This window comes from Octopus sinensis, linkage group LG21, assembly GCF_006345805.1.
Source record: "Octopus sinensis linkage group LG21, ASM634580v1, whole genome shotgun sequence".
NCBI classification, from domain to species: domain Eukaryota; kingdom Metazoa; phylum Mollusca; class Cephalopoda; order Octopoda; family Octopodidae; genus Octopus; species Octopus sinensis.
In genome coordinates this window covers 8,013,803-8,241,302 of record NC_043017.1, presented here as the reverse complement: position 1 = coordinate 8,241,302, position 227,500 = coordinate 8,013,803, and the positions used below count along the sequence as shown (strand labels likewise).

The following is a 227,500-nucleotide window of genomic DNA, read 5'->3' as shown; positions in this document are numbered from 1 at the left end:
AGTAACCTTCATCTCAACAACTTCAAAGTTGTTGGCTGCTGGGTGGCAATGTACTGTTTTACTGGGCTTAGAAGCCATGATGCTTGGGTGAACATCTGGAATGAAATGTTTTGTGCAAGGAGAAATCACTGCTATCTTTAGTTTCACTGGCAGCACATCATCATCATCATCATTATTATTTTAATGTCCGTTTCCCCTGCTGGCATGGCTTGGACAGTTTGCCTGGATTTGTTGAGCCGCAGGGATGCATCATGCTCCATGTCAGCTTTAGCATCGCTTCTACTGTTGGATGTCCTCCCCTAACACCAACCACTTTACAGTGTGTACCTGGGGTGGCTTTTTTGTGATCCCACCCAGCACTAGTGCGGTTGTTAAGTTATTTGCAAAACAAGGAAGAACAAGAAAAGGGAGAAAGGAAAAAAACCTTCTTTGCTAAGAGTGTGTGTGTGTTGGAGGAGAGGGTGTTCAAGGGGGTGGTGAGATTTTTATGCCAGGGACCAGCAGAAGTGTTTTGCTATGGAAAAAATATTTGGCTACCTCACATTTATATAAGGGTGGGAGTATCTAAGAACAAGGTGAGATGGTACTTTTTGGTTATCTCACCCCCATTAAAAAATTGGGTTATTTTCTCACTATAGGAGTGGCTGTGTGGTAAGTAGCTTGCTTACGAACCACATGGTTCCGGGTTCAATCCCACTGCGTGGCACCTTGGGCAAGTGTCTTCTACTATAGCCTTAAGCCAACCAAAGCCTTGTGAGTGAATTTGGTAGACGGGAACTGAAAGAAGCCCATCATTTATATGTATGTATGAGTGTGTGTATATGTTTGTGTGTCTGTTTGTTCCCCTTACATCTCTTGACAACCGATGCTGGTGTGTTTACGTCCCCGTAACTTAGCGGTTCGGCAAAAGAGACCGATAGAATAAGTACTAGCCTTACAAAGAATAAGTCCTGGGGTCGATTTGCTCGACTAAAGGCGGTGCTCCAGCATGGCCACAGTCAAATGACTGAAACAAGTAAAAGAGAGTCAGTAAGATGTTTCGTCTTTCCACTTTGTTTTTGTTTTATTGAGGGTTAAACAATTTTTTTAGTTGAGGGAGATAACCAAAAGTACCGATATTTGTCGTAAAACTGGGGAAGAGAACCCAATTTTTTTATAGGAGGGGGTGAGTTGCCAGAGCAAAACTTTCAAGAAGCAAGAAATGATACAAGCAGCGGATCAGGAGGGAGAGTAACAGATGGTTAGATATCCTGTATTTCTGAGTTCAGTTCCACTGAATGGCACTTTGGGCTAGTGTCTTCTATTATAGTCTCAGGCTGACCAATGCCTTGTAATTGGATTTGGTAGATGGAAACTGAAAGAAACCCACCATATATTCAGTTGACCCAAGGCAATTGTAGAAGACACTTGCTCAAGCTGGCATGCAGTGGGACTGAACCTGGAACCACGTGGTTGAGAAGCAAGCATCTTACCACATAGCCATGCTTGTGCCTATGTGCTTTCTTTTTTAATAAAGTAGAATGTGGTTTGAGGAAGATTTGACAGGTGTTCCTAGCAAATCAGATGACCATATAGAGGCTTTCTTATTGGTATATATGTAATATGTGTGTGTTTGTGTGTGTAGAGTTGTTGTGCATATCAGCACTTATCAAGTAAACCTGTAATAAAAAGGTGCTGTGAAGATTTGGTTACTATTTTTAGCAATATGATTGACCATATAGATCACGGGTCCCAAACTTTTTAGACCATCGACCTTGACCCCTCATCAATCCCCAGGCATGTACAAGAAAATAAATACTAATAATAATTAAATAGATCAGATTGGAGTCTGGTGCAGCCTTCCAGCTTACCAGCCCTGGACAAAATGTCCAATCCATGCCAGCATGGTCAACAGATGCTAAATGATGATGATGATGATGATGTTGTGTATTTATCAACCCCTTGAATAGTCCCATCGACCCCCAGGGGTTGATATCTCCACTTTGGAGACCCCTGATATAGATGTTCTCTTACTGGTTAGACTTTTAAGGTGATGAAGGTGGTGTTGGTATTAAGAATGCTGGTGAAGATGGTTGTGGTGTCAAGTGGAAGTGAGAGGGGGTAACAGTGATGGTTGGTGATGGCTGTGGTGATGGTGATGGTGGTGGTGATGGCAGGGAATTGTGAAGATGATTGTGACCTTAGGATGGTAGTATGTGGTAGTGGTGTAGATTTTAGTGTGTGTGTGTGTTTTAGATGAGTTGTAGCAAGTTTGGAATTTGCTTCATTTTATTGCTGGATGAGAGGCCACTTATAACATCAAAGTGATTTAGTGATTTAAGACATGCTATAAAGAGGAAGGGGGAGGAATTTTATAGCACGTAGGGGGTGGGAGGTAGTGGTTGGGGGTGGTATTAGAGGAATTGGAGTGAGGGAGGCACAGTGGGAGTGGAAGATAGAGGGAGAGAGGTGGGGGAGGAAATGAATAGATTAAGAATGATTTGAGGAAAAAAGAGCTTGAGAGGGGGAGGGGGAAGGAAGGAATAGATAAAGGAGTGATAGAGATGAGGAAAAGGAGGAGGTGAAGAGGAGATAGGGAGTGGATAGATAAAGAAGTGATAACTTGGGAGGGAGAGAGAGAGGAGTTTGAGTAAAAATATATTGACAGATAAAGAGGGAGGAATAGAAGGAGGTAAAGATGAAAAAGCTACAGAGAGAGGGGGAGAGATATAAAAAAAAGCAAGAAATAGAGAGAGAGGGGGAGAGATTTAAAGAAAGAAAGCAAGAAATAGAGAGAGGGAAGAGGGGGAGGGAGAGTAGAATAGATTTTTTTTTAAAAATGCAAAAAATACAGAAAGAGGGTGGGGGAGAAGGAGAGGAATAGATAAAAGAAAGCAACAAACAGGGAGAGAGAGAAGAATTGATAAAAAGCAACAAATAGAGAGAGAGAGAGAGAGAGAGACTGATCGGGGTGGGGGTGGGGAGAGGAATATCTAGAGATAAAAATATAAAAAAAAAGAAGAGAAATAGAGGCGGAGGTGGTGAAGAACTAGAGAAATATGAGACAGAGGAAGTTTGTATTTGCATGTTGTGTGTGTGTGTGTGTGTGTATAATTGTGATAGTACTTAAGGTCAGTTAATCTAGAATAAACTATTTGTAGTTTTTTCTGCAACAGTTGGTGTCCTGTGCCTGTGCAGAAGTGGTGGTTATTATTGTATGTCTGTGTGTGTGTTTGTGTGTGTGTGTGATCCAACATCTTGCACACACCCATGTCGAATTCTAATGGTCCGTTCAATGCATTTCATTTGATGAGGTGAGTTGATTTTTTTTGTTTTAATATGTGTGTGTGTGTGTAAAGCCATCTCAAGCCCCACCAGTCCAGTCCTGTCCAGTCCAGTCCAGACTAGACCAGATCAGACCAGACATATGAACAAATCAATCATAATTTATAGACATCTTTGACAACGAAGGACAGAAAAAAACAAAAAACAAAAAAACAAGTATGTATAGGTGTGTGTGTGTATGTGTGCTCAAGTTTCTGTATGTGTGTGTATGTTTTGAAAATGTGCTTTGTGAACGTGTGTGGTTTTGTAAATGCATGTCTGTATTTTTGTGAATTCTCGTGGTCAATAAACTTTATTTGTCTTCTAAACTTTATAATGTCAGATTTTTACCTTTGCAGACTGTCACTAGTTTCCCTGGATTATGAATTTTACTAAATTTTTATCATTATATTAACAAAGATACATTTTAATTAAGTGTGTATGTATGTTATTCTCACTCTGTGTGTGTTTGTATGTGCATATATAAATTGTGTATTTATGTATATATTATATATATATATGTGTGTGTGTAAACGATGATGATGATGATGGTGTGTGTGGCTAAAAATGTTTGCATGTGTCTGTTTAGAAAATGTAGAAAATATCACCAACCCTCACCTGTTTCCAAGATAGGTAATATTTCCTAATAGCCAGACATGTTTTTTACAAAGACCTGGAAACTAACAACCTCGCTTGTATGACAATGATGTTCATTTACAACCATCACACAATGTTAAAGCAAGAGTACACACACACACACATATTCATACACACATGTACAGTAGAACCTCACAGAACAAGTGCACCATTGCTCCACAAGCTGAGACTCATGCAAATTTTTGTCTTGAAGTATGAGGAGAAATCCACAGTACAAGCACACAAATCACCCCATCTTTAACCCTTTCGATACCAACCTGGCTGAAACCACCTCTGGCTCTGTAGTACAAATGTCTTATTTCATAAGTTTTGAATTAAAATCTTCCACCAAACCTTAGTCACAATTTATGTTCCTAACCCTAGCTGAATGATAACTAAGTCATTTTACTAAATTCTTTGTTATATTTAAAGTAATTGAAAGAAACACAGAACATCTCAACAGAAATACAGTAACGAAAGGGTTAAGGTAATTCAGTTAATAAAACCAGTTTACATATTTCTTTTGCATTCTCTTTTTACTTGTAACTACACCTTTTTTTGTTTTAAAACCCATAAAAAATTATTTCTGAGTGGTTTATGGGCGCTGGAACGATTAATTATATTTTAGTTAATTTCAATGGGGAAAATTGATTTGTAAAACGAGTAACTCATAAGATGAGTTCAGTCATGGAACGAATTAAACTCATACTGTGAGGTATCACTGTATATGTATATAATGGGCTTCTTCCAGCTTCTGACCTGGTTGATAGAAACTGGAAAACTCTCAAGGCTTTGGTCATCTTGAGGCTTTAGCAGTGCTCTGCAAACTTTTTCCACTTGCAGAGCACTTATATTCTTTTCAGAATTTCGCAGCATACCTGAACTAAAAATATAACTAAAAGTATAGGGAAAAAAATTGTATTCAGATTAAACTGTGGCACACCTGGCATGGTCTCATGGCACACCAGTGTGCACTCGGTATTTCATATTTAGATTCAATTTCACTATTTCTACTTGGATATTGGTCCTACCTCAGATTCAAAATCGAATCTCCAATTTCCCCCCTAGCCATACGGCCTATTGTTCTTTATGGCCAAACCACTGGATCAATCTGAACCAAATCTGGCATGAAGGTTTTTCATTACTCAGGGAAGGTTTTGACAGGGGAGCACACTAAATTCTAAACGTTTTTTTCAGAAACAGAAATATGGTTTACATACCAGTCGTATATGTCGGTTTTGTTTTTTCGCTTTAAAGGTAAACTATTCTGACAAAAGCAAACACAACCAAGATGTCTTGCAGCGGGGTTGAACCCAAGGTCATTATGGTTCAGAAGTAAACTTCTTGTCCGCACAGTGTATAAATATGTATATGTGTGTGTGTGTGTGTGTGTTCGTGTGTATGAATAGGAACATATGTGTATGTAAGTTTTTAGGAAAAGTACAATGCCATGTGTGCATGTGTTACCAGTCACTTTAACTTTATCTCTTGTGCTGTATGAAGGATCAATATATGAAGGGGCACTGAAAAGTTCCTGGCTTTAAGGGTATCATGAAAGGCCTGGTTGGAGGCCTTCTGAGTTCTTTTACAGGGCTTAGAAAAATTGATGGACCACTGCAATAATTGTGTGAATCTGAGAGGGGAATATGTTGAATTAACTGATCCTCCTGTATTTTCTTTTACCCAAAGCATGGAACTTTCCAGTACTCTCTTGTATTTACCTTCTTGTCCAACTGTTTAACATAGCACCTTCATTTGTCTTGGATTTTTAGTTTCTCATCCTTTCACTAGGTGATTTTCTGGTCCTTCTCCACTGCCAAATCACCATCAGTTTCAGCTCTGGTTTTCTCACTATCAGATGAAGGGCAAAAGCAATAGAACCTCATTCTACAGTCCTCATGGCCAATAAACTTTATATTGTCTGATTTTTGTCAGTGCAGACTATCACCAGTTTTCTTGGTTTCTGAATTTTACTCAATTTTAATATAATAGTTAATGAGGAGATACTTTAATTAAATGATATTGTATTGCCAAATTCAGAAACTTTTATACAGAACCAATTAATATTTTTTGTGACTTGGCAAAGCAGATATATAAGAGTGTGTATATGAAGGTTGCTGTTGACTTGAAGCACATGTCTGAATGAATATGTGTGTATTTAAGCATGAATATATATATGAATTAAGATTCAGTTGAATTAGGTAATTAAATTGAGACACCTCGTTAGGTCAAAATAATATACCCAGACAATATTATTATGTAAATATCAAACTTGGTATATAAGTACTTGCTGAATGATATTCATGCTGTGTATGAGGCAATTAAACCCAGCTGAGTGAATAAATCCACTCTTGAGCTGTTCAGACATGTGCATTATATTAAATATACGGTCCATAATATTTACAAAGGACAGGTGAAGAAAATATAAATGAGTAACAGTAGAGGTACAGGTACAAAGGACAGGTGAAGAAAATATAAATGAGTAACAGTAGAGGTACAGGTACATATGTTAAATCATTTTAAATGTCTTTTTTTTTTATTTTGAAAGTCATGAATTCATCTGATGAAAACGGTTTCTTTACAATGTTGTGATGTTTTTATTAATCAATTAAAAGAGTCGTTAGAAACAGGTGTCTGAATGGATTGACACCTGTACCGCTACTGTTACTCTGTTATATATCTGTATATATAAAATCCTCTGTGTGGGTCAAATTTTGGCCCTTGCCCATATAGGGGTCTGTAGCCCCCCCCTCCACTACGACTCTTCCAAATTACTTTTGCAGTGGTATAATAGTTTCACTTTTCATAACACTATAGTTTCACTTTTATTATTTCACTTTTCTTTCACTAATTGTTTCACTTTTATTCTTACTGTGTGTGTGTGTGTGTGTGTGTGTGTGTGTGTGTGTGTGTGTGTTTCCTCTATGTCACCAGCAAAAGTGTACTTTACATGTCACTGGCATGAATGCCTTTTACGTGTCACTTGCACGGGTACCTTTTACGTGTCACCAGCACGGGTGCCTTTTATGTCACTGGTATGGGTGCTTTTTATGTGCCTGTCTCGTTTCTCTATTTCTTTCTTTCGTTGTTCGAAAAAATGTTCGTTTTCCATGCTTTTGCTTTTTCGTATTTTCTCATATTTAATTTTGTTCACGTTTCTTGATGTCCTGTACCCATATATGCATGTATATATACATATATATGTAGGTGTGTACATGTATGTTTGTATATATGCATATATATATATATATATATATATAGTAACAACAATAATAAACAATGGATGGAATTTACAAATATTTTAATGCATCGCTACACACGTTTCCCAGGAATATGGACTATGATCTTAAGAAACATGTAATTTGTGGAAATGTATGTAGTGAAGCATTAAAATATTTATAAATTCTATCCAAGGATTATTATTGTTATTGCTATATTTATCCTACATTATATCGGTACAGCTTGGTGCAACACCAAATAACTGGTATTGCCAGTTGTCATCATTAGGCTGCAGCCAGTGTAATACAATACAAACTTTTATGTGCATATTCAAAATATTTCTCGTATACTCTCTCTCTCTCTCTCTCTCTCTTTTACTCTTTTACCTGTTTCAGTCATTTGACTGCGGCCATGCTGGAGCACCGCCTTTAATCGAGCAACTCGACTCCGGGACTTATTCTTTTGTAAGCCCAGTACTTATTCTATCGGTCTCTTTTGCCGAACCGCTAAGTAACGGGGACATAAACACACCAGCATCGGTTGTCAAGCAATGCTAGGGGACAAACACAGACACACAAACATACACACGCACACACGCATATATACATATATACGAGGGGCTTCTTTCAGTTTCCGTCTACCAAATTCACTCACAAGGCTTTGGTTGGCCCGAGGCTATAGTAGAAGACACTTGCCCAAGGTGCCACGCAGTGGAACTGAACCTGGAACCATGTGGTTGGTAGACAAGCTACTTACCACACAGCCACTCCTGCACCTATATGAATTTAAAAGATATATGTGTGTGTGTGTGTGTGTTCCTTACCACTGCTTGACAACTGGTGACAGTGTGTTTACATGCTCTTAACTTAATGGCTGAGCCAAAGAGACCGATAGAATAAGTAGCTGGCTTAAAAAGAATAAGTACTTGGGTCAATTTGTTTGACTAAAATTCTTCAAGGTGGTGCCCCAGCATGACCACAGCCTAATAACTGAAACAAGTAAATGATGAAAGATATATAAAGCAAAAAAATAGCTCAATGTGGCCAGTGGCATATACAAGGTGTCCCCAAAGTCACTGATGGGTTTCAATTTTTAATAACTTCCTTAACTTTCAAATAAATGCATGGAAGTTTGATACAATATAAAGGACATAATGGAAATTAATATGCACAAGTCAAATTTTGCAACACCACTGCATCACATATGCAAAATGACATCGCTTAAATGGCAGCCGTTTTTGGCTTTTCATGCCTGTGCTCTTTCCAAAACTTGCACCATAACACCATCAAGAATTTCAGACCCCACTTTTGTGATTTCTCTATTGATTTTCTCTGGCATGAGGCTTTGGCAGGTCCACAGTTACATTAGATGACACTTATCAGTGGGACTGAACCTGAAATCATGTAGTTGTGAAGCAAACTTCTTAACCACACAACTACACCTGTGACTATTATTTATGTCTGTTACTACTATCCCCCCCCACACACACACAATCAGGTTCTGCTCAGCTTCTATCGATCAGATTATCTAATTCCATTTCCAAGTTATTGGTCAGCAGCGCAGTGGGATTGAACCAAGAACCACATGGTTGTCAGGTTGTCAGGTTACCTTCTTAACTACAAAACTATGCCTGCAAATACAGTTTGAAGGATTATTTTTTAGTTTACAAGTGTGACTTCAACTATTTGCTTGTTTATTTCATTTTATCATTTATTTAATTAATTAGGGTTGGTGTGGTCTTTTGAATAAATCTGTTAAGAATGTGTGTGTGTGTGACCCCACACTGACAGGTTTGATAATTTGATAAAACAATGTCTCTGTAGATCAACTTTTAATCTACTTCAACCTTTTATATTTGACCAATTTGTATTGTAATTTTAAATATAACAAGCTGATAAAGAGAATATATGTCTGTCTTTTCAACTGAGTGTATGTCTGTATTTGTGCTCAACAATGAATTAGCCAAACGCATATTTGCTCTTCTTTTTCAACTCATTGTGTGTGTGTGCGTGTGATGGACTCTCCCATGGAAGACAACATATGAGAGTTCAGTTTTTATCAGTTGACCTGCACAAATGATCTGTTGATAATGATCAAATGTTCATGCTGCACATTAGCTCACTTTCTCCACCAAGTCAACATTACCTGAACACGTGCCCTGCATACCACATGTCAGGTGTCAAAGTGATTGTAGTGCAATGTGAGGTGAAATATTTTGCTCAAGAACACAACACACCACCTTGTTTAGGAAATGAAACCATGATCTCACAATTCTGAGTGCAACATCCAACACCCTAACCACTAGGCCATACACACACACACACACACACACAGATATATGATATATATATATATATATATATATATATATATATATATATATATATATATATATACATACATATACATACATACACATAATTATTCATAAATTAGCGATCATGCTGACGATCTACAGATTCCAAATTAGTATATTTGGCAATTAATAGCGAATCTCGAGTTTAGGATTAACAGATTCATTTTTTTGTTTGTTCTGGTGTTATAACGGCTTACCTCATGAATTCTTTTTTTTCGTGGTTTGGGTTTTGACTGCCCTTTCTAGCATGTAAGGAGTCCTGTCAAAGGTCTCCTCTCTGTGTTTAAAGATATTTTATACACTCTTATATTTAAAAAAGAAAAAAACATGTTATGACTTTTATTTACACATGCTAACCACTGGTAATAAATTATTTATTACCCTCATATTCAGAATAGTATATATATATATATATATATATATATATATAGTTAATCCAAACAAGAAAGCACAACAACGCGAGGACGTGGAACAAATATAGTATTATTGGACGCTCAGGAAAGAAGGAGGGTTTAACGTTTCAAGCGAAGCTTTTCGTCAGAAACATAGGAGAAGGAAAGATCCAGAGAAGGGAAGACAGGAAAAAAAATCGCCAACGGTACACATGCGGTCACAATCCTAGCTGTTTTCTCTGCCTTTAGTCGAACAAATCACCTAGTACTTACTCTACCGGTCCCTTTTGCTGAATTGCTAAGTTACAGGGACATAAACACACCAACACCGATTGTCAAGTAGTGGTGGCTGGACAAACACAGACACAAGGATACACACATGTGCATGCACACACACACACACACACACATATATATATATATATATATAATGATATTTTAATAAATTAAAATTGTTTTTGTTTTCATTTTCAGATGCTAATTCATTTCTAGTTAAAGAGCGGAATATTATGGTGGCAAATGTTATCCGAATAAACAAGTTGGTGTTTTTATTTCTTGGGTTTATTGGTGTTGTTATTGTCTACTTCTTAATCAATTTAAATCCAGTAGACATGAGTTCAGAACACACGTCTAGCAAGCTTCACAAAAGAGTTACATGGCACAACCAGGCCTTCGTTAATGTCCCGTCAGAAGTTGTTGAGGCAGCGAAATCCATAAATGTAAATTCTGAAGTGATTGAAATGGTATACCAGTCTGAGGTAAGCGATCATTGAACTGCATTGATTTGGAGATACGGAAATGAGATTTGGTGACTTTCATTCCTTTCTTAAAATGTACATGCCGCCTTGGGCAAGTGTCTTCTACTATAGCCTTGGGCTGACCAAAGCTTTGTGAGTGGATTTGGTAGATAGAAACTGAAAGAAGCTTCTTGTGTGTCTGTGCGTGTGTGTGTGTATATTCGCCATGTTGATTCACTAGCTTCTGCACGCATTTTTTTTCTCTCCTTGTTTCTCTCCGTGTTTCTTTTCTGTGTATCTTTCTGTTGAAGAGCGTAGGCTCGAAACGTAAAAGACTTGTTTTATTTATATTCCTGACCGCCATACTGATACAATTGTTTGTTTGTATTCCACCTGCCTTCGTCTTTTGTTTATTTTCATAAAGCTTCCCCCTATATATATATATATTAGAAGGTTTGGAGATGATGTACAGGTATTTTATATTAGAAGAAATGAGGTACTCAGAAATTCGGACGGTTTTATATTTACAGATATTTATTTGTATATTACATGGTTTTATACATCATATATCTTATATCATACTAGCAGTATCGCCCGGCGTTGCTCAGGTTTGTAAGGGAAATAACTATAAAGCATTTTTAGAGAGTTATAGCCAAAAAATAACAAAAAAATGGAAAAAAAATGATGGTAAATTTTTTTTTAGTTAAAAAAGGTGGAGTTGCGTCCCCTAGACAGTTTGCGGTTTGTGTTTCTGATTCTCGACCCCATGTCGAATTTATCGATTTTTTTCAGAACTGGGGGAACTTTTCAAAATTTTCGCTGCGTTAGTTTTGAATTATGACATTGGGCTATGTGTGTGTCAAGTTTCATCAGAATCGGATGAAAGCCGTGATCAGAGTGAGGGTACAAGCAAACAGACACACAGAAACACGCACAGACAAACTGCCATTTATATAGAGAGAGATATCATATATTAGTGCTTTCGTCCATTCTGGTGGAGTTTTCAAATTGAACTAAGTTCCTGTGGAAAAACTTTGACCATTTTATAGTGTTATTGAGTGTGTAGTGATGGGGAGGGATATAAGATAGTACAAGAGGGTGATGAATGGGGAGAAAGTGAGAGAGAGTGTGTGTGTGTGTGTTTGTCAGACACACACATGCATACACACACATACACACACACACACATAATCATTAACCTTACCTAGGGCCTACATATATAGGTGCAGATACATGGTCAGCCCTGACTGATAGAAGCCCTTAGAATCAATATTGTTAATATCAGGTGACAGTACGGCTGTGTGGGTAACCAACCACATAGTTTCAAGTTCAATCCCACTGCACTATGTGTTACATTGTGCAAGTATCTTCTAGTATAACCCCAGGTCAACCAAAGCCTTGTGGGTTGATTTGGTAACTGATAGAAGCCCATTGCATATGTATTAGCCAAAGCATGCGCTGGTCGAGCAGTCCTCACTGATGATCTCTAGAGAATTGATGAAACTAGACGTCTGATGTGAGGATTTTCATGTCGGCATGGAGCAGTTGCCTCCCCTGTCAGCATGTCTGTTCTTCCTACAGCATTAAGAGTATTTCAGCTCTTATTTCTAGCAATGTAGGTGTGTTGGCACCCTTAGTCAAACTTAGTGATGAATGAATATTTCCTTTATGGTATCACATTGCACCTAGTTGTTTATGTTCAGTTCTGTTAAAATTGCCTGATAATATAACACATCATCCTCATCCTTATCATCATCACTTAATGTCCCCTTTTCCTTTCTGGTGTGTGTTTGATGGTTCAGCATGAACTGACAAGCCAAATGTCTTCACTGAGTTAGAATATCTTCTTTGGTATGCTTTCTATGGCAAGATGCCCTTCCTAATGCCAACCACTTTACAGAATGTAGAAAGGGTGCTTTTTTTTGTGGCACCGGCATTGGTGAGGTCACCAACTATTCAGGTATATTCAATGACTCACCACACATCAGGCATAGACACTGAGTCTCAACACCAGTGGGTCTGAGGTCCCCTCTGGGATTGTGAAGCGATTTTAAGGGGACCGCAAAGGGACACTGAAGTATTGCGAAATCGGGGTTGCTTGAGACAGTTAAATTTAAAGATTATAAGACTTTCAATTTTTCGCATGCTATCATCCCTTTTTGTCGTTGGCCTCAAAAACCCACACCACTCCTACACACTCATTGCTAATCGTGCTTGTTGTACAACAAGTGTGACTGGCCAATAGAAAAAATGTGGATATAATGGTTGACCGTGCATGTGCTGTCGGTATTTTTCGTTTCTTATTTGTTTTGTAACCAATTGATCAACTGTTTCCCCATATTTTCATGTACTTTTGTTGTATCCAAATGGGGCATTGCCTGGATTAAGTTGTAGTTTTTTGGGGGTTGCCGGTCTATGGGCAGTGCGTTTCATAGTCTGGAAATTACGGTGTATGAATGTATGTCATTTTTTTCCATGCTGGTTATCCAGCATTTTATAGGGGACCGAGAATCATTGAGAAAACTGTAAGGAGACCAGCAAGTAAAATTTTTGGGAAAGCTTGAGAATCACTGCTCTACACAGACATTGAACTATCACCCCCACCAACAGCAACACCACGCCAACATTGCCATCACCACCACACTCACACACATAAGACATAGACACTAACACACTGCTACCACACACACACACATGTACATACATGCACATAGACACTTACATCCTATTGCCACCACCCCTTATACTCTACCTCTTGACAGAGTACCTTTACTTGCTAATCCTGTACCTTTAATTGCTAATCACATTTACCTTTCTGCCGTTTCCACAGAACATTGTCATATCCACAAGGGAGGCAGTTCCAAAGAAGTTGCCAACAATGGAGGTTCTCTTGTTGCATGGTGCTGCATTCAGTTCACAGAACTGGCAGGACATTGGCACACTTCAGTTCCTTGCTGCAGCTGGCTACCAGGCAGTTGCAATCGATCTTCCAGGTAACACTGCTTTATTTTCTTACTATTATGCAAAAGTGTCGTAAGTCCAAAGCATTGCTTTATCAGAAAATGAAAAAATAGTTTCACCATTCCATAACAAAACTGTTGTAGGACACTTTGACAATTTTTGATATCTTGACATCTGAAGCAGCTGGAGATACGATAGTTTGACCAAAAGAATCAGCTATTGCCAGCAAAGATAAATATTGAAAAAAAAACCATTTGGTCAAATTTGTGATTTAGGATGGTGGACAAGGATGAAGTGTTAAGCAAAATATAGCCTTAGGGCCAAGTATATTTATTTACAATACATTTTTTTCATCTATTATATATATATATATATATATATATATATATATATATATATATATATATATATATATCGGTGCTATTATGCAAAAGTGTTGTAAGTCTAAAAAGTTGCTTTTTCAGAAAACGAAAAAATAGTTTCACCATTCCATAGCAAAACCGTTGTATTACACTTTGACAATTTTTGATATCTTGACGTCTGAAGCAGCTGGAGATACGATAGTTTGACCAAAAGAACCAGCTATTGCAAGTGAAAATAAATATTGAGAAAAAGCACATTTCACCAAATTTGGACATACAACAGTTTAACAAAATAGCAATGATATGTACTTGTTTTTATTTATTTGATGTTTCAGTCTCTCTCTTTGTTTTATCTTTTACTTGTTTGACTCGTTGGACTGTGGACATACGGGGTCACCACCTTCAAGGGTTTAGTTGAACAAATCCAACCCAGGGCTTGTTTTTTTGAAAGTCTCAATTATTCTGTCAGATACTTTTGCTAAATTGCTAAGTTATAAGGATGTAAATGAACCATCATTTGTTGTCAGCTGGTGGTGGGGACAAACACACAAATGCAGACACACACACTCATGCATATACATACATGCACACCCACATGCAGACACACACACACTCATGCATACACATGCAGATATAAACACACACACACACATGTTATAATGGTTTGGATATATGATGCATATGAATGAAGACAGCTGTGCAAAGACATACTGATCGTTTAGAATGGATAGCACATGAGGACGAAGGAGACCCAGAAATGTATGAGATGCAGTGGTAAGGGCTGATCTCAAGATATTGGGCCTCATGGAGGAGATAACAGTGGACCAATATGAGGTTCTTGAGAAGACTCACCCACCTCAGTGGAACTGAGTTCTGGAAATGTTGTGTATTTCATCCAAGCAGTGTTGTGCTTTGCCTCAGTCCACTCATCTGTAAATGTGTAACCTTGCAATTAAACTGGTTTCCCATTTAGGGGAAATGTTGTGTTCTCAGTCATTTATATGCTATTGAAACCAGAGAAATTGAGACAGTAATCATCATCATCATTTAACATCTGTTGTCCATGCTGGCATGAGTTGGACAGTTTGACCAGGGCTGATAAGTTGAAGGGTTGCACCAGACTCCAGTTTGATTTGGTCTGGTTTCTATGGCTGGATGCCCTTTCCAATGCCTACCACTTTGAGAGTATAATGGGTGCTTCTATGTGCCACTGGCACGGGTGTCAGTTTGTATGACACCAGTATCTGCCACAACTACAGTTTCATTTGGCTTGATGGGTCTTTTTCTCAAGCATTGCATATTGCCAAAAGTCTCGGTCATTTGTCATTGCCTCCATGAGGCAATGTAGTAAAGAAAAGAAATATTCTACACTAATTTTCTTGCCCCTATAATAACTACACCCTATTTTCTTTATAAGTGTCTTCACTTCTATATTTACTACACTAATTAATCAACCTCTCCCCACTTGTGCAATAGAATATTTAAACTAACCCCAGTTGATTATAAATTCTCGTTGCAGGTAAAGGCAAAAGTACAAAGATTTCAGTCACTGATGGCGGTGATTTCCTTGACAAAGTAATTGATTTGCTGGATATGAACAACCCTGTTATCATCAGCCCTTCCATGAGTGGCATGTACTCCTTACCATTTTTGATGGATTCCGCTGGCAAACGGTTGAAAAGTTCAATTGGCTATGTTCCAATTGCTCCAGTGTTCACAGAAAAGTATACCAAAATGGAGTATTCAAAGTTAAAGGTAAAAAAATATAAATTTCCCTGATATTATTCTTGTTTAGTTAACCCCAAGTCAAATCCTGATGGTGCTGAGAAACCAGTGGTCATGTTGTGAGATTTAAAAATAGTAATTTTCTAAAAATAGTAATTTTAATCTCGTCTGTAACCCTGGAACTGTAACTTTTCAATGTGAAGAAGTAGCAACTTGACCCGGACAGATACCTTGATCTCTGAGCTATCCACCCTGTTGAATGTTATTCCAGAGATCCTTTGGGGAAACCCCATTCTGGTTGCTTGTATTTGCAGTCGTACATACAAAACACTGCTTAGCATTTTGCCCAACGTGCTAACAATTCTGCCAGCTTGCTGCCCATTTTAAAATATTGGTTTCAAATTTTGGCTCAAGGCCAGCAGTTTTGGGGGAGGGGGTAATGCAAAGTTATAATTTAGTAATTTCCAAAAATATATAATAAATGACTAAGCTACTTTTCCTAATTTCAGATTCCAATAATCCTTATTTGTAGTTTCCTTTAGGAATTAAGGGTCAAGACACTTGCTTGATGGTTGCAGGGGGTTTCTTCTCCAAGGGCCTTCTGCTGTTCAGCATTCCCTAGAGTTTCAAAAATATATAAATAACTAAAGTAATTTTTCCTTTCCTAATTTCAGATCCCAACAATGATCGTGTGTGGTTCCCTTGATGTGTCTTTGGGACCTGTGTCTACCAAGAATTTGAAGCAGTTACCGAATAGTGAAGTTTTCATTCTGGAAGGAGCAGGGCATCCTGCATATCTAACTCACACTGATGCTTTTCATAGATTACTCTATAATTTCCTCCTGTCTATAGCATCATCACAGAACTAAGAGACTGGTGAAAGATAATTATTTTAATAAACAAAAAGAGAAACAAAGTAAAAAAAAAATTTTTTTTTTAAATCAAAAACAAAAAAGCTAAATGGGGAAATTTTATATAATTATATTAATTATATTTTCAAACCAAATTAACTTGCCAAGCTTGCTGCATTATGGAAACTGGAGATTTAATTTAGATAATTAAAAAAAAAAATTGTATTATCATAATCATCCTTAACATCATGAATATGTGCACGTGTGTATATGTATATGCGTGTGTGTGTATGTATGTATGCATATATATATATGTATACACATGTATGTATATATATTATATAATGTCTGTCTATACATAGACAGATACACACACATATATTCACCATTGTCATCATGAATATACTTAACCAAATGGTTAAGCAGTTCCCTTTGCATAAAGTCCCAGGTTCAGTCCCACCCTGTAGAATCTTGGGCAAATGTCATTCCCTACAGCCTTGCATCGACCTTTGTCTTGTGAGTTTAACTGGGTTTTCGCAGAATACATATAGACACCTGCTGCATGGATTGTACCAGTAATTTATCTGGTACAGCCTTGTCGCACAGTGTGACATACTGATTCTGCCCAAGAATTACATTGAGTGTGTATGTGGGATACTCAGGTGCTTACACTTGTAATGCAGGTTGATCAGACAGTTGGATATCATTGTCCAGCAAGAGAGTTACCACCACACACACATATACAATATATCTATATATAGGCCCCCTTTGGTCATGAATGATAATGGAATTACACCTAGAAAGAAGTCCCCCTCTCTTTTAGTCCGGGCAAGATTGTTTGTGGAAGACCAGCAGTTGTCCGTGTATACTAGTCTTCCCTCTCCACTGATGTTGTCTAAAGGAAAGACCGACACAGCGTGGCACCAGTGATGTCGCAACTCATTTCTACAGCCGAGCGAACTAGAGTAACATGAAATAAGGTGTCTTGCTGAAGAGCACAATGCACAGCCTGGTCTGGGAATTGAACTCACAACCTCATGGTTGTAAGCCTGATGCTCTAACCACTGAGCAATGCACCTTCACACATATGTATAATATATAATACATATTTATATATAAAATATAATGTGTCTGTGTGTGTGTGTAAACAAATTGATAAAGGTTGTTTTGAGGGTTTTTTTATTATTTTTCTGAGGTATATTTTGTTTTCAATGATATCATTTTTGGTATGATAATCATATCAGGTGAGTGAAGTTTTATACAGTGATAATATTGTATCTTTATGGAATAAAACAGTATATTTTGATATTTACATGGAGCAGTCCAGAGGGATAGATTTTTTTAGTATGTATAGTAACGATTACAATTGTGTGTTGTGAAATTAATGGTTTCTAGCAGAAACAGAAGCTGTAAATTTGGGATCAGATGCTGGGTACACTTGCCTATCCTCTGATTCCAAATACTCAATGGTACTTAACTGGTAAATTATGCTAATAAGAGAGCCTCTTCTTTATGTCTAGAAAATAAAAATTCCATTCTCAATATGAGTGGAATATCTATGATCATAGGTCTGCTTGATCAGGATTTGTAGCAATAATATAAGCCAATGGATATAATATATATATACACACACATAATAGAAACAGCTGTAAAGGATAATTATCGATTTGTTGCTGATAATAAACTCTTATTAACTTCAAAATCTCCATTTTCTTCTTCTTTTGTTTATACACATATATATATGTGTGTGTGTGTGTGTGTGTATGTATATGCATTTATATATATAGACACGCTCATGACAGACCTCTTTCAGTTTCTGTCTACCAAATCTTCTCACAAGACTTTAGTTGATCTGAAGTTATAGTAGAAGACATTTGCCCAAGGTGCCACACAGTGGGACTGAACCCAGAACTATGTGGCTGGGATGTAACCTTCTTAGCACACAGCTATGGATATTATAATATATATATATATATCTTTCTAGATTGACCTGCTGGAAATAGCAACTAAATATTTCCTAACACACACCATACTGTTTTATTGTGGAAAAGTATGAGTAAATTTTATTTGAAAATAAAAAAGAAAAAACATTAAAAAATATGAAATAGGATGATCATAGCTTGAACATATATGGTTATATAGTGCACTATAGGACTGCTCTGTAAGGGCTAACTCGGGGTTAAACAACAGCTATAAAAAGTATTTTATTTTATCAACCCACTGAAAAGCAAGGTTGACCTAAGCAGAATTCAAAGTCACTTCATTAAGAAAACATCACTAAATACCATAAAGCAGTTTCACACATCTCTAACAATTCTTGCACTGCTAGTAACTGAGATTGTTATTTAAACTCTATCAGTTGGTTATGTGTATTATATATTCAATAAACTGGAAATTTATGGTTCAAACTTTGTTAAAGTATTTGTGTCACATCTTTCATTTATGAATTTAATTTACGAATGTAACCCAATATATATATATGTGTGTGTGCACATGCATATATATATATATGGGCCTCACAGAGGAAATGAAAGATCGAGACCTCTGAGATATGCTAAGACCCGACAAATGAAGTGAGTTCATGGCTTGCAGGACGATCTGCTGTGCTAACCTTGGATCATAGAGTGACCCACTGTGCTTGAGGAGACCGATTGAGTCAAGTACATCAACATCAATATCAAAATAAAAAAATCAAATGGAAATTGTAGTTATGATACTTGTGCCAGTGGCACATAAAAAGCACCATCCGAACGTGGTTGATGCCAGTGCTGTCTGACACATAAATAGCACCCACTACACACATGGAATGGTTGGCATTAGGAAGGGCATCCAGCTGTAGAAACACTGCCAGATCAGACTGGAGCCTGTCGCAGCCTCCTGGCTTCCCAGACCCCGGTCGAACCGTCCAACCCATGCTAGCATGGAAAACGTACGTTAAACGATGATGATATATATGGGTGTATATATATATACATATGTGGGTGTGTGTATATATATATATATACATACATCATCCTCATTTAACGTTTGTTTTCCATGCTAGCATGGGTTGGACGGTTCAACCTTCCTAACGCCAACCAATCCGTGAGTGTAGTGGGTGCTCTTTACGTGCCACTGGCACGAACGCCAATCAAGGTGGTGCTGGCATTAGCCACGTTCGGATAGTGCTTTTTACGTACCATGGCTGAAACAAAATCTTCGTTAACTGAAGGTCAACCTTATTCCAACCATGCCTGTTTTATGTAACTTTTGTTATTTGGCAAGACGTTTGCTTCCCAACCACATGGCTCTGGGTTCAATCCCACTGCAAGGGACTTTGGCCAAGCGTCTTCTACTATAACCCCAAGACTTGAGAGTGGATTTGGTAGACAGAAACTGAAAGAAGCCCACCTTGTGTTTACATGGCCATAACTTAGTAGTTTGCCAAAAGGCGATCAATAGAATAAGAACCACACTAAGTAAAAAAGGGGAAGGATTGGGGTTGAATTGTTCAACTAAAGCCTTCAAGGAGTGCCCCAGCATGGCAGCAGTCTAATGACTGGAACAAGTAAAAGAAAGAAGATAAACAGTTAGTTATGATTTGAGGAATTTTGGCTGTTTCTGCTACAACCACCTCTTGTGTTAATTATATGGAATAAATGTAAGTGAACATGATAAACTGTATGGAAGACCTACGACCACAAAAAATAGGGTACATATTATGTTTCCCCACATTATGGATTAAATTTTTGTGCTGGTGGCATGTAAAAAACACCATTCAAGCGTAGTCGTTGCCAGTGCCATTGAACTGGCTCTTGTGCAGGTGGCATATAAAAAGCACCATTTAAGCATGGTCAGTGCCAGTACCGCCTGACTAGCCCTCGTGCCGGTGGCACATAAAAGCACCCACTACACTCTCGGAGTGGTTGGCATTAGGAAGGCATCCAGCAGTAGAAACTTTGCCAGATCAGATTGGAGCCTGGGGCAGCCTTCAGTCAAACCATCTAACCCATGCCAGCATAGAAAGCAGACATTAAATGATGATGATGAGAGTTGAAAAATATAAATCTGACATATGACCAGTCAGTTGGAAAGAGACTCAGTCATACGCACGTGGGTTTATATGAACACAAACGTACATACATATTTTTTAAGCCTAGTACTTATTCTATTGGCCTGTTTTGCTGAACCACTAAGTTACGGGGATGCACACACACCAACACAGGTTGTCAAGTGGTGATGACAGACACATATAGATATATACTTTATATACACACACACACACACAAATAGGCTTCTTTCAGTTTCCGTCTACAAAATCCCCTCACAAGGCTTTAGTCGACCCATGGCTATAGTAGGAAATACTTGTCCAAGGTGACACTGAACCCAGAACCATGTGTTTGGGAAGCAAGCTTCTCACCACACAGCCATAACAAGCTTCTTTCAGTTTCTGGCTACCAAATCCATTCACACAGGTTTGGTTGGCCCAGGGCTATAGTACAAGTCACTTACCGATTTTACAATAAAGCAATAAAAATTTTAAGACATATCTAAAAATAAAGCTAACAGTCCCAGTTATTCCAAAGTCATTAAGATAGACAGACAACTAACTATAGCCATGTATACACACAAATATATGCATATGTATACACATGTATATATATATATATTAGGTGGGAAAAAAAAGTACTGTTGCATATTTGAAACGATCACTTTAAGGACACTGTTTGAACACTTATGGTAAAATAAGCATTAATGTTTACCTTCTTTGCAGTTTACATGATGCCATAATGGTTACGTTTGGATCAATTTTACTTCTTTTAAAGTGAATTAGATCAGTCTCATATCAGATACTACATGCTGTATGGGGTTAAAAAGGAGTTCTTCAGCAATGGAAATGGCAAGAAATATTCTGGTTATGGCAATGAAGCTTTAAGGACTTGTCAATGATGGTTTGGCCAGTTTCGCTCAGAAAATTTTTCCTTTCCAATCTTATTGATCAAGTTCTGTCAACAAATGAGCTTCTGGAAACAGCACAGGAGGAAAATCCAAAGAAAACTGCACAAGAATTGACAAAACAGTTCAATTGAAGTCACACTTTGATGATAGAACACCTTCATAAGTTACCAAAAATGTGTCTAAAATTGGTCTGTGGGTCCTTCCTCATCTGACTGCTTCTCAGCTTAACCCTTTAGTGTTCAGATTATTCAATCAAACATAATGCCTATTGATTCCCATTAATTTGAATTAACCATGCATTATCTCATATCTTCAAGATCTTGATGGTGTAATTACTTAATGTAGAATAACATTGTAGGGTAGGTGTGAGGGCCTGGATCTGGTCAGTTTGAGCATAAAACAGATTAACTATTTTGGCTGGTTTAAATACTAAAGGGTTAATCAAAGAGTTGTCTTCTGTTCATTATTGAAGAGTCGACTTGCTACTGAACCATACATGAGTAGAATCATCACAATTGAGGTAAAGTGGGTTTTCTATAAACACATGTAATGAACAAGAAGACTTTATCTCTAAATCCAGATTACATCAACAAAAAAGTTATGCTGTGTTTGGTGGCATATGAAGGGTTTGTCATGAATGTTGCCAATTGGAAGCATTGCACAAAAATTGGGGGGGGGGGGGAAGCACCCATCACTGGTCAATTGTATACAGGTGTTTGTTGCTCTTTCACAGCAAGACCACATAATGCTCAAATCACTCAAGAAAAAATTACGACACTAAATATATAGAGGTTTTGCTGACCATTGATCTAGGATTCCTCTGCTTAGCATTGATGTAAGATGTACTGCTGGCTCAGTTGAGCTCTTCCACTGACTCTTCACAATCCCATGACTTTGCTGTATCCCTGGCAGGGTGGCTGAATGGGTGTTATGCTTTGCCAAAGGGACAACCCAAAACTGCAATGCATCCATAGGGGTGGTTGCGCAATCAGCTAAAGAAAGATTCCCTATGATTCAAACCTGACAATTCTATCCCCACAACCCTCTCAGGAATAGTGGATGGGATAGTGACAGAGAGAGAGATGATAATGGTGGAGGTGTTTCTACATCCCCCTTACTTTGACTATCATCTTTTCAAGTCACTGCAACATTATTGAGAGAAGTGATTCTCAAGCAGGATCCACATGGCCCCTGATGGTTCATACAACAAAATAGTAAATCAGGATCCACAATAGTATTTTAAGGGACCCTGAAAAAGTTTTGATTTAGATGTATTGCAAGAAACAGCTTGGTTTCTTTCTCTCTTTTACAGAGCTCAACCAAGTTATAATTTAACCCACTGTCCTCGTTTGAGGATGATTTCATTTGGTTTATTTACTTGTATAAAACTTAACTGAATGCAAAATAGTGTTTGTTGTATTTATTTAACCATTGTATTTGGTTTATTTACTGCAATAAAGGTTAACTGGACGCTTCTGTATGTTTGTTATCCCTGTCTATGTAACTATCTTCAAAATTTCTACAGGGTTAACCTGGGTTAAAAATTGAAATATAGAAATTTTGAAAGAAGTTTCTATAAAACTAGTTTTTAAACATTGAATGGCTATTGAGGTCCACAACAATAAAATAGTAATCAAAGGGTCCACTGATAAAAAAAAAATGGTTGAGAACCCCTGATTTAGAGTAAAAACTGTTTATTAACCGTGAGGAAGTTAAAAATGTTACTGAGCATTTCCCTCCTTCAAAATCTGAAGAGGGATCAACAATTTGCCAAATAACTTGGACTGATTACTAAGTTATCAATAACGAGGAGAAATATTATTTTGATTAAATATATCAGTTAAGACCAAAGAAGCATTTGTCACTTTCCCATCTTGAAATGCAACAGGACTGTCTTTCCAGCCTAGTATATGTTTATATATATACACAGACAAACACACATCTATGTATGTGTGCATATATAAATGAGGTGGTATCAAAAAGTTCCTAGACTAGTTCTGTAGTGTGCCAACAGCGACATTCATGAGGTAGTGTGCTGAGTGACATCGCTGAGCTCATGAATTTCTTGCCCAAAACAACATGGTATCACTTGCACACCTGCTCTATTCACCAGATTTAGCACTCGCAGACTTCCATAGCTTTCCCAACATGAAAACACAGCTCAAAGGTTGCTGCTTTAACATCATTGTCGAGATCTTAAAGTGAATCGCATAAGGTCCTCAACTCATTTAAGGAAAATAATTTCCAGGATGGATTCCAAAAGTGGCAGGAACACTGGGACGGATAGATTGCTGTGCAAAGTGACTAGTTTGAAGGAGATTATGTTAAAACTTAGGGTAAATAAATTATTCCTTTATTAAACATAACTAGTCCAAGATCTTTTTGATACCATCGTGTGTGTATATATAAATATATATATCTGTGTGTGTGTGTGTGTATTATATATAAAACAATTCATACAGCTCACCCTAACCAAATTTCCCAAATGATATGCAACCACAAAATATGCAAATGGAGTGAAAACAACTTTTCACATTTATTTAGAAATATTTAACATGTTTGTTGGGCCAATCAATGCAGAAGACTTTTAGGTTTGATAATTTTTATCCTCAGATATATGATGGCATCATTGATTGATCGATTGATTGATTGATTTACCATCTTGTTTATATGTTTTTTTTTCATTATATAATTTTGTTGTTATAAGTGTGTCTGTGTGAAGGAATATAAAAAACAAAACAAACACAAAAAATGGCTGAGGTTCAACAAATCTATATAGACACAAACATACACACTAATGTGTATATGTGTGAGTGTGTATATATATATATATATATTTCTATCTCTATATATATATTTACACATATATACATACAGATATGCAATGAAGAGACAAATTTGTGAAAAAAAAAAAAAAGGTCCCACAAAAACTTGCCAAGCTTTTACAGTTAATGGTTTCAAATTTTGGCACAAGGCCAGCAATATTTTAAGGGAAAGGGGTTAGTTTATTATATCAACCCCAGTACTTGACTGGTACTTTATTCTATCAGTCTCGAAAGGATGCAAGGCAAAGTTGACCATGGCGGTATAGGAGCTCAGAGCATAAAAAAGCTGAAGGAAACATCACTAAGCATTTTGTCTTACAGGCTAATAATTCTGTGAGCTCAATGCTTTTAGAGTCACTAATAATACTTGTGTATGTGTGTGTGTATATATATGTATGTATGTATATATATATATATACATATATATATATATAATGTAGTTTTAAAGTGAGATCAGTTAGAAAAGTTAATGAGTCTGGATGGACTGATGAGTTGGTCAAGCGATGTGAATTGCTCGTTGATGGATAGCTGTTATACTGGAGGGGCTGGAAGGGGACAGAGAGAGAGAGAGATGGTGGGTGGGCATTCAGACAATGAAAGAGAGCAAGATTGATACAAGTGGGGTAGCTTTAGTTGCTAAAATTTCTCATTTTTTTTTTTTTTTTTTTACACCAGCTGATCGGAGAATTAAATGGAAAGTGGGCTTTCAACAATTATAAAAAAAACAGCAACTTTTCCATACTTGTAAGAATCAGAAGAGATATATCACTTTTTTTTTTTTAAATAAGAGCAGGACGAGGAAATGGAATTGTTATTTTGTACAACAGAAACTGGTGGCTGAGTGGTTTATATAGATGGGAATAGTGAAAGGAGTGTTAAGTAGGCATTGGTCGATATGAGACTGTGGGCTATGGAGGACACTACCTTCAGGAATGTAGTTACATGTACTGAAGACCTCATCTTCAGTGCTTGCAAACTGGGTGGGGTGGGGTGGAGGTGGGTATGAGAGACTTTGGCATAGTTGTTTGGAGCTGTTGATTCAATGCTGACCTATTTGACATCACTGTTCATGTGCATAAGAGGGAAGGTGTTTATGTTAATCATGTCCAATTAACAAATTCTAATCCCTCTCTATATATATGTGGGCATGTTTGTCTCTCTCTCTCTGTGAGGAGAGGGTAAGTGTTTTTGTTTCATCATGTCTAATAATCTCTCTCTCTTTGTCTATGCGTATCAGCATATTTCTCTTTGTGTGTATGAGGAGAGGGAAAATGTTTATATTGTTCAGTTAATAAATTCTAAGACCCCTCTCTCCTTCTCTCTCACTACTTATGTGTACGAGTATATTCCAATGTGTATGACGAGAATGGAGAATGTTAATCACCATTATTATCGTTTAATGTCCGTTTTCCAGCCTAACAAGAGCTGGTTAGCCAGGGAGCTGTTTTGGCATGGTTTCTACAGCTGGATGCCCTTCCTAATGCCAACCACTTTACAGTGTAATTACGCAGCATCGACATGAGTGCATTTTATGTGGCACTGCCACCTATAAAGGACAAGTCTGTATATATGGATGACAGTGATTTTATCTTGATATGTCTTCTCAAGTACAGCAAATCGCCACAACTCCCAGTCCCTTGTCATTTCAAATTACAATATTTCTCTCTGTGTATATGTGTACAAGCATATTTCTCATTATATGTATGAGGAGAAGGAAAGTATTTGTGTCACCTGTGCTCAATTAAGAAATTGTAATGTATCTGTATTTATTACACACATGTGAGTGAGAACACTTTGAGATATTTTTGGTATCTAACATATGTCAGATACTGCGAGCGCTGCTTCTGATTGGTCAATCCATGGTGATGACCCGAGATCACGGTGACAGCGCTGCTTCTAATTGGTCAATCCATGATGATGAAATGAGGTCACGGTGACAGCACTACTTTTGTCATTCATAAGTTACGACTAAACGTGAAGAATTTAGTTATTGGGTTAATAAAATATGGTCGTTTATTCGTGTGTAATAAATAAAATACCAAACTCATTCCCTATGGATACCGTATTTATTACAACTCGTGGCTTGTAAATGTATCTAACGAGTGAAAGCGAGTTAGATACGTTTACAAGCCACTCGTAATAAATACGGTATCCATAGGGAACTCGTTTGGTATTCTCTATGTGTCTCTTTCTAGGGCCAAAAAGTACTGTCGCTCAATGTCCAGTCAGTTGTGCACATTGTCAGACTCCAAACAACCACACCTGATCATCTCATTCCATTAACTATATTCAGACTTATAACTTAGATTAAATACTACTGGGAGAGAATTTCTTTTGATTGCCTTTGATTCTGACAAAATTTATTCGCCTGTATGTACATGCATGTGTGTGCTTATGTGTTGTCTGTGTATCTTGCCACACTCTTTTTTTTTTCTTTTAAAGAATCTTTAATAAATTGAAAAATGTAAACTTGAAAAGCAAGAAAAAGAACCATCACCTCTCTCCCATAAAGACAACAACAACAACAAAAAAAAAGAGAAAAAATCCTCACCCAGCATCAACAACAACAACAATAATAATAATAATAATAATACAAAATGAAAATATATGAAAAAGGAAATACCAGCCCTGAAATATAATCAGAGTTTTAAAGGTTAAAAGGTTTACGCAGTTATGTGTTTGGTTTCTGAACCTCTGGCCAGCAGGTGATGTCGGAACTGGGAACACGGTGAATTTTGGATCCTAGCACAACCACAAAAGCAGCATCTGAAGGCACTAGATCGGTTCATCTGTCACCTCCTCCTCTTCTCATACACTCTTCATATTTCATCGTTTTCTTCTTTCTTTCTCTGAGTTATATATATATGCCAATATATATATTTATCTATATATGCCAATATATATATAAATATACATGCCTATATATATTCTTTCTCTGCCCCCCCCCCGCCACCATTTATTTATTTTTTTTTTGCCATGGACAGTATCTTGAATGAAGTGGAAGAAAAGCAGCAGCAACAGCAATGACAACAAAAAAATAGCAGCAAGACTCTTTTTTTCTTTCTTTCTTTGCAATAAATAACAAGAAACCATTTTTTTTTTTAATTACAAGAAGAATTCTTTAGTGAATCATCAAAAAAATTTTTTTTTAGAAAACAAACAAAACAAAAAAAAACACCAATCAGAAATATCAAAGAATTATTATTATCATCATCAGCATCATTGTCATCATCATCATCATCATCAATTCATCCATCTTGGTTTAAAAAAAACTCACTGATCTGCTGAAAGAAAAACAACCATTCAAAAAAAAAAAAAACATGCGCACACACGCACACAGAAAAAAAAAATATTTTAGAAACTTTCATAACATCAGTGTTTTATAGGAATAAAAAAAGGGGATGGGATTATTAAAAAAAAAGTGGGGAATATATGCATATGCTTTATACATCATATATATGTATGTATACACCCACCCACATTATATACATGTGTATATATTTATGTGTGTGTATGTATATATATATACACATACACACAAAATTATATGTATATGTGTGTGTATATATATATACATACATTTGAGTGTGTGTATGTATATATATATATACATATTCATATACACACATGTGAGTGTGCATATGTATATATATATACACATACACATGTTATATACCTATCTACATTAAATTTATGATAAGCATATATAATTGTGTGTGCATGTATATATATATATATATATATATATATACATGCACACATATATATATATACATACATATAGATACATTTATAATGCATAAAGGAAAGGAGAGAGAGAGATCCACACACATGCGACAGCAAGTACTCACACAAGCATACAAACGCAGTCACTCACAGAAGCTCACAAATTTATTATATATAAATATATAACTCCTAAATTTTTTTTTCTTTTTTTTTTTTTTTCGACCAGTCATTATATATATATACAAATATTACAGTAGACTGTGGCATTTGAAAGGCTAGTGTACTTGGCAGGCCCGAAACATGATAATCTGTAACAGTATAAACAAGGGAATCATTATCTCAGAACACGAGATCATCTTTTCATGGCTTAGTTTCTGGCACAGTAGTGTTTTGAATATAAAGATCAGCATGACAACTAGCAAGGATGAGACCAGTCGGATGCCGGCTGGACGTAGCAGGTCCAGTTCTTTTATAGTTCGGATGAACACGATGATGATGAAGTAAGCATCGATGGCGTCGATGGCGAACATGGGTGCAAACACCATCCACCACGACGTATCCATCACGCGTTCGTACTTCAGTGCAGCCATTATAGAGAAGACAAACACCGCTATCAGGTGCATCCAGATCTCAAAGGCCGTCAGACCAATCCATTGTACAAGTTCTCGTAGAGTGAAGAGCATGATGGTAGTGGTAGTGGTGGTGGTGGTGGTGGTGGTGATGGTGCTGAAGTAGACATTCACGGTACCGACAGCTGCAATACAGCAAGCTTGGCTGAACGGCAGGCGGTTGTCTCGTTAACGATGAAATCTGCATGTAGGCAACGGGCTGCTACCACCCCCGACACGAAAGTGTTGGTGGTAGTATGGTTCTGATCGGCTTAAATTGTAGATCCTAGTTGTTTTATTATTTTTTTTTCTTTTTCTGTGATTTTTTTTAAAGATTGTTTTTGTTGTTGTTGTTGTTTTGGTTGTGATTCATGTGGGTTCTTTTCCTGAAGTAATCCTTATTGTTAAGTTTAGAAGTCCTGGTGACATGAGTGGAACTGACGTTGGTGTGCCACGTAGACATTAGATCAGAACAGGTAGATTCCATATCCCTGAGCCAATGACAACATTCTAGGTGCACCTATGGAATAGAGAAAAAGAGAGTAAATGTTAGCACAGGAACACATGATGGGAAGGGGACAAGGTTTGCTGAGTGACAAATGGTAGTGAAGCCCAAGAGGGAAAGAGTAAAGAGATCAGGGCTTCAGAGTTGAGAGGAGATGGGATGAAGTGCAAGGGGGACAAAGGATGGGACAAGGAAGGATGAGATGAAAGGGAACAGAATATGGTGAGAGATGACACAGGATGGATAGGGAGAGGATGTGATGAGACAATATGAGTAGGAGGTGCATGACTTAGTGGTTAGGGTATTGGACTCATGATAATAAGGTTGTGGTTTCAATTCCTGGATCAGGCGATGTGTGATGTTCTTGAGCGAAACACTTCATTTCATGTCCACTCAACTGGTAAGAATAAGTAATCCTGCACGGTACCAGCATCTTATACAGGGAGGATTATACACGTCAGAGAATCCGGGAAAGGGCAATGTGGTCTAACAAGTAGAGACTAGATGAGGCTCAACACATGGGGTGAAGCAAGCAATGTTTGCTGAGTAACAGAAGAGGTGGGATGAGACAGGAGGAAATAAGGTTAAGATGAAAAACGGCAGGGGATGGGATGAGGCAGAGTGAGATAAAAAGGGGATGATGGGAAATCACATAGGATGAACAGGGAGTGTAAATTTGCATACAAACCTGTTCAACTCATACTAACAGTGGAAAGGGAGAAAAAAATGTTAAAGCAATGACAGTGAAGATGTTTGTTTATGATATTTTGACATTATTAACATCAGTCATCAGTTTGTGGCAGAAAAACAAGAGCCCCACTAACAAAACTACAACCACTTACCAATGTGTGTGTGTGTGTGTGTGTACACACATAAAATTAAAATGAGACAAGAATGCAAAACATCTGGACAGCTTAGGTGATACAAAAATGGGACAACGAAACATCCAGTTAGATGATACAAAGAAAACAAAGACGGGTCATTCAAAGTTTTCTGTCCTCAGTCAAGTACCAGATTATCTTTGCAATTTCGGCTGATTATACTTGAGATCAATAATAACAAGAATGAAGAATTTGAACTTTGTTTATTTCCAGTTAGTTTATTCATAATAATTGTCCAACACATGTTTACCAAAAACACACCATCTGAAGGAACCAGCCTCTGCATTTTACACAGAAAAATTCGGTATCCGCCTGGATATTATATCCCTCCTCTTACTATATGTATTCAATATAATTTGGGTAACAACCTCAACAGGCGTTTGAAAGTTCCTATACTAGTTACCACATGCCATCTTGCAGCAAGATTTTTTCCAAGGTTGGATAAACATGTGGAACTCTGCTATGGTATAAATATAAAAATTTATTTGCAAATTACGTTTGTTTCTACACCAGGCACCAGCTTTAAGTTGCTAAATTTTCATTCAGATATAGAATAATTTTATGGAATGACATATAAATAAAAACTCAGCAGCTTAAAGCTGGTGTTTGGCAAAGAAACAAATGTTGTAATTTGCAATTAAAGCCAGCTTCCTCTATCTTTGTATTTATGAGTGGCTGTGTGGTAAGTAGCCTGTCTACCAACCACATGGTTCCGGGTTCAGTCCCACTGCGTGGCATCTTGGGCAAGTGTCTTCTACTATAGCCTCGGGCCGACCAAAGCCTTGTGAGTGGATTTGGTAGACGGAAACTGAAAGAAGCCCGTCGTATATATGTATATATATATATGTATGTATGCGTGTGTGTGTTTGTGTGTCTGTGTTTGTCCCCATAGCATTGCTTGACAACCGATGCTGGTGTGTTTGCGTCCCCGTCACTTAGCGGTTCGGCAAAAGAGACCGATAGAATAAGTACTGGGTTTACAATAGAATAAGTTCCGGGGTCGAGTTGCTCGTTTAAAGGCGGTGCTCCAGCATGGCCGCAGTCAAATGACTGAAACAAGTAAAAGAGTAAAGAGTATATATATATATATTTATAAATGAGGGTGAAAAATTTGATATTAATTTAATAACACCATCAATTTAACACCAAGTGGCTTAGCACATAAAACTAGGGAGATAATACAAATTTATACATAAATTATAAGAGAGTTACCACTATGTGGATAACTCTAGTGCTAAAAATAGCTCCGTTACTAGTATAGCCACAGAAAAGATGTTTCCAAGGAGAAATAACATTACACTTAACGGAAGGAAAGTGAAATATATATATATATATATAGGGTTAATTCTGGCTACAAACATCATACTAAGGTGGGACAACTTGTTATGTTGGACTTTAGTATTGTAAATTATCTTGCTAGCACTAAGTGACAGATAAATTAACTTGTGAAGATAACACAGAACAGATAATATAACAGTGGTTAAGAATTTTGCTTCTAAACTACTTAGTTTTAGGTTCAGCCTCACTATATGACACCATGGGCCTGTCTTCTACTATAGCCCTGGGCTGATCAAAGTCATGTGCAATACATTACCATGTTTGTTGGTATTTAGCCCCAGGTCAGCACCAACAAAGTAATCCTATATAATGAAAGGCCTTCCAGTTATGGCCTTTGCTATGTTACCTCATATAGTCTTATTTAGTTCCTTGCTCAAACCTACTCTCATTTGTATCCAATATAGAGTGAATTTGAACTAAGGCACAGGCATAACTGTGTGGTAAAAAGCTTACTTCCCAACCACATGGTTCCAGGTTCAGTTCCACTGCGTGGCAGTCTCAGGCTGACCAAGGCTTTGTGAGTAGATTTGGAAACTGAAAGAAGCCCATTCTATAAATATCTATGTGCATGGACCCCCCACCCACCTGACAATTGGTGTTGGTGTGTTTACATCCCTCTAACTTAGCAGTTCAGCAAAAGAGACCAATAGAATAAATACCAGGTTTTAAAATGTAAGTTCAACAAAAAAAAAAAACTCTTCAAGGCACTGCCCCAACATGGCCACACTCTAATGACTGAAACAGATAAAAGATAAGAGCTTAGATTTCTAAATTAAAAAGTAAACAGCATATTTACCCAGAAGGCACCAGCACACCAAACACGTCATAATTTACGTGCCAAACAAGAATATTTAATATATCAATAACAACAAGATCATGTACTGACAAGAAAGTCTTATTATCATATAATTTAAAGTCCATTTTTCCAAGCTTCTATGAGTCAAATGAAATTTGTTGAGGCAGATTATCTATGACAGGATGCTCTCTCTGTTACATCCTACTACAGAGAGAACATCCTACCATAGAAAATCCTTATAGGTTGCCAAGCAAGGTAATATTTCTGATGGTCAGGCTATGTTTTCCCAAGGAATACTGGAAATATACACTATCACCTGCATGGTAATGATGCTCATTTAAAACTATCACGTGATAGGCTTCTTTCAGTTTCCATTCCACAGAATCCACTCAAAAGGCTTTGGCTAGCATGGGGGGCTCTAGTAGAAGACACTTGCTCAAAGTGCTATATAGTGGGACTGAACCCAAAACCACATGGTTGGTAAGCAAGCTTCTTAATCACAAAGCCATGCTTGTGTCTATATATGAAGTGTGTTGTAGTTCACTAGAAGCATTGTAGTATAATAGTAGAAAAAATGAATGAAATGAGAAATAAGAAAGCTTCTAACAATACAGAAAGTTTGAAAACCCTTTATATCACAGATGCAAAGGCCTATCTTCAGAAGGAAGCAGTCAAAGAAATGGGTATTTACATAGATTTTGGATATACTCTTTTACTCTTTACTCTTTTACTTGTTTCAGTCATTTGACTGCAGCCATGCTGGAGTACCGCCTTTAGTCGAGCAACTTGACCCCGGGACTTATTCTTCGTAAGCCCAGTACTTATTCTATCGGGCTCTTTTGCCGAACTGCTAAGTGATGGGGACATAAACACACCAGCATCGGTTGTCAAGCAATGCTAGGGGGACAAACACAGACACACAAACACACACGCATATATATGCATATATATGCATATATATGCATATATACGACAGGCTTCTTTCAGTTTCTACTCACAAGGCTTTGGTCGGCCCGAGGCTATAGTAGAAGACACTTGCCCAAGGTGCCATGCAGTGGGACTGAACCCGGAACCATGTGGTTGGTAAGCAAGCTACTTACCACACAGCCACTCCTGCACCTATATGAATATATATATATATATATAATCATCCTCATTTAATGTCTGTTTTCCATGATGGCATGGGTTTGACAGCTTGACAAGGGCTGGCAAGCCAGAGGACTGCAGCAATGTTGGGCCACTTCATGGCCCATAATTTAGCCATTTGAAAATAAAGATAAAATAAGCATCGAGGTTGATATCATCAATGAAACAAAAGAAAGTGATGTCCCAGCATGGCCACAGTTCAATAACTGAAACCAGTAAATAACAAACAGGATATAGCAACAAAATATACAAATACACACGTATTGATTTCTTACATTACATCACAAACATCGATTCCTTGTGACTGGTCATGAAGGACAACTGTGGCTGGGGAGACAACACACAAGAGAGAGAGAGAGAGAGAGAGGAGAGTGATAGAGAAGAGAGAGAAGGAAAGAGGAAAGAAAGAGATAGAGAAAGGACAGGGTGGGAGTGTATGAATGTTTATGAGTGAATTGCATATACAGGGTGATTGAAAAGTAACTCCCAATTTTAAAATACTTAGAAATTATTTATTAATTGTAATTTTTTTCTCAAATTTTGTTTTTGTGTTTGTTTTTTTGAGGTATGAGAATTTATTCTTTAATTGCATTGTTCATGTCATTCACACATGACTGAAAACCTGCTTCCCTAGGAGATGGATGGGTCATTGTTGTCTGCATGAGTGGCCAGCCAGAAGTCCCAACTTAACACCCGGTGACTTCTTTATTTGGGGTTGGTTAAAGGAAGACTTTGGAAGAACTTGGAAGGGGTGAATATGAGAAGTGATGTCTTCGACAGGAAGGGCACCTGGCCATAGAAAAACAGGGTTCAACAAATTCTGTCAAACCCATGCAAGCATGAAAAAAGTGAATGTTAAAATGAAGATGATGATGATGATGAAAGAGTAAGAATTGATGAAATCTGCATCATTAAAACTGGACCAGCAATAAAAGGGAATACAAAAATCTAAATCTGGTTTCCTTGGGTTACTGGAATGAATAAACAAATGATTTCAAATAATCAAATTATGTACATTGCTGTAATTTGTTTACATTTTAAAATTCTATTTCTGATTTATTTTTAAAACAACTTTTGGATTTCTGTGTTTTGAAGACTGGACGTTCCTGTTACACAAAACAAAACATTTTTAAAATTTATTTTTTGTCTTTTATTTGTTTTAGTCATTGGACTGTGGCCATGCTGGGGCACTGCCTTGAAGGGTTTAGTCAAACAAACTGACATCAATAATTATTAAAAACAATATCAAAGCAATAGCATTAATCCTTTAGCATTTAAACCAGTCATATCAGGCCAAAATATTCTACTTGTTTTATCTTCAAACTGGTTAGATCTGGTCTTTTACTTTATAGTGTCATTGTAAAAATAAACAATCACATCATCAAAATCTCAAAGCTATGAAATAATGCATGATTACTCCAAAATGACATGAATACTTTGACAGAGAATCTGAACACGAAAGGGTTAATTAGTAATGTGGCCCTAGTACTAAGCAGTAACAAGACCATGGTACTAATTAGTAATAAAACAACAGTACTATTTGGCCCTTTTGACACCAACCCACCTGAAGCAGTACTTCATTTTATGATAGAAATTTCCAGTCTTAAAGTGCTCTAAATTAAAACCATCCAACAAAATTTTGTTAGTTTATATTTCAAACCCCAGCTTAATAGCAGCAAAATTTTAATTTTTTTTTTATTTTTAAAATTAATTGAAAGAAGGGGAGTATATTTCAGCATAAATATGGTAACAACAGGGCTAAACCAAGAAAAATTCATCAATATATTAACTGCCATGGCCTGTTACTGGAACTTATTGGTGATACTACATATTTTCTGGTTACACTGTTAAATTACAAGGAAATTTTATTTTTGCATTTTTACACTATTTTATAATTAAATTTTAATATTTAGCATTTATGTTATTTAAATAACCTCGAAACCATGACAAAGATACAAAATAAGATATTTTCTCACATTACAAAAATGTACCACCGGTTGTGCATATGATGGTTGTGTGAAGTTTGCAATGAACCACCAGCAGTAAAATGTGGCAGCTAACATGTTAAAACCTGCAGTTTTAACACGTATGTTTTATAGGCCTTTCCATTCTGAGTTCAAAACCAGCTAAAGTCAACTTCACTTATGTTTCTGCATTTGATGAAATGAAGAACCAGTCAAGCACTGGCATGGGCTGATCTATTATTTTTATAAAGTATCCAACAAGTGTGAAGGTGCATGGCCTAGTGGTTAGGCTGCTACACTCACTATTGCCAGATTGTAGGTTCAATTCCCCGAGTGGGCGGCATATTGTGTTTTTGAGCAAAACACTTCATTTCACATTGCTCCAGTTCCCCGCTTTCGATTAGTGGGGGAATGTCGGCCTGTTAGCCTAGCCAGCAGGGTGGCATCATTTGAAGGCTAAAACGATGCAAATCTGCATTGTGACCAATGATGTGTAACAACATCTGACAACCTAATCGGTCATGTGTGATCCAAGATGTGAATGGCATAATAACAGAAGACTCCTACACTCTTATCACACTATCAACCTGTAATTAAACAGTATATCAGGTAGTTGAGGGCCAGCTAGTAGTGATGGCTTTCTGGTAGCAAAGGGGTTAGTTACGACACCGCAATACTAATTAGTAATGTAAGCATAATACTAATTAGTAGCCAGTCCACAGTACTAGACAGTAACGAGGAGTACAAAAACCAGTTACCACCTGGGAAATGGCCAAGTTCAATATGAAGGAAGTTGGCAAGAACTTAATGTAATGTTCTCAGTCATTCAATTATTGCTCATATGCAAAGATGCTGTGGGATCTCTGGCAGACTGACAGGAAATCAGGGCTTTAGATGAGCCAAATATAAAAGAATTAGTGAGGACACCTCATACAATAAAAGATGTACAAGAATAGTTATCTATGATGACGACTCATACAACGAAGACCACAAAATGTTTAAAACAAGCAAAAAAGAAGAAAAAAAAACACCCCAGTTACTGGTAATTTCTGTAAACTTGGATGTATAATTACCACAAGAGATGGCGACAGCAGAAACATAGTTGCCATAGTAATAAAGAAATTGAAGAAATTCAAGTAGTTGTTACTTTTTTTGGAATCAAATTTATTATTATTATTATTAATAATAATAATAATAACCCTTTCTGCCAAAGGCACAAGGCCTGAAATTTTGGAGGAGGGGGCAAATCAATTACATCGACTTACATTTATCAACCCTAAAAAGATGGTTAAGAAACCTGCTTTGCAACTATGGTTTTGTGGTTTTGGGTTCAGTCCCACTGTACATCACTTTGGGGTAAGTGCATTTGGCAGACAGAAACAGTGTGGAAGAGGTGTGTGTGTGTGTGTGTGCACGTACACACGCACCTTTGTGTTTGCCCCTCTCACCATTATTTGACAAATGGTATTTGGTTTGGTAATGTCCCCATAAGTTAGTGGTTTGGCAAAAGAGATTGACAAAGAAAAGTGGATGTTTGACGATGATGCTAGCCAACAGAATGTAACATATGCATTAATTAAGGTTTTAAATCTGGGTACAGGGCAACCAATTTCAGAGGAGGGAGTAAATCAATTACATCAATCCCAGTGTTCGGCTGGTGCTTATCTTATCGACCCCGAAAGGATGAAAGGCAAATTTGAGCTCAGAACATAAAGATGGAAGACCACATGCATCATAATAATAATAATCCTTTCTACTAAAAGTACAAGGCCTGACATTTGGGGGGAGAGGGATAGGCAATTACATTGACCTCAGTACTTAATTTATCAACCCCGAGAGGATGAAAGGCAAAGTTGACTTTGGCAGAATAATAATAATAATGATAATAATAATCTTATCAACTGAAGGCACAAGATCTCAAATTTGTGGGGAGGGGACTTGATGATTACATTGCCCCCCCCCCCCCAGTGTTTCACTGGTACTTTATTGATAAAAGGCAAAGTCGACCGTAGCAGAATAATAATAATAATGAAGTATTACTCTAGCCAAAGGCTAAGATGATAAAGCAGAAAGATGGTAGATGCTGAGTAGGGTGGCAGGTGACTGGAAGTATAATATAAATATATTTCTCCTGGTAAATGTGTTTACTACTTTTGGAATGGATGGATGGATGGTAGGGCAATGACTGCAAGGAAAGAAAAGAAGAGATATGGGAGGATGTACAAGGAGGGGAAAGCAAGGAAACAACAACAAACAGCAACAATAGGAGGGATGGTTGGTTACTAACACAATATTTTATTTTATTCATCTCCCTACAATCTGCCCTGCCAAAGAGCAGGTGGTTCAATTTGAACCTTTGTCTCAGCCACTACTACCACACCAACATTCATCCCTCCTCCACAAAAGACATTGCTGAAGTTGAGGAAGACAAAAATAAACAATCTCAAGAATAAACACTGCACAAAGAGAGAAGTCCAACTGTTCTCTGGTGTGTATGTATACACACACACACACGAACACAAAGATATATATACACATATAGATACACACACACACATATATATATATATATATACACACATACAGATACATATAAACACATACATATATACACATACATATATATAAATACACACATACATATATATAAATACACACATATACATATATATAAATACACACATACATATATATAAATACACACATACATATATATAAATACACACATACATATATATAAATAAATACACACATATACATATATATAAATAAATACACACATATACATACATATAAATAAATACAGACATATACATACATATATACACACATATACATATACGTACATACATATATTCATACACACATATACATATAAATGTACACTCACATATATATTTGTTAAAGTTATTTTTTAACATCAAGTTATATATAAAAACAGTTCAACATTAAACTGAAGGATGACTCCATGCTTTTAGTAGAGAATCTATTTATGAAACTTTAACAAGGGGATTGACTGTGACTTTGAAGTTTTGACTTGCTAGCCTTCATCAGACTATGTGTGTGTATATAGAGGCCGACACTGTCATTAAATATGATGTGCCAGTTCAATGAGGGTGTAGAAAGAGAGGGCTGCGAAGAGGAAAAAGGATTAAAGACAAAAATTTCTGCCCTCTTTAAGGACAGACAGTGACCAACTACAAATGATACACATGTTCATAAGATTCATAAATTATTTTGATTAACACATAGGCTGTTGTTTAACCCCAGGTCAATCCTCAGTAAGTAGACCTATTATCTAAAACGTCTGTTTTCTAATTGTAACACAGCAACATGTGATTTGTTGGAGATCTGTTTGTTATTGTTAGCAGGTTGAGTGACCACACAGAGGTTCCTTTCTGCCATGCCAGAAGATCAAATTTAATCTATGTACAGTGTACATACTTCAGAAGCTTCGTGCTGGTATCCCATTCACCACACTTACTCCCATTACTTTCGTGTTTAATCTTCAATACAATATTACTACTTATAAAGTTTGTGTTTATATCACACACACACACACACACACCTGAAGTTGCATTCATATCCTAGTCACCACACACACACACAAGCAAATATAACAAAAGCTTTAAGCTATTCTGAACCAGGAAGTCACAGACCACCCTGATTAAATCCATCTGATGCAGCACCCTTTCAACTACCACATGTCAACCTGCCCTTTGTTCAGTCTTTTCACCTCACAGACCTACAACTCTAGAATTTTCTACCTTCATATAAATAGGATACAAGTCGACCATTAACTTGTGTTCACTTCTCTAATCTAAACAGGGAAATACTTACAAGCAGCACCCACTTTTCAGTGAACTAAATTAAAAACCAGAGCAAAAAAAACAACAGACTAGACAATATGTGTGTACACAGCACATTAAACCTTTTGTGTTAGGCTTGTATAGTTGTTACCTCTTCACACAGGTATGTGCACAGGGAAAGAAAGGTGTGTTCATGAGCAGGTAAGAAAATATGTAGTATTGTTTGTGTAGAGAAATACATGTGTGTGTGTTTGTAAATATATACAAAGAGATATAGACCATATGCTTAAAAAGAAAGAGGGAGAGGCAGAGTTAAGCAGCAGTAGAAACATTTTAAACCTGGAACTATCTTTATTTACTATTATTATTATTATTATTATTCATTCTCAGTTGTCAGTTTAAATTTCAACCTCACAAAAATTTAGCGACTGAATTACTGAAATAGGCAAATGTTAAATGACTGTATGATCACAAGATTAATAGTTGTTATTAAGGGAGATTATAATAATTGTTAGGGATAGATTAAAGCTATATGTGAGATGCTTTTGTACATACACACATCTGTGTTTGTGTGTGTGTGTGTCTATTTATCATCAAGTTTCATGCTGACATGGATTCAAATGTGTCCATGGACTGCACTGCACTCCAGTATCTGCTTTGGCATGGCTCCTACAGCTGGATACCTTTCTTGATACCAACTGTATTACAGAATGGACTGGGTGTTTTTTTTTGTTGTTTTTATGTCACTTGCACTATTAAGGCTACCATGCAGTTCGCAGGATTACAAACCCTGGGGGAGATGGTGAGGGGCAGTTTCATGCAAGAGGACAAAGTGATTACTATGAGGGTGGGATAGAGCAAGTTTTTGTGAAGGGATCTGCATGTTGAGAGAGAGAGAGAGAGAGAGAGAGAAAGAGAGAGAGAATGATCAGTAGGAGCAGCACAAGATAAATAATAGCAATGAAGTGCCCAGGTGAAGGCAGGGGGCACAAGCTGAGTAGTAGTAGGTGGCTGGGTGGGCAGTTTGTAAGATGAAGGAACAATTGAGCTGGGAAAGTTAGAGGGGTGCAGAAGTGAGAGTGAGGGGGCAAGTAGCAGGAGTAGTAAAGATGATATGGTACAGCATATACCTACCCCTTTTCTGCATACTGAGTAAGGCCATCCTCCTGAAGGTACCAGGGTCCCACTCTTATTTCCTACTTATTAAAAAACCTTTGCCTTTGTTGGATTTACCATAAGGCCTCTCTATTCTAGGTTTAGCTTCCATCCCTAAAATTCCTTTTTTAATTCCCCTATAGACTTGGGTATGAGATCTAGATCATCAGCATGGACAGCCAGTTCTCAGCTTTTCTATGATGGCTTGTAGGACCACAATGAATGAGGGAACTGAGGAATGAACCTCGATAGACTCTTACTTTCATGCTAAATTCATTACAAGAGTAATTTACCATACTGCATCATCATACATAGCTTGAACTGCCTGCACATGCCATTCATCAACACCTAGTTTCCCCAGAGCCCACCAAATTACTGAACATGGTACATCAGGCCATGAGGAAATATAAACCTTGCTTGGGAATAGGTGAGCATCAGTGACAAAAAGGGCAGCCAGCCATGGAAAAATTTACCTCAAACTAAATAGTATGGTCATGGCTGGAATGCTTTTGATCAGAGGTCTGCTCAATCGGAAGTGACCTGGACTTAAACAGCAACAGTAAAAACAATATCAAAACATCCCGTTTCCAAATAAGGTAATATTTCCTAGTGGTCAGACATGTCGTTTGCAGAATACTGGCAATGAACGACTTTCTTTTACAACAATCACATGATGTCAAAACAAGGAGACGGAAAAATGCACACTCACGTCCATATACATATATATGTACACACACACACACATCTAGAATAAGTTGTAACTTGCCTGAAGACCCCCATGCACCTACAGGTGAAACACCAAGTAGCAAGAGACTGACTTCACCATAGGCGCAGACATGGCTGCGGTTTGAAGCTTGCTTTCCAACCACATGGTTCCAGGTTCAGTCCCACTGCATGGCACCTTGGGCAAGTGTCTTCTATTATAGCCTTGGGCCAACCAAAGCCCTGTGAGTGGATTGGGTAGATGGAAACTGAAAGAAGTCTGATGTATACATAAATATAAATATATATAATATATATATAAGCAAAACATTCAAACACTAAGATTTGAAATAAGATGTCTCTACTGTTAATATCATCTGAGGATTGCAGGCACAATACCATTATATAGCTATGAATTGTAAATTTGCATGAAGCGTAATGATGCTTAAAAAGCATTTACCTGCTAGAAATAAGAGCTAAAGTCTTAATTTAAGACTTTAGCTCTTATTTCTAGCAGGTGAAGACTTTTTAAGCATCATTACACTTCGTGCAAATTTATATATATATATATATACACACACACATATGTATATGTTTGTCCGTTTGTCTCCCCCACCATCACTTGACAACCGATGCTGGTGTGTTTATGTCCTTGTAACTTAGCAGTTTGGACCGATAGAATAAGTACTAGGCTTACAAGAAATAAGTTTGGGGATTGATTGGCTGCAGTCAAATGACTGAAACAAGTAAAAGAATAAAATAAATACTATGGGACCAAATACTCTTTCTTCCAACAGTCAACATTAAAGGGACTAGATGGTGCTTATCTGACAATGATATAAATATAGAGTAGTTTCATTAACCACAAATCCATGAGAGGGCTTCTCAAGGTAAATAATGCAGTATTCCGTGTTCTAACACAACATTCATGTTAAGCTGGATATAAAGATTGCGTTTTGGCATTCATACTGCTTCTGTTGCTATTAATCATATAAGAGGGTGACCCAGGAAGGCATGAGCTGAAGTATTGAAGGCTGATCTTAAAACACTGAGCATTAAAAAGAAGATGACTAAGAAGCGAAACACCTGGCGCATTGCTGTACTCGAGAAGATCCATCTGCCACAGCAGAATTGATATCGGTGCTAGTGCCAGATTAAAGCATCCAGTTGGAGTGGTTGGTGTTAGGAAGGGCATCCAGCATTAGAAACCATGTCAGAACAGACATTGGAGCTCAGTGCAGTTTCTTGCCATACCAACTCTGGTCAAACTGTCTAACCCATGCCAACATGGAAAACAGAGGATGATAAGTATGTATGTGTGATAAGGTTTCTTTCAGTTTCTGTCTGCCAAATCAAACTCACAAAACTTTAGTCAACCCAAGGCTATAGTAGAAGGCACTTGCCCAAGGTGTCATGCAGTGGAACTGAACCCAAAACCATGTGATTGGGAAGCAAGCTTCTTAATCATACAGCCACACCTGCAAATATAAGAACTGAAGTGCCACATGATGCTCAGAACATCTCTCAAATGTATCAGAACAATGTCAACTATAAATAAGAAGGAAGGTAGGCTATTGAATTACAGGGTGGTTGTGACAGCAGCAAAAAGACGCATATGACCAGCTGTTTTGACTGTATTGTCAAAGTGGTGTTTCAAGAATCTTGATAAGCAATAAATAGCTCAGAAGTATCTTCTTTCTTGTTTCAGTCATTTGACTGTGGCTATGCTGGAGCACTTGCCAGAAGGGTTTAGTTGAGCAAATAGACCCCTGTTCTTATTTCTTTTTAAGGGTGTTATTTACTCTTTTGATCTCTTTTGCAGAATAGTAAGTTATTAGGGGTGGGGTGTAAAACAAACCAACACCAGTTGTGAAGCAGCCCACCATCTGAACGGGGTCAATGCCAGTACTGCCTGACTGGCTCCCATGCTGGTGGCACATAAAAAGTGCCCTCTACACTCTCGGAGAGGTTGGCATTAGGAAGGGCATCCAGCTGTAAAAACCTTGCCAGATCAGATTGGATCCTGGTGCAGCTTCCTGGCTTGCCACTCCTCAGTCAAACCATCCAACCTATGCCAGCATGGAAAGCAGATGTTAAACGATGATATGATGATAATATGTGTGTGCGCACACACACACAAATGATAGACTCTTACATGGTACTCATCTACGAAATTCATTCACAAGGGAATGATTGGCCTGGGGCTATAGTAGAAGACATTTGCCCAAGGTGCCATGCAGTGGGACTGAACTTGAAATCCTGTGGTAGTAAAGTAAGCTTCTCAACCACACAACTAAGCTTGCATCTATCTGCAAGAGTCCAAAACAAGGTTTGATCCGATCAAAATAAAACCAGGGACCAGGCACTGAGATAAAACCAGAAATGCACTGAATACAAAAAACACAAAGCCAATGGTGAAGAGAGAGTAGTGTGAAACTAGGTTTGTTAGGAGAGGAAAATACATTAATCCTTTTTATATCAACCCACTTGAGACCACTTCTCATTCTAGGATACAAATTCCATTTCAAAGTGGTTAAGAATCATGCTTTCCAGCTACATGGTTTCATGTTCATTCCCACCATGTAGCACAAGGGGCAAGTGTTATCTACTACAGCCATGGGCCTAACTAGACCAGAAAATGAAAATAACCATTTGTGTGTGTGTGTGTGTTTGTCTTGACATCAAGTGACTGATGTATATGAATGTCATTCCTCTCCAATATTCTGCAAAAATGCATTCAGTCATGGGGAAATATTACGTTGCTTGGAAACAGGTAAGGAAGAGCATCCAGCTGTAGAAAATCTGCCTCAATAAACTCTGTCCAACACACGTAAGCATTGAAGAGCAGTCGTTAAAATAATGACGGTGAAAATGATCTAAATTAAAAGCTGCTATCAAGTAAAGTTACGTTCCAAACATGAAGCTTAATAATGACAAAGTTATTTTGATAAATTCTTCATTACTTTCAAAATTAACTGCAACAAAAGCAGAGTATTTCAACAGAAATATCGTAACAAAAGTGCTGAGTGGGCGAACTCTAAAGCAGATGGAAAAACTGAAGGATGATTATCATTATTAGTGGAAAGGTGTCAAGAATATGAAACAAAAAACACAAAGTGATCATCATCATAATAATTGTAGCAATGTCCACTTTGTCATGCCTCCATGAATTGGACAGAGTTTACCAAGGGAGATGTTTTATGGCTGTGTGCCCTTTTTGCCACCAACAGTTGTTTTCAAGCAAGCCCCAAGGCCAGACATGTTTTTGCAGAATACTGGAAATAAACGACACTGTGTTATTCATTTACGAGTATCACACAATGTCAAGACAAGGAGACAAACATAGGTACACACATACACATATGTTTATATGTACATACATGCACACAACTGGCTTCTTTCAGTTTCCATCTACCAAATTCACTCACAAGGCTCTGGTTGGCCCAGGACTATAGTAGAAGACACTTGCCCATGGTGCCACACAGTGGAAGAGAACCTGAAACCATGTTGTTGGGAAACAGACTTCTTAAGCCCACAGCCATGCCCGTGCCTATTGAACACTATATTAATATCAACTTAAGGTTGCAACAGAGGGAAAACAGAAAACAAGAACTGTTTGATATTTCAGACAATAATCCTTTGATAAAAAAAGATGAGAAAAAACACAAAAAAAAATATACATTTTGTGAATAAGTGGCTTATATGGTTGAAGGAAGATGGATGAACATTGAACTTCTTACTTCTTATTCCTTCCTAACAGCATTAAACTAATACCATAATCTATGCATTCTTTTGTTCCTGATAGCTTTACAGTGAATGTTATACCTTGCTGACAAAGGCCTAAATATTCTTGGATCAACTTACGAAGGGGTGCTGAAAAGTTCCTGGCTCTGGGTAAAAGAAAATACAGGAGGATCAGTTAATTATGGTTTTATCCAACACATTCCCCTCTCAGATTCACACACTTATTGCAGCGGTCCTTCAGTTTTTCTAAGCCCTGTAAAAGAACTTGGAAGGCTGGGCCTCCAACCTGACCTTTCACAATATCCTTAAAGCCAGGAACTTTTCAGCACCCCCTTGTGTGTGTGTGTGTATGTGCATGCTCTGCCAATCCCACCTTACACCCCTGCCTCCATGACCCAATCTCTTCATCACTCACAGCATACTCTCTCCTAGTTTGCTTTCATCACATTATCTGGCCTTACATCTCTAGGATGCCCTCTAGCCTTTATAGTATCATCCATCGATTTTTTCTTACCCTTCTCCCTCACCATCCTTCTTCCCTGCCTCTTCATCAGCCCTTCTCCTTACCTCTACTTTGCCCCACTAGCTTCTCTCTTCATCAATGCTCTCATTTACTACCCCCTCTTCCTTTGCTTCATTTTCTCTCACCACTTTTCCACCTTCTCAATACCCCTACCCATCTTACCCCTTTGTTCTACCCTGAAAACCACTACACCTCTCTTTTCTACATTAACTCTCCTGGGATTCCTTTCTACTCCAGTCTATTGCACCCAACCTGTCCCCTTTCTCATTACACTATCTGTCCATACTCGCCCTCATAATGCAGAATAGCCTAAGATCTCTCCCTAAACAACTCACCCTATCACCTTTCCATTCAACCCCCTCCTCTCTCAATAACCCTTTACCTCTCCTGTGTTCTCTGCTATACTCCTTCCCAATTAGTAATGATTTTCACTAGTGTTGGTGTAACTTTATAAGTGGACACATTATATAATCCATAAAGTGGTTGGCATTCAGAAGGGTATCCAGTTGCAGAAACCATGTCAAAGTAGACACTGGAGCACAACACAATCCCCTGACTTGTCAGAGCTTGTTGAGTCACCCAACCCATCCCAGCATTGTATGTTGGACATTAAATCATGATGATGATTCTATATATAATTCTATTTTTGCTGAACATGCACATAACTTAATATCATTTTCCAGCTGACATATTTTCCATCCACATTTCTCACTCGTAAATATTTTATCTCATGTATCACTAAGTGAATTATGATATCCGTGAAGATGAGTAATGATAAAGAGGAATGTTTTTTTACGTTTCAGTCATTAGGCTGTGGTGCACCACTTTGAAGAATTTTTAGTCATATGGACTGACCCCAGTGCTTTTTTTTCTCTAAAGCCTAGTACTTATTCTACTGATCTCTTTTGCTGAACCACTAAGCCATGGGGACATAAACACAGCAACACCGGTTGTCAAGTGGTGGTGGGGGACAGACAGACACACACAATGGATTTCTTTCAGTTTCCATCTACTAAATCCATTCACAAGGCTTTGGTCAGGCCAAGGCTATAGAAGACACTTGCCCAAGGTGCCATGCAGTGGATTGAACCTGAAACCATGTGGTTGGAAAGTAAGCTTCTTTATTTCATTATATTAGCTATGAAAGCCATACACAGATGGAGAAGCTACGGGCTGGACACAGACATTAATGAGATGAGATGAATGATGAACAGGATGATATTAATGAGAGAAGGCTAAAGACGCCCGCCAATCTTTGCTTCTCTAAAACATTGTTCTTTTGTAAGCTTCTTACCACACAACCGTGTCTGTTGAGAAATACACAAATACACACACTTCATCTTCAGGATTTTTAGTGTTCACTTTTCCATGTTCACATGGCACCTAAGGCAAATATCTTCTCCTACAGCCCTAGGCCAACCAAAACCTCATCAGTAGATCTGATAGATGGAAATTGAAAAGAGCTTGTGTGTGCGTACGCATCAGAGTATGTTTTGCATCTTCTTATCATCACATTAGGTGATTGTCGTAAATGAGTGTCACCTTCATACAAGCAGTGTCATTCAATTCCAATATTCTAAGTAAACATGTCTGGCCTTAGGGAAATATTACTTTGCTACAAAACAGATAAGGTTTGGCAACAGGAAGGGCACCCAAGTGTAGGAAAATCTGCCTCAATAAAACCCTGTCCAATTCATATAGGCATAGAAAAGTAGACATTAAAAATGATGATTATGACAGGTGGCACGTAAAAAGCACCCACTACACTCACGGAGTGGTTGGCGTTAGGAAGGGCATCCAGCTGTAGAAACATTGCCAGATAAGACTGGAGCCTGGTGCAGCCTTCTGGCTTCCCAGATCCCCGGTCGAACCGTCCAACCCATGATAGCATGGAGAACGGACGTTAAACGATGATGATGATGATGATGAACCTATGCAGTACTATTTTGGTTTATTGAAATGAGACAGCTGACCCTTCAGCATTCAGATTACTCTGTCAAATGCAATCTTTATTCACATTGTTTTGAATTAACCATGCATTGTCTTGTGGCTTTGAGATTTCAGTGGAGTGATTGTTCATTTTTAGAATGACATTGTAGAGTACGTGTGAGAGGCTGAATCTGGTCAGTTCAAATGCTAAAGAGTTAATCACTGAAAGAGCAAAACAGCCCAAAAGACTGTTGACACTGTGAATTTACGTCCTTGTGAATTACACAAACAGGAAGAATAACACACAAATATACTACATAAAAAGCACTATCCGACTCGTGGCCGATGCCGGTGGCACATAAAATACACCAATCCGACCGTGGCCGTTGCCAGCCTCGCCTGGCACCTGTGCAGGTGGCATGTAAAAAGCACCCACTACACTCACAGAGTGGTTGGCATTAGGAAGGGCATCCAGCTGTAGAAACATTGCCAGATAAGACTGGAGCCTGGTGCAGCCTTCTGGCTTCCCAGATCCCCGGTCGAACCGTCCAACCCATGCTAGCATGGAGAACGGACGTTAAACGATGATGATGATGATGATGATGATGAAAGGAAACATGAAATATCTGAGTTCCCTTGTAGGACCCCTAGACGTTTCAGTGACCTCTCACCTTCTCAGCCAGCGTTGAACTAAAGACAGTTGGTTACTTGTTTAACCACACAATATATAGTAATTGTTGACATAACAAACGACTTGTCTATAACTCACCCATGAACAGATAATGAGATGATGCAGTCTACGAATATACATGTATGTATATCAATGAAAAATAACGACTGTCACAGAACGGTTGTAAAAATTCTTGACTTATAATGTAAACAAATACCTCAATAGATGAACTCATGCATGTTTGAGTTGATATGCATGAATGCACAGGTATATCTGTGCATCTCTCTCTCTATATATATATATTATATATAGACACACACAACACTCTACCCCTGTCCTCTGGGTGTGTTTAGTAAAATTCACTCTATTACTAGAATTCTAGTCAGCTTCCTAGTTTGAAAAAACTGTACTTTCCTCTACCTTCCACATGCCTCGGAGACCCTGAAAAGGGTCTCAGGGAACTTGACCGTCTATATATATATATATATATATATATATATATATATATATATATATATATATATACATACACACTCGTGGAAACAATACATACACACACACATTTCGGCCATTGACTTGTGACAAATAACTGGAGGTTGATAACATCGCTCTCACTCCGCCTAGTACGCATTTTGACGATAGCTATTTGTCGTACAGCTGTGAAACGACATAAAGGGACGTAACATGAAAAACACCGGTTTTGAGACCGGTGTAGCAGAAACACACACACATACATTTATGTAGGTATTTGCGTGTGTACAATTTCCGTCTACTAAATTACACTCACAAGGTAGTTTGTCAAATCGAGGCTATAGTTGAAGACGCTAACGAGAGATGTCGCGCAGTAGGATCGAACACCGATCCACGTGGTTGCAAAGGAAACTTCTTAGGCACACAGCCACGATTGCACCCATATATGTATGTGTATATACGTGCATGTGATTTCATATATATAAACATATATGCATACACACATGTGGGTTATAAATACACACAGATTATGTATGGCGCTTATTCTGTTTCCTCTCCCCTAACCGTGACGACCAAAACCCTTTTGATGATGGTGGGGAAACGAATAAACGCCGAATTGTAACATAAATTATATTTAACTCTAGTTCATTATATTGAGTGATCTTTCATGACATGTGAACGTCACTTCATATATATATAGACATATACACTATAGATATATATATATAGTGTGTATAATAAAAAAACAGTCGAGGTAATACAAAATTAATTAAATATACGTAATGCGATGTGTATCTGTATATATGTCTGTGTGTGTGTATATATATATATATGTGTGTATATATATATATATATGTGTGTGTATAGATATATATGTGTGTGTGTATAGATATATATTTGTGTGTGTGTATAGATATATGTGTGTGTATGTATATATATATATGTGTGTGTGTGTGTATATATATATGTGTGCGTATATATATATGTGTGTATGTATATATATATATATATATGTGTGTGTGTGTATATATATATATATATATATATATATATGTGTGTGTGTGTGTATATATATACGTACACATTAATTAATGTACGGGAATATAAAGACAAACACACATAGATGCATAGCAATATAACAGAACGTTCATAATAAATGGGGGAAATATATTAATGTCTTAATAAACCCGAGGAGATATGATATAATGAGTGTATTTTACACTCTATCTCGCCTCCACCACCACGACACTATCACTGGTGATATATAGTATTTCTAAATCCTGCTACTGCCACCATCACTACTACTACTACTACTACTACTATACGGACATGTTCCTGTTATTACATATCAACTCGCATACTAATGTCCTTCTATATAAACACATAGAAACACTAACAAAAGGCTACTAACCCGTCGACACCACTAATAGCTAATAGTGTTCCTTTTAATAATATCGGTAGGTCGAGCTTCGCAAGGACTTTCTATCATACTTCATCTATGGCAATATTTTCTTCTAACTATTATTATTGCCATCGTGAAGCATCTAATTAAAAAATAACCCCGATTTATCGTTAGAAACTACCAAACGGGTTGATTGAAACCAAAGATGATCTATACAAATACACATATGAATATATAAATGTATATATATATATATACATATAAGTATATATATAGAAAAGGGGGAAAGAGATGGTTGATTCCGACATACCTTTGATCAGTTTAACAAGACAGCATCCCTCTCTGTGAAATTTTGTATCAAATTTCGGTCTTAAAAGCTGTTGGTCTTCTTTATCCTCTTCTTTTTTTTGGTAATGAATTAATAAGAAATGTAGAGACGATGTGAGTGAGTGAGAAAGAGAAGCTGTCAATCTCACAAGCCGTCTTTCTCTCTCTCGGTATGTCACTCTCTCTCTCTAAGTCTCCGTATGTCTCTCTCTCCCGATCTCTCTTTCTCTGAATCTATGTAACTCCCTCTCTCTGTGTACGTCCCTCCCTCGATCTCTCTTTGTCCCTCTCTCCCTCTCTCTATGTCCTCCTCTCTCTATATCTCTCTGCTGCTCACTCCTACCCCGATCTCACTTTCACTCGCTGCTCACTCAGCAAACGAAAGTAAAGCTATAACGAACACTTCGTTTCGTAACAACATTTGCATTCCTTCTCCCGTGAATTTACTAAAACTGCTATTTAAAAAAATCAAATGTTCAGCCGAATAAAATAATCTTTCAGAAAAAATTATACATACTAATATTTTATAAATAAACGAGTTCTTAGAAAATCGCTGGAATTATTAGCTTTAACTGAACCCTCAGTAAAATATCACGTTTTGAGGACAAACCGGTCCTTCACTGAAAATAGTTACCGAATTAAAAGAAGTCTGAGCACTTAATTAATAAGTTTAAAAAATTAAATTTTGTTTGAAAAAATCACAGTAAGTTTGATTGTATTAGTTTATATACTATTTAGTGTCCAAACTGTTTGTAATTTGAATAAAAGTATGTTTTGTTCAACTTTAGTATTCTAAAATAATCAATATTGTGAAAGAATTCACCGCTGTTTTCAAGAGGCGATAATATTGTTTCGGTAAGTAGAAACGTTAAGAGGTCTGTGTTCCTGAGCGATCTTCCTAGTCATCATTCACCATTATCTTCATATATCATTGTAAATTAAATTCACATCTACTCAGTGGTCACTGAGCATGAAAACTATTCGTTATTTCAGCGACGATGATTTCCAACAAGTGCTTTGGGGGACAACGAGGTCATTTTCTCACATGCTATGGATATTTATTGATACTACAGGATAAGGCAGAGCAGAGCAGTAGCTGTTGTTATATGTAATTTTATACTGCATAGATATATATCACATGTTGGACTTATATAAATATATATAGTTTTAAGATACATCTCATAGATGCCCTCAGATGCATCATCAGAAATATTTCTGGAGTCTAAGTGGTTCAGGTCTTTCAGCATCAGATTCTCTTGCCCAGTTCACCCGGCCGGGGCTCATCAAGTCCCAGGAACACCAAACCCCGGTCTTCTGTCTTTATCCAAAGCAACCTAATGCCCTTCTCTGAAGCTTCAGTGATGGGTGTTAAAGCCCTCCTTTTTACTGCACCAGTAATTTAAAGCCCAGTCAGATTTTGCTTAAAGAAACGCCCTAAAAAACCTCGACAGTCCACGTCAGTTTCCTTTCAAGGTGACTTAGCCCCAATTTCTGCACTTCCCTATCAACTATTGATATTTTGCAAGCTTCCTCTTTATGTTTCTCCCAAGGCGTAGTCAATTACCAAGTGATGGCTTGTTTGGTGGAATTTGAGATCACTATAACTGCAGAAGTGTATCCCTCCATCGACTTTGTTTCCTCATAACTTTCTGATTAATGGATATTTTTAAATAAAATTTTCCACAAATACACGTCAAACAGTGCAGATTACGATTGCCTCAGAATTTCATTGGATGGAAGGGTGGGGAATTCACATGCCTCATCAAAACGTATGTGGAAAGAAAGTGGGTGTGCGTGAATCATCCGACCCCACACAAATTATTTTTTCATGTCAAATTCCAAATTCATCATAATCTACTCCATCTGAAATATGTTTGTAAAAGCTTTTTAAAAAGTGGTAAGTAGCTTGTTTACCAACCACATGGTTCCGGGTTCAGTCCCACTGCGTGGCACCTTGGCAAGTGTCTTCTACTATAGCCTCGGGCCGACCAAAGCCTTGTAAGTGGATTTGGTAGACGGAAACTGAAAGAAGCCCGTCGTATATATGTATATATATGTATGTGCGTGTCTGTGTTTGTCCCCCTAGCATTGCTTGACAACCGATGCTGGTGTGTTTATGTCTCTGTCACTTAGCGGTTCGGCAAAAGAGACCGATAGAATAAGTACTGGGCTTACAAATAATAAGTCCTGGGGTCGAGTTGCCCGATTAAAGGCGGTGCACCAGCATGGCTGCAGTCAAAATGACTGAAACAAGTAAAAAGAGAAAAAGAGATATATTGGCACTAACATTTCCTTATATATATATATAAGAAAATGGCTGGTGGTGAATTTGAATATTCAGCTTGAAAGAATAAATATGTTAATGTTAAATTGTTTTTATATATAACTTCACAGAAAACAAACAATATATCATCATCATCACCATCATTGTTTTTCTGGCTGCATGGGCCAGACAGAATTTATCAAGGCAAATTTTCTGCAGCCGGCTGCCCTTCTGGTTACTTGCTCTTACTCATTTCCAAGCAAGGTATTTCCTTGGACACGTTTCTTTGAAGACTGAAAATGACTAACCCTGCTTGTATAACAGTGACACTCATCTACAACCATTACACAATGTGTAGAAGTGGAGATGCATGTACACAAACATACACATGCATACATATACTTCAGTGTCTGTCTACCAAATCCCTTCACAGGGCTTTGGTTGGCCTAGAGCTATTGTAGAATGCACTGAGACTGAATGAATCAGAGACCAAGTGGTTGGAAAGCAAGCTTCTTAACCACATAGCCACACTTATACATACAGTACTTTTCCACCACCTGCACCACCTTTTGCCTCACAGTCAGTACTCAGAAGACAGATGCCGTGTATGAACCTGCTCTGCAGAAGCTGTATGTGGAAGCAAAAGGAAAACCCTGAAGGTTGTTGATAAATTCACCTACCTTGGCAGCACACTTTCCAGATCTGTGAACTTTAATGATGAAGTTGATATATGCATTGCCAAGGGAAGCTCAGCATTCGAGTCTATATGAATCAGTGTGGGAAAGGTGAGGTATTAGGTTGGTCACTAAACTGAAGATGCACCAAGCAGTTGTACTGCTTACACTACTGTACACCTGTGGGACTTGGACAGTTTCTGAACACCACACCAAAAAACTAAACCACTTCCACATAAATTGCTTGAGAAAGCTGTCAAAAATCACCTGGCAAAACAAGGTCTCAGACATAGAGGTCCTCTCTTGAGCTTATCAGCCAAGCATTTACACACTGCTGAGGCTGGAGAGAGCTCAAATTTAGTGTGCAGGCCACCTCGTTCAAATGCCTGATGCATGACTCCCCAGGAGATTGTTTTACAACAAACTGGTGGAAGGTAAAGGCATGCAAGGTGAACAGAAAATGTACTTCAAAGATATACTCAAAGCCTCATTGAAGAGCTTTGAGATCAACCCCAACATCTGGGAAATACAAGCCCAAGACTGTCCTGCCTGACAAACCTACACCAACAGAGGTTCCACCTCCTACAATGAGGACAGGCTTGTTGGGGTACAAAGAAAATGTGAGGTGTGCAAGTCCAGAGCCAACTTCACCCCTTCACTCCCTGCAGCCCACCAGTGTGTGTCCTATGGTGGAGCCTTCCAAGTACACCTCAGATTGATCAGCCATAACCAGGTGCACTGTGCCCTGTTTTCTTCTCCCAAATGATGTCGTTGGTCATTGTCAATGACAGATGAACTAATAATAATAATAATATATATGTATGTTTGTTTTTATGTACATTATTCCATGCTACCCTGGGTGAGACAAATACATATTACTAAGGTATTATTTTGAATTTGGATGCCTTTTCCGTCTCTAATCCTATTGAAATTTAGCACTTAAAAAGCAACTCTTCAGTAATCCAGAGGATAAAGACGAAGATAATTTCTATGACAATGTTTTTACATATATCTGCCATCATTGTCTTTGTTTTAACATTCACTTTTCCATGCTTACATGAATTGGGCAGAAATTGCTGAGACAGATTTTTCTACAGCCAGATGCTCTTGTTGCCAATCCTCACCTGTTTGTAAGGAAGGGAATATTTTCCCTTCACCAGACATGTTTTCATGAAAGATTGAAAATGGACACAGCTTGCATGATGGGTATTCCTGTTTATAACTATCACAAAAACCAAGGCAAGATGACAGCTCCCTCTCCTATGCACATGTGCACACACATATATGCATATACATACAACAGGCTTCTTTCAGTTTCTTCTTATCAGAGCCACTCACAAGACTTCTGTTAGCCAGGGTCCATAGTAGAAGGCACTGAACCCAAAATATACGTATTTGTCTATTTTTCTATCTACAGGGTGTGATGGGTAAATTGTTGCCATCTTATATTTTTAATTTCACACATACACAGTTTTTGATTTTGTCAACTACATAGTATAGTAGAGTCAGTTGGGCACCATCTGTGAGAAAAAGAGGACCATGATGCAATTCACTCTGCCAGAAATTTGGAAACGACATGCTGTACTGCTTGGCATTCGTGCCAGATGCTCCAATAGGTACATTTTAGAGTGTTTGGGTGCCAACCTGAGGACATGTACTGAAAGTGATAAAAATCAAATATCCAGTCAACATCATGGTGTTTGGAATGACAATTAGTGATGGAGATGTTATACCTCCATTCATCTTCCTACACAGCCTCAGACTCAATACAGAGCCCTACATCAAGTGCCTAAGAGGAGGTAGTGCTGCTCTAGGTCAAGAGGGTGGCTGCTGGAAGACCTTATGTTCTGGCAACAGAGCTCTGCACCATGCCACACAAGCAGGAGAACCTAGTCATGGCTATCAGTCAATTTCTGCAACCACATCACCCCTAACATCTGGCCACCTAACTTCCCAGACTGTAACCCCCTTGATTATTATGTGTGGGGTGCAGTTGAGCAAGAGACCAACAAAACTCCTTGTAACACCAAAGAAGGCAAGGATTATGGCAGCATTCACCAACTTAAACAAGGAAACTATCCAGAAGAGTTGCAAGAGATTCCGAAGCTGTCTGGAGGCTGTGGTTGAAGCCAATGGTGATTTTATTAAATAAATTCACTGTTTAGAATTCCGAGATATTTTTATGTAATTTTGGTAAATATATCTGTTAAAATGAGATGCCATTGTTTTTTTTTTTTTTTTGCGTAATTTAGATGACAGTTTATTCATCACACACATAAATATACACTATTCTTTTATTGGTTTTAGTCATTGGACTGTATCATTGCTGAAGCCCTGTCCAATTTTATTGACCCCTGTACCTATTTCAGTCTGGTAATTATTTTATCAGTCTTATTTGTTGAACTACTAAGTTATAGGATATTAAACAATACTGGTTTTTAGACCAGTGTAAAGACAGATGTAAGCACAAACGTGAGAATTTTTGTATGGTCAGAAAGAATTTGTTAAGGCAGACCTTTAACTGGATGACCGTCCTGTTGCAGAACCTGCAAATGTCTCAAAGCAAGGTAATATTTCCTCATGACTGAATATGTTTTCCACGGGAGAATGGAAATGTATGATGGTGACACTCGCTTACAACCATCATGTGATGCCAAGACAAGGGTACACATAAATGTACAAACACATATATACATATGCATGTATATATAATATATGGTTGGCGTTAGGAAGGGCATCCAGCCGTAGAAACACTGCCAGATTTGACTGGGCCTGATGAAGCCTTCTGGCTTCACAGACCCCAGTAGAACCGTCCAACCCATGCTAGCATGGAAAACAGATGCTAAACGATGATGATGATGATATATATATAATACATATATATCATACATACTTCTGAAATACACATCCACTTATATATGAACATGCATGCAAGTATACGTGCTTACATAATTGTATGCATCCATACATACACACACACAGACACATCACTTATTTGGAGGTATGACTTGGTAACATGTACTGCCATCATCATCATCATTTAACGTCCACTTTCCATGCTGGCAGAGTGTTGGATGGTTTGACAGGAGCTGGCAAACCGGAAATTTGCTCCAGACTCCATTGTCTGTTTTGGCATGATTTCTACAGCTGAGTGCCCTTCCTAACACCAGTCACCTTACAAAGTGTACTGGCTGCTTTTTACGTGGTATCAACACAAGTGCTTTTTATGTGGCACCAGCACCAATACTTTTCACATGGTACCAGCACCAACCGATACAAAGAAAATAGTTGTTTTAGGTACCTATGCAGTTGTGTATAGGCATAGATACTCCTTGTGGCACATTGAGGATGTAACACTCAGAGAGTGAGTGAGAGTTGTATTAGCATGCAGCTGGTAATAATTTTCATAGGAGCTGACTGGAGGAGTAGGAAATGAAGTGTCTTGCTCAAATACTCAACGTGTCACCTATCTATGTGTGTGTGTGTGTGTGCAAAGGTACATGGCCTAGTGGTTAGGGTTATTGCACTCACTATCTAGCAATTGTGGTTTGATTCCTGGACTGAGTAATGCATTGTGCTTTTGAGCAAAACATTTCATTTCACATTGCTCCAGTCCACTTAACCATAACCTTGTGATGGGCTTCTGATTTGGGATAATGTTGGCCTGCTCACCCAGCCAGCTGGGGGATATTATTTGAAAGCTAAAACAGTGCAAAGCACATTAAGATAAGCAATGTATAACAACACATGATAGTCTGGTTGATCATGTGAAATATATATATAAATTCAAAATTATGTTTTGGTAATCTTAACCCTATTTTACTCTATGGGACTCCATAGCCATTTGATATTTAAAAAATCCCATTATATTTTTATAATCAAATATCTTTTGGGAACATTTTTTGGGGAAAAAAGTACATCATATTTACCATTATAGGATAATTTTAATTATATGATAATTTCGATAAAATCTAAATTTTATCTCCATTTTCTTCATTTTTTTCCATCAGTTTGTCATGATTGAAAAAGAGAACCAAATCTGTGTTCTTTATGGCAGTCAAACTGGTACGGCTCAAGAAGTCGCTGAACGAATTGGACGGGATGCAAAGAAACGACATTTCTCAACAAAAGTTCTTCCTTTGGATGCATACCCCCTGGTAAGATTTTGTTAATGCTTCCCACTACATTGTTTCAGGTTCAGTTCCACTGTGTAGTACTTTGGGCTAGCATACTCTAGTATAGCCCTGGGCTGGTCAAAGCCTTGTGAGTGGATTTGGTTGACAGCAACTGAAAAAGCCTTTTGTATATATATATGTATATATATATATATCGAGTACCAAACGGAGTCATCCTGGAACAAACTAATATGCCAAGCATGCATGCCCTCCTCGTGCGGAGACGACTGCGCTGGCTCGGACACGTCTGTCGCATGCAGGACGGTCGCATGCCTAAAGACATCCTGTACAGCGAACTCACCACGGGATCCCGACCCAAGGGACGTCCACAGCTACGATACAGGGATGTGTGCAAGCGCGACCTGAGGACTGCCAACATCTGTGTGGACACGTGGGAGGAAACAGCTGCTGACCGCTCTGCCTGGCGTCAGACGGTGAGGAAGGGCATTTCCATGGCTGAGGAAAGGAGAGCACAATTGTGGTTGGACAGGCGGGACAGGAAGAGGACAACTGCAGCAACACCCCAGACGTACCCATCGATGTTCGTGTGCAGCAACTGTACCAAGGACTGCCACTCCAGAATTGAACTGTTCAGTCACAGCAGACGCTGCTCGTCATCAAAGTAGGCCCCACCCTTGGCGCAACCCATTGTCTATCAAGACAGACGGGGAAAAACAGAATATATATATATGTATGTATGTATGTTGTATATATGTGTGTGTGTGAAAGAGAGAGAGTGGATTTGTGTCTCTTTGCTGTGACATCATATGATTATTGTATTCTGAGAGGTGGGATACTGAGGAAGAGCTGAAATTGCAGGGATTTATTGGGGAGAAACAGAAAAACTGTCGAGGGTCGAAAAAAGTGGAAAAAAATCATCAAGGGCTTATGCTCCATAAGGAGCAAAAGGTTTAAGTAATTAAATATCACTGATACTAATTTCAGCTGAGTAGATTGAAACAATATTAAACGAAGTGTTTTGCTCAAGTACAGAACATGCTGCCTGGTTTTAGAATTGAACCTGCAATTTAATGACTATCAGCCCAACAATGTAACCATTAGGTCACATGGTGATCCACACAAACTATTAATTACCCTCAAATTATTAATTACTTAACTATTAATTCCCCTCAGACAGTTGATTGGTAGCTCAGTCATTCTTATTCATTTACAACTTGTGACTAGTACCAGTGAAATATGAAAAGTTCTTTATGTTCTCTTTTGCAGGCCAATTTAATTCATCAGCGCTTGGTTGTATTTGTTTGTGCCACAACTGGAAATGGTGATCCACCAGATAACATGAAGGTAAGCTGATATTTCTGTTGATCCATCAATGAAATAGTTTGTTGTTGTATCATTCAAAATACATTCTTGTTCATTTTTCATTTGTTTCATTTCATTCAAATACATCCCCTCTCTGTTACATCACTCAAATAAAATACCCCTTTATGTAAATTATTCAATTACACCCTCTCTCTGTTATGTCACTCAAACACTCCTACCTTTCTGTACTTGCTACTGTGTTACAGCATTTGTGTGCTTGAATCAAACTTACTTACTTAAGCCCTCTCCTCCCTATGGAGTATGCCATTAACAACTTTTCACCACTGTTCATAACTCTAGACTGTCTTTAGGGCCACTCGCTCAGTATTGGGAGGCATGCCTAAACTGAGAGGCCTTACTCTCCCAAGTGTTGTTGGTTTTGAATTGCCATCAATACTTCTGTAACTTTGCTTTGTTTCTAGGTAGGGTTCTTGACCCTACACAAACCCATTTTAACCTCTGGGAAGAGGTGGTTCATATAAGTCTAGTCTCTATCATTTAATCTGTCCAGATGGCCCTACCAAGTGCTTGCACTCTACTGGCGTATATCTCGAGGTCATTCAGACACAAAAGCCACTACACTGCACTGGACCTTGTGGTAAATGAAAGAGAGCTGCTAATCCAAAAATAAGTGACTTGTCTTCTCAGTCCCACCAAATAACCATCATGGCCGCTGCCACCACCACCACCACCGCCGCTGCCACCATCATCATTTAACATGTTTTTCCATGCTGGCATGGGCTGGACGGTTTGACAGGAGCTGTCAAGCTGGTAGGCTGCACCAGGCTCCAGTTGTCTGTTTTGGCATGGCTTTTATGGTTGGATGCCCTTCCTAATGCCATTCACTTTACAAAGTGTACTGGGTGCTTTTTATGTGGCACCAGCATGGGTGCTTTTTTACATGGTATTAGCACAGATGCTTTTGATGTGACACTGGCACAAGTGTTCTTTATGTGGTGCCAATACAAGTGCTTTTCACATAACAGTGACATGGGTACCCTTTACATGCCATCCGTACAGGTGCTACCTATATGGTGCTTGCATGGGTTCTTTTTATGTGGCACCAGCCCAGGTGTTCTTTACATGGGTGCTTATTATGTGGTGCTGGCATGTATGTTTTTCATATGGCACTTGCATGGGTGCTTTATAAGTGGCACCAGTACCCACAGAATTGTCAAACCATATACACTGTTTTTTATTTTCAAATCTCTATTTATATAAACAGCAAAATGTCTGTCTGTGTGTGTGTCCTTTATACAAATCCACAATTTTTCAGTTAGAGGGATCGCACTTTCTATGGTCATTCAAAACCATCCAAGGGTGGTCGTGAACATCTTTACATTCCCCCAGTCACCCCGCAAAGCCATTAAAAAATTTTCTATCCAAAACCCAATCAAAATGCCTGAAACTTGATATGCCAATTGAATGCCTGCTAGCTGAATGTGATTGGTCGGAGATTTGGACAGTACTCACGTGTATTTGCACACGCACGCAGCTGTATATGCATGCACTAGCACTATGACCCGGCGTTGCCGGCCATAGTGCTAGTGTAACAATAACTTTCCATGCTTCTAATGCAACTGTACTAGAGATGGGCTACTGACTGTACGAGTGTATGATAAAACATATTAAATTTGTTTTTTTCCTTGAAACATTCTTGTAACATAGGGGCACAACTTATGCAAGATTGCATTTTATATGCTGGCAAATACAGTATCTAATCATTGATAACCTTTATATTTAGAACATTCTCTTCCGGCTTCTGTCTGACGTTTCATTAGTTTTTCTTATCTGCTCTGATAAATTGCTTGCTTCTTGTCATTTCTTTTCTTTTTTTTTTTTTTTGTGTTTTGTTATCTATTTTTAAAAGATTACAAAGTGGGAGTGAGGTGGTGAGGGTGGGGGTGAGGGTGGGGGTGAGGGTGTGTGTGGTGTCGAGTGGGTTAAATCCCAGAGCCACATGCTTAAAAGTCATTAGGTGTTTTAGATAATAAATTTTAGATTTAATTGACATCATCTATTACCACTATCTTTATTTTTTTTTTATTATCTCTTATTTGTTTTGGTCATTGGACTGCAGCCATGCTGGAGCACCACCTTGAGAGGTTTAGCTGAACAAATTGACCCCAGTACTTGTTTCCTAAGACTGGTCCTTATGCTATTGGTTTCATTTTCTGAACCACTAAGCTACAGGGACATAAACAAACCAATACCAGTTTTTCAAAGGGTGGTGGGTGACAAACAAATACATACAATCACTCACACACACAGATATATATATATATACATATATATATATATATATATATATATATATATATATATATATAAATATATATATATATATATAACACACATGCGTGCACACACACAGACACCTACATACACACACATACACATGCTTGCACACACACACACACACATTCATACTCACATGCACATATATACAAGGACTTGCACATACACATATGTACAAGGACTCATACACACATACACCAAAACTCACATACCCAGACACACACCAACACACACACACACACAATCTCATCCATTGCTTGGGTTAACTCAACACCTGGTCTATCATTGAGTGCTTTTATCAGGGTCCACTCCGATAAACTAGGGTCTCAGAATAACTTCTTCCCTTCTTCTACAGTATCAGGGACATTGTAAAAGATAATGGGCATTGCCCTTCCTCCTCTTGAAAAAAAAATCATTAATTTTGTTAGTTTCCTAACCAAACATTGTCATTTAGTTCTGTTCCAATTTGTTCCAGACATTTTGGAAATTCATTTTGAAAAAGAGTTTGCCTTCAAATTCTTTGAGTCTTTTAAATTATGCCGTTCTGGGACTGGGAGATTCCTCATACCAAAAGTGAGTATCAATGGTGAGTTATTTGTTCACTGTGTATCTCTGCATAAGATTGTGTGTGTGTGTGTGTGTGTGTGTGTGTGTTGGTGTGTGCCTGGGTGTGAGTTTTGGCATATGTGTTCCATTTTTACTCACAGCCATTCAATGTTTAAAAAAGTCCTATTGTATTTTTATAGTTAAATATTATTAGGAATTGTATAAAAATAATTATTAAAATATTTTGTGCATCATGAAGTATAACTAATTTATTGCAGATAAATTTTAACAACAAAATCTTATATGGATCCCCAGGGGCCATTTAGACTTTTGCTGAGAATAAATATTTTTTTGCTTTAGATACAATGTCATTGGAAAGAAATTATTTCGTCGTCTTGAACAACTTGGAGGAGAACCAATCCAGCCAGTTGGTCTTGGAGATGACCAGCATGAACTAGGGTTAGTATCAACTCAAATTTATATAACCAGCATGAACTAGAGTTGTTGTTGATGTTGTTTCACTCAGGACAGATCTTATGAAGCAGAACTATAATCATTCCAGCCATGACCATCTCATCATATATATGGAATTACTTATCCATGTCCTTCATTCTTTAAGATGGTATGGTTTGATTTGAGAGGGAGATTTTGTGACCATAAAGAGTCTTTGTCATTGATACATTTAATCTAAGGTTTGTATGATTAGTGTGAACTAGGGTTCTTATGTTGACAAAACCAGCCTCACTGAGGTGCTTTGAGATCTATCCCAAACTTGGGAAATGCAAGCACAAGACTGCCCTGCCTAGTGAAGCTGCACCAACAGAGGTGTCGCCTCTTATGAACAGAAGAGTATTGCAGGGGTACAAAAAGCAATATGAACTGCACAAGTTCAGAGCCAACTCCTTGTCTTCGGTCCTAGCAGACCACCAATGCCTGACCTGCAGAAGAGTCTTTTCAGCATGCATTGGACTGACCAGCCACAGCCAGATACACTGTGATCTATCTGCTTCTCCCAGGTGGTGTCCTTGGTCATCGTTGAGCTAACAATAACAAGTTTCTTATGACCAGTATGAACTGGAATTGTATGAGCAATATGAACAAGGATCTCTATAACAAGTGTGAATTGCAGTTGTCTGACCAGTGCTGACTTGGGTTTCTATGACAAATGTGAGTTAAGGTTCTATTACCAAAATGAATTAGAAGACTACACCAGCCTACTGTGTCAGTTTCGGTAGGGTTTTTACAGCTGGATGCCCTTCCTAACACCAACCACCCTGTAGAGTGGACTGAGTGCTTTTTACGTAGCACCAGCACAGGTGAGGTCAGTTTCAGCATGGTTTTTACAGCTGGATGCCCTTCCAAATGCCAACCACTTCATAGTGTGGACAGGATGCTTTTTCTGTGTACATACATCTTTGTGCGTGTGTGTGTGTGTATATGTATATACACACACACATCTATACTACACATATACACAAGCACACATTTTGTACAAAATTAATCTTGGATTGAAACTGAGCATCTCGTCATATATATACATATGTAGTCAATAAATGAATATAATTAACAGATGATAACAGTTATATATATATATATAATATATATATAGCACTCACTACACTCTCGGAGTGGTTAGCATTAGGAAGGGCATCCAGCTGTAGAAACTCTGCCAGATCAAGATTGGAGCCTGGTGCAGCCATCTGGTTTGCCAGTCCTCAATCAAATCGTCCAACCCATGCTAGCATGGAAAGCGGACATTAAACGATGATGATGATGATGATGAGAGAGAGCGAGAAGGGGGATGTGTATGCACGTGTGTGTGTGTGTGTGTATATATATGCACTTATGTATATGTATTTATTTATCATTTTAATGTCATGTCCCTCTCTTTCTATATCTGTCTTTTCCTCTTTGTATCTATCTGTCTGTTTGTCTGTTTATATACTTATATGTCTATCTAACTCTCTATCTGTGCACCTCACTCTTCCAGGCCTGATGCTGTAATAGACCCTTGGATCCAACAGTTATGGCAGAACGTCTTATCTCTCTTCCCAATGGCTCCAGGACAGACACAGCTGCCTGATGATTATCGGTCAGTGGAATTTTGTTATTCTTGTTGATAATACAAATTCTTGTTTGGGTTAGTGCTAAAAAACTGTCATACATGTCTGAATTATGTTTGTGTGCATGGTGGCTGGGTGGTTTGTTTGCATAGCATGAGAAATTACTACCGCAGTATATGAGAAGTACTTGAGCATGGCTGTGTGGCTAAGACGTTCATGTCCCAACTATGTGGTTTCAGGTTCAGTTCCACTGTATGGCACCACCTTAGGCAAGTGTCCTCTACTATAGCCCACAACTGACCAGTGGATTGCGAGTGATTTTGATAGATGAAGATTGAAAGAAGTCTATCATCTCTCTCTCCTCTCCTCTCTTCTCCGATACTTGTTTCGACATCATGCAATAATTGTGCTTTCCATGAAAATATGTCTGGCCATAGAGAAATGTTACCTTGCTTCGAAACAGGTGAGAGTTGGCGACAGGAAAGGCATCAAGCCATAGAAAATCTGTCTGAGTGAATTCTATCTGACCCAAGCAAGCATGGAAATGTGGATATGAGAATGATGATGATTATTTAGTGTGTATGTCTGCATACTATACCTGTAATTAAAAGGGTCGTCTTTGATGTAACCCTTTTTTTTTTCTTCATGCATGTGTAGTCGTATATGTAGGCAAAGGCCATATGCCTACCTCACTGCATGCGGTTATTAATTATCATCTATGATACACCAAGTGCTTATTTGTTATCACTGATATCTATCTGCTATGTCTTCTTCAGTTTACCTCCTAAATATGAACTGAAATACCTTGATCCTGAAGAATCATCTGAAAGTCCAGTTAGCATTCCTGAATCCAACATGCACCTGGGTGAAGTTCTTGTTAATCAAAGAGTTACAGCAACCAACCATTTTCAAGATGTGCGATTAGTGACTGTTGATATTTCCAATTCTGGATTTAGGTAAGTTAAAAATAATTTTTTTTTATTAAATTTACTGCAGTCAATACCATTGCTGTGAGATTTCTTTGATATTTATAGCTATCCCCAATTGTCCGTTAGAGAATGAATTATAATGGTCTTACAGCCATGCCTGTGTGGTCAAGAAGCTTGCCTCCCAACCTTGTTTTCTTGGGCTCAGTCCACTGCATGGTACCTTGGGCAAGTGTCTTCTATTATAGCCTCAGGCTGACCAGAGCCTTGAGTGGATTTGGTAGCTGAAAACTGAAATGTCACTGACAAGGTTTTGGTCAACTTGAGGCAGGGACGAAGAAATTTTTTCACAGTGCTACTCAGTAGGACTAAACCCAAAATACTTCACTAATTACTCTATAATTCAATGAGTTGTTTATCTGGTCAATTGAACAATTAAAATAGTCATTGGTGAAAGTAATGGAGGAATGTGTGATATGGTCCTCACCTAGATATAAGTTAATACTATAAAACTAATATATTCTTTTTTGTATGTGTGTGTTTGGGTGGGTGCATAGCATAAGAAATCACTACATGGAGTACATATGAGAAAATACTTAATCTGGTTTAGTTCTACTACATGGCATCTTGGGCAAATGTCTTCTATTATAGCCTCATGCCAGCCAAACCTTGTGAGTGATTTTGATAGATGGAGACTGAAAGAAGTCTGTCATCTCTCTCTCTCTCCCTCTCTTGCTCTCTGGATCTGTGGATTGCACCTGGTCATTTTGTTGATTATCTATGCACCACAGGTCTGCTCAGTCAAGGTTCATTTGGCATGGAGTGGGTGTTATACACGAACCACTTCAACATGAATTTATAAGAAATTTTCAATTACTTTTCAGTTATTCTCCTGGAGATGTGTTGATGGTACAGCCTGAAAATTGTTCTGAATCGGTGCAAGAATTTATTGAATGTCTGCAGCTTGATCCAAACAAGCTTTTCATTCTGAAACAGAACGACCCTGGTAAGACGTTATTCACCATCTGTCCAGCAACAACTTTGGCCACCTTTTTGAATTCAGTATCCCCACTATTTATGAACATGCTTATAAAATCAAAAACCAGTACAGCAGCACTCATGATCTTCCTGTGCTTGACTTATTACTGCTTTCTGTCCTCTCTTTTAACCTTTTCTACCTTTGTCTTTCATCCTTTGAGGGTCAATAAAATAAGTACCGGTTGAGCACTGGGGTCGATATAATTGACTTTCCCTTTCCTGGAAAGGCTGGCTTTATACCAAAAGGTTCGGTCTTATTCCTGGTAGATCTTAAGTGGGTAACAGGTTACTACCTGCAACCTTAGGTATCCACAACTTTTCAGTAGTCTTTCAAGTGCTTAGAATCCTCTTGATAATCCTTGCTGTCCCTAAGAGACAAACTTTCTGTAGGAGCTCTACAGGGCATTCTATTCCAATCTCTCTCAGCCATTTGTTTATATCTTGGCTTACTGTTCCCAATGCAACAATTTTTAGAGGCACAACAGTTACAGATTCTATATTATTATTAAGCTGGCAAGCTGGCTGGATTGTTAGCATGTTAAACAAAACGCTTTGTGACATTCCCCTGACTCTTTACTTCCTGTGTTCAAATACTGCCAAGGTCATCTTTGCCTTTCATCCTTTTGAGGTTTATAAAATAAGTTCCAATGCTCAAACTGGTCCTTATTCATTTCCCCCTGAAATTACTGGCATTGTTCCAAAATTTGAAACCATTATTATTATTGTGGTCATAAGTTCATATCTTATTACCAACATTGTGTTGTGATCTTGAAGATTAGCTCTCTCTCTACATTTGACCAACTGAACATAAAGCTGGTTCCATTCATTCTTCCTATTGTTTTTGTTTAGCCTTAAATTGACCCTGGCCAAGCAGACCTATGCTCAAATGATTTCCAGCATTTCAGCAATGACCATCACAATGTTTTTTAAACATAGTGTCTTAATAACCTATCTCTCTACCTCCAGATGTCTCCTTGCCAGCAGAACTTCCTCAGCCATGTTCCATTTACCATTTACTCAAGACATACCTGGATATCAATGCCATCCCACGGAGATATTTCTTTGAACTTATGGCTACTTTCTCAGAAGATGAGCTTGAGAAGGAAAAATTACAAGAATTCACCACAGCTGAAGGTCAAGTGAGTAATACTTGAGTGCAGACATGCTTGAGTACAACTGGAGTTGAGTGGAATGTTTGCAGATCACATTAGTGTTATACTTGTGAGAATGATTGAGTTAAACTACCATATATGGCAGTAATTCTCAAGTGAAGTAATGAGACCATCATGAGACCGTCAAGGGGACGCTGAAAAGTTCCTGACTTTAGGGGTACTTGGAAAGGCCTGGTTGGAAGCCCAACCTTCTGATTTCTTTTACAGGGCTTAGAAAAACTGAAGGACCTCTGCAATAAGTGAGTGAATCTGAGAGGGGAATATGTTATTCAAAACCAAAGTTAACTGATCCTCTTGTATTTTCTTTTACCCAAAGCCAGGAACTTTTCAGTACCCCCTCATAGTAGCACTTATATTGAATGAATGAATGAATGCTTGAGTAAAGCTATAAATGTGTGGAACTATACAAAAGTTTCAAATGCTATATGGATCTCTGGAGTAAATTACTTAGTAAGGTGTATAGCTTGGAGATCAGGGTGTCTCTCCAGAACACGCTGCTATTCTCTGCATTGAGAAGTCACAGCCCTGGTACTGCTGACATAGGATTAGAATGTTGCAGTAAATAATATCGTTGCCAGCGTCGCCTTACTGGCACTTGTGCCTGTGCTAGTAGGGTGCTAAGAGCACCATCCGAGCATGATCATTGCCAGAGCAGCCAACTGGCTTTTGTGCCAGTGGCACGTAATAGGGCATCATTCGAGCGTGATCGTTACCAATGTCGCCTTACTGGTACCTGTGTAAAAAGATTCAAGCGAGGTCATTGCCAGTACTGCCTGACTGGCCCCCATGCCGGTGGCACGTAAAAAGCACCCACTACACTCTCGGAGTGGTTGGCATTAGGAAGGGCATCCAGCTGTAGAAACTCTGCCAGATCAAGATTGAAGCCTAGTGCAGCCATCTGGTTCGCCAGCCCTCAGTCAAAATCGTCCAACCCATGCTAGCATAGAAAGCGGACATTAAACGATGATGATGATGATGATGATGGATTCTTCAAGCTGAGTTAACTAGCATAAGACTTAAGGTAGACCAAAAATGAGATGGTTGGAGAATATCCATAGTCTCAGTTGGTCATGCTTGGGAATTGTGACAGAAAGTGTAATGATGGTTGCTTCTGATTGTACGCTATGGAGGATTTGCCTGAGGACTCTACTTCCATGACCCTTCCAGGAATGCTGGGCAGAGTCAAAGGATATATATATATATATATATATGATGGGCTTCGTTCAGTTTCCATCTACCAAATCCACTCACAAGGCTTTGATCGGTCCAAGGCTATAGTAGAAGACACTTGCTCAAGGTGCCATGCAGTGAGACTGAACCCAGAACCATGTGGTTAGGAAGCAAGCTTCCACTCCTGCACCTATATATATATATATATATATATATATATACACACACACACATATATATGATGCACTTCCATATAGTTTCAATATACCAAATTCAGTCACAAGGCATTGATTGTCCCAGGGCTATAGTGGAAGGTGCCATGCAGTGAGACTGAACCCAAATCCACAAAGCTTGCAAAGTGAGCTTCTTAACCACACAGCCATTCCTTGCAAGCAATTCTTGAGTGAACCATTGCACATCAGTATTGTGAGGATCTTTACAGATGATTGTTGACTAAACCTGTCTGTGTCAGTCATAAAAATATTATGGATTCCTGTCTGTTCTCTAAATTTCAGTCTGACCGATACGACTATTGCAATCGAGTACGAAGAACAACTCTTGAAGTAAGTAGAATTCTTAGATTTCTTTCATTGTTTTCTCATAAGTAATTCATGTTTCATTTTTGTCAATGTTTTGAAAGATTCTTAATGTGAACTCATGTGTTGAAACAGGTTTTGTTGAATCTTGGGAGGGTCATTATTCTTTTACTTGTTTCAGTCATTTGACTGTGGCATGCTCTGGTTGTATTTCACTTCTTTACTATTATTTTCAGTCAGTTAGCTATTTAGCCAACTAACTAATCACTTGTTTGATTAATCATTCCTGTACTGGTGCCACATTAAAAGCACCCCTGCTGGTGCCATGTAAAAAGCATCCATACTAGTGCCATGTGACAAGCACCTGTGCTGGTGCCGTGTATAAAGTATTGGTGCTGGTGCCACATAAATAGCACCCAGTACATTCTGTAAAATTGTTGTATAAAAGTGGTAGTAGCCAGCCATTATAAATAGACCAGTAGCTGGTCAACAGGGAAGAAGGTCAGGAAGGTCAAGAGTACGTGTAAACTGTGTTGATAGTAGTGTCTGTGCTGATAGTCATTATGCTGTGATACTGAGTGGACGTTATAATGATCCAACCCTTTGAGGATAATAGCATTGTATGACTCGGGGTTGTACAGTGCCAGATAGAAACATTCAGTTGACAACTTTGGAATATAATTATATCTGTCAGAGCGGCAACCATCGTCAAAAGACATATAACAGTGGCACAAGACTGCTTTACAACAAAAATAGTTGGCTTTAGGAAAGGCATCCAGCTGTAGAAACCATGCCAAAACAGACAGTTGGAGCCTGGTGCAGTTCACCAGTTTACCAGCATGGAAAATGGATGTTAAATGATGATGATGATGATGATGGAGAGTTAATCAGTCAACTAATCAGTTGTGTTTGCCAAAATCCTTTTGTCTGAAGCTGACCTGGAGTAGAGAGGTCATGTCATTGAAGAGGTCGCAAACGACAGCAGAAGTACTTTGGCAAACTCATTAGATTGAGTGATTAACTGAATGATTAATCAAAACAATTGGTTCGTTAGTAAAATAGTTAACCAATTGACAAATAACAATAGAAAATTTAATTGAACCAGAATGTGTGTGTGTGTGTGTTTATCATTGGCATAATGACCCTCCCAAGATATAACTAATTATTGATTGTTCATTTAAATTATGATTAAACAAAGCCTCATGATTGAATATTTCAGGAAGAAGTTCTGTTCTGAGTCTATGCGTGTGTGAAAGTGCTTGTACCTCTTTTAATAAGAGGGAAATACAATTATTTATTTTATTTATTATTATTATTATTATTATTATTATTATTATTATTATTATTATTATTACTATTTTTGCATTTTCTTCATTTTATTCCTTCCAGGTTCTCCAAGACTTCAAACAGACTGTTCCTAAAATTCCTTTTGAATATATTTTTGATCTAATTTCTCCTTTGAAGCCACGCGCATATTCAATTGCTTCTTCCCAAAAGGTAAAAGTATTTCTTCTTTTATTGTGCCAATAGTGTTACTACTGCTGCCGCCACTACCATTGCCATCATCATCAATTGCATTACCATCATCATCATCATCATCATCATCATCATCATCATCATCATCATTGCCATCATCATCAACATCAATAGCATTACCACCGCCACCATCATCATCATAACCATCATCACTGCTACTATCATCATATTCGTCATTATCATCTTTGTCATCATCATCATCATCATCATCGTCGTCGTCATCAGTAACATCAACAGCAGTAACAGTTGTCTGTGTGTTGGTATCACAAAAAAAAAAAACCCAACTTCATTGGGGTAAGCCACAATAACAACAGCAACTGTGAAATTTAAATTTAACAAGTGCTTTGCTACCTCACAGTGCTAGGGTACATCTTCCCCTGGATAAGAGGATAGTCTATCACAGATAGCTTTCCCTGTCAACAGAATTGAATGCCAACAACACTGCAAGCCAACAAAACATTCCTTAATTTTACAGATTCACTGATACTTTTTTGAGTCACAGACTGTACTGAGTATGCATGCACACATACAGGTGTAGATGCACACTCATGCATGTGCAAATGCACACACAAAGCTTGAATGCAAAGACTTCAGAGTAAAGAAGGAGCAAAAGGGAGTGTTCAATGTTAAAAGTAGAGTATTAAAATATATTACATTCATTTAGATGGATGTATAAAGAGGAGAAATGAAAGCTTATAGGAGAATTTATTTATTGATTTGATTCATTCTTTGATACTCTGAGTCTTTAAATGACCACATATGTGTGTCGTCATCATCATCATCATCATCATTTAGCATCCATTGGTCATGCTGGTATGGGTTGGACAGTTTGACCAGGATTCGTAGGCTGAGGGGCTGCACCACACTCCAGTCTGATTTGGTATGGTTTCTACGACTGGATGACCTTCACAACACCAACCACTCCAAGAGTGTAATGGGTGCTTTTTCATGCCACCAGCACAGGTGCCAGTTGTGTGGCACCAGCATTATTCATGACTACAATTTCACTTGGCTTGATGGGTCTTCTCAAGCACAGCATATTGCCGAAGGTCTCTGTCATTTGTCATTGCCTCCCTGAAGCCTAAACTCAAAAAGTACTTTTTACATGCCACCAGCACAGGTGCTAGTTACACGACACTGGCGTTGGTTACATTGCCTCTGTGAGGCCCATGTATATAATATATACCCCAGAAATACAACTTATTAGTGACTATATAAAGCCAAGATGAACCCAAATGTATCACACTCCAATAAACGCTAGGAGGTTGAGACTTGACATAAAAATAAACAAACCACATATTTTATTCTGAAACTAATATATGATCTTACTTACAGAAATCTGCTATGACTGTGGATATTTTAGTGGCTGCTGTAAAATATCGGACCAAACTTCAAAAACCAAGACTTGGCATCTGTTCCAACTGGATTACCAGCAGAGAACCACATTCCACTCTGCCTGTTTGGATAAAACCTGGCTCATTTATCTTTCCTGCAAATCCAGACATTCCTGTGATAATGGTTGGACCAGGTAAGATAGATATATTTACAACCATTTGTCATTATTTTATTATGCATTTTTATTTGTTCATATGTCAGTGGTTCATAATTAAGGCAGCTAATTAGTACAATTGTTACAGCAAGGACAGATTGTTTTGTGGTTATCATCCTGGCTCTGAATTCAAATCTTATAGAAATCAACTTTGCTTTTCACCCTTTTGGGGTTGATGAATAAAGTACCAGTTCTGTACTAGGGTCAATTCTTCTCTTTCTCTCAACCATTTTTTCTATCTATCACTCTCTTTCTGGAAGAAATTGGCTATGGTCAAACTTAGAGAGGAATGAGCTCCACCAGATCCAAAGTTGTTCAAGATATGTCATATTTTACAACAGTGTCTCTCCAACTCTATAAAAAAGTCGAGGGCCTAAAGAAATATGAAGTTTATATTATAGTATAATTGTGTGATGACTTATTGAACAGGATCTTGTATTACTGGTTAGTAAGTCATGAATTCAAAAATGCTGTGTCCGTTTCATGATGTTACTCAATAAAACATTTCCTTCTATCTACTTTGTAGACATACATATATATACTTTCTCTGTTTTACATTCAGTTTCTCCAATACACAATTAATTTCTGAAACCCATTAGCACTATTGCTACTTTCACTTTGACGTCATGCACATTTCAACTTGTTCTCTGCTTTCTGTTATATATTTTCGCTTGCACTCAGATTATATGACACTCCCTCTTAGGCTGCTATATCGTTATGATACATCAGTCAGCTTATCCTTCACATACAACTGTCTCTCAAATTACATGACATATTGTTGAAACTGATCCCTACTTGACATGAAATTTCAACGGAATTGAATGCCAGCTCCTGGCAGGGCTTCCCATGTTGGATGATTCAAAGGATAGAGGTCAGACTAATATTGATTTCAAATAACTTTGTCCTTAAGTACATGTGTGTATATATATGAATATAAGTATATGTATCTGTATATATATATATGTGTGTGTGTGTGTGTGTGTGTGTGTGTATTTATATACATTTATATGTATGTGTGTGTTTACACATACTCACACATGCGCACACATACACACACACACACTGACAAACACATATCATTAATCTTCCTTTTTCTCTTTTTACATAACATATTGCTGAAACTGACTTCTACATGACATAGAATTTCCCAGAATTTGTACCCTGTGACATCTCTCAGATTACCCACATGTCATGTGAACATACATTCTTTAGTCTGCACCTTCAAATTTACATTGCATGCTCCTTAATGTAATACATTGTTCAGACTGTCCTTATGCCACACAACACAATGATCCAATTGTCTTTACTGTCCTTCAGGCCGACCCCACTTTTGCTATCCGAACTAAGCTTAGTGATTTACCTTTGTTTACAGGAACTGGTTGTGCCCCTTTCAGGAGTTTCATTCAAGAAAGAACATCACAAAATATTGGAGGTGAGTTATACCTAACCAGGCATGATCCCATGAATTTTTTGAAGGGAGGGCACAAGGTCAGAAGGGAATGCAATTCCAGGAGAAAAGGGCATAATAATGTTTTTTAGAAGGGTGCATTTCTTTCCTTGAAGGGGCATGTGCCCCTCAGTCCCCACTTGGGTCCACTCCTGCCCAACAGAAAACTCATGCTTTATATTCAGCACACTGACTTACTTAAGGCCTTCACTTCCAATAGAGTATAGGCCATTGATGATCCTTCTCCATTGTTGTTGACTCTGGACTGTCCCTTCTACCTCTCTCAAGCTGGATCCTTGGTTTCTCAGCTCTTCCTCATCGTCCTGCCTTCCCTAAGGGATGGCCTTCCTCTCCTTGTTCTTGTTGATTTTGAATTGTCATCAACACTTCTGTAATTATGGCAGGGTGTTGGCCCTATATAAACCCATTTTTATCTCTGGGAAAAGGTGGTCAGTATTAGTCTGGCCTAAGGTGGTGAGCTAGCATGCTGGACAAAATGATTAGTGGCATTTCGTCTGTCTTTACATTCTGAATTCAAATTCCGCTGAGGCTGACTGTCTTTCATCCTTTCGGGGTCAATAGAATAAGTACCAGTCACGTACTGGGATCAATGTAATTGACTTACACCCCTCCCTGAAATTGCTGGCCTTGCGCCAAAACCTGAACCCTATATTAGTCTGGCCTAATGGCAGCGAACTGGCAGAATCATTAGCGCACCAGGATATAAAGATGGCATTTTGTCCATCTTTATATTCTGAGTTCAAATTACACCAAGGTGGACCTTGCCTTTCATCCTTTCGGAGTTGATAAAATAAGTAGCAGTTGAACACTGGGGTTGATGTAATCAGCTTGCTCCCATCCCCAAAATTGCTGGCCATGTGCCAAAATTTATTAGTCCTTTGATCTGTCCAGCATGGAAAGCCCTGCCAGGAGTTTGCACTTGACTAGCATCAAGCCACCACACTGCATCAAGGACTTTACCTTGAAGTGGACTCCAACATAGCAGAACATTAAGACTGTATTACACTTTACATAAAAATTGAGTTTATGAATCTTCTTCATCCTCCTGTCATTTCTGTTCCCTGTGTTGAATCATCAAGGAAGCCTGTGCATACTGGTTTGATTTGCTATAAATACCAGCCAAACATCCTTACTGTTTTCCAAATAGGACACTTTGGATAATATTGTCTGATGTATGCAATAGCTAAGAAAAGATGGTGAAACTTATGGCTTAGAATAACTTTGTCCTTAAGTATGTGTGTGTGTATATATGAATATAAGTATATGTATCTGTATATATATGTGTGTGTATTTATATATATGTGTATATTTATATGTATGTGCACACACACACTAACAAACACATGTCATTAATATTTCATTTTCTCTTAATTTTTCAGAAAGTTATATTTTCTTTGGCTGTAGAAATCAGAAGAAAGATTATTTTTTTCAGGAAGAATGGGAAAAACTTGAGCAATCAAATCTTCTTCATGTATTTCCAGCATTCTCTAGGGACCAGGTAAAAATGACATTTCTTTTCAGTTTTTTTCACCATTTTCATCATCATCATCATCGTTTAACGTCCGCTTTCCATGCTAGCATGGGTTGGATGGTTCAACTGGGGTCTGGCAAGCCCGAAGGCTGCACCAGGCCAGTCAGAATTGGCAGTGTTTCTACAGCTGGATGCCCTTCCTAACGCCAACCACTCCGAGAGTGTAGTGGGTGATTTTGTTCTTTGAATTGTCATTACTCTTTTAAAAATATTATGAATTAGCAAATTAAGATTTTAATGGAAATATTGGTTTCAATTTTAGCACAAAGCCAGCAAATTCAAGGAGGAGGCAAGTCCATTACATCACCGCCCCAGTATTCAACTGGTACTTATTTTGTCAACCCTGAAAGGATGAAAGGCTAAGTTAGCCTCAACGGAATTTAAACTCAGATCGTAAAGACAGATGAAATGCTGCCAAGCATTTTGCCAGTTCTGTCACCTAGCTGCCTTAATAATCCTTTCTACTAAAATACAAGGCCTGAAATTTTAAGGGAGGGGGCACTTCGATTATATTGACCCCGGTACTCAACTGGTACTTATTTTACTAAAGGATGAAAGACCAAGTCAACCTTGGTGGAATTTGAACTCAGAACATAAAGATGGATGAAATACTGTTAAGCAATTTGTCTGGTGTGCTAACAATTCTGCCCGCTCGTCGCTCTATAAAAGACGTAGATATTACTATTGACCACATATGGAGAGTGAAAAGATTCCATCACTTTTTGATTTGTTTAGTTTTACCATTTAATATTGAGTTAAATAAATAGAAACATTATTATTTCTAAATCTCTCAAAGAGAAATATTCAGTAACAGTTCTTTAACCCTTTCATTACCATATTTATGTTAAGATTCTCTGTGTTTCTTTCAATTACATTAGATATAACAAAGAATTTAGTAAAATAACTTAGTTATTATTAAGCCAGCGTTAGGAACATAAATTGTGACTAAGGTTTGGTGGAAGATTTTAACTCAAAACTTATGACAACAAGACATTTGTACTCAGAGCCAGGGCCGGTTTCAGTCAGGTTGGCAACGAAAGGGTTACAGTAAAGGCTAATTGCCAATACAATGTGGCTGTCCTGGAAGGGATGATTATTTCTGTTGTTTAGCTCCAGGAAACACCATTTCCAGCTGGTTTATACGACACAATGTTATATAAGGACACAGCTATTGTGTTGTACAGTCAGCTGGAAATGGTGTTTCATGGGACTAAGCAACAGTAACAATCGTCCTATCCAGGACAACCACCTTATGTTGGCAAATAGCCTTTACTATTGAGTTAAATATTTCTCCATAATTATGTCAGAGAATACTAGGGGGTGGAAGCAGGTAGATGTAGAATATAATGCATTACTTGCTCTTACTCTTTCTCACCTTCTTTTTCTCTCATTCACTCTTTTAATTTTAACTCTATCATTCACTCACTCACTCATCTGTTTTTCTCACTCCTACACAGGAAGACAAAGTCTACGTCCAACATGTACTGCTGAAACAGAAAGCTTTAGTGTGGAAACTGTTGGATGTAGAAAAGGCTTATTTTTATATTGCTGGGTAAGTTGTTTTCTCTGGATATTCTGGGACTGAATGGGAAATATTTTTACATTGCTAGGTTAAGATCGTTTCTACAGATATTCAATGACAGGATGGGAAGTCTTGTTATTGAAGCCCATATCATCTGTGGTCCAGTTGTGCTGGACCACAGCCTGCACCCATTTGAGCGAAATTTAGCTGCAGTTTTTAGCAGGTCAAACAACCACACAAAAGAGGCTTTCTGTGAAGTTGATGAGAGGAAGAAAAGTGGGTGGATCTTGAGGTACAGAGCTTAATAGTTCAGAGAAACTGGAAGTGTTGTAGTAGTAATTCACAGAAGGAGAGGACACAGACCATCAGTGTGCTTGTGGTTGTAGTATTTGGTGAGTATTTGGTTGTAATCAGATGGATATCTATAATTAATTTTTTTTTTTTCGTTCTATGGATAGCATCTGGAATATTTGTGTTGTTGTTTATCTAGAACAGTGGCTATCAACCATTTTTTACCTATGGACCTCTTTGATTCTTATTGTATTCCAGTGGACCCTCATATCCATTTGATGTTTGAAAAATCCTAATATATTTCTATTATTAATTATTATTAGGAATTGATTTAAAACAATTGAAATATTCCAAGTGTTGTAGAAGTATAAGCAATTTATTGCTCATAAATTTTAACAAAAAATCTTATATGGACCTGCAAGGCCCATATGGACTCTAGTCGAGAACCACTGATCTAGAATATTTGTGTGGTTATTTATCCCCAGGTTAGTTCTGAGTAGACCTAAGGGGAAACTATTGTATGCAATACCACCACAAAGTCTAGTCCTTTTTATAGTGTGAAAGCCTGTGTTCCTCAATGACCTCCACACTGGACAGGTCAAAGGAGAGGGGCCAAATTGATGCAGACCATTTCTTTCCCAAAGGTAAATATGGGCTTGTGTAGGGCCATCACCTCTATCTACAGAAAAAAAGCAAAGTTAGAGAAGCATTGATGACAGTTCAACACCAACAAAACCTGGGAGAAGAAGGCCTTCCCTTGGGGACAACTCAGAGTCAAGAACAGTGGAGAAAAATCTTTGGTGGCCTCTGCTTCATAGGGAGTGAAGGGCTTAAGTATGATGTATAACAGCGCTGTTATATCTGATGTATAACAGCCTTGTATGATGTATGGGTGTATATTAGCTGAACATAATGAATTTGAAGAGAATGACTTAAAAGATTTCATGAAATGATTTTTATTTCCAAACAAGAATTACAAAATTAAAAAATTTTTTACAAAAATGGTTATGCAAAATAATAATAATAATAATAATAATAATAATTATTGGTAAAAAATATTTATAAAAAATTGCTTGTCTGTGATTTCAGCAACGCCAACCAGATGCCAAATAATGTGCAGGATGCTGTCGTTGAAATAGTCGAAACAGAAGGAGGAAGGTCAAAGAATGATGCCGAGGAATATGTAAAATATCTTGAACAGACCAAACGATACCAAGTTGAATGTTGGTCTTGACCTAATTTATATTGTTTGTTAGTAATAAATAAACGAATGAGTAAACATTTAGTCTTTGATTGGGTCATTGTCATTACTTGAAGACCAAATACATATTCTCAATACATATTCATCTAACCCATGCTAACATAGAAAAGCTGAGGTAAAGTGAACAAACAAATTATTATTATTATCGGTCATTCCTTAACAGTTTATTCATTAATCAATGAAATCAATTTTAGTCTTGATTAATCATCACAATGAATAAGACTAATAAAAAGCATTGATTTTAATTAACAGATAAAACAATGAGCATATATTTGCCATTTTCCACGTCAAATAAATTCATTTTAGCCATCTGTTGTTATTGATAAACATCCAACTAATTGGTTTCCTCATTAATAAACTACAGATTTAAACAGTTGTTTGCAATACTAATTAAATTGGTCAGCTTTTGCCAAGGATTGACCCATTAACATTTAATCCAACCATATCTGGCCCAAATATTTTACCTGTTTTATGTTCAAACTGACCAGATCCAACCTCTCACGTCTACCCTACAATGTCATTCTAAAAATAAACAATCACATCATCAAAATCTTGAAGCTACAAGAGAATACATGATAAATTCAAAACAATGTGAATAAATAAGGATTATACTTGACAGAGTAATTTGAATGCTAAAGGGTTAGACAGACTCTTTGTGTTTTGATGTTCAAATCCAACTGAGGTCAGCTTTGTCTTTCATCTCTCTAGGGGTTGATAAAATAAGTACCAGTTATGTACTGAGGTTGATCTCATTGACCATTCCCCTTCCCTAAATATGTGGTCTTGTGCTTCTTTTATTTTTTATTTGTTTCACTCATTGGACTGCGGCCATGCAAGGGCCACTGCCTTGAGGGATTCAGTCAAACAAATTGACTCCAGTACTTATAAGATAAGCCTGATTCTTATACCATCAATCTCTTTTGTCAGATTGTCAAGTTATGGGGATGTAATCAAACCAACACTGATTGTCAAGTGATAGGAAGTGGGGGAAGTAGCACAAAGGCACGCACACGCACACACACAGATATGTATATATAAATAACAAGCTTCCACACAGCATCTACTAAATTCATTCACAAAGCATTGATCAGCCTTGGGCTATAGCAGAAGACACTTGCCCAAGGTGCTGCAAAGTGGGATTGAACCCCAAACCACATACATGCTTGCAAAGTGAGCTTCTTAACCACACAGCCATGCCTATGTCTATGTAGGAAAAAAAAAGCTTGACATTGATCAGTCCAGTACACCTGCTAATATTTGACTTTAGTTCTTTTCACTTTCAACATAAATTACTGTTCCTCATTTGAGACACACTTGCAGACACACACCGCACAGATACACATTCACACACATGTGCACATAAACTACATCCATATTTGCTTCTGCTGGTATTACTGCTACACACACCAGCATCCTTGACCAAAATCTCACAAAAGAGTACCTGACTGATTGGCATGGAGTCACCCACCAACACACTCCAACCTCTTTGGTACACAGGCATGCTGTCTCCTCACCCTGCCTCTTCTATTGCTACTACAGTAGTTTCGGCTCATTTCCATTCAAGCTTTCTTGACTCATCCTTCTGTCCTCTTTTCATATCACTCCACTAAACTACCCACAAGCCTTGAACTAAACCACTTTCTCATTCCTTCCACTCAAGACATCCCTGCTCATATTTCTCCTACAAATGACAATTTGCTGTTGTTCAAGGACAACATCAACTACATCGATCTCACTAGTTTCAAAGAGACTGCAAAGATTATGGGCATTGTCCCTTCCTTCAAATCATAAAATAAAGTACACACACCACATGTAATTTTCATTCTCTGGAAAATCATCATCGTTGTCATCATCATCATCATCATCATCATCATCCTCCTCCTCATCCTCCTCATCATCATTTAACATTCATTTTCCATGCTGGTATGGATCAGACAGTTCTATAGGAACTGACAAGCAAGCAGTGTCTGCTCTTGCATGGTTCTCACATCTGGATGATTTTCTAACACCAATGCCCTTCCTGGATAATTAACTACCGTAGTAAGTACCCTAGTTAATTCACTAATGAATATCATACTATTCCATCCAAATCATTGACCATTACATGTCATATGGTGGAAACTTTTCTCCTTGTTATAAACTCAAATGTGTTTTACCTTCTTAGCTACAATAAACATTACCTTCTCTCAGCTACAACCAATTTTCCCTTTAAGTCTTTTTGCTGTCAGCAACAATAAACTAAGTCTTCTCCCTCTCTGTTTGCTACAATAAACTCACCCTTTAAGTTTTCTCTCTTGGTTACAATCGAAAATTAGAGAGAAACATTTAGAGAACTAAGATCACTCCATAAGGTATGCTCTTCACTCTAAAAAAATATTACACTACAGTTAAAGGGTGATAGAGAGAGACTGGTTAATTAGCAATATTAATAATGAAGTTATCTCAATTCCATATTTTTCAATAAAACTCTTATCGAAAGTCCGAAATAAGAGTTTTCTTTTTAACATCTTCTCCATCAAAAGATGTGAACTTGTTAAAATAAAAATATGGCATAAACATCCACATATATACTGCTTAGTGGCAGATGTCGGCTCCATTATGAGATGTGGATTGTTGCCTAGATGTCATCGTCATTGTTTTAACATGATTCCAGTTAAGCAGGAGTTAATATTCTTGTGAAATGGTAGAGTAGACAGAGCCATGAAGGAGCTTAATTCTCAGTTCCCCTGTGTCTACAATACAGGAGTTCCCAACTAGTTATTTATGGGAATTTCTGTATGCTGATAACCTAATTCTCAAGCTGCAAACATGGAAGCAGAGCCTGGAATTGACAGGCACCAAAATAAATCTAGCAATGACAAAAGCTTTAACAGGAAACAAAACTCTGCTGTCAACAAGGAAGTGCCTATGCTTGATAGGCAAAAAAAAACAAAACAAAAAAAATTGTAAGAGAAGATTTTATACAGTCTGTCCAATGTAAATTATGGACATATATGAGATGTAGTGGGATCACAGGCATAAGAGAGAAGGAAGACTTCATATGTGGCAGATACACATAGAACTGAGCATGGCAAGGAAGTGGCCCACCCTGGGCAATTCTTTTTATAGAGTAGTACTTTTGGGTCTATTGTATAAGCCTATATAAGGCTTAGGGGCCTGAGGTGGTGGGCTAACTCAGGGACTATCCCAGGTGGTGCACACTCTTGTTATGTCACTGGATACACAGGAATAATTAGCAGGAAGAGCACCATTGAAATATATTCTTTCAAATGCTTGGAAGGTTCCATAGATGTAGTTGATTGTTTATTATGGCTTAATCAGCAATGGAAGTTGGTGGGTGGGTGGGTGTTATAAGGGATAATAGTGGAAGTAAGAATGAAGTGGAGAAGTCTGGCTCAGTAAGCTATTACTTCTGCTGGTAAAAAATGGTTCTGTCTCTAAATGAAGGGCAGATTGTATGGTGCTTGTGTACAAAGCGTAATGTTGCATGATAGCAAAACATGAAACGGGCAGGATGTGCAAAGACTGGAAAGAAAAGTGGACATGCTCTGCTGCATGTGTAATGTTAGTATGCATGAATGACAAGGCACAGACAGGTTTAGAGATAAACTGAATATAAAAGGAAATAGAGGTAGTGTGCAAGAGATATGACTGAACTGGTATGGACAAGTAATGTATGCAAAGGATAACAGACAGTTATGTGAAAGGAGTGCTAAATGATCCCAGTGGAAGAAACCTGTGGGAAAGGAAGACATGGAAAAAAAAGTCTGACCTCACGAGACTGGAATTTACAAAAAGGAGATGGCAAGTGGCATGACCCTGTGCTGAAGAAAACCCACTGAACCATTAAAAGCACGGAAAAGTTGACATAAACTGATGATGGTGATGCTGTTGCTGTCACTGATGATGAGGATGATGGTGACCCTGCTTCTGTCGACAATAAGGGTTTTGAAGCTTTGATTGTAATTCCTTTTTATCTTGCCTATTCCTTTTTGGAAAATGCATGAATGTCACAACTTAAAACTCAGACAAGGCATTTTCAGAAAGGCAATAAACAAAAAATATATTATCATTACAATTTTCAATAACATCAAATGAGAAGTTAAATTTAAATCTTCCAAGATGTCAAATTATGAAATCAAACCAACTGACACATACAATCTTTGAATTTTATGAAAATCAATATTTTTCATCCATCAAAGACAATCTAAAATGTCAAGTTTAGAACTTCAAACAACACACTACCATCACTATCTCTCCAATTTAACATTTCTGTGTTATAATGGCAAAGAGGGACAGGACATATTTCCCTACAAGCTTGAAGTATTCAAGTATATAATTACTGAATTATGAAGCTAAATTTTTGGTTTGATTTCATGAAGGGAAGCCATTTTAATTTGTCTTCTCTTTTTTTCAAGCTGTTTCAATAGATGAAGCAAACGTACTGGAGTATGAGGGCAGGAAGCAGTATTGTTCCTCCACTAGATTAAATGGATATACTAAAAGAGTGGGAAAGAATGAAAAAAAGAGTTAATAATATTGTTCCTCCACTATAGGAAAGGAACATACGGGAGGGCAGAGCAACATGGCAATGTCATTCATCCACCACAAGCAGACATGTTGGAGGATGAAGTAAAAAAAAGTCATTATTTTCTCAAAATATTAATCAGGCATGTCGGAGAAGAAGAATTAGCAGTGTTATTCTCTTACTAAATTACACATCCATACTGGAGGATAAAGAATCAAGGCAGTGTCTTCCATTTATACGTTTATATTTTGGAGGGCAGACTACTTTCAAACTGCATATTTTCATCAATATCATAACAGCAACCATCTCACTGAACATGTTTCAATTCATTGAGAATTAATTAGTACCAGAAGTATTCCGTTCATTAGAAATTAATTAACTGGGACTATCAGCATGAGTGCAACAGGAATGACATTTCAGTCTGAACTAAATCACTGGTAGGTGGAGCAATTGTATTAATATATGAATGTTGTATCATCAACTGCTGGGCTGAAGTTTTCTGTAGTAGCAAACTGTGCCACCTCTTACATGTCTACAAGGATTTGTCCCACCATGGATTAGGCTAATCCAGCCTGGTCTTCAATCTCTAAAACAAATTACAAAGAGCAGGAGCTAGATTGGTTCACATTATCATAGCTAACACACACCACACACAAGACTACACTCATGGACCACACTCACAGACCATGTTTGTGGATCACATTGACAGACTTTGCTCACAGACCACACTCACATACAATGCTCATAGGCCAAATTATCAGACCATAGTCCAAGGCTATACTCACAGACCATACTCATGGATGACATTGATGGCCCATACTCACAGACCACACTCAGATAATACACTCACAAACTGCACTCACAGACCATCTAAACGATGAAGCAAAAATACCTAAAATGAAAGACCTTCGATATTGTTCATGTCAATAGTGGTGATGATTTGGTCACGGTCTTGTGATTGATCAGTGCTAAGATAAAAGGCACTCCAGCCATAACCATCCCATCTTTTTGGAGAGTAGGACTAAATTTTAAGATGCTAGGGTATAATTTGAAGGAAATTTGGCTCATTGGTTTTCTAACACTGGTATACTTGTACCAGGACCAAATGGAGTATACCTATACCTGTATGTCCCACCTCAAAAAAAAAAAAATTTGTTTCCTCATAATTTTTGAAAAAACAGGTTTCTTTAAGTGAGTTACTACAAATATCTTTCAGATGGTGTAGATTCCAATTATATCTGAATTTGTGGTAGAAAAATGTTTTCAGAAGGGTGGTGGGAAGAGGAGTCTCAGTCAAATTCACACAAGCTGACAATATCTTTCAAACAGTGTAGATTATGATTAATCAGAATTTCACATGAAAAAAACTGATGGGTGCACACACATACATACTGATGCACGCAACATACATTGTCTGAGAAGTATTTGAAAAAAATTTCATAGAAAAATACCTATTTTTGTCTATGTCATGAGGAAACAAAGTCGAGGGAGGCATACTTGTGTAGGTATGTCTCAAATGGCATACATTTTTCACAAAACATAAAATACAAAATATTGTAGAGTCTTTTTCGGTTTTTTTTTTCCTAATCTCTGCACCATTATTTTGGTATAGGAACTGGATATGAAAGAATCATATTCTGAAACTCCAAGAGTGATAATATCATAAAAAACAACTGAATCACATTTCCAACCCCATAAAAAAATAAAAAACGAAAAACGAAACGAAACAAAAAAAAAACTGGTGAACATCCATCATAGATGAAAGTCTTTCTTGGAGTAGACAGCTATTCGAAATTCTATAAAAAAAAAATGAAACTGAGTTGGTAGTGCCTTTTGTCATGGGCCTTTGTTGGAGATGAAAACCTGAAAGATAATTGATTTTCAATAAATTTCTTGTAAGAAACGGAAGAATTTCTGCAGCAAAAGAATCAATGTTAAAGTGCAATGATAATGATGATCATAACTGGCATTGAATGAGAATGGCAAAGACAGTAGAGTACCGGACAAAATTTTTTGCAATACAGTATGTAGTTCTGAGTTCAAATCCTGCCAGTGGCAACTTACCCTTTCATCCTTCTTGGGTCAAGCAAAAAAAAAATGTGTCTCTAATTTACTATGGCTGATTGTGTCAACACATCCCCACACCTACCGTGTGGTTTGTAGTCTTGTACTAATGTAAGAAATCAATATTAGCTTCACTCTGGTTGTTGTTCCTCAGTCCTAGATCAACACTGTTTCAGTAAATAAACAGTGGAGTCAATTCAATATGATTGACTGGAATGTTTGGAGATGGTGTTTTAGAATGACCACAAACTAATTATTTATTACAACCACTATACTCTCTGAGTTTATCTTAAGCCTATACTTTGATCCAAATTTGAAATGATTTGAGATCAAAATGGATATTAGATCAAAAGGGATCCTACTTCAAAAGTGACCCAAGATCAATAGCAAACTATGATCAAAATTAATAAAAGATCAAATGTAATCCAAAATTAAAATTGAAGCTATTTGAATCATAATCACATGTGCATAATCACATGTATAGACATTGTATAAGTTTTCAACTCACATCTTGAAGAATGTTCAACTTATGTTTCAATTTGTTGAGGACTCCTTCTGACTGCTGCTTTGTTGAATCAAGCACATCAAAATGGTGGTGCATCTTTTGTTGTAATTGCATCTGCAAATAAATACAATAGATTTTTTTCTTTTCACAAATTGTTTAGTAATAATACAATCCCTATGCTCTCTGAGCTTATTTTAAATCTATACTTTGATCCAAATCTGAAGTGATTCAAAATCAGAAGTGATTGATGATAAATATGATCTTAGATCAAAAAGGAACCTACATCAAAAGTTAATCCAAGGTAAAAAAAAAATAATCCTAATCCAAAGTAATAAAAGATCAGAAGTAATCCAAAATCAAACTTGATCCTAGATCAAAATATTGCAAAACAAGAAGTAATCCAAGACCAAAAGTAATTTTTGATAGAAATTGATCAAAGATTAGAAGTGATGGGTTACAAAATAAGTTATGAGATGGATTAATCACAGATTAAATTAGGAATGAAAGACATTACTAACCCTAACATGATCCTGTTCTTCTATGAGTTTCTCTTTCAGGGCCTCACGGCGCCATTCCTCATCATTGTAACGTATTATGTTCCCAAGATTCTCTTTCTCTGGTTGGTGTTCCAGAAACAGTTGCTGCAAAAAGATGCATCCAATTATCATTCCATATCAACACACATACACACAAACACACACACCTTCTTACCTTTATATACACACACCTTTTTACTTTTATACACTCACACATACATCTTTTTACCTTTGTACACATACACTCACACACACAAACTCATCAACGTTTTCTCACACTCACACATTTTTCTACTTTTATGCACATACACATATGATCAGTTATTGTTATTCTACAAATCCAAGCAAGAATCCTCTTCTCTTTCATTTGTGGATCTTTGGATGTTTCCAGCCCCAATCCTAAATGTACAGCTTCAGTCACAGACAGGATAGCTTTTATCTTTTGTCTTGTACTTGTTTCAGTCATTAGACTGTGGCCATGCTGGGGCACTGTCTTGAGCAAATATAGTCAAACGAATCAACCCCAGTACTTCTTTTTTAAAACTGGGTACTTATTCTATTGGTCTCTTTTGCCAAACTGCTAAGTTATAGGGGTTAACACACCAACAATCATTGTCACGCATTCATTACTTTTGAAAACAGCTATAGGCACACAGCTACTCCTCATAAGGCATTTCTTGACTATAAATGTTGCTGTTGTTTAGAGCAGGTGAGCCATGACCAACTAGTTGGTGGTGCATGACTTAATATTTTTGATATGAAATTATCCTAAAGACAGGTGAGTACCACAGAGAAAGAGAGAAAGAGGGACATTGAGGGCAGGTTCCACTTGCCAGCTGAAGTAATTTCAGTTGAGTTATGTGGCTAATTTCATGAGAAAGGCATGAATGTTGCAGCATTCTCTTCCTACTCTATATCAGTTAGTCCACATTACTCTGGTTTCTATGGGCTTTATATTCCTGCTGGACAGGACACTGGTTCATTGCAGGATTATTCATTTTTAAATGAGTGGACTGGTATAACATGAAATGAAGTATTTTGCTCAAGTACACAATTCATCACCTGGTTCAGGAATTGAAACTACAATCTGGCAATCACGAGTCCAACACCCTAACCACTAAGCTATGCACCTCCAGTCCCACACTATATATTATCTTAAATATAGAGTCCTTTTATATCTCATCAAAAATTAATTCCTCTAAACCCGTGTAAGGCAGTTAAGCTTACCCGAGTAATATCTTTCTTGAGTTCATTGAGATGTAATTCTAGAGAAGATTTTTGTTCATTCAAAAGTTTTACATCAATTTTCAACTCATTTTTCAGTTGTTCAACATCTTTGATTTCAGTTGAGTGTTTCTGAAACAAAAAATATATATATATTCAAGAACATGTTTGATCAGGGAAAAATATTATCTTGCTTGGAAACAGGTGAGGGTTGGCAACAGAAAAGGCATCTGGCCATAGAAAAACTGCCTTAATAAACCCTGTCTGACCCATGCAAGCAAGGGAAAGTGGATGTTAAAATGACGACAATGACGATGATCTGTGTGTGTGTGTGTGTGTGTGTGTGTGTGTTGTGTGTGTGTGTGTGTGTGTGTGTGTGTGGTGTGTGTGGGAGTGTTGAAATCATAACTGAGAAAGTAAAATTTACTTGAAAGATTCCAATTTTATTCCTGAGTTCCTGTAGTTGGTTCTCTGCCTCCTTTATTTCACTCATTACGGAGTCTAACTTCTCTCTTGCTTCAGAATTGATCTGGAATAGAGGAGAAAATAAATAATGAAAGCATGGCAGAAGAATACAGAGCTGGAAGAAACAGGAAAAAAAAAAAAGATTATTATTGTCATTATCAGTATTATTAATCTTTTAGCATTCAGATTACTCTGTCTAATACAATATTTATTCACATTGTTTTGAATTAATCATACATTATCTTGTAGCTTTGAGAGGCCAGATCCTGACAGCTTGATCATAAAACAAGTGTAATATTTGAGCTGGATATGGCCAGTTTAAATCCTAATTAATTAAGGCCATGTCCTGGTGGAATTGCAAGGACATTGGACAAAATGCTTGGTGACATTTTTTTTTTGGCTTTAATCTTCTGAGTTCAAATTCTACCAAATTCTGCCAAATTCTGCATTGCCTTTCATCTCTTTTCATCATTTATTTATAAAATAAATACCAATTCAGTATTGGGGTCAATGTAATTGACTTACCCTTCTTCTAAAAAACATTGCTGGCCTTTTGCTAAAATTTGAAGCCATTATTTTCATTGCTGTTGTTGTTGTTGTTGGTGGTGTTATTTTTATTATTTATTGTTATTGTTATTATTGTGAATTTTCTTATTGTTTGTATAGTGGATTAGCTGAATCATTACATTCTGTGTTCAAATTCTACTGGGATCAACTTTCTAGTTCATCATTTTTAGGGTTGACCTAAAATAAAGTACCAGTCAAGTACTGGGGTTGATGGTATGAACCAACTCCTTGCCCTAAAAATTGCAGATCTTATGCCTTATTTAGAGACCATTATAATAATAATTATTGTTGTGGCCATCATCATCATCATCATCACCATCACCATCACCACCACCACCACCACCACCACCACCACCACCACCACACCACCACCACCATACCACCACCACCACCACCACCACCACCACCACCATCATCATCATCATCATCATCTGTATGGCCTTAAAGCCAGGAACTTCTCAGCACTCCTTTGTACAAATATAGAAATACAAACATATATATATATATATATATATATATACAAAACAAGCACATATGCATACACATACACACATGTATGTACATATGTGTGTATATATGTGTGTGTGCACATATATGTGCATATATATATATATATATATATACACACATGTACATTGTATGTGTGTGTGTGTGAGAGAGAGAGAGTGTGTGTGTATGCCTACATACATGTATACATACATAAGTAGATATATATCAACATATGCTTCAGAGATTCACACAAATATATCAATAGTGGATGATGATTGTGTGTGTGTGTGCGTGCGTGTGTGCGTGTGTGCGTGTGTGTGTGTGTGTGTGTGTGCGTGCGTGCGCATAAGTGTGTGCACTTTTGGTTACCATAGAAATTTTTTCCATTTCCGTAGTCTTCTCCTCAAAAGAGTAAGTCAATTGTTCCAGCTGTTTCTGCAACACTTTGACCTGATTTTGTTGATTACAACGAAGAATTCTTTGTTGTTTAATCTCAGAGGTTAAATGGTCAAGAATCACCTGGGAATCAATATTTGCTGAATTGATCTGTTCAGATTTCTGTAAGATATAGAAATAAAGATACAGAATTATTTGTGTTTTATATCAGCTAAACAAACAATCACCATTTATCCATTGTTACAGTGATACTGAGAGATTGTTTCCAAATACAAGAATTACATTGTAAACTGCATTGAAAATTTTAGAATAAACGAAAAGAACAAAAAGAAAGAATAAAGAGAAAGAAAGACAAAAAGCAGACTGATTTTGGGTCATCACATCATTGTTTTCATCTTCACTCAATCACCTACCAACAACCATGTGTAAACCTTTTGATGTCAACCTGCCTGAGCCTAGTACTGGTTCCATGATACCACTATTTTAACCCTTTCGTTACTGTATTTACTTTGAGATGCTCTGCGTTTCTTCCAATTACGTTTAAATATAACAAAGAAGTTAGTAAAATTTAGCTAGTGTTAGGAGCATAAATTGTGATTAAGGTTTGGTGGAAGATTTTAATTTATACTCAGAGCCAGAGCCGGTTTTAGCCGGGCTGGTAATGATAAGGTTAAAGGGATTGAAATTAAAGACCTTCATTCAAAATGTTAATTAGTTTCAAAGCACCAGCTTACTACTACTACTACTACTACTACTACTACTACTACTGTGTGTGTGTGTGTATTTCTCCCTGTAACTTAATAGTTTGGCTTAAGAGACCATCAGAATAAGTACCAGGCTTGAAGGAAAAAATACTGGGGGTCGATTCATTTGACTAAAAATTATTCAAGTAGGTGCCCCAGCATGGCCGCAGTCTAAAGACTGAAATGAGTAAAAGATAAAAGATATACTAAATGGATGTGAAGACTAAAGAAAAATAAAATGCATTATAGAGAATAAATGTTTAGGGAGTGGATACCCCCACCCACGTCATTAGCTACATAGATTGCTGGTAATGGTTATGTAGTAATAGGAAAGAAAATGAATAAGCATGGAAAGATATCTTTTAAAAAACACAGTATGAAGAAACTGTCTACAAACCTCTTTAGAATTTGACATTTGAATCTCAGCATCTTGGAGTGATTTTTCTATCATGTTTAATTCCTTCTGCCGTTCTAGAATGAACAATAATATATATATATATATGAGAACACAGACTATATATGCAAACACATGCAACACGCATTAACACACACAACGTACATAGACAAGATAACTTTTGCCTGCATACACACACCATACACATGCACTCTGGTCACGGACACACACAGACACACACACATGTGCACACACCATATGAAAAAGCACACATCAACTGTCACACACAACACACACACACACACGTTACACATGCACACACTCACACACACCATTCTCACATACACACACATACATGTTCTCTTGTTAGGATCACTAGCACTTTATTATCTCCCTTCCATTCAAGCTCCAGTTATATTATTATCTCCCTTTCTTTCAACCTCATTTTTTTCCAATCATTCGCCATGTTCTCACATGAAGAGAAGGAAACAAGACACGACAAAGTTTTTTTTAAAAAAAGTAATTTCATCAGACCTGAGATATTTTCTTGAAGAGATTCCAGTTCTGTTTCTAACATTGTTTTCTTACTCTGACATTGACTAATGTAGTCTTCTTCATGCTGGATATCATCTCGTAAGGAGTTTAGATGACTGGTTTTCTCCTTTATGGTAGTTTCAACATTGCAGAGTTCCCTGTAAAAGAAAAATAAATTAGATCTCAAAATAAAGACAGGACAAATTATTGAAATTTATGTTCTGTGATACAGTAACAAGGTTTTAATGTAAATGATGCTAGACATAATTTCATTCACAGAGTTATTGTTCTTATCAAACATTGAATCAAAGTGGGATAACTTGTTATGTTGGACATTAGTTAAATAACCTATCTTGCTGGCACTAAGTGAAATTATCTTATCTTATATCATAAAAGTAAAACTGATTTTCGTCTGCCCGTTTGTAACACATCTGCATAGTGAGAGGGTAGAAGGAGAAGAGTAAAGTTGTTATTGAGAGAGAAATACAGTGAGAGAGAAAGAGAGAGGGAGAGGGAGAGGGAGAGTGTGCGAAAGATAAATAGGTAGTGTTGTCACCTTAGTAAACAACAAGTTTTGGATTAAAAAAGCAAGAATTTTAAGTGTAAGTCTGTCAACACAATGCAAGACTGACATAAAAAAAACTATATGTATACATACAATACATATAGGTATTTTTTTGGTTGTTTATATGTGTGTGTATTTCTGTATGACTTTTAACATATAGAGAACACAACACAGACTTTAAAAAAAGACTTCCACTTTGAACAATTTATGAAGGCACTTGCATGATTAACAAATATTTTTACTGGCAACATAGCTACGGACAACAACCTAGAAGAGATAAAATAGTATAGTTAATAGAGCAAAAATAATTGCCATCTTTTTTCTATTATCTCTTACTTGTTTCAGTCATTGGACTATGGCCATACTGGGGCACTACCTTGAAAGGTTTCCGTTGAACAAAATCCCCAGTACTTATTTTTTGAAGTCTGGTACTTATTCTATCATATCTTTCATTGAGCTATTAAATTATGGGAAGGTGTAAAATAAACTAACACCATTTGTCAAGCAGTGATGGGGGGTGGGGACAAATACAATTACAAATGCACTAATACATACATAAATCCTCCTCCTCTGCCTCATCATCATCCTTTAACATCTATTTTACATACACACAATAGATTTCCACAGTTTCTGTCTACTAAATCTACTCACAAGGCATTAGTCATCTTAGGGCTATAGTAGAAGCTTTTCCTATTTGCTGTACAGTGGGATTGAACCACAAACCATGTGGTTGAAAATCATACTTCTCAATCACTCAGCAATGTCTATCTTAATACCTAAGTACCCAAATTGAGAAGAAGAAATTGCAAGTACTTAGTAATATATTGTTGCTTGGCTGGCAACAGGTACAGGGTTTAAGTCTTATCAGTCACTTGTTGCTGCCGCTTATTTTCTACTTTAAATAGGTGCTTAGTAATGTCCAATACCAATATGATATTTCTTTTTGTTTTGTTGCCTACATTTTCTTTTGTTTCTTTTTAATAATTTTTAATAATTTGGTTTTTTGTGTGTTCTTAAATGGCTTACAAACATCTTTCACACTGCAATTGTTTTTGTTTCAGCACACAATCTCAGAACAAGTCACTTGCTATGCAAGTACATCTCCGTAATATATATATATATATATATATATATATATATATATATATATATATATATATATATATATACAGGGTGCTCTTCTGTACATTTTCCATCTGATGAATTCCACTCACAAGCAATTGGTCAACCTGGAGCTAATGTAGAAAATGTTTTCCCAAAAAGAGATGAATAGGGAGCAAACCCAGAATTATGCCTTGCATAAAATTACACAAAAATATAACAAATACTGACGTTTTAGCTTCATTTAACTTTGTATCAAATTCACTGTGGTCCTTCACTAATTGGTTATGTTCTCTAGACAGACTTGAAACCTTCTCTTGCAAATTGCTTCTTTCTACTATCAACTTATCCGAACAGCTACGTTCCTCTATCACAGACTGTTGTAGAAGCTTCAGTTCTTTCTTATGATGGTCTGTTTCTTTCACAAGATTGCTCAGATTAAGTTTTTCCTGAAAATACGTCAGAAATTCAGAAAGGTTTGAATATATTGCAGGACATTATAGCAAAATAATTTTAATCCTTTCATTGTTTCTCTGGTCATGAAGAGGATATAACTCTGTTATTGTTGTTACATATATGTGTGGTGAAAGCATGGAAAAATCAATGGAAATTGTACAGATTAGAATTTAAGGCAACTTCACCGAGCTTCAAAACTATAAAATTGGAAAACAGTAATGTGAGGGGAAATAAACATCAGTGATGCTTTGCCCCATGCCCAAACTGCAGGAGCCACTCAGAGGTTTTTGCAAACTCTTCTAAATCCACTGTAATGCCAGAAACAACTTCTGTATCATCAGTAGGTATCTCAGGGTCACAAGTGTTTCACCCCTGCACCCCAATAAGGCAGCAAGGACCAAGCTAGTCTTCGCTTAAGGAAGGGTTTCACTTGCAGTCTCTCATTAACCATTGCCACCTTGAGCTTGGAAAACTGAAATAATTAATTTCATAATTTATTCAAATTTTAATGATTCATGGATAGATATTATGTCATTATTATTATTCAAATTTTCAAATGGTAAAATATAGTGAACTTTTTTTGATGCTGTTTTACATTCATTTTTCTAAGTAAAGATGGTAGGTATGATTTTTTTGATGAGAATTAATTGCTAACCCCACATAAACTGAGATGAAAGTATATTTGCTGTTCTGAGGCCCATACCACAATAAATATAGAACTAATGTTTGAACACATGACTATATCAGTAGTGACCGTCTTAACCACATAGCTAAGGTGCTTTATCATAATCCAAGATTATCAATGTAATCTCTTAGGAATTCATTTTTGTCTCACTGTAGTCATTTTTTGAAATATTATATCAGGTAGCTAGAGATCAGGCTTGCCATTAATCTTTAACAATAAGTGGGATGAATGGAAAGGTGGGTAAATAGGAAGAGTTGTTATTCATGTATGTATGTTCTTGTATGCATGCATGCGTGTATGTATGCATGTATGTATGTAGGTAGGTATGTATGTATGTATGTATGTATGTATGTATGTATTGTATGTATGTATGTATGTAGGTATGTATGTATTGTATGTATGTATGTATGTAGGTATGTATGTATGTATGTATGTATTGTATGTATGTATGTATGTATGTATGTATGTATTGTATGTATGTATGTATTGTATGTATGTATGTATGTATGTATGTATGTATGTATGTATGTATGTATGTATGTATTGTATGTATGTATTGTATGTATGTATGTATGTATGTATGTATGTATGTATGTATGTATGTATGTATGTATGTATGTATGTATGTATTGTATGTATGTATGTATGTATGTATGTTGGTATGTATGTATTGTATGTATGTATGTATGTATGTATGTATTGTATGTATGTATTGTATGTATGTATGTATGTATGTATGTATGTATGTGTGTATATATATATATATATATATATAATATATATATATATATATATATAACGGGAAGGTTTACACACACACATATATATATATATATATATGTTTCATTGGTAAAACATAAATCTGAAAGAGAAGCACACTCTAAGTTATAGAGCAGTATATAATATAAATAAAGTTAGATAAGGCCGGTTTATGGGATTACCCTGGGTTTCATGTCCATAAGCATAAACCCAGAGTAATACCATAAACCATAAACCGGCCTTATTTAATTTTATATACATATATAATTGTTATCATTTAATGTCTGTTTTCCATGCTGGCATGGGTTGGCTGGTTTGACAGGATCCTGTAAGCTCAGCTCCAATGTCTGCTTTACAGTGTTTACTGAGTGCTTCTTTTTTTATTTTTGTGCACTGGCATTAGTGAGGTTGCCAAGTAACTTATAAGACAATAGAAGACAAGGAAAGCCCCCCTTCAGTTAAGTGAGGATTGTATTTGAAAAGGGAGGTGGCTTTAAGTCAGATGTTGAGAGGCTATGACAGAGAGACAAGTGCAAGTGTCTTGCTATAGAAGAGATACATGGTTGCCCTACATTATATAGCGGTGGGTAGAAGCAGCTGGGAGGAAGATAAAGATAGTAGTGATGATTTGCCATGCATAAGTGTGTACGTATATATATGTACGCCCAAAAGGCATGTGGCTCATGATCACAAGGTTGTGAGTTCAATTCCCATCAGCTCGTTGTGTCCTTGGGGAAGGCACTTTATTTCATGTTGCTTCAGTCCACTCAGCTGTCAAAAATCAGTAGTACCTCTATTTCAAAGGGCCAGCCTTGTCAAGCTGAATCACCCTGAGAACTACATTGAGAGTATGCATGTCTGTGGTGTTCTCAGCCACCTGCACAGTAATTTCATAAGCAGGCTGTTTTGCTGATTGGATCAACTGGAACCCTTTTTATTGTAATCAACAGAGTACATTATATATATATACACCCTCAGAACAATAACATCAACCATACCTCTGATAAATGCTTGAATGTTTTTTCTAGTTCAGCATATTTCTGTTCCATTTGATTCTTCAGAGCATCAGTATTGGCTTGAACAATCTTGCGTTGGTCAATAGCGGTCTGAAGATTTTGCTTTTCTTCATTAATATTTTCATTAAGAATACTAGCAGCTTGGCGCTGCTTTTCCAATTCCTTTGTCACTTCTTCAAGTTCCCCTTTTTTGTTTCGAGTAACTGTTGCAAGTTCAAGATGGCAGCCCTCAAGTTTAACAAGCTTTTCATGACATGCCTGTGAAGTATAGACAGCAAACACATGTGCACACAAATAATGGATAATGATATGATAAAAAGAAAATCTACTGAGTCAATCTACATGGCATTTGGTCTGTTATAGAAATAGAATTTGTAAACTTTCATTCTCCTGGCTATACCAATTATATACATACATACATACATACATACATACATACATACATACATGCATACATGCATGCATACCTGCCTACCTACCCAAAACCTACATAGATACAAGCATACATACATACATACATACATACATACATACATACATACATACATACATGTGTGCATACCTACCTACCTACTGACCTACCCAAAACCTACATACATACAAGCATACATGCATGCATGCATACATGCATGCATGCATGCATGCATACATACATACATACATACATACGTACATACATACATACATACATACATACCCTGTTGTTAATATTGAAATTCTAATGAAGAAGCCTTGGATCTAGGTTAGAAACCAGTTCTTTCTCTAATGGCAAGAAATCTTGAAATAAAACTGAATAATGACACACACACACAAACACACATTTTCACACACACACATCAGTATTTATATATGCATACATACACACATACACATATATATACACATAATACATATAACTGGTTTTTATACAGTTTAGTTGAACAATCCTGTACCAGTTATACTCCTTCAGTCAATCTGAAACTATTATATTTTACCTTCTTTGATTACATCCCACCTGAACTGATTCTTGTTTTACTTCACTCTATGACTTACCTTTAGCTCTCTCTGTTTTAATACAACTGCCGTTTGTGCTTCCCTCAATAAATTGTCAATGTCTGACTTCTTCCTTCCCAGGTCCTCTTGTATGTTTGATAGTTCTTTCTGTTTTTGACACACATGCTTATTTAAGTCTTTTACTTGCAAGGCCAGGATTTCACCCTTAAAAATATGCATATATAATTATACATACATACATATATACATACAGCAATGTAACTACACACATGCTTTTGGTAATTTTTTTCCTTCTTTGGACTTTTCCCTTTTCCTTTCCAAAAAACCCTCTCTTCTTACCAAGCACACTCTAAGATGTAGAACAGTATGTCTCTTTTACTAGGGAAGGCTGGTTTATGGGATTACTCTGGGTTTCCCATCCATAAAGTGTTTACCTTTATGGCATATTATCAGACCCTTAAACCTGTTGGCTTAAGACCTCTTCAAAATATATTTTGAAGAGATCTTAAGCCAACAGGTTTCAGGGTCTGACATGCCTGTTTCTTTTCCCTAATGGCCCTGCCAACTACATTGTTCCACCACCACATTACCTTGGGTTGAGAGGGGACTTTGCACCATCCACAGATCTGGTTAGTGACTCTCAACAGGTTCTCATGTAGAAACCTCCAGTTGTCTTCCACATTATGTGATGCTATATCACATTATGTAATACACACAACACACACACACATACATGATGGGCTTGTGTCAGTTTCCTTCTACCAAATCCACCCACAAGGCCTTGGTTGACCTGTGGTTATGTTATAGTAGAAAACACTCATTCAAAGTGGCATGCAGTGGGACTGAACCAGGAACGATGTGGTTAGGAAGCAAGCTTTTTACCACACAGCCACACCCATGCCTAGGTTGTAAAGATAATTTATGAACACCCTGTATACTGTAAAAAGATATGTGTGTATATATAATTATACAGAAATCAATTGTTCTGATCTGTCAAACTCCCATTTCAAATTATGTCTTCATCTTTATTTTTAATCAATAAGTCCTACTCCTTGTATTAGCCTGTCCTCATTCCCATCCCCACCTCTGAATTCCTTGTCTTATTTACCAAAGGCATCAATAATGTCAACATTTGACAACTGTTTAAATATTGGGGATTGATGGCGTTTCTTAATGTCTAGTTTTGATGTGGGAGTAACGAGGTAGGAGACAATAAACTGAAGACAATAAAAACGAGGAAACAGAGGAGGAGAAGAGGGAGGACAGGAGGAGGTGAAGGAGATGGAGGAGGGGGGAGAAAGACGAAGAGGAGGAAAATTATAAGGAAGAGGAGGGGGAGAAAGAAGAAGTAGAAGGAAGAGGAGGAGAAAGAAGAAGTAGAAGGAAGAGGAGGAGAAAGAAGAAGTAGAAGGAAGAGGAGGAGAAAGAAGAGAAGGAGGAGGAGAAAGAGGAGAATGAAGAGGAGGAAGAGGGGGAAGAGAAGGAAAAAGAGGAGAATGAAGAGGAGAAAGAGGAGAATGAAGAGGAGGAAGAGAAGGAGAAAGAGGAGGAGAAACAGGAGAATGAAGAGGAGAAAGAGGAGAATGAAGAGGAGAAAGAGAAGGAAAAAGAGGAGAATGAAGAGGAGAAAGAGGAGAATGAAGAGGAGGAAGAGAAGGAAAAAGAGGAGGAGAAACAGGAGAATGAAGAGGAGAAAGAGGAGAATGAAGAGGAGAAAGAGAAGGAAAAAGAGGAGAATGAAGAGGAGGAAGAGGGGGAAGAGAAGGAAAAAGAGGAGAAAGAGGAGGAGAAGGAGGAAAAGACAACATTACTACCATCATCACCAAAAACAACACCAACGGAAACAATGAAAACATCAACACCCTACCACCACCACACCACCACCAAAACAACAACAACAAAATCAAGAACACCACTTCCCATAACCACAACATCAAGTACAACACCAACAAAATAAACACAACCACACCACCACCACTAACAACAACATTTACTTATATTGATGGACTGAACCATTGACTTCTAACTTTAATACAAAGTCACAAAATATCTAAGGGAAGAGTAGAGTCAATTGATTTGACCATGGGGCACTTATTTTCCTGCTACTTACATTTTCTTGACCACAGAAGGATGAAAAGCAAAGTGTATCCTGTTGGAATTTGAACAGAGAAATTAAAAGAATATAAGCAAACATACATAAAGTATCTTCTGTCTAAAATCTTTACCATTTGTGTCACTCTTTAGAACTGGTGTGTAGACTAAAATCAGAAAGAATTATTATCACCTTTAACCCTTTCGTTACTGTATTTCTGTTGAGATGCTCTGTGTTTCTTTCAATTAATTTTAGATATAACAAAGAATTTAGTAAAATAACTTAGTTATCATTCAGCTAGGGTTAGGAACATAAATTGTGACTAAAGTTTGGTAGAAGATTTTAATTCAAAACTTATGAAAACAAGACCTTTGTACTACAGATCCAGAGCCTGTTTCAGCCGGGTTGGTAACGAAAGGGTTAACCCTTTAGCATTCAGATTATTTTGTCAAATGTAATGCTTATTTATTCACATTGTTTTGAATTTATCCTGCATTTTCTGGTAGCCTCCAGATTTTGATAATACGACTGTAAATTTTTAAAGCTAACACGGTAGGCTAGTGTGAAAGACTGGTTCTGGCCAGTTTGATCATAAACAAAAAGAATATTCTGACTAAATGTTGCCAGTTTAAATGCAAAAGGGTTCGAGTTAATACTGTGTTATTTTGTAGCTTTAAGATTTGCTCTCTCCCTTTTACTCTTTTACTTGTTTCAGTCATTTGTGTGGTCATGCTGGAGCACCACCTTTAGTCGAGCAAATCAGCCCCAGGACTTATTCTTTGTAAGCCTAGTACTTATTCTATCGATCTCTTTTGCCAAACTGCTAAGTTACGGGGACGTAAACACACCATCATCGGTTGTCAAGCGATGTTATGGGGACAAACACAGACACAAACACACACACATATATCTATACATATACATATATACAACAGGCTTCTTTCAGTTTCCGTCTACCAAACCCACTCACATGGCTTTGGTCAGCCCAAGGCTATAGTAGAAAACACTTGCCCAAGGTGCCATGCAGTGGGACTGAACCCGGAACCATGTGGTTGGTAAGCAAGCTACTTACCACACAGCCACTCCTGATTGTTATTTTTAGAATGATATAGCCAAGTATGTGTGAGAGGCTGGATCTGGCCAGTTTGAAGATAAGACAAGTAGAATATTTGGGCTGGATATGACCAGTTTAAATGCTAAAGTGTTTAAAACTGAACTGCTAAAACCATTAATGTGTTGGACAAAATGTGAAGTAGCATTTCTTTTTTACCTTCTGAGCTCAAATACCACCATGGTCGACTTTGCCTTTCATCCTTTCAGGATCGATAAAATAAAGTACAAGTCAGTGACTGGGATTAAAGCAACTGACTAAAATTGCTTGTCTTGTGTCAAAATTAGAAAGAATTATTATTCTGATATTAAATGTTGCCATGGTCAACTTTGTCTTTCATCCTTTTGGGGGTCAGTAAAATAAGCACTGGGCAAGCACTAGGGCTGACTAACCCTCTGCCCCTCCACCCAAAATTACTGGCCTTGTGCAAAAATTAGCAAGAATTATTATCACCTTCAGAGGCTGTGAGCCAATAAAATTATTAATGCACTGGACAAAGGGCTAAGCAGCATTTCTTCCAGCTCTTTACTGTCTTGGTCAGCGTTGCCGTTCATCCTTTTGTGGGGGAAGGGGTCAATAAAATAAAATACCAGACAAGTACTGAGATTGATGTGATCAATTTGCCCTTCCCCTCAAAATTGCTGGCCTTGTGCCAAAATTGGAAAGAATTATCACCTTTAAAGGCTATGAGCTGGCAAAATTGTTAACGTGTCAAACAAAATGCTTAGTGGCATTTCCTCCAGTTCCTTACATTCTGAGCTCAAACACTGCCATGGCCAACTTCGTTTTTCCTCCTTTTGGGATCAATAGAATAAGCACCATTCAAATACTGTGGTGAATGGTATTAACTAAACCCTTCCACTCAAAATTGCTGGCTTGGTTCCAAAATTTGAAACCCTTATTGTTATTATTATTGATAAGGTGGCACGCTAGGCAAAATGCTTAGCAACATTTCATCTGTTTTTATGTTCTGAGTTCAAATTACACCAAGGTCAGCTTTACTTTTCATCATTTTGAGGTTGATTAAATAAGTACCAGTTGAGCGCTGGGGGTCAATGTAATAGACTTATAGCCTTCCCTGAAATTATTGGCCCTGTGCCAAAATTTGAAACCATTTTTATTAACATTTTGATAAGGTGGCAAGCTGATAGAATAGTTAGCACATTGGACTAAATTCTTAGCTGCATTTCATCTGTTTGCATTCTGAGTTCAAATCCCTCCAAGGTCAACTTTGTCTTTCACCTTTTTGGGGGTCTTTAAAAATAAGTACTGTTGAGCACTGGAGTCAATGCAATCAACTTGTCCCGCTTCTAAAATTGTTGGACTTGTGCCAACAGTAGGAAAAATTATTATTATTATTATTATTATTATTATTATTATTATTATTATTATTATTAACTAAGGCGGCAAGCTGGCAGAATCGTCAGCACGCCGGGCAAAATGCTTAGCAGTATTTCACCTGCCACTACGTTCTGAGTTCAAATTCTGCCAAGGTCAACTTTGCCTTTCGACCTTTTGGGGTCTATTAAATAAGTACCAGTTAATCCCTGGGGTTGATGTAATTGTCAATTACCCACATCCCGCAAGCTGCCCTTATGGCAAAAATTTGAAATAATTATTATTATTATTATTATCATCGACTGATTGTTGTTGTTGTTGCTGTTCCTTTATGACAGCTGCCAGTTGATGATGCTGGAGTGGATAATTCGACGAGAAAGACTTTTGAAATAAATGTAATTTGGATTATAAAGAAAACCGATTAACATTTTAGCGACAAGTTCTTCATGGTGAAATAGGTTAAGAATTCTATGAAACCATTTAAAGCATTTAACAATGGTTTCATTTCATAGACAGACACAGCTGTGTAATGACACTGCAACAACCATCGTTGTTGTTGCTGTTGTTGTTCTTGTTGCTATGCTGTTGCTGCTTACAGTTTTGCAGTTGTTGTTGTTGTTCCTGTGCTGCTGTTGCTCTTCAGTTGAAAATACTGCAATTGTTGTTGTTGTTGTCGTTGTCGTCCTTCTCCTTCCTGTCCTCCTCCTCATCATCATCATCTTCATCATCATCAGCCTTCTTCTTCTTTTTCTTCTTCTTCTTCTTCTTCTTCTTCTTTATCTTCTTCTTCTTCTTCTTTTCATTGTTCTTCTTCTTCTTATTTTTCTTCTTCTTCTTCTTCTTCTTCTCATTGTTCTTCTTCTCATTGTTGTTGTTGTTCTTGTTCTCCTTCTTGTTCTCCTTCTTCTTCTTCTTCTTCTTCTCCTTCTTCTTCTTCTTTTCCTCCTCCTCCTCCTTCTTCTTCTTCTTCTTCTTCTTCTTTTCCTCCTCTTCCTCCGCCTCCTCTTCCTCCGCCTCCTTCTTCTTTTCCTCCTCTTCCTCTGCCTCCTTCTTCTTTTCCTCCTCTTCCTCCGCCTCCTTCTTCTTTTCCTCCTCTTCCTCCGCCTCCTTCTTCTTTTCCTCCTCCTCCTCCTCCCCCTTCTTCTTCTTTTCCTCCTCCTCCTCCTCCTCCCTCTTCTTCTTCTTCTTCTTCTTCTTCTTCTTCTTCTGTTGATGCTGTTGCTGCTGCTCTTGTTACTGTTGCTATTCTGTTTTTGATGTTGCTATTATAAGGTGGGATGGTAGTGGTGTTGCAGTTGTTGTTGATGCTGCTGCTACTGCTGCCATTGCTTAGCAGCCAAAGTAAGGACCTGATTCAACTGATCAGACCCTAACATGGGAACTAAGCTACAGACACACTTCAACAGTTCCTATCCTGTCTTTACTTTAACACAAGGAAATATGTCCTGTTTACCACATGTAATACCCAGGACATATTTCCCTGGTGTTCATGCATCTTATATAATACATGATCCCAATTTTGCCTGTCCTGTTTATCACATGTGATATCCAGGACATATCTCCCTGGTGTCATATATGATACACATTCCCAATTTTGCCTGTCCTCTTTACCACGTGATATCCAGGACATATCTCCCTGGTATCCATGCATCATATATGATACACATTCCCAATTTTGCCTGTCCTGTTACTATGTGATATCCAGGACATATCTCCCTGGTGTCCATGCATCTTATATGATACATGTTCTCAATTTAGCCTGTCCAGGACATATACATGGGCTACATGTATATGATACATGGACATATTTATTTCCCTGGCATCTAAGCATCATATATGATACACATTCCCAATTTTGCCTGTCCTGTTTACCACATGTGATACACAGAACATATTTCTCTAGTGTTGTAGGACTGCAGCCATACTGGAGCACTGTGTTAAAAACATTCAGGACAAAATTATGAAAATGCTTTGCTCAGGCAAAGATTTAAGACATAAAGTAATCGAAGGCTTACATACATTATCTAATTAATACATCATTCAAAAATGGGTTAGGAAAAAAATGTCACATAGTAAATGTGACAATAAAACATTATCACAACAAATGCATCAAAAGTGCATGAAAATGTGTGTAAGTGTGTATATATGTATGGGTATGTATCTGTATGTGAAAATTTGCATAAGCTTGTGTATGTTGTGTGTGCATTGTGTGTACTGTGTGTGCATTGAATTTTTTTCTGTGTGTATATGCAATATGTGCATGATATAATATGAAGTAATATAAACCTTATATAACTGCATCATGCCATGTGATATGAAATAAAGATTCATGCAAGGTAAGCCACTGTGTTTATAAGTGCTATATAAAAAAATTGGTGTGAACACAAGCAATATGACATGCAAAAGATATCAAATACTATGTCATGCAATAAATATACATGGAAGAAACATTAAATAATAATGATAAATGTGATGCCCCAATGTACATGTATGTACACATGCACATGCACACGCACACACACATACACATGCACACATACACACATATGAAATATCTTGTATATACACTCACCTGCCTCTGGATTCAAGGAAAAGAAAAGTACAAAAGTAGAATTTGAAAATAAATAAATGAATAAACGATAATTTTATTGCATCAAGAGATACAGAAAGACATGGGAAGCACAAACATCTGACCCCGTTTCACCCCATTTTCTCTGAAAAATTTTGTAACCTACTTAACAATAGCAATACTACTTCTATACTTAGCCATGGAAAACATGGGCTGAGAGGGTACTAATGGGACCATTAGAATTGAATACTAGCAACAGAGTGAATTCTGTTAAAAAGACCACTACCCAAAGACATGCTATGTTTTGCTCTCTAAGCAACAACGAAAGGTTAAAAAGTAAATAGTTTATACCTGTTCTCTTAATTTGCTGATCTCCAATTTTGTCTTTTCTAATGTTTCTTTAGAATTTATCAAAGACTTTGTAGCTTCTCTCTCTGCTTCAGAGGTCACTGTCAGCTCTCTCTGCACCAATTGTAGCCTATAATAAAAAAGAAAACTGTTTCATATATTCATTTGTAAACTTTTTTCATAATAATTATTTGGGCATCTAGCTGTAAGAAACACTGCCAGATAAGACTGGAGTCTGGTGCAGCCTCCTGGCTTTCCAGACCCTAGTCGAACCATCCAACCCATGCTAGCATGGAAAATGGATGTTCACCCTTTTGTTACCGTATTTCTGCTGAGATGCTCTGTGTTTCTTTCAATTATTTTAAATCTAACAAAGAATTTAGTAAAATAACTTAGTTATCATTCAGCCAGTGTTAGGAACATAAATTGTGACTAAGGTTTGGTGGAAGATTTTAATTCAAAACTTATGAAAACAAGACATTTGTACTCAGAGCCAGAGCCGGTTTCAGCCGGGTTGGTAACGAAAGGGTTAAACGATGATGATGATGATGAGCCACAAAGCCAGTAGGGTACAAGTTAGTTGATTTTATCAATCCCAGTGTTTGATTGGTATTATATGTTGTCTGCCACAGAAAGATGGAGATCAAAATTGACCTTGGTGGTATATTAGCTCAAAACATAAAGAGCTAGAAAAAATGCTGCTAAGCATTTTGTCCTACATACAAGTATTTCTGCCAGTTCACCACCTTATTCATCACAATATAATAGTTTGTATTCTGTACAATATTATTCAGTTATTTGGTTTCTGGCAGCATTTTAACTATGCCAACCAAAATGCTTAGCAGTTTTTCATCTGTCTTTACATTCTTATTTCTTTATTGCCCACAAGGGGCTAAACATAGAGGGGACAAACAAGGATAGACAAAGGTATTAAGTCGATTACATTGACCCCAGTGCGTAACTGGTACTTAATTTATCGACCCCCAAAAGGATGAAAGGCTAAGTCGACCTCATCTGAGTTCAAATTCCACCAAGGTCGACTTTGCCTTTCATTCTTTTGGAGGTGATAAAATAAGTACCAGTTGATCATTGCAGGTGATGTAATTGACCCACACCCTCCTCCAAACTTGCTGGCATTGTGCCAAATTTTGAAACCCATATTATACAGTTCTTTCAAATTAAAAAGACAAAAGAAAAAAAGACAGAAAATATTTTAAAAATTCAACATGCTTGCCTTTGATTTGAGGTTTGGATTTTACTATCAAGCTTTCGAAATTCCATATCTTTTTCACTAATGATCTGAAATAAGTACAGATGGTACATGGTTTAAACATGATGAATGACAACGACAACAATAATGACAACAACAACATCTTTGTTGTCTTTTTCATTGTCTCCATATGTGTCCTTGTGTGGTGTAAAGTGTGTGTATATATATGGTCATATGTTTCAGTGTGTGTATATATGGTCATGTGTTTCATTATGTGTGTATATATTGTCATGTGTTTCAGTGTGTGTATATATAGTCATGTGTGTCATCCTAACTATGCTGTGTATCCTTATGCACATACATATACATACACACTTGCACGCAATAGAGTTTTATACAGTTTCTACTCAGCAAATTTTACTCACAAGACATTAGTCAACCCAAAGCCATAGTAGAAGACACTTGCCCATTCTGTCACTATACAAATCAAACCGGAATCTATATGACCTGCACCACAACACATCAAATATGTCAACTGACCACATTTATATCTGCCAGTACTTTCTCCAATGTGCTTTTTTTCTGCTGCATCTCTTTGTATTCTGTCTTAATCCTCTTCAGGTTCCCGGATTCTGTGATAACTTGTAGCCCTGCCTTGTTTGCACGTTCTTCCAGTTCTCGAGTCTCTTTCCTGACAGTGTGCAAAGAGGAAGAAGCACTGTCATGTTTTCTAACTGTTTCTTCAGCCTGAAAGACAAAAACATGTGGCTATGGAATTTCAAGGTTGAGAGGCAGACAACAGAAAGACAGAGAGATAGACAAATACATATGTATGTGTGTGTGTGTGCTGGTGCTACATAAAAAGCATCTAGTCCACTCTGTAGTGGTGCATTAGGAAGAAAGGCTGTCCAGCCATAAAAAAAACAATGCCAAGACAGACAGTGGAGCTTGATATATTATATATATATTATATATATATATATATATATATATATATATATATATATATATATATATATATATATATATAAAATTGAATAAGGGTAGAAATTGATATTAATCAATTAAAACCAGTGGCCTAGCATATTAAAAAAATCCGAAGATTAAAATATTTTTTACATACAAAATTTAAATGACTGACCACTAAAAGTGGATGGTCAATATGCTAGATATAGACGTCAAAATCCTTTAAATTTTGTATGTAAAAAAAAAAAATATATATATATAGGTAGGTAGGTACATAGATAGATACACAGGTAGGCAGACAGATAATAAATAGATAGTTAGATAGACAGACAGCTTTGAACCCTGCAATGAATTGGCATCCCATTCAGGATGCCTACAGCATTATGTCCAAACTTAGAAGTACCAAAACCTCAAGATTAAGCAACAACTGAAATTGTATTAAGAATCTTTGAACCTGTAATTTTGCCTCATTTAAATTCTGTTTGTATTCTTTGAGTTGTGCGTCTGCATCCTTTAGCTGGGCCTGTCGTTTAAACAGAGTCTTTTCCAAGCATTTGAGTTCATCTTGAAGTTTCAGCTGTTTCTTATAAGATTCTCGGTCTTCAAAACTGGAGTCAGATGAACTATCAGTTTCTATATAATTGTTGGGGATGTGTTTCCTGGAGAAGTAGAAACAGAAGAATAGGTAAAACTTAGTTGTAAAGAAGTTTAGCAAGACACAACAAGAAATATTTCAGGGAGAACAAAGCTTGAAATTATCTTAGCTCTCTCTAATATATAACTATATGAAGCCATGTGCCTTCACATGGCTTAGTGGTTTGGGTATTTGGCTCAAGGTTGTAAGGTTGTGAGTTTGATTCTAGGCAGCACATTGTGTCCTTGAACAAGACACTTTATTTCATGTTGTCTCAGTCCACTCAGTTGCTTCCCAACTGTATGATCTTGGGTTCAGTTCTACTGTACAACACTTTGGTAATGTGTTTTCAACTACAGCCTTGGTCTGACTGAAGCCTTGTAAAAAAATTTGACAGATATAAAAATGAAAGCATCATGTGTTTCTTTCAGGCAGGGAAAGAAACACATGAGAGCAAAGCGTTCTCTCTCTTTTTTTGAGTTATAGGATCATGCTTAAAGTGGTTTCATCATTCATGTGTACCATCTTTGCTACATCCACCCACCTTTTATTGAAACTTTTATGAGAGAAACACCTTCCTTTTCAAGAAGAAGAAAAAGAAGAAGAAGAAGAAGAAGAAGAAGAAGAAGAAGAAGAAGAAGAAGAAGAAGAAGAAGAAGAGCCAGTAAAAGTTAGATGCATATACTGTATAGCTCTAGTTTACCGTTTCCTGTTCTGCGACGAAGCCTGTTGTAGACGTAACAGTTCTTCCTTAGCCACTTTATGGTCACGCATCAGCTGTCTCTCCTCCTTCATCATCTTCTCCTGATTCCTCTTTTGACGTTCTATTGCCAAGTCCAAAGCTTCCAGCTCATTCCGCCGTTCCTAGAATATGCAAGATAGGTCAGAGTTTACTAGGTTGTTAGGGAAAGGCTATCAGTAAGGGATACAGGTCCAGAAAAAGGAGAGAGATGCTGATGAAGATGACTATGGCAACAACGATGATGATGATGATGATGACGATGATGATGATGATGGTGGTGGTGGTGGTGGTGATGAAGAGGAAAAGGGAAGGGGGAGGATAGTGAAGAAGGAGGGAGTTGTGATAATGATGATGTTTATGATGAATATGATGATGATGATAAGGGTGATGATGATGGTGATGATGATGTGGATGATGATCATCATATTGATGAAGATGGTGAGGTATCAAGGATGATGGTGATTATAATAATGATAACAGCGATGTTGTCAATGATGACAACAATGATGTTGATGATGAATATGACGATGACATTAGTGACAACGATGATGATGAAGATGGTATCATCTTACCTCCAGCTGTTCTTTCAGTTTGTACATCAACTTGCTCTTTTTCTGTAAAGTATCAGCTTCTTCCCTCTGCATCTGTGGGGAGGAATATCACAATTGAAGTAATTGAAGTTTAACACAGCAGCCACAGGATATCTTATTAACCAGCATCTCATTTGAAGCAATTCACTTGTGACTTTGAAGCAAATTTGGGAGACCACATAAAAGCACTGGTGCTGGTACCTCGTAAGATGCACTGGTGCTGGTGTTACATAAAAACACTGGTGTCATGGAGAAAGCACTGATGATGGTGTCACATAAAAAGCAATGGTGCTGGAGCCATGTGAAAAGTACTGGTGATAGTGCCACATAAAAGCACTGGTGATGGTGCCATGTAAAAAGCACTGGTGCCACATAAAAAGCATTTGTGCTGCATAAAAAGCACTGGTGCCATGTAAAAAGTACCCAGTACACACTTTGAAGTGGTTGGCATTAGGAAGGGCATCCATTTGTGGAAACCATACCAAAGCAAACTATGGGACCTGGTTCAGCCCCTGACCTTACCAACTCCTGTCAAGCTGTCCAGCCCATGCCAGTATGAAAAACAGATATTAAATGAGGATGCTGATAATGATGATGATGAAAACATTTGTAAGTCTGAAAAATGTTATTCAGCCTTAGAGCAGCAGTAATACAGTCATTCCAGCTGTGATCATGCTGTTTTTTCCTTCTAGAATAATATACCTTCAGCAATATTATCAAAAGCACCCTTTCATAATATGATTGGGTCTAGTTTGAAGGAACATTATGGCAGAATATATGGTTACTTGATAGAGGAGGCAGTGGGGGAAACAATAATATGAAATTATAATTGATAAGTACACTAAATGACCACCACTGGAATTGACCAATAGAGTAAATTATCTAACTGGTCAACACTAATAGAGCAGTAAAATAGATTACCAACTCTGTAACTGACCACTACACTAAATGATTGCCACTATAATTGACCAGTAGAGTTAATGATCATCACTGGGATAGAGTAGTAAAATAAATTACCACTACTGTAGCTAACCAGTAGATTAGATGACCACCAACTGACCAGTAGATTAAATGACCACCAATCATAATTGATTGATATGTCAAATGATCACCAACTGTAACTGACCATTATAGAAAATGACCACCAGCAGTTAGAGAGTAGTAAAATAAATTCTCACCACTGTAACTGACCAATAAATTAAATGACCACCAGCTATAATTGACGAACCATTAAATGACTGCCAACATGATTTACCAGTAGGGTTAATGATCAGTAACAGTAATAGAGTAGGAAAATATTTTGCTACCAACCATATTTGGCCAGCAAATTAGATTATTGCTACAGTAATTGACCAGTAGATTTAATGACTATGAGCTGTAAAGAATCTAAAATGACTGCTGTTATATTTGGACAGTGCATGAAATGACCACCAGTGTAATTGTCACTGCAACAGACCAGTGAATTAAATGACCACCAACAGTTAACTGACCAGTAGATTAAATTGCTACCAACTGCAATTATCACTTCTGTAATTGTACAGTGCATAAATGACCACTGTTATAGTTCAATAGTGCAAGAGATGACTTCCTGTGTAATTGTTAATGACCAATATAAGAGGAAATCATGGATAAAGTATCAGACAGTTAGTTCATAGCTCTTAGAGATCATTTCCCATTGCAAGTATTCAGTTTAGCCTCTAAGTTGTTGACCAAATATTACTTCGCCTGAGTATGGTCTGGATTATTGCCTGGTCATCTAGGAATGTTACATAGAAAGAAAAAAAAACTGGTGTCCTATCCAGGATGAGAATGATTTTTCATCTACCAAACATTGGAGAATACTTAAAGTTAGGCAGTGGTCCTATGAATTCCCCATGGATTGGAAAAAATTTAAAAAATTACTTCACCTGGTATTGAAACCTCGATTTCCATCGAGCCAGCTTCCGTTGTAGTTTGTCGACTAGATGTTCCTATCCAAACAGGAAAAAAAGAAATGTCATTTTATCAATATCACTACAAGGTTATAATAATTTATCTAATGTTTCAATATGCTGAAACGTGTCACCAAAAGTAGCTCATTCATATCAATCTGGTTTTTACATCATAGAAGTATCATGTCAACCATTTTAAAACACATTCTTGCCTTGAAGAATTTTCAGCCAAATAAATTGACCCTAGCACTTATTTTTTGTTTTAAAGCCTGATAATTATTCCACCAGTCTCTTTTTATCAAACTGCTAAGTTATGGGGACATACACAAACCAATACTGGTTGTGGAGCAGTAGTGGGAGACACACACACACACACACACAAATATACACAACAGTCTTCTTTCACTTTCTTATTTCTTTACTGCCCACAAGGGGCTACACACAGAGGGGACAAACAAGGACAGACAAACGGATTAAGTCGATTATATCGACCCCAGTACTTATTTAATTGACCCCAAAAGGATGAAAGGCAAAGTTGACCATGACGGAATTTGAACGTAGCGGCAGACGAAATACTGCTAAGCATTTCGCCCAACGTGCTAACGTTTCTGCCAGCCAAATCCACTCACAAAGCTTTCGTTGGCCCAAGACTTTAGCAGAAGAGACTTTCCCAAGGTGCCATGCAGTGGGACTGAACCTGTAACCATGTGGTTGGGAAGCAAACTTCTTACCACACAGCCATGCCTGCACCCATACTTCAAGTTCTGTGCTTGGATAGTATAGTAATCAGACAGGCTTGTTTAGTATACAGACCTCAGCCTGGCAATTGTTCAGATTCTAAAACCTGAATGGATGAACCATAATGATTGTCAGATCAGGCATGATATGCCACACAAGTCTATCCAATTGCTGGATCATGCATAGCATATTATAAAGCCTTTACAATTACTGCACTACCAAAGCAGGAAACTTTAAAAAGCTCAGATATAACTCTTGTAATCATAAAATTATACACACACACACACACACACACACACGCACACACACACACACGCGCGCATACACACACACACACACACATACACAAAACAAAGGAAATATAGGAATGGCCTAATAGTTTTACCAAATTGCTGTGTTCTGGAATATTACAGAACATTCCCTCATGTTCTGGATGGTAGCATGTTCTAGAAGGAAAAGTAGGTTGCACATTTGATTCCAAAACAGTCTCTGAAAGGGAATTTCAAATCTTAAGAACATAACCCAATATATACATTCTATATACATTATATTTAGCTTTAACCCTGACTGCACTGATGAAATTTTTGCTAATGGTGTAACATGCTAATCATATGCAAATCATTTCTCATGACATCTTTCCATTGGTCAGTAAAAATAAAATGTGTGTACTACATCATAGTGAAGGTGCATGGCTCAGTGGTTAGACTGTTGCACTCATGAGGTTCCAAGTTCAATTCCTGGACCAGGCTGCATGTTGTGTTTTTGAGCAAGACACTTTATTGCACATAGCTCAAGTTCACTCAGCTGTAGAAAAGAGTTGCGATGTCACTGGTACCAAGCTGTATCATCCCCTTTGCCTTTCCTTTGGATAACATTAGTGGCGTGGAGAGGGGAGGCTGGTATGCATGGATGACAGCTGGTCCTCCATAAACAACCTTGCCTGGACTTATGCCTCGGAAGGGAACTTTCTAGGTGCAATCCCATTGTCATTCATGACCGAAGGGGGCCTTTACTGTAACTACATCATATGAAATGTGGAGAACGCTGGAAAGTACTGCATTATTAAAAATGAGCCAACTCTGTTCCCATATCCGAAGTGCATATGCATAAAATTGAGTATACATGGTTCACCACACATGAATTGTAAAGCAAGAAAATAAATAAATAAAAAATTTAGATAATAAGAACAAATTCAAGTTGAACTTTTAATGATGGGATAAACATTAATCCAGCACCTTCACCTCACTACAATATTTCATATAATCTACATTGCAGAAACAACAAAAAAAAATACTAAAAAACTTACTTATTGGACTAAATTGTTTCCCATGTTGCCTTCCATAATCTTTTGTGTGCAGGTTGACCGGAGAACTTGAAGCCACTGGGGGGCCAGGAATTGCTGTGTGGTACTGTATGTTTCCACTTGGATGCATATGTGTCTGGACATCAGGTGGTGCTTGAGGGTGGATTGGTGCTTGTACACTGTATAATTTCTGTGGTTCATTGTTTGCTGTTGTAAATATCTGCTGAGGCTGATAGCTTGATACAGCATGTAACTGTTGAGGTTGATGGTTTGATGCAGTATATGGTTGCTGTGGTTGATGGCTTGCAGTGTTATGTACCTGTTGTGGTTGATGGCTTGTATTATATAGCGGTTGAGGCTGCTGTGTTTGATAGTTTGTGGAATTAAACAGTTGCTGTCTTTGGTTTGTTGTAGAATATAGTTGTTGTGGTTGCTGTTCTATTTCAGTATATAACTGCTGTGGTTGATGGTTTGTAACAGTATATAGTTGCTGTGGTTGATGATTTACTGAGTGTCTATATGGCTCCCTGTATTGTGATCCTGAAGTAAACCTAATAGGGCGTCTAGGCAGAAGGGTTCCTGTTAAATTTGAATCTGCAGTATCATGGCTTTCTGAAGTAGACTGAACAAATGGTTGTTTGAAAGATACTGTTTTCAGAGGATTATAATTTTGATAGTGACTTCCAGTGGGATTTACTGGATACATTGAGTTTTCAGGTTGTATTAAATGTTCTTCAACGCCAGGAGTTAATAAACATGAATTCTTCACAGGTTGTGAGGAAATTTTCTGTGTAATAGCCCCTGCCTGAGTGTGATTCCTATGGTCTGCCTTTTCAGGTGAAGCCACATATAATATTGGCTGTGTCTGAAATGGTTGTATAATTTTAGGAGATGAAGTTACAACATTAGAAGGAAACTTTGTAGTTACACCCTGCCAAGTGGGTGAATTACCAGATGAAATAATATCAGCATGAAAGGGGTTTTGAGGAGCAATATCTAAATTTCTGTTTGCATGAGGGGTCAAATGTACTGTTGTTGATTTCTCTGGTACTGGGTGATCAGGTGCATCATACTGTTCTGCTTCATTGGTGAATTGCTGCACTGACTCACTCCCTACATGGTCTGGTTGCACCAATATACTGCCAAAGTTTGATGGCTGTTTTGAAGGTATGTAAGCCATATCCATTCTTCTATCTTTACTGTTTACTGAGACAGGTTGAGGTTGGATATATACGTTTTTAGGAGGAGAGACTTGTTGAAGAGTTGGTGATAGTTCTAGAGGCACTTGTGGAGCAGCAGTCTGATTGAATGGTGAAGGTGATATCTGGTAGTCTAAAGATGAAGAAAGATATTAAATTATTTGTGAGATACATGGGTAAAAAAAATATAAAAATTAAATACACAATATGCATATAATTATAAATACAGTAGTGTAAAGCACACATGATGGTACCACATAAAAGTGTCCATGCAGCCTCACATAAAACTGCCCATGTGGCAGCACATAAAAGGCACCTGTGTAGTGCCATGTAAAAGCGCCCATACAGTGCCATGTAAAAACACCCAATATACTCTGTAAACTGGTTGGCATTAGAAAGGGCATCCAGCCATAGAAACCATATCATCAGAGTGGAATCTGGTGCACCCGCCACCTCCAGCTTACCAGCTCTGGCCACACTGTCCAATCCATACCAGCATGGACAAGAGATGTTAAATGATGATGATGACAATATGTAGACAAATATGTACAAACACATATATATGAACAAATACTCACATATAAACACACACACACACACACACAAATGCAAGATTCACCTCACACACAAACTGTAACTTCCTATACAATATGATAGCTACTTTAACAACGACAGTGAAAATGCCTTAAGGCAGTGTTGTACATACAAAATACAAATATAACATAGTTTCCCTTATGCAATGTAGTGAACTGAAAAATCTTGGTCAACTGAGATTATCTATACAATTAGTAGAAAAAAAAAACTTTTAGGTGTATTTAAAATATTAAAAAAAACACGATAATTAAGGGAGATAATTCCTATAAGGTCAGTTGACTGAAATTGCTGGACAATACAGACAATGTAGAATATAGTAGATCTGCTCTTTAAAGTGAACAGGTGAAAATAATGGACATTTTTCAGTTTTATTAAACTTCACTCCTCCTTGAAGTATATTCTGCACAGTCAACAAAACCAACAGTGACCAATAGATATATAGAGATAGGGGGAATGTAGTGACTTTTACAAAACTATTGACGACAATAATAAATCATTAAAAGTAAGGTTACCATTGTCACTTGGAAAAGCTTGAAATCCATTAAAATGACCAGGGTCATCAGAGATATATTGAGCGTTGCTGACTTGTGGTAAAGTGGGTTGTGTCTGTAGAATATAATTATGGAAATATATAAACTATTTGGAAGTCCAGTGAGTTAAGATGATGGATAAAAAGCAAAGCAACACAAAAAAACCTAAAGAAAAAACTGTGTATTAAATACAATAAGTGTGGCTGTGTGGTAAGAAGTTTGATTCCTAAGTAAAGGGTTCCTGGTCCAGTCCCTTGGGCAAGTGTTTTCTACAATTGACTTGATGCTGACCAAAGTCTTGTGAGTACATTTGGTTGACAGAAACTGAAATAAACCTATTGTGTGTGTGTGTGTGTCCATGTTTGTCCATCACCACCACTAAGTACTTGACAATCAGTGTTAGTTTGTTTATTTCCCTGTAACCAAGTAGTTTGGCAATAGAGACCAATAGAATACTTACCAGTACTTGGGTTAATATATTTGACTAAAACACTTCAAGATGGTGCCCTAGCAATCCAATGATTGAAACAAGTGTTTTTTGTGGGTTTTTTTAACACTACTTAGTGTGCCTCTACTTAATTAATTATAGCTTGCCAAATCTTTGCACATATCAGCAACTGTACCTGTTGCCGTTCTATTATCAGAACAGCCTGTTCTTAGTGGCTATGAAGGACAACGTAGTTTTTGTAGTCATTGAAGTGCAACAGTGCCTAATAATACAGAAATACATGTGTGCAACAGTCGGTTGATGTTATTCATAGCCCAAAGGTTTGGTTTTCATATATATTGTTTATAAAGAAAATTTTTTTCCTCTTGAGACAACTTCTGCAGTATATATCTTTCATTGCCTGAGTGTAAATGAACATGTTAAATATGATTGTACACAAATGTATTTCATTCAATGCAACTTAGTGTGCATCCACTTAATTGGTTACAACTTGCACATTAACAAATGTACCATTCGCTGTCCTTATATAAGAACAACATGTTCTTAGTTGCAATAAAGGTGGTGAGCTGGCAGAATCATGACCACACTGGACATAATCCTTAGCAGCATTTCTTCTGACTTTATGTTCTGAATTCAAACGGCACTGGCGTCGACTTTTCCTTTCATCCTTTCAGGGTCGATAAAATAAGTACCTGACAGGTACTTATTTTATTGACTTACTCCCCACCCAATCAACTTACCCCTCACCAAAAAAAGAAAAAAAATTGTGGGCCTCATGTTGGAATTTGGAACCAATAAATAATAATTCTGTATCAACAACTGATGACACACAATGATACAGAAATGCATGCATCCTATGGTCTGATGATGTCATTCATAGCTCAAAGGTATGTTTTCCACAAATATAGTCTATAAAAAGAATTTTTTCCCTTGAGGCAATTTCTGCAGCATATATCTTTCCATGTTCAAGTGTTCATGAATATATTAAAGACGATTGTACACAACTACATACACAACTATGTGAACTGACTGTTGTCTTTGAAAGTTCATTTAAAAAACCCATAAAACATGTATTTATCATTGGATTCTATACAGGTTGACAAAACAATTTTAATGTGATATCTACATTTAAAGCATAAATTTAGAAGCATTGAAAAATATGTTCTCTATATGATGGCATAAAAGACAAATGGGCATGTTTGATGTACCCCAATTTCAGCAGCACATATTCAGGAAAAAAATGTCTTTAGTGCATAAAAGCTTATGGAAGGCCTAACTTCATACAAACAAACAGGGGAGATTTTTTGAGACATTTAATAAAAAAAAAAGTATGTGTTATAAACCAGCAAATATGTTATAATCCAGTAAATAAATCTTCTGTAAATGATGTATTTTGAATATCCATCCAGAGATAAATAAGCAGCTGGATTGTTATTTGAGATACATCATATGTAGAAGGTTTTAATGTAGTGGTTCTCAACCATTTTTTGACAATGGATACCTTTGATTCTTAGCTCCATGCCCCTGCATTTTGTCATAGAGTGAGGAGAACTGTTGCTATAATTTTGGTTGCCTGAAGTAAATCATTTATTATGTGGAAACTATAAAAAGGCAAAGATCTGAAACTTTAAATTTATTCACTGCTTATCATGAATCAGCTTACACCATAGCAGAATATATGCTACTAACCTGAGGTAGATGGGGATCTGTTGAGGTACCTGTTGAAAATTTGGGCATATTTTCCATATAAGAAGATTGCATGGCTAGTGTCTCTCTCAAAGAGTTAACTTCATCACGGAGTCTGTTCACTTCTGCATCATAAGATGACCCTCCTGGAAGAAAGAAAAAGATTCCTAAATCTTCCTTTACTGAAAATGTTAGGATCCTTAGTTTAAGGTCAGAATTAGGATGCAAAAAGATTGGTTAATTTAAATGTGAGCTACATAGGTTACATAGGTGTAACATGGCTACATGGTTAAGAAGCTTGCTTTCCAGCAATGTGGTGCTAGGTTCAGTCCCACTGCACACTACCATGGTCAAGTGCCTTCTATTATAACTCCAGGCTAGCCAAAGCTTTGTAAGTGCATTTGGTCAATGGAAACTAAAAGAAGCACACACACACACACACACGCACGCACACATGCGAGCGCGCGCGCACACACACACACACACAGAGTTGTGGAACATGACTGTCACTACATAAGTCTGATGATTGCATGAAAGCACTGGTTTATTTCAGTATTGTAAAAATTGTAAATAATAAAATGTGAAAATCAGATTAAGTTGGAACTTCATTGATTAATACATTCTTCTGTACACAATCATACAAACATTCATGAGCCAAAGGCTTATAAGAACAGCTTCTCAGATTCTGCAGTGTATATAGTCCTTCCTTTGATGGGACACTGGTCTGTAACAGGATTACTCATGTTTGCCAACTGAATGAACTGGAGCAACATGAAATGAAGTGTGTTGCTCAAGAATACAGTGCTTATATATTTATATGCACATATATATGTATGTGTGTTTGTACATAGATGCTTGCATACATACATACACACACACATGCACATGTGTACATATATATATACATACTTAAATACACACACACATGCGTACATACATATATACATTCACACACACACATACGCTCACATTCACACACACACATATGCTCACACTCACACACACACACACACACACACAGATGCTCAAACTCACACACACATACGTACATACATATATACATATACACACATACACTCACACATACATACATACATACATACATACATACATACATACATACATACATACGTACATATTGGGCAGAATGAACTTTTTCATACTTGCGTCTGGGTTTTGGCCGTAAAGTTGATCCAAGGCACCATTCAAGTTACTGATCTCATCTCGCTGTTGTTCCAGAATGTTATACAGATGGCTCAGTTCTTCTTCTTGACCAGCTGAAGGATTCCAAAAAGAAAAACAAATGGGTAGTCAGTTTTGGCAACTTCCTTCAGAAGAGGTGAACGCAGAATTAGTTGTTTAATACACTGACCACATGAAAGTATTGCGGCTTGATTGTGGTGTCTGACCAGTTACCTAGCGGTTAGGTTTCAAATCACCACCACACCTTTGGTTTTGTAAAGGTAGAGACACAGTGCTTAAATATATTTTTAGCTATGCAATTCCTGAGAAAAGGTGGGGACAATCATTGTTGGAAACACTTTTGATTATAGATCAGCTCTTACTGAGTTGACCAAATAGCATGGTGAGGAATAAACAACAACAACAGCAGCAGTAACAATATCAACAAAAAAAAGCATTAGTAAATAGCTTAAAATTCATTTATACACTGACCAATCATTTGTTCTGACATGTTAGCATTTTCCAGTTCTGACTGCAATTGTTTCTGGCGTTCATCAAGTAGTTTCTGGAGGTCATCAGCAGTTCTCCTGGCATTGTCCAGATCTTGAGAAATCACTTGGATACAAGCCTGTTGTTGTGCCTGGAGTGGGAGAAGAACATAATAGAGAGTATTCTAATTAGTGTTATGTTGATTTGATATCAAATAACTGTTTCTAATTTTGGTACAAGGACAGGAGTTTTTAGGGGAGTAGAGTGGAAGGGTGAGACAATAGCATTAACGTCCAATACTTAACACTGAAAGGGTGAAAGATAGATATGGCCTCAGCAGAAATTGAACCACCAGATTGTAAATATCACAAAATACTTGAAGTACTACAGCCATGAACTGACCCTAACCCACTACTCCCAAAGGATAAATGACAACTAATTCTGACCCTGGTAATATTTGATCTCAATATGGGGATATAATTGAGATAGTGAGCTGGCAGAATTGCCAGCATGCCAGGCAAAATACATCAATGACAATACAAAAGTGATAAGACTTGGGAGAAGATGGCTTTTTCTCAAGGTGGGATATTGAGGGAGAGATGAAAAAGCAGGGATCCAACTGAAAAGACAACCCAGAGTCAAGAACAGTGAAGAAATGTCATTGATGACCATTCCATAGAGTGTAGAATACCTATGCACAATGATGGCTAAACTGTACATACTGTAGAGTGTGTAGAATGCCTGTACATCATGATAACTAAATTGTGAATACCACACCATTTGTAGAATGCTTATATCATAGGTGTTAAGACCATATGAAGGCGGCACATGATTCAGTGGTTAGAGCGTTGGGCTCACAATCATGAGGTAATGAGTTCGATTCCTGGACTGGGCTGTGTGTTGTGTTCTTGAGCAAGACACTTTATTTCACGTTGCTCCAGTTCACTCAGCTGTAGAAATGAGTTGTGATGTCACTGGTACCAAGCTGTATCAGCCTTTGCCTTTGCTTTGGATAACATTGATGGCATGGAGAAGAGAGGCTGGTCTTCCATAAACAACCTTGGCTGGACTCGTGACTTGAAGGGGAACTGTCTTGGTGCAAACCCATGGTCATTCATGACAGAAGGGAGTCTTTACCCTTTACCCTATGTACATATAATGGTGTGGAGAGGGAGGCTGGTATGCATGGGCAACTGCTGGTCTTCCATAAACAACTTTGCCTAGTCTCATTTCTAGGAGGGGAAATTTCTAGGTGCAATCCCATGGTTATTCATGACTGAAGGAGCTCTTTACTTTTTAAGACTATTTACTCTACTTACTTTATGCAGATTGTTTTCCAAATGTTTCCCTTTTAATTCTTCAGAATATTGTTGTTGTTGTTGTTTGGCTTGAGATTCCCAGTGTGCAGCATGGGCTTCTGTGGCAGCGAGCTAGGGCAGGGAAAACAAGGATTGTCAAGAGGATCTTGAAAGTGTTATATACATTATACATGATGCATGCTTTGTTCACACACACACACACACACACACACACACATGTATGTATATATATTTCTTTATTGCCCACAAGGGGCTAAACATAGAGGGGACAAACAAGGACAGACAAAGGGATTAAGTCGATGACATCGATCCCAGTGCATAACTGGTCCTTAATTTATCGACCCCGAAAGGACGAAAGGCAAAGTCGACCTCGGCGGAATTTGAATTCACAACATAACGGCAGACGAAATACGGCTACGCATTTCGCCCAGCATGCTAACGTTTCTGCCAGCTCGCCGTGTATATATACATGTATGTATATATATTTATATCATATGAAATTAATAGATAACTTGGGAACAGGAATTATGCATTCAACTTCAGGCATAGACATGGTTGTGTGGTTAAAAAGCTTGCTTCCCAACCACTTGATCTTAGGTTCAGTCCCACTGTGTGAAACCTTTTACTATAGCCTTGGGGCTGACCAAATGCCTTGTGAGTGAATTTGGTAGCTGGAAACTGTGTGGAAGCTCACCACATACACACGTGTGAGTGTGTGTGTGTATGTGTAAGTACTGGTGATGATGCCACATAAAAAGCACCCAGTACAATGTGTAAAATGGTTGGTGTTAAGAAGGGCATCCAACTGCAGAAACCAACCCAAAACAAACTATGGAACCTGGTGTGACCCCTGACCTTGCCAGCTCCAGTCAAGCCTGCAATCCATACCAACAGGGAAAATGGACGTTAAATGATGATGATGATGATGATGATATTGTATGTGTGTGTGTGTTTATGTTTATGTTTGGCCTCACCACTGCTTGACTACCATTGTTGATTTGTTTACATCCCCATAACTTAGCAGTTTGGCAAAAGAGACCAGACTTGCAAAAAAACATAAGTATTGAGGTCAAGTTATTCAAGTAAAAACTCTTCAGTGCTGTATCTCAGAAATGGCTGCAATCCAATGACTGAAACAAGTAAAAGATAAAAGGTAAAATGGAATAAATTATTTTTCTGTGAGAAAAAAGAGTAGGAGGAAAAAATCCTTTCTGGAATCTATTAGAGATTTTCTTCTTCCTCACAGATAACAAATTGATTCCAGATTGTAAAATTTTTGTAATTTGTTACTATGCAATTAAGACTAATTAAAAACATCAGCAAATCTATGAAATATTGCACTGTACTTTAAATTTCCATTCAGCTTGGTTTTATTGCCAAGCATGAAAAAGGATGTTGAGGAAGATGGAGGAGGTGGTGGTGGTGGTGGTGGAGATAGCAAGGATGGTGGTGATGTTGTCAGTGCTGGTTGAGATGCTGGTGTGGTAATGGTTGAGGTTGAAATAATCAAGGTGGTAATGGTGATGGTCATGATTGTACTGATGGTAATGATGGTGACAAAAATGACGATGCTAATTGTAACGACAATGATGATGATGATTGTGATACACAGCAATAAACTTCAGAAACTTCAATAAACCATTTACAAGTAGTTCTTGTGTTTCCAAAGTTACAAGCAGGTGACATTAAATTATGAAGTAAAACATACACACACACATACATCTATAATAATAAAAAAAAGAAAATGCAAAGATGTTCTATCATCCCCTTGGGGTATTTGAACACTACACCTGCTGTAGACCATAAAAATGTGCTAACCACTGCATCAAAGCAACATCACAATCCTTGATTGCCTTAATGATTATTGCACAGGAAGCAAATATATTTGGTTTCGTGCACATGCACTTGAGACACAGGAAGCAAATTAACTCGTTTTTGATGGTGGGGTACTTTCTGGAATTCTCCACATTTCATATGACGTAGTAAGCACATTATATTTTTACTGGCCCATAGAAAGAGGTTGTGAGAACTGATTTGCATGTTAATAGCATGTTACATCACCAGCAAAAATTTAATCAATACAGTGAGGGTTTAATTAAGTGGCTACAATAACATATTAGTGACCTGGTATAGTATCATATATATATATATATATAATATATATATATACTACATGTGAAGAAGACAGGAAAAAGTTACAACATACCTGTTGAATATACTCCTCTTCCTTACCAAGCATTCGTCTCTTAGATCCACCAGTTCTCTTTGAAGTTCCTCAAACAATCGTTTTTCTTCACTGTTCATGCTTCCTTCACTGTTATCCGGAGACTCGTAGACAACACTTTTACTGAATGCTTTCTGTTTCTCCTAAGCAACACAGATAATAATAATAATAATAATAATAATCATCCTTTCTAATTCTGGCACAAGGCCTGCAATGCTGGGAGAAGAGACTAGTTGATCACATCCACCCAAGTAATTAACTTCTATTTATTTTAAAGATCCTAAAAAGACAAAAGGCAATGTTTGCCTTGGCAGAATTTGAACTCAGAACATAAAGCTTGAACAAATGTCAGTAAGCATTTTTTTCCAATACAATAACAATTCTGACACCACCTCCATTAATAAAAAAAAAGTAACAACAACAACAATAATAATAATGATGATGATGATGATGATGATGATGATGATGATAATAATAATAATAATAATAATAATAATAATAAATGATAATAAAAGACAAAAAAAGAGACCTGCAGTGAGTGAGAAAAATATTGACTTCAAAGGTCAATGCCAGAAACATAATTTCAGCAATAAACTCGCACGCAGTCACAGTCGTTCGTTATGGCACTGGACTCCTGAAGTGGACAGAAGAAGAGCTAAAGGAGATGAACAAGAAGTCAGGAAAGCTCCTAACGATGCATGGAGCCCATCATCCACGTGCAGATACTGATCGGCTATACATGAAGAGAGTAAATGGAGGAAGGGGACTGATAAGTGTAGAAGACTGCGTGTGTATCGAACTCAAGAGCTTAATGAGATACCTAACCCAAAGTAGGGAAACCTTGCTAGTGCCAGTTAGGAATGAGGGAGTATTGAGAGCTGAGAAAATGGGGAAAACAAAGGAAGAAGTACAAAAAGGACATGAAAAAGAATTACGCAAGAAGGGTCAATGCAATTAACTCCAGGTAGCCACAACAGAAGTTGCTGGAAAAAATAGGGGGGATTGGCTGATGAAAGGAACCCTAAAAAGAGAGACTGAAAGTACTATACTGGCATTGCAGGACCAAACTTTGGCTATGAACTCCAGTTTTCATGACACAAAATGTGACATTTTTGCCAGCTGAGTGAACTGGTGTAATGTGGAATAAAGTGAATTGCTCAAGAGAACAATATACTGCCAAGAATTGAACTCAGAACCTTATGATTGTGAAGTGAATGCCCTAACCACTAAGCTAACCCAACTGTTTTAAAAAGTAAGAAGGGTACATTGGATGATGTAGTTTTAGAAAACTACATTAGAAAAAAAAGATTAAATAGTCGAGACTAGAATGCCTTTGATCAAAGATCCACCGAAGCAGAACTAACCTAGGGTTATAGAATAACAACATATCAGATGATAAAGGCATTAGAGGAGATTGGAATTCTCACCAATTTCAGTAGTGTTTCAGCATCGGCCAATTCTTTTTGCAGTTTCTGAAGTTCTTCTTTCAAATCTCTCACTTTTTTCTCACTGGCAATCTTGGCATTTAAGATATCTTCCTGAAAATAAACATCTTTTATGAGATCTGATGGTAAATAATAATAATTTCTTTTATTGGCCACAAGGCCCAAGACGTGGAGGTCAATATTGAAGGATGAGCTACAGCACAAAAAAAAAAAAAATTTACAAAAACAAAAACATAGATATATATGACCCATTGAGATAAGTGAAAATCAAATCAAATCAAAATCAAAATCAAAATCAAACCAAATCAAATCAGATATCAGAAAGCAGAACCAAAATCGAAGTCGATCAACATCAATGGAAATTGCAGCTGTGGTTAAGCGAACCATCCAATCGTGGCCGTTGCCAGCGCCACCCCAACTGGCCTCCGTGCCGGTGGCACGTAAAAGCACCATCCGTTCGTGTCCGTTGCCAGCCTCGCCTGGCCCCCGTGCTGGTGGCATGTAAAAGCACCATCCGTTCGTGGCCGTTTGCCAGCTCCATCTGGCACCTGTGCGGGTGGCACGTAAAAAGCACCCACTACACTCACGGAGTGGTTGGCGTTAGGAAGGGCATCCAGCCATAGAAACACTGCCAGATCAGACTGGGCCTGATGCAGCCTTCTGGCTTCACAGACCCCAGTTGAACCGTCCAACCCATGCTAGCATGGAAAGCGGATGCTAAATGATGATGATGATGATGATGATGATATCTATGTGTGTATGTCTTGGTGTCTGTGTTTGTTCCCACATCATCACTTGACAAACGCTGTTGGTGTGTTACATTTCCATAACTTAGCAGCTTGGCAAAAAGGACTGATAGAATAAGTTCTAGGCTTAAGAAATAAGTCCTGGGCTCGATTTGTTTGACTAAAACTCTTCATGGCTTTGATTGACTAAAAGCCTCCAGCATGGCCACAGTCAAATGACTGAAGAAAGTAAAAGAAAAAAGAATTATTGTTTATATTTTGAATTACATGTATATGGGGGCACCAAATTCTATTAAGTACTTAAAACTTCTATGGGTCTTAATCTGGCCCTGCACATATACATATATGTACAATAAACTTTTTCCAGTTTCCATCTACCAAATCTACTTTCAGGGCTTTCGCCAGCCTGGAGCTATAGTGAAAGACATTTTGCCTGTGGTACTACACAATGGGATTGAACCCAAAATGGTTGGGAAGCAAGCTTCTTAAACACACAACCATACCTGAAGTTAATGCGAGTATTGAGAGCATTAGTATTGTACTCTTTTATCTTCTTAAAATGTTTTCATCTCAAATGATAAACATAAATATATGTTGTTTGCATGTGGATGACATTTTCATTCTTGAAATCATTAATGCAACAGCCTTTTGAATTTTATAGAAATGCTCTTTTGAGATTTCTTACTGTTTTTCTCAGTGTTTTCAATTCGTATAAAACCAAGTACATAAATAGAAGTGTATAAATAAAATGTATTTTGTTTACATTTGACATGCTCAAATATATTTCGTTTACATTTAAAGTGTATGAATATATTTTATTTGCATTTGAAGTGTGTAAATATATCTTGTTTGCATACGAAGTGCATCTTTCAAATCTTTCTCTTATCTTTTACTAGTTTTAGTCATAGGACAGTGGCCATACTAGAGCACAGCCCTGAAGGGTTTAAAAATCAACAAAACTGACCACGACACATGTTTTTAAGTCAAGTACTTATTTCAGTGGTCTCTTTCACTGAATTGATGAAGTTATGGGGAACATAAACAAATCCACATCAGTTGTCAAAGGGGATACAAGCTCAAACACAGATACACGTTGGCTGTGTGGTAAGAAGTTTGCTTCCCAACCACATGGTTCCGGGTTCAGTTCCATTGTGCAGTACCTTGGCTAAGTGTCTTCTACTATAGCCTCAGGCTGACCAAAAGCCTTATGAGTGGGCCTGGTAGATGGAAACTGAAAGAAGCTTGTCATATATATATTTGTGTGTGTGTCTTTGTATCTGTGTTTGTCCCTCACCACTTCTTGACAACCAATGCTGGTGTGGTTACATCTCCTTTGACTTAGCAGTTCAACAAAAGATATCAATAGAATAAGTACCAGGCTTGAGAAAAAAGTACTGGGGGTTGATTCATTCAACTGAAACTTGTAGTTCCTCATATAGACGAGTAGTGAACTACAACTGCCAAAATGTATTCTAATAGAAATAAATGAAACAGATTTAAAAAATGAGGTATCTTTTGACAAGTCACCTGACGAGTCATATCTGCACCTGTGAAGCACCACAACTTGTTTGCACAGCATCTCACCCATTTTCTTTCTATCATATTTTACATATGCAATGTGTGTGCGTGTGTGTGTATTTATATAGGTTTGTATGCATTTATATATATTCCCTGTAACTATTTGTTAATCCAAACCTGTACTTTACCAATGCTTTCGGTGGGGGACAGAAGGAGGTGGGAGAGTGGGCGGGGGTGGGTCAGAAACATCTTGTTTAAGTATTTTGAACTACAATATCAATAGGTAAATTGATGGTCTACACTTCTGCAGGTACATAGAAAATAAAAGAACCATTGAAATTAATACATTGCTCTCAACTCTGACATCTACATCTTCTCCGATATAATCGACCATATCCTCTTCCAAGGTTGTGGTCTTGTGCCTATATTAGAAATCATTATTTCGTTGAATGAGTAAAATGTCAGACCTAACCTCAAGTCATTTTATTGCACCTTTACACTCTAAGCTCAATTCCCACCAGGACTCAACTTTGCCTTTCATCTTTCCTAGACTGATAAATTAATTACTCGTCACTACAGTGGCATTGTTCCTATGTTAGAAAGCATCACTCAGTCAAATCATCTGATATAAAATTTTCAAGAATATGACACAAGAGAGAGAGGTGGGGGAGGGGATAGAGAGAGGGAGACAGAGTGAAGGAAAGAGAGAGAGAAGAGAGAGAGAGAGAGAGAGAAAGAGAAGAGAGCTATCATCCATATAAATAAAAAGTTAAAGAGAATTTCTAATATGTATAACCTAACCAGGAAATGATCCGTTGTAATACTATGGCATTCTAGATAGTATATTTATTAATAACAACCTGTAGCTTTAAGCAGCATTATTAATGGCTGACTCTTGCAATTAATGTAACAACAGCGACGCAAAGGGAATAATTGTCGTTTAGAAAATTGCCAGATAGAACTGTCATTGAGACAAGGCTTTTAAGTGCTTTTCCATTAAATAGTATGCTGTAATATAATATTACTAGCACAGTCAGTATTGTTGCAAAATAATGAGTTTTATCAAAGATGGAAAATGGCCATCCATTCAAAAACAATGGAAGAGACTATTGATAAATTTCTTACCTAAAGACTTTGCACTTTTTATTTAACAGAAAAATATCACAATAGTTCGTAAATATGATGCTCGTTTTTATGTCAATAAAACTGTTAGATTAACTGAAGATTCATGTACCTACAACTTTGTTTCTTCATAACTTTCTGATAAAACATATATATATGCATATATATATATATATATGCATATATATATATATATATATTAGAAGAAATGAGGTACTCAGAAGATCGGATGGTTTATATTTACAGATATTTATTTGTATATTACATTTTTTATATATCATATAACTTAGATCATGTATTAGCGCTTTCTCCCATTCTAGTGGGGTTTTCTGATTTGAAAACCCGACTAGAATGGGAAAAGCGCTAATACATGATCTAAGTTATATGATATATAAAAAATGTAATATACAAATAAATATCTGTAAATATAAACCATCCGATCTTCTGAGTACCTCATTTCTTCTAATAAATAATACCTGTAAATCATCTCCAAACCTTCCAATATATATATATATATATATGTGTGTGTGTGTGTGTGTGTGTGTGTGTGTGTGTACACACATATATGTGTATATGCAAGTGAGTCGAACATGATCTATATAAACCACTTTAAAATGGAAAAGCAATATTTAGGGATTTCTTTCAAAAAGATATACCAATATCCAGGAACGGTCTTGACTTAGAGATGCTAATTCAGAAAACTAAATTCTTGATAAGAAAAATGCGTTGGAGGAAACTTTCATTTCGATAACAGATCCAATAAAAAGAAAATTAATTTAAAAGATTTTAGATTATAAAATGTTAAATCTTATAAACTCTCAGCTTATAACTCACTTCTTGATAGCGTGAAAGAGGATTTATTGAATTTTAATATCGAATATCAAGTTAAAAAATATAAGACGATTTCCAAAAGAATCTCTTCAAAAGAATTTCTCATAGGCATGGTTGGGTGGTTAAGAAACTTGCTTTGCAACGTCAACTCGAGTTCAGTCCCACTGCATGGCACTTAGTCTTCTACTATAGCCTTGAGCTGGCTAATGCCTTGTAAGTGAATTTGGTTCATGCAAACAGTGTGGAAGCTCATCATATATATATCTTTTTCAACTTTTACTTGTTACAGTTATTAGACTATGGCTATGCTGGGGCAATGCATTGGAAAATTTTTTTTAGTCAAATGAATTGACCCCAGTGCCTATTTTTTAAAGCCTGGCACTTACTTTATCAGTTTCTTTTACTGAACTGCTATGTTACAGGGACGTAAACACAGATGCAAAGACACAATGACACACACACACATATATACATATAACAGGCTCTTTTTTGTTGCAGCATGGAAGGTGTTTATAAGCCATTTAAAACACACAAAAACCGTTAGATTTAAATTTAATTTGCCAAAATATTTTCTTTTAGTTTCTGTCTTATTAAATCCACTCACAAGGCTTTGGTCAGCTTGAGGCTACAGCAGAAGATACTTGCCCAAAGGTACCATGCAGTGAGACTGAACCTGGGGCCATGTGGTTGGGAAGCAAGCTTCTTACTGCACAGCTACGCCTGCAGATGTCTATTTATCTATATAATTAATATAGTATATTAATATATATATATATATATATATATATATTATATATATATATATATATATATATATATATATACGCCTGTGTGTGTATCAATATTTAGTAGAAGTAACAGAGTAAATATTGATAAAATATGTTAAATATTAATAAAAAAAATATACATATACTCATATTTTGAGTTATATTATTCTTGCTTGCATCACCATACTTATACAAACAAACATACATACATACAAATTACAAGTTCAGGTTTATACATATATTTACTGGGGTACTGGGATATGTAACACACTGCCTAAATATCAATCTTGAGAAATTAGGCTTCTCAAAACCAGAAAGGAGAAAGCTGATTCAAAGACTACAGATCCAAGCTATCACTGGAATGTAAAAATCTGTAAAATTTTCCAGAAGTTTATCATTTAAGTATATATGAGAATGTCTAGATATGCAACTGTATGCACGAGAATACAATAAAACAAAACATTCAAATCTGCACATATACATACAAAAATACCCTGTTGATGTTGAAACTCCAATGAAGAAGACTTGGATCTAGATTAGAAACCAATTCTTTCTCTATTGGCAAGAAATCTTGAAATTAAACTGAATAATGACATACATATATACGTACGTATATATATGTATATACCAACTACTCTCTATTTGAATCAGAAAGACTTAGAAAGCCCTTAATTTTTTAAAGAATTGTAACTTAGCTATTACAATTGAGAAAAATAGAGAAACTGTAAACTTTCTTGGTGTATTTTTAAAAATTTGAATTCTGGTTTTATTATCCCTATTATAACTTAATGAGGCTCTCCATCATCATACCAATAATAAAAAAATCCAATCATCTTAGATCCATAATATATAGTTTAGTTAGAAATATCTCTTTTGGAATGTCAAATATTTTATCTTAATGAAAGATGAAAGATGAAAGAATTTTTAATGTTATCACAAAAAAAAAAAAGTGAAATTTTGGAAAATATTTTTTTTCTTCAGAATCGTAATTTTGAAAAAGGTGTGAACAAAAAGTGGTGGTGATTGAGAGGGTAGAATTTAAATTTTGAAAAGATTTTTATTAATATATTTATTTTGCAAAATCGTAATCGTCGCGGTTGAACACAAGAATCCAAAGAAATTTTTGGAAGTAAAAATAGATGAATGTTTTAGGTGCCAGTTGAACAGGTTCGACATTGCAGAATAGTGCCTACATTTCCATTTTAATTTTGAGATCACAAAGCGGGGGGAAAATGTCTGTTTTATTTCTAAGTAGGAAAATTCACCACGAATCAAATTGAAAATACAAATAAACTAATGCCCTTTAACCCGTTCCAATGCCAAAACCAGACAAACAAACAAACTTTTCGCATTTCAGATTTATAGATATTGATGAATGGCCGCCATGAAACTGCGATGACATTAATATCCCCAGTTGAAAATCATTTTCTTTACACTTACATAAATTTCGTAAATTTTAGAAGTGGAATAGGATATCGAGACTTTCACTCTTTTCTATCAGCATAACTAAAACGAAATTACTTTCAATTACGAATCAAAATTAAAGTGCCGTTTCAACTTGCTCGCAAGAACGCCATAAAACGAGCAAATAACAAGCCTCTGCATGGTCAATCGACATGCTAGAAATAGCAGAAAATTTCATGTCACAATCTTAGTTTTACAAACAAACGAATATATTAGATAATGCACTCCGAGATACATTATAACTCGTCCGTCACTCCAAATCCCCAAATAAATAAATAAAAAAGACAGCGTAGTTACAGCTAACCTAAGGTTAAGAAAAAAGTAAGTCTAGTAACAGCATCCATTCATGGATGTCTTGAACGAAGTCGACTTTCTTTTTAATACTTGCGAGCTCGCAGACTCGTTAGTACGTTGGGCAAGTTACTTAACGGCATTTCACCCTTCTTTACGTTCTGAGTTCAAATGCCGCTGAGGTCAACTTTGCCTTTCACCCATTCGGGGTCGATGTAATCGACTTGACCCTTCCTTGAAATTGCTTGCCTTGTACCAAAATTTGCAACCAATATTTGGACCATGTCTTCTTGCTGGGAATAATCCCAGCACTTCTTTCTTGGCCACGTCACGAAAGAAAGGTAATTAACGAATGTGTTGCTAGCTTACAGGGATGGGTCCGAGACCTAGATTGGTTTTATAGTACCCCCAACACGATCAAACAGATGCAGGTGCTCTTATGTGGTTGTTCGGCCTGCTAGCAATAGCAGTCAAATTTTCTTCCAATCGTACTATGGAAAATACGTATTAGACTAGCAGTTCTTAAACTGATAAAATACCAGGCTCAGCCTTCTAAATATTAATCGAGACTTTTAGTCATCTTTTTCCTTTTTATTAATGAGAAGGGTTTGTATCCAAATCGTCGTTCTTTCGACAGAATTTTGGAATAGCTATCTCATGAAGGAAGGAAAGGGCATCTCGTTGAAGGAGGAGCAATAACCTAAAAACAAAGATAAAGAAGAATAATGGACGAAGAAAATCCTTTCACAGTGGTGATTCCCATTGCATAAAACACAGAAGTATTAAAAAGAAAGGAAAGAAACGACCGCCCACTTTCGTGCACATTTCCTTCTCCATGAAATAGTAATATGCTATTCCGATGTTGGCCCTCCTTTCCTCGCCATGTCGTTAGACAAGTTTAGAAGTTAAAAACTAACATAATTTTTATTAAACATGATAATTTGCCCACCATTAACCCTCGTTTCAATCATCACAGACCCCGCCTTCTATGAGAAGTACTGCATTAGACACTGAAGTCTTTGACAAAAAGACGTTTCCTTTTTAGAGTTGTAAACTCTTCTCAGTTTAAATATGTTCAATCAAAGTTAAAGATCAACAACACAAACTGTTAACTCAATGAGCAATAGTGACAACTCGCTGTGGAGGGCTTATCAGCTAGAAATAGCTGCTTACTTTCCCTCAGATCACAATCTGCTGGTCTTTTATTTTTTTTAACAAAAGGAAGGACATTTATAATCTTAGATACATGCGCTTGAAGTAAAAGAAAAGCTAAAACGATATACAATATGACCATATAAGGAACACAAAAGTGTTCCATATTGACCATATTAGGAACACAAGAACCCATAATAAATTTTTAATATATGTATTTTGACGAAGATCATCGGTTTAATGTATCACGTGGTATTAATTAAGTGTTCTCATTGGTCAATTTCGTTCAATTTTGTTTAATTTATTCTTCAGATTCGTTTTGGAGAAGATCTGATGGAAGCAATGCTGGGTTAAATTACAGCAAGTTAATGATTCCAGACAAAAAAAAGTTTCACATACACAAACAGAAAAGATAAATAAACATTGTCGAGAAGGTCAGGTAGGTGAGATTATATTTTTTTGTTCGTTTCTTTCGAATTAAAATAATGTTTCCCGTTTCAGTGTAGTCATAGAGGAGGTCGAATAAACTGTCGTCTGCTAAGCTAGATTTCGGAGAAAATTAGTAAAATTCACTGAACAAGCCTAAAGATTAACAGGAAACCAGTTATAATTAAAAATCATTAACTATTTAAGTTATTTTAATATATTTTGTTTTATGCCATACATTTTGTGAAGTGATATCGTCGCTGGTTACAGATTTTGAACGGATCAATTTTGTTCATACACTGCTTTTCATGATGATAGGTGTGACAAGGGATTGTCTGTGAAATTTGGTCGGAGCAAATATCACACAAGGTATTTTCGTTCCAAATTATTGACTTATCGGTTTTTCTTGCTGATATCCGTCAATGAAAAATATATACATACATACATACGTATCTCTCTCTCTCTCTCTCTCTCTATATATATATATATATATATATATATATATATGTGTGTGTGTGTGTGTGTGTATCTATATCTATCTATCTATACATACATAAATAGATATTGATATATATGTATGTATATATACAGCAAGACACCTGTTTTTGTCTCTCTGCCTCACTATAATCTTTCATCATCTGGCACAAGATCACCTCCTCCAATACCCCCTTGCCTCTCAAAAGAGTTGTTTTCTTTTTCTTTCTTTTTTTGCCTTACAAGTACTTGGTGACCCTGTTAGTGCAGGGGCCACTTAAAAGTACCCAATCCTCACTTGACTCAACAGGTCTCCTCAAGCACAGCAGGTCGCCCTACAATCCAAGGTAAGCACAGCAGGCCGTCCTGCGATCCAAGGTACTTTGGATGGGCTGGGGCTTCTATGTGAAGCTGGTGCAAGAAACAGCCATGAACTCACGTTATTTGTCGGGTCTTCGCAGTCACAGCATATCTCCAGATGTTTCAATTGTCATTGCCTCTGTGAAGCCCAATGTTTGAAGGTCATGATTGACCACCACATCCCATGTCTTCCTGGGTCTACCTCTACCCCGGATTCCTTCAACTGTTCGGGAGTGGCACTTCTTCACACATCTCTCCTCATCCATCTGTAGTACATGACCATACCAGCGCAAACGTCTCTCTTGCCCACCACATCCAATGCTTCTTATGTCCAGCATTTCTATCAGGGCGCTTACACTCTGCTGTGGGTGCACACTGACATTACAAATCCAACAGATCATGCTAACTTCATTTCTTTCAAGCCTACGCATGTTCTCTGCAGCCACAGCCCATGTTTCACTACTGTGAAGCATGGCAGTTTGCACACATGCGTCATACAATTTACCTTTCACTCTGAGCAAGAGACCTTTTGTCACTAGTAGGGGTAGAAGCTTTCTAAACTTTGCCCAGGTTATTCGTATTCTAGTGGTGACACTCTCTGAGCATCCACCTCCACTACTAACTTGGTCACCTAGGTAGTGGAAACTATCAACTACTTCTAGTTTCTCCCCCTTCTAGTTTCGCACACACACACACACATATACACACATATATACGCACATATATACACACATATATACATACATATATATCCACATACAATCGAAATCGCAATCAAATTCGATGACTGGCATCCACGCTAGTGGAGCGCTAGGAGTACCATATGAGCGTGATCGTTGCCAGAGCAAGAAGCTGGCCTTCGTGCCGGTGGCACGTAAAAGATACCATTCGAGCGTGATCGTTACCTGTGTCGCCTCACTGACACTTGTGCTGGTGGCACATGAAAAAGCATTTGAGCGAGGTTGTTGTCAGTACCACTGGACTGGCTCCTGTGCAGGTGGCACATAAAAAGCACCATTTGAGCGTGGCCTTTGCCAGTACCGCCTGACTGGCCCTCGTGCCGGTGGGACATAAAAGCACCCACTACACTCTCAGAGTGGTTGGCATTAGGAAGGGCATCCAGCTGTAGAAACTCTGCCAGATCAGATTGGAGTCTGGTGCAGCCATCTGGTTTGCCAAACCTCAGTCAAATCGTCCAACCCATGCTAGCATGGAAAGCGGACATTAAACGATGATGATGATGACATACATACATACATACATACATACATACATACATACATTCATGCATACATACACGAGGGTGGAGGTGCATGGTTTAGTGGTTAGGGTGTTGGACTCATGAGTGTAAGATTGGTTCTGATTCCAGGACCAGGCGATGCGTTGTGCTCTTGATTTCATGTTGCTCCAGTCCACTCAGCTGGCAAAAATGAGTAATCCTGCAATGGACTGGTGTCCCATCCTGTTGGGGAATATATGAAACTGGGACCAGCTCTTATGAGTTGGTATGGCTTGAAAAGGTAACTTATTAACTTTACATACATATGACAAATTTTTTTCAAAAATGTAATCTAAGAAAACTGGTAAGTATCAGTGTTGGAAAAAACTGTATTCACTGGTATAAAAGTAAAATTTTTTAAATCAGTATACAGTTGCTAATGCAAAATTGGGCCATCTCAGGCATAAGTCTTGTGTAAGGATAAGAGGAAAGAGGAGTCCTCAGATGATGAAGATAAACCAAAGCAGAAAGAGGTAAGAATTGACAGACTATTTTGTAAAAAAAATAATTAAAAAACAATTAAAAAATAATAAATATGGCAGTATGCTATGTTTGGTGGGAGATTTGACTACTGTTTCATATTGATTCTCTTGTTGCTTCATGAAATGTTTGATTTTTCTACAATTGTCATCTTATAACTTATGTAACACTGTTCATGATCAAATGTTATTTTGTCTTTTATTATATAATTCCATTCTTGCTAGAAATATAACTTGACCCTAGTGTTTGATTGGTACTTTGTAAATAAAAATATATTTGATGATTATGAAAAGTAGTTATAAAAAATTCTTTTGATGTGTCCGTTTTGTCAGAAACATGTAATATAAATGCTTTGTCATCTCATTCATGAATGTTCTCAAAAAGGGAACAAATGATAAACTCTTACCGCCTTTGTCTAGCCTACCTTTGATTTCCTTATTACAGGAATGTTCTGGGAGACAGTTGAGGGAGGTGAAGAATGTTGCTTTGGTTATCTAATTATATCTCAGTGATTGTGTACCATTATTAATATTTAGCGTTGAAATATTTTTTTGTCTTCTTAATCAATTGATTACAATCAAAGTATATTGATAGCTCATTTTTGAATACCCGTACCATTATTCTTTCAGCTAATATATAATCACCAAATTGTTAGATGCTACTCTTTTGGTTATTTGTCTGCTTGTTTGGTGGATTGCTTGAATGTCTGTTTTGTATCTCAAACTACTGTACTTTGGTAGTACAAATTTTTATCAATGTGTAGCATTGTACAGCTTTATCCGGTTACAGTTGTAGTCCTATGTGATCCTTTAAGTGGAAAGTTTTATTTAACTGTCAGGTGATACCATTACATTAAACTAGTTATCATCTTAATAAGATGCAATCATATGTAAGCTATAAAAAGTATGCAATGATATTATCATAATAATGACATTCACATCTAAAAATTTCATTATTTGAGAACTGTGTCTAACATCATTTCTTATGTTTATTACTGTATTAGTCATTAAATTATATGCAGCTATATTCAACAGGCAATTTACCAACAATTCAAAATTCAAACTGAGAGGATATAAATATATATGTGTGTTTAAAATGGGAGACAAAAAGAAATTAAAAGGAAAAGAAATCATCAGTTGTTGCTGAAAGAATTTGTAATATACAATGACTATTGCAGTGAAATATAAGCAAAACCCTTAGAAATTCCAAGCAGTGGAAAGTATTAAGTCTGTGATAACAATATTAATAGTTAAAATATATAGGTCATTGTTAGTACATTACGCTGACAGAAGCTGTGGACTGTAAAAGATTTATAGGAAATAAAAAGAAGTGGAGAGGGCTATGAATGCCCAGTTGGTAGTTAAGCTATATGGGACTCATGGAGAAACAAAACCACTTATAAACTCATCAAGGCTCAATTCTTTATTGAAACATAAACTTATAATGACAACAACAATAACAGGAAAAGTTTAAAAAATACATGTCACTAACCTGTTTCAGATCATGTGTCTTCTTTTCCATCAGTAGTTTATTCATTTCTTTCAGTTTTTCATTTAATGCTCGATTCTGTTCCTTTGCCTGAAAACAGAATTTGTCATGTAGTTTAGCTCTGTCTTGCTTGGAAGTTATATTATCAGTTGTTGTTGTTAAGAAACATCACATTAAAGCTCATTTGGCCTTTGAAAAAACACATCAAAATGAACTGGCAACATATTGGGAAAACATAGGTCTGTTGAAACTAAGATTGAGCTTTCCAGCAGAAATTCACTCAGCAAGGTTTGGAGAAAGAATGACACAGAATACGCATCAAAGAATACTATTCCTACAGTCAAATTCAGAGGCAGATCAGTAATGGTATGGGTTTGTTTTTGCTCTTCAGGTGTTGGAAGAATGGAACTAATCGAAGGAGCAATGGATGATGAAAAATATAGGGGAATTTTAGAGAGATGTTTAATACCTAGCTTGGAACAAGGATGGGCCTTTCCACAGGATGACAATTCAAAGCACATAGCAAAGCTGACTAAGAGTTGGCTGAAAATAAATGGGATTAATATTCTGAAATGGCTAAGTCAATCTCCAGACCTTAATCCAATTGAAAATTTGTGGAAAGAATAGAAACTAAGAGTTCAAAAAAGAAACCTGCGGAACTTAAAAGAATTGAAAAGAATTTGTGTAAAGGAATGAAGGAAAATAAGCCCTACCTCATGTAAAAAGTATTTAGGAGACTATTCAAAGCACCTGCAAGCTCTTATCATCAACTAGGGTTATGCAATTAAATATTGATTTGATTGCACAAATGTGTTGTAAATTTTTGCAATTTGAATTTCAACTTATTTCCATTTAAAATTTCTTCTGTTCGTTATTATGTAATTCTGATTGTTGTGTTGAATTTATTACAAAAAACTTCATAAATGGTGGAAATTTCATTAACCTGCATTAACTCAATATATGTAAACTTAGATTTTTGACTGTGTGTTGCAAACTTTTGCAGGTCATTTAGCTAAATTAGGACACAGCTTAGTTATGAGAACCATAACTCAGAGATGAACCATATTAAATATATGTCATTAGTATTGATTTCTTATAGAGGCAAAATACCTCAGATTTACAAGGAATGAAAATATGATATTAATGCATTTCTCAAAGTAATTAACAGTATAAGTTGCTACAACTATGATTTAAACCCAGATTGCAGACTTAACACATTAGCAGCTGATAGACATTTCTTATTGATATTATGGCTGAAATAGTTCATTCTCTGGCTACAACATACTCTCACTGCTAGAAAGTGTTATTAAAACTAGGTTACTTCACTATTGTTCATTTTGAATTTTTTCAAACTGAGTAATAAATTACCATGCATGCTGCAACCACCATAGCCAGTCTAGCAAATAATCTTGTGCAGTAAATTATTAAATCTGCTACCTAGAATAATTGATATAATTTTTAGCTTGAGATAATCTCAAAGTGAAGTTTCCCCATTGTTAAATATCCTCTCTTACTTCCTTCTCTGAACATCTAAATATTGTCAAAAATAAATTGTAAGAAAAAATTGATTGAATTTTACTCAACCTTTCTTTCATTCTCTTTTCTTTCATCTAGTTCTTTCTTCATTTGGTTCATTTTATCTTGCAATCCTTTCTGTAAGTCTTGAAAGATTTGTCCGACAAAGTCTTTGTTATCCTCTGGCTCAATGACATGCTGTTCAAAGAAGATAAGAGCAGAGATGAAAAGACACTACTCAATGTGTGCATTGTGTGGGTGGATGTGTGTTTTTTGTGTGTTGTATGCAAGTTGTCAGTACATTTTGTGAGTGAGTGTACTGTGTGCATAATATTCATGTACTGTAAATTATTGTGTATGAATTTTCTAAGTTTTTGCCTGTGTAATGCATATATATGTAAGTATATGTCTATTTTATGAGTGTGTTGTGTATGTAAGCATGTGCACATGCACAAGTACTCCATCCCTTGCACATTCCAACTTTACTTTCTTCTTCTTTTACTAATTTCACTCATTAAACTGCAGCCTTGCTGCTACTGCTATCAAGGGTTTAATTCATTATATCAACTTCATTGGTTATTTCAGTTAGGTAGTTATATTATCACTCACAATTGAATATTAAGGGATGTAACTCAAGACACATATATACACAACAACTCATATATATGCAGACTCACAAACGCACGTATGATTCCTAATATAGGGACAAGGCCAGAAACTTTTGAAGAATAAAACTGTTGATTATATTGGCTCCATTACTTGGCTAGCACTTTATTTTATTGATCCCAGAAGGATGAAAGGCAAAATTGACCTCACTGGCTTTGAACTCAGAATGTAAAGAACCAGAGAAATGCTGCAAGACATTTTGTCTTACACACTCCCCCCTCTCTCTCTACACCCACACATGTGTGTGTGCGTGTGTGCATATATGCATGTATATATGTATGTACACACACACACACTTACACACACATGTTTACACACTTAGGATGGTCTTTCACATAATTTCTGTTTACAAAATTCCATTCACAAAGTATTAGTAAACATGAAACTGCAGTAGAAGACACTTCACCTAGGTGCCACTTAGTAGGATTGTATCTAGAGTTGTTTGAATAAGAAATGACTGTGAATACATTTATATGCATTACATATACTGTAAGTATATTAATATGTGTATTGTGTATAATGTGACTGTAGTGAGCATGTGCATATATATATATATATATATATATATATATATATATATATATATATATATATATATTGGTCACTGTATGACTGGGCATAGGCTTGTATATATGTGTTTGTGTGTGCCCCCGTAAGCAGTGTGAAGCCAAATAAAAAGTGGTATATATTTAAATTTACAATGATGAGTTGAGATGAGGTGGAACACTCATACCCTTTGCATAGTTGTTTCAATACAAGATGTGTGTGTGCACATAATGTGTATTGTGAGTGTGTGTGTGGACAAGAAGTGATAGTGTTTTGGTATTACTGAAATGTAGATTTTTATAGCAGGTGTTGAATGAGTGTAACTAAGAGTAAATTTTACTTTTGATAACTCTTTCAACAAATATATCAAAACATCAGTTACCTTTCCTGTTTTCAAGCTGTGAGACAGACTTTTCATTTTCTTCTTTAAGTCTGCAGGCAGTATAAAGTCATTGTAACATCGGTCAAATTTCTTCTTATTCTCATCCAGTTTGTCTTTTAATACACTGTTCAACATCTAAAAAAGAGAGAGACATAGTAGGGAATAAATTACAAAAGTTTGTTTTACTTTGGGAACTATAATAAATACCTGAAGTCTGATATTGTAACAAGCTATTCACCAATTATCAGGTGTGTATGTGTGTGGTGAGCACATGATATAGGTGTTGAGTGCTTAGTGATCTGTGTCTTCCACACATATTCAGTTCTAGTGGTAACCTTTTATTTAGTCCCCTGCCCCAGAGTTAATAGGACTGATAACAAATTAATGATGGATACTTCTGATCAAAAGTTATCAAGCAAGTGAGAGTAAGGATCTCTAAGTAAAATAAATGATGAAATCATTTCCTTACTTATAGTCACATATGGTAACCTGCAGGTTAATTTGACTAAAATTGTATGTGGTGGATAAACTGCTACGAAATTCGGCTAAGATTATATACAGTGCTGAAAAGGTTAGTTGTTATTTGGAGAAATATGACAAGTTTGTGAAATTACTTAAGAAAATTCCAACCTTTGATTTTTCTAGTTCTGACATTATATGCTGGACATTTCTGTCTTTTTCAATATCAAGTATAGCTTTCTTAGCAGACACAAGGGTATTTTCTTTTTCTGCAATTAACTGTTGTTCAATTGATTGAATTTCTGCCTACAATGGAAGAAAGAACATGGTTACTTTTTGATACATATTGAAAATGTATGCCTTGCATTTCTTATATAATCATTTGTGCTGTTAAATAATTTGGTGGTTAAAACTTGGTATTGATAACTAATGTTAATCTTTACAAACCTGTGCTCTTCGTTCTGTTTCTTCGATTGTCTGCTTCAAGTCTTTCAAATCCAGTTCTGTTTCTGTTATTTGGTTCTGCAGATCTTTTTCCTGTTCCTCTTTCATTTGAAGTTCCTTCTCCAAAGCATCAGATATTCTCTGCTGTTCTTCTAGTGCATCTTGTGTTTCAGCTACACACTAATGATAGGTTAAGGGAAAGATATGGATTATAAGAACTCTGTAAGCTACTTTAGACAGTCAAACTCATCTTTAACATAACATATATATTTCTATTGAGCAAACATGGCAAGAAATGAGTATCACTTTGTAATCACTTAATTATATATATATATATATATATATATATATATATATATATATACACATATATATTGATAAAAATGGTAAGACAGCAAAAGAATGAAAGAGACCTTGATATTATGTAAATAGAGGAATTTATCTGTAAATGTAATATGTGACAATTATTAGGTAGCCATGATAAAACTCCGAGTTTCGGATGCCGAGGTGGAAATCCATGCTGCCATCTCTATCAGTTATCCAGCCATCGGAAAAGTACTCTGAAAAAAAATACCTTTTCATAGTATTTTTCCAATGGCCAGATAACTGAAGAGATGGCGCCGTGGATTTCCACTTCGCCATCCAAAACTCGGAGTTTTATCATGGGTACCTAATAATTGTCACATATTACATTTACAGATATATATATATATATATATAATATATATATATATATATATATATATATATATATACATACATATATAGAAAATAATATACTATATGTGAAGGCACATGGCTCAGTGGTTAGAGCATCAAGCTAACGATCGTGAGGTTGTGAATTCGAATCCCAGAGTAGGCTGCATGTTGTGTTCTTGAGCAAGACATTTTATTTCACGTTGCTCCAGTTCACTCAGCTTTAGAAATGAGTTGCGACATCACAGGTGCCAAGCTGTATCAGCCATTGCCTCTTTCCCTTGGATAACACTGGTGGCGTGGAGAGGGGAGGCCAGTATGCATGGGCAACTGCTGGTCTTCCATAAACAACTTTGCCCGGACTTGTGCCTGGGATGGTTATCTTCTAGGTGCAATCCCATGGTCTGTCATGTCCGAAGGGGGTCTCAAATATACTATATATATATATATATAGAGTCATCTGTATAATTGACAATTGAGTGGGTATATTGATCAATGTATACAGTATTACAGGTCCATCAGAGATGGTAGGCATGATGATATGGCAGGGGAAAAGACTTGAATTTTTGAATTTCATATACACCTGTTATTGTGCTGTAAATTTTCAGTCACAATGTAGTTGTTTAAGTTTTGCAATAATACAAGACTACCATAACTCTCTTTCGAGGCTTATACATAAACACCATATTAATGCTTTTTAATGTGTTCAATGTGTTCAATATTACAGAATTTTCAAAAATTTTTACATATTCATGAAAATACAATTATGTATTTTGCACACAATGGAAATAATCAAACATGAAGCAATTGACCAGTTGTAATTAACACTATCTGTGAATAGCCAATTGACCTTCAGAAGAAAAATATAAAATCAGATGTGTGTTTTATGTCTTTTCCAAAGACATTAACATGATATTAAACTCATTATCATTCATATTTTGTGAGTAGAAAATTCTATTAACACACACACTATCACACATATAAACATGCAGTGTGTCCCATAAGTAAGACAACAGTTAGTATTATATTACTGTTTTAATACTTATGAGGTGACATGTACATTTGCACATAAATGTCAATGTTCTCAATTTAGATATTGAGAATATTGAGAATCTGAGCCAATGAAGGCCACTCAAACTGGCGGCAATAAATAGCCAAATCTCCTTCAAACTATTCTCTAGTGTCTTTAAATAGGGAATTATGTGCATGCGAGCGCGCATATGTGTGTGTGTATTTATGTGTATATTTACATATTTACATATGTATGTATGTATGTATGTATGTAGATAGGTGGGTAGGCATTCTTTCTCAATATTAAGAAATCAATATTCTATTTATGCTTAAAATTAACTCTGCAGAACACATTAATCTACAACACTTTAATATGTTCTACAGCATCTCTGAAACTACAAATTGTCTTACATACATACATTCAAACCTTCATACATTCATACATTTAAACATTCATACATACATACATTCAAACATACATACATACATACATACATACATTCCTACATACATACATACATACATACATACATACATACATACATACATACATACATACATACATACATACATACATACATACATACATGCATGCATGCATGCATACATCCATACATATGTACATATATATATATGTGTGTGTGTGTATTGTTGGGTGGCACAGTAGTAGAAATGGTAGAAAGTTAGAAGACTACAAACTTCAAAAGTATTTAGTTCTGCCTCTTTTGTAACTGGGTTCAAACACTACCAAGGTTGGTTTTGCTTTTCATTCCTAAAGGAAAGCTAAAAAGCTAAATAAGGACCAATTATATACTGGCGTTGATTCAATTGAATGTACTCTTGCACCAAACTCTTATATTGTACCAATATAGGAAATCATTGTTGATTTTTGTTTTTCATGTATCCAGGGTTGATGTAATAAGTACCAGTCAAATACTGGAGTTGATTTAATAGACTGTGGCCTTGTGCCTATATTAAAAATCATTATTATTTACCAAATTTAGCCTGTGGATTGTTTGGTTTGCATTATTCGCCCCCTGTATCATTTCTTCCTGCTCTTCAATTTTCTTCTTCATTGCTTCTCTTTCACTAAGTAGTTGCTCAATGTGTTTCATTTGGCTATGATTCTTTAATTTAACAGTCTTCATGTAGGCTTGCAAGTCTTCCACCATTGTACCAAGATTTTGTCGAAGAATGTCAGATCCTACATCAGTGTTTTGGTCATCTTTTGTTGTTTTTTTAAAGTGGAAATAAAAAAGATAAATTAGTTTCTCTTTCTCAAATACTGTAGTTTAAAATGATACATTATGTTTCATGATCATTATTGATACAGATGAGCATTTACAAAATGAAAGTGTATACGAGAAATCACTCCTTCTTTTGTGTGTGTGTGTGTGTGCATATTTACATGCAAAGATACATATTACCAGCATCCTTATAAATACCATTGGGTGATGAAGATCATGTACTTTTGGTGGTGGTACTAACAAAGCTAGAAGACCATCTTTAAATTACCTCATCACGTTATTTTTAATGTTTGACATTGAATAAAGACTTGCCTATTTAATACTTTTATAGGACCTTTTATCATTCTTTTTTTTTTTAATCTTAAATAATATTGATATAATACGAATTTGTCTTACATGAATTTTCCTATACAGCGAAAATCCTTTCACCGACTTTTCCAGACATGCAGTGAAAACACCTACCATTGTATAACTGCTGTTCCATTATTTTAATTTCTGATGTTTCGTTTGCTATTTTTGCAATCATCTGCGAAAGTTGTTCCTGCAAATGTTCACTCACTTCATTGTCTTCTTTAATTTGTTGTTCTTTTTCAACAATTTCTTGGCACATTTGTTTCTGAAAGAAGTTTTGTATAAATTGCTTTTAGATTTCGAAGTGTGGGGTGTGGGGTGTATGTGTGTGTGTGTGTGTGTTCACGCGCACGCATGTGCAAATATACCCAAATTCAAAATGATCTAATATAACAATATCATTCATTTGGCATGTGTTGAAATATGCCAAAACAATTTAATTCCACACAAATATGTTTCTTTACAAATAATTCATGTGTTAATTCTGTTTACTGAAACTCTAAAAAGCATATTTTGCTTTACAGTAGTATCTCCTTGTAGACACAATTGTCAGTTATCATACTGTTTCCATTTCTCTCTTCTCAGTTGCATATTGTATATAAATGAAAGCTCATTATTTACATTTGATGGATATTTGTCTTCATCTTGTTTGTTGTTAATACAACGTTTCAGCTGATATACCCTCCAGCCTTCATCAGGTGTCTTGGGAAAATTTCAAACCTGGGTTCTCATTCCTAGGGAATTTTTTGATGTTATTATTATTATTATTATTATTATTATTATGACATATGGCGTAGTGGTTAAGAGCACAGGCTACTAACCCTAAGATTCCAAGATCAATTCCAAGCAGTGACCTGAACAATAATAATAATAATAATAAACTGATAATATTCTTGAAATTGTGTCTCACATCAAAGGTATATAGCTACTGATAAATTATCATTAATGAAAATAGAGGCGAGTGAGAATGAAAGACTGTTGCAAATAAAAAGGTAAAATGTTGCCTGCAATGAATTAATAGTGTTAGTTATTAAACATTAAAACATACTCCACAGTGAATGCAATGAATATTTAAATTTATGAAGAATTGGATGCAGGGAATGCAATGAGTATTTAAATTTGTGAGAATTTGGAGTTAAAAAAATTCAATAAACTTCAGAAATTGAAATTATAGGAAATTTTTTTGAACATGAATTTATAAAAATATTTCCAGATGGTCAAGCTTTTAATATTGCTTTCTTTTAGTACTTTTAATAATTGCTGCATACCTAATTAATAAACAGCTTTCTCCATTATAGTATAGATTTGATGATCTACTTATCAACAATTGATGCATCATATCAGACTTGGTGTGTTTATCCTGTCAGAAACATCAGTTAGATTGTCTTATTAAACTAAGAACTCTCTCCACCTTTTATAAGTTTTATTTAAAGTATCTCTTTACATGGCTTCAGACAACTCTCTCAAAGAGAGGAATAGGTAAGAAACAAAGTGGATTGTCTGAGAAGGAGGGAGTAAGAAAGAGAGTGTTTTGGACACTTGCTGCTTAAATTGCCAGCACGGATCAAATAGATTCATGGGAAAAAGGATATCTTTAATCACGTAGACCTATGATCCAGCTATGATAATCTTGTCTTTTATTCGAATAGTATTTCAACTACCAATGTGTCTCTCATTTTCAAGGTGACAGGATGGCATTTGAGGAAAATTCAGTGACTACATAAAGATACTATTGTTGGTTTGTGATAGCTAGTGTTTTATTTTGTTGGTATAATAGTTAATATTGATGATTGTAGTTGTTTAGGTCATGTCAAATTTGATAAAGCAGGCCTATGGTCATTGCATCTTTATTTTAACATAGTGTATTTAGGATTACATTTTAAAATTTCCTTTTATTAAGATGCTAGTAACTGGAGGATATTTGGCTGATGTTTGTAACAGATCAATCTATGACACAGAAGTTCTCTCTTTAAGTTTATTCTTGCTAAATTGGTTTAATATCTTTCATCTTTTTTTTGTTATTCATCTTATTAAAGGCACTCTAAGGCTTTTGTTATACTAATGCACAGACTTACATGTATTGTCTGTAATACTGATGAAAGTAGGTGTATTATGAGATGAATTAGTGGATACAGCTAATTATATTAGTAATATGGAAGAACTAAACCATTATCTTTAGTTGAATTTGGCCAAATGCATCATCAGACATAAGAAGTGTGATGATGTTTATATCTATAGTTTTAATATCTATTTTCTTATACATAATTTATAAATGCATTAGCCTTTTGATTGCTTTGGATTTTTTTTCTCTCTTCTTTGTCTCCTCTCTCTCTCTCTTTGTGTGTCATAAGAAACATGATTCACAGCAAGACATCTGTATACTACTTATGCTTGTATTCACACAATTAGATGCACATGGATTATCTACCCATACACATATGTTCAATCATGTACACGCACACCACACACACACACACACACACACATACATACAAGGAAGCATAAGGATATATCCACAACTTATTGAAGAATATTGATAATAGCATCAAGTACAATAGTAAAATCAATGGTAACATCATTGTTCTTTGAGGAAAGTCTCAGAAGTAGGAATAGCAGCAGCAGCACCTGCAGCAGTAACAGTAAAGCAAAAAGTAAAATATCTTTTAGAAAAATTTAGGAATTGTTAACTGAATTAACAATGACTAGCTCTTTGAGTTGATTGGCTTTATTGGCACTGAATTTGTTAGTGGTTGATATTGACACTAGTATGTGTCATTAATGTGAGAAATGAAAGAGAGAAATGGGAAGTGGGGTTACGAGGAGTGAATGGTGAGGATTACGATGATGATTTCCTACCCTACACACATTTAATATTAACATAGGGTATATTCAGGTTCTTTAGTTTGTACATGGAGTTATAGAAGCAATAATCAATAGATTGACAAGTTTCAGAACTGTGTAGCTGTTTGTAACTCACAATAGAAAAATCCTTGTTGTCATTAATTTGGTTATCTACAGCTTAGTTTCACAGACACACTCTGATGTGAAACTGAACTTTGGTAATCAAAGCTTCTTTTTCTTTTCTTTTTAAAGATGTGCTAAAGTTATTAATAAAAATAAAGTTATAAAAAGAAAGGCAACTTTTATTAATACCCTGACTTTTTCTTATAAAGATACTATAGTCAGAGAAGGAAGTGAAGTACCCATGATCATAGCAAGCCCTCTCAGACATGATGAATCATCATGAAAATCAGTAGGGCAATATCTGTTGCAAAAAAAAAAAAAGACATGCGAATTCAAGGGAGTTATGATTTAGAAAATGTTTAATGCAGAGTTTCAGGGATGAGACAATAAAAATGATAGGAGAGATGCAGCTAATTTGTTCAGGGAAGTAGAGATGGTCTTTATGAAGTGCAGTGGATATGAAATTAAATGCTAAACCACTCACTCCATAGTTGGATGATTAAATCTTATTATGTTCTTTGTGTTGTGTACCTGAATGAAACTCATAATACTTATGAGGATATGCTGAAAAGTTTCTGGCCTTGGGTAAAAGATATTACAGGAGGATCAGTTAATTATGATTTTATTCAACATATTCCCCTCTCAGATTCACACACTTATTGCAGCAGTCCTTCAGTTTTTCTAAGCCCTATAAAAGAACTTGGAAGGTTGGGTCTCCAACTAGGCCTTTCACAATACCCTTAAAGCCAGGAAATTTTCAGCACTCCATAGTAGTTGACGCAATGCACTCAGAAGCATTCAGTTACAGCATCTACTTCATTGTAAATAAGAGACAACTGAGTGAATGGAGATATTGGACTACTTGTTCATAATTAATGTATTTATATCTGTTACAGTCATATCGTTTCTGGCCTCATACCACCATGGAAAACAAGCATTAAAGGATGATGAATATTTGTAACATCCCAGAATTGTAGTTATCTCTGTTTAAAAAGGCAGTAACTCTTAAATGGCATAAGATTTCTTTCTGAAACTTATACCATAATAACTAGAAGTTACATAGATATATGTGTATTATCACTTTGCACTTTAATGGACTCATCATATGTTGCTTTAACTCAATGCTGCCATTGGCCCTGATGTTCCTTCCAATGGTACTTTCATACCCTTAAGCAATGTATTCCAGTCTCTATACTCAACAAACTCTTCAATCTCTCATTTGTACACAAGGATATATCCTGATCTTTGGAAACATGCTACAGTATGTCTCCAAGAAGGGTCGCCCTTTTGCCCTGCCAGTTATTGTCCTTTTATACTCACTGGCAATATCGCAAGTCATGATAACAGCCATGAACAATGCTGTTCTCGAACACATTGAATTTCTCTGTCTCCATCTTTTTAATGTTTCCAATACAGTTCCTGTGAAGTCAGATCTATTGAAGACCCAATCTCCTGTGCCACAGTGGGCTCTCTTCCTTAAAAATTTGGTGATAGCAATGTTGTTACTCTTGACATCAACAACACTTTCAACTGTTTTGTATGCAAATCTCCTCCCAAAACTGCCTGCTTACAGGTTCCATCTCTCTCATATCTCTTGGACCAGTAATCAGATCACATTATTATGGCCTAGACTAACAGAGACCTTTTTTTGTTCCCCAATCTATCAATTGTGCTGAACCCCAGGATTCAGTTTTGCCAATTAACAAAGTCATTAGAGTATTTCATAAAATGTGTTAAAATATTTTTTCTGGCTCCCTGTGGTGTGAGTCCTAATCCTGCTGAGGGAGACCTGAATTTAATTTTACAAAGTAACTGCTTTAACCGTTTAGCATTCAGATTATTCTATCAAATATAATGTTTGTCTATTCACATTGTTTTCAACTAATCATGCATTATCTTGTAGCTTTGAGATTTTGGTGTTGAGATTATTTATTTTTAGAATGACATTGTAGAGTAGGTGTGAGAGGCCAGATCTAACCAGCTTGAACATAAAACAGGTAGAATATTTGGGTCAGATATGATTGGTTAGGGTTAAGCAATGAAATGTATTACCCTGTAGTACCTACTTACAGCTAAATGAATTCAGAAGTTGAGTGCTAAATATTTTGTACATGAGTTGTGACAAAATGAAATTACAACTCTTGATGTGTTGTCCAGAACCTTATTGATGCAGACTATATCAATCTCTAATATTGGTATCAATATATTTGATATCACTAATACATTTTTTTTAGAAAAAATATGTTCTAAAAATATTTGAAACTTTTTTGGAAAAAAAATTATTTGTAGACAACATGAATACTACATATCTAAATTATGAATGGAGAAATGGATCTTGAAAAGAAAAATAATCACAAAGAAAAATCCAACATTGAACGTTTTTATGGAAAAAGAAAAGATTTCTTACATATATTGGTTCATTTGGTGGAATATTTTGAAGTTGCCATTTTATTTCAGATATATCAGCGATATTGTTCTTTATTGATATTTCAGCCTTGTTTACTTCTTTCTCTAGAACTGCTGCTTGGTTTCTGGAGAGATTAACCTAAAAAAAAAAATATTTAAATATGTATTGAAGAATTACATGAAGTATTAAATATTTTTGCTGTTCTGAACAACATCAGAAGAAATACCAGACAGTTTTTTAAAAAGAATGATAAATTATATTAGAATATTTGATATTGCTTAAAACTAAAAATATGGTCTTACAGATGTCATTTTATCTGCCAGGTTCTGTTGAATTGTTGTTTTTATTTTATTATTTGGAGAATGTGGTCGGACTAGGTCTGTCATTTTTTGCAGTTCTTGCTGTGCATTTTCAACTTTGGACTCTGTATCAAAAAGTTCTTCATGCAGTTGTTTAAGAGAATCACTAGCTGTAGAAAAATGAAAAATGACAAATGATTAAACAAATACACAAAATCATTCTAGTTTTAGAATGAACAATTCTAAATCTTGGAATATTTCACAAAGCCTTTTTACGTTATCTCTTAAACATGTACAAAGGTTTGATCAATTAGTTTGATGTAAACTCAAAAATTAACAGGTTCTGAGTTCTTATTTAAAACTTACCAGAATTTATCAGTTTCTGCTTCTCAATCAACAGATCATCCATTTCTGTTTTCTGGTGCTGTTGTTGTTGCAGTTGTTGTTGCAGGTGCTGTTGCTCTTCCTGCAGCAATAAGATGTTTTTGGCAATATTCTTCTCATCTGAAGATAATTGTTTTTCTTCTTTCTGTCCAGATGACTTTCGAGAGTTTTTAGACTGTTGAGGTGTAAACAGGGCCTTCCCAATGTAAGGGCTCTCTAGTAAAGGTTCGTTGTCATCAGTGTCCTTTTAGGAAGATGAAAGGTGAACATTTTTTTTTAATTTAGAAAACAAAGTTGTGTTTTTGACATTTTTACATCAGTTTTCTCATCTCTGTCTGTTAGCATGCATTGGAGTGGGGTATTCAAATTCACACACATTATTGTTCTTCTGACCAAACCATAAAAATAAACCGATAATGAAATATATTTTTCTTGAGAGCACAACATAATGTTGATTGCAGGATTTTTTTTTTTTATAATTTCCAAACTCCATTAGGGATTACTAGGGCACCAATTTTGGCATATCTGATAAAAATACTACAATATTACAATATTGATTTCCAACATTTGCACAAAGCTGCAAATTTCGAGTGACGATATATACTTCTTTATCACCCACAAGGGGCTAAACATAGAGGGGACAAACAAGGACAGACAAAGGGATTTAGTCGATTACATCGACCCCAGTGCAAAACTGGTACTTTATTTATCAACCCCGAAAGGATGAAAGGCAAAGTCGATCTCAGCGGAATTTGAACTCAGAATGTAACGACAGACGAAATACCGCCAAGCATTTCGACCGGCGCGCTAACGTGTCTGCCAGCTCACCGCCTTTAATTGTCACTCGCCGTGAGTGACAATATAGTTGATTAAATCATCTCCCCAATGCTTGACTAGTACATTGTGTTATTGATCTTAGAAGAATGAAAGATAAAGTTGGCCTCAGCAGGATTTATACTCAGAATGTAAAGTACTGTAACTAAATACTAGATGACAATTTCTGCCAATCCAAGTCCCTAATACTATTAATTTTTTTCTTCAGCCATGGAGGAATTTGACTTCAGTTTAAATGTTAAGAAAACCGTCATAAGTTAAAAAGTATTATAATTCCCTTTTCCTAGTGAACCATATCTATTTTTGGTATCAATTTGTGGAAAGAAATGATACAGTCAATTAGTTATTAGAATGTCTTGTCATAAATTGGGTTCAAATCTACTGTTTTCTCAGCCTCAGTTTAAAGAGTAAGATCAAAAGAACTTGATGAAAGGAAGTGGCTTCATATTCTTTGGCAGCTGTATCCCTCATAAAACTGCAACTGAGCAGGTGTGTGTGGGTGTGAAACTATATTGACTGGACTGTTAAATGGCTTTGTAAGACAATATTAGTGACAGGCTACGAAATATTGACACTTTGGCTTTTAATATTTTGGCTAGTTGTGCCTCTTGGCTACACTATGACTATCGTATTGTCATCTGTTGACTATCACCTTAATTTATTTGCTATCTTTCTCTCTCGCTGGGAATGGTTGTCTCCCTTGCATTAACAGCCTTTATCAAAAGGTAACCACAAGTAAATTAACATTCTGATAAAAACAAAATTTAAGAAAATAAAGAAACTGATCAACAAACACTTGAAAAGCACTCACGAGAGTTTGGTCTGGCTGTGGTTCTTCTCCAAGACTGGCAAACTTGGCATCGATTTTGTAGAAAGCTAATTCTTGTTCTAACTGGTAGTGCTTCTCACAAGCTCGATGCAACTCCTTGGTCTTTTTCTTAAGCTGAAGTCAAGATTAATCAGTATCATCATTAAGTTGACTGTCTAACCTAATTAATGCTATCTCTCATTATTACAGTGTTGTTTCTTTTTTATCTCTTTTCTTTATATTGTGTCCCTAGTCCCTCCCCAATATTGGAGTTGTTGGGTACAACCAGGATAAGCTTATCTTGCACAGTTGTTGATGAAGCAGAGCTATGGTCAAAGGCATTCCAACCATGAGCATCCTGTTTTTTTTTTTTTTGTAAACTTATGGTTACATTGTTCAATATGTTCTTTATTTTTAAAGACAGTAGGGTATGGTATGAGTGATATCTGGTTATTTCAAGCAGACTGAGTGACCACAAAGAAACTTTCTCATGTTAAAAGGGTAGAGGAGAAATCTCAGGTTAATAGATAACTGTAGGGTAATAAGGAAGTTGATATGTTACTTCCTTAGAATTCTACAACAGAAGAGCTGAAATTGTTGTAGTATGGGAGAGAAGATTGCATATTATAACTTCTTGTTGAATTTTAAAATAATTTGTAACATTTTTTTATTTGTTTATTCTTATTTAAACACAGACAAATCCTCTATTAGCTACATAAAAGAGTAGATTATGTTGAGGAGAGTCCCAGAGTTTGTTGCTTATGGGATACAAGTTCTTGCATGTGATCTGCTCTGTCATGAATGTATTGTATTAACACACTCATATACAAAAGTTTTGATGGAGCTGTAAATAACTCTTACTTCATCATCATCATCATCATCATCATTTAACGTCCGCTTTCCATGCTAGCATGGGTTGGACGGTTCAACTGGGGTCTGGGGAGCCCGAAAGCTGCACCAGTCCAGTCAGATCTGGCAGTGTTTCTACAGCTGGATGCCCTTCCTAACGCCAACCACTCCGAGAGTGTAGTGGGTGATTTTATGTGCCACCGACACAGGTGCCAGACGAGGCTGGCAAACGGCCACGCTCGGATGGTGTTTTTATGTGCCACCGACACAGGTGCCAGACGAGGCTGGCAGACGGCCACGCTCGGATGGTGTTTTTATGTGCCACCGACACAGGTGCCAGACGAGGCTGGCAGACGGCCACGCTCGGATGGTGTTTTTATGTGCCACCGACACAGGTGCCAGACGAGGCTGACAGACGGCCACGCTCGGATGGTGTTTTTATGTGCCACCGACACAGGTGCCAGATGAGGCTGGCAAACGGCCACGATCGGATGGTGCTTGTTACGTGCCCACAGCACGGAGGCCAGTCGATGCGGTACTGGCTACGGCCACGTTCGGATGGTTTTCTTATGTGCCACGTGCCACCGGCACTGGTACCACAAAGATACAAATTCCATTGATGTTCATCTATTTTGATTTGTTTTGATTTTCACTTGCCTCAACAGGTCTTCACAAGTGTCACAAGAAGGAAGGTATGCACAGGTGGACTGACTACGTCCCAGGTAGGGGCCATGGGTTATGGCCTGACTAGTCTTGCCGGGTCTTCGGATGGTGTTTTTATGTGCCACCGACACAGGTGCTAGATGAGGCTGGCGAACGGCCACGATCGGATGGTGTTTGTCATGTGCCCACCGCACTGACTACGGCACTGATGGATTTCTTGTGTGCCACAGGCACTGGTACCACAAGATACAAATTCCATTGATGTTCATCTATTTTGTCTATTTTGATTTGATTTGATTTTCACTTGCCTCAACCGGTCTTCACAAGTGTCACAAGAAGGAAGGTATGCACAGGTGGACTGACTAGTCTTGCCGGGTCTTCGGAAGTGTTTTTATGTGCCACCGACACAGGTGCCAGATGAGGCTGGCGAACGGCCATGATCGGATGGTGTTTGTTACGTGCCCACAGCACGGAGGCCGGTCGATGCGGAACTGGCTACGGCCACGTTCGGATGGTTCTCTTGTGTGCCACCGGCACTGGTACCACAAAGTGTGTGCCACCGGCACTGGTACCACAAAGATACAGATTCCATTGATGTTCATCTATTTTGATTTGTTTTGATTTGATTTTCACTTGCCTCAACAGGTCTTCACAAGTGTCACAAGAAGGAAGGTATGCACAGGTGGACTGACTACGTCCCAGGTAGGGGCCATGGGTTATGGCCTGACTAGTCTTGCCGGGTCTTTGGATGGTGTTTTTATGTGCCACCGACACAGGTGCTAGATGAGGCTGGCGAACGGCCACGATCGGATGGTGTTTGTCATGTGCCCAGAGCACGGAGGCCAGTCGATGCGGTACTGGCTACGGCCACTTTCGGATGGTTCACTCTTTTAATTATATTTAATCATTGTACATATGTGGATATATGTTAAAAAAAAACATATATTATATTTGAAATTAAGTATCTCTTTGTTGGTCCTAAAAGTATCAAAATAAACAAGATAGATTTATAAAGATTTATGTTCTTATATGAACTTACCAATTCATTCTTAATTTTTAATTCTTCTTCTACATTTTTGTTTACTTCCAATGTTTCTTCTGTTTTCTTTCTTTCATTCTGAAAATTAACTTCCAAACGTTTCAGTTCTCCAATAGACTTGCTGTGTTCCTCTTCCAGTTTTTGGTATTTTCCATCTTGTTGTTCAATGGTTTTCTCTAGTTTAATAATTTCCTCTAGAAATAAAAAAAACAACTTTTTACTTTAATATATTTCTTTTAAGAATGAAGATAATGATCTTTGGCACCATGACTTTATCCTTGAGTGCCTTTAGTGGAGTTTACTCCAATTCAAGCATTCAGACCAGATACTTAGTTCCCTCTCCACTCATATTTTTCTTGCAGACATTGATCTGAAGTTGTTCAAGCTGGTCATCGGCCACATTAGCCTCCCTATCCTGAGGGTATGGCCTGCAGAGATCATGGCAGTTATTCATCTTTCTCTGACTATCATCATCATCATTTAACATCTGTTTTCCATGCTGGCATGGGTTGGACAGTCTGACAGGAGCTGACAAGCTGAAGAGCTGCACCAGAATCCAATTGCTTTTTGGGGGCAAGGTTTCTACAGCTGGATGCCCTTCATAATGCCAACCACTTCACAGAGTGTAGAAAATAAAAAAGACATAGTAGCAAGTAAGCTCTTTAAATGAATAGGGTAACATAATCATAGCTTACCAATTTTCATTCAGTCAGGAGTAGAAGGAGATGGTGGGGAAGGAGGAGGAAGAATGAAATCTTTAAATAATTATCAAATAAAAATAAAGCAACTGCTCACCCATGGAGAATCTCTCCTTAGCTTTTTGTCTATCCTGGGCATTGATTGGTTGGCCATCAAGGATATCCAAAGTACGAATGTGGAAGATGACATATAGACGAGAGTGAGGTAATTCAGCCAAAGGGTTGTCTGCAATACTTAATTGAGCCAAATCAGGTAATGGTTTTAGTCTAGAGAGTTCATTGAGCTGTGAAGAAACAACAAACAAGGTGCATAAGTGTTCAGGAATGTGTGTGTGTGTGTATGTGCATGTGCACACGCACCTAAGTATGTGTTTGTGAAGACCAACAAAGACAAGAAATGAAATTAGGTTAGATCTGAGAATTCTAAGCCGCACAGATGAGATGCTAAAGGATTGTGTTGTGTGGATGATAACTGCATAGTTGACATGTACAACCTGTTAGAATAGAAATGGTTGATAAAACAGTAACTATGAGGATTTATTATATTTCAGAATATTACTGATATCGTAACTCACTCATTGGATATAGTATCTTATTGCTTTCAAAAGTAAAAGTAAGAAATAAAAGATGTCAAACATACCATGAAGCATATAGTCTAGAACTTCACCATCTACACAAATTTGCATACCTTAATTAGAGCAAAGGAAAGAGGGAGAGAGAGAGAGAGAGAGAGAGAGAGGCAGACAGACAGACAGACAGACAGACAGGCACACTGATAGAGAAAATATTAGGAAATTTCCAGTATTGCAGGAATAATTATTCTGATAGCAAGCATAGTTTATGAGTAAACAATGTAATATTACAATAGTATGAAATGTGGAAACATGAGAACAAGGTAAAAATAATACTAATTCCATAACAGATGTAACATTGTCCTGAAAATTTAATCTCTGTCATTTTTATGACATGGCTAACTTTAACTTTACTTTAAACAAAATTTTAATTTTTTCACTGCCTCAATGTTAGTCAAGCAATTTTGATATCAAAATACACAGAATACTTACAGAGCTGAGATTGTTCTTTGCAATCTTGAAAACTCGCAGTGTTTTTAGCTTTTTGCCTAGTGATTGTGGGATGTGTTCAATCTGATTACCAGTTAAGTTGAGGACCTGCAGTCGGCAGAGAGAGTCTAATCCTTCTATCTTTTGGATGAAATTAAACGAAAGGTTGATCTCCAACAAATGGCTCAGCTTGTCCAGTTTTTCTATTTTTTCAATGAGATTTCCACTGAGATTCATGGTTTGAAGATTTTTTAGGGAATCTAAGTTTTCAATGTACTGTGGATCAGACAAGTAAACAAAAATTGTAGCAAGTTTTGAAGCAGTTAAATTTTTGAAATGGTTAATTGGGTTGACACAAGTATATTATTACCCTTATTTTACATTGTCCTTGTATAATGTCAGGAATCAAGATTTAAAAAAAAATTCTTGAAATAAAATAATTTTTCACATTTCTAAGTTAGCCTATGCCATTTCTCTTTCAAATAATCAAGGCTTTCATCATGAAAAAGGTAGTCAGTAGCAATGAATATGGCTTCTAATAGAAGGATCCTGAAGGTTGGTTTACTTGGATTTCATTGTTGATATAGCATTGTTGACAGAATTCAGAGGCAATCTGCAAGGCCTGACTCATTATCTGAGTGAGGTTATGAAGACACCTGAACTAAGAATTAATTTTAAAAAGATGAAAGCCATGGAGAGAGCTCAAACAACTGCACACACTGACTCAGTGGCTGATGACCAGGCTACCAAAGGCATAAGCCGATTTGCGTATCTTAGCATTTTTCTATACACTGATGAAGATGTTAAAATTCATGCCAAATGTAGAATGGGAAAGGAACATCAGTATTTCAGTGAATGTGTGAAATCTGTTCTATAAACACACTGAACATCAATATCAATGGTAATGACAATGATGATGAGGATGAAGATGAGGATAAAGCTGATGATGGTGAATTCATACTTACTTTAATTTTTTTACCACTGTCTTTGGACAACGTGAGGTTGAGTGTTGTGATTAATGTTAGGTTGTCCTGTTTGCTGACTTTTTTGATGAGCTCTTCTGTTAAGTAGCGAACTCCAACAGTGGACCCTGTAAATAAGTGGCAGTTATACATGATTTAACTATTTATGACAGACTATCTAAAGCAGCAACAACAGGTGGTCACTAATGTAACAAGGACAGGTTACTAGAGCAACAACAATTTGTCTATTGTCTTATAAAAGCATTTCCCATGTCACAGAAGCATTGTATTATAGAAAATCATGCTGTAAATTAGAGTTCTGCAATGTGAAATGCATTTATCTTTTCATTGACTTTCGTGTAACATGAAAATCAATGGAAAACTAGGCTTCACATTATGGAACTAGTTAGAGCAGGAGTTTCTGGAATGTAATGGTCCCATAGCATGAAGTACACTTGTACATATTTCTACAACAACAAGAGTGAAACTTATGGTTACAAGAAGGGAATAAGGGTAATGGTTGCAAGAAGAGGAAGAAGACAGTAAGAGTAATGGCTTCAAGAAGAATAGGGTAAAAAATAGCTACAAGAAGAGGCTATGGATGATGAATAAAATAGCAATTCCTTTATTGTTTTATATTTGTTTATATAATGTGTAAAACAGTTGTGCGAATCATTTTATCAAGTCAATGCTTGATAGACTGAAGCCTATTACAACAGAATTGATAAAAGTCTATGAAATTACTTCAAAAAAAGCAACAGTTTGGATGTTAAATAGTTTGAAACATCTGGTCATGTGACTATCTTACTTTTTTTTTGTTTTAAAATTTAAAAAAATAATATTGTTTATGTTCCGAAACTCAAAATATTTCTTGCTCTTTCAGAAAGAAACCAAAATAGGCTTTCTTCCAGTAGAATAGTTGGACATTGACAGGTTAAGCAATGGTGTTTACATAGACATATTTTAAAATACTCTAATCGAAATAATAAAATCAGAGATGCAAGTAGATTGTTGAAATGCAAGGATAAAGGTTATCATGTGAGGCATTTTTCATATTCATGTAGTTATTTGCAGTATTTGTTCTGGCTCTTTGTCTTCTGAGTTCAAATCCTGCTGAAGTTATCTTCACCTGCCACTCCTCTGGGATCAAAATAAATGAAGTATCAGTCTTCAGTGTTGAGGCCAATAGTATTAAGTAATCCAGTCCCCTCAAAAATCAATGGCCTAGTGCTACAGTTAGAAATAATTATAAGGATGGTGGATTAGCTGGATTGTTAGAGCACTAGACAAAATGATTTGCAGTTTTTAGTTATGACACATTACACTTTGAGTTCAAATTCCAGTGAGGTCAACATTACAATCAAGTAGAGAGGTTGATGGTGTTGTTTAACTCCTCACCTCAAAATTGCTGGCCTTGTACGTAAGTTAGACAACACTATTATTACAGGGTGTATAATCCACAGAATCATTAGAATGTTTGACAAAATACCTACAGTATATTTTCTGGTTCTTTATATTCTGCATTCAAAGTTACCTTCAGCGTGAACAAAATGAAGTACTAGTCAAGTACTGGACTCAAAGTAATGAACTAACCCACTTCTAAAAAAATGATCTTGTGCTTAAATTAGAAACAATCATCATCATCATCACTGCCACCACCACTGCTAAGCATTTTGTCCATCTTTAAGTTCTGAGTTCAAATTCCATCAAGGTCGATTTTGCCTTTCATCTTTCGGGGTTGATAAAATAAGTAACATCCAAGTACTGGAGTTGATGTAATTGACTTCCCCCTCTCTTCAAAAACTGCTTACTCTGTGCCGATATTATTATTATCGTTATAGTAGTCATGATTTGAGTAAGACTTCAAGTGTTTCCTTTCATAGAACAAAATATAGATACATATTGGAGAACATGCAGAGATATATTTATAGTTAACAAGGATGTCCATGGATAATAGAAATATTTAAGTTTAACAAAAATATTCAAGTTTAAACAAGAATGTTCAACAGAGGACATGCAAAGAAGTACTAAGTAAGGATTAATAGGGGCATTCAAGATTAATGAATGTTGAGCATGCACATATATATTTAATCTTAACAAAAGTATTTAAGTTAAGGCAATGCTGTGTGAAAATGCTCCAATAATGTTTATAGATCCTGATATTACTATTTACCATAATATGCCTGTGTTTATCTTCATAAGTAATTAGTCAATATCCTCACAGAAATGTTTATGTATCAAATCATTTATGCTAATCACAAATGGAATGATAAACACATACTTTAACTGCCATAATATTTTCAACTATTTAGTAAGTGTAGTTTCTGAGCTTTCAATTCACTTGTGTGCAATATAATAGAGACTTGGTATTGCTATCTCATTGATTAATAAGTTCTTGTCATTTTGTCATGGAGAATGATGTCAGGCTTAGTATGTGTTGTCTGGTGGTCTGTCTATATGCTAACGTTCTGTAGAATTTTCACACTAACATTTTCTAAGATAGGTGCATATGAGCACTTAAAAGTTTTTTCTTGAGCAGTTGGAATTTGGTGGTGAGACTTATTATCTATATATTACATTATTCATCAGAGCACTGGACGAAATGTCTTGCTATATTTTGTTACATTCCTTTGCATTTTGAATTTAAATCTTACTGGAGTTGACTTTGCTTTTCATTCTTCTAGGGTCAATAAAATAAGTTCTTGTCAAATATTGGGATTGACAGAATCAACTGTACCTCTCCTTCAAAATGTATGATCATGTGCTTAAGTTATCAATTATTACTGCCTTTCTTCCTTTTAGAGTCAATGAAATAAATACCAGTCAAGTACTGGGGCTGATGTAATCAACTAGCCACCTCATCCCAAAATTTCAGGCCCTCTGCCTAGAGTAGAAAAGATTATTAACAGTGTTACATCACCATGTGTCTTGGAATTGTCCTGTGTCAAATTCTTGACTTTAATGTCTGTCAATTTGGCTGAATAAGTGTTTATTTTTACATTGATAAAATATAAAGAAAATATTATAAATAAAAGTGTCAACTATTTAAACTGTCTGATGTATTTTACATAAGAGTCAAGCCAAAATTTAGTTAATATAGGTCTATTAAACTGTGAATAGAGAAATTAGTAAGAGAGCATAAACACTTCATAAGTTCAGAGACCTTAAGAGAAATATACAATTTCAGCTTCACATCAGACAAATTGAAGAAGGGATTATTAAGGGATAAGTGTTACCTTGGCTTAGGGCTGGAGACAGGGTTCTACTGGAGGAAAAGTCCATACTACCAGAGACACTTAGCTGGACTCGTCGAGGAATATCTTCAACTGAGCGAGTAATATTTGAAACTGGAGATTTTCTTGGTATCTTGACTGCTGTTGGATCCATATTGGAACTTTTGGCGATTGGTAATTGAGAAGTTGATCCTTTTGATTTCTTCATCTTCCTTCTTTTCTAGTGTTTCACCCGAAAAACTGAAGAGAAAATGTATTATTATTATTACTATTACTATTGAGGCAGTGAAGGTGGCTAGCTGGCCGAATCATTAGCATGCTGGGCATGCATGTTCTGAGTTCAAATTCCACCACAGTCGTCTTTGCCTCTCATTCTTCTGAAGTCAATAAAATAAGCACCAATCAAGCCCTGGGGTCAATGTAACTGACTTACCCACTTCCCAAACTTGCTGGCCTTGTGCCAATCTTTTGAATTAAAATCTTCCACCAAACCTTAGTCACAAATTATTTTCCTAACACTAGCTGAATTCTTTGTTATATTTAATGTAATTGAAAGAAACACAGAGCATCTCAAAATAAATATGGTAACGAAAGGGTTAAAGTCCCATTGAGGTTGACTTCACTTTTCATCCTTTCAGGGTTGATAAAATATGTAGCAATCAAGTGTTGGGGTTGATTGAAACCATTATTATTATTATTATTATTATTGAGTGAGAGAGCAGTGCATGCCATCAAAGTGACACTGGGGTAAAATTTACGAAGCCCAGTATACCCATCATGACTACCTGTCTGATAATGGTACACCAGACACATGCATCACAACCATATGTCTGAGACATGGTGATCTAATGTCAAGATAAACAGCACATGACCTTGCAGGTGGGGCCCAGTTAGAATTTTCTTCAGGTCGAGTAACCCATCCTGCTCAAAAGGTTCCTGAATAAGGGTTGTTTAAGGATGTTGAACGAAACACCCATGTTTCCAGAGGTGAATTATTCAAACCCCAAAGAATCCCTCTCAACACATGGCTATGATGCTCCCCCACTACTTCTGCTCATGATCAGAGATGCACATATCGTCAGCCACTAAGGGACATGCTCAACTGGTTACGGTCAAACAACTGACAAGCAAATCTGTGGTATTGAGCAGAATATTTGCTGTAGCCCATCTTTTATACCAGGACAAAACAATGTACATGATAACACTTCCAATCAGTTAAGATTAGAAGACATGAGAGCCACTGCCTGGTACTGCATCAGGGCATTTATTATTATTATTATATTATTATTATTATTATTATTATTATTAGGGCAGTGAGCTGGCAGAATTGTTAGCACGCTGGGTGAAATGCTTAGCAGTATTTCGGCTGTCTTCGTGTTCTGAGTTCAAAATCCACACTTTGCCTTTCATCATTTTGGGGTCAGTAAAATAAGTACCAGTTGAGTACTGGGGTCAATGTAATCGACTACACCCTCCCCCAAATTTCAGGCCTTGTACTTATAGTAGAAAGAATTATTATTATTATTATAATTGTTGTTGTTGTTGTTGTTGTTGTTGTTGATGTTGATGTTGTTGTTGTTGATGTTGTTGTTGTTGATGTTGATGTTGTTGTTGTTGTTGTTGTTAATAATAATAATAATAATAATAACCACTGCTAAGCTTCAAGATGCTTCCTTTTGGTGCTCTTGATAGCTCTGAAAATTCTGAACAAGTTTGCAATCAGTTCAAAATAGAAAATTTTAAGTAACTTGCCATTTATTTCTTACCAAAATTAACGAGGGAACATCGGTTATTTTTAACCTCTTTGTATTTCTTTTTGGAGATTAGTAAATAATGGTGTCATGAAGATACACCAAAATAACACACTGAACTATATGGTCTTGTGTTAATGGGAATAATTGCAGAGGCTATTTAGTTATATCCTTCTACAGACTAAGTTAAAATACTATTTCAGTTGCCATTCAGCTTTCTGGGATCAATGAAATAAGTACTGGCCCATAAATATTGTGATTAATTAAATTGCCAACTCCTATCTTGAAAAACTTTTTGCCTTGAGCTAAAATTAGAAATCCTTATTTTATTCAAATCCAGCAGGAGTCAGCTCTACTTTTTGATATTCCATGATCTAATCTGTGATCAATTTTAGTTGTCATTTTATATTCAAAGTTCAACTCCTGTCCAGATAATTATGTCTTTCACCAAATTTTTGTCTTTGTTGAAAAATCAATATTATTATTATTTGTATTATTAGAACTGTGAATTGCCAGAACCATGAGAGTGTTGCTACAGTGTCACACCCATTATTTGTTCTGGCTTTACATTTTGAGATCAAATCCTGCTGAAGTCAATTTTGTCATTCATCTCTCTGGGGTTGATAAGATAAAGTGCTTGTCAGGCCCATCATCAGACTTTAGTAATTTGTAATAATGCTGAAGTGGAGTCACTAAGGTGGAGTAAATCTGAGGGTGCACCATTGAATAGTCAAGAGGCAGTGCTGTTCAGTCCACTCCCTTCATGATGGGCCTGATACTAGTCCAAGGGTCCATATAATTGACTGACCTCCTCCCTCTAAAATGTTGGCCTTGTACTTAGTGTTAGAAACAACTAGCAGCTAAGCCCAGTTTCATCCAGTCTGTTTGGATAATGTGGCTGTGTTCATTTTTGGTTAGGTATAATCTATAAGAGCGTTTCTCAACCTTATCATTTCAGGTCCCCTGTTTTGATTGGAGTCTCCAGCTGTATGAAAATTTTCTGACCCCACCCCGTCAGAAAACAGCTTCTAAGCAACTGGTTGTTTTAATGGCGGAAGGAAGAGGGGAATTCCATTAGAAAAAGATTTCATCGATTTTCTTGATAAGTATGGGGGCTAGGAGAAAACTACAAACCACATTCCAATCTGTGCACCCATCTCCACATGTGTGCCATTTTTCACGTGAATCCACCCAGCCGTTTGGCTGTGAAGCTCAAGACAAGAAAGAATACAATGATCGCCCATGTCCAATTTATATTATAAATTGTTATCATAGTTATACATTGGGGTAATTAATTAAACCCTACTATAAGCAACATAAACTGTACTTTTATTATGTTTTTATTCTAAACAAAGTGTTATTGTCAAATCTCCATCTTACAAATTCATTTATCATTAGGTCATACTGATATTTGATTATTATCAATGACTGAAACATATTAAAAACTGAATATTGTGTATATGTGGTAATGGTAGTGTTGAGGACAATCAGATGTCTGGAGAATGAGTACATGTCCATAGTGATATTTAAATGTTAGATGATTAATACAATTAAGATGGTGAAGTTTGTTCAAGTCGTACACATTTACTTCAGTGCCTTATGGTTTTAAATTCAAATCTTAGTTATCTCTCACAAGATCAATAAAAATACTACCAGTAATATGAGGTACGATCAACAAGTATCAGGGCTGTTGTCATAGTAACGAAGCTAAAGCATGCAGAGTGAAACCACTTGGCACAGATTAACCTTGAACTCTGCTGTGCATGTGCACTAATATTTTAAAGTTCTAGCTCACTTCCGCTGTTTACAGCAGTGCTTGGAAGGAAGTTGTGTTGCATGTGATTGTTGCATTGACCATGACAGAGAAAGTTGTCATGGTGATACCTGCTCAGAGGCCTGTGCAAAGTTGCAGAAAGTGTATGGAGAGGAATATATGAGCCACACACAAGTGTATGAGTGGTTCAGACGTTTCCAAGATGGCTGGAAAAATGTCAACATCGACAAACATTCTGGGAGACCCACAACCAGTAGAACTGAGGAAAACATCGCAGATGTGCATGCAGTTGTGAGGAGGAATCATCAAATCACCATCCATGAGTTATCAGATGTACAAATTAGTTACGGTTCAGTTCAGTCCATTACAATTGAAGATTTGGGTATGTGATGCATGTCTGCCAAGTTTGTGTCAAAACTGCTTTCAACAGACCAAACAGACATTCAAGTTTCAGTTGCACAAGATCTCCTTGATTGTGCTGAGTTCGATGAAAGCTTTTGAAAACTTTGCATAGGCCTCTGAATAGGTATCGCTAAGCTTTTGGCAAAATTTGATGCTGATTCTCTGCTCAACTTTCTCTCTCATAGTCAATACAACAATTTTACCCTACATACCTTCCTTCCAATCACTGCTGTAAACAGCAGAAGTGAGCTAGAATGTTAAAACTTACTGTGCATGCACAGCAGAGTTCAAGGTCAATCTGTGCTAAGTGGCTTCATTCTGTGTGCTTTTACTTATTGATCATCCCACTTACAGTGGGCAGAAGCCAATCTAATATGCTCCTACCTATAATACTCACCTCAGCTGACCATACTGTTGTAGAGTGCATATTAGCCTAGCTCAAATAAACCTGTGGAATGTAAGTAGCTAACAAATCATCTGGGTGTCACTCTCTTACTCATCAATCTAAATTTGCTATACTTCTGTTGGATTGAAGACCTCAGAGTGCATTGTCTTCAGTGGTTATAAATGCAATAGCTAATCATGAGTCAGTCTGGAAATACTGAGTTTCCTCCAGTCCTAGTCTGATTTTGAAGCTCTTTGACTCTGCTGCTAGCCATAACAAAGGGAAACAAGCTCTATGTGGTCAGAGCATGGACCTTTGTCTTTCTACAGCTCTTGTTTTTGATGGTGTAATACCAATACAATGTTTTTTGCTCATGAGGCTATAAATTTTGCGGCTGATTTAGTGCACATTTCTTTTTTTTTATTTGTTTCAGTCATTGAACTGTGACCATGCTGGGGTACAAACTTGAAGAATTTAGTTGAACAGATCAACCCCAGTATTAATTTTTTGAAGCCTGGTACTTATTTTTTCAGCCTGTTTTTGCTGAGCCCCTCAGTTACAGGAATATAAACAAACTTACTCCAGTTGTTAAGTGGTAGTGGGGGACAAACAGAAACACACACACACACACACAATGGGTTTCTTTCAGTTTCTGTCTACCAAGTCTACTCACAAGGCTCTAGTCAACTCAGAGCTATTAGTAGATGACACTTGCTCAAATTGCCATATATTTTCCTTTTATTTTGTTGAACTGAGTAATGATTTTTAGATTGTCTAATATATTTTTAATGTTCTGTCGCCCATTATATAAATCATTACTTGATATCAAAAAACTAGCATTCCTGTGTTCTGAATAAGCTATGTGCATGCTTCTACTTGACACACTCAACTCTCTACTCATCATATCTAATGTGTCACTGCATACCTCAATCATTCCTGCTGCTCTTTGGAAGTTCCTTCACACCCATACTTTTCCTGCAGATATTAACCCGTACATATTCATACTGAATATCAACTGCATCAATATTACCAGTTGGGAATGCTATTAAAGGTCATGAGCACTGCTTCTTTCTTCCATGACTAACTTATTTAAAAAAAAAAATCTTGACCAAGAAACAGCAAAACATTAAGTCTTATTTACACACATAAATCTTTTGTAAGACGTTTGTTGACAGAAATTTTCCAGTCTTTTCTTCTATTGACAATTTTATCAGTGTATGTGTTTGTGCAATAAATTCCTCTCCATGAATTGAAGGTGTGAAGCTTCCATTGAATAGAAACATTTCTATTAAAGAATTCAAATGCAACTTTATCATGGCTACAATCATTTAATTATCTTATAAGCAATACCATCTGTGTATTTCAGAATTTAGGCTATTTTATTTTCATTTATATACTAGCATAGCTGGGTTGGCAAAAATGCTGACACTTTTATTACTGATAGTAAATGGCACATCAACACAATGGGGAAAGCAATCTAGTAAAAATAATTGTCAGCAATCTAGTAAAAATATGTACATACATAGAATTGAAGCACTTGAAGATTTAAGATGTAACATCTTGGTTGAAAATATTTCCTATATAATGCATGTTTGTGTATGTATACACACAGACACACATGGATGTACATATATACTTATATATTGAACTATCAAAGTTGGGAGTTAAGTCCAGGTATATATACTTACATACATACATATACACTTATATACACACACACATATAAATAAACATACACTCACACACGTGTACATATATATGCCATCACAAAGTATATATATATATATATAATCAAAATAAGCAACAAGTATATCCAAGGTAGAGTAGTATAATTGTTTCATGCTACTTCATTTTATTAAACACTGTATTACATTAGTTTTAAAATGTCGAGCAATCTTCAGCCACTTATAGAATTTTCCAATTAAACGGACAATGCACATTCTTATCCTTATTTCATTTGCCACCATTATAAAGAGGGTAGATATATAGAAGATTATTTTTCAATGCCAATAAAACTAGTTGGAAGTTTGAGCATGACAAATTTTAAAAAGTGCTTCATACTGGGGCAATAGCTTTCTATTTTTTTTCTTTTGCTTGTTGATTAAAACAACTACAAATTTGCATGAAGTGTTTATAGCTGTGGTATATGTTGTAACATAGCTGGGTTTGTAGGGTACCAACTCCTTCAGTAGACTCCGAGGATTTCGATAAGTTAGACCAAGGGCAAGTTGACAGCTGCAAGAAAAATATGGGCAAGGAAGGATTTCTAAAAAGAAAAGACTGAACAATGTGGTTTGGGTAGGTGTTGGGAGTGTAAAACAATATGGATAATAAGAGGGTAAAAAGCTAATGATTCAGAAGTGCTTAATTGGAAGCGGCATGAGATAATTAGCTTTGAGGAGTAGCAGTCACTGTAGTAGTGATCAAAAAGGCAGTGAGTGGAGACAGAATGCCTGTAAGCCAATGGTTGGTGCAGAGACTTTATACCAATCAACTGAATGGCTTTTTTTGGATGCAGCCTAGAATGTTTGCATGTCAACCAGCAGATGTAAGAACAATCCTCTACTGTGGATCTCAGCTATAATTTGTAGTTGTTGGACACTGAAGTATTTTCTGTACACCACTTCCATCAGCATGTCACAAGCAGCTTGTGAAAAGTTGGTTTTATGGTAGAGTCAAACACAGGTATCAGAACTGTATCACCCTTATCAAATAGTTAAACTCTCATGCACTATATAGTCTCTGCAGCTAAAGACTACTGACCATGCATAAAATACAAATGTTTCAGTAATACTTGGCTCCACATCAATACAGTAAATTGTATTTTCTAAATTTAATCTTACAAAAGCTTTCTTTCAAATATCACTGAAAAACCGATATAGCATTGTCTTTTGGTTTGTTTAAATTTTCGAGAACACTACTTCAGTTAAGAAGTGCCAGGTAAATTTTTATTATTGCTTGATTGATTACACTCTTTTGTGTCTGTTTGTGTGTGCATGTATTAACAATCTTTTGTCAACTTGCAACAATGAGAATAAACACTTTTAACATCTTGTGACACATTTTGAATAATTAGAAAAATACTAATTGTCATAAACCTCATTAAATGAATTCTTGGCATTACTTTTCTCACATTACTCTGACACCATTTGGACCATTGGAGAATTTCACTGTTTCTTCATTAAATTTGCTGCCAATAAGAAATGGCTTTTCATCATCATTGTCATCATCATCATCATCATTACCATCATTATCATCATTGTCGTCATCATTGTTGTTCTTTTAACATTTCTATGTTTTCTATGTTTGTATGGTTGGGTGGAATCTGTTGAAGCTGATTTTCTATGGTTAGTTACCTTCCCTGTCATCAACCCACACCTATTTCCATGTAAACTAATACTCTTCTATGACCAGACATATTTACATGGAAAATTATAAATGTAGGATGTTGCTTGCATGATGGTGAACTCAGTAACAACTATCATGCAATGACAAGGCAAGGAGATAATGTCTCTCTCTCTCTCTTTCTCTCTCTCATACACACACACACACACACATGATAGGCTTCTTTCATTTTTTGTCTACCAAATCCACTCTTTAGTCTTTGATCAGCCTAGGGCTATAGTACAAGATACTTGCCCATGGTGCCATACATTGGGACTGAACCCCAAACCATGTAAGTTGGAAAGCAATGTTCTTACTATGCACACTCAAAAAATGTATACTTCCGTTGATACTTTATCTCTAATTGTGTTTCAAAAATATTTCAGTTATCAGAATAGCTAAAATAGTGGCAAAGTTAAAATTAGATTTACCAACTTCAGCTATCAGAGTTTTGACAAGCTGAAATCATTTCTCGTAAAAGTCAAAGAAATACCCATATTGATTCAACAGCTAGGGTTTTCATAATGACAGTGATTCTTTGAGAAACTTTGAAGGTGTGGATCTAGGAATGAGATTGATGTCCTTGTTTAGATATAGGGTTTGGTTTACTCAAAGTTTTTCCCAATTTTATTTTATCAGATCAACTTGATTGAATCTTAGCTGACTTTGCATTCAGGATCATATAGCCATCTCATGACAACAATATAGCGATCACCACAAGATACTGATCACCTCATGCTGCATTGTCCAGTTACTTTAATCTTGAGTGAAATATGGAACAATCCATGGATTGTGGAGGCATGCATCACTTTGGACTGAAAATGTAAATTTGGAGGTGTGGATATTGTACAAAACAAGTAAAACCAATCATCAGGAAGTTAATGGCATTTTCCAACCATTGTCTTTCTTTTCAAGAAGTTTTATTCTTATTAAGATGAAATATAGCACTTTTCAAAAAAAGAATGTCTATAAAGGTATACTGTCTTTATAATTTTTGCCATATGTAAGGAAATGTTTTTGTAGTGTATACAGGACATAAACATTTTACTTAAGCACTATTTTCTTGCTTCAGCGAGTACTCTCCACTCTGTTACTAGGACATCATCTCACAGTTCAAGATTGACAGTTTTAAGATTGCTAAATTCCAACTTTGTTTTTCTTAGCATGTGAAGATTTGACTCTTTTAGTTTTCAGCAGGTTGGCAACAAAGGAGAATAGCAATTGTGCAAGCAGGCAGACCTGTCAATATATTAACCAGTCTCTCAAGCCAACATAAAAACACCATTTTACCTACTGTCCTCAATAACCTTTACTTTTCGCCTGTAGCTGAGACAATATACTACCAGGTATCAAACATTCTGTACACATTGTCGAATGCTGGTATCCTTGAAACTTTGAAATTATTATCAATTATTTAATGTGGCCAGTCATGAACAAAGGTTTGCAAACAGAGGTCTAAATCTAACGTGCCAGTAATTAACTGAAAGTCCAGACACAGCAAAGCTCTATTAGGAACTTTTATCACACACCCCTACATAAATCCATTTCAGCTACACACACACACACTGTATGTGTGTGTATGTGTCTAGTTGTTATGCTGCCTCAATCCAATGGATTTACTAATCCAAGTTGCTGATGCATTATACTCAATTAGCAGAAACATTTCTTGTGTCCAGCATCTCAACTGGATGACAACTTTGAGGTCTTACTAATTACATCATTTCAAGTACAATATTTTCACATTTCAGTATCCTAGGTTATCTATGGACTGAATGATTACTCACCACCTCTGCGGCATAGGAATAGCAGAGTGTTTCCACCAATAATTTAACACTTCTCACACGTATCCCTACAAATCTGTTTCTAATGTTTCCTGCAGAACAAACCATTAGCTCAATTCCAACTACAACTGAGAACCTCTTTTGGGGAAAAGAACCACAAAACATATTTTGAGTGTGTTTGTGTACTGTAACCAGTTAAGCAAACTCATACAACTAGCATACACTGGACCCTGCCCAAACTTATTTCATTACAAGAAATTTTTCAAAATCCACAACATTGTAAGTATTGATAGATTAAAACCAGTATTACCTGACTTGCAAGAAAATTCTACAAATATTGCAAGCAATTCAAAAATAGACCATTCTCCTTAACATAAAAGTGTTCTCAACAAAACATTCTACGATACATACTTTCTTCATCATATACATTTTCCAGACCAATCTAAGACATTTGCCAGCTAAAGTCACTCATTAATCACTATTAACCTACATTGAAACAAATTCATTCAAAAAGCAGCCAATATCATTTTGTTTCCCAATGACAACACCGCAATAATCAATCACCTTAACATTTAGCATATTTCCAACTAATTAAATAGCAATATAAACACAAGCAATATAAATTTACCCTCACACAATGGCAGCCTTTCCAACATCTCATCTTTTGCAGGTATATGAAAGAATTTAATAACTCTTTTACTATGTGAAACATTTTTATCCCAAACCAAAGAGGGAACCTCTACATGGTCACTTAAGACGCTAGAAATAGCAATCAAATCTTATTTAAATCACATCTAAAAAATGGCATATTGAATAATATAGCCTATGATACAATATGTTCATGACTGGAATGTGTTTGATCATGTATCACCTTAATCAGCACTAATCTGGGGCTAAACAAAAATAGTGATTCTGTGGTTTAGAGTGTAAATTTGTCTCTAACTTATTTACAGTTGAGTAGCATGAGCCATTTCAGACATTTCAGAGTTAAGTAAAGGTCTTTTTTGTTTTAGCATTGGTTCAAGGCAATCTCCACATCTCTATTTTTTTTTTAAAGTCAAGGTTATAAAATAGAAACCGAAAGCACCGAGATGCGAATAGAAAGATGACAAAACTTATATTCATCGACCGACGGAGAGATGAAAAGTTGTATAATTTGAACCACAGTATGATTATTTTTGAAGTGTAAAATAATAAGAGAGAGAGGTGGGCGGGAAAGAAAGAGAGAGGGAGAAAAGAGAGAGAGATAGGAAAAATTGCTCTAAACTCGGAAATAACCTATAACTTCCGGCAGATCGTTGTCAAAGCAACTTATATACTGTCGATTAGCCCCATCCCCACTCCTTTGCTTTGAAAATAAAAAATGGAAATTGTTTGCCTTATCTTGTACCATTTTATCGATAACTTCAGTGCTGACAATATATTTATTTATTTCGCACATGCCCTCATCTCTTTCCACACGTTTTTCGATCTGTATATGTGTTTTCGTACCTGTCAAAGACAGATCGATAGTATCGACTAACCCCTGGCCTTGTGCCTATATCATAAGCCGCTATTATTTTCACTTATTTTATTTTATTTATTTTAGATAAAACCGCTTTCTCACTTCTCACGAATCCAGCGCACGCATGCATCTCTATAGTCACATAAACATAAACACGCGCACGTGCGAGTTTATGAGGGAGGTGACAGTCGATTGAATCACCCCCTCAGTACTTGACTCAAAAGCAAAGTTGATTTCAGCGGAATTTGTTCTCAGAACGCCTAGGGATGTCCCCAAATACTGAAAGGTATTTTGTCTGCTACTGGAGTGGCAGACACAAGATTACAAATTCTGGAGGAGTAGAGTCTAATACATTTACTTCAGTACTTCACTGGTACTTCCTTTTATGGACCCCGGAAAGCTGAAAAACTAAGGTCAACCTAGGTGAGATTTGAACATTCTGAGTTCAGATTCTGCCGGGATCGACTTTGCCTTTCATTTTTCCGAGAGTAATTAAAATAAGTACCTGACAAGTATGTCTCAATTGCAGAATAACCGAGCAAAATAACAAATAATATTCTCTTGCTTTCTTTTTTTTTTTTTTCGGCACAATGTGACAAAATTAAGAAGGTGGTGAAGATGTGGCCGTTGCAGTTCATGAGGTAAGGATTCGTAGCATGCTCGACTTAGAGGCAATTAATATGAAGTGAACAAAATAATGAAACCCTCAATGCTAACGCGACTTCTCCCGACATCACAAAAGCAAAATAAACGAGGTTGCACTTTCGTAACGATCTACAATAAGAATGTTAAGTTAAACGTAGCTTTTAACAAAATCACATAGGTGCTACATATGCTTATAATGATATATATATATTCACAAATACAAATAAATATTTGTAATTGTACACACATGCATGCACGCATGTATGGATATATGTATGTATGTATACATGCATGTATGCATATATGTATGTATGTATACATGTATGTATGTATGTATGTATGTATGTATGTATGTATGTATGTATGTATGTATGTATGTATATATATATATATATAATATATATATATATTATATATATATATATAATATATATATATATATAGATAGATAGATAGATAGATAGATAGATAGATAGATAGATAGATATGGATTGGTGTACATGTGTGTACAAATAGGTGGGGAGGCTATTTCAGTTCATAAAGTGGGGTGTGTATATTTCATTTAGAAACCGAAGATTCTTGATTCGTAACTTTGAGAGTTTCCAGTGTCTGATTATTCAACTCTTTGAATACTTGAAAACATGAAGTTCTGACTGAGGAAGCTAATAACACTCACATACTACACGCACGCACGTACTCACATGTACGTACATATTCACATACACACGTGCGCGCATGCACGCACTCCACACCCACACACATTCTCTCTCTCTCCTTTTCTCATGCATATACATACACAGACAAATCTTTATCATTGTAGAGATCAATCGATGTCACACAGTAAACACACTCACTATGCATGTTGTGTTAGACTAAACTAATGAATATGTACGTGGACATCGTATGGTATAAATGAAGTGATCAGCCAGCCAATGGTAGAGTGACAAAGAGAAAATAAAGGTTTTTCTGTCTTTTTTACCTGTTGACAATTCTGATCACAGTTAGAGTGATGTGAGATTCAGCTGGGGCGAATTCATGGCAGAAGTATTCCTCTGTCTAACGAAAAGCAGTACTGGAGGGTTTGTAGCTGGTTCACTCTGAAGAAGTACATTTTACAAACCTTCCTTCCAAGACATGTTCTGACCTGTTCCAGCCTGTTTCTCATTTCTCATTTTAGCTCTCTTTATCTCTTCCTCTCTATCTGTCCCCCTTCTCTCTCTCTCTCTCTCTCTCTCTCTCTCTCTCTCTCTCTCTCTCTATTTGTCTCCCTTCTCTCTCTCTCAACTACACACACACACACACACACACACACACACACACACACACACAAAAGAACAAAAACTACAGTTGAAATGGATTGGAGTATGGTGGAATAGCAACCTATGTAATGACAATTTAGCGGCAACTACATTGATGACATGTAGTTTACCAGCAGAAACACACATGCACACTCCACTCATACACACCTTTTTTTTATTCCTGTAATGGCTTCAACTATTATATTGCAGCCATGGTTAGGTGTTGCCCTTCAATGGTCTAGTCAATTTTATGGCCTCATTACTTAATTGATTTCCAATTTTGTCCTGGGACGTGAATTTTGGATCCTCAGTATCTTGCTATTTCCAACAGAAATTTATAGTAGGAGTCTAATAATATAGTCAATGTTCATACACATATTCATATGTCATACTCTACACATGTGTAAGGATCAATGTGGATTTCATGTTATAGCTAAACATTTCATTTTATATATACACACAAACACTTATCAAATTCTACATATTTATATAAGAACCTATGATAACACATATTAAACTACATGCATACATATACACACATGTGAAAATGTGTACAAGCATATGCCTATGCATATACATTCCTTTTCTGTTCCTTATCAGAGAAATTGGAGAATTGGTTTAGTTTCATCATTGACTCCATTTACCTTTCAGTAATTGATCTATATGGCTGCTGAATTTATATTCTTTTGATAATTCTTTTGATTTTATTTTATCTTCTATGATCTAATATAAAGCCATTTCTTAGGCAAGTTCCTTTTATATTTTAATTGATGGCACTAGAAACCAAATCTTTTGAAGTATGTTGTCACCTTTGGATATTTTAGATTACTTTATTCAATTCCTGCTGCTACCACTTAACACCCACATTACTGTCTTCATCACCATCATTATCATGATCTTTTCCATCATTCCCTCTAAAATTTCAGTTCTGTTGGTATAATCTCTGCTACTACCACTGCTACTACTGACATATCATCATCACCACCACCAACACCACCACCTCCACCATCACTATTCCAACCATGATATTCTATTTAATGAGATTTTTAACCTTGGCAAAAGGCCATGTATTTTGGTCAATTAGATTGATCCTAGTACTTGATTGGTATATATTTTATCAAGCTTGGAGGAATGAGAAGCAAAGTTACTCTTGGTGGATTTGAACTCAAGGAGATATGACTCAATACTAAAAAGCATTTTGTTTAACTCTCAACCAATTGTAACACTATACAGCATTCTGTGTGATAAGACATCTTGAAATTAACTCTTTTCTGAGTAAAGGCATGATATGTGATTTAGAACATTGCAATTATGTGTGTTCATATTCAATTCTACTTTGGGCAAGTGTCTTCTTGAGATAACAAAATTTGGTAAATAGAAACAGCTTGGAAGTTCATTGAGAGTCCATCCGTTCTTCTTTTGGGGTGGTAAAGTAAATCTGTCATCATGTTTTAACATCATCACCTGGATCTTGGGTATTTTTAGCAGTAGTACTTTGTTGCTAGTATTCAGGTTAGATTGCCAGTCTGAGGATAACATATTTCACCAGTATAAGAGGCCTTGAAAATGTCATGGGTGCTGCCTTTTCTCTTCTGACTAAACAATTAGAAGAAAATAAAACTTGCAATGTATAGTGTGATTCCTTATAGTTTGTGAGTATGCATATTTAAAAATTATAATGTTGTTGTACTAATCCAGGATTTGAACTGGCATCTTTACCTTCTTTCTACTGGTCATTGTGGTATCAGTGGCACTAGAGTTGTTCCTATTCCTGGTATCTAAGTAAACTTGGACCTTGTAGAAGCAAATTTATTGCTTGAGCATTAATGAAATAGCTATTTACTGTTAGATGGCTATTTATTCAACATTTTTGAATTTGTTTTACAAGGATTGGGATCTGAAACCATGTGTTGAAACCAATATTGCTATTCAGGAATACCCCACATTATCAAAGTGGTGTGTTCCTGAAAAAGTTACTGCAATGCAAAATTAATTTTTCCATTGATTTTCATGTTTAACAATTTCTGATGGATTTGAAACAACACCAGAAAACAAACAACACTATCACTTTTATACATGAAAATAACAATTTCAAATCATACATGGTATTGTGTGTATATATAAAAATATTTGATAGGAAGTATCTACGGGAATAATGCAATATCATAACCATTAGGTGTATGACTGAGTGGTTAGGGTGTTGCAGTCATGATTGCCAGATTGTGGGTTCAGTTCCCAGGTCAGGTGGCATGTTGTGTCCTTGAGCAAAATACTTCATTTCAAGTTGCTCTAGTGCTATGTGGGTATCATCATGTCAAAGAATAGACACATTTCTTCTGTGCATCATAAAAGGCAACTAAAAATGGTTGAAGTAAGGTTTGCACTCTGACCTCGTAAAAACCCTCATTAATGACTACCCAAAGAGACACATGGGTTGGAGGGTTGTTGCCTGAGTGGTGTGAAGAGAGGGAATCATCAACAAATGGTGGATGCAGCAATGCACTGTTACAGCACATGCCCCCATGCGACTGCTACTAATAGGTTACATTCTTACCACAAAAATTAATGACTATTGTGTGATGCTGGAATGAGAATTACTGGGAGGATGAGTGACACTTTCTTCTATCATATAGTTCATCATCATCAATATCTGCTTGGGGGCTGAAGAACTTGTCTTAAATTGCTTGATCTTTATGGCAATTCAGTGTAGGAACTGAGCTCATTGTAAACTCCCCTTGTAATTTTTAGGCTGTGTTCATGAGTAGGGTTATTGTCAGAGAATCTTGCAGAACCTTCCTGTATAAGTGCCAACTCTTTAGCAATATTCTTGGTAAATAATTTAAACGGAATTGGTGGAATTTCCATATTCTCATCTTCTCAGCTCGCTCTTGTTCTAATGGCATCAGGTCTATATTAGACAAACTTTCCCTATGGGATACTAGCAACTCAACCACAGCATCTTCTGGTTTCTTCAAACCCTACAAGAGTTGCAAATGTTTGAATACCTTTCTGAATTTAACGCAAACATTCTGCTTGCAGAAAACTTCTAAGAAATGCAGATACAGTCTGGTCAAATATATTTTTCCAAGTATCATTCAAAGTTAAGGATTTCACTTCTCATAACTCAGCTATGTTTTCCACAGCATCCATTATATTGAACTTCTTCCCAATGTCTTTAATGGTAGGTTTATCCTCCCCGTCAATGGCTTTCATAAGTTGTTTAAAAGTTCTTCCCAAATATACCTTGAAGTTAACCATCAAATCTTGATTCACTGACTGGAGCAAACAAAGTTACACTGCTAGGGATATATTCTACTCTCAAATTATCAGAAAGCTCATTTAAGTTTACTGGGTGGTTTAGTGTATTGTGAACAATGAACAATGCTTTGTTGGAAAATGAGCAATATTTTGTTAGAAATATCACATCTGAACAAAAATATATTAGTAAACTGCTTTTTGAAAACCCTCTTTGTCATCCATGCCTTCTTATTTAAACTCCAGATCAGGCAAATTAAACTTGTAACCTTGGGAAACCCTTTGATTTTTGGAATGACATAGGAGTAGGGACTTTCATTTTATATCACCAGTGGCAATTTCTCCCAGAAGTGTCAGTTTCCTTCTTGAGAAATGAAGTTCTATCAGGCATGAACTCTATAAAAATGCAGTTTCATCAAAGTTGTATATTTGCTCTGGTGTGTTGTCCCCTTCTGCAATTACATTTTTCCAGCTACTCAGGATAATAAGTTGCAGCCTTTGTGTCAGCACTGGCAGTTTCACCAGTCATTTTTATAATGTGTAAATTCAAGCACTTCTTAAACTTTTCAAATTAGCTTTTACTAGTTAGAAAAGATTTTTCATTAGAAGTTTCACCTTCCTTTTTCTGCAAATTGTCATACAAACTTTTGGATTTTGTTTAATAACCATTGTGCTTATTGGTACAATGTACCAAATCTGATCCTCAATCCATAAAATGAAGAGCTATTCCACTTTAAGCATCACAGATCTATGAAAAAATAAGGTCTGAACAGTTAACAGAGTAACTTCTTGAGCACTCAGTTTTTTCTTTATTATCACATACTGTTTCCACTGTAGATGTTTCAAGTTTAATCTTTTGTCAATATGGATGATTTTTTATCCTGCATCAAGCCTTTTAAAACAAGATTTTGATCCTGTATGATCCTTTTACAATTCCCTTTTGTACTACTTCTTTTAGTTCCATTTGATGCCTTCTTTCCACACATCTTGAACTGTAAGTAAATCCAAAAGTGACTGTGATCCACAATTATCTACAACAAATATGAGTACCTGAAAAGAAGTGTTATATGAAAACAAATATGATAAACTTATTTCTATAGATGTAAAAATGGAATTGAGAAAATGAAAGGCTCATAGAATGAGGTGTGGAAGTACTATATGATTATAGTTAGTTGATGAGTTGCCAGGTTCATGGACACTTCACCCCCAGCACATCTGACTTAAGCCATAAAATCTCACACACTCTCATACACACACACACATGCGCATGCATGCACACACACACACCATTGTGTTGAGATATAACATATTAACATATGTAGATATAGACATTGCTATCATGCTGACAATATTTTTTTGTGTTGTTGCCTATTGGTTATTTGAAAGGTTGGTAGTTGTGATGGTGGTGATGGTTGAATTGGCTCAATGATGGTGGGGTTACTGTTGTTGGTGGTGGGGGTTATATTGTTCTTGTTAATTGTATTGTTGATATTTAGTCTCAAGTCAATTTCCATTGACTTAAGGCCAGATGTTCCATTCAGCATTGAAAATACACTAAAGTACATTATCTCAGGGGATTGTCTGTTTTTAAGTTTAGATAGGGTTGCTTATATCATTCATACTTTTATTACTGTTGATCATTAAGGAGTGGTTGTATTAATTTTGGCCTTGATACTGGTTATGTTGAGGTGGGGAAACTTTTTAGTGTGGCAGGCAAACATTTTCTAAGAAAAAGGTCCACAGGCAGATCACAAGTTTTAACTCTTATATCTGTGTAAATCTTGTATATATCTCAAACCGTCCAACCAATGCCAGCATGGAAAATGGACATTAAACGATGATGATGATAACATCTTCATTAACGCCACTACTGAATTTAAGACATTTATATTACCTTAAGTATTCTATATTTTTTAGCTAGAGTGTAGTTGGGTCTCAGCGGGGTGGTACAAACCTAGCAGTATGTGTTTTATAGTGAAAACAAAATTTCCATTCAAATGGCAATTACTTGACAATTTCTATTTGAGTCTGACCACTTTAAGTCATAGTGGAAACATGACTTATGTCACAAATAGGCATATGAATATTGTATAAATTTTATAAGTGAAAAATTTACTATATTTTATACATATGAGTATATCAGCCTGTGGGCACAATAAAATGGGCTCGCAGGTGCAATTGGGCCCGCGGGCAGGAGTTTCCCCACCTTCGGTGTAGATGATAGATATTGGTGACAATGAAGGTAAATTTATGTACATAAATATATGATGATTATCCACTCAAGACCAAGGAAGACTATCATTGACCATTATGAACATTGTGCACTCAGACAAATTTATGCTTTACAGATGTGGCTCTGCTGGGTAGTAATGGTCCCAGCTAGTGATAAACATACATGTCTGCAAATATGCAGGCCAAGCTTCCTCAGTTCACTACACTTGTGGTGCAAAAAAAGTTCATGTTTTATGAAAATATCTTCTCCTTCCTTTACTTGTTTCCTCCATTGGTGGTGATGATAAGCATTGCCTTCAACAGGGATTTCAGTGTCATGGTTGGAAAAGATTGGCAAACATGGAACTCTTTTAGGAAGATGAATAACAGTAGCTATAGTCTCACGGTCCTAGAGCATTGAGGAGTATGGTCTTTACATTGCAAGCACTAACATTATGCACAAAGGTTGTCACACAACATGGATGTATCTGAGGTCTAAAGTCTGGCACTTGCTGGATTGTGTTATCATTTGCAAGCATGATATCTATCTATCTATCTCTCTCTCTCTCTATCTATCTATCTATCTATCTATCTACCTATCTATCTATTGATAGATAGATAGATAGATAGATAGATACTTGTTGTAACCCAAGAAAATATACATAAACATACATACAAAAATCCAATGAAAAATTTCACCTCACACTTCATAAGTGCTCATAGTGATGCATACACAAACACTTACGCTCACAAACACACAATATATAAGCATATTTGTGTGTATGTATCATGATTAAAGTTCTTCAAATTGCTAACTCCTTTGATCTTGGCTAAAATGCTAAGAAGCCGAGCTTTGGCTAAGAAGAAAGAGTAATTTTTAAATTCTTAAAATTCATCCAAAAGAGCAAAATTCAGACTATATTTGAAAATTAGTGGTCATAATTTACAATTTATGCCAATGCAAATCCTGTAACCTGAGATAGCCATAATGCAGAGATTCCTGTATTTTGAAAGAGATATTTAAACACACACATACACTGATTTTTAAGCTTTAATATGACTCTTACAAAATGCAGCAATATTTATTCAACATTATCAGTATACACTTCTATCTCCCTCTGCGAAGTGTTCTGCTTGAAATGTTAGATTTCTTCTCTTCTTCTTAGCAAAATGTGAGCTTTTTATACTTTGTGCTTGTTTATATAGTCCATCACTTGTCTCTTGGGATTCTATGTTTTTTTGAGCTATTGTGAGTTAGGTGACTTTGTTCAAAAGTCACAACTCCACTAATGGGATATAAATCAACTCAGTCAGTAGTGACTATAGTGAGAAAATAACTGATGAAATCCCTTTCTTTTGATTTAATTTGTATTCATCTTCATTTTCATATAAGGATTTCTTACATTACCCTGAAACTTTGCACTTGTACAGAGATTGGAAACGACCTTTCAGAAGAAAAGGTAATAAGTAAAGCTGTTCTAATCTGGTATCATACATGGGCTATGGACTTGGTTCATCTCGCCATATCATACTTAATGTGGCTATTCTTTAGTGCTGTGATATAATGTAGGGAAATTGCTGTCATGTATTTTATTATGATGTGAATTCAAAGATGTAAGAAACTGAGCTTAATAAATCACCAAAGCTAATTACTAAGAGATACCATCCACTTGACAAAAATGGTTAAGCTTGTGTTAGCATGTTGATTGTAATGAACATCATAGATATAATTAGAAATTATTATATGTTGGGGTAACATTAGGTTTAGCTCAAGAATTGTTATTTTAATAATTTCAACATACATGAGACAAATCCAGACAAGTTTTGCTCTTATTACCTTCTCAATTGAAACAGATTTCATTGTAGTTAATAGAGTAGTAACGAGATAGTAACAAGATATTCACTAAATAAATGTACATGACTGTAAATGAGTAAGCATGAAAATTAGCACGTTTTAAAAAAATAAATCAGTTTGATTGCAAGAGATGTCATATGTCTGAAAAGCAATAGTTAACATATATGATATGCAAGCATCAAAAAATCCAATTATATACAACATTTTGTTTTCAATGTGCTAATCTTTCACACCTTACTTATTTACAGTATTGTATATCAATTTAGTGATTCTCTTGATTCTTCTTTGGCAAGTACAGTAAAGTCTATACTACACTGAAGAGGTCTAATAATATCAAAACGTGTATGGAGAGTTTGCCATACTTGCAAAAATAGTTAAAATGGTATTGATACATAGCCTAATGTTATCTTTTACTCACTGCATTAATATGTTAGTACTACATTACATTAAGTATTTAGAGTGACATTGTCTCCTATACTATCACCATACAAACATCAAATATTATACTATATATTGTATAGTGAGGAGCACCCAAAAGCATAAAAAAGGTAAAAGTAGACTCACAATAAATTTGAGTCAACTCTAGTTTTAAATACCAATTTAAGGCATTTTTTAATGATGTTAATGATTTTAGGACATTTATGAATATCACATCTAATTTTTCTTCTCTATAAATATAAAGTGTTATTCCTAGGTAAAAAATCAATTTTGCATTTGATGTACTATTTTAGTTTGGTACTGTGTTAGTATGCTAGTTGTAATCCTCTTTCTATTAGTAGTGTCAGAAGCCATTAAGCTTGATTGGTGAGAGGTGGGATGTATAGGTACATAGTGAATCTGTAGTCTTGCCTAGACTTGAGTCTGTTCTGGAATGTTATTTTTGCAACATTGGGTTAAAGCAGGTTTCAGGAATTTACAACCCTGAAATTACCTCTATTTCTTTATCTTTTGGTTTCCAATTTATGGCAATTAATTGTCTTTTGTTGTTGTTATTGCTGAGTAGAGGAATTCCTGAATGTACACAATACAAAGTGTGAATGTTCTTGCATATATTTTGGTTGCTCTGGTATATTGGTGGTATCAGATAAAGCTTTTACTCACAATTGATTAGCACTAAGAATACTTGTATATTTTAGTATCCGTTGTGTAATTCTTCTAGCAATTGTGTACTGTGAAAGGGTGGATTTATATGACTGAGTAGTACCATCATTGCCACAGATATCTCCAACTACAAAAATTTAGCTGCTGTTTGTTTTTGTGCTGTTTTTTCATGTTTGTTTGAATCTCCACTCTGACAACTTAGACACTTTTCAAGCTACAAAGTATATATATTTTCATTAATGATTGTTAATCAAAATAGTTGATTTTTTTCAAAAATTACCCTTTTAACAAGTTACTTAGATTTTAAATGCATGACCCAAGCTCTTATCAGTGTTATACACTAGACAGATTACAGGTCAATAAAAAATTATCAGTTCCACAGAAAGTGATAAAAGCAATAGAAATAGTTACAGAATTTCTTTCAGATATTAATAGATATAGTAGTTAGTATAGCTGGCAGTATGGTAGTGATTGCAGTGAGAACAGATAGATAGTTAACGATGCAAAATGCTTTCAGATATTAATGGATATAATAGTTAGTATATCTGGCTATATAGTAGTGATTATGGTAAAAGCGAAAGCTAATGATGCAAAAATGCTTTCAAATACTAACTATTTGTATCTAGGGAAAAATATTTTTATGTATTAACTTTTGAGTTAATATTGGGATAAATATTTCTTCAGAATGCTTAGAAGAATGGGTGGTGGATGCTAATTAAATGTAACCCTGCTAGTAGTAGTAGCACCAGCAGCAGCTATACACTGCTTACAATGGTTTTCATTTTAGAATACTTATGATGACCATCAAAAAAAGTTAAATAATTGATTCTACCATATCAAAGATTCTGATTATAATATCAGAATTTTTGTAATTTGTTTCAGGCTGATTGTGATCTGATTATGATATCACAGATCTTAAAATTTTTAATTTTCTGAGGTTGGATTATGAATAGGGTCTTTTTGTTTGCATCAGTAATTCCCTTAGTGAAAGGGAAATTGCAACAAGAACCAAAACTTTGTCATAAATTTAGCTCACTGCTGTTCACCATGCTAAAATTTACCTACTTTTACAATTGATTCTCTTATATTGACACAAGATAACAAAATTTAAAGGAAAGATACAGTTAAATTACTGAATCCTAGTAACATATAACAGTTACTTATTTTATTGACCCTGAAAGAGTTAAAAGTTGACTCCTAGGAGTATTTGATCTAAGGCAGTATCAGTACAGAACTAAATAAAACTGTCTAGCAATAAATCTGATTGTTCTATCATGTCTGCTATTCCATCACCAACTTTACATTTTGAGTTCTTAGCATCATTTCTTTAAAATAATTTAGCTGGAGGAAGAAGTGCTGCATCCAAGACCTTGTTGCAGGTCTTCCAAGACTTGTGGGAAGAAGGGATAAAGTTATCTTCATATCAGAGACCTGCAAAAGAGTGGACTCTGTTAAAAGCATCCAAGGGCTAGGTGGTGGTATCAAACTAGGTGACAGATTATGTCTGTCACCTAAGAACAGGAGTGGTCTCCCTCTCCTATGGATTTCCATATAATTTCTGATTGCCAAATTTCACTCACAAGGCTCTGGTTGTCTCAAACCTATGATAGAAGACACTCGGTCAAGATGTCACACAGTGGGATCAAATATATAACCGCGTAATTATGGGGTGAGCTTTTTTAGCCTCCTAGCATATTGTAGTTAAAGAAATAAATGCCTTGTAAACTGAGTCTAAGGTATGACTGATGAGTTGGAAACAGGTAAAACAGTAGTACCCATGGCTCTTTTTTCAGGTCTGCCATGACTAGTGAGAGAAAGGAAGAAAATTACAATATCTTGTGTCCTCTCTCTATAACACATTGGACACATACAAAAGAAACCAATATTGATTTCTTATATGATATAAATACTGAGAAAAACTGGTTAGCTTTTGGTATACCAATCAGTCTTTGGCAACATGACAAAGCTTGATAATCATCATAATAATGATGCATCACTTTTGTTGTCCAGTCTGTTGAGATATATATATATGTATATATATCTGATATTGGCACACAGCCACACATTTGTAGAGAAAGGCTATTGTTGATAGACTGTACCCTTCTGTATGACTAGAGAGATAAAAAGTAAAGTTAACTCCAGTGGGATTTAATTTCAGAATGAAGCTAAATACTGAAAAGAGCTAGCATAGCATGCTTAGCGGTATTTCATCTGCTGCTACATTCTGAGTTCAAATTCCACCGAGGTCAACTTTGTCTTTCATCCTTTTGGGGTCGATGTAATCGACTTAATCCCTTCCCCCAAATTTAAGGCCTTGTGCTTCCAGTAGGAATTATTATTAAGGCAATGAGCTCACAGAATTGTTAGCACATTGAGCAAAATGCTTTGCAGTATTTTATCCATTTTTATGTTCTGAGTTCAAATTTTGTAAAAGTTAACTTCATTTTTCATCCTTTCGGGGTTGGTAAAAGTACCAGTTGAGCAGTGGGATAGATGTAATTGACTTAACCTAACCCTTCCTCAAAATTACTGGCCTTGTGCCTTAATTTGAAACCATTATTATTATTACAGTAAGCTGCATTTCTTCTGACATATTACATTCTGAGTTCAAATTCCTCTAAGGCCAACTTTGCTTTTCCTCCTTTCAGGGTTGACAAAATATGTACCAGTTGAACACTGGAGTCAATGTAATTTACTTACCTGCATCCCAGAAATTGCTGGCCTTGTACCTGAATTTGAAACCTAAGGTGATGAGCTGGTAGAATTGTTAGCATGCCAGGCAAAATGTTTTGTGACATTTCATCTATCTTTTTGTTCTGAGTTCAAATTCCACCAAGGTTATTTTGCGTTTTGGGGATCAATAAAATAGGTACCCATTGTGCACTGTGGTTGATGTAATTGACTTAACTGCTTCTCCAAACTAGCTGGCCTTGTGCCAAAACTTGAAACGATTATTGTTATTGTTATTATTATTATTAGACAAGATGAAGAGCGCAATGCGATTGCAATAGATATTTTATTGGTTGAATGGTATTTCAACAGCAAGCCTATCTTTGTTGAGTTCAAAATAAAAAGTAATAAAAATTCAAATCTAAAGTATGAACAAGAGCAACCAGTGTCCACACATTGATCGAATGACATCATCAATCTTTAAGTTTCAATTTTATAACTGGTGAAAGAAAAAGACAGAAAAAGAGAGAAAAAAAGGAAAGAAAAAAGAAAAGGAAAATGAAGAATATTTAATTAGTTTTGTATAAGTTTGATGATATTCTTTCAATACTCAAAATGCATGAGGAGAAATGTGTTTACGGGTTGTTAACTTCACACCCTGGAGGAATGAATAAAATGACGGGAGAATATCATCAAATTTATACAAAACTGTTTGATTAAATATTCTTCTTTTTCCTTTTCTTTTTTCTTTCCTTTTTTCTCTCTTTTTATTTCTGTCTTTTACTTTTTGCCAGTTATAAAATTGAAACTTAAAGACTGATGATATCATTCCATCAACGTGTGGATGTTGGTTGCTCTCATTCATACTTTAGATTTGAATTACTATAGTTTTGAATTTTTATTACTTTTTATTTTGAACTCAACAAAGACGGGCTTGCTGTTGAAATATCATTCAACCAATAAAATAACTATTGTAATCGCATCACGCTCTTGTCTGTTTACCTTTGTAAAGAGTTACATGAATCCTTTTAAAATATAATTGTTGTTGTTATTATTATTATTATTAAGGCAGCGAGCTGGCAGAATCATTAGCACCCCAGGTGAAATGCTTAGCAGTATTTCATCTAACTTCACATTCTGCCGAGGTTGACTTTGCCTTTCATCCTTTTGGAGTTGATAAATTAAGTATCAGTGCAACACTGGGGCCAACATAATTGACAAGTCCCCTCTCTGAAAATTTTACACCTTGTGCCTTTAGTAGAAAGGATTATTATTATTATTATTATTATTATTATTATTATTATTATTATTAAGTAGGTTTTATTAATTTGAAGTTTGTAAGATTTAGTGCATATAGGAAAGAACATATTTCCATAAGATTGACTGACTAGTATTTGGTTCAGGATTTGAGGAAACAGTATAAGTGATGAGGGTCATGTCAAATTGGAAGCAGAGTATAGCCAGCAAGTTCTTATGCGACAGAAAAGGCTTGGATAGGATGTATTGTTATCAGGTAGTTGACTTCCTTCCAAAAATGGCTATGGATATCAGTGATCAAATATGTTTGAGAAAGCAAAGCCTCTTTGTGTAGCAGAAAGTATAAAGTTTCAAAGAGATTGCGAGAAATATTGGTTTCAAATTTTGGCACAAGGCCAGTAATTTCAGGGGAGGATCCCAGTACTCAACTGGTACTTATTTTATTGAACTTGAAAGGATGAAAATTAAAGTTGACCATAACAGAATTTGAACTCAGAATGTAAAGACAGACAAAATGCTGCTAAGCATTTTATCCAGTGTGCTAACAATTTTGCCAGTGCATTGCCTCAGAGATTAACTAGAAATATTGAAGGCTGATATAATGAATGATGGCACAGAAAGGGAAATACTATTGATTTGATTTCTCTGTTGCATTGCCTTGGAATCCTACATGTATCTAAATATGTAAAGTTAAAGAGATTAACACAAATCTGATTGATGTTGAAGTTTTGTCAGTTTCTAATAATTGGTTTCAGATTTTGGCACAAGGCCAGCAATTTCAGGGAGAGGGTAAGTCAATTACATCAACCCCAGTAGTTATTTTATCATCCCCAAAAGAATGAAAGGGAAAGTCAACCTTGGTGGAATTAGAACTCAGAACATAAAGATTCTATCAGCTCACAGCCTTAATTATTGGCAATATATGAAAGTGTGTGTGTATATATATATATATATATATATATATATATATATGTATATATACATACTTTTAGTAAAGCTGCAAAATCTTCATGAAACAGTCACTTTCATGCGTCCATTCATTGGTCAGTTGTCAACTGTCTGTCGAATGGAAACACAAAACTCTGAGTAACAGTTTTATGAAGATTTTGTAGCTTTGATAAAAGCATATTACTCTACTTTAGGTATTCGAATACTATTTTTTTCCACCTTATTTTCCATTTATGTGCTTGTGTGTGCATGCATATTTTATATATATATGTGTGTGTGTGTGTGTGTGTTTATATATATATATATGCACACACACACACAAGATTTCTAAAAACCATGCACATTACACTTATCAAAGATACATCATGCTAACAAATGTGAATCATGTATCAATTTCGTTAATGCAAAATGAGCTCCACTTCTACTTCATGGATGTATGTACCTTCTTCATACAACTTTGGTTAATGATAGATGCCAGTGCTAAAAATTACAGCACTGTCGTAAAAAAAGGAAACCTATCCTATCCATAGATGCATGGAAGCATGGATGTAAAACTAGGAATTTCTGTTTATTTAGCCTGTGTATGTGATAGATGTTGGAGCATGCATGTAAGCTGTTGTCATAAAATAACACACAAATGGTGCTCAGTTTTTGATACCTGTTTGTTGACAGTTATAGATGGCAGATTTATAAGGACTGCTTCCAAAGTTTTCTGTTTGTTTATCTCTTGTAAGATTAGCATTGTGGATAAAATATCATTTAAGAATTGTGCAGTGCTTGAGTGTGCATTACATGTACTTCCCTACAAAATTTATGAAAGTTGTTTGTCTTCATATAATTAAAAATTTTCTTATACTAAACATATGGCATCAAATTTATACAGAAGCTGAAATGAGACTGAATACTGTTCAAGTTTTTTTGTGAAGTATTACTGACTGTAGAATTGCGTCAGGCCAATTTCCTATAAAACTTTGACATTTTTGGGAATATGGAACTATTAAAAAAAGAATGAAAATTAATGTCAGCATTTGTGTGTGTTTAATAGCAAACATGACACTGCTTTCCATGATGTAATTTTTTTCAATTTCAATACCTGGTCTCAGACCAAATTACTCACCAAACAAGTACAACTCTGAAAGTAGCAACATAGTTGAAGTAGAAAATCCTTTGATAGACTATCAGGGAGCTTTCCTTCTACCCAAAACCACTCACCAAAGAGTAATATTTATTTAGTGTAGCTTCTGTGCAACTTGAACTTTAAGCTTTGAAGATGTTCAATGATGAGGCGTCTCCAAAATTTTTTGGAAGTTGTTTGATATAAGAATCTTTAATTAAGGAAAATAGGATTGCAACAATAAAATCTCTACTACTAAAAACACTAATTCTCAAGCTTATAAATTCAAAAAGAGTAGCCATTGATTTGAATTTCTGCTTATTTCTGTATTGTTGTTTGAGGAATTACAGAAGTTGTTGAGATTGATTTTATTTGTTTTTAGGAAGGCAAAATTTTAAAAGTGAATATTACTTGTATTATCATTCTCATTTCTAGTAGTATTGTAAAATACTTGTTGGCTGTTGATAAAGACTTGTGTTTGTTGGGTACAAATCATTGAACTTCTGACCAATAAACAGGTATTTTAATAAACTGACCAACTACAACTAATATCATGCTTGCTAGATTACTTTAAAATGCCACAGTTAAAACCTTTTCCATGGAATAGTTTGAAATATCTCATGTATAGTTTTTTAAGCTTCCATAGAATTGATAATCAAAATAACGTGGAAGTTTGTCTTAAAAATCCAGTTAAAAAGATGGAGACCATTGAAACTGTTTAAAATATTCCTGACAATTGAGAGACATGGTTTCATTTCATACACTTTATTAATTGCATTGATTATTTGCCAATACATTACTTTGAAAATGTCTGATATGATGAAACTGAGATCTGGCCAAAAAAGAGACAGAGACATAGCTTAATGAAACATCATAAGAGGAAGCCTGATCATTTATACAGGTGTTAAATGGTGATTAGAGAGGCTGAGAGTTAATTGTTTCAATATTGATATCTAACAATCACAGCATCTTCAGAATTGCTGAACAAAGGATCGGCTTGAAATGAAAAGAACATAAGAATAAAAATAACAATAGAAATCTAAAGTGAAATGAGAGAAAATTAATAAATAAAAAATATATGGTAAAACACTAGTAGCAAAATTATACATTTAGTAGACAATTGAGATTGGAGTGAAGTTTTTCTTCTGACATTCTCATTTCTAATAAATTTATTCAAAGAACAAACCAATGTCATACGACAGCACATAGTTGTCCCTCCCTCCCTCCCTCCCATTTTTTCTCTCCATTAAAAGTAAGCTGTGGAAAGTTCAAGAAAATTCTTCATTTGATTACTCTTGATCCTTCAGATTAATTTGATATTATTCAATGATCCCTCAGAATAGATGTAACTGGTAATTTGTCTTGGTTAAAAAAAAAAAGTGGGGGTCTATTACAATCACCTATCTCCCACTCTTCTAAATTAGACACTGATGTTAGATATAGTTACAGTTTTATAAAATGTTGGCACTAATTAATCTTGATTAGATTACAAATATACTTGCACGTTTTTTAGCTATACCAAGCTGTATTTTTAGTCTCCAAATACCATGCAGATATGATGTCACTGACATTCTCTCTTGAAGAGTGAGCTAACAAACAAAATATCTCATTCATATATGTTTAACATACATTTCAACCTAAATAATTTGTCAAGACCATTATCTAAGAAATATTAGAAATTTGCAACAAGAAATACACAAAAACTTTCGCCAAAGAAAGCAAAAAGTTGTTGAAACATTCCAGTAAAAACACATATAAACAAAGCAAAATACTGTTAGCAATTAATTCATTGCCAAAAGGATAAAAGAAATGAAATAATGAAATGGTTTTAACAGTTCTAATTATTTTAAAAGTCAACTCAAAGAATTTGATAGAAAATTCTTCCAAATGCTTTGTATTTTACAAACCCAAAAAAAGTAGTTAAGCAAATGTTTAAAACAAAGATAGCTTTGTGTAACATTTGAACAACTTATATTGTAAGATCAGATAGCAGTGACAAGAGAGATTTATGTTGCAAAACAGATTTAGATATATTTCCAAACTTACATAAATTTGTCAAATTCTGAAAATATAAAAGTCAGATAGGCTAAGCAATTATTTCAATGTAAAAATGTAGATAAAATCTTACTTTTTGTTAATTATTTTTGTTTATTATTATTATTATTATTATTATTATTGCAGTTGTTTTGGAAATCATGTGTAGCAATGTTATCTTTTTTCTTTAACAATAATAATAATCTAAAATATGCCCCTAATTAAATCAGCCAACTTCTCAGTGGTTCCCAGAATAAATTTAAGAGTTTCCAATAAAACTCAAGTCAAAAAATAATTTAGCAAAGACAGCTTTAAGCTGCTGACAAGTAAATAAGAACAACAACAATAATAGTTTCTAAAGTACCTTTGTTATTGATAAAATAACAGAACCAACTTACAATGACTAAATAGTGAAAATATTAAAGATAATTTGAGTTGCTTTACATCGATGTGATGTAAAACAGGGAACATTGGTTTAGGAATGGCTATGACTACACATCAACTCCCTGCAAAATCTCAAATTTATGTTTTTCTTGAAAGTTTTGAAGATGATTGAAAATAATTTTTAAAAAAATGTAGTAACAATTATGAAAGTAAACTTTAAAAATATAAATATCATTAAATAGAAGACAACAATTGTGGATGTTTTTGATTTTTTGTTGTTTTTCTTTTTTTGTTTTTGTTTTTGCTAGTTGCAGAAGTGTGATTAGAGTAATGCTACTCATGAATGACCAACCCGTACTAACTAGATACTATATAGGAAAGTAGCAATAGAAGATAACAGTTAATTAATAGGGCCCACTCCATATATATATATGTGCCACTGAAGACTAGTGGCAATGGAGAAATTTGCAAACAGGAGCTTGCGAGAAGAAACTAAGAGTACAACTTCTGGTGGGGGTCAGTACGTAGAATCTAATACGCCATATCAAAATATTTACAACTCTGTCACAACATTAAGTTTCCCCAAAGTTATTCATTAATGTACCAGCCACTGATGAATGTCTGAGGAGACCAGTGATGAGCACACTTTTTTCATTTTTTTTTGTGTTTCAATTTAGAGGTACATCTATACATATACACACACACACACACACACACACCTCACATGCATACATACAGACAATCATCCACTTCTATAGGCAGGCAGCAACCATTTTACATACACACTTTGAATCATGTCAACAAGTGATGAGAAAAGTACGATAAAAAGCAGTCAATTATTGTGCTTATATGGAGGACTAACTAAAAGAAATTGTCAGTCCTGGGTGCTAAAGCTCAATTCTTTCACTTGCAGAAAAACACAACTACAGTCAGTGATTTGAAAACTTTTTTGATCAATGAGAATAAATAATTTTAGTGTGGAAAAATTTCTCACAGCCAACAAAGAGGATCTTCATAAAAATGTTAAAACAATTATAATTTGCTTTTATCTGTTTTTTTTAAATTATTTTTTTTTAGAAAAAAAAACGAAAACTGAGTGCTTTTTTTTTTCTTTTTGTTTGGTCTCATAGAGTTGTTTATGTTGCAGTCTGAATTAGTTGCACCGTGCAGTCTGCTGCTGTCATAGTTACAACCCTATACTATTCAAGGAGTCAAAACAGACAACTTATTAGATAGAAAACATCTCAGAATTTTTCTTTCTTTTCTTTTTCTTTTTTTCTTGGAAGTGGTTGGTGCTTTTTAGCTCAATATTTCAGTTGTCTGAAGAATGGTGCATCTCCAAGCAGTCTTTTGACAACACTAAGGTTGGTGATATGAAGTTTTAAGAATAGTTCAAATGGAGGAATATGTTGCAACTCAAGTTGTTTTGAAGAATTTGGAATTCCAAAGGAAACTTGCAAAGTATCAATATGTAGTTAGACACAGCCTTGAACAAGTCTGTGATGTGACAATGTTAAAATGATTTGATACTTTTAACTTCAAGAATGGTGGGAGAGAGAGGAAATGTGATGATAACCATAATAATGGTTGATTTACCCTCAAATGTTAAAAAAAAAATGTTTTTAATAATGTTAATTGGCCAAAATTTGTCACTGATATGACTAACAAAACATTGTGTTATTGTTGGCACAAAGAAATGGTTGTTTTTTTTTCTTTCTTTTTTCTTTTGTTATATTTGAGGCAACAGAATTGTATTATCAAACTAATGCTAAAAGGGAGGGAGCTAGGTAGAGTGGAAGATATTTTGGCAGTCTGTCTTCCAGTTGTAAAATGTAATTTGGTTTCAATAAAGTTGGTTAGCAGCCATTGGAAGCATTTGAATTCCATTAAGTCGCCAACAGGTTTCAGATGCTGAGGAGGGTGGGGAGGGACTTTCTTCTGAAACTACACTAATTGACACCCCACCACACACACAATGACCTGGTTGAAGTATTAATTCATCCAGTGAAGATAACTTACAAAATATTAAATAACGGATGTTACTGTTAAGTCTTTAGCTGCTGCATGGAACTGGAAATAAATCAAAGAGGTCATTAAACAAATAACTGACATTACAAACAAAATATATGGAGCTCACTAATTGTAAAAGTATTTAATAAATTAGTACATCAAGTTTTCTGATTGGAGTGAGTTATCCACAGAGTTAAATCACACCTTTTACAAGCTGTATCCAGTCAAATAACTGAGATTTAAAAAAATTCAACAATAACAAAAACATAAATAAAATAAAAACACACATACACACATATTAGAAAGTAAAAAAAACAACAACTTTGTACACTGAAAACATTTTGTTTGAAGCTCTCTTCCCCCCCTTTATTTGTTTTCTTAGTTGTGAATTTCAGTTGAAATATCAGTCTTTGTGACATACTATTCAATTCTGCAGATACATATATTTGTGGGCAGCAAGTGTAAAGAGTAAGATATATATATATATATATACATACATATATATATACATACATACATAAAGAGAGATAGAAAGAGAGAGAGAGATGGGGGTTAGAAAACAGAAGTTATTATAATCAGTGAGAAATGCACAGCGGCAAGTTGAGGCACAAAAACACTAAAATAGCAAACATGAATAATGAGCAAAAGAAAATTGAGATAACAGTTTTAATGGGAGGTGAACAATAAACACAGAAATAACAGACGTTGACAAAAATATTGACCATTAACATTCGACTTAACAGTCAACAGAAATATCTAGATCTTTAAAAAAAATCTTAGTATTACTTCATAGTCAAAATCTACAGCTATTTTAGGAAGCTGTCAATTTAATTTGATAAACTTTGTAGAAATTTAATGAATAAATTGTTTCATTATAGAAATTCACAATGAATAACGTATTTTTTTAATATTGTTATTCAGAGACAAACTCTGAAAATATCAAAGTCAATTAATACAACAAATTCTAATGGTTGTATAAAGTTCCCCCATAATTTTTGTAGCATATGAATAAATGTCAAAATCTGTTATAATTAGCTAAATCAGAAGAAGCAAATGAAATTTCAGTGAAACCTCAGAGAATATTCAACAAGATGAAGCTGGAATCATTTGATTTAGGCATTTAAAGAACAAGAGAGAAGAAAAAAATAAAAAGGTATAGTTTCGGGGGTTTTAACTTTCTAGAAATAGGCCACATGATGGTTTAATTAATTAGTAAACCTTAACACTGTTTTATCAGGTACACCTGAATAGTCAGAACCATCTTGACTGCATTATCTATACTTTTATTAAAAGTAGTAGTAGTAGTAATAGTAGTAGTAATAATAATTTCTCACATCGGCATGAAGTTTGAAATTTTTAAGGATGGAACAATGGAAAGTTGTGACAATCATGCCTTTCTCAAGAGCATCAGTGACATAAGTGAAATAAAATGGTTCTAAATGAGAAGGAAACCAGAGTTACTGGCTTGTTTCTCGGAGAACTTATCACTGTACTGTGCTGCCTGCTACGATATGTTTCTTAACATAGGAGGGCTTGAAGCCTGAGATTTTTATAGGGGTGGGGGTGAAAATAAGTTCTACATGCTTTTCCAAAGGTATTAGTGACATAGATGAAATAGCTGCAACCGGGAATTGAAACCAGGTTCAGAGTATACTTGAGTTTACCTCTAGTTTATGGCACTTGTCTGCCATCATGTATACAATGAGTTAATGTTTCTACTGAATCACACAGTCACATATTTAAAGAGGAAAGGGAATGAAACTGTGTGATGTTCATGCCTTTTTCAAAGGCATTAGTGACTAATGTAAAGTGAATCAGATCCAACTAGGAATTGAAACTGGGTCGCAGGATTCGGTTTGCTGAGAGCTTACCTCTAGTCTACAGTAGTTTCCTGTCACAATATATAATAGTAATCACACCAAACCAAAAATTATTAGCAGCACCAGTATTCATGGGTGGTAATATAACCCTTTATGAGAGGTTTTAACATGTATAATAATAGTTCACACTGGACTAATTCATTGAATGTCAGTACCAGTAAAAACAAATTCGGTATAATAGAAAGAGTTTTTTTTCTTTTGTTTTGTATTTTGTTGTGAAAAAGTGAAAAATATGTAAATCTTGTTCCATTTAAGTTTCCATATTTTCCTATTTCCAAAATCAAAATGTAGAACACCTTAGGAATACTGTAAACATTTCTGTACATCAAAAGAAATTATTATTATCACTGTGATGTTCTTAAAGATTGAGGTCTTTGTATACATTTATGCCAGATTCATGACAATAACACCCATTAGCTCCCTTCAGGCCTTAATTTAGCTGCAGTTAAGAACCCAAAGGGTAAAAACCAATTTGTTTGTTTTATTTTCCTGTTGGAATATGAAGAGGACGTTGTCGTTTAAATTTTTATCCAACATCAACAACAACAAATATGATGATAATAATAATAATAATAATAATAATAATAATAATAATAATAATAATGGTATGATCATTTAATGTTTGGAGCAGTCTTAAGTATTAGCTGCCAATCTTAGATTGAATCAATCACTTTTAACAACATTGCTGAAGAAATTAATCTACTCGAACCTTAAACTAACTACTTAAGCACTTTTGAACAAGTGAAAGGAAGCAGTGGGTTAGAAGTTGTGTTAGAAATATCTCCCATGGCACCCTAACTTTAGAGTTACTAAAATGGCATTCACAAGTTCTGACATGATTATCTTAAAACTAAAATCATTAAATTTTGAAGATAACTACTTCAATCTGATTGACTACTCTTGTGTAAACAACACGGACACAGCATTACACATTTATGGCAAATACTTATTTATCAAGTTTCCTCACAGGTGTGTCTATATACACTGAACCAATCCCAGAGGAAATGTGTATCAGATTTCACTGCATGGGTAACACTTAGTGGCTATATATCATAAAACTGAGACTGTGCCATGCAGCAGTATTATGTTATCAAGCAGCTGCAATGTGTGGTGTTACAGCATTTGATTATATTATATGTTATAGCAGGTAATGATTCTATCACAGGTAGAGCCCTTATTGTGTGACACAGAACTTCTTATAGCATTTAAACATCCTCAAATAAATAAAATACAATCAGAAAATCTATTGCAGAATTTAATTGAGAAGAACAAGGAAAGTGTAAATGAATATTACTAAATTATAATATAAAAAAAAAATTATCTACTATAATCTATCCACCTTTTACATACACTCAACAAAATTCAGTTCACTCAATCCCAAACTAGAGAAATAGAGAAATTCTGCAAGAGTGAGACATCCTTATATTGCCAACATCACAAAAATTAGGGTGCCATGAACAACCAGATATGATAGTGATGTAATGATAATAATTGTCACTTTCTTGCTTCATCTTGTGGTAAAATGGAATTATTTGGTATTTCAATGGGACAGATTTTTAAAGTACAATGTAGCTAGATCGAAAGACTGAACTGTAAATGGAAGCAGAAATGCAATTCCACTACTGACACAGAGACACAAATGCAAACATTGCTTTATGATAGATGAAAGGCATACACATATGTTTGTAATAGTATTCACTGAGATAAACTCAGAGAAGCAAATATATAACACACACACACACAAAGCACTTAGTTGACAATGTATGCAAGGCTAGGTAGAGCAAGATGGATTTTAAAAAAAATAATATAAAATCAATTGTTAAAATTCTATTAGAAAAGGTGAATGAACACTATAGTTCAATACCCTTTCACTTTCCAATGGTTTGTAGATTTGGTGAGCAGAAAAATAAAAATTAATTCATTTGCTGAAGAAGGCAGGCAGCAGGCAGAAAGTATAACTGCAGCAAGCATTGCCTTTAATTTCCAATCAAATGTCTGTATTTCTGTTATCTTGAAGCTATATAAAAGGAAGTTTAGGGGGAATATACATAAATAATTGACACAGTAAACACAAATAGAATGAAAAATAAAGTTAAATTGTTTTTGTAAGAGATGGAACAACAATAGACAATTTCAAGGTTATTCTTTTTCTTTTACAAAATATTCTCAAGACAGAATTCACCTAGCAACAGGAAATGACACTGGTAATATAAACTACATCAAATGATATTATTTGCTTTAAGTTTCAATAAATGCTTTTAACTAGACACACAGCCAATTTGCACTGGGAGAGGATAGAGTTGATATAATCATCATCGTTTATGTATTACTAGTAGTCATTTTATCAAATTCAGAAAGATGAAAGGCAAAAGAAGAAAAATTAATCCTCACAGAGATTTGAACTCAGAATGTGCAAGAGAGAGTTAATAAAAAAAAAAAAATTCAATCTAATGCTTTTACTATTTCTACCAACTCTAATCATTCTGCCAGGTTTCAATAGATAATAACTTTGGTTTAAAATACCAAATACTACCAATTGATGGAATAAATTCATACAAATTGAAATTAATATGGTTAGAGCTTTAGAGATTTTCTTGAGGCACAACTGGTTGGAATGATATTGTCAACCTATTGACTACTATATTCTGATATGCTCAGTTCATTTAAATCTAAACAGACACTATAAAGAGTTAAAGTTTACCACAGTAAACAGTGAGAGTAATGTATAATTAATGTAAGCATCTCATTAGCTTCTTGTTCCAAGTTCAAATCTATGGATTTATCTTGGAGAAGTGGATAGATTATTTGTGCTGGTCTGACCTTGCCCTAGATTTATTACATGAAAACTTAAGTATTCACTAGTGCTTTAACAATCATTCTTCTTCTATAATTCCATTCACATCCAGCTGTATTTGACTGATATTTTATTTTATCAACCCAAAAGAATGAAAAGCAAAGTTTGATCTTGGCAGGATTTGAACTCAGAACATAAATAGTCATAACTAAATACTACAAAGCTTTTTGTCTGACAATCTAAGTATTTTTGCCTATGGAACTAACAGTATTTAAAAAAGAAAAGGAGAAATTAATTGTTTTTTTGCAAACAGTCTTAATGTTTATGGATAGAGAGGAAGAGTGGGAGGGGGAGTATATGTGGAGCAGGAGTTAAGGAATTATTGTGGTATAAACAACATATAGTTCAGTATCCTCTTTAGAAATAGCAACACAAACTTAGTTACTACTTTTAAGAGATACTTAACCAGAAAACAAATTAAGGAAATTCTCTTCCACCCTTTGATATAAGTGCTGAAGGGTATGGGTATCTTTTGAAAACCCTTTACCACATAAACAGGGAACAGTAATATGAATGACAAAACTCCTTGTGCATATACACATTCATCCATTAAACTTGAGAGCGGTCTGTGATTTAAGGAATCTGTTACAATACAAATGAACACAAAGACTGCACTTTTCATTGATCATACCCTATTTTGAAGTGGATATCACTCTTTTGACACTTTATTCCAATGTGCATATAAGACTTTGTTGAAATGACTGCATCAATAAAAGTTAATCTTGACAAGTGACATAATTTGAACACTGAAATATTATTACAAGACCAGTTACAGAGATACTGCCTCAAGGCACCAGGTAATGAAATCTCTTGGAGTGCTCATGCTTGCTGTAATATATATATATATAGGTATAGCTGTATAAATTACATTTATTACAAGAACTTATCAAACCTTTAAAGAGAATCAACACCTGGATTTTCTGTAAATGTACTGAAGTATTCAAATTTCTGAATCAGAAGTCAATTTAGCTTTATTTAACAGTTTATCATTGCCACCACTAAAATAAATAATATTTTCTGCATGTATGATTTCAGTCACTAGACAAGACAAAAAAAGGCCTATACACGTAAATGTCTGTGTTGACATCCAAAAGAGTGAAAGTCATTAACTGAGTAATATGATACCCACTACCTGCACCCTGCCCCAAATTCACCAGTAAAGTTTGCAAGCTGTATTTGAAGCTACTTACTTTCAAGTTGGAGACTTGTAGCATTTGTCTTATGCTGACTTATCAAGTTGAAGAACCATTATTATTATTATTAAAGTTAGTGTTAACATTTAATACAAGGAATATATTTTAAAAAATGGTAAAAATTATGTGAGTATGGGAGACAACTGGACTTTTTTCAGTCTTATTAGACCTTTTCAGCAAAGGAGAGACTTCACCATACTTGCTGAAGTAGTGAAGAAGGGACCACTATATAAATGTACAAGAATGTACACTGCATGGATCAGTTTTCATTGATGACAAAATGATTTTGTTTCAACTTTCAGGTATTCACAAAAGTATACAGAGATATGGATGACAATAAATGAACTAGAAATACATTTCACTAATTTTGCAGACTTCTCATGATTCTAGAATGTTACATATTCTCTTACAAACAACTACTAAAATTTATTATTGTAAAATCTGAGATGAAAATGAGAAATTGGGATATTCATGACTTTTCAAAAGTGTTAATAATGTTAAAATGGGTCTGATAGGAATTTGAACACAAAGTATATATCCAGCACATTGAAAACATACTTGAGTCTACAATGTTAGCTGCATATTCCTGTCAAAACAAGACTGATAATATATGCAAACCAAGTTGAAGGTTTCTAATCAGGTTAAGATTTTTCCAGACCTTGTTGGTTTATATATAAGTTGTTAGAAAGGCTGAAAGAATTAAGTGCCCAAACAAATATCTAGCAATGAAATTGTGATAGTTTTACTTTTGTAGTAGGTAATACCAGAGTTTCATGGTCCTTAAGTTTGTTTTTGCCATCACAACTAAACATCATGTTGGAACTGCTGTCTGTGTGAGATTATTCTATTTATTTATTTATTTGATATCTATCCGAAGAGTAAATTCATAACAAATTCCCCCACAAACATTATAAAAGATAGATATCCTATAGGTAAAATGCTTGCCTTTCTTATAAGTGAAATAGTAGATAAGTTTTAATATACAAACATGCAACTTGGTTTTTTTTTTATATAACTATTTAGAAATGTATTTCTGGAAAGAAAGATGAAGAAAAAGATCAACAGAAAATGTTTTAACTAATGAGATGTTAATAGAGTAAATATCAGTCATTACAGAAAGAGATGTTAAAAGCTAAAGAGGCAATACCAACAATCTTAGCTGTCCCTGCAATATATCAATTAGAATAACATTAATGGAAATATCTACAGGTATTTAAGAAAGATAGTTAAAATAAAAAAGAAAAGCGGGTATGAATTTCACAGACATAATGGTAATATTTAATATTTCCTAGAAATGTATCAACACAGGCATGGGGACATGTGGTTAAGAAGCTTGAATCTCAGTCATGAAGTCCCAGCATTGATCCCACTTTGTGGCATCTTGGGCAAGTGTTTTTTTACCATAGCTTCGGGTCAACCCAAGCATTGTGAATGAAACTGGGTAGACAGAAACTGTGTGGAAGCCCATTGGATGGATTGTACCTGTAATTCAAAGTACCAGTCTTGTTGCATATTGTGTCATGCTGGTTCATACTGAGAATTACCCTAAGGGTACATGTGTTTATGGAATACTCAGCCACATACATACATTAATTTAATGAGTTGGTTGTTCAGGTGATTGAACGACTAATTGTTCATTGTCAAAAATGATAGGTGATCCATCATTATTTTTCAAACATTTTCATATGAGAAGGTAGTGGTTTAGAGAGGGAAGGACAGAGAAAAATAAAACAGTATTTGTAAAAATATTCAAAACATGAACAAATTAAAATTGTTATTCAAATATGCATCTGTAGCTTTATAAGTAAAACTATGGCTTCAGTTGTATAAAACAGCATTTTGATGTTACATATTACGATACAGCCATTTTATGAAAACTAGCCATGTTTGCATGCTATCAAATAAATTCTTACAGAGAGTGTATTTTATTATACTGTCATCATAAATTCATAACATATGTCAACAGTTAAACTAGTTTCCATTGCTTAAAAAGAAATTTTAAAAAATGGCAGAACATAGAAACATAGGGGCAGTTTTCTTCCTCAGCAACTTTATCAATTCCTATAACAATCAAATCTGTTATTTTTACTTCTCTTTATTGCATTTAATGAGTTTAAGACTAAGCTTCACTGAGCATTCACTCAAAACTGGAAGGAAATTTTACATGTGAAAAATTAAAAACATTGAAATAGTGTAAACCTACATGATATCAAATATTGAAGATTTATAGCAAATTTCATTAAAATGTTTGAGATCGAAATAAATGGAGTTCAGAGATGAAAATCATGCTGAAAGAAAAAAAAAGTCAGTATTTTATGTTGTGTGCAGCTTAGGAACAATATACAAAAGTTGTACACACACATTGTATGTATAATTGAGAATAATAACATAGCTGTTCATTCTTTTTTTTTTTTCTGAATCCTTTAGGGACCTATCTATAGGGCTGGTGCTTAGCTCTTGTTTCTGTAGAAGTAAAAATAAGGAGAAGGGGATAGGAAAAAATATCTTTCCTCCTCAAAGTGCTGCTCAATTACATATTTTATCTAGAAAAACCTGGCACCCATTCCCCACCATGGCTATTTGAAATGAAGCATGTGGAGTTAAGTGCACAGTTTAAAAAACAATTGAACACCTGCTATGAGATATGAATTCATAATTATGAGTTTGGTAGTCCAGTAGTTTATCCTCTTGACTATTTCACTTTTATTCTGTGTGTGTGTGATCAGTGGCCCTGTGATAGAATCACATTGGTTTTAATATTCACTTTTAATCATTATTTTCACAATAGTACAGGTCATTAGATATCAAAGTCTTTCAGTGTCCATCTACAACCTGGTCATAGATATTCCATTCCACTGTATCTTTGATATGTAATCATATATACTGTTGTAAAAGTAGTCCTAAAAAGTAAATAGAACAGTGTATGTGTGTATTTAAATATCCAGTGTAATTCTACCGAGTTCCAACTGTCATAGTTCTTTCTCTACACAGGATCTCAGTTCAAATCTCTTGACAGGCAGGTACAATAAATGTGTGTGTATTTAATATATATATATATATATATATATATGGAAGAGATAGAGAAAGAGAGAGAGAGCCAAGACTGAAAAAAAATTAAATAGAAGGAAACATACAAATTTACATAGCTGTGTATGTACAACCTTTTGTTTTCTTACACTCAGATATACATATACATACATATATACGTACAGACACAAACACACATACATATATGTGTATGTGTATGTATGTACATATATGTGTATATATATATATATACATATATATATATATATATTATATATATATATATATAATATATATATATATAAGTATAAGTATGTGTGTGTGAAGAAGAGAGACATGGCAGACATACATAACAGGTATGTGCTTGCAGAAAAAACTAGATTCACAATTCAAATGTGAATTTAGCAAACATGGAAGAGGAGTGGATCATGTTCAGTCAGTTAGAATACTAATTTCAGAAGACCAATTTCCATAGAGTGACATTACTGCTAAGGATGGTCTGGTCAATAATTTTTTTTTGTTCTGTTTTTTTAATTCCATTTTTCACAGTTGCATTTGTTTTTGTCATCATTTGAAATACCAGGACTGAGGTTTGAGGAAATAAAGACAATTCATCAATGTCAATGTCACATAGCTGATAACTGGTATTAAAGAGCTTCTAGTGGCATAGATGTGTGTTTGTGTGCATGCACATATATTAAAGATATATGTGTCTGTATTTGTGTGTACACATATACAGGTATGTGTATGTGTGGATGCATAAGTCAACAGCACTAAAGAGCAATCGATAGATGCATCTGATTAGAAAAAGCCAAGAAACTGGCTGTTTATCACACTTATGAAGCATAGATATTTTTGATTGATTGATATGTAATGTGTGGGTAAGCTCCATAGAGTGGCACTAAGCTCCCTGCTAGCCGAACCTACAACCCCAGTTTCAATTTCCAGTTGAGCCATTTCACTTCACTTATACCTTGGACCTGCAATTTTCCGGCCATAGTCAATCGACGGGATCGGGATTAATTAGCCCACCAAGCTGACTTGCTCTCGACACACTACATGAAGAGAGAATCTTCAGTTGTGTCACCAGCAACTCTTGTTGGGTTGTTGGTGACATATTCATTATATATATATGTGTGTGTGTATATATATATATATATAATATATATATATATATATATATATGTATATATATGCATATACACACTCCTATGTATCTGTGTGTAGACATCAGCTGAACAGCTGTTGGTGCACCAAGTTGGGGAGAGAAAACACAGACACACATAAAGAATAGACTACAATATAACCACTGTCCTGGATTAGATGCAGTTGGCACCCCTCGCAAGGAAATAGAGAAGTGGTGGTAGAAGTCAACAGTGGAATATGTAAGCCCATGTTTTACATGTTGGTGTTTTACTCATATGTATACACAATGTAACAAATACTCAACACACAAGAATGGAAAGTGGGATATGGGAAGGGGAATTAAATTAATTATGTAGATATTGGCACAAGGCCACAAATCATGGGACTGGGACATAAAGGATTGAATCAAACCAAGTACATGACTGGTATTAATTTTATCAATCCTAGAGAGATGAATGGCAAAGTCAATCCAAGTAAAATTTGAACTTGGAATATAGATGGATGGAACTAAATACTGTAAGGCATTTAGTCTCGAACTCTACCATTTCTGCCAATCCATCACTGTCATGAAGAGATTTGGGACTAAATTTGAAGGGATTGAGAGAAGAGGGGTGAACAGAAGTGTAACATTAAAAATTAAATGAACTGGGATGGGGTGGACATGACAAAAATATGATGTAGATTGCTGGTGGAGGAGGGATTATTAGAAGAACTGGATATGGAAGAAAAGGGACATAGAATGGGTATGGGTGTGTTGTGTATCCCCGTGCACTCACACAGTAGTATTCTTAGTAGTAATTGTAATAGTAATTGCAGTAGTAGTTGTTGTAGTTGCTGCAGTATTATCATCAATGTCATTAGTATTACTCGAAAGTAATAAATTCAGCAGAGTAGTAGCAGTAGGTTGCAGTATGGTGGCGAGTGGACAGGCAGTGGCAACCTACTGTCTGACACAAGTTTTGTGGCAGTAATTACTACTCTAGCTGATCCACTGATGTCAGTTGGAAGTGTCGCCGTCTCCTGGCTCAGCAAACAGACCACGTACGTCCAAAGTGTTGGCTAGATCCAGCATGCTTTTGTAGAGCAAAGGATGTTCCAGAATTTCATCTGTTGGTAACGATGGGTGAGAGGTAGGGAAATAGCTGGGACCCTGCAAACCAAGAGGAAAATATTAAATTAAGATTCTATACATTGAATCCACAATACAGAAAACAACACAACTATGTCTATGTATAACAGAATAGATAATAACCTTTTTATATTAGAGTGGAGATGGATGAATAAGCATAAAGTAAACCACACATTTCAGTTATTGTTGCTGTTAAGTTGTTCTAGTCTTCTCTGATGGGATAGTGCTACATCCAAGATGTGGTACCCAAGAGAATACTTGAGAACAATGTGTAAATTTGTATGTTGATATATCTAGGCTGTCTGAGTTGATCAGCAGTATTCCATCAAATTTTGACAACTCAGTCTTTATTGTAGAGGCCGTCCTCAGCCTTGCAACTTGAACATGCAGGTTTCATTTCAAAAGAAGTAGGTTGACTGACAATTTAAAACTCCCTCATTGACCCAAGTAATTCCCATTTTTAAAGACATCAGTAAGTCTTTTGAGAGTTATTGCCTCCTGCATTGAGCGGACTGAGGAAATACATTTGAAGCTCCCCCGATTTTTGTAACTATTTGGTATAAGTGTAATGGTTGTAAGTGTGATTTTTGTAATTTTGTGGAGACAATTGTTGACTGACAGAGTTAGTGATATACTTATACACAAATAACCATCTCTTCCCTAGTTCTATTTATTGATACTAAAGAGATTCTGACAGAACTTGTCTATGGCACCTGAAGCTAATACATCTGTTCTTTATCTACAATATTTTCACTCTATCAGATGATCTCTACTCAATAAAGAATTTGTTCTTTAATTTCAAAAGAAATTAATGGAACATTTAAGTTTTATAATTGAAAATATCATAGTAAACATAACATATCTACCTTGAAGCCACGGTGTAGAATTAAGACTATGTAACAGAAAACAAAGCGTAGCAGTAGAAGACGAAGAAAGTCATCACCAAAAAACTGCATAAAGGAATGATCTGAAGACCAAAAAGAAAAAGAAAAAATTATATCAATATATATAATGAGATAATTTCAAAAACACTGAAAATACATGCTGTTTATAAGGTCTTTCAGTTGATATTTTTAGATATAAGACATTAATATTCTATTGATAAACTAGAAAATTGCATTGTTAATACAATTAAGTTTTCGAGCTTGCTATATCATATAAAAGAAAATGAAAAGAGTATCAATTATAGTTTAGATGTAATTTTTACTGTGAAACAATTGCATAAGCTGCCCTGTTTTAAAATCTAACACTTCTTAGTTATATACTTCTAATTATGAAAATATGTCAAATATAATTTTATACAAATAGGTTTGTTTGCATAGACTGGATACTAGCTATATTACATTATAGTAACAATTCTCATTACCATTGCAACCCATTTTGTCAAATTAATAATCTTCAAATTAATTAATAATCTTGAGGAAATATTCCTACGGTAAATGTATTGAGGCTCTCATTCAGTCTGTGGTTTAATGTATAATAATTTCATGAACATTTTACATTTTATCAAATATTTCAAATGTAAAAGATTTTCTCTTGCAACCTTTTCAGAGTGATACTGGAAACCAATTTAGGTTGGGACCCTCTAGATTAGGAACTGCTGCAGTTCAGTATGTTTTATATTCCTCATTCTATAGATTGTTGATATTAAATGCCGTGTCAGCTTTGCTTGGTTTGCTGATCAAACATTTAGGAACAAGTGTTGGTACACCATACAGATGTAAGATATTTAATATGTTGGTTTAGTTCAGACATCATATAATTGATGCTCTAGATTTGATCATCTCATCCTCAAGCACTCTTAAGCTTTAGGATTTAAACATATCTCTTTAAAAATAAATAAAGACATTAGGAAGCTTACTAATGAAGTTTTTTCTGGCTACACTGACCAGATCAAGTGACTTCAATGAAGCTCCTTTGTTGGTTTAATTTATTTAGAATCTACAAACTAGAATGTGAAGAGAGAACCTGTCTTTGGTTGGGGAACAGTCATTGTAAACCAGAAATCTGGCTATTCAGACCGTAACAACACAAATTCTCAAGTATTTTACTGTACTACCAATATTTACTTTACTGAATGTAGATCAGTGGTGAAATCTATAAATCACACATTGGCAGACTTTTGGCATAAATGCATGAGATTCTTTATTGTATATATTGCATATTTATCTGTATACTACTATCTTCTACATAAAATGTCTTAAGATGCCTTAGATGAAGGATAAAGAATGGAGATATGATTACCTAATTTCCTTGAACGAGTAAATAACTTGGATGCTTCTGACATAAACTTATCTACATGGCTCTGGCACTTGTCCCAGGTTGTGATAGGAATGTCCCCAATGTTGCATACATAGCAAAATGCCATTAGGGGACAGTGTAAGAAGAGAGTAAACAGGTTGCCTTTCAGATGTTGATCTGTAAAATAAGAAGCAAAATAAATATACATTGATGAAATTAAAACACACACAGCTAGTTAGTTGAACTGGATGACACCTCTCATTCGTAACATCTTTATAGTCTAATCTAATTACAGTTAAGAGGAGGTCTGCAAAGAACAGGTATAATTGCCTGGAATGTGGTACAGGTATATCCAAAGATCCAGTTTTCAGCAACTTAACTGCTAATAATAATGAACATTTTTTAAAATTTGCACAAGGCACCAGTGTATTAGTAGTACTTGTAGTATCAAACACCTTCATAATTTGAAGACAAATCATAGAACACAACTAAATACTGTTTAACATCAATGTTTTACCATCCTACCATCCAATAACAGCAATGGCTTCTCATTTGAGAACTAGGTTAGACATTTTTGGAGAAGGAATAGTTAACTATATTAACCACCAGTAGTTGAATTGTTCTTTTTTTTTATTGACCCTGGAAGGAAGAATGGTAAAGTTGATCTCATTAGGTTTTCATCTCAGAATACAAAAGGCTGTAACAAAATATTGCAAAGTGTTTCGTTCAACACCTAACTGAATCTTCCAATCCATAATAATAATTTCTAACATTGGTACAAAGCCAAAAACTCTGGGATAAGATAGTCTGTTCACTTTAATCAAAAGAAAGTCAGTGCCCATGATTTTCTAAAGGGCTTCCAAGACTGACGGGATGGAGAGAAGGTATCCCTAAACTGGAGACTTGGCCAAAATGTTTGCTATAGTTTTAACTCTGCTAAAGCCACCAAGGACTGTGTGGTGTGTTAAACTGGGTGACAGATTAAGTCTACTACCCAAGTAGGTCACAACAGGATTTGAACTCAAAGCACCTGAACAAATATTGTAAGGCATTCTGTTCAACACTAAACATTCTGGCAGTCCATCATCCTTGACTGATAACCATATTAACTTGGAAATATGGCAAAACATTTTGTCTGATACTTTAGTGAAGCCTCAGAGCTTGCCTAAGCTTTCAATTTTCTTCCCATAAAAGCATGGCAGTTGAAATAAAAAGAATTATTAACAATAGACATTATAAAGTTAAGATAAACATTAAAAACATTAAAAAAAGAATTCAGGAGGAAAATAATTATTCAAAGGCTAATTGTGAGAACAAATACTTGAACACACATATACTAACCTTGCATTGTTGATGGTAACTGCTCAGGGGACAAAAGGCAGACAAGCGGTTGACCAAAAAGGTTAGGAAAACACTGAAAGATATATTCAAACAAATCACATAATTATCTTGTTTCTTTTCTGTATCTTTTAAAAAAAATGTTCTATATATATATCATATACTCATGAGTGTATATAATATATGAATATAACCAGTTTTATGGATGAAATAATGAGTATTCTATGGGTATAGACATGAACAAATAGTTAAGAAGTTCACTTTGCAATCATGTGACTCAGGGTTTGATCTCACACGGTGGTACCTTTCACAAGTGTCTTTTACTTTAGTCTCAAATTAACCTAAGCTCTGTGAATTAAATCAGGTAGACTGAAACTGTGTAGAAGCCCATCATATGGATTATGTTTGTAATCTGAAGCACCACTTTATAACACATGGTATCATGCTGATTCTGTATGAAGGTTACATTAAGTATTTGTTGAATATTCAGCTGCTTTCTTACAGTGCTTGTGAGATGAAGGAAGAAGTTATCTTTAGACACAATAACTGGCTCAAATACTTGCAACAAAGTAGACTAAGCTAAAAACATCAAATAGCCAGAAGGCAGTGTTAAACCAGACGATAGACTAAGTTAACCAGTCAAGTTCTGTTGACTGAACAACCAAAACAAAACTGAATTTGATGAATATACAATAATAGTAATGTTCAAGATATAAAGCAAATGGTAGAGTAATGTTCCAAACCTAAGGCAAATGGCATAGCAATGTTCCATATATAAAGCAAATGGTAGAGCGATGATCCAGATACAAGGCAAATGGCATAGCAATATTCCAGATATAAGACAAATGGTATAGTAATGCCCCAGATATAAGGCAAACAGTATAGTAATGTTCCAGATGTGAGGCAATTAGCAAAGTAATGGTCCAGATATAAGGCAAATAGCAAAGTAACATTCCAGATATAAGGCAAATGGTAGAGCAATGTCCCAGATATAAAGCAAATGGCAGAATAATGTTCCAGATATAAGGCAAATGGCATACAATTTAAAGAAACCTCCTTTTCAAACAGAACTTTGTAGTCAATGTTACACCCCTGTGTCATAAGTCCATAGAAGCAAACTTAAAAATAACTTTTTAAAAAAATCAATAATGGAAGATACCTTATTAGGAGTATTACTTGACTGATTCATTATTTTATTGACACTGGAAGGAAGGTGAAAGGCAAAGTTGACCACAGTTGAGTTTTGATACAGGGTGTAAAAGGACTTAACTAAATATTGTAAGATATTTTCTTCAATAGGTTAACAGTTTGGTTAATCTGCTACAGTTTGTTTGAGTTGAATACAACACAAGCCTCAGTCATAGCTGCCAGGGATAGGGAACAGATTATCAGAAAATGTTAATATAACTAAAACAATTACAGTGTGGAAGGTGTTTATAAGCTATTTATGAAACACAAAAACCGTTAGATTCAATTCAACATTTAAATTTAATTTGCCAAAATATTTTTGTCGCTTTGAGACCACGACCTGTTCACTGTCAAAATTCTGTGCTGCATCTCTAATTTTGTCAGCATGGAATTTTGTCAGGGAATAGGTCGCGGTCTCAAAGTGACAAAAATATCTAAACTAAAAATAGGTGGGTAAAGAAAAGAATGCATTTCAAAGGGATGTTGAAGATTAGACAAACAGAGAAAAAAAATGGCTGTGGATGACTAAAAGTGATTTAAAACTGGAAACAGAGGCTCTAATCTGTGCTGCCCAAGAGCAAGCACTAAGAACAAACTACATAAAATACAGAATAGACAACACAGCAGAAAGTGATAAGTGCAGAATCTGAGGACAAAATGGTGAAACCGCATGGCATATTACCAGCCAATGTATGCCAGTAGCCCAGAAGGAATATAAGAGACGCCTTGACAATATAGCCAGGCTTGTCCATTGGACACTTTGCAACAAGTATGGACTTGACAGAGCAAAAAATTGGTACGACCACAAACCTGAAGGCATCATCGAAAATGGAAATGCAAAGATCCTATGGGATTTTATAATTCAGTACGACCATGAGATAGAGAATAGGAAGCCGGACATAGTCTTAATTGACAAAGGAAACAAACTATGCTGGATCATAGATATAGCATGCCCAGCTGACAACAAGGTATGCGATAAGGAAGAAAAGTCGAGAGATATGACAGGTTAGCTTGGGAAGTTAAGCAGTTGTGGTTGATGAAAAAGGTAGCAGTAGTACCAATAATTGTTGGAGCCCTGGGAACAGTGAGCAAAAATCTTGAGAAGTATGTGGAACAAATAGGGGCAGAAAACTGCACTGCTTGAATATTCCGGAAGGTACACGAAAAATAAGAGGTGTTACCTTAGTTCACTGGTAGTGAACAGCTGACACTGTAATACTTCTCCAGCATTAGAAGCTGTGCAAAGACAATAATAATAATAATAATGAGGATTCTTGATAGAATCAGGTACTTGAAAGAATATACACCAGGTAAGGTTGTATAGCTTATATATATATATATCATGAACAAGACATAGTCTGCCAGCCCATGTTGGAGTGTATGATTGTATCAGAACTAACTCAGACTGTATTGACTCAGTATTAAAAGCTGATATAAGATGATGATGATGATGATAATGATGGTGGTAGCTGTAGTGATGATGGTAATTGTGTTTACAATGTATACATACCTGAAATGCGGAACTATTATCACTATCGCAGATGAGAAACAATGGCTTTCTAGTGTAAGGATACAAATCACCTGGATGTAGACTGAAATTAAAATAGTTCAACTAATTAGCAAAGGTTTGCATAGATTATTAACAAACATAATAAATATGATTAGAATAAGAAGGTCAAATCTGATACTGAAGAATAAAAAGGGGAGAAAATGTGCCTAGTTAGTTGTTTTTGGAATATTTTAATCAGAAAGCAGTCCAGACAGTATATAAAGCTCAGGCATAGACATCTGCTTAAAAAGTTCACTTCACAATCACATGGTTCTGGGTTCAAAAACCCACTAAATATTACTGAGCACATTTATCATCTATTGTAGCTTTGGGTATGGTTGACCAATACCTTGTAAGCTAAATTTAGTAGATAGGATCTGTGCAAAAGACTTGTATACATATGATATGATGATGGACTCTCCCATCAAAGATGATGTCTGAGTGTTCAGCTTTTACCAAACAACCTGCATAAAGGATTTGTTTATAGTGATCAAATATCTGAACAGGTGGATGGTGTGTCATGCATCAGGTGTTGAAGTGATTGCAGAGCAACATGAGATGAAGTGTTTTGCTCAAGAACACAATGAACCACTCAGTCTAGGAATTGAAATCACGATTACTACATTGTGAGTGCAACACCTAACCATATATATCATATAATCAACCAGACTACCAGATGTTATACATCACTGGTCACAATGCATTTAGAATGTTTTTAGCTTTTGACTGATGCCATCTCGCTGGCTAGGTGACAAAGCCAATATTCCCCCTGAGAGGAATTCTATTGTATTACAGGGTGACCTATTTACAGCTGAGTGAACTGGACCAATGTGAAATGAAGTGTCTTGCTTGAGAACACAATGTGTCACCCAGTCTGGGGATCAAACCCATGATCTACCAATCATGAGTGCAGCCCCATAACCACTAAGCCACATGCCTTCACTCACTCACACACACACATATGTGTGTGTGTGTATGTGTATATTTGACACAACACCACTAGTTAAAAACTGGTATTGTGTTAAAGGTAACTTCGTTAATAAAGATTGATGAAACAAGTATCAGACAACAATGACTGGAATGGATATGATCAACTAAAAAAGAAAAAAAGTGTGAAAGGCAATACTTCAGCTTGGCTGTAGTTCAATGACTGAAACCAGTACAAGAAACTATTTCCCTGTTGTGTTTTCATGTAGACATGACAATGATCTATTCTTTATTAGAACTGACTTTTGGGCATATTCTGAAGAATTTCATTTGATCTGTGGATATCTGAGAGTTTCAATTATCAACATAACTGTGGATCATTGAATTTAATAAACAAGAAGGGGATCATAATTTTAAGATAGTTTTCCCAATATTTTATAAAAGTAATGAGAGAGAGAAAGAACAAACATACAGAAATGAAAAGTGCGTGAATGGATAATGGTGGTTTGATGAATAAAACAGTATGAGAGAGACAGTAGGGAGATTAACATCATGAAAGAAAACAAGGAGACAAACAATAAAACAGAAATAAAAGATCAAGTCAAGGAGGAAAAACCCAAATTGCAGAGAGAGGGAGAGAGAGAGAGAGATGACAGATAAGGGTGAAAGGAAAAAGTGAGAAATGTAGACAGGTATTTTATGCCATATAAAATAGAGTGTTATTTAATAGCAGACATCAGACACACACACATTCAATGTAAATTTTGAGCCTCTGTCTTTTTTATTTATCCAGTTGGTACATATAATATCTAAAAAGGAAGGGAAGAGAGCTCCCATTGAAAAAACATATAATGCCTCACCAATGCATTTCTTTCAAACTTCCAGGTCTTTTGTTTTTATTTAATATGTCCCCTTCTCGCCGACTGTTGGTCACTACACCTCCAAGGTCGTAGGCAGCTGCAAATTGGTAAAAAGAGGTTCATGTTCAATCAATTTTTAGTTTCTAAAAATTATTCAAACCAATATATTACTTATTTGCATATATATTACTTACGTAAATTTTATGGAATGAATTATAATACTAAATAGCAAAGACTACTTTCTGAATTCTTATAAACCTGTATTGCCAATTATAGAGCATCTCAAACCAATGGGATTATTAATTTGCTTTTTAACTTTCAAAGGCTTGGGAAAAAGATATAGTAGAATGCAAGTTCTCATTAAGTAGAATCTCTGATTCAAATTTATTTTAGGCCACAGTAATCTAAAACAGTTTCAGAAGAATTTAGACAAATTTCAGCCTAATTACATGTTATGTTCATTTCTCCATGTTAACTAAGAAAATGTGTACAATCAAATGAAGTAGTTGGTATCTGTTACTTTCTTCATTATAATTTATACATGACATTATATGTATAAATGTACCTGTTTGCAACTAGGCAGACTGAGGCAAAGAGAATAATGACTTATATAAGGGCTTGGTATAATGAGCAAGAATTTTACATAAAGTATGGTCAATTAAAGAATTACAAGGTAAACACATACACTTGCACACACAGAAAGGAATAGTTATAACTGAACTGTATTGAAACAGTGGCACATAAACTTACCATCATCTGTGTGTTTGGAATTCCCATAGCAACCGTCAGCAGATATATACAAGAGAAGGGCTCCATTTGGAGGAAGTTCTTTAAAACCTGACGCTAGGAATGTATTCAGTTGACTGAATGTGGGTTTGTAGAGCAGATACTTGTGTGGGTTATCTCTTCGTATAGAACGATCGCCATTTTCCTTGGAAGATAAAATAAACACAACTAGTTAGGCTAGGTACAACCTAAAGATGAAAATAATTTCTGTAGAGAATAAGAATGATTTTATTATTTACAAAGAAAGATGAATATTCTGATAGGCATTGAAAAATAAAAATCAATGTTGATTTCTATCAACATCATCACCATTACATCACCACAATACCTACACATACCTCCTGAACACCTCACACACTCACAAATCAAAGGACTCTCTATACAGTCACATGACCTGCTAGAAATAGCAAACATCTTCAAATCACATCTTACAGTATGATCAGAGGAACAGATTTAAAAACAGTTTCAAATTTTGGCATAAGGCCAGCAAGTTTGGGAGAGGGAGTAGGTCAATTACATTGACATCAGTGCTCAGCTAATACTTGATTTATTGACCCTGAAAAGATGAAAGGCAAAGTTAACCTCAGTGGGATTTGAACTCAGAACATAAAAATGGACAAAATGTTGCTAAGCTTTTTACCTGGTGTGCTAACAATTCTACCAGTTTGCTACCTTATTAAAAATAATAATAATTTCTCACATTGACACAATGCCACGAATTTGTAGGGTCACCAGATGAAGAAAAGTAGGTATAAATGCCTATCATCAACAACTACTAATTTGTTATATTTTTAATATTTTTAGATCCATTTCTCTATATTAACAATGTATATAATAGATCTAATTTTTATATACATATACAGTAAACAGAGTAATGGGCCTTGTCTTGTCTTGGGCTGTAATATGACAGTCAACATTAAAAAAACAAAAAAAAATCAATCACACCATTAAAATCATTAGCTTTCATTCTATACAGATACATAGCTACTTCAAACTTTGTTAATCTGAAAACTACTTCCAGTTAGAATCTCACAGCCAGAAGCAGCTCTTTAACACTGACCAAGTAAACCTATAATCCTCTGATTATAGTCCAAGACCTGTAGCTTTTATAATATGACTGAGTAGGTAAACGAAAGATGGGCATTCAACACATTTATCAGGAGTTACATGTATAGATCAAAATAGCTTGATCTAGCTAGTCTTCAGCCATTGGATTCAGATTCCAATGATTGAAGACTAGCCACATGCTTGAAACTCAGAGTACCAAGGAGTCTGTATCAAACTGTTTTGATATATATAAGACCTTATAGTTTAATGTCTGTTCCATTTTATAAGAAGGTAAGATGTGATTTGAAGGAAATTTGCCTGCTTTAACTAGCATGTTCAACTAGGACCACATAGAGGTATGCTCAGAGAATTGTGTGTTATACTGACTTTTTCTACCTAAAATATATACACTCTCCTCTAGTAACACTTACTATTGGCTGTTTTCATTTATGTTACTGGGTTTATTGAAGTTATTTGCTATACTCAAATTATTTACACATTAAATATATGTCTGCACAGAAAGTGGGAGTTAGACACAGACAATTTAGTGCAGTACTACTGATGTAGAAAATAAAAATAGTGAACTTAGTACTTCTATAAAATACTTAGTGATGCCATCCATATAAAAAATACTAATTAAGCTGGCATTTACATATTTAATGAACTAAAACTAAAATCTAACTAAGAATATTCATATACCAAGGAAAAAAATAACATTAGCTGAATCAGTAATATTATATTTTGGAAAATCTGGGAGGCAACTCTAGACTTGTCTCAGTCGTATTAGTAAAGTATAATTTTAGCTGAACTGTACTTGATAAAGTAGTGATGAGAAAATCACTTAGTAGGTATGCAATGTTGTACATGTGTATTGTAAAAATGTTCATTAAATTCTATATTGAATATCATTAGCTTATACTTAATAAATTCAATATGATTTCTCCGTTAATAAATAAATGGAAGCTTAAGTATCTCAATGTTTAAATATATGGTATATTCAATAAATATTTTGGTTGCTAGCATTCAACCGAAAAAGTGTGGTAAAATAACTATAGAATGTCGTTCAGGAAAAGTTACCTCCCTTATATACTACAGAATAATTTTAGAGAAAAATGATAAAACAAAAAACACACTTGCCAAGAATTATTTGAAATCTGAAAAATGTTTTGTTTAGATAAAAATACCAAAATATAATTGAAATAAAACAATATTTCCTTTTTTATCCACAAGATTTTATACTCACTAATAAATGTTTATATTGTTGAAATTACCCTATTTATTCACATTACGAAATATATGACAGAAATTTTGATTTTTACAAATACTTTTGTCTAGATCAATGTTTTCCATCCTTGAGTATCATAACACTGAAATCATCATAACCATCGCCCTTGTCCTTTTAACATTCACTTTCCCATGCTACAAGTTTAAGACAAGACTTACTGGGGCAAGTTTTTTCATTGATAGGAAGGAGGGGATTTCACAATAGTGCAATGCTTGCACTGCTGTGAAATCTACTTAAAGATATGCAAGGGTCTTGTCATGCTGTTTTAAACCAAATAACTGATCAGCTAAATCAATTAAGTCATTGAATGTTGCATCTTCTGCAAGGATGCAATGCTATACCAAGAGATCAACCATCAATACTTTGTCCAGGGATTGTACACAGCATTAAGCACTTCATCTCACATCATATTTATAGTTATATGAACTCCTAGCTTACCTAACTGTAAACTTGAGAATTTAGTGTCATTAATAAAGCAGCAATAGATGATACAAAATATTGGCCATTGATCTTAATAACTAGTTTGCCAGAACGACTAACTCTATAAACTACAGTTTGACAAAGGCAATCAACATTTGGCCACAAATGACATAACTATGTTCTGCCAAAAAAATGATTAATAAAATATTTTCACAGTTTCTGTACTTCCATATTGTGTGTGTGTGTGTGTGTGTGTGTGTGCATGCACACACATGCATGCAATGAAGTACTCATTATTTTCTTTTCCTTTCTTCCTATTTATTTATCTATACAAATTCACTCACAAATTTATGAGGAAATTTTTACATAGTTGCTCAATATGCTAGATATAGCAGCCAAATCTCCCTTGAACTATACTTTAACAGCTGAAAAAATATGTACAAAGAAAGAAAATTGATAATGTAGACCTAAACATCACTTCTGAAAAAAAACAAAAAAACAATTATCATAGCTGGCCTGGAGCTAAACAACAAATGTTTGTAGTTTATTTCCATAGAGCAGATAGCCCAGTCTCTTAATGTACTAATGGTACTTGTTGAATTTTTCAATACTCACGGCAAACTAACTACTGAACTTCATTTTTACTTATGAATTTTATATTTAAATAATTGTTTTAACTGGAGGGAATGCAAAACAGAATAAAAAGACAGATATTTAAAAAAGAAAGCATTTGCTGCTCACAAATGGCTGTCTTCCTGGGGCAGGTGACGTATCATATAGTTGAGTTGTTAAATCTTCTTGTGGTTCTCTTTCTAATGTCTGTAGCATTCGGAACATGTCAAGAGTTAATTCACTAAATTTCACCTGAAAATACAATACAGTGTTACATTCATTTAAATCAAGTCTATTGTTGTTATGTAACAATGGGCATAGAAAGAGTACAGTGGGATCTCAGGTAGAATAAAAGAAAAGAAGGATTTCCTATGCAATTACCAATAAGGTTACCCCAACAAATTTAATTTTTCAACTGCCTAGAATGCTTGCAAGAATTGGTGTATAACTTATGCTACCTAGGCGAACTAACTGGAGGTGGAGGTGGGCATTACAAAAGCATAGTAGCAAATGTAAGGATTAAATGGAAAATTTCAGAGAACCAACAACCTTTGGGGGTAGCAAAGAGCATCTTTTGTTGAATAAGAAGTATATTGTAAGGTGTTTGTTTATGAAGTTGCGATATTGTGTGCTAGCTAAACAAGAGTGATAAAGATGTGCAGAATGTTCAAAGACTGGAAAGAATTGAGATGAGTATGCTGCACAGAAAGTATTTGGTCATCCCATAAATAATGTGCTTTTTTTTATACTTCTTTTATTTTTTAAAATTAACATAATGTTTTAAACTAAAATATACTCCCCTTCATTTTCTACAATGCTCTTCCATCAATCCGGTAGACTTGCAAGGCCCCTCTTCCAAAATTCACTTGTCCGTGACAAAAAATACTCCTCAACTACTGTCCTGATCTCCTTTACAGAATTCATATTTTTTCTGTCCAAATGATTTTGAAGACTGTAGAATAAATGAAAATCAGATGGGGCAATGTCCGGCGAATATGGTGGGGTATCATTTCCCATTGAAACTGCTCCAGCCTTTGGAATGTCATCCTTGCTGTATGTTGCCAAGCATTATCCTGATGGAAGACTACCTTTCGTCTTGAAACCAAAGATGGTCGTTTTTCTTCTAGTGCTGACTTAAGCCACTCAAGCTGCTTGCAGTAGATCTCCTTTGTTATCATTTAGTTTGAGTTTAAAAGGTCAAAGTGGACTAAACCTTTCATATCCCACCAAACCTTATGTGGGGGAGGACCTCCTTATGTGGGTGCTGGAGTTTCTCCTTTCCCTACCCACTGTCTTCGGTGCTTGACATTTTTATAGAGAACCCACTTCTCATCACCAGTCACTATTCGATCCCAAAAAGGTTAATTTGTGAGACATGACAGCAAAGAAGAGCACACATTCACTTTCTGTGCGTGATTAGACTCGGAAAGTCTGTGAGGAACCCATTGACCCAATTTGCTGACTTTTCCAATGGCACAAAGGTATCAATGAATGGTTGACTGACCATATCGAAGCTTCTCTAAAATTGTGTTGGTTAGATTCTCATTAACTTGTAAAACATACCCTTTTACAAATCAACCCTATTATAATAAGGTCCTGCAGCTTCACTTTTGTGATTGAAAATAAGTCTGTCTGAATGTTGAGAAAATCTGTACTTTTGCAATTAGCCATACACTATCTCTTCTTTGTGAAAATGAACTTCCTGTGGAAATTGGAAAAGGAAGTGATATCCAGCATTCATCTCTTTTGCCAATATATTCTGTTATGGTCCATGCCTCACTACTAAAGAACTGAACTATTTCAATGCATAATTTGCATAGTTTCAAATAAAATAAGGTTTACAATGGAAATCCTCAGACAATATATATGAACATGGGATTCAGGTTGCCAACAAACATTGTTTTACTATCATTAAGAATATGCATCAACACCTGACACTCAACAAAACACCATCTTGGAACTTTCTATGACCTGCCAAGTTCATTCATGAATAGTATTATGTCCTTGTACACTAATATCAATACTTGTGCTTGTACACCAACAAACTTGATATGTTTTCAGATGTACTTCAGGGAGACATACAAGCAACTTACCTCTTCTTAGTTGTTTTGGATTATATAATGTGTATGATTATATGTCTGCATCATGCACACACACACATGCATGCAAGCACACACACACACACACACACACAACACACACACACACTCACACTCACACAAATAACAATCTTACTAATAAATGATATTCATAGTTGAGGGCTCTGTTTCTTAATTAACAGCCATAACTAACTACATTACACACACACACACACACACACACACACAAACAACAATGTCCAAAATGATGTTCAAGTTCTCAGCTCAACTACTTACTTGAGCAGGCTCAAGTTCCTCTAACTCACAAATATAAGCCAAATGTACTTAACTCACTTTCTCTCTCTCTCTCTCTCTCTCTCTCTCTCTCACACACACACACACACACACACACACACACAGAATGGACCATAGGGTGGTACTTAATAGATAACAAAGTCAAAATATTCATATCCAAGTAAATCTTTAGTATATGCTCATACATGAGTTAACATTACCTGAGCATAGTTTTGAGAAGTTTCATTAGTTTCTATAGTTTATGTGGATATGACCTTTAGGGAAGGAAAGCAAAGACACTTGACCTCATCTTGTCACAAAACAGAATTGCAAACTATACATATGATCACTTGATCTGATGGAAAAAGTAGTGAATTCTCTTTGAAATCAAACCCAACTGTCTTAATAAGAAAAAAAAAAAAGAAATTTAAAAACTACTTTGGATAATGTAGTCCTAGATATATTGTGTCTGGAAGAAAGACAAGATGATCACGGTTGATAAACCAGTGACCTTTGGTTAAACAATAACAACAACAATGACAACAGAAGCAATGCACTTACTTGTTCATTACAATTGCCTACAATGAGAATCTCTTGAAGTGTTAAATATACTGGAGTGCCCTTATCCAGAGGAGGGGTGTTGAGAGGAGTCAGTCGGTGGGATAAGACAATAGAGGAAGAGTCAACATCAACGACACTTATTATATTATCAGCCTGCAACAAAAGGAACAAAAGAAAACAATAAGTATTCTGTATAAATATATACTACTGGCAAAAGTGCTGCAAGAGAGGTTATAACAAAGAAAAGAGTTAAATGAATGTTTCAAGTCTACTTTCAAAGACAACATACTCACTATTATGAGAGGATTTGGTTTCCTTTTATTGGTGTCAGTCATTGGGATGCATCCATAATGGGACCCCACAGTTACTTATTTTATTAGTCCAACTTATTTTAGTCTGCTACTTACTTTATTAACCTCTCTATTGAATGACTGAGTTTTATCTTTTCAATATAAAGAGACCTAACTCAGTGCACTGGTAGACACACACACACACATGAATACAATGTACCTGAATATATATTAATGACACAGACAAATAAGGGTAAAAAAATTGTATCAATTTGATAGTGAATGAATGAAGGGAAAAAATGTTTGTAATTTCAGACTTATTTGTTCTTCATCAGAAAAAAACAAGAAACAAAGAGAGAAAAAGAAAAAGAGAGGAGTTAATCCATGTACATTTATGCAGAGGTCATGCTTTCCACATTTAATCAACATCAACTAATATAATTTTATATTGTTATTCATTGCTTGTATTCTTATATATTTGAATATATTCTACTCCATGCTGATGTAGTCTGACCAGCTTGCATCCATACTGAATCACCTTTCAGATTTACAACTCAGGTTCACCTGGATTACCATTTCAGAAAACTTTGGATTACACTGGATATATTTTATTGCATCATATATCAGGTGTAGCTGTTTGGTTGAGAAGCTTGTTTCCCAGCCACATGGTTTCAGGTTCCAGGTATCTTGGACAAGTGTCTTCTGCTATAGACCCAAGCCAACCATAGCCTTGTGGATAGATTTGGTAGACAGAAACTAAAAGAAGCTTGTCGTGTTTGTGTGCGTGTGTGTCCCCGTGCGTGTGTGTGTCTCCTCCACCACTGCTTGATGACTGTTGTTTGTTTATTTTCATCTTTTGCCTTTTACTTGTTTCACTCTTTAGACTATGGCCATGCTGGGGCACTGCCTTGAAGAATTTTAGTCAAATGAATTGACACCAATACTTGTATTTTTTAAACCTGGTACTTATTCTATTGGTCTCTTTTGCTGAACCACTAAGTTACTGGGACATAAACACTATATATGCAGTGTATGTATATTAAATGGAATGTTCATCTCTCAAGACGTGATTAATAATTTGAAAAAAACATTAACATTAACATATTTAGGTGCAGGTGTGGATATGTGACAAAAAGTTTGCTTCCCAACTACGTGGTTCTGGGTTCAGTCTCACTGCATGGCACCTTGGGCAAGGGTCTTCTACTATAGCCTTCAGCTAATCACAGCCTTATAAGCGGATTTGGTGGATGGAAACTGAAAGGAGTCTGTCATATATATTTCTCTGTGTATGTGTGTGTGCGTGCGTGCCCCAAATTTTTAATCTGTAAAATCTATAGGAAATTAAATTTTAAACTTTTAGCAATGTATTTTAATTTTATCCATCTCTTCTACAACCTGTTATCTGTTAGTGTTGCAGGTATGACAATTTCTTGCAGTGGTAATCAGAGTTGGAATAGCACTCTCAGGGTGGAGTATAGAAAGATCAATCTTATCGTTCATTAAGTGAAGATGTTAAAGTTGATGTTTTAACTCTTGAGATAGCTGGACAGCAGAAACACTCCTCAGGCAAATGTTTTGGCCCTTAATTTCTTACACTCTAAGTAAGCTGGGACGCATCCAGGTCATGACTTTTGAATGCCTTTCAGCTGACATTTTTTAGCAACTTGGATATCAGAGTCTTGTGCATTTAAACTGCTTGGCAATTTCATCTAGTTGTAACTCTTCTTTGTTGACTCAGCTTTCAAACTTATATTTAAAAGAGAAATAATGTTGGTTGTCATGGTAGCTTAACTCCTGTTTTTATAGAGATGTGAGATAAATTTCATCTTGAAACAGTTAACAGTACTGTGTTTCTCATTGAGAGGTAATCAGAGGTATGGAGAATTAAATATCTCAATTCCAGAAAACATACTAAAGTGTCTGTACTGGATTTGAACTTGTAACCTACAAACTGATAATACAATACTTTACCAACTCAACCAATTTGGTTAAGACTAAGGTTATACAAAACATAGATTATTTTCTTCAGACACAATAGTTATCAGCAAATATTGATATCTGGAAATCTATCAGCAAAATTATTGATCATTTGGTAAACAAATTCTGTTCAAAGAAAACTCTAATTTATGCAATCACTGCCAAATGGATACACAGTGTATGTATGTGTGTGTGAGTGCAGGAGTATACATTTGATTAAGTTTGTGTGTGTGTGTGAGTGAGAGAGAGAGAGAGAGAGTCAGTGAGTCAGTCAGTATGTGTGTGATTAAGCAAGTATATAAATATGTGTAATGGAGTGAGTATGTGTGTAAATGGATGCAGACATGGTAGAACATTTGAGAAATTCATTTTCTAATCATGGGGAGCCAGGTTCAATCCCATCATGTGGCATTTGGAGCAAGTATCTTTTCTCATAGCCTCAGGTCATTCCAAGCCTCATGGAAGAAACTGGGAACAGTGAAACTATAGAAGCCCATTGGATGGGATGTATGTGTTATATAAAGGCCCAGCTTTGTAACCCACAAGTCTCTGCTGATTGTGCCCCAGAATTACATTTATGGTACAACTTGAATATGAATACTCACAGTCAAAACTGACAGAGATCCATTTACAATTTTTTATGTGTGAGAGTTGAATATGTATATGGGTGACTGAGTGAGTGTTTGGGTGAGTGATTGAGTGTGTGTAAAGTATGTGCATGTGTATGATTGAATGAGTACTGGGTGTGAGTAAGTATGTGTGTTTGGGATTAAGCAAGTGTGTGTATTAGTGAGAATGTGTATGTGAGCTAATAAATGTGTAAGTGAACATGTGAGTGTGTGCTAGTATGTGAGTGAGCAAGTATGGTGTGTGTGTGTGTATTTGAGAGTGAGAAAGAAAGATAGAGAGAGTGCATGTGTCTGTTTGAATATATTAGAAATGATCATAGCAGTAAAGACCATTACATTGTATCAGTCCTAAGAATGGAGGTCCATTATAGTAAAAGTGTAAAAGATCAATGAGGAAACACAGAATAATAATAATGGGAGTCAAATACTCTGTCACATGAAAACAATACTATAGGTTGTAAGAAAACAATGAAAGTAATAAAGGAATTCTTTACAAACTGTATTTAAATTATTTCATGTATATTTTTTTATAGGATATCAGATTTTCACAAACATGTAAGAAGGGTCTGTGTATATACACATAGACAGACAAACAACTTTATGTAAAGGAGCATGCACACATGCACACACACACACACACACTATCCATAGACACAAGCAACAGTACCTAGCTTGTCTGGGTTTAATAATTACAATAGAAATGATCACATGAAGTCACTGTATTAAATAAATTGCTTTGAAAAGGTGTTGACAATCTTCTGCTCATTTACAAATGTTGATCCATTCAAAATTGTTATACCAAAGCAATTCAGAAGATAATTTAAGTTTACTTCATAAAAAAAGTGTCTGGACTGAACTGATATCCTCCGTATCCAACTCATTCCCTATCTCTAATCATCTTGCGCAGGACATTGACCTCCTGGAAACTGTTCAGAGATGTGCAACCAAGCAAATACCCACCATCTACCATACTATGCCTTGCTTCCCTGGACATAGATACATTGAAGCTCTGACATCTGGCAACTGACTTAGTAAACACCCACAAAATTATTAACCACTACACCAACAACCACCTTGAGCACCTTTTGAGCTCCATGTGTCTAAAAAAACATGGGCATGCCTACAAAGTCAGAAAACAGTGCAGCTCCCATGACTTTTGGAAACATTTTTTAACACTCAGATTTGTTGAAGCATGTAACAAACTACCTGCATCAGTTGTAAATGTTTGACTGCGTTTTAAATTTCATTTTCAAAAACACTTCTGCAGTAAAATTTTAATGTATCAAAATTGTATAGAGAGACAGACAGATAGATAATATTAACTTTGCTAAATGTTTCAATGAAGGGAACCAAGAAGTAGTTTAACTATAAGTATGCTGATCACTATGAAATGGTTATCAAGTAAGCAAAGAAAGCATAGCATAGAAGTTCTTCATAATTGTATTACTGATGTTGAATAGCCTCAGATGACTGGAGTTATTCAAAAACAAAACCAACAAATAATGTGAGTAGTAATACACAAAGTTTACTTTATTTGAAATTGTTCGGATGGTGATAGAATTAAAATACTACTTTCAAAGCTTGCATTGAAACACGTTTGTTCCATAGTTGTGACGCTTGAACAATATCAGAAACATTTGCAGAAGAGATAAACTCTAGTCATTTCTCTCTTTTATGATTTGCAATTGGAGTTCATTTCCCACAAAGAATAAATAATAAATGGTTAATTGCAAGAGCACAGACTTTGTCAGCTGATAGCATTTTTGATTAATTCTGATTGGACATGCTTTGAGACCTAATATACCAGTAATCACTCTTTTGAATCACAAAAATTAAGCTATAGGGCCTTATTATGTTGGGAAAGCTTTACAAAAGATGCACATTTCACAAGTTAATGAGGAGCTAATCGGAAACAATATTAGATTTATTGAAACAGTTTAAATTGCTAAGGATGGGGACCAATGGTGACAGCACAGTGGCCAGGGTTGAGTACACATTTCTTATGGAGACAATCACTTACAGAAATGATAGGAGATGTTAAAGAACAACAATAAAATGTAAACTTTTCCAAATCAAAAGGTTGGTTGATCTGTTTTCTGTAGTATTAAGAAAATGAAAGAAGTATTTCCCCTTGAAGATGATGCTAGCCTATCACAGGTAATCATTGTCATGGAAAGAACTGAGCAACAAACTTTGGAAGCCAAATATTATCAATATTATCAATGCTGTGGTATGTTTACATTGGTGTTATAGCTCCATAATACCTACTTAGATCTCGAAAGATTTCTATATAGGAGCATTGCAATACCAGTTATAATAACCCTCTAGTCTTCTGTGACTTCTAACAACTATCAAATCTAGTTAACAACAACTAATATAGATATAAATGTACATTTCACCACTTCATGTGAACATTGTGTTGTAATTAATAAACATCTAATGTTTATTAGCCACAACTAATAAACATTAAAACAGTATTCAATTATTCCTTTCTCCTTTTTTGAGAATGGAGAGGCTTTGTATAAAAGAGAGCTTTTATGCACACATACATACTGTGTACATAAGTGAGAGAGAGAGAGCATGAGATTGTGGATTGCATGTATGTGAACAAATATTTTTTAAATGTTAAAAGCATATGTGTGTGTAAAATGTGTTTGTGTGTGCATGAACAAGTGTGTATAGCGTTTATAATGATACACATAAACAGAGATAACAGTGAATCATTTATCTGTATATGAAGATTACCACAAACATTTCAACTGTAAATATATTGTAAAATAGGAATAGTTTACCTCAATAAAGGATTTAATTTCACCTAAAACTAAATTCCATTCCATCTGATCATCTGGTTCATATGTGGTGGTATAGTCATCAATTTGTTTGGCTAATTCCTGAAATAAAAGAATGAATGGAACAGAAACTTTTTTTTTTTGGAAAAAATCCACAAGACATTTCAAGTTTCTATTATTTGAAGTACATTTCAATTGCGGTAAAACGGATTGTCTTGAAAATTGGTTTTTTGTGTTCTGTATTAACTCCAATCATCTTGGCTCAATATCACTGTAGTTGAAATTTTTTTTAGTGTATGTTATACAGTATAGTGTTCATGACCTATGCAGGCCACACTGCCATACTTGTGAGATTGATGAATGTGGCTGATACCTAGCCTGAACATCCTATAAGTAAATGAGAGAAAGAGAGAGAGAGAGAGGTGGGGGCTAGCAGAGATGAGTCAGAACAGTCTAGTTTGAATGCTTGCAACAGAGTAAACTTTGCCAGAAGCATGCAAAGTCTGTTTGACGGGGTTTTGAACCAGGTGGCTAGTTAAGCTCACTGCCCAGTTAGGCCAACATTTAATCTTATCAGTTATCTGGCTCATCTATCTTGACTTTTATTTCATATTTTTTTTTAATTTAAAAAATTTATTTTCTTTAATTTCTAAAACTCATTTTTCTTATCTCTTGTTATTTCATATTTTGGTGGAGATATATTTCATCTGATGCAATATTGATCCCCAAATCTTCAGATACTCTAGCACTGACTACTTTCATTAACCACTAGCCAATAAGGGTTACTTGAAATAGCAACCAAATCTCTTTCAAATCATGCACCACCATCTTTAAAAAGAAGAAGGATACATTAGATAATGTAGTCCTAGATACCACAAAAACAGGGACATTTATTTAAACCAAGCATTCTTAACATGCCCGGAATAGAACAGTATCAGGCATGTAAGGAACAGTACAGTATCTTTCACTGATTATCACAGAGAGAAAAATCTGGTGTTACAAGATCAAGTTTATTAATTTTACTAAATTAATTGAACTAAAACATTGTAAAAAAACTTTTAGACAGGTTGTGACACTAATTGGTACTGTTTTTAAAATTATTTTAAATGGATGAAAAGTACTGGACATGAAAGGAGGCAATAAGATGACAGGAGATAAAAAAAGATCAAAAATACATTAAGAAATAGTTAGGTCAGACTCATGAGTACCAAGCTTTAGAAAAGCAAACACTGGATTAAACATGAAAAGAAGCTGTTTATCAGATGAGTCAAATAGAGAGAATTGGATATTCAAATAATGTTGATGGTGCTTTTAATAGTAACCTGCAAACAAATACTACAAATGATATTTTTATTATGGTAGGATTGGGAAGGGAAGGACTGGTGAAAGGTTTATGAACCCAGAGTTGCAAATTCTTCACTTATTTCCCATTTAGTTTTACCATCACTGGTATACATAGGAACATAGCAACAATATAGCATTCTTACTTACTCTCACAAGATCTCGTACCAGCTTCATCTTCTTCAATAATAAACACACCACAATGAACCGTGCATAGTATCGGAGTTTCTTCACCATTAAATCTGGCCTAAACAGTAAGACAAACAGGCAGAGGATATTTTATTGGGGAAAAAATATATTAAATTAAAAACAATTGTGTAATTGAGGTTGAGACAGATGTGTATAGACATATAAGATTAAACACATACACATGTATATACACACACACACATACACATGTATATACATACACACATATGCATATATATTATATACACACATAGATACATAAATACACAAACTTCAGATGATACGTACATTACATTCCTGGACATAATATATACATATATATGATGATTATATATATATATATATATATATATATATGGTAAGATAGGAGAGAGACATATACACTACAGAAATACTTACATAACAATTCTAGACCCATTCAATTTCCACACACATATACTCATATATTCATGAATGTTATATATAAATATATGCAGATACAGATTTTGATGTACATAAAAAAGAAATATACATAAACACAGGGATGCAAAATGACCATATAGCTATTAAATTACACTAAAGTGCAACTTAAAAGATTCATAAAAAAACTTTTATTTAAAGTTTAAATCTGCCTAAAATTTAGCCATATCTTTGATTATTTTGCCATTGTTTTTACATTTCATTCATATTCCATAAGCATGAAAAAATCAACAAGGCTTAATTAACTCTAGTTAAAAGAAGCTTTACAATGCATATTCACTTTGAAAATATGACATGAGAAAATGCAAAGTTTTCAAGAAGCTATTTCTAACAGTCAAATTGCTAAATAGAAGTTTATACAATTCCATGTACTAATGACGCAAAGCTTTTGTAATTTGAGGTACAGCAGAACTCTGTCATATTTGAGCCTTTCATCAAGAACAGAGTCTGCTCTGGATGCCTTTGCAATAGCTGTTTCTACTTCAGAGAGATTTCTGCAAGCAACTGTTCATTTATTGCATGTTGTTGTAGATGTTCAAAGACTACTTCATCAAATGTTGAAAGATGATTTAAAACATTGTTAAAATGTTCAGTCCATCATTTCAACAAAACAGATGAAGCAATTAGAAAGTTTCCATCTTTGTTGTCTTTGCAAAATCTCTAAGATTAAGTGATAGGACATGATACCCAATACAGAAACCCTATCACAATGTAAAGTCAGTGATAGGCAGGCATTACTAATGAAACATCTACTTCATCGATATAGTCAGGTAACATAGATGAGAAATGATTGCATTCTCAAATCAGTCTTTTACAACCAGCTTGCTAGAAGTGTTGTACATGAGCACCACTGAAGTTTATATAAAAAATTTCTAAAGTGAAATCTGATGATGTGTCATATAAGCAAAGTAATGACTTTCTTCAAAGATTTAACAGACGATCATTGTAATTGGAGAATTCTCTGCATGAAAGCCACTAAACACTTCAAGTAGATTTCATATTGAAGCCCTTATTGAGAAAAGGAGGAATGAAAGATACTGAAAGAGATCCAAAATAATTACAATGCCCTGTAACTTTTTACTCCTTGATAGCTTCTATAGACTTGATAGCCTTGTCTTGCTCTCATTATTTCTTTATATCAATGTCTACTACAGTCCAATCCATGCCAACATAAAAAGTCAATGTAAAATGATGATGATACCATTACTTTGCTATGTCTTACTGTTCTTATTTCAATATGTCTCAGTAACATTATTTCTATATATATGCCTTACTATTATTATTTCTATATGTCTCACAGCCACAATTTCTACATGTCTCACTCCTGTTCACTGACAGCAAATCAATTAATTGTTCCTAAAAGATAAACATGAAAAACTGCACTACAAATACAAAATGTTGTAGTGTTTCTCTTACAACATGAATTACAAGCTGCATCCAGTTATTGAGTCTAATTGTTAATCAATAAAATTTATCAACCAATAATTAGCTATTATAATTTACCTGACAACTAGTCCTATCAATGAAGCAATGTTGTTAAATAGTATCACACAGCATATAACAATAATAATGTTTAAATAGCAGAACAAAGTAACATGTTTCACACTGAAATTAATATTATGATTATCAGCAACAACAAGCTTTAAATAATGTAGTTAATTAATTATTGATACAACATGATAAAGGTATTTTTATAGAGAATTGATTAGAAAACAATATTTCATTAAAAAATATGGTCATTGATTTTGCAATAAAAGCTGTATGAGAATCTTAAACACATTATAATGTTCAACTAGAATAGACTAAGCTAGCTCCTATTCAGTATATACAAACTATATTCTATTTTCTTTGATATTATTGCTATTGATAATGCCTTTCATTACAAGTTAAAATAAGAGTATTAATCAGTTATGCAATTGGAAATGGATCAGGTCAACTAATTATTGTTTGTGGTTTATCTGGACAAACATGCACATGTCTTATAACATAAAATATACTATTGCTGTTATTGTTATTTAGTCCCTTGGTCAAACCTGATTGAATAGGCCTATCATCAAAAACATTCCTATCTTAACCACCTTGTTTTCACTCAGCCGCAGTGTATATAAAACTACATTATCCAATATATCTTTCCTTTTTATTAACACAGTAGGGTGTAATTTGAGAAGAGGGTCTGATTGCTTTTTCAAATATGTTGAGCAATTATGTAAAAACTTCCCCATTGAGTGCGTGGGTGGGGGGAATAGTACCATTTAGCTTGGTACTCCACTGTTCTGATTTCAAATTCTAACCGCACTGACCTATAACTTTTAAACTTAAGGATATCATAAGCACCAGTAACATACTTACAGTGATGCTTTCGAGTTTACTTTTCTGCCTTAACCGTTAGCATTCATATTACTCTGTCAAATGTAATGTTTATTTATTTACACTGTTTTGGATTAATCATGTTTAATCTTGTAGCTTTGGGATTTCGATGATATGATGTTATATTTTTATAATGACATTGTTGGATGAGTATGAGGGGCTGGATTTGGTTGGTTTGAACATAAAACAAGTAGAATATTTAGGCTGGATATTGCTGGTTTAGATGCTAAAGGGTTAAAAGGAAAGCAAAATAGAATTTATACTTGGTTAAAAGATGCAAATACATAAAGAGCTATTTTATTTTCAATTCACCTAACTGAGTGTATAGAAAGGTATAAAAAGACCACCATAGATCACCAAATTAGAAAGTGGTGGTATACAACACTCAGTACCTGAGGACTTTGAGTATTATGTACATATGATGATGAATGTTGATATATGAGATAGTATGGCTAGAATTAACACTGGTGAAATGGAGCAACTTGTCATAGAAATATATTCTTACAGTTTAGGTAAATCTTCAAGCTGTGAAATTAAACCTAAAACCTTGTCATTGTAAAGCAAACATCTTAACCACAAAGCCATGCCTGTTCCCTTAAACAACATGCAATGATATATCTCAACAGTCAAGGCAATAGTATTATATAATTATTTGATATATTGGCAAAATATTAGCAAAACAGGTAGACACATTTAGATTCATTCATACTTTTCTGTGTTTATGTGGTGAATTGTGGAGTTGGCAGTAGTGTTTTAATGATACTGATGGCATTGACAACATAACCATAGGTCCAGTTAATCAGTTGAATATTAAGTTTTATCAAAACTCAAAAACAGTTCTTGATTTGTGTATTTGTGCATATGTCTACTATCTATCTCTCACACACGTACATACCACATACATACAAAAGATTTATAAATACACACACACACATATATATATATATATGCACACAACACTTATATATATACATTTACACATAAACACACACAACCATAAAACCCATTTGTATTTATGCGTAAATATATACATATGCACACAATGATTATAATACTTACATATTGTATATATGTATACATTGTGTATGTGTATGCATACATAAATACACACAATATTTATAATCACATAAACACTATATATATATATATATATATATATATATTTTATGTGCAAATATAAATAGCGTGTGTGTAGGGGGAGGGGTGAATATTCAAGTCTATGCACATGTGTATAAACACAAATGCACACATTCAGAGCAAAGCAACCTTATGCAAAGCTTGACATTAAGACAAAGACAACAATGAAAAAAGTCA

The 227,500-nt window shown here is 35.8% G+C and overlaps 5 protein-coding genes and 1 long non-coding RNA gene across 14 annotated transcripts in view; 2 read left to right on the top strand and 4 right to left on the bottom strand.

The window, feature by feature from the left end:
• LOC115222951 (protein ABHD14B) overlaps positions 1 to 16,633 on the top strand; it is a 26,265-nt gene extending 9,632 nt beyond the window's left edge. For 2 of the 3 annotated variants that reach the window (XM_029793356.2, XM_029793357.2), the window contains exons 2-5: positions 10,381 to 10,664; positions 13,474 to 13,636; positions 15,486 to 15,721; positions 16,366 to 16,633. In XM_029793356.2, coding sequence (XP_029649216.1) covers positions 10,381 to 10,664; positions 13,474 to 13,636; positions 15,486 to 15,721; positions 16,366 to 16,560 — 878 coding nt within the window. In that variant the 3' untranslated portion in view covers positions 16,561 to 16,633. Of the gene's footprint in view, positions 1 to 3,055; positions 3,294 to 10,380; positions 10,665 to 13,473; positions 13,637 to 15,485; positions 15,722 to 16,365 lie in introns of those variants that run through there. The other variant, XM_029793358.2, reaches the window with a different exon arrangement.
• Positions 16,634 to 28,940: 12,307 nt separating this feature from the next.
• LOC115222927 lies at positions 28,941 to 50,241 on the bottom strand. Its single transcript, XR_003882759.2, has 2 exons — positions 49,985 to 50,241; positions 28,941 to 29,159 (listed from the first exon to the last, which is right to left on the bottom strand). It is a non-coding gene; the product is annotated as an uncharacterized LOC115222927 (long non-coding RNA).
• A 550-nt stretch (positions 50,242 to 50,791) lies between these two features.
• Positions 50,792 to 77,367, top strand: LOC115222926 (NADPH-dependent diflavin oxidoreductase 1). Of its 4 annotated transcripts, none has more exons than XM_029793324.2 (16): positions 50,792 to 50,856; positions 56,949 to 57,095; positions 58,341 to 58,418; positions 61,210 to 61,307; positions 61,641 to 61,739; positions 63,271 to 63,372; positions 64,120 to 64,299; positions 65,154 to 65,275; positions 66,274 to 66,446; positions 68,165 to 68,212; positions 69,575 to 69,682; positions 71,057 to 71,249; positions 72,643 to 72,702; positions 74,118 to 74,236; positions 75,727 to 75,821; positions 77,172 to 77,367. In XM_029793324.2, exons 2-16 carry the CDS (start codon positions 56,955 to 56,957, stop codon positions 77,314 to 77,316), a joined length of 1,761 nt encoding a protein of 586 aa, XP_029649184.1. In that variant the 5' UTR covers positions 50,792 to 50,856; positions 56,949 to 56,954; the 3' UTR covers positions 77,317 to 77,367. The 4 variants fall into 4 exon arrangements, with proteins under 4 accessions (XP_029649184.1, XP_036367728.1, XP_036367729.1 ...); XM_036511835.1 differs by lacking the exon at positions 50,792 to 50,856 and adding an exon at positions 55,036 to 55,073; XM_036511836.1 differs by lacking the exon at positions 50,792 to 50,856 and adding an exon at positions 55,122 to 55,131.
• Positions 77,368 to 81,750: 4,383 nt separating this feature from the next.
• On the bottom strand, positions 81,751 to 120,744 carry LOC115222796 (centriolin-like). 2 transcript variants are annotated; one of them, XM_036511832.1, is made up of 27 exons: positions 120,589 to 120,744; positions 118,383 to 118,493; positions 117,067 to 117,214; positions 116,556 to 116,669; positions 115,396 to 115,538; positions 113,241 to 113,334; positions 110,939 to 112,267; positions 110,018 to 110,121; positions 108,871 to 108,933; positions 106,946 to 107,017; positions 106,335 to 106,495; positions 105,452 to 105,656; positions 104,572 to 104,778; positions 104,056 to 104,120; positions 102,825 to 102,951; positions 97,474 to 97,512; positions 95,403 to 95,567; positions 94,353 to 94,628; positions 91,686 to 91,903; positions 89,789 to 89,946; positions 89,258 to 89,331; positions 88,091 to 88,279; positions 86,628 to 86,729; positions 86,204 to 86,332; positions 84,959 to 85,081; positions 84,444 to 84,554; positions 81,751 to 83,734 (listed from the first exon to the last, which is right to left on the bottom strand). In XM_036511832.1, exons 1-27 carry the CDS (start codon positions 120,619 to 120,621, stop codon positions 83,708 to 83,710), a joined length of 4,587 nt encoding a protein of 1,528 aa, XP_036367725.1. In that variant the 5' UTR covers positions 120,622 to 120,744; the 3' UTR covers positions 81,751 to 83,707. The 2 variants fall into 2 exon arrangements, with proteins under 2 accessions (XP_036367725.1, XP_029648959.2); XM_029793099.2 differs by lacking the exon at positions 97,474 to 97,512 and having other exon boundaries at positions 110,939 to 112,273.
• A 20,605-nt stretch (positions 120,745 to 141,349) lies between these two features.
• On the bottom strand, positions 141,350 to 170,847 carry LOC118767381 (centriolin-like). Its single transcript, XM_036511833.1, has 12 exons — positions 170,573 to 170,847; positions 157,971 to 158,207; positions 154,738 to 154,862; positions 153,776 to 154,048; positions 152,809 to 152,995; positions 152,014 to 152,207; positions 149,466 to 149,597; positions 147,803 to 148,064; positions 147,440 to 147,606; positions 147,138 to 147,275; positions 141,812 to 142,031; positions 141,350 to 141,393 (listed from the first exon to the last, which is right to left on the bottom strand). The coding sequence occupies exons 2-11, from the start codon at positions 158,173 to 158,175 to the stop codon at positions 141,822 to 141,824; spliced, it is 1,893 nt and encodes a 630-aa protein (XP_036367726.1). The 5' UTR covers positions 158,176 to 158,207; positions 170,573 to 170,847; the 3' UTR covers positions 141,350 to 141,393; positions 141,812 to 141,821.
• A 17,537-nt stretch (positions 170,848 to 188,384) lies between these two features.
• The window catches only part of LOC115222967 (protein SCAI), a 291,294-nt gene continuing 252,178 nt past the window's right edge, over positions 188,385 to 227,500 (bottom strand). For all 3 annotated transcript variants that reach the window (XM_036511837.1, XM_029793385.2, XM_029793386.2), the window contains 11 exons: positions 223,322 to 223,418; positions 221,834 to 221,932; positions 216,146 to 216,298; positions 213,342 to 213,464; positions 209,813 to 209,993; positions 209,063 to 209,159; positions 207,237 to 207,318; positions 204,542 to 204,614; positions 203,204 to 203,377; positions 201,826 to 201,926; positions 188,385 to 200,980 (listed from right to left, as the gene is read on the bottom strand). In XM_036511837.1, the coding sequence (XP_036367730.1) occupies positions 200,828 to 200,980; positions 201,826 to 201,926; positions 203,204 to 203,377; positions 204,542 to 204,614; positions 207,237 to 207,318; positions 209,063 to 209,159; positions 209,813 to 209,993; positions 213,342 to 213,464; positions 216,146 to 216,298; positions 221,834 to 221,932; positions 223,322 to 223,418 (1,333 nt within the window). In that variant the 3' untranslated portion in view covers positions 188,385 to 200,827. The remainder of the gene's footprint in view (positions 200,981 to 201,825; positions 201,927 to 203,203; positions 203,378 to 204,541; positions 204,615 to 207,236; positions 207,319 to 209,062; positions 209,160 to 209,812; positions 209,994 to 213,341; positions 213,465 to 216,145; positions 216,299 to 221,833; positions 221,933 to 223,321; positions 223,419 to 227,500) is intronic.

Excerpts from the sequence above, each read along its gene's own strand:
- LOC115222926 (XM_036511834.1), top strand. The coding sequence starts at position 55,425 with ATGGTCAGAAAGAATTTGTTAAGGCAGACCTTTAACTGGATGACCGTC. Across the intron at positions 57,096-58,340 it reads CTTTGGATGCATACCCCCTG|GCCAATTTAATTCATCAGCG; the intron begins GTAAGATTTTGT and ends TCTCTTTTGCAG. Across the intron at positions 61,308-61,640 it reads GGAGATTCCTCATACCAAAA|ATACAATGTCATTGGAAAGA; the intron begins GTGAGTATCAAT and ends TTTTTGCTTTAG.
- LOC115222796 (XM_036511832.1), bottom strand. The coding sequence starts at position 120,621 with ATGCTTGGTAAGGAAGAGGAGTATATTCAACAG. Across the intron at positions 104,779-105,451 it reads TAAATGAGGCAAAATTACAG|GCTGAAGAAACAGTTAGAAA; the intron begins GTTCAAAGATTC and ends TTTGTCTTTCAG. Across the intron at positions 84,555-84,958 it reads AAGAACAGGATCATGTTAGG|ATGCAATTACAACAAAAGAT; the intron begins GTTAGTAATGTC and ends ATTTATTTGCAG.
- LOC118767381 (XM_036511833.1), bottom strand. The coding sequence starts at position 158,175 with ATGAAGAAATCAAAAGGATCAACTTCTCAATTACCAATCGCCAAAAGT. Across the intron at positions 149,598-152,013 it reads TAAAAATTAAGAATGAATTG|CTTAAGAAAAAGACCAAGGA; the intron begins GTAAGTTCATAT and ends TCTTGACTTCAG. Across the intron at positions 147,607-147,802 it reads GCAGAAACTGATAAATTCTG|CTAGTGATTCTCTTAAACAA; the intron begins GTAAGTTTTAAA and ends ATTTTTCTACAG.